Source organism: Gopherus evgoodei, chromosome 2, assembly GCF_007399415.2.
Source record: "Gopherus evgoodei ecotype Sinaloan lineage chromosome 2, rGopEvg1_v1.p, whole genome shotgun sequence".
NCBI lineage: Eukaryota > Metazoa > Chordata > Testudines > Testudinidae > Gopherus > Gopherus evgoodei.
The window spans coordinates 83264937-83553294 of NC_044323.1; the positions used below are offsets into that span (position 1 = coordinate 83264937).

Here is a 288358-nt window from a genome sequence, read left to right on the forward strand (position 1 = left end):
GTGTAGCTATTTGTTTTATAAAGTAGTACTACATTTTCTCTACTTTAACGCCATGGAGCTAATTATGCTACCATCCAAATTCAAAACTTCCCTTTTCATGTCATTTTTTTCTGTAGAGTGCCTCGTTACTGTGTTGTGCCATCAGCTGGCACTGTTAGGCTGTCACCAAGTTTGCTGAACTGTTTTCTGCTGATTGTATAAATGTCTTCTTGTTGAGAGCTATTTTTATCATCTGGAGTCTGCTTAGGCCCTCAGTCCTTAAGGTACAAAGTCCTGGCAGGGCGCTTTAGGCAAGCACTGAAGATGGTTCCGAATGAAGCAAAGGAAATAGGGATCATTTGGAATTGAAAAGATATGTTAAAAGTTTGACCATTGCCGGTGTGATGTAACTTGAATACAACTTTCTCATGTTGCTAGTGTGGGGAAAAGTGGTAGTGGGCTGGGAAAGTAGATTTCTGTTTATCGTAGGGAATCAATAGAACTAGAGATGAAAGCCCTGATTTGGGAACATTGGTGCTTTCAGTGTGTGACTATTTTAAAATTGTTTGAACATAGACCTTTAAGTGGCGATTGCTTTAAAATCTGTCTCTTACTTTGTAAGGACTCTGCTTTTTACTGCAATTTAATGGAGATGCTAGGACCTGAGAGAGGCTAAATGGAGTGAGAGTGGCATCAATAATGTATGTGTGCTGCATCTGCTCATTATTTGACAGACTATCTTGACTCCAGTTGTATGTTGTTAGTCATTTTGCACAGAAACTGTCTCTACAGTAACTAAAAAGTAGGAGAGACAACATAAGCCACAAGATTGCTAAAAATGCATGGGTTCACTGAACTCTGAATTAATTTAATTAATCGTCCTGGATCTGAGACCCAGGTAACCAATAATCTATATAAAATATTGAGCATTAAACTTGCTCTACTCTCTGGATTCCAAATTTATCTCTATTTAAAAAAAATAGTGACCACTATTGGTGATGAATTAAGAACACACCCATGAGACTGTTCAAAATACACGGTGTGCATTTTTTCTCTGTGAGCTCTCTCTACTGCGTCTCACAGCTTTTATGACCATTTGTCATCATATAAATGAGAAACACCAGTGGTCAAATATTCATGAAATACTCTCCAATTTTACACATACAGATTGGAAAACTGAGTTACGGTAATCTTCAGCTGTATGCATAAATTGCATGTGCAGAATTAGAAATGAATTTGAGGCTATTTGAAAATTCTGGCTTTAGATGACATTAATGGGAACTTTGCAATGGAACAGCAAAATTGCAGAGTGGTGCATCTTTCACTACCATCCTGATATAGGAAAGTAAGCCGAAATCCTTCATTTTGTGCCACTACGGTATTTGAAATAAAATCCAGTGAAATCAAACTTTTTGCCAGAAGAAATGCTAAAGTAGCAGTTGAAAAATCCCCTTTTCCTTCTCCGTCATGTCAACTTTCGTACCTTCTATCATGCTGCTGTGCATACCAGGAGTAATTTCTGGATTCTTATCTGATAAACACTCATCAGAAAATTCCTCCTGTCTTTTCACCTTATGTACCCACCAGACTCTCCGTATCCTGAACTGTCTCCAGGCATGTTGTCTCAGTTGGACTTTGAAATTGGATTTGTGAAGGCTGACCCTTGTGCCCCAGGTGGAGTCTCTGAGTTCAGTGGGACTGCAGATATCTGTTTGTGTGGATTAGATTACAGAGGCCTTGGTTTGTCAACTGTGAAGGGCAGGGAATATGTTTGTGTATTTATTTATTGGGACTAAATTTGTCATTTAAAAAAAAATCACAAATATTGTAATAGGAAAATAGATGTATAAATAAATGCTCCAGAGAATTTAAGTCTTCTTGAAAAGATTCTTCTTCTTTCATGTGGCAAGAGAGGTGATTAACAACATTCAAATGACCTCATCTGGATTAGTGATCCAGTGAACAGCTTTGGATGTTGCTTCCTATACATCACTTACAAATGATCAAAGCAATGTGGTCCACAGTTCACAACTGGTATCCCAAATCACATTCTGTGTTGTGTCAACTTCCAGGGGTATAGTGAACAGATGATGACAATTAAGTTCCCTCTTTATGTTCTACAAAGCTCCCTGTAAATTTATCTTCTTTTCCCCATTCAAGTCAAAAAATCACAGCTTCTGTTCGAATATGCAAGAGAATGTATAAATCCAAACAGGAAAAAGGAAACAAACACAAGGAGCACACCATTGCATTTACAAATATTAACTGAATTCAGTCTTGATGCTTCAGAATGGTTTTGATGAATAAAATAATTTAGTTTGAATAATTTTGAAGCTAAATTTAAAAATGGACGAGTGGACATTACTTGGCTAGTTATACAATGTAGCCTTGAGGTACTTAATCACTTGCCTAGCTGTAAACATGTAAGTAGTCCCACTAAATCCTTAGTTAGGCACAATTTGCTTTTATATTCATGGATATCACGTTCATAGCCCTTTGTAGCCTGTCTGAGGAATGGGAATGTTAATGATTAAAATATATTGAGATACTGAGGTCATATGTCAAATCTGAGACCTCATTTCACCTCTAGGGAAAACTGCCAGTTGAATATGTACTACATATGGTATTCAATTCCTGTCTAAGAAGAGTTCATCATGGCTGATTATTCAAATGTATGTTAATTATTCTAACATCTGTCAGGGATGGTCTGGAGATGATACTTAGTTCTGCCTTGAGTGCAGAGGACTGGACTAGAATTCCTCTCAAGGTCCCTTCCAGTCCTATCCTTCTATGATTTGATGTATGTAATATTTACACATTATTATAAAAACTCTAAGAACAGGGCAGAAACAGGTTAATGAAAGCTAGTGAAATAACTGTAGTACATGACTGCAATAAAGAAGATGGTAGAAACTTATTTTTAAAAGAAGAGCTTTGGTAAGAAAAAGAAGCAAATCTGTGGCTCTATACCTGGAAATCTCCCACTCTGACCAAGTGCAGTGCCAACAAGCCCCATGCAGACTCCAGACAATCAAAAGAAAATGTCTCTCTCCTTTCTGTGGTATACATATGTTTGTTCCAAAATACTTCTGCTTGAATTGCATATAGAGCAGTGTTTCTTAATTCTTAGCAGCGAGGCATCTTTATATGGAAGCCTGTGAAAGGTGGAAGGTTATTAAATGACTGTTTTTTGTGCATTCATCATAAACTGAAATAATGTGAGGCATAGAGAAGGACTAAAACCTTTATACATCGTATTTTAATTAGGCACTTTTTAGAAGGAGAACTTGTTCTAAATTGTTTTCACACTTTTAATAACTGGTACAGTACAATTAACGTCTGGTTTTTGCTGCAGTCTCTGGTTATGTTTTCACTATGGAGTTATCCTGGACTATCTTAGCTCAGGTGAAGCATCCCCGCTTCAGAGCCCTTACCCATGTCTGCTTATGTAGCTTCATCTATGCAGGTGAGATACTAACCTTTGTGAGGCTGTAGGACTTGCGGGGGCATATCCCATGGCTGTTTGTACTGCTGAGCCACTGTATGGACTCTTTCACAGTGTATTGTGGGAGAACTTGTCTGTCCATTCTGTTCTTAGCCTGCAGACTCATTAACGTAAACCACTTCCAACCAATGGCAATATATGGATGCAGCTCAAAACAATGACATGTTCCTACTGTTGGCGTTAATATGACTCTTTTATAAGAGCTAGGTGGTGATATTTTGGCAACAGGTGGCAGATGCAGGGAATTTCAGCAGTGCTTGTCTCCCTGAGAAGGCAGTGGCATGCAAGCATGGAACAATGTGAACAGCTGATGTGGGTTTGAATAGCTGTTGAATCCCCCAATGGTGACTGGCTTCTGGAGTGGGACCACAAGCACAGAGCTGTATGACTATTTAGTCGTGTAGACCTGGGGTGACCAGAAGTTCCGCATGCAGAAGGCTACCTTCCTGGAACTGTGTGAGGAGCTCACCTCGGCTCTTCAGTCTCAGGTCATAGACATGAGAGAGTACCAGCCCATAAGCAGGTTATTGTTGCCATTTGAAAACTGGCTGCCCCAGACTACTACAGATTGGTGGCTAATGAATTTGGTGTTCTCCATTACCATAGCACAAACAGCTGACTTGTGGTTTGTGAGATAGTTACTTCTGTGTTTTACCACTGGATGAACTCTGCTAATGTCCACAAAACAATATCAGGCTTTGAGCAAATTGTGATCTGGCCATTGATAGCATATATGTGCCCACTGTCTATCCTTCATTCCCCCCCATGTACACATGAAAATGTGCACTGGAAAGGATACTATTTCCTCATGCAGGCCTTGGTCAGCCATAGAGGAGTCCCACAAATCCTGACATGGGAGGCACTTGCCAGGTGAATGATGCCAGAGTATCCCAGAGATTCAGTGTTTTCCAAACTGGACGATCTTATTCATGCCCAGTAATATGGATATCACTGGGTGATTGTGTCCACTGTTGTATGGGGAGAGCCAGCCTATCTTCTTCTGCTGCCTCTGCTTATGAAGCCCTACTCTGATCTCAAAGCACCTGTCAGAAAATGGTTTAATTCTACATTGAGCAGTTACAGGAAGGTGGTGAGATGTTTATCTGGCTGACCAAAGGCAAGATCATGCTGCCTAAAAAGCCTTTTGGATGCTATTGTGCAAATAATGTTCAAGTTATTGGGTCCTGCTGTGCACTGTGCCAGCTGTGTAAGGAGAAGAGAGGAAGTGTATTTGCCATAGTGTGTCCGTGAAAGTGCTATATTATAAACCCAGTACAGACAGCTAGAAAGTGTACCTGTGATAACGGAAGCTGGGTCCAAGGGAGTGAGGAAAGTAAAAGAGGGGGACTCGTGATAATGTGGAATAATGTCCCGTAGTAATGTATAATGTGAGCATGTCATTAGCACCACCTCAGTTTACCTGTGAGATAATCCATTTAATCAATTTTATGTATTGTTAATCTGAGTCTTTATTAAAATCTTGTTTCAAACTTCCCATGGCTCTTTTTTCCCTAAGCCTGCTCACACTGTGGAATTGAACAGCAGCAATGATGTCTTTTAAAAATGGAAATATTTTAAAGATTATATGGCCCAGCTATCACAAACTAAAGACAGTGCAAGCAAGAAATTGCAAAGCAAATGCAAGATGGGGGGGAAAAAAAAACAAAAAAAACCAACCTAAAACCCAAAAGTGCAAGGTCCCACGTAATAGAATTGCACGTAGTGCATCTGTTCTTCTCCCATATGGATGTAGTGGAGTTGAGTGTAGCAGGTACATCTGTCCAGAGGCGGTGGGGGCAAGTGGGGCAATTTGCCCCGGGCCCCACACAAGAATGTAGTAGTCTATAGTACTGCAACTTTTTTTTATGGAAAGGGCCCTCAAAATTGCTTTGCCCCCGGCCTCCTGCATTCTCTGGGTGGCCTGCCATTTGCACTTCCATTCATGGATTGCACAGACTCGTTCTTAATTCTTAGGAGCAAGGCATCTTTCTGTAGAGTTGGCTGCATAATGTGCTATCATGGAAGAGAGGCCATTGGACCAGGCCAGGGACTGTAGTTAGCTGCCTGCTGGTAACCATGCCAAGCGGCCACTCAAACAGTTCCCTTTGCCGCTGGCGATCCTGATACTTCATTGCCCGGTCATGCTTGATATAGTCTATCATCTTCTTTTCCATCTCTATTGTGGCCTGTGCTGCAACCTGGTTATGCTTGTTCTGCATCAGCTTCACCCTTTGCCAGCAGGTCCAATCATCTCTTGGGATTGCAATGTCGTCCTACAAAATCTCTAGCCCTCTTTCTTTTCCCCCTGGAAATTGAGAATCCCATTCACTGAATGTCAGTGCTCTGGGAGGGTGTCTTGAGTCAAGAGAGCCTCCCAGAGCACTGACAGCAGGGTAGAAGTTCATGCCGAACAATGACACAGCACATTGTTTATGGCCAGAGGGGAATTTTCTCTTTAACTTTCTGTATCACAAGGGGAAAGTTGCAACATTTATCTTGTTGGTATGCAGTGTCCTCCATTCTCCTGCGTTTCTGTGCTCAGGCATTATTTCAGGCAGTGATGCCATTGGAAAATTTCAACTTGCTGGAAATTTTGAGTTGGAAAAGGGAACAGCTGTTCCAGGACTCTTTCATGGATATCCTTCATCGCCTAGTGACTGATGTGGAGATTAATGCCTGGAGAGGTCTGCTGAGCTACAAAGGAGGGTGGGAGAAGTTTGTTGTGCCTAGCAACCCAGCAGGCTGTTTGGAGTTCCTTCTGTATGAGAAGTTTGCCTGAATCATTCTCCCTAGAGAGGATAAACATTCAGGCAAATTTAACTAGGATGTAGCGCTGTAATTGTGCCGTTGCAATTGTCCACTTTCCACCTAAGCCAGCCAGGCCTGTGCTATCAAGAGACTTTGCAAATGCTCAAGACTTAGTAATGCCAGGGCTCATGCAGTGGACTTAATATCTAAGTCTCCGAAAACACTTTAATGATGATGTCAGTGTGGGGAAAAAGCGCACTGCAAGATGTGATATCTATATCAAATCTTCTCTTGCTGATTTCATACCAGAGGTTCACCAGAACCTTAGTGTCAGTATCTGGCTAGTTGGCAGCACATTGTGCAAGATCACTTTCCAGATGGTATCTCTGTTCACATGCTATATAAGTGAAATAGAAATGTAGCAGGTCATGTGCAAAAGAAGAGAGAAGGTGGAGTGGAAGAAAATACAGCCAGGGAGAATTGTGGGGAGGTGTTAGAGGACTATCGGTAACCATGTTGATTATCCTGTGTCCTCACTGCAGAGCGATGGGTGCCCAGTGGGTGCTCAACCCCTCAACCTGCCCACATATGACCCCCTTCTCCAAAGTCCCCGCCCCCATTCCATGCCCTGCCTCTTCTCCACCTCTTCCTCTGAATTCCCTGCGTTCCCCGCTCCTTCCCGGAAAGCCCTAAGGGCTGACAAACAGGCAGGGCAGGGGAGGGGGAAGCACTGGGAGAGAGGGGAAGGAGCAGGGATGCGGCACGCTGGGGGGGTAAGGTAAGGAGGGGGAAGCTTTGCTGACAGTAGGTGCGGAGCACCCGCTAATTTTTCACCCTGCGTGCTCCAGCCCTGGAGCACCCATGGAATTGGCGCCTACCAGCCTGGGTTAAAGCAGGACCTGGGCTGAAGCCTATATCAGTGATGTCAGCTAGCCTGAGTTTAAAGCACCGTCAAAACCAGATCAGTTTTTTTGTGAGGGGATGCCAGGGTGGTTTGGGCAAACACATAAGCTAACTTTTCAGGGAAGACATACCCTATGTTACAATAGATTGCAGAAGCATATTTGAAAGTGCTTATTCTCCTCTGAAGTGATACAGCATGCAGGGGCAGCATTAGTAGCCCCTAGTGCTTGATATATTAAGCAGCACTGAAATGATTAAAAAGTTTTCTTGGCTCATACATGCTTTTACATTTTAATAGCCATGAAGAGATTATGGTCTATGGTATATCATCAGCAAGTTGAAGTTTAATGTTTGATGCTTGCAGTGTCTATGGAACATAATGGAAAGAGAACCTGATATTAGTGCTCTTTTGTAAAGGTCAGGTGATCAAATTTCAAGTGATCAAATTTAGAGATGGTGCCTTGAGACTCAGCTTTTCTTTTAATGTTATGGACTCCAGTTGTCAGATCTTGGCTTCCCTTTACCTCTTTTATTTCAGCGTAATGTATATGCCAAATGGACTCTCTGTGCAGGGGTATGTACAGTAAATAAGAGGTCTGTTCCATTCAGGAAGGCCAGTGTTTTATACCCCCTCTTTTGTCCATAGCCCTCACTTGCCCTTTTGTTCTTTGCTCTCTAAAACTGTTATAAACACCTGTGTAGGATGTTTACTGTGCAACAGAAGTAGGAAATGTGAAAAGCGAACACTCACCTGAGATTGCTAAGCAATAACTTAATGTTTCTAAAATTTAGTTTCCATGATTTTTCCATATGGTGGAAATGTATATCAGCGTACTTACATGTGACTGGGCTTCTTAAATCCATGTTCAGATTTCACTTATGGCAAATATAATTACCCCCACTGTATAAATGAAGAAACTGAGGCACAGAAAGGTTGTATCCTTATATCAGGATCATTGTGTCAAGTAGAATGTGCGTAGGCCTGGAAGTCAAGAAAATGGTATCTAATGCTGGTTCTGATACTGACATGCCTTTTGATTTTCCTCTGACTCCTTCCCTACAAAGGGTCCAGATTTGCGGGCACAATATTTTTGACTACGTTGAAAATTGTTCTAAAATTGCTCCAGTTTTTCTACAGTTTCACTTACTGAAAAAACAGAATTCATTTAAAAACTAAGCACAGTCATGATTAATATTTATCCCATTTGTTACGTGGGGGGTGGGGTGCGAGGGGAGAGAAGAGGCAGGAAAAAAAAGCTTCAACTTCAATAAGTCTTTGGCACTAGCTTGATCGCTTACCTACGTGTGGCTATGATGGTTTATGTGAATTACAATCACTGTGCTTCCTAATGTATATACCAATACGATAACCCTATCACTGATAGTATAATGAATAATTCTAATCCTTTCCCACCCACTCAAGGGTTACTATTGATATTGCAGTGAGTGAAGAAGGTGGGAGTTATCAATGAAATGCAGAACTTTGTCAATTATGTAGTCTTCTCATGCATTCTATAAAACATATCAATAAGCTTTCCCTAAGAATGATTGCTTCTGGCCCAAAGCTATTTTGGATGCTTTGTTTCAGGCTGTATATAAGTACAAAAATAGGAATGTATGCTCTATGATCTGTATTGACTGGGTATTAGGAAGAGCCGTGAATAAATCATAGGTGTAATACTTGCAAGAGAGAACCTGATTTGACTGATCTGTAAGCAGGTCAGCGTGCCCATTCTAGGTAATGAAATTTAGTTTTCTCTTAATTCATGGGGGATTTACAGGGAGGCTTGAGGGGGAATGCATTAAGGATGGCTTGTGATAGCTTCATCTGTTACTTCCCATGTACCTGTTCTGATGATGTGTAACTGAGTTCAGTCTGTGGAAGCATCAGTTGGGTAAGTTTAAGAGTGCATGCATACAGAAATTCATTCTGAAACTTTCAAAAGCACCAGTGTTAAAGTATAGACACACATCTACTAGTTTTCAAAATTTCATATCCAAACTTGCTAATGAATGAAGATCTTACTCTGCAAGGAAGATCTTCTCCCACTCATTCTTTTTTTTTTTTTTTTTTTCCCTTCCCACTTCCTGTGGGGAAGCCATAATTCTGGCATCTCAATCATTTTGCTGGTAACATTCTTATGTGTCACAAACCTGGGCCAGTGATGATTTCATTGCATTATCAATCAAGATAGTTCAGGTTGTAAGTAAAGCTTTTGTTGAAGTTTAAATGTTTATAGCAATAACAGGAATACACCAAATGAGTATTAAACAGAGGGATTTTAATAAAAAATGTTAATTCCTCCTTCCACCCGCCCGCAAAAAAGAAAATAAAAGTTTGCTCCCTCGTGCTTGTCTCCTTTTTAAGGAGACTTTTGATATAATGCTGTGATAATATGAACAATGTGGCATTGACACATCTTAACTTCACTTATGCCTACTAAAAATGCTGGGCCAATCTCTCCGTTGGTGTAACTCTGACTTTAATGTAGTTAAACCAGCAGAGAATTGGCCCAGTGTCCTTAAATTCCACACCCTGTTACAACAAACGTTCCTTGGTTCCGGGTACAATGCAATATCTATGTCTGTGAACACAGAACAAGTTTTAAACATTGAATTCATAGTTTTCCTACTTGATCTTCAGAGTATATTTGTAATGTTACTCTTCATAACCAGTTGAGCAATTTGGGAAAATGACAAAAATGGTTTTCTCTTGTAGAAAGCTACTCTAATGATATTTTAGCATTGGGCTGTCCATTTCTGTTTTTGAGAACAGTTAAAGGATTCTCTCTTTGGTTGCAGTTTTTTTAACTTTACACATACAGGATGACAGAATAATTATGTGGCTCTGTGTAAAAAACATGCATAAACCTTTATCAATCACTAGACACACACACACACTGCCATCAGTTAAAAAAATATCAGAGGGTAGCTCCAAAAAGTTGCCATATTTACTAACTTTAATGGCAACCAGAGAAAAGTGATCCATAAGGCACTCGGAGATTGAGGGACGGATCCTGGAGAGCGGTGCATACCTCTGCGTTGCCCTGTTGCAATGGTCAGCCAGTGGAGCAGTAGCTCTTATTGGGTAGTCCTGGTCTTCGCAACAGGCTCTAGCTTTGGTTGGCTGGGGCATAGGGCTACTGATATTACCAAGCAAGGTGGTAGGCTCTGCTCTCCACTGCAGCAAGATACTACTGCTGCTCTGCAATTCCTCCTTGGGGTTAGTCTCCTGGCTCTCTCTCACCTTGCTGCCACTGCTGCAGAAGCTATAATTATGCCTGTGGTTTTTGTGGGGACATCATCACTGACTTTCTCTACTTTCAGGTATGGCTCTCATCCCATTCCTGCTCCCTTTATGATTGTTGCTTGAGGAAGGGTGAATTGCCTAGTGGGTAGAGCTTAAGCACCGCGAGTCAGACTCCTGAGTTTTAGGGCTCATCCACACATGGAGCTATTCAAGAATAGCTGTAGACAAGACTGTGATCTCAACAGTTCCTCAGATATTACTTAACCCTGGCCTCAGTTTTCCAGTCTGGGAAATGGATGCAATAATAATGGCTTGGCTGCAATACCCTGCATTCCTTGATACTGTTGTTTGTGTGTGAGGGCAGCTCTACACTTAAAATGCTGCAGCTGTGCCGCTGTCACAGTTCAGTGAAAATGTTACTACACCAGTGGGACAGTTTATCCTATCAGCACAGTTAATCCATCTTGGTGAAAGGCAGTAACTATGTCAGTGGGAGAAACCCTCCTGTCACCAGTGTTGTCTACACTAGGGATTAGGTCAGTATAGCTGCATCACCCCAGGGTGTGGATTTGTCACATCCCTGAATGATGTAGTGATACTGGTTTCAGTGGTAGCTGTTAGTCTGTATCAGCAAAAAAAACCGAGGAGTCCTTGTGGCACCTTAGAAACTAACAAATTTATTTGAGCATAAGCTTTTGTGGGCTAGAACCCACTTCATCAGAGGTATGAAGTAAAAAATACAGGAGCAGGTGTAAATACATGAAAGGATGGGGGTGCTTTACCAAGTGTAGACCCAAGTCTCATTAGACTGACCTAACACTTGGTAAAGCACCCCTATCCTTTCATGTATTTACACCTGCTACTGTATTTTTTACCTTATCAGATGTATGAAGTGGGTTCTAGCCCACAAAAGCTTATGCCCAAATAAATTTGTTCGTCTCTGAGGTTCCAAAGGACTCTTCGGGTTTTGTTTTGTAGTGATACTGATTGATGTAAGTTTGTAGTTTAGACCTGGCATATCAATAGTTTAGCTACAATATCCTGCCTTCTTTTGTTATAGTGTGAGCCACTACCGCAGGCAAGGCATCCCCCCACTCTCCCCACTGTTTCTGAGGAATTCCTGTGTCTCATTCCTCACCAGTGAGTCCTTATCTTTCATTTCCCCCACTCAGCCTACTCTGGGAGCTTATCAGCTTGATATTATTCTCCAATTCTGCCTTGAGTCAGTTCCTCTCCTTTTTCTTTTTTGTTAACTAGGGGTCTGCTTGAGGTGAAAACTTGGCTCTCATTCATTGACATTGTTTTTTAAATTGTTTCTCTGTTAGTTTGAACCAGCAGTGGGTTGGTGTCGCTGCATCGTGGCCCTTCAGCTGCTATATTTTCTGATTTCACTCACACTCCTTTCCTTTAGTCTTGAGAAGTCCTTTAGTCTATGTGGCTTGGTGGCTAGATGTTTGGCTTGGTCTGGTGAATTTATTTTTAATCTTGAGATGTTTATATATCATTTGCCTTTTAATGGAAGAGTGTATATATATGTGTGTGTGTGTGTATGTATGTATATATAAATAAATATTGGAGCTGAGCATTTTCTTTTCTTAATGTCAAACAACTGATGTACTACTGATAAGCCTTGCATATAGGCTCCTTGCTCCCATATTCCCATCACTTCATCTCCACTTAGTGATGTCCACGTCAGCCTACCACCATTACTGGCCCAGTGGATAGAGAACAGGGACTTTTGGTTCTGTTCGTGGCTCCGCCATTGTCCTGCTAGCGAGTCTGAAACCTTAAGTGGGTATTCTCAAAGAAGACCAGGATGTGGGTTAAAGACACAGTTAAACTTGAAATGGTAACAAAACCCACAAAAATTAGCAGGGGAAACTTAGGACACCATGACACTTGCTATCATTTCATAAGGTTTACTTTAGGGCCAAATACAATAATACTCTGCTGTATTTAGAGAATAAATTGTCATTAAAGAGTAAAGGAATTTTAGTCTTACTCTTAAGTGTAATCTTCCCTGCATCCCTTAATTATGGAATTGCTACTCATGTGTACATAGAAATACATATAGCATGTAACCCCTCCCCCGCCTCCCTCCCCACCCCCACCCCCCGGTCAGGATTTTGACTTTAGTAAGTGCTGGATCAACCCCTGTGCATGCATGCATCTTTGTGCTTCTGTGTTGTATTTGTATGGGTATACCCCCACCCCTCCCAGACACACACACTGCATAGTTTAAAGGGCAGCATAGATTATATTCAAGCTTTTTTTATCTGCTCCCTCTTCCCTTCTTACTATAGCTACAGTTCTCACACCTTGTGTCCTGCCAGCTGTGTTTTTAGAATTAATTTTTCTGTGTCTGAAATAGGTACATGATGTATCTAGCTAAGGTCCCTCAGTCTTCAGTATAGCACACCACTAAAATGGCAGTGAGCCAGCTTTTAATTATTCTATTTTTTTGATTGTCTGGTAGGTATGTAGGGGTAAAAATAGGCCATGGCTCAGGTGAAACAAAAGGAGAGTAGCTACATAAGATTGCTAAAATAATGTGAGCATTACATGAGAAGAAATTATTCATAGGCTCTATAACATTTGCTGCAAGGAGTTTCAGTGATGGGACAGTGTTACATAAAGCTCTCTGAGAGCACCCTTGTATGTGCACAACCGTGAAGGTCATATGGAGGGTTTGTCTTGCAGGATGTTTCCACTGTCCCTGTTTTGAGAGGAAAAGGAAATATGCTTATGTACCCACACATGACGCTGTGTTTCACTGGTGAGAAATGTAGTTGGGATGTGGGGACGAGATTAGCTTTTCCTTTTTTCTTTATCTTTACTGTGTGGCTTTGATTATTTAAAATTAAAGATGTCTTTGCATGCATTATTTAATTACTTTTTGATAAAGCACAACTCAGGGGCTTGGTTGATATAGCCGCTAAAATGAGGTTGTGAGAACACAACTGCAGCCTTCAAGGAATGAGGATTAAAGTCTCACACTTGAGGTGACTTTTTGTTGTGTCATTTAAGATGAGCACTGGCAGCTATCACTGTTCTTTGAAGGAATTCCTTCTCACTCACTCCGTACAGTTGCTATTTTAGCTTTCCTCTGTAGCAGTGACTTTTCATGTAAATGATTTCATTGTGTTACTTGCAGTTTCCCTAGGATTGTCTTTAGCTGCCTTCATATGTTCAGTATCTTCTTTAGGAGGTCTTTTATAATGAAGAACAGTAGCAGAAAATCCTGAAATCTTTAGTGTGTAGAAAGATGAACCAGGAATGTTGTCAGACCAGCAAATGATATGTTGTCCAGTTCATTCTTCATTTTGACTACTCTTATAGTAGAACATATGGTATAAGAATGTTGTTTTTTATTTATCAAGCAAGACATTTGAATACTGTATTTTGAAAGTGTTTGTCTAGTGTATGAGGGCTGACTTCCTTGAGGTTGCATACATTCCCTGACCCTCAGTGATACAGAAACTATTCATAAACTTCATACAAGATGGTCCCCAAAGATATTGCATGCGATTGTAATATCTGTCAGTTTCATAATGTATGTCACAGTTTTATAAACCTATTTTTCTAGCTTAGATGGTCTGTCTTCTTGCCATGCAACCACCCCCCCCCCGCCATCCACCCATAAAAGAAATTGACTGACAATAGGGGGAAATTGACTGGGCACACACTGTTCTCCAATCTCAAAGTAAAAACTAAAAAAAAAAAAAAAAAAAAAAAAAAAAAAAAAAAAAAAAAAAACCAGGATAAAATATTTTCCCTTCTAATCTCTTTCAGATACAGGCCTTTTAGAAGTTGTTTGTAATGATGTCAGGAACAAACTTTTCAGACAGAAATGTGTTTGGATTTTTTAGATTGATGTCACTTTAATATGCTAGATTTATACCTAAAATAGAGAACCCACCTCCAATCACAGGCTCATCTTTGCTCCCTGCCTTTCTTGTGGGTATCCCAGCCCCTAGTATTGTTTCAGACAATTTTGTCTAGGCAGTTGGTACTGAACCTTTTTTCCTACAAGAGGCTCCACCTGCTGGCTCTCACCTTTTGCTCACCCCGTCGCCTGCTGCCCCTCCTCCTTCCAATCCTAGCTCTACCTTACTGCCTCAACACTTATGCTTCCCCAGCTGCAAATCCTTGTCTTCTCTGTCATTTATAAGTGCTCTACTGTACAAGACAGTTCTTCAGGTACGTCTCTCTTCCATGAGCTGTCTCCTTTTTGTGGCATGTTCATTCTTGTCTTATAATCTCCAGTCCACTTGCAATTTCCCACTACTTGACTGTGATACTCTTCTTGATTAATGTCTCACAATGTTTAAATTTGTTCAGTTAACTTGGTCTGGTGTGAGTAGAACTGAGAAATAAATATTGCGGGTGTCAAAGGCCAAACTCTGTATGGAAAGATGAATATGATTTCTTGTGGAGAATCTAGGAGGAAAATGTAAAGCATGCATTAAGACAAATACTTCTGACAAAAATAGTGCAAAGTACAGGCTTAATCTGAAGGGAAATGAGTGCATTTATTTACTTTTAAATAGTTAGGTTTAGTTGTAAGATATTGAAAATATAAGTTGTTTTGTAGTCCATCACAATACATGTTTAATAGGATGTCAGTGGTTTTTTTAAAAATGAACCAGTCTTTATAATCTACTTTGATACTAGGCTGCCCTTTTGAATTATTGCTTTATAAAGTCAACCTGCTCACTTGGGGAAAGGAAACATAAATAAAATACCTCTAAATGCAGGTTTTGACTTGGTAAAGAAATCACAAAATCTGGTGCTTGAAGCAAGTCTTGAGTTTGTGTTTTACAAAATCCCTGCATTGATCTGATTCAGCAGTGCATTCCAAACCATAAAATGAAAAGGGTAAACTGTAGAATTGCTGGCTGGCCTAATCCTTTACTCATCTTGGCCATAGAGAAGATCTGGATTTAATTCTTAGTCCAAGTTTGTTGCTCCCATGGTTTGGGACAACATGCTCAGTCTCTGGAGAAGCAGCTAGATATAAATATGAAATTTCAGATCTTTTTATAGTAACTTCACTGGCTTATTAAATAGAAGTGTTGAGAGGCCCGGAGAATGGTGTACGGAGTAAGATAAAATGGGCAGAGGGTTTTCTCAGGTGATCTTTTGGGAACACTATAAGAAAAAAAAATTCTTGGAAAACCTTTCTTACATCACCTTTCAAAGCCCCAACGTACGTTTTAATAGACAGAACTAGTGTACCTATTAAATAGACAGAAACAGAACTCCTGACCCTGGTGATGCCAAGAAAAATCCCTCAAATCCTTGTGGCTGAGAAGTGTTTTCTATCTGTTCTGTTTTTCTAATGTGAACTGGTGCCCGGAGATTATCAGCAGCTAATGTGGTCACTGGGGAGGTTTCTCTTTATCTGCAGAAATACATACTAGAGAGATAGGCGTCCCTTCTCATAAAAATGTTTAGGTTCTAGGACCCTTCCAACTTCACAGATGTCTTAGATCATGTGTATGGAAAGATTCTTGGATTCTTAAAATCCAAACCAATTTTTTTTCTAAAAAATGTTGAATACTCAGTAGACCTGGAGAGCAGGACCACAAAGCGTCCCCATGATAGGTGCATCACATAGTCCTTTTTTCTGTTCTTCCAGGAAAAAATGCCTTCTGTGATATTTGTGTCAAGGCTAGTAATGCATTTACAGCAGAGTTGCTTTTAATGCTGGCTGCAGAAGAGGTTCATCTTGTATTCCTGTGGAACACAGAAGGGGCCTGTCCATATTGTGGTATAAGACGCAATAAAAACTGCAAATTAAAAAACTGAAACTCAAATTGACTGACTTGATTACAAGATCTTTTCTTAAACAGCCCTTTAAACTTAGGTAGGAGTGAACTTCGTTGTACTCTGCATAGCCATGGGTTCGGTACCCACTCTTTGGCTCTTATTGAGGCACGCCAGTGGAGATAAGGTGCTGAAGTGGAAGCTTGGTCAGTGAGTTGAAGAGAGTGTCCTTCACATTGCTGAATAGTGATATCCCCTCTGCTTGGTTAAAGAAACAGCACTGATTGACTCCAAGTGCTGTTCTGATGTGGGAGTAAAATGGGTGAAGTTGGCGAGAATTACAGAGGACTCATTGGACTATTCCTAAAAATACTATTTTTAGTTAGTTTTTTTTTTTGTGAGAGAGAAACAGAATTGTTGACTTATTTTTGGAGCGATGGACCAAATGGGGTGAACTGATTTTTAAGAAATTATTGGACTACGAAGGGGAGTGTGTGTGTATGTGTTTTTTATAACTTTCCCACCTCCAACAGATATAGGTTGGAATCACCTCTTGTGGAATTCACATGAGCAATCACTTTAAGAAGAAAAGACAGTTACCTTTTCCATAACTGGTCTTCTTCAAGATGTGTTGCTCATGTCTATTCCATATCCCGCCCTCCTTCCCTTCTGTCGGAGTTGTTTGGCAAGAAGGAACTGAGGGTGGGGGGAGCGCACAGTGCCCCTTAGACCACGCCATGGAGGCGCCACTTCAGAGGCTGCTAGGAGCGCTCCCCTATGGGTACTGCTAAGGGAAAAACTTCTGACACTGGTGCACATGGTGAGCACTCACACCTATTGTGGAATAGACATGAGCAACACATCTCGAAGAACACCAGTTATGGAAAAGGTAACTGCGTTTTCCCTGACCCTGGTTGCAACACAGGGCCAGTGCAACCATTTAGGCGACCTAGGGAGTCGCCTAGGGCACTAGGATTTGGGGGGGCGCCATTTCCTTCTGCAGCGACCACAGCGGCGAGATCTTTGGTGACCCCGGTCGCCGCCTGCATTTAGGTGAAGGGAGCTGGGGCAGGGGAGGGCCGCCTGCAGAAAGTAAGGGGGGGGCCAGCACACAAGGGAACTCCCCGCCCCAGCTCACCCCTGCCCTGCCTCCTCCCTGAGCACGCCATGGCTGCTTCCATTCTCCCACCTCCCAGGCTTGCGGCGCCTAAGCTGATTGGTGCCACAAGCCTGGGAGGCGGGAGAAGTGAAGCAACCATGGCATGCTTGGGGAGGAAGCGGGGCAGGGGTGAGCTGCTTCACTTCTCCCGCCTCCCAGGCTTGTGGCACCAATCAGCTTAGGCGCCCCAAGCCTGGGAGGTGGGAGAAGTGAAGCCTAGGGTGTGAAACATCCTTGCACCGGCCCTGTTGCAACACTGTTGCATTTTGTAATAAGCCATAAAAGTGTGTGTCCTATGAAGAGTTACGCTGTAGAGTAACATTTACTGACTCTGAGATTTCTGCATCAATTGTGCTTGGCTTTCAAGTTTGGAAAAAAATAAACAAACTGCCAGTCTTGCAAATGCTGCTTAGCTCTGAAAGTCATACTGGTTTTTGTTTTTTTTAAATTTCACAGACCTGTACTTTGGTACAGTGATCCATATGCAGCTCCATTTTCTTGTAGCTTAGCCAAGAATTCCGCTGATGTTCAGGAAGCAATATAATGTAGTTCCCTCTCTTTGAGCCAAGTTGACTGTGAAGGGCTAATGGGAGTAATAACTTATTTTTGTCCCTTCCTCTTAGCATATGCACAACATGCCTCAGATGGCATGTGACCAGGATTCATCACTGAATTTGGTCCACTGGTTGGATCGTTAGCTTCCCCGGCTTGGGTCAGGTACTGACAGGGAGTCCGACATGAATGCTGATCCATTCCCCCATTTTTTTCCGTAATGACACCAGGTAGTACTGTGAATTACCAGTATAGCTGTCAATTAAACTTTCAAATGTACATCAGGCCTAAGAGGTAGTCATTTTTATGTGGGGCCCTTTTCAGGCTAGAATACATTTTAAACCACGCTAATTTGGGATTTTTTTATGAGCAAAAGGGCTTCATGACCTGGTCCTTTATCTTTAAAGGAGGAGCTGCCTGCAGTGCATACCATTGTGTAAAAGTCAATATTTACTGTATTACAATATTTAATTTTTATGATACATAAATACATCCCTTGTATTTTCTATATTCAGATCAGAAAATAACTATGGTACATTTAACTACCATGTGCAGTAAATTTTGGGTTTCTTTTGTTATGGCTGCTTGCAGGACATTTAAAAATATATATCTGACTGCTTTAGACTTAATTTGAAGAACAGATTCCTCAGAAAAGCGTCCAAGTACAAACAGCATCATTTTATTCAACATATTTGCTTTCTATGTATCTTTGGGTTCACTCTGAGTATTGATCCAGTCTGGGCAAATACTGCTAAAATAATTATATGAATATTCACTTGCATTTTTAATAAATTAATTCCAGCCACATGGGCATCCCTTTTGTGAATGCTTTCTATGAACAGTTTAGTGAAGAAGTTTGCCGTCAGGAAAGTTCATGAAAAGAGTTTAATATACACTCTTGTGTGACTTGTAACCAATCATGTGACCAGTGATCTATGTCAAATCTCAAATTTTGAATAAATCATTCTTGTAGCAAACTTCTTGGAAATGAGCTTCCACAGACCATTAATTACTTGGTGAATAATTTTGAATAACAAATTCAAGAAAATTGTGATCTTCATGCAAACAATTTTCAAGTAGGAAATAAAAAAGATAAAATGTGTTTGAATTACTTTTGTGAATTATCCACACAGCTCTGTTATTGACCAAAACCAGCTTATCCCCAACTACAGGGTTAGTGTAGCTATAGAAGTGAAATCTCATTATATTCTTCCAGGGATCAACAAAATTCTTGACTGATTTCTGTTTGCAGGTGGCTAGTGATGTAAGAAGTGGAGCTTTTTTCACATCTCCGACTGTCTGGGGTGGAGAGAACTGGTGTGACCGTATTGCAGTGACCTAGGTGGTATGCTAGATGAATGGAGGGGCTTATGTTGACTGGATGCCAGATGTAATGAAACTTGCTGTATTGTGTTCTGGTCACTGCTTGCAAATATTTCAGTGATTGTGGGTATGTGAGAGAAGGGTTTGGAAAAATCACTGGAAGAAGGGAGCCCCAAGGAAGAATGTATTCACACAAGATACTGTATTAGTATCCATGACCATTGTAAATGCCAGTGTCTCATCTGTTCGAAACTCACTTATACATGTTTGATCGATAGAAGTGTAATGTAGGGAGACACACTTCTTACAAGCCGTGCCTGAGAGGTTCCTCACTCATTATAATTGTAAAAGGAAGGATTCATAAGGGTGGGGGGAGAGGGAGTGTGGGAATGAATATTGCTGTTACTAGATGTTTCCCTAGACATCATTGTTCCTGTGAACAAAGGGTGAGCTTTACCCAGTGGAGTTTTCTATTACAAATATGATTCATGGGTGTATGATGGGATCATGAGGAAATGGAGACATAAAATACTTTTTAGTCAGTTGATACGTTTTCAGCATGCTTCCTTGCTGTGCCTTGAAACGCTTCTCTGTGAACTGTGAAGGAGGAATGGAAATTATTCCTTAATGCCAATTTCATGTAAAGAAAAAATTTGTAACAGCAGTTCTCTCTCTTTGATTACACTGCTCCATAGCCAAAATTCTTCTGAAATAAATGTAGTCCAACTTTACTAATTCTGGGTCACTGAGAACGAGAATGATGCTTAAAATTGTTGATTGGCTCTAGTTTTCAAGATATGCTAGTGGGTCAGTATATACGACCCTTGACTTGGGAATGGCGGAGGATAAGTGAGTTATAAAGGGAAGGGATCTCAATTTAAACCAGAAATGACTAAAATACATCTTTGACTGGATCTATGAATAAATCTATGACTGGGTTTGGACAGTACTTGCTTTTTAGGCCAAACAATGAATGATGCAATCTGAAGCTGGTATTGCGTCATACATGATATGAATTGCATCATGTTATTCCTAGTAGTCATGGATGATGCAATCATAACGAAGCTTACATCACTCTGCTGAACAAATTGCCCTATATCAGCTCTAGAAATCATACAGTGTCGTGCTCTGTTATTTGTCAGTGTTTGATTTTGCAAAGGGACCCGTTTCTGTTTAGCCAAAGTGAGCAGAGATGCCTCGTACTTGTGTGAACAGTGCAGATAACTTCTGCTATGTTTGTGGTGAAGTGACTTTTGCATCACAAAAGCGCAGTATAACCACTATCGGTAAGAAAGCCTATCACCTTTATTTTGGCTGCAAAATTGGAGATCAGGACAAGAGGTGGGCCCCACACATATGCTGCAACACTTGTGCAACAAATCTTTGCCAGTGGTTGAGCAGGAAAAGGAAATCTATGCCTTTTGCAGTGCCAATGATTTGGAGAGAGCCAACAGATCATACCAGCAATTGTTACTTCTGCATGGTGCCTCCAGTTGGGAAAGGTGTGTCAAAGAAGAAAAAGTGGACTGTGCATTATCCAAACATTCCATCAACTACACGCGGAGAAGGACTGCCGGTTCCTGATGCACCAGAATCATTCTCACTTGAGTCAGATGAGGAAGAGGATGAAACTTCTGGTCCTGAACCATCAATGTCCCCGGACCCACATTTTCTCCCATCCTCCTCCTCTGAACCACACCTCGTAACACAAGGTGAACTGAATGACTTTGTCAGGGATTTGGAACTACCCAAGAGTAAGGCAGAGCTGTTGGGCTCCAGACTACAGCAGTGTAATCTCCTGGCAGGCTATCAGGGCAAATGGAGCCCATCAATGCTTGCAGAGTATTGCTGGACAGTGACAAGGGATGCTCCATTTAATGAATACAAGAGACAAGCCAAGAAGCGCCGAGTAGACACTGAATAGGACTAAACTATGTACATAGAAGGCAAAAAACTATTATTTATATTACCCTTTTGCTGATTTTTAAAGTGTTCCATAAACAGGACAGGTGAAATATTATCATGTAAAGCAACCATAAACACATGAAAAGACCTAGGGTTACAATTTATGATTAAAACTCTACTATCTACACGATATACATAGACATAACATGTGAAAACTTAAATAGCTTAGAGACAGAAGCCAATCAGTTGTTTTAATTGTCATATTTGAATTCAGCACATCAAAATACATAATAATATCACATTTTATCTCTGAAGCAGATGACTTCTCAAAAATTGTAGACCAGTGTTATTCCAGCATAGCAACTTGACAGGGGACAAGTTTAAAAATAACCAGTACAAAGGACCCAGTTGTTCTGCAAAGCTGCATGCATTGATAGCTAGGTAATAAAAGATACTATGCAGAAGAGCCATGAGCTTTCTGCTAAAGCACTCATTGGGGACTTTCCCCTTTCTGTGGCTGCTACAGCAGAGGAACACTGCATTTAAGGATATGCCAGGATAAATTTATCATTTTAATACAGAGAAAAATGATTGTCCCATGGTGATTATAGTGGAAGGAGAGTGCAATTTCAGCTTTGTGTCGTTGAACCTAAGAGTCATTTTCAGGTTACTTAGCCTTGACAAAATGCCATAATGCATAAATCATCATGATAAAGTATGAGACATTTTAGAACTAAGACTGACTATCTGTCAGTCTCTCTGTATCTCTGACTTAAAGGTAAATGAGTTGTGCAAGAGGTCTGGATTTTTTGGGTCTTAATACTCATCCCTGATGAAAAATACAGACTAAGCTGAGAAGAGCACACATATGAAAGCCCATAAAATATTGTAAATGCTATTTGTGCTGTGGCCCCCTCTAGATATCTGGTAGTTCTCTGTGGGACCACAGGCCTGTACCATGAGCTTAGAGGCAGGTACTGTAGGCACTCTGAGAACTGGGCTCCACAGACTTCAATTGAGTGTTTATGGGAACTCACTGAAGAAAGTAAGAGGATTATTTCAGTAGGGGGTGCTAGAAAATAAAATATGCAAATAGCCCAGGCACGAGGATGTTAGCAGTTACAAACAAGTCAACCACTTGTTTGTCACCCACCAACACTTCCTCCAAGTGTATAAAATTAACTCAAGTTTGTCCTTCTCCTGAAGGCAATGAAGCACTTGAAGACTTCATTGGTTAGAGCTCAGGTCTTTCATCTGTGATGTCACTTTTGCAGTTGCATTCACACCTGCTTGCAAACCAGTGCAATATATTCCTTTGTTCTTTTGCTGGCTCCCTGAAAGTAATAAGCTGTTTTGCTTCCAGCTGAGCCCTCTCTTTGCAGCCTGATCCCAGGCAGCTGTTCTTGCTCACATGCAGTCTCTAACTCTCCCCCTAACTTGATCCTCTCTGATATCAGGATTTTTCTTCCTTTTTCTGGTTTTCTGGAACACAGACTCCTCTACCAGCTGAATGTTGAACTGGGTGAAATAGTGCCCTCCACTGGTTAGGCTGGAGGAATGGTGGTAATGCCCTAGCATATTCATTACAATATGTTCTTTGGCTGATAGACTATATTAACTCTAGGGGATTGGACAAAAAAGAAAAATCTGACTGTTTATCCTGTGATTTCAAATATTGATGTAACAGGCCTAACACCTGTCTGTGGATAAAGTGATTACACAGTGTACTAAGTGTGGCAGATGGTCCATGTGCGGTATTTGTCTTGTAATATTTGCTGAACTTATCATGGAATTAATAGAATATTTGACATATCTATTTTGACTAATTTTGTTAGAATTGCCTGAATTTAATATATGCTGCTTTTGTGTGTTTTTCAGACCTCTCAAGGAATCTAACATTAGAAAGAGATAGGGTTGCGTTTCTGCGTGCCAGACCCAGTCTCCAGCACTGGTCCCCCTGATGGCAGTTTGTACATCCCTGTGAAACCTGCCAAGCTGGACGCCACAGCTTTGCACGACTGCACTTTGGCTGCCACTGTGCCCCCTTCAGAGCCAACGAACCATGCAGTCCTAGCCTGTAACACAGGCATCCATGAAGAGCACTATGTAAGTGAAGCAGTGGAAAATGATGTGCCGGACTACAGAGAATACAGAGATGCCTGCACCATTACCGGTATGCAATAAACTAGATTATTCTACCTCTTTCTTGAGATAGCTACACAATAGCTAAGTTTCCTTTTCCTTAATGAAACAACTGCTGACATAGCAGCTTGATACATAATAAATCAGTTACTATTCTAAAAATACTGTGTTTTCTCATCTGGGATATAGTGTTGAAGAGTTCTGAATCTTAAATGATTCCCAATCACAATACTATTAGAGTTAAGGTTTTGCAAATAGGCCATAAATTTATAATTGTATAATTAATTATTGCAGTTACTATGAAAAAATCAAATTTGAAAGTCAGCCAATTTGGAGCTCAAGTTTAAAAACAAACCTTAAAATGAGGAATTAACAATATTGTAGCTCAGCATAAGTTTATTGCCGGAAATTATGGAAATACGTAGTTGCGTTACTAACAGTAACTTGGCTCTCTTGTTAATGGGAAAGCTCTAACAATTGCCACATGACAGAAATTAAGTTGCCGAGTGTCTGATGCTGTTGCTATTGTGTTTGCCTCTCAAAACAGCAACCAGAGGGAGGTTATACTCTGTTGCCATCTTTGCTGTGTTAGCTCTGGTACTGTAGAAGAGAATGCATTTCCCCATAAAGCCTGAATTTCAAAGAACTAGTTGTGCCATTTGTTCCTTGTATAGTAATGGTTGCTGTAACTGAACATAATCAATTATATGGACATCAAATTATCAAAGTTTCCGTTCCAAGACCTTTATTGGCAAAGCTTGTGAGGCCTTATGCTCAACTTAATGGTATTTCTCTGTTTTGGATGTAATGTGATAACTGTTGAACACCAAATCTGAATTTGACAAGGCACCGCTGGGCCCTGCTCTCCTGCCACACCCACAAATCAGCCAGAGACTTCTGCATAGGTTCAATGACCTGTGCTCATTATTTACAGTGTTACCTTCTCACCACTTTCTAGCTACCAGCAACTTCACTATTACAGCCTCAGGCACTACTAGCTCCTGCAGCCAGCAGAGAAGAGCTCCTATTCCCTCTAATTCTCTGACTCCTTTTCCTTCTTTCCTGCCAGCCTTTATATAGCCCCTGGTTAACAAGGCCGGCAGCTGTTCTCCGTTTGCCAATCAGGCCTGGGTTTACTCAGCCAGCTCCAATTCCCCTTTCTCAATTATAGCTGGCATGACAGAGGCCTGGCTCAGATTTCCTTAGCCAGCACCCTGTTGCACACCTCCCCTGTTAGGAACCAGCGGGGTTCGTCCAGGAGAGTCTCTCCCCTTTATTCAGGTCATCCCCAGCATTTCGGGGGCGGGAGGGGAGTTCTTCATCTCCCACACGCAGAAAGTACACTGCATGAGGGATGAATGCCCTTATAGCTCTGCTGCCACCCACAGGTCCTCACACCAGTCGCATCCCTGTGGGTGTCTCTTCTTCTTTATCCACTTTCTACCAGTAGGGGGTCGGGTTCTCCCAAGCCACCAAGCGGGGTCCATGTCACCTTTCCTGTGAGCTGTGTTGTTGGGATCTCCAGTTGCTCCTTTTTTCCCCTCTAAGGGGCTTGGGCTGGCCCTCTTCCCTGCATCTCCGTCCCCTCTTTCTACCCTATCTGGGCTCTGTTGTCTAGGGTTTCTGTGTTTGCTTCCCTGAGGCCCCTGCTCCTCTTCCTCAGTGGGTCTTCTCAATTTAGGGCTCCCCACCTCCTTCTTTGGGGAACCTTTCCTTTTCCCTCTGGGGGAGGGCCCCAGTCCATACCGAACACAATGGGGTACGGTAACCCCTCTATGGCCCCAACTCGCTTCCATTTAAATTTGCCCCACGCTTCAAGGGACACCTGGGCCATCGGGCAGTATTTCCTGTCCCCCATAGATATACTCCAGGGTCATCCATGCACCTGGAATTATCCAGTGCAGTTTTATCAGCCCCCTCTGGACAAGTGAGCAGCCTGAAGCCATATCCACCAGGCCGCTCTGGGGTTTCCTCCCCACCCTCACTGGGATGGTGGACAGCCTCTGCCCACTTTCTCACCCTCTAGCATTAGTCCAGCCAAAAATTTGGCGCAACCACATTCCGTGTCCGGGCAGTCTCCCTTTTTGTGTCCTGGCCGCCTGCACTGCCAGCAGACGATTGCGCTGGCTCTACTGGGAGCTGCTCAGAGTTCCTCCTTCTTCCTCTCTGGGCCTTTTCCAGGGAGGGGTTCCCTCGGCTTCTTCCTCAACTCTGTCTCTAGAGGGTCGGCCCTCCCTTCGGGGGACTTCTGCCTTTGTTTATTCCTCAGTCAGCTTGACCGCTGCATTGACTGTACTTGCTGATGTCACCTGACCCAGACTCGGATATTCTCAGGGAAGCTCTGTAGCAGTTATTCTAGGACTAGGGCATTCATTATTTCTCCCACCATTTGCGTCTCGGGCTTCAGCCAGTGGGTGGCCCAGTCCATCACTCTGTGAGCAAATGCCCGGGGCCGCATGGCCACCATCCAGCTGGCCAATGGGAACTTTTAGCAGTATTTCTCTGACAGGCCGACCTGATCTAGGACTGCTGCCCTCTCCGCCTCATAGTTCCGGGCCTTTTTGTCACTCAGTGCCATGCAGGCCATTCGAGCTTTGCCAGCTAGGTAGGGAGCCAGCCGTAGGGCCCAGGTTGCCCTATCATAACTGGTACCCATGGTTACCCACTCAGACATACTGAGGAATGCATCTGGGTCATCTGCTGGGGCCCATTTTAGAGTCCCAAGCCCCTTGGCCAGGAGCCATCCCCCATCGCAGGACTCACCTGCTCTCTTATACAGAAGTGTAGGCTTTTTTGCTATTCTGCCAGGTTAGCAAGGCCTGTCTCTCACCCTGGTAGGACTGCTGGAAGCCTTGCAGGGCCTTCTGCATCTGCTCCTGCTGCTTTACAAGCCATTGCATGGTCTCCTTCATCTCTGGGCTGCCAACCACATCCATTGGCTTGGGAAATAGGGGGGCACACAGAGAACTTGTTGGGGAGAATGGAGGGATGCAAGGAGCCCCTGCTGTGTGTGGTGAGTTTGACCTACAGAAACTATAAAGTATGTAACACTCTAACTAGAGATTTTTTTTCAGATGAAATTGAATAATCTAGATTTGCACCACTATGTATTAAATTAGTTGGAGCAGCCTCCAGTGCCCTTGGAGTAACCTTCTCCTTCCTCCTAAAAGAAGTGAGTTTTACGAGGGTCTTCAAGTAGCCTTCCACTAATAACCATCAATCTCTGCCATCAAGCCCTTCGATATCCTTTTAATTTGATTCACATTACACTTTTAAAACCAATTTATTTAAAAAATGAAAGCCAGCATGTCATAACTTTCCTACTCAGATCTGAACCTTAGAGTTCAGAACATGAGAAACTATCATGAAACCTCCAAACTTAATTACCAGCTTGGATTTGATATCGCTGCCACCAGCCAGAGAATTCCAGTGTCTGGCTCACTCTGGTCTCCCCAAAACCATCCCTGGGGGACCCCAAGACTCAGATGCCCTGAGTCTCACTACAAAGGGGAATAACCCACTTCCCTTCCCCTCCTTTACCTCCTCCCAGATTTCCCTGCCAGGGGTATTCTAGGATATTCGCTGCTTCAAGTCCTTGAAACACAAGTACCGAGAGATCAAATCTCTCTCTCTCCCCTCAACCAAAGGGTATGCAAAGTCAGGCTAAGTAAATCTAGCACAGAGAGATTTTCTCTTCCCCCCCGTCTTCTTCCTCCCACCAATTCCCTAGTGAGCTGCAGACTCAATTCCCTTGAGCCCCCACTAAAAAAAAATCCAACAGGAACCATGAAAACAGGAACCATGACTTCCAAGGCAAAACTGGAAGCAGAGGGACAAATCAAAGAGGCAGACCACAGGCGAGATATGGAAAAAAAACTACAAGAGACGGAGCTGAGAGAAAGAGAGAGGCAGCCTACAAAAGAGAACAAGAAGACAGAGAGGCAGACCACCAAAGACAGCTGGAACGCCAGAGGGAGACCTACCGGCAGGCCCTGGAATTAGAAAAGGCTAAGCAACAGAACACAGCCAATCCTAACAACCCTGCGCCAATGATTGTTCCACATCACAAGAAATTTCCCACCTACAAGGCAGGTGATGACACTGAGGCCTTCTTAGAAAATTTTGAAAGGGCCTGTCTTGGGTACAGCATCCCTGAAGACCAGTACATGGTAGAGCTGAGGTCACAGCTCAGTGGACCCTTAGCAGAGGTGGCGGCTGAAATGCCAAAGGACAGAATGAACAATTATAAACTGTTTCAAACCAAGGCCAGATTCAGAATGGGGATAACCCCGGATCATGCCCGTCAGTGTTTCAGAACCCAAAAGTGGAAATCAGATGTGTCATTTCCAAGACACACCTACTACGTTGAGAAAAAATTGAGGCCTGGATATCAGGAAACAATGTTAAATCCTTGGACGAACTGCACCTCCTCATACAAATGGAGCAGTTCTTGGATGGTGTTCCTGAGGACATAACACGGTACATACAAGATGGAAAACCCAAAAATCTCACCGAGGCGGGGGAGATTGGAGCCAAATGGATGGAAGTGGCAGAAAGCAAGAAAGCTACTGTCAAGGGGAATGAATACCCTAGGGGGCGCACCGACAATAAACCCTACAACCGAGGGCAGCCAAAGACCCCACCTACAACCCAAGGAAAGCCACAGATGCCCTATTCTTCCACCTCACCAGTCTCCAGTAACTCACCTCGACCCAGTGACCAGTCAGCTGGAAGATGCTTTAAGTGTAATGAACTGGGACATATAAAGGCCAACTGCTCAAAGAACCCCAACTGGGTGCAAGTCATATCCTTGTACTTACAGCTTGGAAACAGAAGATTAGAAAGCCTGGAGATTCCTGTGGTCACTCTCAGAGCCCAGAAAGAGAACAGACCAAGAACAAAGGACTCACACCCAAAACTTCCCTCCACCCAGATTTGAAAAAGTCTTGTTTCCTGATTGGTCCTCTGGTCAGGTGTTTCAAGTCACTGTTTGTTAACCCTTTTATAGGTGAAAGAGACATTAACCCTTAGCTATCTGTTTATGACACAGCAACTCTTTGAACTAACGATAGTTGCCAAACACAATTGCTCAGTACCACAATTGTATGCTGGATTTCCCAAGAGCGGAATTCTCACTCTTCAAAAAGGCCCCAGCTTCCTACAGTATGAAGTGCAGCAGCCATGACTACCAGTAGCACTGAGGCCGAAGCCAATCCTTTAGTCTCAGAATTGGCGTACTACGGAGCATGTAAAGTTCCTGTTATCATTTTTTTTTTCCCTACCACTCATGCCTAGGCTCGTTGAGGTATTTATATATAAGATGGTCTCTAAGCTTGACTGCAGTCACCCAAGGACTTATGTTGCAGCTAAACTTAACAGATAGACTAAGAACATTACAAAAACAGGGAGATACTGCAGAATTTCTAGTAATAATAACGCATCTTGTATCTGTTCCAGGCATGTTCCTTCAGGGGGACCGTGAGATTTTAAGTCGTTGTCCTGTTTCTGACTGCATGCCAGAGCACTCCAGTTTTGTCATAAATAGATATCTTCTTGGTAATGATCCACAGAAGGAAAAGGATTTTTTTCTTTTAATAAAGTCCTCTTACAAGTTGAGGTCAATGTTTGGTTTCCCACCATGAGTTCTTTTAAACACAGCCATCTTTCTGGATTTCCTGTGGCTAAGACTTGCTTTATTCTCTGCCAAATCTGGTTTACTTGTTACTGCTACAAAATAGTTGGCCTTTTTTGGATCAGCTATACAGAACGAGAAATTTTCTGCTGCATCCAGCGTAGGAGTGCCTGTTCTGCTTCCAAACACTTATAATCCTGTTTGTACTTTACGACTGGGATCTGTTTAGAAAGGCAGTTGTTTTCTAAATGTTTAGTGAAATTGAAGGGTATAGACTGAGAAATTTTGAAATATTTTGCCAAATTAATTTTGCAAAGTCTGTACCTTGTTTTCAGATGGAAAGCAATTCGTATTAGCAGATGTTTTTCAGGACTGGCAGAGATGGACTGGTGTGGTGAAGTAGTGTTAATATGAACCTTAATATTCAGACCACCTGGCCTCTAATTATTGCTCCTCTGCTGAGCAGTAGCAGATTTTGAATCTGGGTTTATTCTAAATGTACCTTGTTTTATTTAAACATATACACCACTCGTGGAACAAAGTTGGTCAATAAACAGCATGCAAGGCAGTCCCTTCTTTCAGAAATCTTAGCCCAATATCAGTGCTTGGATCCTACTGATTCTGCCTCAAGAACTGACTCCAGTCAGAAATTGAGATAGAGAGTAAACCCTCCTTGTAGCACAGCTCCCTCTGATAGAACCTCACATAACAAAAGTAACACCACCACAGAGAAAATCTTCCCATTTCCTTCCAGACCAAGAAAAAGAAAATGGAACACTATGTAATAGCACCAGCTGGTGACACTTAGCATAACATAATGTGCAATGGGGTTGGGGGGTGGGGTGGGTGGATTTACTGAAATTCTAGTCTTATAAACGACTGGTCCTGATAAGCATTGGTTCCTAGTGTAAATAGTATGCAGTGTGTGTATAGGTGACCTTGTTTTTTTTAAAAAACAAATGTAATCAATGTCCATAGACTCTTCTTTAGAATTTTCTTAGTTAGAACCCTCCCCTGTTTCTGTTTACTGTCCCAGAATCTTCACACACCACAAAAATGATAATAGATTTGATAGTAAATTATACCCCATTTTGGATGCTTTTAAAGGAACTTTTCAAGTTAACTGGGGAAAGGGATTTAGGCTTAAGAAATCTGTGTGATGTTTGTAGTAAACCAGAGCTGTATTTTATGAAATTTAAGGTTTTTGCAGTTTTAAAAAAATAGCTGAATAAAAATTATATTACATTTTTTCCACAAAGGTAGAATTCTCTCCTATTTCTGGAATCAAAATAACTGTAAGCACTTCCTTTCCCACTAGTAAATGTAATGTGTATGTATCCTCAAAGTGCCTACCTTCGTGGAAACCAAGCAAGATATAACTGAAATTATTTTGCACATTAGAATTTCTCAATAAGACTTCACGTGAGATCTCTCGCTCAGAGCGTCGTTAATGGGAGTTCTGTGGTATCAGTTCATATAATCAGTGAGAGATCTACAACACAAAAAGAGCAAAGAGTTGAAATAAAGCAATAGATTAAGGGTCTCAGAGAATTATGAGCTTAATTTGGGAAATTAAATCTGCTAAGAATGGTTGCAAGTGCACAAATGGATTTTAAAGGAGATGGGGAAAGCTTTTTGTTTTATGGCATGGGAACAGACCAGCACATCTAGAGGTGGAACCATTCTGCTTTAAGTGCTCTCATATTCCATAGCATTTGGGGCAGCAGCGGCAGTGGAAAAGCTTGCTTGTTGGGCATCTGGTTACTTTCTTAATCACTCCATCTCTGACTAAAGAAAATCCAAATGTAAAACCATAAAGCTGATGCATGTGGATTCATTTTCTTTTTAAATTAACATTCACTGTGGTAGAACTCATGTAATGGTGCAGTAAAGGTCTAACCAATGGAACAGACCTTAGGAGTGAGTTGTAGAATGGGCTTTTATTTCTCTGACCCCCGTAATCAGCTGTTTTCTTCCCTTCCCCCTTTTTCATTTTGTATTTCCTTTTAGCCTTTATTTGATTCTTCCAATTTTGTCTTTTTTCCTCCTTGTTCCATGAAATAGAAGTGGTTAAAAAAATTAAAAATTGGAATTGGAACAAGTGCTGGAACTCTGCTTTGGTGAAAAAGGTGCTGGAGCTGAGACCTGTTGTTGACCTCTGATTTTTATTAGTCTGTGAACTGTATCAGATCTATAGTTTCAAGAGCATTAATGACCAAACACATTAAACTTTATAACTTTTTGGCTTCTCTCCTTGTGCAATACAGATGTTTTTCTCCTGTCTTAGCTTCATGACATAATTTTAATTTAGTCCTTCATTTGAATTACATTCTGCTTGAGCTGTCCTTGGAGGCTGTTCTACTATATCTGATATTTCAGCTGTTATGCTAGGTGACCTCAGCTGAGGAAGCAGAATTTCTTCATTGCCACTCCAGTCTCACTTTCACGAGTGCACTTGGGCCCCAGTTCACCAGTGCACTTAAACATATGCTTAGCTTTGTGCATCCATTGTTGCTAACTTGCGAGACTTGATCACAAGTCTTAACAGTATTTGGTTTTTGCTTTAAGTCTCAGATCCTGGAAGCATGAGATTCTTACCCAATTGCTGCTTTCACGTAGGGGAGAAAAAAAGTTGAGGGTTGACAATACGGAGCATGTGCTTAAATTCCATTGACTTTCATAGAAGTTAAATACATAATAAACTGGGTTGAAGTAAAGCACATGTGGAGGTACCTTGTTGAATCAGGACTGAAGTGCATAAATCTTATTGTGATGGGTGCTAACTGCAATTCTAACTTAAGTTATTACCTGCAGAATTTCATAGAGACAAGGAGGCCAAACTAAAATGTGAAGGTCAATGTAAAAAGAGTGTGTGTGTGTGTGTGTGTGTGTGTGTGTGTGTGTGTGTGTGTGTGTGTGGGCTTTTGAATTTGTGATGACCATTTAGGTATAGTGAGACTGTCAGAACCAAATTGAAATATAATTTTTAAATCTTTTTTTTTTTAGGGAAAGTGAGCCATGGTTATCCAAAAAATGTTATAGAATAGCCAGTTATCCTGTAAGCAGCAGTTGTGTTCAATTTGAAAATTTAATTCAGTCACTGAAGTATGTAATAGAGGACTTTCACTGAAAAGCTCAAACACAGCCTTAATTATAGAGTTTCTACTGACAGCACCATAATAGGAGTATGACTAATACAGGCAAATAGGACTGGTGGAATTAGACTTTAGTGCTGATACTGGCTTCTGGATAACAGGACCATCATTGTATAGCAGGGAAAGGATAATCTGTTACTATCTGTATGTGCTTTCTCTACTTGCTCCATTATTCTTCTCACTGTGTATTTGCCTGCTTTTCTCTCTTGTCCCCTCCTGCCTCAGATGAGTGATCAGAGATATAGCTGTGGATGTAGCACCATCTAGTGTAGTTTTATCAAATAAATTATAAATTCTATTTGAGAATTACCATTGTTCTTTACACTGTAGTTTTAGTACAAGATTAAATATTTGTCATTGGCAGGTGCTGGATGGAAAAAAAAAATCTTAGGGGAAGCTTCTTTACCCTTTCCAATTTTTGCTGCCATTTTCCAGAGACACAGAGCCATATAATCTTGGCAAGACAAAATGGAGTGTTGCTACTAGAAATGTCAGTTGCTATTTACTCCAATTTTGCAAATTGCAAAAGCCTTTTTATTCCTCTTGCTTTTGCCTGCCCATCAGTAGCTGTCACTCAAATCTATCCTTCCCGAAATGGAGATTCAGACTGGCTATGGACACACAAAGCTCAGACTGTATTAGGTGGCAGAAGGAAAACTTTCCTCATTGCATGTCTTCCATGGGGGTATTGGGTTTTCTCTGTTACGTGTTATGACCCAGGCATCTATTGCTGCAGGATGGCAGAGGGCACAGCACAGGGATGCATCAGGGTTACAGGGATCCCCTGGGTCTGGCATATATATATTAGGTCACCATAAAGTATCATGTAAGGTCTCAAATGATCATCGTAATAGTTGCAAGATATATGTACAGAAAATATGTAAGGAGTTACATATATACAGTGAGAACTATGTTCTTGAGGTCTGTGACTTGGGGATGATCGCCAGAAAAGGTGAGAAACGGATTTCTTTCAGGCAAGAGCTGTCTGTCTGTCCACATGTAAATTGAGTATTGTATGGTTCACAGTGGGACTCATTTACAGCCTGAGCAAAATGCTAGTCATATGACTGGAAAACGCAAGCAGTAGGGGTTATCCAGTGGGTGCACACAATGGATATTTGGACTATAACTGTAGAGACAGAGAAAAACTTAGCGTTGTTCCACTGAGAAGGCAAGAAGACACAGCTTGTTTCATGAACAGACAATCACAGCCAACCCTGCTTGTAATACACTGGAAGGATTTAGGGTAAACTTTTGCTCTTATGAAATGACAATGTCTTTAATGGTTAAGTTAGGCTCCAGTATGCATATTATAATTTTATTTGATATAGCCCTTTGAAATGATAGCAAGCAGAAATATTGGAAACAATCTCTGAACTTTGTTTAATAAACTTATACCTTCTTTCTCTATAAACAGATCTGAGTGCTGGGCATTAAGCAGAGGTGTGTTGTATAGTGTAACTAGTAAGCTGTGGTGTACCGTTCCTTTGTGAACAGAAGATCTGGAAATTCTGGGAGTGTCCAGGGGATCAGGTGCTGGACACTCCAGGGGGGATGCTTGGAGTGCCCAGGGGTTGAAGTGTGCCTACCATTAACTTGAGAGAGCCAGACCTCTGCAGGATCTGAAGACAGGTGTATGTGTTGCCAGCGGCTGGAGGTGTTGAGGAGCTGATACCCAGCAGGCATGGACAAGTGCCCCCAGGGAAGCATTACATGTGTAACTTTTTTTCCTAGCCATCTTTGATTCCTTATCTCCAGTTACCTTCATGGTGTTGATTAAATGTTCAGTCTTGTTCCTCAGGTCTGGGGGTCGCTCTACTTAGAATTATTCTGCCATGATATATTGTGTAATCTGGAGAGCACAGCTAATTAAGATGATATGGGTTTGTTTCGTTGGGCTTCACTAACCAGAGAGAGGATAAATGAATTGTGATTTAAATTGTCATTTCCTCATCACTATGCATGATTCACTCATTATCCTAATTTTCACTTCTGCGAACATGCATGAAGGTACTCCTTACCTCTTTGACTGTCACTGATTCTGAGAGATTGACATTGTGAATGATTTGAACATTTCTCATGGAGATGAGTTATTTTGAAGCTTTTTTTGTTCATATTTCATGCCTTTCACATCAGTATCAGAACTCACCATCAGAAGAATTTTTTAAGGTTACATTGATGGAAAATTATATACTGAAATCTAGTTCCAGAAATCCCTTTAGTCTCTGCAATAGGAGTTTTTTCTGATTAAGAGCTTCAGTATTTGTCACAATAGTTTTTGAAATTCCGCAAACTTCTAGGAGTGGTGGTCATTCTCTTGCAAAAAGAATACAGCATGAAGCAACTTTAAAATGTTTTGTAAAGGTAGGCAGATATTAAGTATTAGGCTGAGTACCAAATGAAATATAAATTCCTCTAGCTAATCAGAACATATTTAGAAAACAAAGGACCAAATACTTGGAAATAGTATAGTAAGCTGTAAGAACTGATTGATTGACTTTCATGAAAGATTGAAAAAAGTTAAGAAAATATTATGTCCCTTCCAAGGACACAGAGCTGGTCAAAAGAGGAAAAGATTTACAAATGTTTTTCAAAAATTATTAAAAAAAATTCTACAAACTCTGAAGCTGGTCACAAACAGGAAAATTTCACACAAACTTTGTAACTTATTTCATTTTATTTTCAGTTTTTTCAAAAAATTTGATTTTTTTTAAAATTGAAATTTAAAACATTAAAATTAATTCTATATAAGAAAAAAGGCTTTTTTGTTGAACTAGAGTCATTGCATCCATATAAACCAGTGAAAAATCGGCAGGATTTAGCAACTGTTTCGATGTTGATGCAAAAGGAGAGGTATAAAAAAAAAAAAAAGCACACCTAAGATGTGGGCCAGTGAAGATGACAGAAGTTCTTAACGGACAAATTTGGATACAAAAAAATCTTTCTCAGTTTTTCTTTTATATATGAAGAAAGGAATAAAACAAGAATAAAGCGGAAGTGAATAAAGCAGATTCCACATGTACAGACTATTTCTGCCCCGATGACACAATCTTCTAGGTTTAACCACTGACTTCCTTGGAAAAAAGTCGACACACCCTGCTCTCAATAATTTACAGTTGATATTTTATTCCATGCACATGTCAAGTACCTGCAATCTTTCTTTTCCAGTTTTCATTTTCTGTCTGTCTAATATTTGCTATTTGAGAGTTAATGGAAGACTGATTTCAGTTTTCAGTCTTATTCACAGAATTCTACAGCATAGAAATTGGCAACACAGCTGCCAGAATACCTGAATCTTGTTATGGAAAGGCTATGTTTGTGATTTGATAGGAAAATTCAGGTTCCATGGCCATTCTGATTTTGGTGCTTGTATTGAGACTGGCAGTAAGGATACTAATCAGTGCCACATTATGGTGATGACTTTTATGACATGGACAGGAATCCATCAACTTCTTTCATAAAGGCCACAACATACCCATCTGGTGGCAATAACTTAAATTTCTCTCCTTCTCTGCATTGGGTTATGTTCCTTACACCCTTTTCTTCTGCCTTTACACGTTTTCTCTAGCCAATATCATCTGCTTTCATGACTTGCCATTGCCTCATCTCTGCTGACTACTTTCAAATCTACCTCTTACCCATCTCTTCACTTCTGCAAATGAAACTCTCTCTCTAGCATCATTTCTAGGATGGATGTCCAGCTTCCAGCTCACACTAAACATAGTATAAATGAAATTCTTCTCTCACCTGTCCTTTGCTATCACTGTCAATAATTCCACCATCCTCCTTGTTACCCAGGCCCACATCTTAGGTGTCCTTTTTTTTTTTTGTTTTATACCTCTCCTTTTGCATCAACATCGAAACTGTTGCTAAATCCTGCTGATTTTTCTTTTGTAGTGTCTAAAAAATTTGCCCCTACTGTTAAAATTTTGGATGAATCCTCTGTCATTTCTTGGCTTGACTACTGGAGACCCCTCTTCTCTGGCCTCCCTGATTCTCTAACTGTTGCCTTCAAGTCAATCCAACATGCTGTAACTAAAACTAATCTTTTTGCTGACAGCTCCAGTTACATCATTCTCCATGTTTGAATCTCTGCATGGATTTCCTGTCTCTTTCCCAATACAATTTAAAACTTCTCATTCTTGCCTTTTAAATTCTGTTCCTGTTCGCATCTCATCCACCATGGCCCAGCTTGCACTCTGTGTTCTGCCAACTCAATGAAAATCGACGGTTCTCTGATAGTCTCCCACATGGGACTGTATGCTGCTTCTTATGCCAGCCGCTTCATCCCCCACTCTGGCATTTTGAGTGCAGAATGTGGGGGCCTGCAAGGATTCTAAAAATTTAATACTGGCCATTCCAAGCTTGTATTAAATTCCCAAGGTTACAGCTTATTGCTGACCTTGGATTGGTAAATGCTGCCACCACCCAAGTGCAGAACCCCTTTAAGAGCCCAGGAAGGCGCACTTGGGAGTTCCTTCCTGTGGGGCACCCTCGAGCCTGTTCACCCCCTTCTGGGGAAGAGCTGAGAAAGAAAAACAAAGGAAATCAGCTGTTGCCACAAGCTAATTTAAACATTGTGCACAAACCTCTCAGACACACAAAATCCAATTCTGTTCTTAAAAAAGATATCTGGAAACTCATGCTACTGCCAGATTTAAAAATAAATAAATAAACTTCAAGGATTAAGCATCAAGAATAGCTTTCTTGAGATCTAGCTTAAAGGTTACAAGCCAAACAAAAGCACTTGGGGCTAGCATAGAGAAATCCACAAGCCGTAAAGAAATAAAAGGAATAAACCTAATCGGGTCTTCCTAAACATTGCCCAATCTACTTACATATCTGGGGTTTTAAATGAGTAGTTTCTGGGTATGATACTAATGATTTTTCATACCTGGCCCAAGCTTTATACAGCATGTCTCTGCCTTGTCCCCTCTCTCCAGGAGAACCATAACTGACAGACAAAAGGGGAGTTGTTTTTCAATTTTAAAAAGTTCTAGCCTTCTCACTGGCTCTTCTGTCCAGGTGTCCTCTCACTTTCTTTTGCCTATGCATAGCAGTGAGACTTTTTATCTCTTTACAGGTAGAGCAATAGAGAACATTACTAAGAGGGATTTTATAGCTAGCTGGGTGCCCATAAAAGGGAGCAACCTCCCCCCCGCCTTTGCATTTATCACAAGCGCATTGGTTTGTGATTCTAAAAATTCATTGAGCATCTTCTTAGAGGGCTCTGTTTGATAATTTGTAGCATAATTGAAGCCTAGAAACAATAGGATAATTACTTTTAGGATTGTGTATATTCCGTTCTTTTATCAATAATACCTCTTGCTTTTTTTGACAGACATCCTTAGTCTTAGTCTTGGCTGTTTAGGTTTAGAAAAACCCAATACATAAAGAAACTATTTGTTCTTGCTGCTGTTACATTTTGGTTTGCCAGCAGACAGTGGATGTGTGAATGGCTTTTGTTCCTGCTGTAGAAGAATGAGCTTTGGAAGCAATATTTACTTTTGCTTCTTTTGCAAAGGAAATGCACTAATGTGGTTCTCTTTGGCAAGGTGGAGGGAAATGTTAGCATATGGGGCAAAATTAAAACTATTTTATGGAGAAGAATACAATAGGGACGTTACCATTTAGTGTGAATGTTTTATTACCATGATCTGATCTAAATTTTGTGTGTGTCCAAAATATGAAAATTCTGGGATATTTTAAAGAAACTTGACATTAAAGCATGGTGATTGTAAGAACATAAGAACGGCTGTACCAGGTCAGACCAAAGGTCCATCTAGCCCAGTATCTGTCTACTGACAGTAGCCAATGCCAGATGCTCCAGAGGGAGTGAAGCTAACAGGCAATGATCAAGTGATCTATCTCCTGCCATCCATCTCCATCCTCTGACAAACAGAGGCTAGAGACACCATTCCTTACACATCCTGGCTAATTGCCATTTATGGACTTAACCACCATGAATTTATCCAGTTCTCTGTTAAACACTGCTATAATCCTAGCCTTCACAACCTCCTCAGGTAAGGAGTTCCACAAGTTGACTGTGCGCTGCGTGAAGAAGAACTTCCTTTTATTTGTTTTAAACCTGCTTCCTATTAATTTCATTTGGTGACCCCTAGTTCTTGTATTATGGGAATAAGTAAATAACTTTTCCTTATCCACTTTCTCGACATCACTCATGATTTTATATACCTCTATCATGTTTCCCCTTAGTCTTCTCTTTTCCAAGCTGAAGAGGCCTAGCCTCTTTAATCTTTCCTCATATAGAACCCTCTCCAAACCCTTAATCATTTTAGTTGCCCTTTTCTGAACCTTTTCTAGTGCTAGAATATCTTTTTTGAGGTGAGGAGACCACATCTATACACAGTATTCGAGATGTGGGCGTACCATGGATTTATATAAGGGCTATAATATATTCTCAGTCTTATTCTTTATCCTCTTTTTAATGATTCCTAACATCCTGTTTGCTTTTTTGACCTCCTCTGCACATTGTGTGGACATCTTCAGAGAACTATCCACGATGACTCCAAGATCTTTTTCCTGACTCGTTGTAGCTAAATTAGCCCCCATCGTATTGTATGTATAGTTGGGGTTATTTTTTCCCATGTGCATTACTTTACATTTATCAACATTAAATTTCATTTGCCATTTTGTTGCCCAAAATACAAAATATTGTAACACATTTTAACCTATAAAAGGGGAAAAATATAAAAAACAGTTCAGTTCATAGGAATTGAGAATATCATGAGCTTTTAACATTAGCTCAACCTTTTACTTCCTGGTGCTAGCTCTGATTGGAGCTCTTTTATGAGCCAACTTGTTCCTCCATCTTGGCTCCTCAGAATGTTTTAAACTGCCGTACTTGAGTAGAATTCTCTGCTAGCAAAGAAGACACACTGAAGGGACATTTTCTAACACCAGGGAAATAGGATATGTAAGAGAGGGGAATTCTGACCCCTTGTACATACGCCTTATGGTAGTCCTTAATTAAGTAAACACAACTAGTTTTCCTACAGAACCCCTGCCTAATTTAGTGCCAAGGGTGGATGCAAGAGAAGAGTTGAATTAAAGTTGCACGGGCACCCATAAATCTGGCCACTTCCTAAAAATAATCATTTAATGAAGTTATTTGTATATAATTACAGATGTTTATAAATTATTATATAATACAGTATATCTGAAAATCAATTTTGTGAATGAGTTCTCACTCCATTTCTGTTCCCAGCTAGTGTTCCTAATTTCCATTTTTGTATTAGTTTTGTTATATGCAGTGAATCCATAACTGTGCCACATTTGCATTAAACTGTGAACAGTGTGAAGTTCATTTAATGTTATGTTGCGTGAGACTGGACTTTAGCCTCCATGCAGTAACACTGCTCTACAGAGCAGCTTGCTTTTAATGAAATGAAAATTTCAGCGCTAGCTCACTGAGTTTTCAGGTATGATTTTGAGATTGTAAACTTAATTGGTTCCTTTTAAAAAAAAATACTTTAAGTTATTTGTTGGCCTTATAATATATAGAATAACTTTTATCCAAAGCTTGTGTTACAATTATTTTGTTGGAGTGAGGATGGGATGGTACAGGGAAAAACTGGTTGGGAAACTGAATAAGAGGCTCTATGCAGAAGAATAGCTGTGAATTCACCCAATCCCCCACTTTCTCTAATAACCTTTTCCTCTTGACAATCTTTCTTTCCTTGCAAGAGGCCTTCTTTTTCTTATACCTCACCGTTTCGTCTCTCTCTGCGCATCCCTCTTCATATGATTTTCCCCTTTCTGCCTCCTGTTCTTTTTACTGCTTTTGGAATATTAGTGGTTATACAAGAAAAGGGAGAGTAAGAAATTATGACAAGATTTTATGAAGTTCTGATTCCGGTGTGGATAATGCAGGGTTGTACTGATACAGATCATGATCCCCATTAGTCTAAAATTGGTACAGAAGAAAGGAAAATAATGTAATACGGCCAGTTTTTTTTCTTGTTGGCATATCTGTTTTTACAAGGCAAGTAATGATCATATGTGCAGATAGTGAAGCAATTAATAGATTAGTGTCTAGCATCTACTGTTGCCTTGTAGATTTGATGTGGATGCAATAGGTCTGTGTAAGCTGCTGGACCTGCTGGGAAAGGCAAAAATCACACTTCAAACAATGGCACAGTTCTCTTCTGAATGCTTTCTTTATTAACAAAGATTCAGAACAGCACAACACATCCCCATACTTGCCCCCAAATATAACAGATCTGCGGGAGACCCAAGGCCTGCTTCCAGATCAATATTGGTCCCTTTCCCCAACCTGCAATTTCCAGGCATCATGGCTATATTGGGGCTGTGGTGCCAGAAACTCTCCTAGCCCACCACAGTCTCCCCCTCAAAGGTGGTGGTAATCAGGATCCACAGAAAAGACAACACAGCCTAGTTCTGTATTGTTTTGATGGTGTTTGCCCACTCAGCCCTAACCCTCCCTATCTCCAGCCAGACCTCTACTCAGATAGCCCTGACATTTGCGAAGTGCCTTTCAGAGTGGCAGCATGGGGTGCCAAAGATCTGACTGACTCTAGCAGCCAGGCAAAGAAAACTGGTTTCCAAATAATTTATGCCATGCAACTGCTCAAAAAGGTGTCTTGGGAGGGTGAAAAAAAATTAAACAGGCAAGTACCACAGACTGCTAGACCTACTGAACTGATGATAGGGGGTATATCCTGGACTTTCTCCTCAAAACATAACTCTGTGGTATCTGAAAACAGATAATCACTATGCTCTCAGATGAACTCTCACAGGAAACTAAGACAAAAACAACATATCACCTCTGCGTAAACGCTTTTCACAAAATGATCACTCTAACTATATCTTACCTATAAGTCCCTCCATCCTCAAAGGAAACCTGCACAGCACTTTCAAAAGACAAGCCTGAGAGCTTAAATTCGTAACTTTGCTAGACACTAAAAATCATGGTCTAATAAAGACACTGGTTTTATGCCTTATTACAACAATCTAATCCACTAGCTCCCCTTTTTTGTCCTATGACTACAGGGGTGTCAATGGGCCGCTTCACCTTGAATGTTCCCTTAGAATATGTGCTAACTACATATGCCAAACTAGCCCTTGGCTCTTACATTTAGCAGTGCCACTTTTAGTACTTTTCCCAGACCTGATGAAGAGCTCTGTGACGCTCAGAATCATGTCTCTCTTACCAAGTTGGTTCAGTAAAAGAGATTTCCTCACCCACCTTGTTTTTCTATAATTTTTAGTTCATTTACAGTAAGCCTGTTCAAACACCAGGTGGCGATATCTATCATCATGATATTCAGTAGTCAGATGGGAGATGATTTGAACCCTGAACTAAAGGGAGGAAAAGATATGGCTTGTTTTTGTTTTGTTAAATAGAATTCAGTATATTTTGAATCCGAATTAAGGAGTGGCCTGAGATGAAATGACTGATTTATTCTCTACAAGGGGTGTCTGCAATTGCTTGGTTATAGCAGGGATGAGTTGTGCTCTGTTACTGAAATCTTTTGAGATACCACCGCAGGATATGTGGTGCTCTATAAATGTATTTTTCTGTGTCTCTGCTGTTATTTCCAAGCAACCAGGGGTTCTGGGAATCCTCAGCTGGAAAATCTTAAACAACACACCGCACCACACAACATTTTCAGAGAATTAAAAAAATGTAACAAGCTTACTCTCCAGCCACTTTATCTCTTGGAATAGGGTCTCTACATCTTTGTCTACACAGTGTGGCACCTACCTGTATATCCTCTTTCTCCTCCCATCTACCTCAGTCTTGGCCTGGGCAGAAGGAGTTTCTTCATGTAGTCTTTCTCCTCTCACATTATTTTCTTTCACTTCCCCTTGCCCTATTTTAGTAATTACCTGTTCCAGCTGTTCTCACTCTGGCCTTGTGGAGAGCAGCCTGGTCATATGAAACTGGCTCTAGGTTCTTGTGCTCAACTGCTAAATGTCACTAAAAGAAAACTTAAAATATACATTTAATATTTTCCATGCTGCAGTTCTGTAATTCCCCCCAGGGATGTGTCACAATTGGGCAGGGCAGAAGAGGATGGGGATATCCAAGAGACAGAGTTTGGGACAAGGGAGGAAGTTTGTGTGATTTTGAGCATGGATAGCGTGTAAGATTTGTATTCTAAGATGTGGTCCATGCTATGAAAAGATTTCAGAATGATTGCTTGAATTTCTAATTAAACCCTTTCTCTCCATTCTCATTTCTCATGATCTCTCCCCTCTAGTTTTTCCTTCCATGCTTTATTTTTTTTCTCTCCCTCCTCTTTCCACTGCCCCCACCCATGCTGTTTAGCCATGCAGAGATTAAGCATACGTTCTGAAAGACCCCATCTGACTCCCCTGTTTTCATCTGGTGGTCCTTACAGACTGTTAAGAACCAGATCATTGCTGTTCCCCACACACTGCTGCCAGAATGTCCTATCCAGCTATTAAGAGCAGGTGTGGAGAAGGCAGGAGCTCATCCCATTACATGCCACAGAAGTGATGGAGATTGGGAAAGCCAGTGGTGACAAATTGCTGGAGGTGGAAGGAGGCTGGAGGAGAACTTGAATAGTCTGCTGCAGGACTAGGGGATAGTGTGGGGAGAGCTGTTGGCAAGAAAGTAGGGGAATGCCTGGGCACCCTCTCCCATTCTGCCTCTGTTCTTTTCCATTCTCTTTTATTTCCTTTCAGTCCATGTCTCCATTCATTCTGTCCTTTTTCTTTAGTCCCATCTCGTGCCTACTAGCAGGACTCTGTGGATGCTGGCTTACTTCTCCTTCATTCTACCACAGCTGCTCCATGCTAAATTTGTTCCAGCTGGGGAAGCACTGGGACCAGAAGAGAAGAAGCAGCCTATGATCCCAGTGCCACAATAGCCCATCCAGTGTCAAGAAGGAGGAATTTCAGGGGAAACCGTGCTCAATACTTGCAGCACCACTAGATGAATGATTTTCTGGTGGGGTTGTATGAATTCATGGCATGGAAGAAGGGGTGCTGCATGTGTGTACATCATAACTACTGCATGGAATCTTTCAACTTTGAAAGAGACAAGCATGAATAATTACAGAAATAATGTGAGGCGAAAGGTGTCAATAATGGAGACTTCTGCAAAATGCAAGAGACTTAGCAGCTCTCAATTTCTTGTGATAGTACTTCCTCATACTTTTTATTTTTAAAGTAAGGCCATGTCTATGCCACCACTTATGTCTGCAAGACTTATGTAGCTCAAGAGTGTGACAAAGCAGCTTCCCTGTGTGACATAAGTTTTGCCAGCATAAGTGGTCGTGTGCACAGGGCTATGTCAGCAAGAAATCATCTCCCGCCAACATAGCTACCGCTGCTCGTGGAGTTGGTTTTATTATGTCAATGGGAGAGCGCTCTCCCCTCAGTATAGAGTGGCTACACAAATGGTCGTCCAGTGGCGCAGCTACATTGGTACAGCTGTAAGCTCACTCGTGTAGACACGGTTGAATAATCAGCCACACATGGCATAGGTACAATGAATTCATGATTTGGTAAACAAGAACATTCTCTCACTAAATAAATGTGGTTATGCTGTCTTTAAAGTTTACTTTCTTTTTTGAGGTCAAGTTACAGCAGAGAATCACACATTTGTAATCGCTATAAGGATCCCAGAAAGTTTTATAGGATGTACCAAGACAGTCTTCATAATATATGGTCCAACTTTATTTTCTTGAACACCGTTTACGGTAATGTTCTATTGAATAAAGTCATTATTACAGTAAGATGTTTAATCTACATAAAGCTAAAGAAAAAGTGATAATTTAGGATAACAAGAAAATTACAATGGAGAGTTTTGATTCCCAGAAGATATCTTGGTGAGTCCATAATATAGCAATCTGATCTAATAACTAAAAGTTATTTGAAGTGATCAGGGTAAAGAAGAGAAAAGTATTTTTGTTAATGAGTATTTGTGATGTGCTTTTAGAGTTACTTTTGTAATTGTAAATGTATGCTAAAGTTTCCTGTTTTTCTTTAAATTGAGTTGTGGGAACTTCTGCAGTAGGAATAATCCTAATCTTTTGGCGAAGGAGACCTTAAATGAAATTGGATGTGCATACATTATACATCAGAAAAGAAAACTAGTAAATATTTGGTGAAAAATAAAGAAATAGATGGAGTACTAGAACCATCAGTGTGGTTTAAATGGTGTAAAATTTTTGGGAACATGCATACTTTCTCCAGCTGTAAACTGCTAGAATTTTTACTCTTGTTGATCCAACAGTGTTGGGTGAGAAATATCCCAGGGATATAGTTTAAAGCAGCTCTGTATTCATAGCTCTATAAACCTATACATGTATGTTGGTGGTTTTTGCATGTGATAATACTGGGTCACATTATCTGTCGCTGATTACTTTAAAACATTTTTTCCCATAATCACGTTTTCATTTTTCTATTTAATTTGACAAAATGGCTATGCCACATCAGAAACATATAGCTTGAATCTTTTTTTGCTGCAAAATCACATTTGCTGATAAAATGGCTCCTTCCAGCAAAAAGGTGGGTCCATTTTCACTTGATATGTTCCCTCCCCCCTTTTTTTGAAAAAGGAACTAAAAAAGTATTAACTTTTCACACGTGATAATTTTCCCATTTGTAACAAAATCTAGGACCCTAAGATTTTGAGTATTTTTGTTACTTTTCCGCTTGTTGTATGCAAATGTTTTGCATAATTCTACAGCTACAGCACCTTTTCTTATCAGAGGGAGAGATTAAAGAATCTAAATTATTTTTAAGCCTACAATAAATCACCTCCTATTGAGGCTAGTATAAAAACCATAATAACAGGGTTGCAAAAGGTGAGTTTAATGTAGACTAGCGGGTATTTTTAGAAATTCCTCATGGGATCCTCCTGCAATCAAATAGTTATAGCTGCCAATATGTAAAAGAGAGCCTCACGTTTTTGCCAATAATTGAAAGAGGCAGCCAAGCAAGAAAGAAATATCCTCATTTACCAGAGTGATTTCAAACCTTCAGAGAAATTTTGTTTCTCCACCTAACTTAGTCTTCCAGCAGGACTGGAAGGAGCTGAGGCCCTAATTTTGCAATTTGATGCACATGGGCTGCCCTTTGCACTTGCAAAGAGCCTCATAAAAATCAGCAGGGTGTGCATGGCTACGAGTCCACCTATATGGATCTCATGGCAGAATTGGGGGCTGGTTTTCTATTTACTTAACTTTGTCAATGCAAAGTGGAACATCTGTTATTTTTCATCATCAGGTAACAGTAAATTCATTGGAGCAGTCCAGTGTATGTTTCATATTCTTACTTCTCTAAACAAACTTTGAACCTAGTGACCATATGGGACAGAGAACTTGTAAGCATCTGCTTAAATACATGGCCTGACTTTGCTGAATTCAGGTCTCAGATCTTGCACCAGGCCCAGTGCTCCAGTGTGCGTGTCTCTCTCTCTCTCTCTCTCTCTCTCTCTCTCTCTCTCTCTCTCTCTCTGTTTCTCTCTCCCCCCCTTTACAGTGAGAGCTGGTAAAAGATTCCATGCTCAAATGCAGTGATGAATGTAGAGCTGAATGGTCCAATGTAGAGTGGAGGATTGCCGGTGTACAGAGTTTCATAGTGGTTGATGCCATCCTGCATAGTGGTTGCAAAATTTTGTGAGAAGCTAATTTCTGTTTGTGACATAAGCATAATAATGAGCTAGTCTCTATGCATTGTCTTTTTGGCCTATTGTGAACAGTAAATATGTTGGCTCTTGTTAAACACTAGAAATGTGGAAGAGTCACTCAAAGATTTGTGTCTTGAGTTTGACCTTCCCTTCCTTTCCAAAGTTTAGCTTAACATATACAGTAGTTTCGGTTGTTCGCAAGTGAACACATATTGTCTAAATGAATCAAACCATACAAACCCTTTCTCTGAAACAAACTGATTCATAGTGGGCATATCTCTAAATGGGTGTAGTGCATTTATATGTGCAGTCTTCTCTGTGTGAGCAATAGAGCTTGGCACTGTTTCTAGAATGACATATTTATGTGAACTAAAATGGATAAGCAGCATGTCCTATCAGTAGCCTGGTTTTACTTAAGCTTATGGATAGCAGGGTAATTTAGATTGTTTGATGGCCGCTCACCTTCACATCTTCCACCCTCTGGTAGCACACCCTTGCCAGCTTCAGCCTTATGGTTAAAATCAGAGGGATTTTTTGAAAATGTAACCTTGGAGATTAGGAGAAAAACAAAACAGTGAAGAACTAAAACGTTATTTGGAAAATAATCAAATGTCTCTTTTATATCTTTCTTTCCCGATGGCTTGTAGAGAGAGATTCCAGTGAAAGCTGTCTTGTTACTAGCTTGGAGGATTGCATCATGGTGATGAGGTCACTTCTGTCTAACAGGGTTGCTTTATTTACAGTAAATTGTGAAGTGAGTCACTGCCCTACCAGTGCCAAATTCTGAGAGCTTTAGCATTGGTTAAAGATAGAATTCAGGGGCCAAAAATTTCATACGTACACAGCATGTTAGCAGTTCATTAAACAGTGTGCAGGAAAGGCATGTGGTAAAACAGATTTTGGTAATCCTCACTGAGAAGGCAGCTCTGTGTTCCAACTTCCCATTTTCATATTTTTGCTTCAACTAAGGTTAGCTATAGAATTCTGCCCTACTGATCTGAAAATGCTATTTAGTGCTCTGCCTTTTTTCTGATTAAGAAGCAGGATATTTTATCAGTAATTTACAATTTAAATTTACAAGTGAAATGTGTGGATCTTGATCAATTGAAAAACTGAGCTATAGACAACAACATGAAATTCAACAAAGACAAATGTAAGGTGCTAAACTTAAGGAGGGAAAAACCAAATGCACAAATACAGATTGGGGGATAACTGACTTCACAGCACCATTGCTGACGAGGATCTGGAAGTAGTGGAGTGGTGGATCACAACCTCAGCATGAGTTGTCAGTGCAACACTGGCACACACACACAAAAAAAAGGCAAATGCAGTTTGGATTGCATTAACAGAGGCATAGCACACAAATCACAGGAGGTGATAGTACTGCTCTACTCAGCACTAGTTAGGCCTCAGCTGGAGTCCTACACCCCTTTTTGGTCACTGCTACAGAGAAAGGTTGTAGAGAAACTGGAAAAGATCCAGAGGTGAGTGACAAAAATGATCAAAGGAATGGAATGCAAGCCTTGTGAGCAAAGGCCGAAGGAACTAGATATGTTTAGTTTGGAAAAGAGGAGATTAAGGGGGGACATGATAGCAATCTTCAAATACTTTAAAGGCTGCCATAAAAGAGAGAAAAATTGTTCTCTCTTGCCACAGAGGGCAGGACAGAAGGTAGGCTATGGGTTCAAACTACAGCATAGCAGATTTAGATTAAAATCTTCCTAACTATAACAACAGTAAGACAATGGGATAGACTGCCTAGGAAAGTTGTGGAAGCTCCTTCACTGAAGGTTTTAAAAAAGAGGCTGGATAGCCATCTGTCTCACGTGGTTTAGACACAACAAATTCTGCATCTTGGCAGAGGGCTAGACTAGATAACCCTTGCAGTCCCTTCTAATCCTATTGTTCTATAATCCTATGAATCGCCAACCCTGTGCTTACATACTTCTTGTTTCTCCTGTTACCAACCTTACTCAGTCATGCATTCCAAACCAATGTGTATTGCTCACTGTTCTTTTTAGGAAACTCTTGCCAGTATTGAAGTAAACTGGCATGCTTGCCTGGCTCATGTTAAAACATAAGAGCTCAGTTATTTGACGTAATTAACATGGGCTATATGTTTCTTTTCCTCCTTTCAGATGTGTGCAATAGTACTGATCTTCCTGAAGTCGAAATCATCAGTCTGCTGGAAGAACAGCTGCCCCATTACAAGCTGAGAGCAGATACAATCTATGGTTATGATCACGACGACTGGCTTCACACGCCTCTCATTTCTCCTGATGCCAGTATCGACTTAACAACTGAGCAAATAGAAGAGACGCTGAAATACTTCCGTAAGCAAGAGTATGGCTTATAAATTAGTGCTGTCTGTCACAAGGCCCTCAATATAGCAGCTATGGTTAGGAATCAGCATGAATGGCATAGGACCAAGCTACACTTACACTTTAAACCAGCCTTCTATTACAACGCTGTGGCAAAAGCAATAAATACATTAATAATGGCTCAAAAGCCAGTCTGTTTCCTGTACCAGTATTACAGGTTCCTGATGGGTGGAAAGTAAAGTAAATATTAAATAAAAGATTAGAACATACAAAATAGTAATTGCACTTGTAGTTTGTACATGCAAAGCTTCATCCTAGAGAGATGTTCTTGATTATCCCCCCAGATTAAATTATATTTAGGGTGAGAAAGTAACAAAGACTCTTACGTGAAAAATACAGTAAAAAAAAACCTAAAAACACCTAAATCTCAGATCCACACCTCACTTAAATTTCCAGATGGTTGGAAAGTCCCTGAAATATGTGGATATACATTTTGCTTGAAGCTTTTTAATCAGCTGTAGGTTAACATAGTCTACTCATGTTGAAATGACTTATCCATGCCACAGGTTTAATGTGAAAGCTCTAAATGTTGGGTGAGTGAAGAAATTTCCAAGTAGTTGCTTTTGTTTTTGTTTAAAAAAACATACTTTCCCTTTAAATCAGAACTTACACAAGAGGAAAACCAGGAAAAAATGTTTGACCAAAAAGAAATATATGTAACTTTAAATTCCTGGATTTCGATTGGTATAATTGGAATGTATTACTTTTGCTTTAACTCTCTAAGGTGGCAGTTGCAATTTCCTGATACCAAGCATCAGCATAAAATACAAACAACTGGGCCTAGACTTGCTGCCTACTATATTTGCATTTTTCATTTGCTGACACGTTGCATGGTAGATGATGCTATTGTGTCCTGGCAAGGCATCATGAAATCAAGTAATAATGTTGCTGATTAGGCTTCTGGGGGAGAGGGGGAGAGAGAGAGAGAGAGATGCAATTCTGGACTGTCCTATAAGAATTGAAGGGATGGTCAGTTCACAGAGTTTGTCCTTTCATCTTTTTATTTTGCTGCCCAGTTTCATGACATTGCGAACAGTGGCTGACCATTACACTTGTAGGAATGGCTCCTAGCTTAGTGTTCTGTTCACTCTTGTCTAAGGGGAAGGGTTTTCAAACTGAGGAAAACCTACACAAATGTATTCAAACAGAAATCCTGTTGCCATCCTAATGTTTTTGTCATTTAGTAATTCAGCAAGAGATTTGTGATGAAATAAAGATTCTTCTTCGAGTGCTTGCTCATGTCCATTCAACTTAGGTGTGTGTGTGCTTGCCACATGCCCCAATGCCGGAAGTTTTTTTTTCTTCAGCAGTATACGTAGGGGACCGGCTCTGGCGCCCCCTGGAGTGGCACACACATGTCACGTTGTCCCCTCCCCCCCCAGTTCATTTTTACTGACAGTGACAGAGCTAAAACTGTTGTTCTTGTTCGTACTAATTTGTTAATCCTTGTATTATAGTGTATACAGTTGTCTGTTAGTGTTAGTAAATCCCTTAGCTATAGTTGGAGACTTCATAGGTCCCAAATGAGCTTTTGCCTCGGGATGGGGCATGCCCTGGTCTCCAGGTTTTATGTCCTGCGTGTTCACTTCAAGAGGTCCATGCCCGTTAGTGATCCACACAGCAGCTGTCTGCGTTGCTTGGGCGAAGGACACATCAGTGAAAAGTGCAAGATTTGCAAGTCCTTCAAGCCAAGGAGTAAGAAGGAGCATGGCATTCATTTAAGAGCGCTCCTTATGGAGTTGGCCCTCACCCCAGCACCAGAGTAAAGCTTCAGCTCAGCACCGAGCACCATGATCTTGGTACACAGCGCCCCACTAGGACCATCCACTGGCCGGCGCTGATCCCCATCTGTGGCTCTGGCGAAGAAGCCCAGGAAGATGGTGCAAGGTCGGTCTTCAACCTCCCTCAAGGGAAAGGATAAGACAGGGTGCCAGCAAGGTCCCAGGCTGGGCAACTCTTCACCCACATTGGGATCTCAGGCCCAAGCTCGGTGGAGCAGTGTAGCCCAAACCACTCCTGCCAGCCACCCCGGTGCTGTGCATGTCAGCCCTCCAGGTGGTGCAGGAGATTATGTCCCTCCCGGTTCCACCCACACCGGCTCCCACAGTTCCCCAGTCATGGCGTAAACCCACATTTGGACTGCTATGGTCCCCAACTAAGCGACACCGTTCCCCAACAGGGAACGGCCAGCCAGTGCTTGCCCTGCTGTAGCTGCCACGCATCTGACCATGAAAGGCATATATGCAGCACAATCCCATTTATCCTCGGACCTTGGGCATGGGCAGAGAGGCTCAAGGCGCAGCTCTCTAACGACTGGGCACAGACCTCTGGAGGCATGCTGCTCCTGGCAGGAGTACTGGTCCCAGCACCTAGTATCTCTGAGACCGCGGTACCACTCCCGGGACCCATCGAGAGATTGATGCTACCATTCTTTGGACCATCACCGATCCCTTAGGAGGGCATCACCATATGTGGACCCTTCCCAGCACCAGGCCTGTTCTGATTCCCAGTCCCACTCTTCATCCCGATACCGTTTGTCAAGCGTGAGATGTAGATCACCTGCTCTAGGCCATCACGGATCCATCGAGCGCCGCCGGTCCCGAAGACCTCGTTCCAGACTAGTCTCCAGGTGGAGTGACCAGCACTGGTCGGGAAAGAGCCACCTTTCCACTCTGTCCTGGTCACCTGGGAGCGACTGCTCAGGATCTTACCTGGTTTGGAGCAAGGTTCCCTGATGGCAGGACAAGCTCTGGTACTGGTGGTACCAGCTACATTGTTAGCACTGAAACAAGCCTTATGGCCTCAGGTCCAGCGGCTGGCGCTGTGGTACCCATGGGGAGTTCACCCAGACCTCCCAGGCCGTCCCCTTGGTGTCCGGAGCCTCTGTGAATCCAGTTGCCTCTCCCTTCCGCCCTCCTCCAGTGCAAGAAGCCTTGGGTGCGAGGACCCTGCAGGTCCAAGAGGGAGTAGGGGACCAAGCTACTGGGCCATCAATGGTTGTGGAGGGCCCTATGCCACCAGCATCTTTCTTGTTGTCACCTGACAAGGCTATAACACTGCCAGTTCCTCTGGATGACACTAAAGTGTACCAGGAACTACTGAAGACGGTCACTGCCAACCTGGACTTTCAGGCAGAGGACTTAGAGGAGCCCTCGGACTCTCTTTTCAATGTCCTCTGCTCCACACCACCGGCCAGGGTGGCTCTGTCCCTTCAGGATACAGCTTCTAAGATTACTAAAGCCCTGTGGGAAAATCCTTCCTCCCTGCCACCCATTTCCAAGAGGGCTGAACACAAGCACTTTGTGCCATCCGAAGGCCATGAGACAGTTAACCACAGGGAGTGACAAGGTCAACCCAGAGCTACCCCTAAGAATAAAGATTCTAGGAGACTAGACTTGTTTGGGTGTAAGGTTTATTCATCCTCCAGTCTCGAGCTAAGGTTGGCCAACCACCAGGCCCTCCTGGGATGCTATGACTTTAACATGTGGCAAGCCATGGCCAAGTTTGAGGGCTCGGTTCCTGAGGCTTCCAGGAAGGAGTTCTGGGCGATCATGGAGGAGGGCATGACTGCGGCCAGGGCGACACTCCAGGCAGTGTCCGATGCAGTGGACACTGCCGCCCAAACCATTGCCTCGGCCATCGCTATCCCGGGAACGGCAAACTGCAACCACTGGGAGCTGCGGGCGGCCATGCAAATGTAAACAAACTGGCGGCCCGCCAGTGGATTAGCCTGACAGGCCATAGGTTGTCCATCGCTGGTATAGAGGGTATTTTTGAGAGAGAGAATAGTAACCTCCTCTGAATTAAGCATTGGATTGATAGCCAGGAAATTTGAGAGTTCTGATTCCAGCTCTCTTGCTGACTTGCTCTGTCGCCATGAAAAATCATGGCCGTTCCTCTCTAGCTTGTCCATGAGGCTCAGCAGTCAATGCAAGACCCTCCCTTTGCAGAACAGGTGGATAATAAGCTCCATGGCCTAAAGGACTCCCGAACAACCCTTAAAACGGTGAGCCCATACATTCCCGGCCTTGCCCACAAGTGATTCAAACCACAGCAGCCTCAGGGCCAAGGGAGCCACGCTCGCCAGGATCCTCCCTATAAGAAATCCAGAGGCTATCCTAGCCACCAGCCTCCACAGGCTTCTCAGTCAAGCTCAGCCCACAATAAGCAGGCAGGCAAGCACTCATTCTGAGGGTATGCCCGAGGGCTACCTACCAGACTGTTCCCAGGATCCTTCCTCCTCTGTCTTTGCCAACCACCTTTCTCCTTTCCTTCCTGCATGGGCATCTGTAACGTCGGACCATGGGTCCTCAATACGGTGGCGCAGGGTTACACTCCTCAGTTGCTTTCTACCTCTCTTTTTCCCCCGCTTCCTCCCCGTCCCTCTTCAGGGACCCTTCTCCCGAGTCTCCTTGTGCAGGAGGTAGAGAGGTTATTGCAGCTAGGTGTGGTGGAGGTCATTCCTCTGGAGTACAGGAACAAGGGGTTCTATTCCCGTTACTTTTTAATCACAAAGATTTTTTAATCTGTGACCTATCCTGGACCTGCAAGACTTGAACTGCTTCCTAGCGAAGCTGAAGTTCTGCATGGTCTCCCTGGATTCAGGAGACTGGTACCCCACCCTTGACCTGAAAGATACATACTTTCACATTGCCATCTTTGAGGGAAACAGACGCTTCCTCTGGTTTATGGTCAGTCCCAACCACTATCAGTTTGTGGTCCTCCCGTTTGGCTTAGTGACAGACCACAGGTATTTACCAAGTGCATGTCAGTGGTAGCTGCTTACCTCAGACATCTGGGTGTACAGATCTACCCATACCTTGATGACTGGCTAGTCAAGGGCAGCTCCAGGTCCAAAGGCATGTTGCAATGCTGTTGGCCTCTTGCCATCACCTTGGACTGTTGATAAACAACAACAAATCCGCTTTAGTTCCGGTACAGAGGATAGAGTTCATTGGAGCAGTGCTCAACTCAACCTGCACCAGAGCATCGCTGCTGCTGTAGAGATTTAGGGCATTGACGGACCTCATCGTGGAAGTCTCCGCGTTTCCACTGACCATGGCCAGGGTTTGCCCGCACCTCCTAGGTCACATGGCAGTGTGCACATGTGTAGTGCGTCACACTAGGCTCCGGATGCAACCTCTGCAGCAATGGCTGGCAATGGTCTACTCCCAGTCCAGGGACCACCTGGAAAAGGTTGTTACCAACCCCGTGTCAATACTTACCTCATTGCGATGGTGGACTGACCCTGGGAAAGTCCTGGAAGGAGTTCCCTTCATCAGCATTCCTCATGCAGTCAAGCTGGCAATAGCAAATGGTTCCTATACAGATGTTCACCAGTTTGTTTACATTTGCATGACAGCTCACAGTTCCCAGTGGCTGCGCTTCACCATTCCTGGCCAATGGGAGCTGCGTGAAGTGGTACAGGCCACAGAGACGTGCTGGCCGCCACTTCCCGCAGCCCTCATTGGCCAGGAGTGGCAAACTGCAACCACTTGGCGCTGCAGACAGCCATTCAAATGTAAATAAACTGCCTGGCGGCCCACCAGCAGATTACTCTGATGGGCCACAGGTTGCCCACCACTGGTATAGAGAGTATTTTTGAGAGAGAGAACAGTAACCTTCTCTGACTTAAGCATTGGATTGATAACCAGGAAGCTGGGAGTTCTGATTCCAACTCTCTTGCTGACTTGGTCTGTTGCCATGAAAAATCATGTAACCTTTGTGTCTGCCTTGCATATCTATATGTTGGAGATAAAACTTAAAATAAGGTTGTACCTCACACATGGGAATTGAGGACAGATTGATATTAACACAGCGCTTTGAAACTATAATGCATTGTATAAATGTTGAGTTATTACTACTATTATCTTTTGAATGAAAGAATGGATATCAAACAGTGGAAAGTTATATATTTAAATAGCTCAGCATGAAAAGTCCTTGAGCTGCCACATCTGTCCTACAGGAATGTCCTCAGGAGTGTGACTGCTAACGGAATGACCTGTTTTAAATGTAACAGCCGAAACACACTCTCTTGCACGAGTTCATGTTTTTGTAAGGTTTAAAAAGTCATTAGTATTAAATGTGTGCGATCACTGACACTTATCTATCCAAAGGATTTCATCTCAAAATTACAGTTCCCTAAGAAGTGGTAGTGAACAGACACGAATTGTGGATATGCGCAACTTGAGGGACTGTCTAGAATTCTGTGGAAACTCTTCCAAATACCACAATCTCATTCTCCCTCTGCCCCCTCCACCCCCCCCAAAAAACAACCTCCAAAACCCCTCTGCAAACCATATATAGAATTATAACTCTTTTTGCCTGATAGTACTGTAATTTTAATTGTTCACACACCCATAGTAAATGAGATTGTGTATCATTGGGGTTAATTATAGCTTTACTAAATAATTTGCCAAGATCCAAAAGGAGCATGCAAAACACTAATTGTGGGATACAAAAATAACTGAATTTGTTCAGAACAGTTGAAATGATGCAGAGATATGAGTATGCATGCGTATGAAAAGTATTAGCTATGGCTATGTGGGTCAGCGTTCCAAGGTTCAATAAATCATAATAGATGAAATTCAGCACTTAAAGTAGTGCAGCATCCGCTAATAACAAGGGAAAGTGCAGAAATTTGCTTTCAGTTGAGCAAAACAAATGTTTCCATTGTAAATGTAGAAATATGTTCAAAGTTTGGTGCTCTGTTTTCTTCAGCTTTCCTTTGGTGCTTTTCAAGTGCATAAAATAAGGTTGATATTTAAACTTAAGACAGCACATAATACTTCAGGTATAGTATTAGAAATCTCTCTCTGTATAGGTTTGATGTGGTCCCCATCACTGTAGTATCTAAGCAGTTTCCAAACAATAGCATGGTAAAGATATGCTGTCCGAATAAGTCCCCTGTGTAAATATATACAGGCTCATCTTTCCAAACGTTCTGGAAATGTATCCAAATTCAGATATATTGGACAGTGTTTGTGAAGCCCTTTTGCTTGTTTATCTAGAGAGATTGCATTTCCAGCTTAATTGTTACATCTCGAAGTGTCTGGTAGGAATGGTGGGATTATGGAAAGTTACTTTTCATGATGTTTGAATAAGATTTTGGTGATAACTAAGTACTTGTGAATTTGTGGTCATGTCAGCCACCCTCCATGTAAAATTGGAATTAGGAAGAGGGACTGTTTCTTTGGAGAAAATGGCAACCTTTTGTGAAGGAAGGGGACTAAAAGAGGTTAGACAGTTATGTTGGTACCTATCTAGGCACTCTAGATGTGAGAATGCCACATTTTTGTTTGTTGCAATCCCCTATTTATTTTCTTCCTGTGCAAATATTATTTGTTGTTTATACAGCACTCTTCATCCATAGCTCTCAAAGCACTTTACTAGTATCATCTCTTTTGAAAGATGGGGCATCTCCATGGAAGCAGCCCAGAGATGCTATCTGACTTTTTTCCAAAATTACACCATAAGTCAATGTCAGAGCTAGAAACAAGCCACATTTCCTGACTTCTAGTCCCATACTCGCTGGGTTATTTGATATACATTTTGACAGCAGATAAATGAAACAGAAAAATGGGTTTTCTAAATATTTATTTTATCTATCTATTTTGCTATCATACGAACACTTCCAAAAGTCCCTAGGTATCTTCCACAGAACTTAAAAATAACAATCCAACTTAACCCAGGAGCTGAATTCCAACCTGAAATGAAAAGAAATGGAGCATGGACAGGAAGAGGCAGGGCGGGCGGAGGGCTTGGAGGAAGGGGTGGAGTGGGGGCTGGGCCTGGGGCGGAGGAGGTTGAGCACCCCCTGGGGAGATAGGGAGTCGGTGCCTATTTGTGGTAGATTTTTCCATGTAATCTTCCACCATAAAAAGTACTTCACAGGGAAGGATTGGATTTAAAATACCAAAAAAACCACAGTGGAAAAATGGCCTACCATTTTGGGTATGTAGTAAAACCATTTTTAACACTGCTCCCAGCCCCCCACCCACATATCACTGGGCTTTTGGGGGTGTGAAGGGTGGGGGTGGGCTCATTCTCTCACTGCCCTTCCTCATAAGCCTGCTACCTTGTTAGCTCCACTTTCCACTAATTTCTACTTTGAGCTCCTGTGAGTGTCAGTGAGACTATGCACCTTGTGTCATTATGCTCCATTAAAGTTTGCCTTAGTAAGGCCTGCAATAAGTGTTGTTGTCACCCATAGCTTTAAAAGAGCATGGAGTGTTGATGTTCTCGAAGTTAATGTGACATCTATGAATTCCACACAGTTTTATTTCCTACAGTTTCACTGCCTTCTTTATAATGTAAATGTATAATGTAACAATATACTTAAATATATTGTTTCTGTTACAGGTGAGCCTGAAGATGGGCATGAGGGGGAACTGAGGCAGCGAGAGAGTACAAAATGAAGAGAAGTTATTTTCTGCTTTTCATTTTGTATATAGTGAGGGATTTAAGTTTGACTAATTTGATTCTTCAGTTCCGGGGTTGCAAGACTTGCCAAGTGAAGATCTGTATGATCTGTCTAGGGGTATGTCTACATTACAAAATTAAGTAGATTTTATGGAAGTTGATTTTTAGAAATTGATTTATACAGTCGATTGCGTATGTCCACTCTAAGCGCATTAAGTCGGCGGAGTGCATCCTCTCTACCGTAGCCGCAGTCTCCACCGTCCATTGGAATTCTGGGTTAAGCTCCCAATGCCTTTTGGGACAAAAACATTGTCACTGGTGATTTTGGGTACATGTCATCAGTCGCCCTTCCCGCTGTGAAAGCAACATCGGACAGTTGTTTTGCGCCTTTTTTCCTGGGTTACCCGTGCAGATGCCACACCATGGCAAGTGACCAAAAGAGCACAGCAAGGCACGCTGCACATCAGAGAGGCTTTGAAAACCAGTTTCATGACTGGTCAGGCTTCATTGTGACAGTTGTGTGTGTTTCTCCTTGGTGCAGACCCACCCCCTTTGTTGATTTTAATTCCCTGTAAGCCAACCATCCTCTCCCCTTTGAGAGAAACTAACTATTGTTTTAAAACCATGCATTTTCTTAATTTTTTTTTTTTAAAAGAAAGATAACGGACAAGGTAGCCCAAGTGGGGTGGAAGAGGAGGGAAGAACAGGACACAATAATCAAACTGTTTGAATGACAGCCTTCTGTTGCTTGGGCCATCCTCTGGAGTCGAGTGACATGGCTGGGTGCCTGGAGCCTCTTCCCTTCCCCCCCCCCCCCGCCCCCGTTCTTGGGCATCTGGGTGAGGAGGCTATGGAACATGGGGAGGAAGGGAGGCAGTGACGCAGTGGGGGTCTGTGCTCTTGTTGGCTTTCCTGCAGCTCCAACAGACACTTCATCATGTCCGTTTGCTCCCCCATTAACCTCAGCATTGCTTCCTTCCTTCGCTCTTCGCACTCACTTAATTCTTCCCTGGCCTCTGTCACTAAATGCCTCTAGGCATTAAGCTGTGCCCTATCAGTGTGGGAGGACTGCATGAGCTCAGAAATCATGTCATTGCAAGTGTGGTGTTTTTTTTTTGCCTTCTAATCTGTGATAACCTGAGGGACAGAAATGATAGGGGAAGCATAGAAACATTCTACCCTCTCTGATTCTGCGGGGACTGCATGGTCACCTGTGCTGCTGAGTTCACCACGCTGACCAAACAGGAAATAAAGTTCCCGGGGGTTTTCCTTTGTATGTGACTAGTGCATCGGAGTTCAAAGCGCTGTCCAGAGCGGTCACAATGGAGCACTGTGGGATAGCTCCTGGAGGCCAATACTGTCGATTTTGTGTCCGCACTGCATCAAATACGACCCAGCAAAGTCAATTTTAGCGCTACTCCCCTCTCTGGGAAGGAGTACAGAAGTTGTTTTTAGGAGCCCATTAGGCTGACAGAACAGGGTTGGTTGTGTGAACGCATTCATTTTTAAATCGACTTAACCCTGTAGTGTACACCAGCCCTTGGTGTTTATACCAGGTATCTGATTGCAGTACACAATGTAACCAGTCTGACATTCTGTTTAATAATTGATTTCGCTTTTGCCAGAATAAAACATTTTAAAAAACAAAAAAGCCAGTCCTACCAATCATTTCAGTGGAATGGAGAAGAGAACCAGAAATCAAAGATGCATGTCTAGTTTTGTTCTGAAGATGGTAAGTTTTCTTTTGGAAGACTGTTCCTTAGCTAACAGGAGAGCAGGAGCTTTCTAGTGACACACTTCCCTATAATCCCGCTGCCCTGTTAGCTGTAATTTGGGAGATACATTGACAAGGTGTTTGCTTAGTAACTAAAATGTTCTCTAGGAGCAAAGGAACTTTCTCACTCTGGTGGATATGTTGCATTAATCAAGTTTGCTGGTCACAAATGCGTTAGGTGACTGTGGCAGAGTCCACAGTTGTGGAAATGAGGCCTACTTTCCTAGTCTGCTGTAGGTCTTGAAGGGTATTTTTAGCAGTTTGTATGTCTTTAGAGATCCAATAGCAGTATGGGTTCAGGACATCAATGCTGTCTCCTAGTTTGGCAAGCGGAGGGGGTGAACAAACATCTAATTCAGTGTGTCTTGACTTCTTTGGAGCAAAATGGATAAGCTTTGGGTTTGTCTTGCATTTAGTAGCAGGATAGCAATCATGATGCTTGGTTTTTAAATGTGTGTTTTACCTGGGGGTAGACAAACTGGTTTTCTGGGCCTCAGAGGACCTCTCCTGGAGAGAGTCAGGTTGGAGAAAGAAGTAGTTGATTTCTTCTTTTCATTTTTTATTTTCTCTCTTTTATATTATTGCTTTCTCATCCTGTGATGTTTGTGTTGAATGCTTGCAAGAGGATGTTCCTCCAGCCCATTATGTTGAGTAATTTAAGGTACCTGGTACCTCTGAAAGTACTACAAGTATAGTAATTTATGAGCCAGATAAACTGAAAAATCTCGGCAGTCTCTCTGTGGTGTTGCTGTGCTTTTGGTAGATGTTTTGCCTTTATTTCCACCTCCAGTGCAAATTCTTACTTTGAGACACTTATTACAAAGGGCAAACCATGATGATCTGGTTTCTTGTTATTCCCTGCTGTTTCTTTAGGGGTGGGAAAGCTTTGTCAGCAGATTGATGACTAGGCTCTATTTCCTCCTAGATACTCCATGTAGCACAGAATACTTCATCCAATATGACCTATTACTAAAGAGAAGCAATCCTTAGACAACTGCCAAATTGTAAGAATGTTGGAATTTGTGCTAGTTACTGCTTAGAAGTGTTTCCTATAAAAGAGAATCTTTTTTCTTTATTTATGAAATCTTTTAAACCTGTCGTAAACATTTTTATAATCTGTTGAAAAATTGTGGAATGTTAAGTATATTATTAGAGAGATTATAATGCAATTTGGTTTTCAGTTACAGCTGGAAACATTATTCATGATTTAGAGTTAAAATGCCAACCATGGAAACCTGCCTGGCATGCTTATAGCCATGGTTATCGATGAATGATTACTGAATGTGACGTGAGAAGGAATGAAATTAAAACATTATCAGTAGTGATAGGAGTTTGTGACGGTCGATAGGGTGAAAAGCAGTATCTTTTTCTTTAAAATTAAAAGTAGTAATGGAGGAGATTAGAGACACATTAAGCTCTCCAAATGCAAGGGCTTCAGCATGGATGAAAGCCCAATTTCTCTGCTTAGCAACTCGCCACCAACACATCCAGACTGCCGAGCTTGTTTTTGTTTGTGGGTTGAAACAAGCTCACACTTCTTCTCTGCCTGCTGGTTCCAGTCTCCTAAGCCAGTTTGAGCACAGGACATAGTGTAATTTGTCATGCATTGGCTCAAAAACAGAACAGGAAGACAAAACAGGGCAGACAATCCAACAAGTGTCCATGAAATGAGCCAGAGTCAGTCTATTAATCCCATTTTCAGGCTTCTGAATCTTGATGATAGTACTACTACTTAGCTCTTACATCATTGTTTTCATCCATACATTTAAAAGTATGTTAAAGGAGGTAAGTCTTGTCTGCATTTTACAGAAGGGGAAACTGATGCACAGAGATGTAACTTATTGAAGGTCAGCAAGTTAGTAGCAGAGCTAGGAACAGAGCAAGCTTTTTTACCTTTTATTCCAGTGCCCCATCCACTGAATGATAGCTCCCTTGACAACTGCCCTTTTCAATTAATATTTACAAACTAAGCTGACATCAAGTTTTCAAAACAAGTTTATGAATAAGACATTGTTAGCTGCTTTCTTGGACTTTTGTGGGAAAGAGGATTAATTGTTTTTCAGCACCACTTTTATTAGACTTTTGGGTACTTCTGCAGCCTTACTTCTTCATTACCGATGACTTATTTGATATGATCAGAGATATATAAAATCTTGTAGTTTTATAGCACTCTGACTACTGCCCAGTCATGTCCTACAATTCTCAGAAGCATCAGCACTGTGCTGCTAGATATTCTCCATTCTGTTGGAAGGAAACCTGTCCCAAAAGATCCACTTGCTAAAAGGAGTACTAGATATTGTGGGTGAACTCCTCAGCTAGTGTATATTGGCTTAGCGCTGTTGTAGTGAAAGGAGCTGTGCATTAGCTGAGAATTTGGCTACCCATGTTAAATCTCTATCCCAGAGCTGGAGAAGAACTTCATGCAGAATATTAGGAATGATCTTTTTGCTTTCCTGTGTGGCTCTTCTTTATACTTCTCACTCATTCAGGTTGGAGTTTAGAAGGCCCGTAACAGGAAGTATAGCAAAGAACGTAAACAGTACATAGTACTTAGTACAATGTACAAACAACCTTTTATCTTTAAGTAGACATTAATTTTGCATGCATATTCCAGTCTATTTTCTGAGGAGTTGGGGGTAAAAATGTTTGATTTATAACTTGCCTGCAGCACAGGAGTTCTAAGGATATGTCCATATGATGAGGTTCATTCTAGTGTAACCCACTGGTGAGCATGTGTTACAGGTTCCCCTCTCAGACTCCTGTTCTCTGTGGATTGGTAATTAAAGTGCCCAGCTATAGAACCGTGGCTTGTTAGCTGAAGTTGTAGCCGCTCATGGAGCTTTGGAAGTCCCCAGTTCAGTCCAAAGTGTGTTGACCAACATGGTGGCCATGACAAGTATGTAACTCCCTTGGTGAGTGTGTGTTTCACCTACAGCACAGCCACCAAGCCACTTGTATTTATAATTTCTTGAAAGGAAAGACCAATGGCATGAAGATGAAAATTTACACATCCAAATTGCTTCAGTTTGTTAGCTTGCGCTTTTTGAATATAAACTCGCTATATCCTGAAATAGGGAATGTGAAGAATTAATTTGAATCTTTAATTAAATTACTGTCAAAATGAAGTCTCTGTATTTGATAGAAATGCATTTGAAAATTTGTTTGACATTTTGGAATGACAGATCTTCTTTTAAATTCAGAAACATAAGTAGGCAAGACTTGTTTTCACTCATTAGTTAGCCTGTGAAGAATAAAGACTGCCACTTTCCTTCAAGGACAGCCAAAGTAGATCATTCTGCTTCTAACCAAAACACAGTCAAATCTTTGTAAATTGCCATGTACTTTTAGGGGCGAAAGAAAAATGCAGACCTGTTATTTACCAGGCTGCACGTGGCAATAGACTGTATAGGTAAGGGATGCAAGGAGAGTGTGGGTCACGATGTAAACTGCAGGCACGCACACAACTAAAATTAATTAATTTAAAGTTTTATTGGGGATAGTTACAAGGGGTAGGGGAGCAGCGTATGATTAGCTAATAGGGTTAATGGAACTTAAAACATACAATGGCTAAAGTATTTACTATCAAACAATATTTATAAACAAAGATGCAGTAACCAATATTTATAAACACAGATGCAGCATTTAGTAATAACCAATACTTACGAATACAAACCAACTCATAACAACCGGCAAACGTAGAAACTCTGCTTAAAACACGTGAGCTGAGAGAGGCTTCGAGGTGATCAGGTTCGGTTACGGGTGTGCACAAGGTACACAGGATTCGTTTTTCTTTCTCCTCTTCTGCCTGCACATGGCAGACCAGCCTGAAGTACCCACTATGACGTCATAGAATTGTCATAGGGGACAGGGCCCAAAAACTGTATGGTCAGTTTCTGATTGGTACAAGCAAAGTTTACACCAAGTAGGGGAGCAGGTGCCTAAAAGTCTGGCTTAGCCCCCAAAAGGTAAGGAAATGCATGTAGTTTAGAATGCGTTTAACACTGAATGACAAAAGAAAAGGCCAGGGCAATACCGGTATGGGCAAGTTTTTAGGATGCAGACAGGAACTTATCTTAACAATCTTTACCTATCAACATAACTCAGTCTAGCAGGGAAATAACCTTCAAGTCATAAAGGGATTTCTGCTCTGTTGGGCAAAAGATTCAACTGGCTGGCCAAAGTGTCTGACTTCTAGATCTACAATTCAGCAAATTACCACCTTCATCTTCAGTATCAAGGTGCAGCTCAAGGAGACTACAGTTCCTCAAATGCAAGGTGTCTTGGTCTGACTATATGTTGAGATCAAAATGGAGCACCACGTGCTTGGAATCGTAATCTCCATGAACTGCGATGTCAGGTTAATGACCAAGGCAGTTGCAATCTGCAGAATTTAGTTCAAATTGTGTACAGCCCATGGGCCTTTGGCTTGTTGCTCTTATGACCCTCAGCTGGGCAAACTTTAGATGTGCTAGTTTTGATAGGAATAATGCAGTTGTGTTTTTTTTTTATTAGAGAAGTATCAGAGTAGTACTGCAGTGTCCTGGTTTGTATTTTCATCTGCCCAGTCAAGCATGCTGTAAATCTCTTCCTAATTTCACAAATGTGTTCATTCCCGCTGAAAAACAGAACTACAGACTATATATTACAATTCCAGGATTTCTGGAGGCAGTTGCTTACAAAAAATCAAGTTTGTAATTATTCCTAATGCTTCATCTACTTCACCCCCCTGGGGGGACAGTAGCATAATTTGCTAGGGAGAATATATATTTTGTATTTAAGTGTTCAGTGTTGTCTCAAAGCCTTAGCCTCATGATTTTTTTATACCCTTTGCTGTAATGAGCTTTATATTATTTGCTAATAAGTATGTATAATGTATTTGATGTGTAAATTACATGGACTATTATGTTGAGATCCTGAAGGCCAAAACATGTTGCTGGTTTTACATTTTTTTTTTCAGGAGAGGAATATGTGTGTGTGTGTGTATATGTATGTGTGTGTGTGTGTATATAAGTATACTTTAGGGATATTTTATGGAATTTAATGTTCCATAGGGAAGGTACATCTTAGACACTAAATAGTTTAACTCTGTTTACTTATCTGCTTTCTCATTGGAGCTAAATGTTCTCATTTTGAAACCAGATTAATTGGTAAAAATTTAGAATATGGTCTATAGCAACAGAATCTACTTAAAACAACCTGAGCCAGGTCCTAACAGTATGTGTGTTGAAAAGTTTGGGCTCCCCATATCTGTAGAATGCCCTCTCTTGCAAGTTTAATGTACACAAGCCCATATGTACTTTTTTTCTTTGCACCTTCACTGCAGAAGTAGAGAGGTAGTAGACTAGAATGTTAGCAACAAGTTCGCCATTAGTGATAGCTTGTATCTGGTGGTATTTGATACATACACAAAATGTGGGACAGACAGTACCCTGAAGTATAACACTAACTTTTTTCTATCTTAAACTTTCAAAATATGACATCCCAGAAGCATGCCATGTAATTAAAATAATAATTGATTCTCATAAGATACAAACTGGATCAAGAAAATTTAAAAAAGAAACCTTTCCTAATATAATATCTTATTAAACTAGCCTGTTGTTGTTCAAAACAACACTGACAAAGCACTAAAAATACAGGGTAGGCAGTAATCCGGCACTGGCAAGGAGGTAAAGAAGGTGCCTTAATAAAGTAACCTTGTCCATTCCTCATTTCTTTGATTCTGTGAAGCCAGAGGGTGATTTTGTTTTACATTTTGTGATATGGGAGCAGGCTATCATTTACCATTGCTATTTACAATTGGCTATTATAAATTTTATATAAACGTCATAAATATTTGTTTCTCTTTACATATTAGCCTTACAGATATTGGGAGTCCTATGTTTATTAAGAACTGGAAACAGAAAATGATGTTTCTACCTTGTAATTTGTGATTGATTTTGTTTTGTGATTACTCTTGATCTACAAATGAAATGTTGCCTCACATTCTCCTTTTGGGGAATATGCCTTCCTACACCTCTACCCCGATATAACACTGTCCTGGGGAGCCAAAAAATCTTACTGCGTTATAGGTGAAACCATGTTGTATCGAACTTGCTTTGATCAACTGGAGTGCACAGTCCCCCCCACCCCCAGAGCACTGCTTTACCGTGTTATATTGGGTCATGTTATATCGGGGTAGAGGTGTACATGTTATCTTTTTAAAAATCCCTGTCGTTCTAAAACATTATATAAATGAATTTGAGAATCCCCTGAAAACATTAAGAAGTTTTAAACCCTATTTTTAATTTGTATTACTGTAGTGCCTAAGAGCCCCAGTCATGGACCATATAGGCCGTGTACAAACACAGAATGAAAACAGTCCTTGCCCAAAAGGGAGTGTAGCCTCAAGAATAGGACAAGTGACAACAGATGGATAAACACAGACCGATTGGGGAGTACAAGGAAACAATGAGATAATATTGGTCAGCATGTAGCACAAGCAGGCTAACCGTTATCATGTTTTTTGTTGGCTTCAAGTGTTTTGTAGTCCTTGGAGGAAAGAAGAGTTTTAAGGAGTTAGTTTTGCAGATATTTATGGGAAGCTTCTCCAAAGCGTGAGTGGGGCAGTGTACATTTATACAATCCAGAGTTTATAATTTGCTTATAACTTATTTCAAAATATTTGCTGGGTGATGAAATCTTGCATTACAATTGTCTGAATTTCCTTATGTTCAAATATTTGATTACTTTTAAATTGGATAAGTAATACAGTAGCACATCAGTAAAATGTGATCAGAATATGCAACATAACATGGGGTTTTGTGATAAGCAGCCCCAGAGGAGGAGCTTGGGCTGGAGAGAGAGAAAGGGATTCTCCAAGGATACCCCAAGTGCTCTGTGGATCAGGCTAAGATTAGGCATGTTTCATGAAAGTTCCAGACCTAAATTGTCCATCCCACTTCTGTGAGACTACCATTTTCACTTAGCTAAAGAGGTGTTGCCCAGCTGGATATTTCTTTCTATAGAATTTCTTCTCTCTGCCATTGTTTTCTCACTATGATGGGACGATTGTGCCACTAGCCCCTAATTTTTTCAGTTATGGAGTGGAGATGATAATATTGACCTACCCTATTTGATAAGCATGTTGTGGTGCTCAGTTTTGTAACATGTTTTGGCTATGTAAAGCAGTATGTGAGTGTTCCTTTTTTTTTTTTTTTTGTGAGAAAACTAGATCCTTTCCAAAGTAAAAAAATGTTTCTGACTGTCGACTTCTAACCCAATCTTGCAGAATACTGTCTGCAGAATAATAATAAAAAAGCAGCATTTTTGAACTCCCTTCCTACCCAGTGTTTACCCATCTCACTGAGAATTAACTTCGAAGCTTAATTGTGACCATTTAAATCCTAGTATTAAGCAAAACTACTTTTTAAAAGAAAATTAAATGCTGGAGGAAAAGAAAAGAAAACCTTATGATACGTTATGGTGCCCATTATGTTTAAAATGTCAGGAAATGCAAAAGTTCCTATAGCAAGGAAATTAAGAATAAAACAAATGGCATATATGTAAAGTAGTTGAATTAATGTTTCTGTAGGACCCTTCATTTTTGCATTCCCTAATGTTATTTTAACAGTACAGCCTTAAAAGTGTTTTTAATTGTATGTGCAGTTGACCCACTGTGTGTGTGTAAGGAACTGTCAAAACTGTGTGATTAAGTGAGATGGAATGGATTCTATAGTAATCCAGTTGCAGTCAAGGTTCTTGCATATAACACTCACATACGGAGTCAGAAAACACATATATGAGTGAAAAAATGTTAGTTTCAAAGTTCAAACTGTGAACTCTTCTTTTCCATAAATGATTGTATTACAGCTCCATATGAAAGATTCTTTTTAATGGCATCTTATATTCCTTTGACATTTACTTACCTGCAGTTTATGTGCATACATTACGTTACCATTCTCAGGTAAATATTGACCATACCCTGCAACACACTGATCAGTAGAATTAAAGCATGTTTATGGTTTAAAGGCCTCTGGCTACAACTTTACTCTTTAAAGATCAAAAATCTGAGGTTTTATTGAACTTTTAACTCTGGAAGGCATGTCAGGCTATGGCAAACCATAATCTTCATGGAACCAGGGACCAAACTGTAAGAGATAACAAGGGATTCATAAGAACTGGTCCTTGTAGTTTCCCTGCTTTAATTTTTTTTTATATTGATTGTGCTATTTACAGCATGATTGACTGACTAGGCAGATGAAAACACAAACCAGGACACCGCAGTACTACTCTGATAGTTCTTTAATAAGAAAAAAAACTCTGAATTATTCCTATCAAAACCGCAACATCCAAAGTTTGCCCAACTGGAGAGTCATAAGAGTGTTGTGTGTCACCTGCGATTTCTATTATAAGCAGAGAAGGGGGAGAGATTTACTAGAATTTTTCAAAATTACAGCGTAAAATGAGTAGACAACATAATACAACTCGTCTCTCTAAGGGAATCTGGGATGGTGTGGTGTCTGTCACTAGCCTAGGGCTATTGCTACACTACAGCTTATGTCAACTTACGTGTTATGTAACTCAAGGGTGTGAATTAGCCACCCCCATGAACGATTTAACTTATGCCGATTTGGCACTGTCCACATTAGTGCTTATGTCAGCTGGAGAGCTTCTCCTGCTGACATAGCTGCCGCTGCTCACGGGGGCTGGAGTAATTAAGCCAATGGGGAGAGCTCCTTCCTGTTGACTTAGAGCAGCTACACTAGAGAGCTCTCTGGTGTCGCCATTGCCTTGGTCTGGGGAGCCCTGGACTCGGGTCCTAGCATTTCCACTGCTTTCCTGTGCAACCTTGGGTAAGGCACTAAGTCTCTCTGTGCCTCAGTTCCACATCTGTGAAATGGATATTACATCCCTCGCTCACAGAAGTGCTACAGTAATAAAGTCCTTAATATTTGTGAGGCTTAAATACTGTGGTCATGCGAGTTAATAACTAGATATAGGCAAATGTATGTTTTATTATTAAGGTAATGATATTAATATTAATTTCTATTGTAATAGTCTAGTGGTCCAGTTACAGACCAGGGCCCCATTGTGCTAAGGACTGTACAGTCATGTACAAAAGATGTATTGTAAATAGAATATACTATTCCAAATCTCAGAAATCTTTTGTAAAGAACCCACTGGAGTCCATAAAAGATGAGGAAAGAGGAATATGTATGGAATATAAGAACAGAATGGATGTTTGAGCATTGTAATAACTTTTACCCCCCCCCTGCAGATTTAATTGATTTCCTGAATATTGTTATAAATACTAATTTATTAAAGTTCTATTCCACAATGAAGTATTTTATAATTTTAGTAGTTTAAATCCAGCCTATTGAAGGACCTGAAAGTGAATCCTTCTCCACACCAGATATTTTGGAAATTAAAAATATCGAGCAGTCGTGTGTAACTAGTTAAGCATGTTTAGCTATACAGAATGGTTGTAGCTTGCCATAATCCCTTGTTTTCTGGCACAGAGCATAGATGTTTGAAAAATAGGTCGCTGGTTTGCTGAGAAGGCAGAGGTCAAAAGTAGATGAGCTTATCCAATGGGGCAATGTGTTACTGTCCGGTTTTCTAGTTCCTTTCTTTTGCCTTTAATTTTCTTTTTGTAAAATTAGTGCTTAACTACAATAACAGCGCAAAATAATAGTGTAGCTTCATTTTCCACCTGGGTTGGGGAGAGCTTCTAACACACGATGGGAGGTGGTAATGCACTTGATTTACATTATTAAGGCACAAAGGGTTGCAAGATTATGATATTGCAAAACAGAAAAAAGATATGTTTGTATTATAATAAAGAGGTTTGTTTTGTTTTCTGTGTGGGAATTTTTCTTTCTTTTTTGTGAGACACCCATTAGCTTTGTGAAGCCAGAAACAGCAGAATACAATTCCTCCGTCTCGGCATCTCTTTCAGAGCCAGCCAGTCTCCATGGCAACATGTTAGACTGAAAGGTATGTGAGGACCAGGGTGGAAAGGAATGAGTTAGAAACAGCCAAGTGGTGGTGTGTGTCCCTCATGTCAGTATACGAGCCTTTTGATAGGATGGTTTTGTTAACTCCCATCCAAGGCTCCTGTGCAGAGCTTCTTTATTAGAGCAGCTGCTAGGGCATCTGCTTTAGAAATCTCTCTCCTACACCCTTTTTCCTCCTCTTTTACTTTCTCCCCCACCCCTCTTATTTTGGCTCTAGCCTCTCATTGACAATGTGCAGCTCATTTTCATCATTCTGTCAGCATCTTTGCACTTCAGTTTTTTGCAAAGGCTGGGAGGCATGGTTGCATTTCACTTGACCTCAGCAACACAGTGAAATATCTTCTATATTGCTGAAGGATACTGACTATGCAGAAATTTATTGAAGCGGATTACTATGAACTAGACTGGTATTATGAAGACTGCACGGATGGTAATTCTGGTTTGTAATCTGTTGATGCAGTATTTGTAGTTTGTATGACCAATGCATGGGTCTTGTACCCTTTTGAAAAGAAACTGGAAAAAAAAGGCAGCGCTTTGGTGCAGCAGAGCTGTCTGGCCTGTAACATCTCAGCATCTGTTGGAAGCATGCTCCAGGAGACTGCTGTAAGGCTTTCTCTTTTTCAGTGGGAGTGGCAGATGTACATAATTACTGTACAATCTCTTCCTCAGCAGAAGCAAATAACAGAGAAGTGCTAACTGTGTCTAAATATTAAGAACCAAGCTAAAATTGCAATAACCTTGCTATAATGAATGTTGCACTGAATTATATTGTGTGTGTATGTATGTGTATAAGAATGCTTGTTTGTGCATTATAGAGGCACGGCAGACCCTCTAATATGTACATATGTTTCTATAACATACTCTGTGTGTGAATTTTCATAGATACAGATATAGAGAACATTTTATGTATAAAATCTCTGTTTCTTAGAGCTGCAGCAGACTAGCCACTAGAACTGCCAAATTGCAGACTCTGGCAAGCAAGTTCCCTGGAGCTCCTTGTGAGCTTTCTGCCATTTGCCGATGTGGTGATTTTTTTTATCACAATGCTGAGTGCGCTCATCAGTCTCATGATAGAGGGTGTATGGAGAAGGCGGAGGAGAAAAGCCCGAAACTGCATTGACTGTTTACTGGGAAATTCAAACTCCCCCATCCATCCATAGCACCCAGGTGGAGCTCTTAAAACAAAATGTAGTGTCCAGACTATCATTCTGTATTGGAATTTTTGTGAGCAAGGCAAGTCCTAGATCACCAGGGCATGAGACTAAGGACAAAAGGCAGTGGTGGGGAGAGGATGTGTGGTGGACACCAAAACGCTTCATGGTGCTTTTTGTGATAGCATCAGAGAGACTGATAGAGGACATGAACAATGTGTTTATAAGTCAAAATATGAGCTTTTTGTTCACCTGAAGTGTTGTGATTGGCATTACAATAGCACACATACGTGCTTAATTTGTTTGTCTGTTGTGTTGTATAAAGTGGCCCTAGACTCACCTGCTTCTAAACTTGGAGAACTTCCATTTTTAAATGAATATTTCTCTGTATTTAGTGTGTGAGACATATCTATATACCTTTTTGAGAGGGATTATTTAGCTGGACGATTTTTCATTTGGTTTGACTCTGATGTAATGGTGTCCTCTAGTTATAACCCTAGTAAATGCTGCAGCATCTGATTAATCTGATTGATGTAGCAGACTGATGAGTTGGCCCAGTTTAGAAAGCTTAAGAATTAGCACGGTCATAACCATTAAAAAGAGTATGCGTTGATTACTGCAGTAAATAGAGAGAGACCTTGTTTGATTTTGGGGAACAAAAGTGGTAAATGTATTCTATAATTCTTTTTGTGGTTAATGTCAGTGAGGTCAAAATGGCAGTGTGTGCAAGCATGTGGCATGAATGAGTATCAGAGCTGTGAGGGCTACTTAATAAGCAAGCGGTACGCTTAATTTTTATGCACTGTGTGACATTTAGGGTAGGGTTGCCAACTTTCTATTCGCACAAAACCAAACACCCTTGCCCTGTCCCTTCTCCAAGGCCCTGTCCCCGCTTGCTCCATCCCCCCTCCCGCCCTCGTTCGCTCTTCCTCCATCCTCACTCACTTTCTCCAGGCTGGGGCAGGAGATTGGAGTGCGGGATGAGGGCTTTGGCCGGGGATGCAGGTTCTGGGTGGGGCCAGAAATGAGGGGTTCCTCCAGGCTGGGGCAGGGGGTTGGGATGAATATTCTGGAATGGGGCTGGAGATGAGGGATTTGGGCTGCAGGAGAGGGTTCTGGGCTGGGGCCTAGATGTTCGGAGTGCGGGAGGGGTGCAGACTCCGGCTGGGGATATAGACTCTAGGATGGGGCCAGGGATGAGGGGTTTGGGATGCAGCAGGGGGCTGGGGGAGGGAGTTGTGATGTTGGGGGGGGGGGGCGCCGAGAGGGAGTTTGGGTGTAAGAGAGGACTCCGGGCTGGGACAGTGGGTTGGGGTGTGGGAAAGGATTGGAGTGCAGGGTCCTGGTGATGCTTATTGCGGCTCCCTGGAAATGGCTGCCAGGTCTCTGCAGCCCCTAGGCTCACCTGTGCCTCCCTGGCCGCCCATGCGCCTAGGGGTTGCAGGTAGGGCCGGCTTTAGGGCGATTCCCCCGAGTCCCATGAATCGGGCCCTGCGGCTTCCGGAAGAGGGGCTCTGCATCCTCCGCTGAAATGCCACCAGAACCGGCGGCAACCAATTGAGTTGCCATCAAATTGCTGCTGCTACCTTTGGCGGCATTTCGGCAGGAGCTCTTTTGAATCGGGCCCCCCATGTCCTAAAGCCAGCCCTGGCTTCAGGGACCTGGCAGCTGCTTCCTGGGAGCTCCATGCTAAACTGGGGCAGGCAGGGAGAACGCCTTAGCCCCACACCCCTGCTATGCCTTCGACCAGACTTTAACGGCCTGGTCGGCGGTGTCAACTGGAACCGTTAGGGTCCCTCTTCGACCGAGTGTTTAGGGCACAGGCTCAGTGGGGTAACCATCGCTTAGGCCCTGGTCCTGCAAAGAGCACCATGGGGGAAAGACCCAGACTTTAGTATCGTACCATGTGAGCACAGGCTCCATCCATTTGTGCTCCTTCCAGGATTTGAACTTTAATATGGAAAATAAGAGAAACTGGTGGCCCAATTTTGCAGCTCTTTATACTTTTCTATAAATTAAAATAAATGAAGGGTACCTATCTATATGCTCTAGGTTCCCATGGCACTACTTAAAAATATGTCCTAGGTACAGCATTTTAAAGTAAACCATCACCATTTTAAAGTAAGCCTTCTGCTTAGGACAATTCCCACCCTTACAGTTACAATTCCCTGCCCCTTTGTTTGTTTTCAAATGCCTGGGATAATTATAATTTATAATTTTTTTTAAAGCAGGATATAAAATTCTAAGGTAGGAAAGAGCCGTAACTAATCCTTTCAGTATTCAGTAGCATAATCGCATTCCTTATTGATATTAGTATACTAACAAGATATTTCTAGTGAGGAGCTGACCAAAAGCCAGACAAATTCAAATTAGAAGCAAGTCAAAAAGCTTTGTAATCATGAGAGGTCTCCATCCTCTGCATTTCTGGAAGATGCTCTAGTCCAGTTCTGGAAGATTGTGTCTTTGACAGACCACGGTGGACTTTTCATTTCTCCTTAAATGAAAGAAAATATACCTGTGTTTAGAAGGCTCCAAATGTTAGCAGTGTTTTTACAACAAAGTTGCTAACTTGTTTTATGGGGATAGGAAATAGAAATGTTCACTCTTGCCATCATATGGTTCCACTTTCTTGAATCTGCTGCTCTAAGAATTTTAAGATGTTTTGATAATTAAAAATCTAAAAGTGAGATGAATTATTGATATTTCTTGTACATCTTCAGAAAATGAGTTCAACTAACAATAAACGTGTACAAATCTATAGGGAAGCAGTTATATTTAAGATTTTGGAGTGAGTGGAAGAAAACATTTAAAGGGACACAGTCATTTCAAATCCAATCATTTAAACAAAATGAATTGTAGTTCCAAGTAGTACATATGTCCCTGGAATACTTGGCTGGTTTCTGTTGCTGTACAAATCATGTTTTTCAGTTTTTGTAACAAGCTTTTCTTTCCCCTCTGGCTATGTCTAAATCCACACAGACAAAATGGGAAACTGAAAGTAAAACGTAAATAGGAGGGGGGACAATTTTTCTTTAAATCCTTTAATTTAGCAATTTTGAGAATTGCTTGTAAAAACAGTAGGTCAGTGTGTGCAGACAAAAACATGATATGGTGGCTGTTGAAAGTGTCCAGTTCCAATGGAGTTGGGATGCTGGGGAAAGCCAGAGAGGAGGCTTTAGGGATCAGAACCAGTGAGTCAGTACAGGCCCTCTGTGTGGATGATCCGGGCTTCTCAGGTGTGTGCTGGTCTTAAGAGACAGTGTTTCTGTAAGCATGGAGGGGACTCTGCCTGCCTTTTGAGTACTGAGGGGTGTAGTCTGTCCCTGACACAAAGCATGCTTGCTTCCAACAAGTAGAGTGATTGTCCACCATGATCTGATTGTATGCTGCAAGGTACTGTCAGTCCTATCTCAGTTCCTTAAGTTAGCGGTGACCTCTTAGGACATAATGGGTCTTGCAGGCTTTAGCTGCTCCTGTATTGATAGAGAGGAGCAGGTTCTTCAGGGTTCCATGTTGATATATGAATTTGGGTCTGAAATTAAGTCAGTTTTTTCCATTTAAAAAATGTAGAGGGAGATGGATGAAAAATATTTTTGGATGTGTTTGGACACAGTACCTTTAAAAACACTGTACAATAGGAAACTGAAATTTTACAAAAATATAGCACAAGACTTTTTAAAGACATCACTTTTATCTCATCCATAAGACGAGACAAAGTAATGTAATCTACAGTACAATGCAACTAAAAATCAGACCTCTCAAGAAGAGGTTTACATAACCATTGTCTAGTACAAGTGAATATACCACCCTTTTTTTCTCCGTCAAAGATGTGAAGTCCTAGATTTTTTTTAATATTTGTGAATGTTTTCCTTGTACTATATTGCTAAGACTTCTTATTTTGCTTTCTGCAGACAATGCCCGAAAACACTACATCAGGGGTAGGCAACCTATGGCATGAGTGCCAAAGGCGGCATGCAAGCTGATATTCAGTGGCACTCACACTGCCCGGGTCTTGGCCACTGGTCCAAAGGGCTCTGCATTTTAATTTAATTTTAAAGGAAGCTTCTTAAACATTTTAAAAACCTAATTTACTTTACATACAGCAATAGTTTAGTTATGTATTATAGACTTGTAGAAAGAGACCTTCTAAAAATGTTAAAATGTATTACTGGCACGCGGAACCTTAAATTAGAGTGAATAAATGAAGACTCGGCACACCACTTCTAAAGGTTACTGACCCCTGTACTACATTGATGATACGAAAAAGAAATTGCTCATCATTTGGTTGATTTGAGTTCAGCAAATTCAGTTCTTGCACTTCTATTACCTCACCTATAGTTAAACTCAATGGTCATAATACTGATCATCTCTGCTTGTGAAATATATTGCCTTTGAACACATGCTGCAATAAAAGCCCCAAACAAACAAGCTCTCAGACTTGTCACAGAGTCCTGAAAGATTTGTAAATGGTTGGGATTTTAAAATAATCTCTTACATAATGGCTTTTGCTGAGTATATTTTTCATAACAGAGTAGGATTATACAATAAATTCTTACTTTCTCTTTATCATATCCCAAGCTGAAATCATCCATGTTTCAGTCCAGTACCTCAATTAACTGAAAATATTTTAAACAAAAGACATATTGAGCTGAATTTTTAGAAATGTTTTCATTTTGAATAATGACTAGATGCTTATATAATATGTAGAAACAGGAATCGTCATGTAAGTTGGCATTAATCAAATACACAGATATGTTGCACAGATTTATCTTTTAAAATTACAGGTATGGTATGTGGATGAAAGGGGGAGAATGGGCAATTGAGTAGGAAAGAAATCTGTGATTCATCTGCATAGAGATAATAGCTGAATTTGTTTACACAGATGAGATTACCCACAGATGAGGTATACAGAGAGAAGAAAAGAGGACCAAGAACAGAACCCCTGTGGAACCCACCCAGAAACTTTGAGAGGGTATGAGGAGAATCCTCCAAAGGGTTCGAGCATTTACAGAGGTTGGAGGAGACCCAGGAGACGAGAGAGTCATGAAAGACAAAGGGGGACAAGATTTCAAGAACGGGAGTATGGTTGACTGGGTTGAAGATAACTGACGGGTCAAGGAGCATGAGGATGGAGTACAGGTTCTGAGGTTGGGCTGGGAAGAGGTCACTTGAAACTTTGGTGAGTGTAGGGGGTGGAAACCAGAGTGGAGAGGATCTAGGATGAAATTGGAAGAGCGGAATTCCAGACAGCTGTTGTAAATAGCATGTTCAATGAGTCTAGAAATGGAAGGGAGATGAGATGGTAGCTGGAGTAAGTGGTGTCGAAGGTGGGTTACTTTTAAGATGGGAGCGACTAAAGCTTGCTTGTATTGTAAGGGGGAAGAGCCAGACAAAGAGAAGAGCTTAAGGAGAAGAGTAAGGGAGGGGATGAGACTGGGTGTGAGGGAGAGCAGGAGATGGGCTGGGGTCACTAGAAGAAACGGGGGCTGGAGGAGGAGAGCAGAGGAAAATTTCTGTAATGATGAGAAGGATGACAGTGTTGCAGGAGGGGAAGGAAAAGCAAGCCAAGGGGAGGGAGGAGGTCACATTGTATTTTCTCGATTTTCTGTTGGAAGAAATCAGTGAGATCCTGCACAAATAGAGGCATAGAGGCAGGAGAGAGGAGGTTTTGAGGAGTAAGTGTTTCAAACAAACAAACAAACAAACAAAAAACCACAACACTGGGTTGTGAGCATGTTATTCACTAAGTTTGAGAATGCAGAGTTGTTTAATTAGGAAGATGGAAGAACTGAAAGAGGAGGTAATGAATTTGTAGTGGAGGAAGTTAACCTAACTATGGCATTTTCATCAGAGACATTCCACAGTAAGAGAGCAGGAGCAAAAGAAGAGGATGTCAGGGGTGATCCAGAGTTGAGGGTTGGCAGGGATATCTTCATGTACCCACACTTTACTTAGTTACCAGTTTATTTCATAACTTTTTTCTAAAAACATAATTGTAGATACATGTGAAAAAGGATTTACAAACCTTTCCAAACCTTTATACTGTTCCTTTTCATTGTGAAAGATAGAACTAAGGTTCATTGAGATGGAGACACCTCTCAAAATTCACTTTTTAACCATTTTAAAGTGTTCCTCATCCCCCTTCCAACTTTCTGTGGAGTTCCACTGGGCTTTATTCTTGGTCCCCTTCTCTTCTCTCTGTACACTTCATCTCTGGGCAATTGCATTCATGTAAATGAATTCAACTACTTTCTATATGCAGATGACTCTCAGATCTACCTCTCTGCTCCAGACCTTTCTCCCTCTATCCAGACTAAAATTTCAGCCTGTCACTGATATCTCCTTCTGGGTATCTAGCAGTCAGCTAAAGTCTAGAATGGCTGAAACAGAGCTCCTAATCTCTCTCTCGCCTTTTCCCACTCCTGTTAAGCCTCCCTGCTTCTTCCTTTGTTGGTCACTGTGGACAACACTACCATCCTTGTTGACATCCAGGGTACAGGCTTGAGTGCCATCTTTGACATGGACCTCTCTCTAGGACCTCATCTCCAGGATATGTGTAAATCTTGCTGATTCTTATTGTATAACGTTTCTAAGATGCAGCTTTTTCTATCCAGGCATGCACATAAAACGCTCATCCAGGCTCATATCTCATGTCTTGATTATTACAACATCTTTCTCTCTGGCCTTGAGAAATGCAGTCTTGCCTTACTCTTATGCATTCAGAATGCTGCAGCAAAGATATTTTTTTCTGAGCCTGTTGCCTTGACCATGTAACCCATCTTTTCATCTGCCCACAGGCTCCCCCTTTTCTATCACATCAAACAGAAGCTAGTTCTCTTTCAGTGTCCTTGTTGGCATTTTCCCACCTTATCTATTACCTGTCATTCACTATCAAGATGTCAACTCCTGTCCCTGATCAACCCATCATGCCAACCCCCATCACCCACTTGTTAAATTTTCAAACATATCACCTTTGTCCTTTCTCCCATGTTGCCCATCACACTTGGGAGGAACTCCCTGTAAACATTCAGAAAGCTAGCTCATTATCCTTCTTCAAATGCCTCATCAAAACTCTCCTTTACTGTGATGCCTACAAAAAAATTGACAATGGCTAGGTTGCTCCTGTGCTGAGACCATTGCTTATCATGTTGACCATAATTTTCTCATTTTTTTCCCCTTGTATTCTGTCATCTGTCTGTATCCAGCTGTTGCCTTTTGTCTTACACTTAGATTATAAATTCTTTGAGGCAGGTACTGTTTTTATCTTCTGTGTTTGTACAGCCCCTAGCTGAAGGGTTCCCTGATTGGGGCTCCTAGGAGCTATGATCATAAAAATAATGGAAGTAATAACAATAGTGGGTAGACAAATCTGTGTGTGGCTTTGGAAAAGGTATGTGAAATGTATAGAGATCTAAACTGCCCAATGTCTTCATTGCTAGACTCTAGATGTCTATGTAAATCCTCCAGTGAGTGAGTGAACATCAGGAAAAACACCATCTTTAAGCAAGCAGGCTTAAAACCCACGGGATATTATTGCACCTGCAGCTGGTAGTGTAAAACTAATATGTGTGTGGAGAAATCCTTTGCTCTTAAAATAGCATGGTTATCATTAGAGTTCATTGTGGTGGAGTGTGTACACAAAACCAGATGCTGCTGATAAAGAGGTTGCTAGGTCATTAATACATTACGATTTTTTTGTGAACAGTGAGTCACGGTGAGGATGTTGCCAACACTTCTGATCAAACCCTTTCAGACATAGTTTGTAGTTGCTGATTTGTTTCTCTTTAGTGGCACAGTTTGTTCAGAGATAGAGCTTTACGGGAGAAATACGTGCCTTTGTGACCAGCAGGCTTGATATAGTGTGACTCTCTTGAGCCTTCCAGCGGGGCTTCTCCCTCTCTGTCAGCTTGTTCATTGTGCTGCATTGAGCAAACCTGATCATAATAAATCTGCTCTGTGTACTTGTGTGTTGACCTGTAGTTGTTTGTAATATTTTCAATACTGTGGTCACTGATTGTATTTGAAACCCTCTCCTTCAGCCTTGCCTGGTAAGTATGTGTTCAGACACTGGTTTGAGCATTAGCCTGCTAAACCCAGAGTCATGAGTTCAATCCTTGAGGGGGCCACTTAGGGATCTGGGGCACCTACCTTTTATAGATCCTATCATTGCATCTTAGGTCAGCAAGCCTTTGCTCTCTCAACATCATCTTTCAGTCCCATCTCTCGACATCTTTCAGTCCCATCTTCTAAACACGTCTCTTTTTTTTACAGTGCAAATACCCCATGCCTGTTAATAATGACTGAAGCAGAACAGCACTGTTTTAATGATACTATCAAAAGAGGCCACAATGTTGTGTTATTTTAGTAGTCATTAAAATTTTTTTCTTGTTCTCAGGATCCCTTGTTTTATCATACTTAATATGTGACTGAAAGTAAACATGCCAGCACCTATGCAAATCCACCAGTTTGTTTTCACAATGACACGCACACTAGGTTGAGCAGGTTTAGTGTTTTTTTTTCCCTGCTTGCAACAAGGTTGCAGGTGTGGTGGTAGAAGTTCAAATATGAGACAAATGTAAAGGTAGATTGATGGGTTTCCCCCCCTACAACTTTACCCAAGATCACTTTGACATTCCCATTTTTGGAAGAGTATTAATGATTTGACGGCTTTTTTTTTTAACGTTCTCTATCTAGAGATAAAAATTAAAATCTGGGTAAATTAACACTGTCAACTTGATATATTCTGGTGTGGTAATGCCAGCAAGTATTTCAAATATGTGAGTGCAACCCTTCTCATAAAAGAGCTCCTGCAAATATTCTAAACCTCTGCTAAAGAATCAGAACTGAGTGTCCAGCTTGTAAGCTTACTATGCATGAAATGGTAACTGAAATCCGTGGGAATAATGGATATGGAGGGGTTGCAGGATGGGGCCCCGCTGTAGACACTCTCCAACACGCACCTGTTTCAGTGAACAAAGGCTATAGTAAATGATTTGTCAGCTACAAACTAGATTAACTGAGAAGGATATTACACACAGGCTTGGAATGCTTGACTTCTGGCTCTATCCTGAAAACACTAGCAAGCACAGTTCTTGCTCTGTGAGTAGTCCCCTTGAAATGAAAGGAGATACTGACAGTAATAAACACTACATCAGTCTTACCAACTTTCATGAATTTTATTGTGAGTCTCATGATATTCGATGGTTTTTCTTAAAGCACCAGCTGACAGAAGCAAAATATTTAAGAATCCCAGCTTTCACTTAGAAAAAAAAAAATCTAGTCTTCATGTTTGTTGAGAGAAGCTTGAAAACATGAGGAAAGTATACCCTAAAGGTTCAGAAATCAGAAGGCAAATAAAATAAACCCAAAATTTCTTATTTAAAAATCATCTCATCGTTTTGGGGCCAATCATGATTTTCTGGGAATCTGACTTGTAATTTTTGAACACTTGCTATCCCTGTACTGCTCTGTAGAACAGTAAGTTTTGTAGAATCAGGACTTGGTAAATGGCAATAGGAGAGTCCTCCTTCCACCCAAGAACTTGCAATATTTTTTCCATCTTTAATCATGTAAACTTTTAAATAAACTTTGAAAAAAGATATTAAAACCCTGCAATACAGGACATTGCATAACCAGTGCATTCTATGCCCCTCCATTCTGCTTGGCAAAATATTATGCTATCATTATAAAATCATTATCAACAGATTCAGGAATAAAAATATTTATGAATGTTCTGCAGTCACATACATGACTAGGAGTTATTAGTTCTCTTTGGGTGGCAAGTCTGAGTCCAATTGAGGTGTCAATAGAGGCAGTTTTGCAATAAATTGATAAATTGGAGTACAAAGTCTTCAGGATCAGCTGCTATTCATCCAGGAGTTCTGATGGAACTCAAATATGAAATTCCAGAACTAACAACTGGGGCATGTAACCTATTGCTTAAACTAGCCTCTGAACTAGAGGGTAGCTAATGTAATGCTGATTTTTAAAGAAGGCTTCGGGGGTGATCCTGGCAATTACAGACTGCTATGCCTAACTTCAATACCAGAGAAATTGATTGAAACTATAGTAAAGGACAGAATTATTGGACACACAGATAAACACAATATTTTGGAAGGGTCAACGTGGCTTTTTTTAAAGGGAAATCATGCCTCCTCAATCTCTTAAAACTCTTTGAGGATGTCAACAAGCATGTGGACAAGGTTGATCCAGTTGATGTAATGTGCTTGGACTTTCAAAAAGTCTTTGACAAAGTCCCTCACCAAAGGCACTTAAGCAAACTAGGCAGTCATGGGATAAGAATGAAGGTCATCTTGTAGATTAGTAACTGGTTAAAAAAATGGAAAACACAGGGTAGGAATAAATGATCCATTTTTCAAAATGGAGAGAGGTAAATAATGAGGTCCCCTAAGGATCTGTACCGGGACCTGTGCTGTTCAACATAGTCATAAACGGTCTGGAAAAGGAGCTGAGGTGGCAACATTTGCAGATAATACAAAATTAATCGAGATAGTTAAGTCCAAAGCTGACTGAAGATTTACAAAGGTATCTCTTATAGCTGGGTGACTGGGCAACAAAAAGGCAGATGAAATTCAGTGTGGATAAATGAAAAGTAATGTGCATTGCAAAAAAATAATCCCAACTATATCTACAAAATGTTGTGGTCTAAATTAGCTGTTATCACTCAGGACGTTGGAGTCATTGTGAATAGTTCTCTGAAAACATCTGCTCTGTGCAGCGGCAGACAGAAAAGCTAACAATGTTAGGAAAGGGATAAACAATAGGACAGTATATATCATGCCACTGTATAAATCCATGGTACACCTACACCTGGAATAGTGTGTGCAGTTCTGGTTGCTCCATCTAAAAAAAAGACATATTAGAATTGGATAAGATACAGAGAAGGGCAACAAAAATGATTAGGGGTATGGAACAGCTTCTATATGAGGAAAAATTTAAAAAGACTAACTATTCAGTTTAGAAAAGAGATGACTAAAAGGAGCTATGATTTGAGGTCTATAAAATCATGAGTGGTAGAGAGAAAGGGAATAGGGAAGTGTCACAGGGTGCTCCACTCACTGCTGTGCTGGCACCTCCTCCTGGTCACTCTGGGGATTAACACTTGAGGTCAGTGCCCCTGTCTGTGGTTTGCACACCTTCGCTCTGCCTCTCCCTCTCATTTGCAGCCCCTCTCTAAGCCCCAGGAAACACAGTGTCCTCTTTGTGACTGCCCTTCGGCCGGGTCAGTCAGTGTTCTCCCTCCACTCTCCCTCACGGTAGCAAAGACCTTTCTCCCTAGCAGTTCTGGTCAGTCTTCTTTTCCACTGTCTCAGTTCCACTCCCTCAGTGGCTGGTAGGGGAACTGTGGCCCACACTCTACTTCAGGTTCCAGTCCAGGGACCTTCAGCTCAGGAGTTCTTGGATTTCTCCTACCAGCCCTCACTGCTCCTTCCCTGGACTGCTTCCTGTTATTCCTTGTTTCCACCCTACTCTAGGAGTACCAGCTCCAAAACCACCTCCCTCTTCCCAGGGAGTGACTGCCTCTTTCCCAACAGCCCCCTTCTGTTGCCTGCTAACTGGTTTTATAGGCCTGGTCTGTTCCTGCCCAGCTGAACCTGCTTTCAGTTAGCTCCCTGGCTTCTCCTCCAGGTCAGCTTATGGAGATAATTGGCCTACTTGTCCATCTAAACGTCTGTCAGCCCTGTGTGGTATGGACTACCTATCATAGGAAGTGTTATTTTTTCTGTCACATAATACAAGAACTAGGGGTCACCTGCTGAAATTAATAGGCAGCAGGTATAAAACAAACAACAAAAGGAAGTACTTCTTCACATAATACACAATCAACCAGTGGAACTCATTGCCATAGAATGATGAGAAGGCCAAAAGTTTAAGTTATTTCCAAAAAAGAATTAGATAGGTTCATCAATGGCAATTAGCCAAGTTGGTCATGGACAGAACCTCATGCTCCTGAAGTCCCTAGGCCTCCAACTGCCAAAAGCTGGGAATGGATGACAAGGTATGAATCTCTTGAAATTTCCCTGTTCTGTTCATTTCCTCTCAAGCACCTGGAATTGGCCACTGTCCAAAGACAGGACACTGAGCTAGAAGAACCATTGGTCTGACCCAGTATGGCAGTTCCTATGTTTGTATGTAAATTTTTTTCTAATACTGATACCTCAGTTTTTCTTAGCTCATTTTCATCTCATTTATATTAAATATATCCTTTTAACACCCTAAGCAATTCCTCAGCCTCTTTGGTGTTATTCCCTTCAAGTACGTCTCTTGTAAAATTTTCTGGCCCCGCTCAGTCTTCTTTCTGCTTTCAATAAAAGGATCTGGACAGATGATCATTAATTTGTGTCTTTCTTATTCCCTCAATTACTGTACTGTCTGTTATACCCTGGTGGAGAACGAAGATGCTGATGCATATCCTGTTATCACCTCCATTGATTAGGCTAAGGAGCCACCTCCCTACTGGGGTGGGGAATGTGAGTGATATTTTCTGCAGTCAGCATTGCATATCTTCCTGCTATTAAGCAATAAGGGAGACAGTTAAGAAAGCACTAAATACCATGTATGAAAGATTAGAAAAGTTACCCCTGTATACCGACTGCATGCTTTGTGATGCTGGCAGACCAGTTGCCAGCTCATGCCAGGACCTCAGGCCTTACTGAACACTGACAACTGCATAGCTGGAAACTAGTCTGGCCACCTGTGTGTTAGCATTGTTAAAACAGATGTTAAGTTTATAAGAATGTGTTTAGTGTTTGGACTTTGAAGTGCGTGTGAGTGGCTGCACGCATTAATCTCACTTACCATATCTGTGCCCCATGTTATAAGGTAATATTTAAATGTTTGCTTTGTAACTGGAAACATCTACAGCTGCTGCAGGTGGCTGGGGGGACCCTGGAGCTTCGAGACGGGGACCCACAGCTCTGAGCCACTGCAGGCATCTGGGGGACCCCACAGCTCCTAGCTGAGGCTCATGCCAGGGGGACCCTGGAGCTCCCAGCTGCAGCAAATGCTGGACCCCTTCTTCCCTCCAACAGAAGAGCTGGGAATCAGCCCCATTTTGTCAGTTATTTTTTGTTAAAGTCAGGGACAGATCACATGCTTCCGTGAAATTCTGATAATTGCCCATGACCTGTCTATGACTTTTTTACTAAAAATAACTGTGACAAAATCTTAACCTTACCTATAGACACCAGATGAACCATTATGGAATATCAGAGAACAAAAGAATTTGTTGATTACTCCCACTCCGCTCAAAGGAAGAGGGGACATGCAAAAACGCTCGTCCCATCACAATCTGAACTCTGGGGGAAGGGAATGAAAATCTCTGACCAGAAGGAATTGTATCACTGTGTGGCTTGGAATTTGTAGAGGTCAATATTTCTAAGCTTAAGCAAGGGATCCCCAAGCTGCTTAGCTTGAATTAGACCTAAAGGACAAATAGAGCTTGCATATTACGGCAGCTTCTGTTATCTTTTGAAACCTTAAACTGTAACTCCTTTGCATGTGTATGTTTACCTGCTTTAACCTTGTAAATTACTATTATTTCTTTTTCCTAGTTAATAAATCTTTTCTTAGTTTATTACACAGTTGCCTATGAGCATTGGCTTTGGTGTGAGATCTGAGGTACAATAGACCTGGGATAAGTGATTGGCCCTTTGGGACTGGGAGTGACCTGAATATTGTGATTTTTGGTGTAAGGGACCATTTATCACAAAGACGAGCTTGCCTAGGTGACGAGAGATCACAGTGCCCCAGAGGACTGTCTGTGACTCCTTGTTAAGGTTGTTACAGTCCTTGAGAAGTTGGTTGGTGAAATCTAATTATAGAACAGACAACCACTTTAGGGTTTGTGCCCTCGTTTGTAACGGTCTGCCCAGCGGTTGGTACCCATGTTCATGAATCAGTTAAGAGAGCATTAAAACTATTTGTGAAAGACTAGAGAAGAAAGTTAACCTGTATACAGAATCTGTGCTTAATAAAAAGTTTTTGTGAACACAAATGATTCAGACCTGTTCACTCCTGCAGACTCTTGTTTGTTATCGGAACTGAGAACTTATATGACCTTAAATATCAGAGGGGGAGCCGTGTTAGTCTGGATCTGTAAAAGCAGCAAAGAGTTCTGTGGCATCCTATAGACTAACAAACGTATTGGAGCATGTGGGTGAATACCCACTTCATTGTGGGTATTCACCCACGAAAGCGTATGCTCCAATGCGTTTGTTAGTTTATAAGATTCCACAGAACTCTTTGCCGCTGTATGACTTTAGTTCATTCCTTGCGCTGACCCTGTTCTTGAAAATATGCTGTGATGCAACACATGCATTTCTCATATTGCAATATTTCAGTTTCCCAGACAGATTGTAGAATACACAGTGAGAAAGGTGACAGTAGAAAATATGACACTGTAGGATTAATATGTCATGTAAGTTTAAAAGCTTGGTTAAAGGGTGGTATGGCAGTTGGCTTGGGGTTTTTTTTGTTTTTTGCTTTTTGAAAGTTTTTTATTCTGAGATCAATGAAAAGCTGAATTCTTTACCTTGTTTTTACCCTAAGACTAATATTTCAGTCAGATTTATGGCAAAACAAACATTGGATATAATATACAGTAGCAGCATGTTTCCAAGATCTATACATTCAACAGCCCTGTGAAACCTGTTACTAGTAGCATTAGGCAATAATTTACAAAGGTAACTTAACTTAGTAAAGTCCCCACCCTCAAACAGGTGTAGCAGTGTAAGAATCGGTTTGTACTTCCTTGTTGCTATGACTCTTTTAGGAAGCTACCATTCACTTTGAATAGGGGGATAGAAATTTGTCAAACGAACTGATTCTTAAAGAGAGATTTCAGCACACTAACTCTTGTTTATATGAAATGTTCAAATAGAGCTATTAAATAAATGTAACAACTTCTGGATCTGGTATGATGAACAATATAATAGTTTTAGTAATTATTAGATGGTTCCCTCCACCCCCGCTCTTCTTTTGTATTTTTTTCAAAGGTATTGTGCTAATGAAGACATACACAAATAATCAGCTAGTAGTTTTAGTTGAAGTATGTTAACTGATGAAGATGGTACCTCTTCCATGGGGCCATTACATGGGTCATTTCTCAAATGTAGCCTCAAAGGAGATGGCTTGCCATCTCCCTGGGTACTAAGGTGTAGGACAGTTTCTGCCTTGGGATGATTTTAGCAATGTCAGTAAACGAATCCATACATGAAGAGGAAAGCTTTGAATGTGACTGTGAAAATGAACACGGGAACACACAGAGGTTTCACAACGAAAACTTTGATATCTTGGAAGAAGGTACTTTTTATGTTCAGTCTAAAACTTTTTATGCTAATAAAATAGGGCATATAAAAGTTCATTTACAGTGAGTTTAGAGATTTTTTCCAGGTTTTAAATCGCATCTAGAAACAGATTGTGGTGGTTGTTTGGTTCCTGTGAGTAAGGTTGTGAAGAAACTACTATAAATTAAATCTGAATAAGATGAGTCTTAATTTTTTGGGTTTAAAAAAAAAGTAAATATATTCAACAAATGTAGTTTGTCTAGCTCAAGTAGTAATTAGCTTTTAGTAAGAAAAATTGACTTTGGAAATTCTTCTTTTCAAATATTTTTTCAACTTCTTGTAGGTTAAATGTTTGTGCTTTCCTCCCCCTTCCCTATGGCAGGTGTTGGGGGGGGAGTTGGTACGGGGATGGAGTTGTGTGTTTGTTTTATGGTTACTTACGGTGGGTCAATTTTAGAACAAATGCAAACTTCAGATTTAATTATGAAATCCTTAGTATGTAAATTAAAATGTAATGTGTTCATATCTCAAGATCTTAAGATTTTAAAGTTATTTGTGACGGAACATGAATTGGTAGTTTGGAGAGGGAGTGCTGATGATTGTGTTAGTGCTGTCATTGGATTTTCAGTCTTGGTTTCCCGGCTGCTATGGAGACAGCATATTTTGCCCCAGGACTGGAGACAGGAGGAAGACGGGGAGTGTCTTTGTCACTCAAGTGATCCCTCCAGCCAGTTAAGCATTTGAACACTGCCTCCTGTACTGTACTTCATACACTGAACAAAACGTATAATTGGTGTAATCTTACATGCTACAACATTCCCTCTGAAGCAGCAGCTTTATAGATGAATGCTGACACTCCAAAGAACACTGTCCTGTCATGCTCCTGTCCAGAGACTGCAGGGGAGAACAGCAGAGATTAAGGAGAAGAATAGATTGAGTATGAAGAGAGTATTTTGTGGACAGAAGAATATTAATCGTGATGGCCACAAGGGTGGGGGGTAAAGCAAGACCATCTTGTCAAACTCTGGTTTGTTTAAAAGGAGTTTAAAAAAAAAAAGTTTCTCTTGAAATATTTACAGGGGAAACATGGTAATGCTCCTGTTGTATGAGACTTCAATTTGTTGTGTGTTTCATGTGATTTTTTTTTTTTGTTTCAAGTATATGCCTCTTATGATGCAGTACCACCTCTCTTTACCCACTATTTGAATACGTAACCCTCCCCATTTGCTATCTGAGGTTGCAAGAAAATGCTACACTAATCCTTAAACTTTTGTGGACAAAAGGTTGTTTTGTGTAAGGAAACATGGGTAAAAGAGGAAGCTTTAAAAGAACACATAAGTACCTGTGTAGTTTGTTAGAGAGGAGGCAGATGAGGACATGAGCACAAAATTCTATACCAAGAAGGAGAAACATCCAATTATTTCTTGCTAGTAAGCTGGCAGAAAGGGGAATCTGACAGATAACAGCCTATGTCCTTGAGAACCGTTCATAGAGTGTTTGCTATGTGTTCAAAATTTCTTTCATCATGTTAGGACAGTGAGTGATAGAGAGAGGTGTCTGATAGAGCTCTATTGCCCATCTGATTGAGAAAATCAAAGAGAAGCATTCTGCTTGTCAGTGTAGGTAATTTTGGTGTAGTGATGGATGTGGTTTATACAGCAATTTTTAGATGTTGCGTTGACTTGCCCTCATACCAGTTTCTGGTATACCTAATTAGGACTAAAACTTGGCACCAGTTTTATATGTTGGATATGTCTTGTTTTATGTACTGGGAGCAATTAGTTACAAACATCCTAAAAACCCACAGCGAGATGTAGATACAGTACGGTGATAATCTTCAGCACGTTGTTTGTATACTGTTATTTGTGGGACAACATACGTTCATTGTTCAGGAAGTGGGGAAGGGTTGAGAATATTTTGGTACTTTTCTGTGGGCTGACTACAGTGGAATTTTGTGTAATGAACATGGCTTACAGTGACTGTTCCAGCTTTTATTAATAGAAAATGAACTTCTAAAAGTCGGTCCCTCTTTTTGCTGATTTGTGAGCCCCTCACCTTATGCTATTCAGTGGTCTGGCAGACTGAATCAAGCTTATTTTCAAACATAGGAGACAATTTCAAAACCTTTTCCATGTCATTTAGCTGCAGATAAAGATTATCTGTTTGGGAGTGCCAGTTAGAGCCTATTATTACTGCAGTATATATTATTAATGTAACAATTGCATCCAGAGGCCTGAGTCAGGATCATGGCATGTAGCAGGGCCACTATGATAAATGTTGGAACAAATCCATATCATGACTCAAGCCAAGATTTTAAAAAATGACTAGTCATTTTGGAGGCAGTGATGTTGTGGTGCCCAGGTTGAGACCCTGTAAAGGGAAGGGACCTGACTTTCAAAAATTGAACACTCATATGCTGAAAACCCAGGCCCCATTAAAGAGTCTCAGGTTCCATCCTTAAATACTCAGGCACAGAAAAGCACTTGTCTGCAGTCACTGCCCCAAAGAGCTGACAATCTAAGAAGAGAATTGACATAGTTGGGGGAGGAATACAATCAAATGTATATACATTTGTAATTTTAAATCTTTTCAAAGATATACGTAGGTGAAATAAATACCTTCTAACCCCATCTGCCACTCAGGCCATTGTTTTTGATTAATTTCTTATAGGTATTGAAGCGGGAATAGGTTTTTTACAGAAATGTGGAGGTTAGGAGGTTTAGGTCACTTCACAGAGAGCAATCCATGCCTAAGGGTCAGTGTATAAGGAGGTATGGAGTTCTGTGAGAAGATTAATAAGTTGCAAGGCCAGAAGGGGACCACCGTTGTCATGTAGTCTGACCACCTGTACAAAACAGGCCACAGAACTTTCCCAAACTAATTCCTAGAGCAGATCTTTTAGGAAATCATCCAATCCTGATTTTAAAATGGTCCATGATGGAGAATCCACCACAACCCTTGGTAAATTGTTCCAGTGCTTAATTACCCTTGCTTTTAAAATGTATGCCTTATTTCTAGTCTGAATTTGTCTAGCTTCAACTTGGATCATGTTGTTATATCTCACTTTGCTATATTGAAGAGCTCATTATTAAATATTCCCCTTGTAGGTACTTAAAGGGTAACTTGATCAGTCTTTAGCTCTTTCCTTGTTTAAACAAAATAGATTCAGCTTTTTGAGTCTATCACTAGAAAGCAAGTTTTTAAATCCTTTAATCATTCTCACGGCTCTTATCTGAACTCTCTCCAATCTCTCAACATCCTTCCTGAATTGTGGGTCCCAGAACTGGACACAGTATTCCAGCAGCAGTTTCACCAGTTTCAAATACAGAGGTAAAATAACCTTCCTACTCAGACTCAAGATTCTCCTATTTATGCTTCCCAGGATTGCGTTAATTCTTTTGGTCACAGCATCACACTGGGAGCTCATGTTCAGCCGATGATTCACCAGTCTCCAAACCTTTTTCAGAGTCACTGCACCCCAGGATAGAGTCCGGCATCCTATAAATATGGCCCACATTCTTTGGTCCTGGATGTATATATTTACATTAGGCATATTAAAATATATATTGTTTGCTTGGGCCCAGTTTACCAAGTAATCCAGATTGCTCTGAATCAGTAACCTATCCTCTTCATTATTTACCACTCCCCCAATTTTTGTCATTTGCAAATTTTATCAGTGATTTTTTTTTCTTCCAGGCCATTGATAAAAATATTAAAAATATTAAATAGTATAGAGCCAAGAACCAATACCTCCAGGACCCTAATGGAAACAAACCCCCTCAATGGCAATTCTCTGATCACAGTTACATATTGAGACCTATTAGCCAGTTTTTAATCTATTTAGTGTGTGCAATGTTCATTTTATATCATTCTAATATTTTATTCAGAATGTCATGTGGCACCAAGTCAGATGCCTTACAGAAGTATAAATATATTACAACAACACTGTTACCTTTATCAATCAAATTTATAATCTCATTTGAAAAAAACAAAAAAAACTACTCTCAATGTAGTAGAGGAAAACTCTTCCAGTGCATACCCTGCCTTAGAGGGCACTCTACAAAATGGCTACCATCTCACACTTTTGTGCCGCCTCCCAAGCCCTAATTGTTCCCCAAACCTTTTGTCTGTTTAAGAATGAATAATATAACACATCATTAGTTTGCTGTATTTGAGACCTCAATATTGAAGCCTCCATGGAGCCAAGCTGTTGGAACGCTCTGGGTGAACCATGGTTGTAAGCTCCCTTTAAACCACATCAAAAAAAGATTGTCTTCCATAAACCCATACTGATTGGATTAATTACATTATCCTCCTTTAGTTTATTAGCCTTTCTATTATCTTGCCTGGGTTCAATGACAGGCTGACGGGCCTGTAGTTACCTGGAACGTCCTGTTTATCCTTTTTAAAAATTGGCACATCAGCTTTCAGCTTTTTATATTCATTACTATCAACTTCCCCTTTCTTCCATTTGTTTTATATATACTTAATTGGTTTTTTTGTTTGTTTGTTTTTACAGCTGCCTTCACTTCCCCTCTAAACCAGGTTTTTAACCAGCACAGCCTCCTTCCTCAATTGTGGGATTGTGGCTTTTGGGGCATTATAATAAAGTGTTCTTAAATTATTCCCAGTTATTCACATATGTCTGAGTAAGTTCTTCCTCCCAGCTGATACAGCTCATACATGATCAACTAATGATAAGGCTGGAGGCATTGGAGGAGCAGAAGCAGCAGCAGGTTGTGGACAGTGCTGAAAGAGTCTAGAGTGGATAAACAGGAAGGAGAGGTAGAGTTGTGAAGGGCCTTGGTGGTGAGGACAAGAAGCCTGCACTTAATGCAGTGAAACGGTTTAGAAAGTAGAAGTAATTCATATGGACATGATGTGGCCAGAGTGGTGGGCAAGGAAGAGATCTTAGCAACTGCATTTTGTCTGGACCTGAGGTGGATGACTGGGCTGTTTGGAAGGGTGGAGAGGAGGAATCTAAGATAGTCAAGACCCAGGTGATGAGACCTTGGGCAAGAGTTTTGGCTTTTTGGGTGTAAGGAAGAGAATAGATCTCAAATGTTATCACAGAAGAACTGACCCAACCTAGATGTTGGGGCAAGAGAGAGTTAGGTGGTGATGAATCCCAGGTTGGCCAGTCTGAGTGACAGGGAACATTGTGGTGGTATCAAAAGTAACCGAGAATAGGGAGAATTGTGAAGGGTATCCAGGATGAGATATCAGAGAGAGATGTCATGAGTGGACAGGTAATTTGAGTGTCGTCATCTAGGAGCAGCTGAGATGGTCCAGAGAGATCATGTGATTGGAGAATAGGAAAGGGTCAAGACCTTAAGACCCCCATGGATTGTTGGATACGGGAGGAAGAGGATTCACTGAAGGAGTGATCACAAAGGCAGGAAAATAAACCTGGATCGATGGAATCAGGAACTAAGGGCGGACAAGATTTCAGAGATAAATATATGATTGTCAGTGTCAAACAAGACATAGGGTGAGAAGGATGAGGATGGAGTACAAGGATTTAGCCGGGGAAAAACCTGGGAGAGCAGTTTCAGTATAATGAGAAGGTCCAGAATGGAGCTAGAGGAGAAGAATATGAGACAATGGTTGTAAAGGGTGCATCCGGGAAGGTTAGTGATGAAGGCAGATGGGAGCAGTAGCTGGAGAGACAAGTGGCACCAAGGGAACACAATTATTTTTGTGGAGGAGAAGAGACTAGGGCATGCTAGTGATGGGGAAGAGTCCAGAAGAAAATAAAAGATGCAGAGGAGCGAGAGTGAGAAAGCAAGTGGATCAAGGGAGATGGGATTAAGAGACAGGTAGAGAACAGAGCAGAAATCTATGTAAGTGATAGTTGAGAAAGAGGAGAAATTTCTGGAAGAGACAGGGAAGGGAGCTGATCTTTAGTGTGAAAAAGTCAGTACAATCTTGTACGGAGAGGAAGGGAGGAGAGATGCAGAAATGATTCTATAAGGGCGGCAAAAATAGCAAAATAAGAGGCCGGGGCTGGAAAACCAGACGTCTGACTCACCTGTTTGGTATTAAAATGCCTTGCAGAACTTGCTGTTGTGCAGGTCTGATTTGAGAAGTTTCACTATTTTATGGACCTGGGTCTTTTGGATATAACTGTCCAAATTAGAGGTTTCCCAAATCAGTTTCCACCAACAGGATTCCGCTTTAGTTCTGAAGACCTGAGCAATTGGAAACTGAGGGCTTGTCTTCCCTATCATGGAGATCAACGCTGTTGCAATCGATGCAATGGGTATCGATTTAGCAGATCTAGTGAAGACCTGCTAAATTGATGGCAGAGCGCTCTCCAGTAAACTCCGGTACTCCAGCTCCCTAAGAAGAGTAAGGTAAGGGGACCAGAGGCCATGTCCTGTGGACACAGTGTATTGAAGACACTGCAGTAAGTTGACCTAAGATATAGCTGAGGGTCGATGTATTATTCCCATAGCTGGAGTAGCGTAACTTAGGTCCACTTACCTCGGTAGTGTAGACAAGGCCTGAGTTCCAATCACAGAGAAGTCAGTACAAGCAGATCCACCTTTTGTCCTCCCATGAATCCTCCTTATCTTGTTAATCTTGTTCCTGTGGCTGTTGTCAAAGTTACTTCGGCCTTCTGGACTTGGCATTAATGAGAGAAGCAAGGTAGAATCGTTCAGGATGACTGTCTTTGTTGAGTTCTGTAGCTCTCAATATAGTAGAGGAAAACTCTTCCAGTGCATACCCTGCCTTAGGGGAACTCTACAAAATGAATACCATCACACACTTTTGCATGCCTCTTTCCCCCAGGCCCTAATTGTTTCCCAAATCTTTCGCCTGTTTAAGAATGAATAATACAACACATCATGAGTTTGCTGTATTTGAGACATTATGTTGGAGCCTCCATGAAGACAAGTTTTCGAACACACTGTGTAAACTGTGGTTGTAAACGCCCTTTAAAGCACATCTTGGGTGGAAAAGTTGGAACTTCTACAAATTTCAGAGGAAGAAATAATTGCTCCTTATGATAAAATTGCATTGTAAACTGCACAATTAGACTGTCAGCAAGCATAGATGGTGATTATTATTTTGTTTTATTTTGACCTATGTGCTAGTGGTATTGCTTATAGAATTTGTAACTTAGTGGGAAAAAATAGCTGCTGCATCTGCTTGCTGACTGTGACTTAACAATGGCTAGGCAGTTGATGTACTGTGACCACAGTTTTATTATACTAATAGTTTTTTCACTATCACATGGTGATCTCCCCCACTGTTATATCCACTTATTACCTCTTTTCTTGTACTTTTGATTCTAAGCATTTTGAAGCAGTTACTCTTTGTTATGTGGGTGCATGGTGCCTTGAACAATGGAAGCCTGAACACTAATGGATGCCTCCTAAGGACAACCACAATACAAATATTTAATAATAATAATAATGTTTTTCTAAACAGCGAATGACTGGCTTGCAGCATTTCAGGGATGGGAAGTGTTTTTGTCCAATGATAAAATAGTTTTGTTGTGGATTTAAGTTGTATATATTGAGCATTGTCACTAGGCATGATACTATACAAGCACTGAGGAAGACCATTCCTTAACCTAAGGACTTTCTAATTAAAAATCGGGGTGAATTAGGATGTTGAGGGAAAGGAAGCAGAAAAGTGCAGTAAATCCTCACTAAAAGTCATCCCGGTTAACATTGTTTTGTTATGTTGCTGATCAATTAGGGAACATGCTCCTTTAAAGTTGCACAATTCTCCCTTATAACGTTGTTTGGCAACCACCTGCTTTGTCCACTGCTTACAGGAAGAGCAGCCTGTTGCAGCTAGCTGGTGGGGGCTTGGAACCAGGGTGGACCGGCAGCCCTCCTATCAGTTCCCCACTTCCTTAAGTTCCCTGTGCAGCAGCTGCCCAGCAGGCTACCAATTGCTGGCAGTTCAGCTGTCCCTCCCCCACTGTCATGTGCTGCTCCTGCCCTCTGGCTTGGAGCTGCTCCCTGGAGCCTCCTGCATGTTGTGCAGGGAAGGAGGACTAATTTCAGGGTGGTTCTCCCTGCCCCTTACCCCTTCTCCATACAGAGCAGGAGAGAGACACATCACACATTAGGGCTCAGGGCATAGAGAGCTGGCTGCAGCTGCAGTCTCAACTTCCTGATCTTTTTAAAGGCAATGTACTTGGAATAGAGTCATCGAGTCATAAACTTTAAGGTCAGAAGGGACCATTATGATCATCTAGTCTGACCTCCTGCACAGTGCAGGTCACAGAATCTCGCCACCACCCCACTCCTGTAATAAATCCCTAACCTATGTCTGAGCTATTGAAGTCCTCAAATTATGGTTTAAAGACTTCAAGAGAATCCTGCAGCAAGTGACACGGGCCCAGGGTGCCCCACACTGCAGAGGAAGGTGAAAAACCTCCAGGGCCTCTGCTAATCTTTCCTGGAGCACAATTCATTCCCAACCCCAAATATGGCAATCAGCTAAACCCTGCGCATGTGAGCAAGACTCGCCAGCCAGACACCCAGGAAAGAATTCTCTGTAGTAACTCAGATCCCACTCCCTCTACAGTGGCGTAGCGGGGGGGAAAAAAGATGCCACCCTCTGCAGCGCTTTTAGTGATGGAGCAGTGCTCCAGGTCTTCGGCAGCACCTTGGCGGCGGGACCTTCACTCGCTCTGCAGGTCTTTGGTGGCATTTTGGCAATAAAGCTTCAGTGCCGCCGAAGACCCGGAGCGCTGCCCCGTCAGTAAAAGCACCGCAGCGGGTGGTGCCCCGTTCAGACCCACGCCGCGAAAAGGAGCAGAACGTCAGACCTGGCTGGGCCACATGTGGAAGGAAGGGTGCGGCTGGGGTGCTGCGACCCCGCACGCCAGGGGACTACCGGGCGTGGGGGAACATGTGGGGAGAGGGCACTGCCAGGGGGACCCCAGATCCCAGCAGCGGGGGGCTCTCAGCAGGGGGCAGCCCAGCAGCGCTCTCTGCAGTGGGGCAGCAGCATCGCCTTGGGGACAACGCGAACTCGGAGTCCACAGGCCAGACCCAGCAGAGAGCACGCTGAGCAGGGGACCCCTGAGCTAGGTTGTACCATCTCGGGGCGGGAGGATGGGCTGTAGTTCCCGGGAGGGAACCCTGCTGCCCCTCCCAAAGGCTAATGCATCCCTCAAAGCACCTCCAAGCAGCCACCGGGTGGCAATGGCCCACTCTGTCCCTTGTGCACATTCCCCAGGGATCACATACTGTGCTGCTAACTCCTTTCCCCCTCTTCAGCATATGGTGCAATCTGTTCCATCCTTCGGCAGTGCTGTATCAGCCAATCAGATTATAACTTGGGGGCCTTCTGACCAATCAGCTGCTGCTTCATGTTAAAACCCGATGCAAGGAGAGAGGCATCGGAAAGTTATTTAAAGAGTCACCCAGGTGGCAGGGAGTGGGGAAGGGGAGAGTTTGCATAGACCAATGCCTTTTTTTCCCCCCACAGGTGTGAGTTGGAACCCAAGCTCCTGGGTGAGTAAAATTAAAAAGGCGCCACTTGTGCGGGTGGGGGAGCGGCTGCTCCCCCCGCTTCACCGCCTAGCTATACTACTGCCCATCTAACATCCCATCATAGGCCATTGGGCATATTTACCGCTAATAGTCAAAGATCAAATAATTACCAAAATTAGGTTATCCCATCATACCATCCCCTCCACAAACTTATCAAGCTTAGTGTTGAAGCCAGATATGACTTTTTCCCCACCGCTCCCCTTGGAAGGCTGTTCCAGAATTCACTCTTCTGATGGTTAGAAACCTATGTCTAATTTCAAGTCTAAACTTCTTGATGGCCAGTTTATATCTATTTGTGCTTGTGTCCACATTGATACTGACCTTTAAATAACTCCTCTTCCTCCCTGGTATTTATCCCTCTGATATATTTATAGAGAGTAATCATATCTCCCCTCAGCCTTCTTTTGGTTAGACTAAACAAGACAAACTCTTTCAGTTTCCTTTCATAAGACAGGTTTTCCATTCCTCGGATCATCTTAGTAGCCCTTCTCTGTACCTGTTCCAGTTTGAATTCATCCTTCTTAAACGTGGGAGACCAGAACTGCACACAATATTCCAGATGAGGTGTCACCAGTGCCTTGTATAACGGTACTAACATCTCCTTATCTCTACTGGAAATACCTCACCTGATGCATCCCAGGATAGTATTAGCTTTTTTCACAGCCAAATCGCATTGGCGGCTCATAGTCATCCTGTGATCAACTAATACTCCGAGGTCCTTCTCCTCCTCCTGTTACTTCCAACTGATGCGCCTCCAGCTTATAACAAAAATTCTTGTTATTAATCCCTAAATGCATGACCTTGTACTTTTCACTATTAAATTTCATCCTATTACTATTACTCCAGTTTACAAGGTCATCCAGATCTTCCTGTATGATATCCCGGTCCTTCTCTGTATTGGCAATACCTCCCAGCTTTGTGTCATCCGCAGACTTTATTAGCACACTCCCAGTTTTTGTGCCAAGGTCAGTAATAAAAAGATTGGTTCCAAAACCGATCTCTGAGGAACTCCACTAGTAACCTCCCTCCAGCCTGACAGTTCACCTTTCAGTATGACCCGTTGTAGTCTCCCCATTAACCAGTTCCTTGTCCACCTTTCAATTTTCATATCGATCCCATTTTTTCCAATTTAACTAATAATTCCCCATGTGGAACCGTATCAAATGCTGTATTGAAATCGAGGTAAATTAGATCCACTGCGTTTCCTTTGTCTAAAAAATCTGTTTCCTTTTCAAAGAAGGAGATCAGGTTGGCTTGTCACTATCTACCTTTTGTAAAACCATGTTGTATTTTGTCCCAATTACCATTGACCTCAATGTCCTTAACTACTTTCTCCTTCAAATTTTTTTTCCAAGATCTTGCATGCTATAGTTGTCAAACTAACAGACCTGTAGTTACCCAGATCATCTTTTTTCCCTCTCTCAAAAATAGGAATTATGTTAGCAATTCTCCAGTCATACAGAACAACCCCTAAGATTAGATTCATTTAAAATTCTTGCTAATGGGCTTGCAATTTCATGTGCTAGTTCCTTTAATATTCTTGGATGAAGATTATCTGGGCCCCCCCAATTAAGCTGTTTGAGTTTGGCTTCTACCTCGGATGTGTTAGTTATGTACCTCGATATCCTCATTCCCATTTGTCATCTTGCCATTATCCCTAAGCTCCTCATTAAAGACTGAGGAAAAGTATTTGTTTAGATTGGGGTGGGGCAAGCCTCCTGGGGCAGGAGCTCAGGGGCTGGGCAGGAGGGTCCTGCAGGCCGGATGTGGCCCACAGGCCATAGTTTGCCGCCTCTGGTTTAGATATTGGGCCATGCCTAAATTATCCTTAACCTACACTCCACCCTCAATGTTTAGCAGTCCCACTTCTTCTTTCTTTTTCTTCTTATTTATATGGCTATAGAACCTTTTACTGTTGTTTTTTAATTCCCTTTGCAAGGTCCAACTTTACATGGCTTTTGGCCTTTCTCACTTTATCCCTACATGTTCTGACCTCAATAAGGTAGCTTTCCTTGCTGATCCCGCCCATCTTCCACTCCTTGTAGGCTTTTTCTTAATCACCTCTCTGAGATGCTTGCTCATCCAGCTTGGTCTACAACTCCTGCCTATGAATTTTTCCCCTTTCTTGGGATGCAGGCTTCTGATAGTTTTTGCAACTTTGACTTGAAGTAATTCCAGGTCGCCTCCGCCTTTAGATCCACAAGTTCTTCAGTCCAATCCACTCCCCTAATTTCCTTAATTTTTTTAAGTTAGCCCTTTTGAAATAAAAAAACCCTAGTCACAGATCTATTCTTGTTTATCCTTCCATTTAGTTCAGCCTATGTAAAGGGGCAATGCGCGTCTCTCTCTCTCTCTTCCCCCCACGCACAGGGTATGTGTCTCTGTCTGCCATTCTGTCTCCCCTCCTCTATTTGTGCTGCCTTATAGAGTGTGAGGCTACATTAACAACAATCTGTTAACCCTTGAGGGCTCAGCTGAGTGCTAGTTCATCATTTGGCAGTAAGGCATTCCCTGGGAAATATCTCTCCCTCTTCCACCCTCTAACTTCACCATCTCAACCAAGCTTCACAATCATCATTGCTGTGTAAAGTATTAAATTGTTTAATACTTAGAGTGTGTGTGTGTGTGTGTGTAGTGTTTTTTGTCTGGTGAATTTTTTTTTTTCTGGAACCTAACTTCCTCCCTCCCTCCCCCATTTTACATTAATTCATATGGGGAAATTGGATTCACTTAACATCATTTCACTTGAAGTCACATTTTTCAGGCACATAACTACAACATTAAGCGAGGAGTTACTGTGTATGCAGGACATGAGAGAAGTGAGGCTATAGAACTTATTAGGTATATGTGTTCTATTTAATTTGACCTGTAACATCACACACAAATGTGCATCCAAAGCTCTGTGCACCCACGACAATCTTTGAAAATATGCAGCTATACAAGTATACTCATTGTCACTCCCCTGAAAACATGCCCTGACAACCGCAGAATTGAAGCATCCGCCCCAGGCCAGCCAGCCTTACCAACTTCTCTCTTCCTTAAAAGCTACAGAGAAGTCGAGTCTTGCAGTGTATAAAGGCTTGTTTACAGCATTTAATGGCTGTTTTGGATCAAAATGGGAGATGACAGTGAATTCCACAGATAGGATCACTGAGATTGAATTGCAAAGGAAAAAGCCCACATCCACTCCCTCCTGAGAATGAGAAGCTTTCTCTGGGCACTGTTGGGACTTAAGCTGTCTACTCCTGTAGAATTTAAGCTTCAATTTTAAAAAGTGTTTCTACCCTTGAGTTTGCAAAAATAACCTTTTAAAAAGTGAAATTAATGTAAACCAATGCAGTGTTGTGCTTCTGAGTTTATTCCAGTGCCTCTGTTGCTGTTTATTTGCCAAGCAGTAGCAGAGTGTAACTGAACACAACTGGTTAGTTTGACTGTTGTTGCTATGTTAACCCCATGTGTAGCATTTATAATGGTCAGGAATCACCTTCAAGCTTCTGCTGTTTTGAGAAGGTCGCAGCAGCAGCAGAAAGTGGCTTTGGAGCTATTCTTGAGGGAGGACCTCTCAAAAACAGAGGCAGGAAGAGGAACAGAATAGCATAGACAATCCTACCTCCCAGGCATCAGAGGATGGAGGATTTGAGAGAGAACAAGAGACGGAAAGTTTCTTCACATTTTCAGGAGCTAGAAGGAGATGTAGCTTCAAATTTACCGGACACCAGCCTCCAGAGGTTCAGAGATGGACAGCACTCTATTATTGTTAATAATTAATAAGAATAATTGTATTGGGGCTGTGTTTAAAGGCCTCATATGGAACTGGAGCCTCATTATGTTAAACTCTTTGCAAACATGTCAGATGGCATGCTGCTACCTGTCCCAAAGCTCACAGCCTAATTCAAGACAAAAGATACTCAGTTTACCCTGGGCATAATCTTAGTCCCCTTCCATTTCCTAGCAACTGGAATTGGGAAGATGAGGATTGAGGAAAAAGCAGGTTGGCTTCCTCAGCAGCCCTTAATTTTTCCCTCTCCTTTCTTTTAAAATCTTCCTCAAACTATTAGATATCTGGTAAATTTTCCGAGCCCCATCAGCTGGTGTACTCAGGGCCGGCTCTAGGCACCAGCGTTCCTAGCATGTGCTTGGGGTAGCCCTTTTCAAGGGGCGGCACGCCGACCTTTTTTTTTTCCCTTTGGCGGTGACACTCCGGCTTTTTTTTTTTTTCTTTTATGCTTGGGGCGGCAAAAGACCTGGAGCCAGCCTGGGTGTACTAGATGGTGATTTTGATATAAAGAGTAAAGTACACATCTTCTTACATGCTTGAGAATGTAAATACCTCAGGCACCGCCCCCCCCCTCCAATTAATGATTCAAGCTCTGTCTTTCCTGGACATTGCTCCTTCCTTCAGAGTTGTTGCATGTCCAAAACCTGATCTCCTGGGGACTTTACCATTTATTAGTCTTTTAACGCCCCTGAAAGAAGCATTAACACATACAGCCACATCCTCTTTTAAATTGGCATAAAATGTGGGAGACAATGAAGTTTCTGTGTTGTGATTTAGAGCCTGTGCATGACAGAAATTCATGATCTCTATTGCAATTACTATGTGTACATTTCATTATATGCATGTAAAACCCCCAAAACTAAAACAGAGCCCCAATGATTTTCATGAATCTGAGTTGAAAACTTGATAAGATGTCTGTGATTTTCATGTATTTACATTTTTTGTGACATATAATAATGTTGTATTAAATTGTTGTCACCAGGATCCAGAAATGTTTTCTAAGCAACTGCTGAAATTTTGTACGTAATTCTTTGTTCTTGGAATCCTGCGATTTCTTTTTCCTCACTTTGGCAACCATTTTATTGCCTAATATTCCTCTGACTCTGAATTGAGAGGTCGGAAGTGCATTTGACTTGGATAGTATGATTGGGTACCCACAGACATCACCCCTTCCCTCTCATGCTGAACAAAAATACTGCTGATTTGCCAGTGTGGAAGAGGAGGTCAGTAATTATGCACTGTGGGTTTTATATTATAGTGCACTATCCTTCATTTGCCCTTTTCATATGGTTACAATAGTTCAGAAGGCTAGTGTTCAACGGGAACTGGAACAAGCCAGAAACCATATTCATTATGGCAATATACTTTTAATTTATATATCTCATTGGCTAAAGCATAAAGTCAGGAGAAATTTGTGTCATCAAAATATCTTTCTGTTCCCATCAGGCTTCTGTTTGTATTTGGTTCATGGCCTTGGTTTTTTTCTCTTGTTGAAGCAATGAGTTTTATATTAATCCTCTAATGTTCCAACCCTCTGTGATGATATCAATTTCTTTAGCTTTCGTGACTGTAGTCTCCAATCTATTGAAGTGTGTCAGTACATTTGTAACCTTGTTGTTACATTCAAATTTCTTGTCCAAAGCAGCAATCCTTGTTAAATGTATTGCTTTAGTCAATATTTCTCTAAAAGCTTTGGTTTATCCTACATGGTGGTTCAGCTGGATGTGAGGTTTCTGGAAGGGGATTAACTAAAACAGTAATGCTGTGGCCTTCGAGGTTGGGTCTTTGACTAGAGTCTGGGGCCTGAATTTTCATTTAGTCTGGCTGTTAAGAGAACTCAAATTGCACTTTTGAAGGCCCTTAACACTGTCCAGAGTGATGTAATAGAGACTTCATCTAAATTTTGATGGTTGCTCATTTTTAATGAGGCCATAAAGCCATTGGTGATCAGGTTTTTGTTTTTTTTTTTAAACATTCTTTGTTCTTTATCAGACCATTGTGGTAGCTTCGGGGATGTATTGCCTGCTGTCAAAATTATATATTATATATATGTAAATATATACACCTCTACCTTGATATAACACTGTCCTTGGGAGCCAAAAAATCTTACGACGTTATAGGTGAGACCACATTATATCGAACTTGCTTTGATCCACTGGAGTGCGCAGCCCTGCCCCCTCCACCCCCCAGAGCGCTGCTTTACTGCGTTACATATGAATTTGTGTTTTATTGAGTCGCATTATATCAAGGTAGAGGTGTATGTATAAATTCAAAGGGAAGGTTGGACTTTGACTATCTCATATCTATTTGGGTGTGAAGACGTATTGAAAATGATAGATTTTGATTTGTGTGTGCAAAAGACTGTTTCAGTCATGCATTACGTGACTTTAATTGTCTTGACATTGCTGCTTAATAACAAAATGTGCTGATATCCTCCTTTTAAAGGTTGTGTAGCAAGTTCTGAAGAAATAGTTGAGTTAGCAACTGCACGTACCAGCCCTTATCAACCTTTCTCCCAGTCAAATGACCTTGCTCAGCCCATGGGAACACGACACTGTTATCTACTTGTTTGGATTTTATCACGATGATGATAGTTTTGCGGTCACTAGGGTGGTGTCATGTTGCCTTAGTCACAAACGGTGGCAGTGTTAGGGTTTGCTAATGGCAATCCCAAACATTAATTTACCAGCGTTGCTGAGGGAGAGTTATAGCCAAGGAAACTGTGTCTGAACAGTTGTTTGGGATAATAAAATGTTGGTCTGTGTCAGTATTTACAGTAGGCATTTTAGGTGTTTTATGTATTATTGTGTTGGAAACTTTTGTTTTTATGGTTACATTAAACTTCTTTATGAATGGACATTTTAAAGTTACGTAGTTAACAGAAAGAAAAGATTTGTATTATGTTTTCATGAAAAGATTCTCTGTGCAATGATTACTCCAGTTTCCTGCTTCCTCTATGCTCCTGATTTTCGCAAGTCGAATATTTCTTGGCAGAAAACAGTTGGTTTCTGCAAACATGTAGTTTGTAAATGAAGCATGTTTATGTTTACACTGTAGCATATATTCATTCTGTATTTCATTTTTATTCTCTTATCTAATAAGTTTTTGGGGGTATAAATTTCTAGCTGTAAGCTTTTAGTTAGCGCTTGCTAACTTTTTTAAATTAGGTTTAGAATAGTGTAAGCTAAAATTCCTGATTCTGCAAAATTTCTGCAGGAAGTCCTATGGAGTTCACTGGGATTGCTTGCAAAGCTAAAAGTTAAGCATATACCTAAATATTTAGAGGATTTGATCCTAAAATGCTTTGACAATTTGGGTTGGTAAGGCAACAGGATGCCTAATCAGCTACTATTTTTATTCATTGGTGTATATCAGTTGTTGTCAGTTGTATGCTACCTAATCTGTGGTGTCAGGTTTAACCACACAGCGTGCAATTATTTTTAAGTAATTTGGACTTGATTTCTTTATACTGAATTAACCACCTTAGAACAGCATCGCCCAAACTGTGCATCAGCTGTAAGTGAAACTCTGTCAAAGATAAATTCACTTGTGAAGAATAGTTGCCTTACAGCAGTCTCCTCTGCAGAAATCAATGTAATCAACTAATATAACTGTATTAACAGTCTCTCTTTTCCAGAATGGACTGTTTAAGCCATAAAAACACTGGTGGATGGAAAAGAAGGGTTCATATGAGTAAAACAAGAGCTGCTGATCTTATTTTTCCAAATTTATTTGTGTTCTGTTTAGAAATCTCAATATTTCTGAGACTCAACCAAGGTCACTATGTCTCCTTCAAGAAAAAGTCATGCAGTAGAACAAAATTTTCCCCAGATTATTCAGCAGGGTAATAACACTGGTTTCATTTAAGTGTTTCACATCCATTTCAGGTATGAATTGTTTTAGATAGTAATACTACAGTCTTTGTGACATGCTTTTGTTACCAGATACATGATTTATTTACCAGGGCCATTATATCTGGCTCATCCAGAATCTGAACTGTGTATATATTTTATATCCGCTACGCAGTCTTATATGATAGAGCCCAGTTTTGCCAACCTCACACAGAGCAGTATCTTCTATGAGCTGTCCCGTCGGTTCTACTCCAATAGGGACTAATGGAGTAAGACATGGCTCAACGTAAAGGTGACACAATAAGTCTTTGCACATTTTTTTTTGTTTTTGCATTGTTTAGAGTACTCGTTGATTGATTCTCTCTTAATGGTTTGAGAAATCTATAAAGTTTTGTCGTGACTATCTTCCCCCTTAGACTTGCAAGACAATTTTTCAATTTGCATTTAATCGAAAGTAAATTTAGCTGCTTTACACACAAAATTCCAGGTTTGAGGTTCTGAATTTGTTTGTGTTGAGCAGTTTAATATGTATGGACTTTAAAAACACTTCATGGTGATCATAAGGCCTTTAACATTCCTAGGATTACAGTACATACAGGACCTGAAAAAAAAATTGACAAAAGCAAATTCCTGCTACAAAACAGAAATGCCAATCTTCTCAGTTCAATATGAAACACTAAAATGAAATTTTTTTCTTGTTGAGTTTATTGTTTTCATGGTTCTTAATGTTTTCCCAAAACTTAAAATAATTCAGTAAACAGATATAGTTTAGATTAATTTTAGGATTAAAATTTAAAATCCTTATTTTTTGCAAGTAATTCTTAATTTTGTTTAGTTTGAGTGGCAGATATAATGAATTTGTGTCTTGTTTTCCAACAGTTTTATGTGCTGAAAGAGTGGGCCAGATGACTAAAACATACAATGACATAGATGCTGTTACACGACTTCTAGAAGAGGCAAGTATTCTTTTACACAGCTGTTCACTTTATGACAAAGACATAACATAGATAGTGAAAGAATCTGTGTTGATAGAAATTGCCCATTTGTTTTCAGTCATCGTGAAACAAATATTCTAAATGCACAGTCGCTATATTGGTAAGGGACAAACCTTTTATTAATAAAAGGTGCTTAGTTTGTTTACGTCATTTGTACAAATTCACCACCTGTTCATACGTAGCTAAAGCAGTTTTATCTCACTGTTACCAGAATACAAAAAGTGACACAGCATACTGAATGATGTGAGGAAAAAAGTTAAGGTTTAATGAAATCGTGATGTTGGTGGGGGGAAGAGGAAGTGAGAGAGTGTAGTTTTGTTTTCCAAATATGCACAGTATTATAAATGTTTGTTTTAAAGCTAGAGCACATAAAGCTCACAAGTCTATTTATTGTTTATATTATGTATATTTATTATTGAGATCTCCGTGATCATAAATCTTTAGGAAAATATATAGTTACCAATTGATGATAAAAAATCTCTCCTCCTTTCCCATGTACTTTTCTCTGCCCTGTCTCCAAGTTTTTCTTTAATGCATTCTGGTGCCTTTATATTTATATAGCCTCCGTAATATATAGCCATTAATTTATTGTGATTGAGGCTAAACATTTCAAGTAATAGCAGAGAGTTAAAAGACCTACAGCATAAAATTTTTGTACTCACTAAATATCCTAATAACTTAATATTAATCAAATTATATTTTTAAAGTAAACGTAAGCAAATATTTTTGGAAATTATGTTTGCAACGCATTATTCAGATGAAGACTAACAATGCGGTCTTTGTTCTTGACAGTTTAGAACTTAAATCTTTGTATTTTGGTCTGCTTCATATTGTGGTAGTGCTGCATTTGTTTCGCACTACAAAGCTCTCTTAGTACAGCAGACCCATTTAATGCAGTGCTAACCCAAAGTACCTGAACTGGTGCATTCTTTGACTGCAAGAGCGCAAGTGCCTGCATTAGTGTATCTTGGTTGTAAAATTGAGGCCTTTGGTTATGCTTTCACCTGAAATCTTTAAAAACAGTTTCATATGTACTATTCATGTTAAACCCCAGATACTTCACTTACAGTGATTATATCTGTAGCATGCCATTGATAACTGTTCTAATTACTCTTGTATTATGCATTCACCTCATGCTCTTTTTGCTTGTTCATTTGCTTAGATTCATTTGCATGGTTTGGTAAGCAAGTGTTATATCCATCTGGAAACTTACAAATATCCCCTGGTTTTCTTTGAATATGAAAATTTCTTAAATTCTCTCATAACTCTAGAAGCGCGTGGTGGTGGTTTATTTACATAGGGCTGTAGCCAACACAAAATTATTTGTGTGCCTGCTTGCTGTTCTGAGGTGGTAGTTCCTTCCATCACCCCTTCTAGTAGTGGCAGAGCTGATCATTCTGCATCTGCCCAAGCCTGTCTCCTCCCTGAGTCCACAAAGTTTGATTTCTATAGAGCTGTAGCAGTCTAGCCCCTGGGAACAGTGTGGGATGCACTGAACCAATAGTCTAAAGCAGAGGGAGTTCTTCTCTGTCTGGCTGTTAGAGGCCACGTGACCTGACAATGGTGCATCTTTTGCTAAATTCTCTAATGTTGCTCAGTGAGAGAATATATGAGGCTCATTGAGCCAAAGTTTCTTGTTAAATCTCTTTTTCTCATATGCACATGTGTGGGCATACACTCCTCTCCCCCAAATGGTGATTGTAAGGAGACACCCCTCCAATTCGAGCTGACAAGTCACAGTATCTGAGCACTTCACAATCTTTAATGTTTTTATCCTCACTCCTGGGAGGAAGGGAAGTGCTATTATCCCCATGGTTCCAAATTGAGACCCAAAGGGTATGTCCACACTGCAATTAAAAACCCATGGCTGGCCCGTGCCAGGTGGCTTAGGTTTAAGGCGCTGTTTAATTGCAATGTAGATGTTCAGTCTTGGGCAGGAGCTCCAGCTCTGGGATCCACAGGGCCCTTCCTTCCTCTCTGTAGTACTATCTGCTGCGAATATTTTTCTTTTTCATTTTGACTTTGTGCAGTGGGCCAGCTGTATATTCTGGCCTATTACACCCCATTAGCATATTTTGTATGGCCGCCTGGAACTTTCATGGTCTGGAAGGCCATGCATAATTTTGGCTGGATAGGGCCCTTGGTTTCTAATGCAAAAGTAGACTTAGCTTGATATATTGGAAATCACTTGGAGACAGCACTACCAGATCTGCAAACTATCTTAAATTATTTAAGAATTATATCAGCACTGGTAATTGCTGTCTGCTTTTCTAATCTTCTACTGCATGGAGACCCTTGAAATACATGAAATTATTGTGAACCTATGTCACTGGCAATGAATCACTAGCTTCTTGTCATAGACTGTCTTTATCATCCATATTACAGTCAATAAATGTTAGTGATGATGAGTGTGACAGTTGTCAGCCAGAATAAACAAGCACGTAATAGCTACTTTTAGCAAATAAACTGAAAGGGATATGTTTAGTTCTCAGAGGAAGGAACTGAGCAAGAGGAGAGAAGGCTAAACCAGGAAATTGGCACCATTACTGCACGTAGACTTTTACAGTCGTGACACAGTAAAAATGCATCTTGGTAATTCAAAATCATATAATAAGTGCTGCAAAGTTGAGACACCCTAAATTCATTGCTCTGTTCAAAAGGGCTCACTCTCTAATGCCTTGGTCCTGCTGTTTTACATCATGTGTTTTACATCAGTTGGGACTACTTCTGTTAGGCGTGTGCATTAGCAGGATCAGGTCCCCAATCTGTAGTATATTTATCATGGTTTACTGTCCACACAGGGTAGGGCTGGCCCTGTATGTGTGAGGAGAGAGCATAGAGAACCTCCTCCTGTAACTGGGCACTTGGATGGAGGAAGCAGGATGTCTTTAGACTTGTGTGACTGATGGGCTAGTCAACCCTGGGGAGGACAGAGGCATGCTACTAGAGCTGGCCCAATCCCAGGGGATGGTAATGTGCATTGCACCCTTTCAAAAGGTGGTATGGCTGCTACATCTGAGTTCTTTCATCTCCACATCTCCAGGAGTTCCTTCAGAGCCCCCACAGGCATGTTGGCCGGATCAACTCCCTCTAAGTATACCACCTGTGTCCCTGTCCGCCTGCAGGAGGCGGTGACTTAGAGCTATAGTTTGGCTTACTGACTTTAACATAGTCACCTTTCTTTGTGAAGCTATCAAAAGATAGTATAATGCACTTTCACAGCTGCTGCGTACACTTACTGGAATTTGTTTTCAAGTGGAGCAGAGGAGAAACTGAGAAGCATGTCAGCATATCCAAGTGTATTCTATCTGCTTATATCTGTGCTTTGCTGTGCTTTCAGAGCTCTTAAAATATAATCTGTAATGCTCCCTGCAAACTCTCTACCAAAAGGTGCAAAAAAAATTGCATGGTTACTGACATGACAGTAATTTTTCAAATAGAATAAAAGAACTGGAATTAGATTTGCTTCAATTAACATTTTTACATTAGACAGTAAGGCTATGCTTTCATTTGTGTGGTTCATTAACTGTATATGTCAATTTTTCTGGATTATGTAGGTGTAGTCTAAGCAGGAATAGGACAAGAAAATGAGCAAAAGTCGTTGGTTTTTTTGTTTTTTAAGAATATTAATTCTTTCCTTTTTTCTAGCACAGATTTAACCTTTTCTTGACATGGGAGAACTAGTTATTTTCTAAGTGAACAAAAGCATTGGAAATCAATGTTCTTTTCTTTCCCTTTTACAGAAAGAGCGGGATTTAGAATTAGCTGCTCGAATTGGCCAGTCATTGTTAAAGAAGAATAAATCACTAACTGAGAGAAATGAATTCCTTGAGGAGCAAGTAGAGCATATCAGGGAAGAGGTAAGGTCATACACGTATGTACTGTCTCTACATCTAATGATGCTGCAGGTCCAGAAAACCTCTTCCCTCTAGCTTTAGCTTGTGCATAGTTTAACTTTCTGATGACTGTGTATAGGATGCCAGTCTGACCATAGCGATTCTAACAGAACATTATACAAAGTTCGTTCTACAAATATGATTGATGAGATCATTTGGCCTACAGGGCTCCAAAAAAAGGGAAATTTTAAAGAAAACTATGGGCCAGTCAATTTTGCTCCACCTCAGGCCAAATTCTTTTCTTAAACATATTTGTCCCTATTTTATTTTACTTCACCCCCCCAGCACTTTCCTCAAACCCCATTTTGACTGTATTCCCCTCCTTTCCCTACATTTCCTCCCCCTTCTTTCTTTCCAATATTTTCCCCTAACTTCTCTGGCTCCCTTTTTACCTAGGTTCATTGTTTGCACTTCTCTTTCTTCAGCTTTTTTTTCTTTTGTTTCTTCTCCCCCCATATCTCAGTGATTATCACTTCTTGGTTTGTTTCTCTCCTTTCCCACCTGTAAGAGATTATTTTTCATCCCCTTCCGTTCCCCTCCCCCCCCACTTCTTTTCTGTATTCAAGCTGATTTCAGTTTTGGTTTTTAAATAAAATCACTTAAATGCTGAACCTGCTTCCCTACTGCAGATGAACATAAACATCATACCATTCTATTTAAGGTGTATTATTCATATAAAGTGAGATTTTAGTAATCCACGATCACTAAAATCATGTGTATTGTGCTTTCTGTATCCCTTTGGTATCATGCCTCTTTAACATACCCAGCTTCATATCCATCAGGTGCTTGAGTGGCTCAGAATAAATTACTGTGTGCGTTCTATCACATGATGAATGATGCTTCTTCATCATATGGTCTGCTTCAGAAAGCAGAAAAGTGACTTGTGAGGTTAAATAAATAGATATTAAACAGAACTAATGGTCTGGGACTTAGTGTCGCCCATGTAGATTTGTTAAAACCTTCTGGCTTATGGTGCAGTGGTTTTGCTATTTTTCAGTAAAATGTGGAAGAGTCTGGTGGTGTATATGTGTCCTTGAACGTTTTTGTGATATGTATGTATGTATATCACCATTTTGGATAGCAATACTAATGTGCTAGGTTCTTTGTATACATATTGTGAGTCTGTGTATAGGATGACATGGTACAGATCATCTCAAATGAATGCTATTTTAAAAAAATAAATAAAAACACCATAGAACACTATAATGTATATTGTATGTGCTACCTGTGAAGTATTATAAACATATTTGAGAAATGTTGAGAGTTCTGAAAATTATCATCAGGATTATTTATTGTATCTCCCTGAGTAGAGAGCCAGCTTAACTGAAAATGTCACAACGTAATGTCTGTTAGCTTGCTGCCTTGAGGAGCTAAAAGTGAGTTCCAGGTCCCTCCTGGAAACACTTGATGACCTTGAGCTGAATCCTGCCCATCTTGCGGATGCCCTTCTTGGGGGAAGATTAAGAAAGGTTGAGAAATTCCACAGTTGGTGGGAGGGGTTGAAAACAGGTTGGTTTTTAGAAAATGTCTGTTTATGGAAGCTTCTCTGGGATATGTGATGTTAGGGTAAATCTGAGCAATGGTATAATGAGCAAGTTGTGGGTGAGGCAGTCACAGGTGCATGATGCATGGAAATACACCCAATATATGGAGGTGATCTCTATGGGAGAAATTCCAAGGCAAGTGACAAATGAATTACTCACTCACCTTTGACAGCATTGCCAGTTTCCCTGCGTTATTCACAGCTTTCTTAAACAAAAAATGTCATGATTCATCTAGGAAATTGCCAGCCTCCCAGTGGGACCAGGGACCAACAACTCGCTGTTAGCACATGATACAGTTACAGTCATAACACTTTCATATGTAGAAAATCTGAGGTTAGTTTTAGTGGGTTTTGAGATTTCCTCTGAGTCCTGTTCAGTTGGGAGGCATGATAACTAAGGCAACTGGCTTTGCAGCCAGAGGAATACAATATATAATCCCTATACATTTCTTTTAAACATTCCTAAAATAGTGCAGCATATGACACATACAACATACCTGATGGTGGAGTATGATATATAGATTTTATGGGATGACCTGACCTCTTTACTCATGAGTAGTGCAGCCTTTCCATCATTGTGTGGAATAGACTCTGATCATGTTCTGATGAAAACTGTGACATTAACCCACATGTTTCAGGCCAGTTTTTCTCTTTATATTGTTTTTCTCTTTATTCTTACTTTGCCCTTCTTAAATACCAATGACTCCTTCACCTGCCACAAGCGGCTTTTGTGTGATCACTTCAAAACAGTTTGAATTTCATTTTTCCTTCTGTCAAGAGGACAGAACCCTTCCCTTCCCAGTCTTATCTAATTGCTACTAATTTCTACCCTGTACAACTCTTTCCAGTAGTACTAAATTATGAAAACTGAGACTCAGACCTACTGTTTGGCACTAGAGAACAAAAGGTGAGTGCACTGAAGCAAATGCTGTACTATATGTCGGTGCACTTTAGTCACCGGGTACCTGCTGTTTTGGAAGTATTTTACTAAAGTCTTCAATGTTGTATTGGACAAATTCTCTTGATTATAAATTGCGTTGACTGCAGAAATAGCTGTTCAACCTTTAGGTAACACAAATGAGTGTAGTTTCCCAAGTAAAGCCTGCCCACCCGGTGCTGTGTTGCAGTGTTCAAAAATTAAGGATGCTGCAGCTCCAAGATCAAAATTTCTGTCCTTTTGCTGAAATATGACATTACCATGTGCAACCTACTCCTGCCTGCTTTGAAATCTGATCTAAGAGCCAGAGTAAAGTGAACTGTCAGTCTAAGTTAGAGTGGAAGGAGATGGTTGGTTGGGTTTTTGCTTTTCATAGTTATTCTGGGTTATTCTATTTACTTTAACCCTAAACTTCTTTCCTGTTCTCATCATCTCTGTTATGTGCTCCTGCAGCAGCTAATGCAGTGCTAGCTAGCTCATCCTCCACGGGGTCTGTCAGCCCAGGGACCAGCAATTTATGGTCACTCTTAAACAGCAGAGCTTTGTAATTTTCATGTTAATTGCTAGATATTGCACCTGAGTTAGTGTTTGATGATCGTTAAAGATTAGTGTTTGGTGCACTGAGCCCACCACACTCATTTCCAGACTGTTTTTCATCAGAGCTAGTTTTCATTTCCTCTTTTACAGTCAGAAGGGGGAAAATACTACTCTGAAATAAGACTTTTAATCCACTAGAGCAAAAGGTAACATATGAAAGATAAGATGATCTCTATCTAGTTAATGAATAAAATATATGATATGATTGATGTTTTCATGTTAATAAATACTTAGAGTCCTACAGTGTTGGAGAAATAGTGGGCTTCATCCTGCAAACTGTTGCTCGTGGTTAATGGACCTCTCATCTGAGTGAGGACTTATAAAATGGGTTTTGGATTTTAGATTGTTTCTGCAGAGCTGGTAATTAGGAAATAAAAATCTACACCTTTTCATTCCTAAAATGAGCATATTTGATACAGAGTAAGATATAATAAGCATGGGATTCTATGATACCAATTCTATAGAATCACTTTTCAAAATGCACTCAGAATCCAATAGTTCTTTGCAGTCTATGCAACACTGATGTAATGTGCACCCTGTGGCAAAACCTACTGAACAGTGGATCTGCTACATTCTGCACCAACTAAAACTTTAGAGTGGTGTCCAAAGGTAACTCTATATGGAGAGAATTATGATAATCCAGTCTGAAAGTCACAAAGACAGGGATAATGATGGCCAGGACCATGCCCAAGTGAGATGGTTTATAGTCATTGTGTCAAATGCAGCAGAAAAGAAATGCTAGGCCTGATTTACCATGGCTTTACTCCATTGAAATCAATGGAGTAATGCTGGTGTAAACCTGGGACGGTGAATCAGGCTTGTGGAGTGAAATGAGACAGATCATTGTCTTCTCGTTTCCTTTAATAGCAGTGGGTAATTGGATTCTTGCTTTCTTTAAAAAGAGAAAAAAAATCAAATGACTGCTTAAAGGTTTTTCAAGAAGTAAACATTGTTTCCAGTCCATTCATCAAAGTGGTACAGTGGGCTCTTGCCTAGTCTGAAGGAAACATATGAAAGATGAAAAACAAATTGATTTTAATTATTAAAAATATAAATGTGCTTGGAAGGGAAGTGATAGATTTGCGCTCTTTTTTGCTCAGGTTTCTCAGTTGCGCCATGAACTGTCCATGAAGGATGAGCTGCTTCAGTTTTATACCAGTGCTGCTGAAGAAAGTGAGCCAGAGTCCATCTGCTCAACACCGTAAGTTACCAGATCAGTTCACTTTTCCTGAATCTGAACCTTCCAGGGATAATAGTAGGAAGTTTAAGAGCAGTGTTGATACCCTTCAGGGTGGCAAAATTAATTCTGAATAGAATAAAGCTACATTCATAACTTAAACCTCCAACTTGCACCGAACATTTTCATTTGTTAATGTTAATATTGGAGTAACTGAACTGATTCAAATGTGGGGAGAGAAGGAAAAATGAGGACGGGAGGACAGTGACATATGATACCATAGGCTACTCTAACTCACATTGGAGCTGGCACAGACCACCCCACAGGATCAGTGAGCCACCTGGCATGTACCACCCCACCATACCATCTTTCTGTCTGCAGGGGAAAATCTGGCCAAGTGATGGAAGACTCACCTGCATACTCACATTGTGTTGGCTGGCAAAGACTTGAGACATTGCTAAAATATTATGCACTGTTTGACAGCAGAGGGAGGGGATAACGCATGGATTACAGTCTTCTCTGGACAGTTACCTGTCTGAGCAGCACGGCAGACTTTGAGGAGGCTGCCTGCCCTTGTCCACTTGTCTGCAGAGTTATTGCAGCATTCAAGTGAAGCATGTGCAACATGATTCATGAAGCTATTGTGTTATTTTTTGTAAGTCTGCATGTGAAAGTTGCTTTCTTCCTCATATCAGTGAATGAATAGCTTTCCCACAGGAAGTGGGAGGAATAAGGAAAATTGTCACGTTCACTTTTAAAATGAGATGAAAATATGTGTTGTCACAAATAACTTAAAGTGAAAGGTCTGAGTTTCACACAACTCTGGCTGTTATGGGACCTCTGTTAAGCCTTTTCCCATTTGTCATTTCCACTTCATGTAAAATGGGCCTAAACTAAATGTTAATGGTTATGTTACCAGGCTGAAGAGGAATGAGTCTTCCTCCTCCGTCCAAAACTATTTTCACTTGGATTCTCTTCAAAAGAAACTCAAGGACCTTGAAGAGGAGAATGTTGTGCTTAGATCAGAGGTGAAATCACTCCCTTGTATACTTTGTTTTTAATAATTGCAGCCCTGCTTCCCTCTCCCTTTGAAAACCAGTGCTCTGCTGATGATTGTTAAAAAATATTAATGGAAACCCTCACAGAGGAGGGCTCTCTTACATAACAGATCCCCTTGTAATATAGCACATCACCAATTTTGATCTTAAAATAGTGTTGAGTCCAATTGAAACCTATGCATTTCAGGAAATTCAGAGCAAAGGCTTCATGTGGAGGGGACAACATAGTGTTAAGGGACCGTGTTATAGCCTAGAACTTGAGAGGGTCACGCAGGCTAAAAACAAAAAAGGTGTTAGAACATGGCTGACCGTTGCTGCACCTGCAGGTTAGCATAGGATCCTTAACCCATACCAGTGTTAGCAATAGGCACAAATGTCTTACCTAAGTCTAGAGAGAGGCAGTAGTATCTTAAACTCTATATATGGCCTTAATTTGTGGGTTTCAAGTCAGGCCTTTAACATTATTTTAACATTGTTTTTTGTGGATTCCTCTTTTTCCTTTCATTTTGGGACTGTTCAAAAGAATAAAAAACATGTATGTGGTTGATGGAGTCCACCAGAATTAATATATGTTCGTTGTGACGGCCACGTACCAGATAAATAATTACATTTGTGAATTTTCAATGCAGTTTTTGAACTTCAAGTATTGGGGGATATGTTATAATTTGCAAACTCTCATTGGTGTTTAGACGAAATACCATTCTCAGATTCACAAATTAACTTTCCATCACAAATGTAAGTCGCTCTTCTATAAAATATGTTTTGATCAAAGTGCAATCTGCTGCACCTTTACTATGAAAACACCCAGGGAAGATAAGTAGTGTAAATATTATGTTGTGGGTATTGTGAGGGTAATTAAGGTGGGGCTGGAAGTGAAAGTCTTCTGGCATCAGGGGTTATAAAAACACTTTACGTTTAAGTCCAATTGCGTATCCAATGCTTTGGATGAAATGTAAAATATAGTGTTTAATTTAAATATGTAATATCTTCATCTATTTTAGAGATCTCAAAACGTATCTGTTCCTAGTTGATCAATTTATACATTGTGTACTCCCTGCATGTGGTTATGGTCATCTTCATTCCTGTTAGAATAGTGACACCTAGTGGTGCAAATTTCTGCATCAAATCTGTGGGTGCTAAATGTTCATTTGGTCCCTTTTTTTAGAGATTAAGAGGAGACCAGGGGAGTTGGGGTTTTCTCACTGTCTTCCTAGAGTTGCGATTTAAAAAAAGGATTTGCTTTTTTGAAGCAAATGGAAACACTGCAACAGATTAGGATACAACCAAGATGCTAATGTGCCATATTTTGATGTGGACCTTTTGAACAGGCCTGTCAGCTGAAGACTGAAACAATTACTTACGAAGAGAAAGAACAGCAGCTTGTAAATGACTGTGTAAAAGAGCTGAGTATGTCCTTTTTTTTTCTCCTTTTTCACATCTGATATTGTTGTGTTCAGTGTTGTAACCATGTGGATCCCAGGATATTAGAGAGACAAGGTGGGTGAGGTAGGATCTTTTATTGGACCAACTTCTGTTAGTGAGAGAGGCAAGTTTTTGAGCTACACCAAGCTCTTTCTCAGGTCTGGGAAAGGCACTGTTTTTATATTTAGCTGTTACACTCTGGATGCCTTTCCCAGATCTAAGGAACAGCACTGTGTAGCTCAAAAGCTTGCCTCTTATCACTAACAGAAGTGGGTTGGATAAAAGAGATTACCTTATCCACCCTGTCCCTGTAATTATTGTGTTCTGCCACATTTAGATTGAGCTGTAAATTCATACATTTAAATGAGTCATTTACCTTGTGGTTCTTCATTACCTTACTAGTATTATCTGTCTCTCTTCTAAGACTGCTCATGAGAAGAGAAACAAAATACTAAAAGTCCCTGCACTCTTGTCACTTTTCTACCTTTACTTTATGAAATAATGTGGGAGAAAGGCAGAGCCATCTTTCAGACTGTCAGTTTTACATTTCATATTGGAATTACATCACTTAAACCACATTTAATGTCAAGATAATTCAGCTTTAAGTACAAGTCCTTGAACTAAAATGTAACATTAGAATATATCTACAGTATCCATATGAAGACATAATGATCAGGCATTGAAAGAGATGGAAACTTTCAGATGATTTATTAGTAGGCTTGGCAGAATTTGATTATTTTTTTTATAGCTTCAGTAGATAATATTGATAACATCAATGTTTACTTGTAAGCATTTTATCCATTTTAAATTTTCACAGTTGTGTGAAATTATGGGTTTTAAGATTTTGGTTTTTTATTTAAATGTTCGGAGTTGGGAGTAAATATGGGGGAGTCAGAATTATTGAATGGCATTGAGGCATCACGTGTCAAAATATAAAAAGTAAATACAATTAAATCAAGTAATCAGACCTGTTTTTACTATTCATTCACTAGTCCATTTGTAACAAGCATAATTCAAAGTTGAAATCACAAGATTCTAACTCTTAAGTTTTCAAGCAGCATTTTTCTTTCTTTGCCTGTCTGTAAATATGGATTATTGTCAATGAAAATATTTTTTCATTGGTTTGTATGTGTACAGTGAAATGGACATTTACATATAAAAGTCTAATCTTTCCAATCCTACTTATTAGGTACCAATGCACAACAGACAATTTAGGCTTAAAGAGAATGTGCATAACATTTTTTATTTAAAGATACGTTTCTTCCTCTTAGTGAGTGAGGGTAGGTGAATACATTAGCATTTCTTCCCTGTGATTAACAAGAAAATACCAGTTAAGCTGTATTATGATACATGCAGAGGTAGCCAAAGTGCAGCTCACTGAGTGCTACAGTAGCTGCTTGAACTTGATGGAGCAATGTGTGCTGGGACTTGCAGTTTCTCTGGGCCACACCTATGTATTATAGATGACAGCTGCTGCATTTTCTTCCATTTGATTTAAATTAAGTGCAGCCTTCAGGCTCCTAGCAGGCTGACAGTGTCGCCTCTGCTGGCAAAGTTTGGATGTTCCAGTGTTACAGGACTATCTTCTCTAAATATGTTCTTACTTTTCTATCAGGTGAAGCATCAGGCTCAAAGAACTTAAAACACAGCAGCACTTGCACCATTACGACTGCAACTTTATGCATGAAATAAAACTATTTTCAGGCATTCTAAAACTTCTTGTATGAAGTTGAACTGGATCTCATTTACTGCACAGTTAGTGGGAAAGTGGCCATGAAATTATCGTTAATGCAAAAGTTTGCTTTAAGCCTAATTTCCACTGCAAGACACTAAAAAAATGCTCTAATCTTAGAAATGTAGGACGGGATGGGACTTCAATAGGTCAAGTAGTCCAGTGCCTTGCACTGTGGCAGGACTAAGTACTATCTAGACCAGGAGTCAGCAACCTGCAGCACACATGTCAATGGTGGCACGCAAGCCGATTTTTAGTGATGCTTTACTGCCAGCCCGAGTCCTGGCTGCCGGCCCCACTCAGCCTGCTACCTGCCTGGATGAACGGAACCCTTGGCCGGCAGCAGGCTGAGCGGGGCTGGCGGCTGGGACCCCGACTGACAGGAGCCAGCAGACAGAACACCAAACCGGGAGCGGGCTGAGCCACTTGGCCCGCAGCCGGTCTGGGGTTCGGGCTGCCGGCCCCGCTCGGCCTGCAGCCAGTCTGGGGTTCGGGCCGCCGGCCCCACTCACCTTGCTGCACTATTATTTATTTTACATACAATAATAGTTTAGTTATATAATATAGACTTGTAGAGAGAGACCTTCTAAAAATGTTAAAATGTATAACTGGCACGCGAAACCTTAAATTACAGTGAATAAATGAAGACTTGGCACCTCACTTCTGAAAGGTTGCAGACCCCTGATCTAGACCATACCAGACAGGTGTTTGACTAACCTCTTCTTAAAAAGCTCCAATAATCACAATTCCACAACCTCCCTAGGAGTGCTTAACAACCCTGACAGTTAGGAAGTTCTTCCTAATGTCTGACCTAAATCTCTTGCTGCAATTTAATCTAATGTACCTATCTTTCTGTTGTTGAGAGAGACAGGTTTGACCTGGCTGCTTAACATGTTTGAATGTTACAGTGAAACCCAGTTACAGTGAAATAGAATGAATGTTTTGAATTTTCAGTGCATTTCAATGTGCAAACAATTTTACAGTGAGTCTTACTATTGAACTTTACTATTTCTATCACAGTTTAATATACAGCCTTGGTACACCATCTTCACTGTATTTGCAAGATGTCAGTTTTGCCCACAATAGGAAATCTTGCTAGCAAGTATACAGCTCACATTGCAGCATCGATCCTCTATATTTTTAAATATTTTTGTTGTTGTTGTTTTTGTTATTAATGTCTCTTTGAGAAAGTGTCTTTCCACGTTTTCGAAAAAGATTCTGCTGCATTAAGCAACATTCTTCAAAAAGAACCTCTTTTTATATACAGTGGGCGTTGAGTTGTGATTGCTTCTCTCTTGTTAAAGGGGATGCAAACATCCAGATTTCCAGTATCTCGGAGGAGTTAGCAAAGAAAACTGAAGATGCTGCCCGGCAGCAGGAAGAGATCACCCATCTTCTTTCTCAGATAGTTGATCTACAGAAAAAGGCAAAATCTGTAAGCAATACTGTTTATTACACCCCTTAGGAACTTTTCCTTTCTCTCCCATATGTGGCAGTCTTGTTTGACTTTAAATCTCTTGCATGGTCATTTTTTAATGTAAAAAGCAGACCTGCCTTTAAGGTTTTTCTTATAGAAAGATATGGATACCTGATTTACCCATTTCATATTAAATATAATGCATCAAAAACAATGGTTAAATTCATCTTGAGTAAATAGAGGTGATATTCTGACATTGATTTCAGCAGAGTAGGATTTCACCATAGGTGTTTCAGATAAAGGATATCTATTGATTTCCCAGAGCCTAGATGTGAATTTGAGAGGAGAGAAATATTTTAATACTAGATGCAATCTCATGACCATCTAGCCAATGCAGATACATATATACACCTCTACCCCGATATAACATGAATTCAGATATAACGCAGTAGAGCAGTGCTCTTGGGGGGCGGGGCTGCGCACTCTGGCGGATCAAAGCAAGTTAGATTTAACGCGGTTTCACCTATAATGCAATAAGATTTTTTGGCTCCCGAGGACAGCGTTATATTGGGGTAGAGATGTAATATAAATGTCCCACAGGAAGGAGAGTGGGAGAATTTCACTATTCACATAATTAACAGTTGTCCTGGGAAAAAAACATATAATCCATTGTATTAGTGTGTCTACCACTGTTTGATATATTTTAGTGTGCAGTTGAAAATGAAGAACTTGTCCAGCATTTGGGAGCAGCTAAAGATGCCCAGCGTCAGCTCACGGCAGAAGTAAGTATCGTGGGTAATACTAGAGTGATTTGGTAATAGGACAGCAGCTTTTCACTTCTAAATTACCATTTTAATCCAACCAAGACTACTAATGACAAAAAAAGCTTTTGGCCCCTCATGACTGGTCTATGTGAAATGAGTTCTTGGTCCCAGTCCATTTCTCGATGCAGCAATGCATTCCTCTCACAGGTCCCTGTTCCCATAAACGTATGTACCAGTGTGTCCGCGCGCGCACACAATTGACATGAAATGGCAATCTTGTTAGCCATCTTAGGAAAACAAGGATTGAAATGGGGTAGGAGGTATAACTACCTTCTGCGCCTGTCGTGGTTGGCACCTTTAGGTTATGGGTTAGGCCTATTAGCAGAGTGAAAGACGACCTGGGGAAATTTGCATTTACTGTACTCACAAAGAACAATCCAAAATTTCGGATAAATACAGCATTTATTCTCTTTTTAAACAGTTTCCCACCCGCAGAAGTTAAAGTAATTGTGGCACTTGCAGGGCTATTGTGCAGCCGTGGGAATCTTTCTGACTATGCTTGTTACAGTTGCGGGAGCTGGAAGACAAGTATGCAGAGTGCATGGAAATGCTTCATGAGGCGCAGGAGGAGCTGAAGAACCTTCGGAACAAGACGATGCCAAATGCCATATCACGTCGCTACCACTCGCTGGGCCTCTTCCCCATGGTGAGATGATGTTTAAATGTGCTTGTACAGTGCCCCGCATAATGGGTTTATGATCAGCGTGAAACCTCAAAGCGCTACTACAGTACAAATAATGAAAAAAATACTACATAAACATTTTCCAGAGCAATTTTGCCATGTTACACTGGTATGGATCTCTGAAGTAATTCCATTGATCTCAGTGGCACAGATTTACCGAGTGACTGTAGTGAAGATGTGTGAGTTACACCAGTATAACTAAGCAGCAGAATCTGGCTCTCTGTCATTTTCTCAATTTCTCACTGTTTCTCCATTTCCCGCTATCGAGAGAGCAATAAAAAACTTCTTTTGACTAGAGCATCTTCGTACACACATAGCAGAACCCCAGTAAAGTTTGTAGTTTGCTATTTTTACATTTCCTTTTTAATATCAAGTATGGGCCAATTTAAAACACATTTAAGATCCAGGTCTCCTCAAATACAACTGGTTATTGTACAAATGCAGCTGGTAGCTTCTTGTGAAATGCATGAGCTAAGGAGGAGTTGTATGCTTCGTTACATTTTTTTTTCCAGTCACTTAGGATGTTGGATGTCAAGCATTTAATGGACTTGGGGACTTACTAGCATTTAACTAAGCAATAATAAAAATGTGGTCCATTTTAGGGGATTAGTACCCAGCTGTAAAGACTTGATGACTCAAAGTCCAGCCCAGAGCTTTTAAACACTGCTGAGACACGAATAGCCTTGGAAACATATTGTGCCAAGGTAGTCATTACAATTTTATAAGAAGTACATTAAAAAAAGAAAACCTGTGAATATATTCTAGTTTTAGTGTGTGAAAGAAAAAGTGGGGGAAAACCCACCCACTCTACTATTAAATATGTAATGACTTGTACATGAAGGGAAGCATGATTTTATGCCAGAAATACAGGACTGGAAGTCAGGAGATGTATGTGTAGGTGATAACAGAACCTACATTTTCTTGGCATCTTTGAGCAAGTCACTTAACCTCTCTGTGCCTCCATTTCCTCATCTCATTTTCTCTACCTTGCAGTGGCATTGTGATGCCATTTGCAATAATGTTTGTAAAGTGCTCATCCGATGGTAGGCATTATAGAAGTACAAATAGTAATTATTATTTGTTATTACATCGGCTATTCAGATTTTTTGATTAGTCTACCGACACTGAAATCAGTTTTTAATTTTAGAACTTCTTGCTAGAAATCTAGAAATCTTACTAAATGGTGGGAATATTAATTTCATGATATGACAAGAGTTTGTTTGTTTTTGATAGGACTCTTTGGCAGCAGAGATAGAAGGATCAATGCGAAAAGAACTGCAACTGGATGAGCCAGACTCTCCTGACATAACGTAGGATCAATACAAGTGGTTCCTATATTCTGTTTAAAAAAAAAAGTTGATGCAATTGATTATATCCAAAATGTATTACCATTTGACAGAAGAATAATGACCCCAGGGTGAAATGAAGAATCTTTCTAAATCCAGTTCCTAGTGGGACTGTTGTCCACATTACAAAAATTGTCATCGCTGTAGATGCTTGCTTGTTTTTCCAAGAAAAAATAGTAGGCCTGGAAGCTGAGCTGCCCTCTCATCCCTAGAGGTGGTTCCTCTAGGTCAGGGTTGAGGAACATTGACATTGTGGTTTGGGGAAACTTTCACTGTTGTGGATAAAGGACTCTCGTCTTCAATTTTGCTGTCTTACATTTTTCAGTAGTGCTAAACCCATATTTTAAAAAGATACATTTAAAAATAAAGCATCTTTTAGTGAAACATGGAGCCATCAAATCATTTTTTCTCCAGAAAGTATGCAGGCTGAAAGCATGACTTGTCAACTGTGCCATGCATTTTGAATGGGTGCATTTAACATGTTTCCTCATTTTCCTGTTTCATTCTAATTGTGAAGTTTACAAGGGTCCTGCTCTATAAGAGCCTTTTTAATACAAGAGATACAACCATGCCACTTGATAGAACACTTTAAGTGACCTGACACGTTATAATACAGTTTGGGCTTGTCTGTGTAGATCTGATTTAAATTGTGTTAAAACCACTTTACAGATTTCTATAGATCAGGTTAAAAGGTTGCAACATCCTTTGGTCTCATCTACATAGGCAAGACCAAAGTGTTTAATAATACTGTCACCTGGCATTGTAAAATCTGCTATGTAAATTTACCCTATGAGTTCTTGTAAACTTCTCTGTGGCCTGGTCCACACTACGCTGTTAAACTGATTTTAACAGCATTAAATCGATTTAACGCTGTACCCGTCCACACTACAATGCACTTTAAATTGATTTAAAGGGCTCTTAAAATCGATTTCTGTACTCCTCCCCAACGAGAGGAGTAACGCTAAAATTGATATTAACATATCGATTTAGGGTTAGTGTGGCCGCAAATCGAAGTTATTGGCCGGATAGTTATAGTGATAGCTACCCACAGTGCAACGCTCTGGAAATCGATGATGGCCTCGGACCATGGACGCACACTGCCGAATTAATGTGCCTAGTGTGGATGCGTGCAATCGACTTTATAATATCTGCTTAATAAAACCGGTTTAAGTCAATTCGAAATTATCCTGTAGTGTAGACGTACCCTGAGTTGGTCTTGTGGAAGATTAGATTAAATAGCTAAATTGGAGGTTTGGAAGGAAATGTTTGGTGTCTTGTCCATAATCATTGGGCAGGGGCAGGAGTGGAAACCTATTGCCTGCTTGTTTTTTTTGTAGGTCCCCCTGAAGGAAGGTATGACAGGATGTGATCTTTTAATGTTACATTTCCCCCTGAAATGATTGCTTTAATTCTTATGTGATGGAAATGTGTATACTGAGACGGGGAGTGAAAGGGATAATCTTGAACTGTTACCCTATTAGACTTGCCTGAGTGATGATTTGGGGTGAGTCACTTGGGCCCCTCTCTTCACTTGGGAGTAATAGCAGAAATTTCCATCGGTGTGCTCACTGAGTGTGCATCTCAAGTGAGAGTCTTCATGCAGACAAGGCCTCCTCACATTCTGGCTGGCATTTTTTCCTCCCATGTCCATTAAACCTGTTAAGAGTGGTAGCAGCAGTGACAATATATTTATCTAAAATTCCCAACTGTAAACAAGATCTTGGTTTGAGGTAAGGTGAGTGCAGCGCTATTGTTCATTCCAGAGCCTAAATCCGTTGTAGACCAAGGTTGGTACCACCTGACAAAAAAGAAAAGGCCTTGTCAACTGATGTAAATTGTATATAATCTGCACCAAGTTTAAGAAGCCCTCACTTTTATAAATAGGTGAGGTAATTTGAAGTAAACTAATGTTAATTAGGAGAACCTGATAGAGCTGTATCCTGACTTAGGCTGAGCTTTCCAAAGAAGAGAGAGAGAGTGAAAGATGAAGCCCTGATTCAGCAGAACACTTAACTTCAAGTACTTTAAGTGCACTTTGAGTCTGAGCCTATAAGCACAAATGAAGCTTGAACAAAATGAAACCATGTATTTCTCATACAAACGCCATGGGACCTGATTTCCCCCCCACGCGCCGATGTAACTCCACTGAGGCCTGACTTACATTTGTCTGAATGAAAAGAGACTCAAGCTCCATTCGTATAGGTCAAACACCCCAAAAATAAGTTTGTAGGTCTTGTTTAATGTACTTCTTCATCCAGAGATTTTTACTGCATGTAATTAATGTTTTGTGCCACCACTACCAACCCCCTCCAGTTACTTGTCAGTGAAATATTATCTGTATTATCCACTCTGTCTCTTTACATTACCTTGTAAAGGATATGTTTGCCCTTGTTAATAGTGAACAAAAAAAAAGCAAAAAATCCTCTTGGACAACATCACACTATTTTAGGGCTGCTCGCACTTTTGTGAGATACTTAAGGCATGTTATTGTAGAGTTTCTGCACTAAGGACACAGCTGTTCAATACTCACCAATTGGACAAACAAATATGAATCATAACAAAGAGCTCGTGTGAATCTCCCAATGAATTATTATACCCTTGCAATCTAACTGTGGAAAATGGAAGGGGGTGGGGGATGAAAGGAGAGGCTACATAAGTGTGTAGTCTGAATGCTGGTTGAACCATGCAGTGGGGCCTCTTGTGACATGCCACCTGCGGTGGAACAGGTTTATTTTTTTAATCTCTCAAAACTTCCCCCCCTTATTTAACTCTTGAATGAAAACAGTTATAAAGTCAGGAGGACTATGGAAAAAGAGAGAACTTCAAAAGTAAGTCAGAATTGAAGCTTACCAGCCTTGACAGCATTTCTCTACTGACTTGCTGCATCCTCTCCCTGCATATGAAATAAACTATTTTAAAAAAAAGACAAGGTTACAATAGGCCAAGACCAAATGTTTCAAAATTGAATTGTACTTCAGAATTTATGAGAGAATGTTACATGGTTTGGCTTGAATGTTGTTTTGGCACAAATCATGTTTTGGAAACTTGATTATTGCAAGTATCAGACCCAAAGTATGTTAGGAAAGGTGTCAAGACTGGTTGTGTAACTGTGATATAATTGATCAATGCTGAGCCATTCCTGTTTCTCTGATATTCAGTATTTTAAGGCACCGTTTTTCTTGGTGTGGTGGTTACTGACTGTCCGTGTATTTTATCAGTCACCAGAAACGGGTCTTTGAGACTGTCAGAAACATAAACCAGGTTGTCAAGCAGAGATCCCTGACTCCTTCTCCAATGAATATCCCAGGATCTAACCAGTCTTCTGCAATGAACTCAGTCATTTCTAGCTGTACCAGCACTCCACGTTCCAGTTTCTATGGGGGAGACATCTCCAACAATGTGATAGACAACAAGACCAACAGCATCATTCTAGAAACAGAATCCTCTGACGTTGGGTCAGTACTACCTAGCTAGGCTGCACTGTTGTTTTCTAATATATATATGAGGCAGGCAAAGCATTTAAATGTTTCTCTCTCTTTCCTTTAAATCATTTGTCACAGTTAACATAATGGCCTACATTTTATAAAGTTCCTAGATGGTGTGCATCAATGTTTGAGTGCTCAACTTGAGATAACATAATAAAGGGAGCCTGATTTTCAGTGCAACAGAATGAGGCGTCTGAAATGACTAGTCACTTTTGAAAATGCAAGCCAACATTCTTAACAAATGATATTTGACCAGTTTGAATTGACATTTGAGAGGTTTGTTCTACATGCAGTTACAGCTAACTCACTTGATCCTAAAGAAGGTGAAGGTGACTTCTAAAAACTTGTAAGTAAAACTAGTCAGGGCCTTGCTTTTCATTCAGTGTTTGTTTTTCCCTAGAATGCTTTACAACACAGAGCATACCTTTTAGTAAAATGCTTATTATTAAAACAGTTCATAAAACAAGACTTGGAAACCATTTTAAAGACAAGTGTGTCCTCTCAGACTTCACTGTAAGATTAGCATATTTGAGATGCGATAAGTGTAAAACGTTGGTGGTGGTTGAATGCCTGGGAAATAGTAGATGAATTTTAAGCTGTTTTAAGCTTTTCTCTTTCTTTTTTTTCCTGTTGTATTTAGAAATGAAGACAAGAATAAGAAGCCTGGAACTCCAGGAACACCTGGTTCTAGTGACTTGGAGACAGCTCTTCGAAGGCTGTCCCTTCGGCGAGAGAATTACCTCTCAGAGCGGAGGTTCTTTGAAGAAGAGCAGGAAAGGAAGTTGCGGGAACTGGCGGAGAAGGGTGAACTCCATAGTGGTTCCATTACACCAACAGAAAGCATCATGTCATTGGGAACTCACTCCAGGTTTTCAGAATTCACTGGTTATTCAGGAATGTCCATCAGCAGTCGCTCCTACCTGCCAGAGAAGCTTCAGATTGTGAAGCCCCTTGAAGGTGAAAATAAAGGGCCTCGGCCTTTATCTGTCCTTCTTAGTGACTCTCTGTGGTCTCTTATCCATCACCGGAAAGCAGGAAATCTCTGTAATACGTACTCTTTTTACTTTAGAGATAGTCATCCTCGTTGTTGGTTTGAACTCTTTTAAAACTAAAATTTCCCCATAAGCCTTAAAAGAAGGTTCATTGCATAAAAACATAAATCACACCACACAGAGTATAGTCAAGAACACATAGTTCAAAAATACTACAGTAGAGCCGACATATAATGGAACTGAATCCTACTACTAATGTTTCATGCACATTATGTATGCATAGAGTATTGGGGTGTTGAAGGGGAGCTGTGAAAGTATCTAAATTTATCAGAGCAGACCTGGGGAGCATCCGACCCAATCCTGAAAACAGGTATGCGTGTTAATATTTTTATTCTCGTGAGTAGTCCTGTTGGTTTTGATGGAACTACTGACATGAGTAAGTAAGTGTTTGCAGGATTGAGTCTCAACTTTTTTACCTCTGGGCCTGAATTCAAAAACAGTAAAGGCTTTGGTCTCACGTGTAAATGACTTGTTAGATCTCAGCCAAGCTATTTATATTTCTCCCCATCACAAAACAAAGCAAGGTAATTGGTGGTCTGTACTCAGGACTAGAATATCAGTGCTGTTGCTTTTCAGGGCTTAAAGCACGTTTCTGTCAATGTGCTGTGTGTGCCTGGCTCTATTGAATGCTTTCAGTTTTCATCAGCTGTTTTGCCATAGTGTGATTTCATGTCTGCAATTATGTAGGAGCCTCCCTTCTGCTTAGATTTTTTTTTGTTCTTTGTTTTTGTGGTTTTTGTTTTTTATGGAACTGTACTATTTCATGGAGTAGTCCATGCACGTTTTAATTTCACCAGTGAACTTGCAGCATTTCCTTTTAAAAATAGAATTAATGCATCTTCAGCAGTGTTTCTCAGAAAGAGCTTTTCTCATGATTATTTTCAATGGAGATAAAGCTTATTTTTTTCTGGGAAGAAATTGTCATGCTGCACGTACTCAGATGATACTATAATCATAGTACTTAAAGTGTCCTCTTTTTATGTGGTATCATTTCTGTTTTCATGATTGCTTTCATATAGTAACCATTTGAAGTTCTTGTATTGCTTTTAGAAAAGGGATGTTCAAACTTCACTTAACACATGTATTGGTTGCTAACATTGTAATAGGTTTCTGTCATCCAGCTATATCCTTGCTTTTTCCTTCAATAAACTCTTTCAGTCTTCATGGTCTTTCTATCTGTCTGTCTTTTTAATTTTCTCAGACTTGCTCCATGTTCTTCTTGGGAGCATGCTGTGAGAGGAGCAAGGAAAGGGTATTGTTCTTACTAGATCATTGTCTCTCCCTTGAAACTTCTTGAACATTTTCAGCACATTTTTCACAGTCCCTTAGTAACATGTGCTTGTATCTCTGTCCATTTTCTAAGTTGAATTATATACCATCTTTTAAAAAATAAGTGATTGGGATTCCATCTACCATTCAGATTAGATTCTTCTCCTTTACATTTTTTCTTTAAATTTAGAAAAAAAAGCATGGATCATTATTTTGGAGCAAATACATATCGAATATTTTTTCCCTGCCTAATAAGTGTAATTCACTATATCTTTACTGAATTTTGTTATTCAGTAGTAATTTGTGTGTTTTTATCTTAAGGGTATATGTGCCATAGATATCCAGACAAATTACAGTCAATGCTTTGTTAATCACTTCTAATTTAGGTGATTTCTATTCCTTTGAAACAGTATTGTAAATCACAGTGAAAGAAATAGTGGGTTACACTTAATGGTGAAGACATTATTCCCATTCTCCTCTTCCCTTTAATCAGGTATGGTTAAAAAGGGGAAACACTTTTAGACAATAATGGGGCTATCTCTTTGCATTGTATCAGATTATTTGTTTGTTTTTGGTTCATCTTTTTTTTTTCTTCTTAATCCAGTTTCCTTAGTTTTCTGTATCCGTAGCATCTTGCACCATAAGCGCTATGTGTGACTCCACAAATCCACTGAGAGTATGCATTCATGGCTCTGTCATTCGTTATCCATCTATCAATGATGGCACCTTCATGGTGTCTCCTGGCTTCCTTTGGCCCACACAGTGCACAGATCAAATTGCTTCTCAGCTTTGATCTTCCCCAGTAAATTCGTGAACAGTTACGCATGTGAATAAAGCAAATAAAATTTCAGTTCTCCTCAGTGATACTGCAGTCTAATTGTTCTACTCCATAGTTCCACTTCCTCTGATTTTCCTTCTGATAACTTATAATTTACAAGAATTTGGTGTAGCAGATGCTTCTTAAAGCAGCACTGCTTTCCACGCTTATTGTTTTTGAATGATGGATTGGTCTTAAAACTATTTTCTGCATTTCATTGCTTTCCCTATATCTGACTATAAGAGAAAAGCTATGTTGCCTTCTGCATTTGCAATAATTTTTCAGGAAAAAAATTGAATCCAGAACATTATTACTTTTCACTTTTTAAAAAATGTGTAATGAAGGAGATGCAACATACCACTGTGTAGCACATCACAATGCAGATGTAGCTGAAACTTCCTCCTGTGTGCAGTGAAGTTTACCTGGCTTTGACTTTTGCGATTACTGACATATGCTGTGATAGTATACATTGCAAATAGAAACTGGAGGGTTTGGAATGAAAGTAAAGTTGTCGGGGGTGAATATATCCCCATGGCAAAGATCTCATTTTGCCCACTAACTGCTTTCTTTCTACGACGTTGCTACAAGATGTGGATTTTGGTAAGGTCTGAAGTGAAACGGGTATTTCTCTTCAAAAGTTTGAACATAAGGAGTGAATAGGAGTCAAGGAGTCAACCTGTGTAGAATTGTACAATAGCTCATACAGAGAGATTTTGGTTTCTGTCATTTGCTTTCTGAAAGATCCTGTAGGGTGTTTGTGGCTTTTAATAAAAAAACACACCAATATTTGATCCTCTGTGATCCATCTCTTGCAATAGAATCTGCACAAATATAAACTTATGTGGAACAGCGCAGTAATAAATATTGGGTAGAAAATGTTACTTTTCTTTGTCCATAAACTATTTATTTTCAAATGGTCACTTTCACCCTAGTGCAGAAGGCTGCCCCAAGGCCAGTGTGCAACTTAGATCTGATGTAGTCCATCAAACAAGAGACTTAGCTAGAGCATAAGCATTTTGCTGGCCCTCTGTACCAGGGTCAGTTTAATCCAACATGTGTATCTTTGTCTGTACTGCAATACTTGAATGATTCTATTATTGATTTTCTGTGATATAAGCTGAAAATGTTGATTTCAAAACACAATGGGCTAGATTCATTCCTGGGGCAATTCATTTATTTCAGTAATGCTAAACCAAGAATAAATAATAGCCCATTCTTTTTACATTCACTATTCCCAAAAGTCCAGTTACTATCCAAAATATATTTTATGTAGTTTGTTGTTGTTGATGTAAAATAATAATTAACTCTGTGGGTATTTTCGGACACATGACATTAATTCATCTAAGACCACCCCTCCACAATATTATGGTCCACTAGGTTTTTCATGTAGAAGACCAAGTAACTGAAAATTGATAGTCTTAAATACCACCTTGAAACCAAACACACTATTTATTGCACTGTATCACATAGAATAAACATCATGTTCTGGTAAGAAAAATTGAATAATTTTCTTGCTTGTGTGAACAGGAATGTTCTCACGTAAGTCACCAGTATGGGATCTGAAGCAAATTACCTCCCATTTTTTTCTATACACTATAAAAGTGTAATTGATGTAGGCTGATCAGAGTACAGCTTGAGTTCTTGGATTTTGTTGTAGGGTTTAATCCTACTCCCAGTGAAATCAGTGATAAATCTTCCACTGATTTCAGGGGGTGCAGGACCAGGTCCAAAACCAGCACTCCTGGACTGATGTGTACGCTGATGAATTGCTCTTGCTGGCTCATTGTCTCATGTTTCATTGCTTTCTTTTTAAAATGTACCTTTTTCACACTCAGAATGTTACTTCCCAGGGATGAAATTACAAGTATAGTAGAGTAGGCTTATGTACTAGTGCATTCCAGTAGTATAGAGGCTCAGATAGAGGCTGTAAAAATACCTAGAATTGATAAACAAATCATTAGTGTTTTCTTCCTTCCTTTAAACTTGAATTGATATAATTTTTCTAGCATGCTCTATATAATTGTTCTCCTTCCATTAGTCACCAGTAGTAAATTCTAGTATGTGTTGATATCAGGCTTCTTAAGGCAGAAATCTTTGGTGTCCATTTTTCTGACTTTACCCATTTTGGTAATTAGTATGCTGTTTAAATGTATATTCTCTTCAATTCTGTATTGTTCGTCCCAGAGTGCATGCTCTGAAAGGATGCCACTACCTACCCTCTTTACAATATGGAAGATTTGGCCCACCGGCCTTGTCTGGTGTTTATGTCAATGCTTTATTTGGTTGTTTTGGGACAATCTAAAAGCCATAATTCTGTGGTGTTGTACAATCCTCTAAATACAAGAACTAAAGACCAAATCCCAGAAGCATGGAGCCAATGGCAAAGCTTCAGTGGGATGAGGATTGAACCCTAGATGAGTGAAATGAGAATATCCAGATGTTCAGCTGAGAGAAATACTCAGACTTGCTTGCTGATTTTGTTTTGTTTTTTCTTCCTCTTAAAGGTTCAGCCACTCTGCATCATTGGCAGCAGCTAGCTCAGCCTCACCTGGGAGGAATCTTAGACCCAAGGCCTGGGGTTGTCACTAAGGGCTTCAGAACTCTGGACCTCGACCTGGATGAAGTGTATTGCCTTAATGATTATGAAGAAGATGAGACAGGTGACATTTCTTACAAGGGCCTGACTACCTCGACACCAATTCAGCACACAGAGACCTCAGGTGAGAGGTCACAAGCACAAGTGACTGTTTCAGACAGCAAGAATAATCCAAGCCAGTCTCAGGCTTTCACAGAGGAGATGCAGGAGTCCACGACTGCCGATGATGAGGGGTCTGGTGAGGGAACCTCATTAAGTCCAGTAAAATTGACATCTTTACAGGATATTGATTACTGGGCTGTACTCACATCTTTCCAGAGCATCATCCATAGTGTCACTTTGTGTGTAGCTTCTGCACATTAGTGTGTGTGGTAATTAAAATATGCCCGGTCTAACTTTAGTTCAAAATGTTTTTCTTTAACAAATCTTCTAATTTCTTTTACATTTTTTAAGGCACATGGTTATTTTTTCCTTTTTTAGTTTGATAAGAAAAGGCTGCTAAAAAGAAGTGGTTCATTCAAAAGATTAAAAGAGAGACTGGAGTTTGATATGTATATGTACACACACACACACACTCTCTCTCTCTCTCTCTCTCTCTCTCTATATATATATATATATATATCTCTATCTCTCTATATCTCTATCTCTATATCTATATCTATATCTATAAAATTATACACACTGCATTCTGTGTGTCTATATAGTATTTTTCTAGACATTCAAAAAGGATAATGCCACATTCCTTTAATTCTTGTTTAGAAAAAGCTGGATTCTATAAGGCTAAATGTTGAAAAAAGTGCATCTAAGTTATATTTGTGAAACCAATAGATGTGTCTTCACTTAAAATTAAGCAAAGGAATTCTCCAAATGGAGTGTCCAATTACCTTAAATACATTTCTTAAAATTTAGCCCATAAAGATTTTTGTCATCCAGCTAAGAATGAAAAGTATTTTGTATGTGGAAGATATGGTAATCACATCTGATTTTCCTTACAAACACCAGTTTTTCCCTTCCACTAAACCACTCCCAAATTCTATCCTTGGGACTGAAAGCAACAATGAATATGTTAAATGACTCAAAATACTGTTTCATACACTGGACGTTGTGAGCCATGACACAGTTTGTGGCTACACAGAAGTTACAAATTGTCTTGCAATGTAGGTATATTGAAATTTATCTTAAAACAGATTTAAGTTTGGAAGGAAAGAGTAATTTTGTATCTGACACTTCACTTGTTTTATGGTTTCATATTAATCATTATTCTTTGAGTGACAAACCCAGCCAATACTGAGGTTTCCATGAAAACTAATTCGTGTATATCCATTTTTACGAATTCCATCTCCAACTCCTCCTCCAACTGGCACAGCTTTCGGTATAGCCTGTTCTGTCCTACTGTGGAGTACCTAATGGCATCAGTGGATCACAGCCAGATTTGCAGTCGCTCTGAGTCTCATTCAAGTGAAGGGGTGAGAGATTGCAGCGTCCCTTTTTTCTGCATTGGAATGATTCATCACTTTGGAAGCTGCCAGCTACCTCTTATGCTGTTAGATGACTGGAATGCAGACTTTACATTGCCAACACATTGTCATTATTGTACTATTGTTATAGAGCCTAATAACCACTCCCATCTCTTAACCAATTTTTATGAAACACGAAGCTGATGTCCGGTAAAGCTTTGGTATGACTCCTCATGCTTCTTAGAGCATATCTGTCTGACCTCAGCAATCATGAGTTATACACCTTCTACCACAGTTTCCTTTTCAAGAAAAAGAAATTGCTGGAGAAAAAGCTCCTGCAATGAGGCAGAAGTAAACTCTGAAAGACTGGATAAGGAATGTCTTGTGTAAGCAAGAGGGTTATAACAGGCACTGTGGTTCCTTAATGAAAGGGCCTGGTGAACATTCACTTACTTGCAGCAGTTAAAGAGACACTCCCATGCTGGGGAAACTCCCAAACAGATCAGTTTACAGTGAAAAGTGCCCTTAAAGTAAATATTTACTTACAGCTGTGCATATTTTAAATGTAGGGTACACAATCAGTGTTTATCTTGTAGGGATAGTCACTGCAGAAGGATTTATTGGGAGGAATTCATAATATTTTTTTCTACTTTGCTGTTCTGTATTTAAATATTGGCAAAACTGCTTTTCTCAACTTCTTGTCTGATCTTGCAGTGAAATCAAATGCTGATTTTTATTTATTTTTGACCTTCCATTCATTTTCATTCCATCAGAGTGTACAGCAATGTCACAAAAACAAGGCTGATTTCATTACAAGATCAAGCAAGTGGAGAAGGTAGGCTGTCAGGTAATAAACTCTTCTCTAAGAACACATGACTGAATTAAAAGCAAAGGGAATATAGAAAATAATCTGGACGATCAAATTTCATTTTGTGGAAAAACTCAAGTTTTTTCCATTATGGAAGTTCCACTTTAGGAGATGTTTGAAGCAAGAAAATACTTTCCTTACAATGCATCTTGGCAGGCCATAAAAATACTACAACTCCTGGAAATAAGCCCTTACAGGATCATATGCTATAGTAGGATCTTCTTAGCCTTTTGGCCAAGTGTCAATTCATCATATATTGTATGTCTGCTTCTGAGAATTACATACGGCCCTGCAAGACTGTGATAGGTCTTGTCTACCTCCAAGAACCACATCCTTCCATCAGATTGTTGTGAGGAGCATTTCCATTTACATCTTTATGGGCAGCTAACGTGAGCTACTATGACTGTTTTGTGCGTCCTACTGATGAGCACTTACAATGAGCACTCTCTTTAAGCGCTAATACCTAGGTTCAAGAGCGCAAATAAGGCTGATGCTTTCTGGTAGTGCTGAAGATGTCTTATGGCCAAAAAAAGGAAGTTCAGTGCAGTTTGCCTCCTATCTGGATGATGGGTTGGGACATAAATCTCTGCTGACTAAAGGGTGACTGATCTTTGTTTTTAAGATTTTTCTCTCAAGGTTTAAGAACTGTAGCAAATGTAAATGCTTTGAATAACTTCGGCACATGGGACTGGAGTAATACTCATGGTCATGGTATTAAGATTTTTCAGTACAAATTGAGCCCCTGACCCTGCAATTTGCAATATATGGATGAACTGATGTGCTCACAGAGCACTCCAGGTTACATGTAGGCACAGCCTTCTGCATTGTAAATTACACAATCAAATTCTCTGTGAAATATGTATTCTCTTACATGGAGATTTTCAACATAATTGAAATAGTGAGGATATTAAAGGGGTATTCTCAAGTTAAAGCCCATACATTTTAAAAAATAGCCTTATGTGCCAGTAATACCTGAGATTATTAAACTGAAAGCACTTAAACGTCTATTTTTTTTCACCTTTTATACTGTTTCTTTCCTTTTTTAAAAAAAAACATTAATTGTACCAGACTAGTCAGTTTCAGTTTTTAGTCAGATTGTCTGGTTCAGGTACACGGACAATGCTCTTTCCTTGAAAATTCAGAACCACTAAAAAAAGTTTCATTGAAATAAAGGCTAATTAGAAGTACTCTATACTGTAAATAATTGGTTAATAGGAAAAGTGCCAGTAGATGACATTCAAGAATATGTAGCATAGTTCCTGGGGTAAGTAACTTGTGCAACAAAATCACATTAAATATATTTCTGTACATTCTTTATTAAAAGCCTCATTTTGAGTCTAAAGCTTGACAGAATCCTTTTACGAGACAGAAGGCATTTTCAGATGGAGACTTCCTTACATAGGCCCTAAGCTAGCTAGCTAATACACTTTAAGTATGTAAGTAGTGAGTAGTATGCAGTTAACTTTTATCATAAGTAGTCCTGTTAAGTGCATATTTAACTGTAGGCTGATTCAGAGTCATAGGGATTGATCCTGCAGCTCTTCATTTGCATGAGCTCCAGGGCCAGCTCCAGGCACCAGCTGAGCAGGCTCGTGCTTGGGGCGGCAGATTCTAAGTGGTGGCATTTTTTTTTTTTTTGTTCGCTGCTCTGGCCGCCCTGTAGGGGGCAGAGGATGGGAGCGCCCTGCAGCAAACTCGGCAGGGTAGCCTGTGTCCTTCCCTCCCCACCGTCTGGAGCGGCGCGGAGCCCTCCCGGCAGGCAGCACGGTAGTCGGGGCCGCATGGCGAGCGCCCTGCTGGAGCGCTGGCCGCTCTCCTTCTGTCTCTCCCCCCTACTCCCTCCCCTTCCCCACTGCTAGATCGGGTGCACACACTGCAGCACAGGGAGTCCCCCTGCACCCTGGCTCCAGCTGCCCTGTAGGGTTTTTTTGTTTTGTTTCCCCCCCGCCCGCTTTGCCGGCTGCTCTGTTATTTCTCCCCCTGCCCCCCCCCCCCCCGCTTTACCACTCCAGCCGCGCCGTTTTTGTATTGTTCCTCCCCCTCCCTCTGGCTTTGCTGCTCCAGCCGCACTGTGTTCCCCCATCCGCTTTGCTGCTGCAGCTGTGCCATTTTTGTTTTGCCCACTCTGTTTTGCTGCTCCAGCTGTGCCGCAGGTTTTTCCCCCTGCTTTGCTGCTCCAGCTGCGCCAGTTTTTGGTTTTGTTCCCCCGCCCCCCCCGGCGCTTTGCTGCTCTGGCTGCACCGTTTTTTGTTTTTTTTTACCCTGCTTTGCCGCTCCAGCGGTCCCCACCGCCCCTTTTCTTGTTTTGCTTGGGGTGGCAAAAAAGTCAGAGCTGGCCCTGATGAGGTTACTTGTGTGAAGAAGGATTCCAGGCTCAGGCCCATGCACTCATTTCTTTTTTAAAACTTGGCATCTAAAGGTAGAGAGAAGGGGAGTTTTTCAAAACAAGGGCCTAAAATGGTGGAAGTACGTAATGAATGCCTTAAATCTGATTGTTTTTAGGAAGACTAATATATACCTACAAGAGATTATTAGCAATGTATGGAAAAGGAATAAAAATACACTAATATCTATTTAAAACAAGATGTTGATGCACATTTGTATTATCTTCTCTAAGATGGTATAAATATTTGAAAGGCAGATTTATAAAAGGAAGAGTTGTCAGTATTAATTTTTGCTTGTTGCTGTTAAAAGTACACCTCAACTCGATATAACACTGTCCTTGGGAGCCAAAAATTCTTACTGTTATAGGTGAAACTGAGTTATATCGAACTTGTTTGATCTACCGGAGTGCGCAGCCCTGCCCCTCCGGAGCGCTGCTTTACCACGTTATATCCAAATTCATGTTATATCGGGTTGTGTTATATTGAGGTGGGGGTACATTACATTTTGGCTCAAATATCCTAGCCTGCCTACAGTCAGCTAGAAGCCAGATTAATGATTGAAAAATGTGAACCGCTTCATTTCTGTACTCTGTGGTTGTATATTTTGTGACAAGCAGACCTCTGTCAATAAAAGCCTAGAAAAATCATACCCACGTAAATAGTGTTGGATACCAGTACCCTTGTTGAACTGATGTGTATGCTTCCATTACAGGCCATTCATTTGAACAATTGCTCACTCATTAAACCCATCCTTGCTCAGTTATGTTATGTTTTAGTCTTTGTTTTTAATGCAAGGTATAGTTAAGGTGTTATGTAATACAAATAAGAAATCATTGATATACCATCGTAGGCATTGTTAAGATGTGTGTTGTTTTGTTTGTTTTTTTGTTTGGTGGTTTTTACTATAAAGCCCATTAATAATAACCAAGTAAAATAACATTACTAATATTGAGTCTTTGACTCAGTCTCTCTACCAAAGCCAGGTAATTCTATCCTCCCTCCTCTAGTGTCTAAGGATTTTAACTCATGATAGAGAACTCAAGAAAGCTTGCTGTTCAAAGAGCCATTCATTGCTCAAGCACAGAACAGAGGGTAGAGAAAAGCTCCAGAACATCACTTTTGAAGAGGGATAGAGGTAGAAGTACCTTGCTTGCCCTCTTGTAGATACTTGCCTGTGGATCAGTCAGGGTTATGTCCTCTGAGCAGCAGAGAGACCCAGCTAATCAGAACATGTGACATCAGCCCCTTTATTAAGGCTGGTTCTGGCAGACTATCCCTGTTTGATTTTTGACTCCAGCAGACATAACTAGGCTGCCTGAGGTAGGCTTTCAGCTGTTAACTTCCCCTTTCTGGTCCTGTTGCCTATCAGCAGAGTTAGTCTGCTATAGATTCAACAACAGAGAAGGTAAAGCTCAGTGGAGGGGACCTTTCTTTCTCCATGCTAAAGCACCCATCTTTCGTTGTCCTGGAGAATAAGCCTGTTGTAGGAAGTACCTGAAACATCCACACTGCTGTGCTATGTGCCACTTGATGACACAGATGATGTTTTTTGCCAGGCTGTCTAGGCTCAACCATTTCTCCTCCCCTGTGGGGTATGTTAATGATGACACACTAATAATGGATGCAGGGCCCTTGGACTCCATATTTCATATCAAAATAGCACCATTGAAGAAAAGATGCCCTTGCAGGGGTCTTGCATTATTAGTCATCCTCCTTTCTTCCTTCCCATCCCCTCTAAAGCAGCCATGACTTATTTCACTGCAGCAATAAAAGAAATATTTAATGCTTTAAACATTTACTGCACCAAAGAGATCAGCTAGTTCCTCCCAACTGCAGTTCACCCTCCCATCCCTGCTTCCAGCCAACCCCTGCTAAAGAAGGCAGAGAGGAATGTGGCTTCAAACCCTAAAGAGGGCAAGTGTCCTTTTGAGGAAGAGTAGTTATGGAGGTGATCCCACACTCTAATCAAAGACAAGGAACTAGATCCTTTCCTCAGCACAAGCCCACATACAAAATGCTGGACAGAATGGCTCACTCCAGCTTTTAAAAAACACAAACCTAGTCTCTAAGGCCTCCGAGATGTCTTATGGCCATCCAAGTCACCCCTCTAATTCCTCCACCTATTTCAGGGGGACTATAGATCCGATGAGAGAAATATTCTGCAGTGCAAAGATGTACAATGCATTCCAATCAGCGCAGTGTCTCACAAGATCAATCAACATCCTTGGCATAATGGAGAAAAAGAGTCTGGACCCAATATTATATGTTAATGTATTTCTGTTAATTTCAGCAATTTTTTTTCCATTTCTTCCACTAACCAAATTTGTCCAGTGCTCTGTGGGTGAGGCAGGCCCTAGGCTTTTCTACAGCCCGTTTGTGCCTCTCTGGTGGCACAGAGGGGCTGTAAAACCGGATTAAATGGCCAATTGAGTATTACCTCAGCATTGGGAGCATGGCCAGAGTGTCTCTGCACTGTGCTGTATTTAGCTGACAGAATGGCCCCTTGAGGCTGTGGGTAGCCTGGTTGTACCTGAAACAGGCCTGAGCTGCTCTAAATTGCACTGATTGATATAAAATCACTTTTGCCCCTCAAGAGAATTTCTTGTGTCTTTTTTAAAAACAAATTGTGTTTTGCACAATTTCTCTATTTTCATCCTAGTGTGAATTTTTGTTGCTAATTATTTGTCTTTTTAAAAAGGATTGTTAATAAAAGTACAGAAATGGTCAGGGGCTTTAGCAGGTGTCCCTGTAATGAAAGGTATATGAAACAGACTGAGGCAGGATTCTGAAGATACTCTGTCACCCATCAGCATTGCAGATGTTTGTTGTGGAATATGCAGGAGAGAGCAGAGCATTTTCCTCCTCTTAAATATAGTTGGCTTTTTTATCTTGATCATTTGATGACTTCTGCAGAAAAGTATTGTTTTAAATGTAACAGGCCGGATCCTCAGCTAGTGTAAAACTACATAGTCCCCTTGAGTTCCACACCAATTTTACACCAGCTCAGGATCTGACCCTTCTTCTGTAGGATGGTTTGCTTAGGAATAAGTCTTTTGTTCGCATTTCCTGAACTTTGGGAAGTACTGATCATTTACAATGATGGGTTCTTACTCTCTTCATATTGTGTTCAAAGGATGGAAAATGCTACAGCAATCTGATAGACTTCTTTGTTGACTGATGGAGGATGAAGCTGGTCCACGTTCTAGTGGTATTTTGGAGGGTTAAATCTATAGCTTTGAATACCGATTTCTCTTTAATAATTTTGATGTATCCCTTACTATTGGGATCAGTGACTTCTGTACTTTTAGCAGCCTTTTCCTATCTCACAGACTCATTAATTACGAGTTTTGCTTTTGCTAATGCAGCTATATCTTCAGTGTGCCCATTTCAAATCTGAGGGGAAGCACAACTGGTGTCTTCTTCAGTGACTACTGCAATCAGTAGGGGAGGGAAATACAATTACTGTTCTGTATCCATGTGCATAATTGGGCTGGGCTCACCATCTCAAACCAGCATTGCATTGTTCTGTTTTTATTCATCATCTAGCAAGAACTGTTTTAATCTCTGCTTTCTGTCCTTTGTTGTTTTCACCAAATAACCTTTTTTTCATGTGTGTTGTTTGAGATCTTTCTCCAGCTTTTATTTTAATTTTTCACAATATGCACAGAATCATGATTGCTAGGCTATGCCCACCTATACAGTAGATAAATACATTGCTCACCCTAATCTCTAAAGCAATGGGATTCCTGAACTGCCATAATTATCATCTGTGGAGGTGAAGTAGAGCTGGTTGCCTTTTTATTTATTTATTATTATTTTTATAAATACCGTACTAACCAAACTTCCTAACAAGACACACCCCAGTGTGTTTAACCAAAAACATTATATTCCATTAGTGCATGGCACTATTTCCTATTATTAAAAAGATGGAGAGGCTAGCTTCATAGTGAATCACCTGTCATGTGCTTAGACACTTGTTTCTGTTTTCACCTTTCACTTTGCCCATGCTTTCTTTCGCATCTTATACCCTGTTGATCTCCTACTTTCTTTAAGGACTGTCTGGCTGCACATGAGTATTTGAGCTGTAATATTTTTCAAATGAAAGAGGATTTACAGCCATAATCAGAACCTGCCTTGCTCATTTCTGAGAATCTCTGGAAGTTCTGAATGGTGTGTGGTGTCTGTTCAAGGCAATCTATCAAGCAGTCACATACTGCAACAGTAAAATGTGGTCTAGTCAGGAAATGCCTCAGAGGGCTTAAGTAGGGGGGAATCACACGCATGTTTTATTGTGCATGTTGTTTTGGCCACCACTTATTTTTAAAAGCTCAGATAGTAAATAAGAGCCTATGCAATCATGATATCTTTGATTATAGTATTTAACTTCTTTGGTTGTTCCTCAAGCTTCTCAGATGCATGGCTCCTAAACTTTCTGATTAGTTTGCAATGGAATATATTCCACAGCTGCATTTTATAGCAAATAAAAAATAAATAACCCCCACACAACATACCACTCTGCTAAGAACTTAAGCACATCATCTTAACCACTTAATGTTTCTTTTCCCTACAAACCAGATCACCTCCTTTCCCAGATTATCTATACTGTTATCATGTAAGAGCTGACATTTTTACAATGAAGTAACCATTGGTGGTACCAAAATGTTTTTCTGTACCTGTCACAACATATACTTATGAATAATCAAAAATTGCTATCTACTGCAGTTGTGGATATTATGCCTTAAAAAACAAGGAAATGTCTCAGATGTACAGTAGTGGATCCAAAATTTTAAAATTATCTTGTCTGTGGATTTGAAAGTCAGACAGAGAGAAGTCACAGTACATCCTGAAACTTACTAGTAAGGGTTTCTGTGGCTTTAGCCTACATAGCATAGCTGGATCCATTACTGAAATGAAAGGTAATGGGGATGCCTTTGCCTGGATCAATGCAGAGGCTGAATTGCAAGAGTGTTCAGGATGTTGTAGATGTTCTGAAACCTTGTCTGCACTAGGAATGTTTTCCTATAATTCCCACTGTTGCTGCCACTGTCAAGGGTGTTGGTGGTGGCGGTGGCAACAGCTGGCATTTTAAGTACTGTATCATCTGAACCTCTTTGACGGTACCAGCGAGACTAGACTGGTGAAAGTAATGGTGGGAAAATTTAGCAACTATTTTATTATTGTCAGAATAAACTTAGACTTGTGGAGATTGGAATTGGCACTCATTCTGCAAACCAGTAACCCAGTAAGCTTGTATATTTCACCTTCCCTGCATTGATCCAGCCCAAGGTATCCCATCACTTTCGGCATCTGTTTGTGAGCACACCAAACTTTTTATTTTCCTTTTATATATAAATGCAAAGAATTTGCCTTTTTTTTTTTTAATTTAGTACATCATCCTGGGAAGTGCATGTCACAAACCAACTCCACCTTCACCTTCACCACCTGCCGCATTCTGCACCCTTCTGATGAGCTCACACGAGTCACTCCAAGGTAAGGGTTTTCAATGACACAAACAGTTCAGGGATGCCACAATCCCGTGGGGAGGAAAAAGCAAAAAAGTGGCATAAGCAAGGGAATAGCAATGATATGCATGGGAATGGTTGAGAGAGGGAATAACAAACCTGAAATGTGTTCTCCCCTTCCTCCAGTTCCCTGTCAAATCTCTCAGCCTCCTCCCGTTCTAAAAGGATGTGTAATGCCTGGTTTTACAAAGCCAATTGAGATATTGCAGAATCTACCTTCTGCTATTCAAATCTGGCACAGGTTGGAAGTAATTAACAGTTGCTTCAAGTCACTTGGCCCAGTGGTATGCTACCAGTGTTTGAACAAAGGGCTTCCATAAAAGTGCATCCACTGCCCCCCAAAACTGGTTATAAATCCTAAGTACCAAATGTGTAAATGGTCTGAGGGTGACACTCACCCCAGTGCAGAGCACCAGCACAAGGAGCCCTCTGTCCACTTAAACCCTTTAGACTTTAGTGGCACACAGGCTTTGTGCTGCCTCTCTGCACATTTCACCTGTAGAGAAGGGTGTGGGACTAACGAGTCTATTCGTTTGTTATCCCATTTAAACAAATACTGGAGAGACTAAGACTGTATTATACATTCATTGAGAAAATAGTTGAAAATATCTGGCCCTTGGTACAAGGGGAAAAAATAAATAAATAAAGCAAAGGTAATTTTAGAAGCTCCAGAGATAACTTTCTTCTCTTGAATCTGAAGAGAGGATTCAGCACTGGCCAGGTGAGGGAGGGAAGGGACTCAACCAGCCTCCACAAAATTGTTCAAACGCTCTCTCTAGTTTGATGGTGGACTCTTAAGCTTCTGAGAGCCCACTGCCACACGAGAGGGACTGTTTGAAAATGAATTGATGGTCTCAATCTAGTCCTTAGTGAACAGTCACCTCATAATAATTGGCACTAATAGGCACTGTGTTAATCAAGAGGGTTAGGATTTGATGACTAAAGAGGGTGAATGGACTTTACACCTAAAGATGGACTCACCAGAACTAGGTGGAGGCCAGTATGTAAAGTATTCTTTCCATTTAGAAAGACTACACCCAGTTTTCTCACCCTTCTACCATCTTCAGCCTGCACAAGGGAGAGTACTACTGTCATCCTCATTCGCAAGCCAATTGAGAGATCTAGATCAGGTGTAGGCAACCGATGGCACGGGTGCCAAAAGCAGCACACAAGCTGAGTTTCAGTGGCACTCACACTGCCCAGGTCCTGGCCACCAGTCCAGGGGGCTCGCCATTTTAATTTATTTTTAAATGAAGCTTCTTAAATATTCTGAAACCTTATTTACTTTACATACAGCAATAGTTTAGTTATATAGTATAGACTTATAGAAAAAGACCTTCTAAAAAGGTTAAAATGTATTATTGGCACGTGAAACCTTAAATTAGAGTGAATAAATGAAGACTCGGCACACCACTTCTGAAAGGCTGCCGACCCCTGATCTACATTAATGAAGGGCAGTGCTTAGAAATCAAATTGGCCCAACTACTGGTAGCCAAAGCAGAACTTTTGAGAACTAAGGGAATGTGAACACCTGCTGGATTATGGGTATTTGGAAAGGAAGTACAAATTCATTATGGGAAATTGAACTGTTTACACTTACACTTCCATGTGGTATAAATTAAGAACCATGCTATGAGTGGCTTTTCCCTTCCAGCACCACCATTTAAATAAGTTACTTTTATTTTGCTGCAACATCTCTCCTAAAGTGTAGACATTGTTTGGGCTGTTAATAATGGCCATAATAATCTCCTTGAGATTCATTGGTTACTAAACTTAACAAGTTTGCTACAACCAGTAACTAAACTCAGCTTCATTTTAGCAAATTCTCAGGGACAAAGTTGGCCTGGCACCATTCATTCAGAAATATGTGATGCTGTCAACAGAACTGTTGGTGAGGAGGAGCTTCTCAAACTGTAAATGATTCTTCACAGGTCATGTGAGGAGGAGGATGAAACTGCATTATGTCACGTTATGCTGAGAGGAGATATAGGGCAGACACTATGACCCAACGTGGCAGGGGGTGAGCAAACACTGCCAGCAGTGTCTGTGCTGGCGGGGTCGTATAGAAGAAATTCTAGTGTGTGTGGCACCAGCTAACCCAAAAAGTTGTAGATATTTACCCACTCGGTTACATTTTAACCTAACATTCTAACCCAGGTTACATTCTAATCAGACTAAATTTCATGTAGCAAAGCAAGGTGCTGATTTTTCCTAGACCTTATCCTGAAGCTGTCCCTAGTTTGAAGCACTTAGGCCCTTCTGGGTCTGTCTTTGTTTTTGTTTTGTGATTGTATTTAGGATACCCTGCAGTGGTTCTGTTGGGTGGGCAAAGTATTCCCAATTAAGGCAATGCTAAGAAAGTGATGCCAATATAAAAATTGTTTTCATGCAGCACTGGCTTTCTGTTGCATTTTAATGTGTATCTGCAGTGGCAGCGCAGCAGAAATGTAAGCCTGAGTTTCTAGAAATAAAATCAAATTGGAGATGGAAGAAGTGTGGAGAGAGGGCATTTCTGTCAATAGGGTAGTTACTAAGAAGCAATTTAGTCTATAATTTGAAATGAAACAGAATACCTATGACAGTGGTGGTTTGGGGTTTTTTTTTCAATAGGACTTCTTTAAAAATTGACCGTTATCTGTAGTGTCCCAAGTTTAGTTTCCAACATTTCTTTGGTTTCGCACTAAAAATCAGTTCACAGAGTAAACTTTCTCCTGTTTTCTCTATTCCCATGCTTTTGCACCCCTACTTTTAGCCAATTTAGGAGATGTATTATAGTGGTTGTCATGTTGTCCATTGCTCTTAATGTTGCCAAACTAATCAGAGGTATGAAGATTCAGCTTTAATCTATTGCCATAGGAAAAGTTCCTCACTAGCTTCCCCCCTTTCACAGCCTTGTACCGTGTGTGTGTGTGTATATGTGTGCGTGCACGCGTGCACTTTAGTGACGTGTTATCTTCCCAGCTACAATGAGAGGTCCTCCCCCAACACTACTCACTGCCCAGACAAGCAGTAAGGAAATGTAAAGAGTGTGGACCAGCCGCAGTATATCTGCTTGTCAAGCTATTTGGCACTGCAGACAGGTGCTGCACTTACAGGTAAAAGCCACCAGGTGGTGCAAGAAAATACATTCCATAGTAGCTGAGAGAGGATGCTTTTCAAATTATGATGGATAAACTGCTTTAGCTATTCAAACACTGTGCTTTACTGCACTTCATATCTGGCATTATTTGGATTTCCCTTTGACAAAACTACAGCTGCAGAATAAAATGCAGTAGCCCCTGGAGACTGATATGTTCCCTTTCTAGAATAGTCAACAGATTTGTGGTGTTATAGGTCCACTGCTGAGATGCAGGGAATCCCCACAGAGCAGAGAGTGCAGTGCATGGGCTCCTACCTGATCTTCCACAGCAGAATTATGCTGGTCCTGCTTGCGGAGGCCTTACTTGGCCACGGAAAAGGGATAGAACTTGGACTTCCTTAAATGGTGCTTATAAGCTTGAAAACTAAGCTTTTAATGATGGGTGCTTTACAACTGTGTCAAATAAATAAATAAATAACCCACCAGGTTACACCCTTTCAGGATATGTCTAGTCTAGAGTTTGTGGTCCTGTCTTCATTCAAGTTAATTAATTACCAAATGCCACTTAGGCTGAGTTGGAGTATTTGTGGAGTGTGTCGACTTGCATTTGAAGTAGTGTAAATTAACTTGAGTGAACTGGCAATCCATTACCCAGGTCTGGTCTACCCTGAAAACTTACACTGGTATAACTACATCACTCAGGGATGTGAAAAATCCACATCCTCTGTCCAACGTAGTTACACCTACCTAACCTCCTATGATAGACAGCACTATGATGGTGGGAGAGCTTCTCCTGTTGACATAGCTACTGTCTCTCAGGGAGGTTGTTTAACTATGCTGACAGGAGAGCTCTCTCCCATTGATGTAGAGCATCTTCATTAAACCACCACAGTGACACAGCTGCGCCAATGCACCATGTGAAGTGTAGACCTGCCCCTAGAGTTAAAATAGGACCAGTCTCCGGAAACCCTACAGTATTGTCTGCATGGGAGAAAAAGGTGTGTTTTTTTGATTTAGGCCTTATCTGCACTTGGATATGTACCAAATAATCATTCCAGAATAGCTATTTTGGTACATTTGCAAGAGTAGACAAGCCTTTAGCTTAACTCAGTTGAACCTCCTCCTTAGTGTCCATGTAGACACAGCGTAGCCCTTTCAAACATTCTTAAAGGGGCTATGCAGCCATTAAGGGGAGTTAAACTGGATTGAAAAAACATTTTTTTGCTCATCGAGACATGGCCAAAGAGGCTGAATTTCAGTAAAGGGTGAGGAGATCCCTATTGTTGGAAATCACTCTCTAAAGTCTGTAAAGCATTTTGGAATTCACCTGCATGAAGATGTGTATTTGAAATGTTACATATATTTGTGGTAGGGCATGCCTAGAACACTGTAATGGGGTCTTATCCAGTATCCATTGATAATACAAGCCCTCCTTTTGACTTTAGTAGGTTTCAGTAGGGCTCATACAGACAGCAAGTTTTTAAGGATGACCGCAGTATGCCTGCAGGGTGCTGAAGATGCAGGGCCTCAGAATTCACTTAGGCGCACTGGATCCAGATTGTAACTCTTGTCACCACTAAACTTGCATTTCTGAAGAATTAAAAGTAAAGTTGAATTTCCATTCATGTGAGAAGGACCAGCCACTGGGGAGGGGAAAACTCATCAAAATTAGTGCCACAGGTTATACATTTTTTTAACCAATAGAATAAAAAATGCTATTGGTCAGAAACAAGAAATATGCCTGCATGTGTGTTTACAATGTTTGTTGCCTGTGTTTTATATTTAATGTGCTGGTTGTTCCTGACCTGCTGTTGGGATTGTTTTTGTTTCTTTAGATGGGAGAGGGTTGGGCAGGGGATGTTCAATGCTTTCCCTGGTTCAAGACTATGCAAATAAGCATGAAATCTGTGGACACCAAACATAACAATAAAACTGACCCGTATTGTATTGGGTTTGCTGCTGAGTTATCGATTATTCATCTAACAAACTATTGATAATCAGTGGCCTGCTTTTTTCAAAGGTGTGGTACTTAATGGGAGTCTTTCTGATAGCGAGTGGTCAGCACCTCCAAAAATCAGGGACCAAGTCTTTTTTTTCCCCTTTTTTTGCTCAGTTTAATAAAAGGGCTTGTTTTAATCAGACGGATGCTAAAATACCAACTCTCAGTTCTCTGTTACAACCACTTCTGCAGCCAGTTGATCAGAACAGGTTCTGCTTCCCACCTGCTTCTCCCATGGGATAGTAAGATACAGCATTGCTGGAACCATTAGCAGTTTGGTGGGTGGGGAGTTGCCGCTCTGAGCCATATCCTGGTCTCATTGAAGTCAGTGGCCAACTCCAATTTACTTAATCCTTGTCCTGTTGAAGTCATTGGGAGTTAGGGCCAAGTACTGATCCCATTCTAGTCAGTGGCTGAAGAGGAAACGCTCTAGCAGCTGAATTATTAAAGACGATTTATTTGTGGTTATGTCAAAGGATGTTTGATGCAGGGCGCTGGGAAATCATTAATCCAGCCGTTCTGGACAAAAATGGTGTTTAAAGCTGAGCTCCAGATGTTCAAAGTGATGATCTTTAGAACTCAGTGCCTGTATCCAGCATTCCCAACAGTTAGCAGATCTTTTGCGTCGGCTTTTCAGGCTCCCTTATAAATGGAATATTTGTTCATGTTGAAAATCTTTACCCAGGCTCATTAATTCACCTTTTCTTCCTTTGTTTTCAGCCTTAATGCGGCACCTACTCCAGCTTGCAGCAGCCTTGGCAATTTGAAAGGCACCCCGGTTGCTACCCCATGCACCCCTCGGCGTTTAAGCTTGGCAGAATCCTTCACTAACCTTCGGGAATCCACAACTACGATGAGCACATCCTTGGGCCTGGTGTGGCTGCTTAAAGAACGAGGCATCTCAGCAGCAGTGTACAATCCACACAGCTGGGACAGGGCCAGCAAGGGCACCATCCTGAACCCATACTCTCCTAAGATGGCAATCATTCCTTCCACTCCTCCGAACTCACCTATTCAGACTCCCTCTTCTTCCCCACCTGCTTTTGAGTTCAAGTGTACCAGCCCTCCTTATGACAACTTCCTTGCTTCCAAACCTGCCAGTTCCATTTTGAAGGAGGTGAGAGAGAAAAAGAACATCAGGAACAGTGAGAGTCAGACTGATGTGTCTGTCTCCAACCTTAACCTTGTGGACAAAGTAAAGCGGTTCGGGATTGCCAAAGTAGTTAGCTCGGGGCAAATGCAAGTGCCTCCCTTAACTGATGATGAGGGACCTCTTCTCTGTGGGGCACAAGGGCCAGTAAGGGCCTTTGTTCCCCGAGGCTTGGCCCCAGAAGGCCTTCAGTTGGGCTGCCCTTCTGCAACAAGTGCTATCGGCGGTATTCAGCTGAACACTGGCATTCGAAGGAATCGGAGCTTCCCAACCATGGTGGGTTCCAGCATGCAGATGAAGGGCCCTGCAACTCTAACTTCTGGCATCCTAATGGGAGCCAAGCTCCCTAAGCAAACTAGCTTACGATGAAGGACTGCATTTTTATGGCTAGACTTTTAAAGAAATACCAAGAACCCACCTCCAATTTTTTTTTTCTATTGCCTCCTGAGTTTGACAAATCAACTTTGTGCCTAATGGGAGAAGTGTGTAAACTTTGTACAGTTTGTAAATATGTACCAGATATATTGTAACTAATTTGTTTATTTTACTGTTCAGTTGAGTGCAAAATGTTCTGACACTGCAGTTGCTGTATTAGGATTTAACTTGCTAACCTTCTGAAAGGTGTTTGTTTTTTTTAAGATGCACTGGAAAAAAAAAACAACACCACAATCCGTGGATGGAAGAATATGAATTCTGTAGCTAGCCTAACTTGACCTAGCATAGCAAGGTTATTGACCATGTTATTTGAGACATTGGAGTAACAGCAACAGGGAGCATTTGTGCTTCTGGAAGTGCTAAACAAAGTAGTCAGCTTAGCATCTGTGTTAATTTCATTTTGCCCTTGTGGATGAAGTGGGTTATCAGAGCGTGTGGCTGTTATGCTTGAATTGATGAGACATTTTTCTGTTTTTGTTTTGTTTTTCCTGGTATGATAAACTTGAACAAGTACTATGTTTTGAGGTCAACAAGCCTGCTATGTGCCTGGAAAAATAACACATTTCCACTACTGCTGTTTCTTCTGGCACATCTGTATTCTGTGTGATTCACTTTATTTTTTTCAGTATTGCACTGGATTGTGGAAGGAAAAATGCTTTACATTGTGTTCTCTTGCTAACACTGAAAATCACACCTTACAAACAATCCCTAAAGAGACTAGTTTTCACACTCACAAGATAATATGGCAACCATTTCCTGGGAGCCAGAGTCACTGAACAGATTGGAAAACTGTCTTGTTTGAAAAGATCGTTTAGCAAAAGCAGTCTTGGAAAAAGGTGTGTGCTTGAAATATCATGCAGGGAAGAACCACAAAAGTATTTAGTAACAGAATATGGTACAAGCAAGGGAAAGCAGCTTTTGATCTTATATTTGACTTTTCGCTACAGGTTTTGTATATAAAGAAAACAATCCACTAAGTGGTTTTATAACAAAGTGAGGATATTTTCTACTTAGCTTTCATCATTTTTCATAGAAACCTGTTTCCATCCAGGTGTTGTAAACTTGCCAGAAGTAACAGCCATTTGAAAACATATTTTTGTTCCCCTGCTATAATAAGCCCATGTGCTTTCAATCAGAAAAGCCCAGTATTTGTTAGAATTTTCTTTCCTGTCCCTCCCAGTTTTATGCAAGGTGCTTGCAAGAATACTGTTAGCTCTTAACATAGAAAGGGACAAAAAATTTCTGTAGCCAAGAAAATATTATTTTTGAGCTTTCATTTAAAAAATCAGCATCTGCTTTTTTCCTTGTAGTCTCTGTGAAGTTTAAAATCAAGCAGCCAGTTTATTTATTGCCACCGATACTGCACTACATGTAATTGCCATGAATTGCCATTTGTACCAGACTGTTACTAAATCATGAGCACTGATAATTTCTTGTATAAATGGAACTGTCTTTTAGCCTTTGTGACAGGAGATGGATGTCTTTGAATGAAGTAGATATTAAATAGTGCAATGATATTTTGAGAGAAAACACATGAGCCAAATATTGCATGTGTTTGAAGACTTCTATTTATTCTATGAACTTTAAAAAAAAAGTTTTAGTAAGATGTCATCAGCTTTATTTGCTGTTGTATTTGTGCACTTACTGCAAGTAACTTTAAATATCTTTTTATTTGAATGTATCTTTAAAACTAGATAGAATAACAATTAGATCTGAAAAATAATTGAGTTATATGGGCCATTTTTTGTACCCAGAGAGAGCAATACCATATGAGAATTAAAAATGTAAAAACTAATCATGCAATTTGGAAAATATTATTATTTAGCCTTTAAATCAACAGTAGGAGCTGTCCAACCACCAGAAAGCAGTTGTAACACATCAGAAAGATAAAATTTACATTTTCTTCACTAATGAATGTCAATAAAACAAAATAAAAATTATATTGTTGTGTATTATTCAGCTTTATCCTGAAGTTTTAAGGTGATAAATACTTTCACCTCAAAATGCCATATTGCTCCTTGAGTTATCAAAAGAAATGTAAGCTAATGTGGCTTTTATTATCTGTGGTTACTGAACTATGCTAAATATAAAACTGGTAAAAAAAAATGAACAAAAAAAGAGAAGGAAAATTATGAAAAATACTGGGCAAAATAATTCTTCAACCAACTGTGGAACTGGATGAAGTTTTGGTTGTTGGTTTTTTGGTTTAGTTTTTTAATTCCAACATTTTGTCCAGTAAAGCCCAAGCTCCAGGAAGATAATAAATTTTTACTTTGGATTTGGTGTGAGATCAGAGGAGTCCAGCAGGGACCTGGGTCAGGTCTAGTCGTATTCAGTATCTTCATTATTGATTTGTAAGAGGAAATAAACACCAAATTATTGAAATTTGCAAGTAGTATTAAATTGAAAGTAGGCACAAATACCAGTGAGGGCAGAGTAATAAAACAAAAGGATCCATAGAGATTAGAGAGAAAAACCTGGAGAATAGTAATGCCAGGAGAGACTTGGGAGGATTTATATCATATCAAACATGAGTTTGCAATATGATTTGGCAGCTGCAAAGAAAAGATGGGTGCAGTTACAGGCTGCATACATAGAGAGATCCTATCAATGAATAGAGGGTAATAGATTTCCTCTCTACAGCTCCATTGCACCTCTGCCAGAAATTGTGTTCAGTTCTGGGAATCTCATTATCAAAGATAGTGATTAATTGGAAGGAGTTCTGGAAGGACCGACCTATGCAAACAGACTGTTAAGTATGTTCAACTCCAGCTCAAGAGATGATTGTGTTGAGGAGGGATGGAAGTTAGATGTTTGAAGGGTGTAAATGGGAAGTTATTTTTTAGTATATGCATAGCCAGGAGTATATTATACGATAGCCCCTATACTGTTTTTGTTCCTCCCGCCTGTGATGTTTTGGCTTAAACTAGATTATAAGCTCTTCTGTGAGGCTGGGTCTGCCTTTTGCTATAGGTCTATACAGCACCCAGCACAACAGGACTCCAACCTAGTTAGGGCCTCTTGGCACAAGCCTGCTTAGCTTTTAGGAATCTTAATGGGTCAGGATGGGTGAATGGTCTAGAAATTATTTTGACATTTCATAACAATCTTCCTTAGAATGGTACAATTCTGATTTAGGAGGGATCTCTAGGACTAAGCTTTCGAATTTCTGTTCAGATCTTCTCTACTCATAATCAGAGAGTTCAGTCTCCCAGAGAAAGCATTTCTCTTTGGATTAATTTTGTACAGTAACAAAAACATTGTCCAGAAACAGCTGGCTGTAAAACCTGAACCAGAACTCTTCTCATATGCCATGGAATTAATTGTTTTGTTTAACTCATGTAGAGGAAACAAGGGCCTGGGACTCTCTTATCTTTACTGAAAGCTCTGGGAATTTCAGTGCTCTTCCTTGTGGGATAACCCTCTTGTCCCTTGAATGATTTTTTATTTTTTTCTGCTGGACCCTGTTTCTCCTACACTCTGTCCATGCCCACTTTCTCAGCACATGGAAGGTGACAAGCATTGTAAGGGCATCTGAAGAAGTGGGGTATTTTTACCCATGATAGCTTATGCCCAAATAAATCTGTTAGTCTTCAAGGTGCCACCTCACTCCTCGTGGTGTTTGTGGATACAAACTAACACGGCTACCCCTCTGATACATTGTAAAGGAAAATGATATATACATGGCAGACATAAATGAAAAGCAGTTCCCTTAAGCAGTGGGAGGAAAAGCAGGACTTCCAGAGTGGTGCTCATGCATGGGTTTAGCAAGGTGTTAACAAGGCTGCTGAAATTTCATAAGCAATAGCAGAAAATGGTGCAGAATAAGAAAATAATGTATTGTTATGCAGGGTGTTGATTGGAAATTTATTGAAGCTGGTGGGTGGAACAGCTGCCCTTCATTCAGAATAAATGTAAAAAGCAATTAAGCTCCTTAATAGAATAGATATCAAAAACAATAGGCACCTCTGCCCGAAATGCAGGCTACTTGCAAGGTCAGTCAGGAATCTGAGCTATGTGGGCAGAAGGGTTTCACTGGGAACAGATTGCAAATGCAAGAGGCTGCATATTGTTTAATGAGGTGTGTGTGTGTGTGTCACACACACAGAGAGAGAGAAGGCAGCAAGGAAGCCCGGAGACAGCATAAAAGCATTTTTAACATGATCCTGAGAAAAAGCTGAGAGCTTTGGGTAAAGTGCTGGCTGGAAAGAGGCTTGGAACTATGAGCAAAAAAACTGTCTCCAGTTGTTTGATTCTGCCTGTGTTCAGGGAAACAGGACTTTGTGTACACTTTTTATAAATAAATAGGGTTGCACCAAAGAAATACCTGTCTCTCATCAATTTCTCCCCTTAACAGAAACAACCCAAATATTGGCTAACCACTTGTCAAAAAGAGATTAAAATGTTCTATTTGCAAGCGTCGTATGTAAGTTTTTAGGGTGTAATTGGTGAAAATTGTTTTATTTTTAAAATGTAAAAGTACTCTAATGTTGATGGTCCCGTGAATCCCTGCATTTTAAGAGATTATCTAAAAATCCAAATGCAGAAACTGGCTTATTTTCCTGTTGGGATAAAGAAGTTGCATCAAAGATACTAAGGTCACTTTGTGACCTGACCTGTTAGGCCTTTACCCTCTCCTTAAAACACTGATTCATTGTGGCCTATAAACCCTACTCATTCTTTTACTAATAGTTTCATTAATATCTACACTCACAGCTCTCTTCAGATCTACACTCCCTAAGCAAAGCAACCACATGATCTAATCATTGATAACCTTTCATCTCCCTACCCTACAGTGTTAACGATCCTACACCATGTTACATGCCCCATCTTGCAATATGTGCAGAGATAGGTGTTTGTGCAGAGCCCCATTTAAGTTTGTGGGGCGTTATGCAAACAGAGGGACTGGCCTGCATTCCTCTCCTTGTAGGATCAAAGCATTAAGCTCTTTGGGAAGGGACATTCTCTTTTACTTGTCTGTAAAATGTTTTGTGCATTTATGCGTCCATCAAATAAAGTATTATCTGGTATGCCATCTTACTACTCATAGTTAAGCTCTTCTTTCATTGGCTTGTGTGTTTTCTTCCAATATTGAAGTGGATGAAGTCTGGATCTTCTGGCATCCCATGATACCTTCTCCACTTGACCAGGTGGATTAGTGTGATTTTTCGAGTTCTGTTAGTCACCTCTGTCTGTGATGGAGCAAAGAATACTCCTGCAGAGATCTAAGAAGAAAAGCAAGGGATGATGGTTTAGTAATCTTCACAGGAAGCAGGAAAGGCAAAAGAAATGAACTTACTGTAGAAATTATGAAGGTAAAATTATTAAACTATTACATTCAAGGAAGGGATTTGTAAAATCAATAATAGTGAAGTTCCCTGCTCAGTTCTAAGCCAGTCAAGCTACACTGTCATGTTGGATAATACTTTGAGAGATACTAACTACCCATTGGGCCCTAAAGGAGCCTGTTTTAAGAAAGACAAATCTCCTGCAGAATCCTTAGACAAGATGCCTATTTAAGGTACCTATCTTAAAACATGCACTTAAATAATCCCGAAGGCTTAAAAAAAAATTTGGATTCTCAGCACCCCTAACATAGCTATCTCACACCACATGGCTGGTTTTGGGTCAATGACATTTACGTTTTAATATTCCGCATGGAATTTGTCTCCAATTTTACAAAATTTACACACAGTGAAGTTTATTTTAGGCTCGAGGTTCCTACCATTTTTTGAGCTCAAAACAAAAAGGTGTAATAATTTATTTTTCTGACTCTGCCTCCTTATTTGTTTCCATTCAAGACAGTGAATTACCAGAACAGCCGGAGTGCTATCCACTGCCTTTGTATCCCCACCAGAGGGCACTCTGAGACCTCTACAGATCTGGAAATAAGGAAATGCTTCCACAGGGTCTGCTAAGGCATTTCAGGTGCTGCGTAATGCTTGATTCTTCAGTCAGTCTGGTCATGCTGTTGCGAGCGGAGGTTTTGAAGTCAAGCGAACAGCAAAAATCACACATTCGATGGTCTGCCTACGCAGACACTGGTCCTAATCTTGGGCTGTATTAGAGCCACTTGGCTTTGTTCTGCTGGTGGTAAAGTGGTTCTAACACTGGTGCAGGAGGAGTATCTGGTGGCATAGACAGTGTTGCACTCCTGCACCTCCACCTTCCCTGCGGCCGCTGTAGTGAGCATGAATGAGAAAAAGGTGATGCGGCCAGGGTTTGCCAGCACTTTGCTGGTCCCTTGGTGGTTAGTCCCTCAGGGCCATTGGCAGTATAATTTAAAACTACCTGCAGGCTGCTTTCACTTGGCTGGGGGACTAACCCAGCACACAGCCAGCCCCTCCTTAGTTGTGCACTTCTTGACTGCAGCTGAGCAGCAGGGTGACTCTATTGATTGGTGGGGTCAAAACGTATGGAATAATAATTGCCTGCGTCTGTACTAGGACTATGCTATGGAAGCCAAGTAAGAAGGGAGAAATGTTTATTAAAATCAGAACTCTCCTTTGCACCTGCAATTGATCCCTTCTGTGGCTTTGAGTAGTGTCCGTGGGGGTGCTTCACTTGAATGTTCACTCTTGATCAGAGATCTTCATCAGCAGTGTCTGTGGGTCTGTTCAACACATTCTCATGCTCCAGTGTGAGGATATATAGGGGAGAACTGAGCTGATGCTGCTCCAGTTCCTTTTCAACCTCCTGCAGCTTGAGACAGAGCATTGCTGTATTTGCTATAGCTAGCCACGGGGTCACTGCTTTTTTTTCTCATTGTTCTTATATTTCTTTTATATTTAAATCTTTTTGTTATTTAGCACTATTTAGTACCTGGGCACTACTCTCACCCTTCCCTTTTTTGTTTGCCCAGTCTGGGCCTTGGTGGTTTTATAGGCCTCAATCTGCAGCCTCAATTAATAGTGTAGGCACAAAATCCTGGGCTTCAAACCCTACCAAACCTGCTGCAGGTCTTTTTCCTCCAACGACTGATATTCAAGCTGCCTCTGCTGCTCTGGAGAGTTCCACTTTTCCTCCAAGAGCAAGGCCTGTTTAAGTTTTAAAAGCAGCTCTTGTAAACATAGGGAGGACAGGTTGGAACTGTTGTCTGCATTACCTCATAAAATCAATCTGTTTAGATCAGTGATTCTGAGCCTGTGGCCCGCGGACTGCTTGAGGCCCAATTAGCACAGAGGTGCAACCCATGTAACGTCCTCAGGGCCACGCAGGTAGTATTGGATGTGGCCCACAATGGTAAAAAGATTGAGAACCACTGGTTTAGATAGATATGTCCCTCTATTGCTGTAGTATCTTAGTATCTCAGAAACATTAATGAATTCATCTTCATAACATCCCTGAGAGCAGGGGAGAATTATTATCCATCTCTTGGGGCTGAGGAGCTGAGGCACAGAGAAATTAAGTCCCTGATGAAACTTGGCCAAGGGCACACACAATGTTGGTTGCATAGCCAGAAATAGAAGTCTCCTGAGTGAGCCCCATTCTAATGTCTTAATTGCAATACCATCCTCTCTCTCCCTTCATTTCCATATCCCTCAATCACTATCTGGCACCACAACATAACACTCTGATATAAATAGATTTTACAGAAGTCCCAAACTTCCTTTAAATGCAAATCAGACATGCTATGATAGCACACTGGGCCCAGCTCATACCTGCTGTAATTCTAGTCACTGAATACATTAACATATAAAACACAAAAAGGATAATTAAAGGTATTGAAAAATATTGGTAGTTAAGAGCTCTTTCAATTGTAACATTGGCAGTATGCTGGTATACAAATGAATATTCAAAAAATACGGACTAGATTACACCAATCTTTCCAGCCTCTTTGAAGTGTGCCTCTAATGTGCTGAATGCTAATTTTTGTTCAGTTACCAGGCATTCATGAAAAATTCAATCCTTAACCAGAAAATTTCTGTAACTCTGATTACGGTTGGATGTCTTCTTTGAGAGAATTTAAATGGACTCGGTTGGGATAGAATCATATATTAAAAAACTTCCTATCTATGTTGATAATGTCCCCCTGAGATAATTAAAACACCTAAATTGTTTTTGTCTGCTTAGTAAATTCAATTACCCAGAGTATTATACCCCAGCAAAATGCTGCAGTGGGTGAGTTGCAACTGTAAGACCCTGGCTTTGTATTGTGTGCCCCTCCATGGACTGCCCATTCAGAGGATAACAGCCTGCTACTAGCTCAAGTGGGTCGAGACCAGGGCTGAAAGTTCTGGGTTCAGTTCCCACTGATTTCCCATGATGTATGTCATTACACAGAGGCTGGTCATCTGATCTTTTTGTGGAGACATCCATGTGTAGCATGGCAAGAGGTCGTTTTAAAATGTTGGCCACCAAGTGATTTTATTTTAAAAATTACTAAAATGTTTAGTTCAAAGAAAAAAGAAATGATAGGTCAGCTCTTCTAAGTTGTTTCCTTTATTGCCAGTTCAGGGATGTGGCTCCCACTATATTAATCATAGGGGTTCTTTACATACCTCTGGGGACACCATGATTAAAACCAAGCAAACTAATCACACTAATTAACCATGATTTTTTATTATTAAAGGAAAAGAAAACATTAGGTAAAACAACACAAATGACAGAACACAAATGATAAACTGGTTACTTTCATTACAATATATTTCTGTGGAGAAAGTTTAGCAGAGGTTATATCTTTGCGAGTAGGCCCACCTTTGGTGGGGCACTTTTTCTCTTGGGAAGTTGAGACCAAGATCTCATTTCCCAAAATAACAGTGAGTCCAGGGCTAGTGTATCTTTTGATAGCGAAGAATGTTTACAAGAGGGGAAAAGAATGTTGTTTAAGGGCAGGTGTGAGCTGTATGGTTATTATTAATAACCAGCCAGTTTTTAATTGGTCAAAGAAAGCAATCAACTAAATCCTATGAAACTGAAGAAAATATTTAAATCTGTTATTTAGAAAGAGCCATGTAAGGAACTCCTCCAGAGATGGCGAGGAAGCTGCTTGAGCACTCCCAGTAATTAATTAATTAATGATTTCCCCATTAATATAAATATTCTATACTTAAATGTCTTCTTACATTAGTAATTAGTTTAGTAAGCTCAGTATACTCCAAGTGGGGTACATAAAGCATTTCACAATTTACATAGCAATGATGTTAGGAAATTATATGAGATGCTTTGCATTTAGTTAAAATTCTTGCAAATATGCCATTCAGAAGGGTTTGCCACTTCAATAAATAAAAGTTTTCCACAAAACACTTCCCAGGGAAAGTTTCTCTAAAGTTCAAATGACACAAGCAGACATTTCTTGCAAAAAGGGTGTGTGGGTTTTGAAGGCCCATTTCACTTGTTTTATGCTTTGATAAGGAGCTTCAGTGCTACTTCTCTTTGACGTCTTTTGGATCAACTGGAGCCTTTACATTAAAACTCCTATCAAGTATTCTGTGCAAAGCAAAGCAATCACAGCCACCAAGTTTACATTCATTTTTCTAATGTAGTATAAAAATGGGCATAGAACATTAAAGTAAGACAACATTTAAAATGCAGATATTTTGGATTTGTATAAACACTTTTAGGGGTAAGAAACATACCTTTATGCTGAAAGTGGGTTTATCTTCTTGACATTTGCTTGTCCCCAGAGTGACAGAAAGCAGAAGCCTCCTGGAATTCCTTGATTAGATTGAATATTTCATATAATTAAATACAAATATATGCATGTTGAGGTACTTTTCTCCAAGCACCATATGCATGAAAGTAATGATCAATATAGCCCAAGTTTCATTGAAGATACAGGCAAGTTTCATGGCCTAACACACACACCAATATAACAATTGTATTAATTAATTTTACATCAATATTGAGGTCTTTCCCCTATACATGGGAGGGCAAAGCATGCGCCCAAATCTCTGAGACTGAATGCTCCGAGTTCAAGGCATATTTTCCCTTCAGAGGAGAAGTTTGAAACCATGCAGAGGAGAAAAGGAAATATGGTCAGTGAAAGCAGCCAGATGCCAGGTTTCTGTTGTGGACATTGCACAGAACTGTGGTGCCCTGGCCCATGCAGATGGGGGGTTCTGACCTCTGTGAAGGCCACTTGGCACTCTCTTCCAGTAACATGGCTGCATCCCCTGTGCTGACATTAATGCTTCCCGATGGCATTTGTAAGCTTGCCGTAGAGTTGCTATTGCTGTAACCCGCGGTAACTACTGCATGGATTTATGCAGGAAATTCACAACACATTGCAAATAGGGAGTGCCCTTCAGCTCTGCCCCTTTCTGTGCCCAACCCCGCCACAGAGCTTCCATGGTTGGTCTTTGCATGGATGTGGCTTCTGTGGTCTCTGCAGGCATGAGGAGTGTTCTACCCTTTAGCAAATTTGGGGGTTTTCTGGCACTTTTTGTTCCCATTCACATGGCTCCCTACAACAGAATAGAGAAATCAGAATACTTCTCCCTACTCCCTGCAAAAAAAAAAAAAATTGATCAGCCATACATTTTAGTTCATCATTCTCTCCTGGCCTAAACTACTTGACTTTGTCCATTTAAGGTGATCTAAAGCAGTTAGGAAAAAATGCAGAACCTCCTGCGTCCTGCTTGGGGGTCTTTGATGAATATTTTTTTCTTCTGTTTTTTTTTTTTTTTCACTCAGTCATGGAAATTGTAACATTCAATGGTAATGAGGGATACTCCAGGGAAAAAGTGCGATGAGGTTGGAGAGAGGATGATGGACAGATAGCTTTGAACATACTTGACATTATGTGTGACAGGGACAATGATGAATGGGCTCTTAGGCTGGTGATAGGCTAATGTGTTAAAAAAAGTTCTCACACTGTGCATAAAGTATGCAGCAAGGCAAACCCAGATGAAAGTAGAAAAGAACTCATTTCGGTTAGAAAGTCTCTCGATCTGACTGCAATTTTATAATTAGCGTTAGTCTGTGGTATTGTATAAAGCCATTAAAACTGTCTCTTTTCCTAAAAGATTTTTCCAAATCTTTCACAGATAATTTTTGCTTCCAAACAAGTTAAGGAGAATGCTACAGGTCATATTTATTATATAGGGAGAGCCAGTAGCAACTCGTACTTGGTTGCCCCACACAGTTTGACCTGGTTTTCAGTTGCTTATAACATTGCCAAATTTTAACCATTTGGGCTAAAATTGTTTGTGCTAGGTGTCTGCCTCGGAGTGAATATTTTTGAAAGTGACAGCAAAAACAGTTCATCCATGTCCAAGAACAAGGCTAGGGAAAAATGTAGTGCTTTGCCCATGATAGAGAGTCCTGACAAACTTTTCTTTTAAAAAAAAAAAACAAGACAAACAACCTCTAACAACCCCTTCTTTGGAGGAGGCCTTTGTGTTATGGATGAGCCATTTGCCATCTGTGTGAAAATTCACCCAGATTTGGTCAAGGTACAGCCATTGGAAAAAAATCAGTTTGCACATGCTCAGCAGAGTTTTGCAGCTGAAGATTCTGCCTACACTGACCATGCTCCTGCATGCGAGACTTTCCCAGTTTGAGTTGGTGCTGTGGACAGGTACCAAAACTGAGACCAGTGAACCTGTCTCTCCTGTGCTCTCAGTGACCCCTCCCTCCTGCCATTAGTGTCCAGCCCATGAGGAAGAGGAGGCTGCCTGATCCAAATACAAAGGGGGCAAGAGCCTGACTGTGAGGGGATTGGCGTGGGGGAACCACACACCAGCCTTGCACAGACAACCTTAAATCTGGCATCTCCTAAACTTTTGAGTTCTTGACTTTGTAACTTCAATAATGTTCTGTAATATAAAAATATTGCACTGAAGTTGCAAAGAAGGTTTAATATTTGATATCCCATCACCATATGTCCCATTCAAATACATATTAGGGTTTGAGACAACTAGGAGTAAGTGCTGCTTCCTGCAGAATAGGGACTTCAGGTAGCTGTTTGGAGGGATTAATTTTCTGCTCAGTTGCTCAGAAAGCCATATCCCCCCCATAGATTTAAGGGTATCCACTTGGTCAGAGGGCCATATCCTCTGCCTTCTTATGGTTATTGTCTGCACACCCCAGGAAGGGTAATACATGAAAACTCCCTACAGATAATTACTCCGTTTCCCATACTGAAATTCTCACAATATTTTTCAACCCAGATCCTGTAAAGTGGCAGAAGAGCAAACATTGGCATTCAGGGAGAGGAGCTGCACAGGTGACTTTAAGTCTCCTTTGTGGACTCCAATCTTGAGCCTGCTGGGCTCCAAACCAGTTTGCCATTATTTAAATTAGAGCAGCCTAAGGGCTGCTTCAGTTTATGCTATTTGCCAGAAGCTGACCCTAATGGCCAGTACAGCACCTGAGACTGATATATAATGATGTTCTGGCCCCACTCTTTTCCACCAGCCAGGACTTCTGCACCTGCTGTAGGCAGAGAGGTGTCACAGGAGCTGCTACAGTAGCTCTGTGCCATCTGGGGATCCCAGTGAGGGATGTTCCTCCAACAGCTGGCTATGCCCGCTCCAGGGCTGATTTGTGCTGGCCGAGTGGCCCACAGCAGCCCTTATGCAGAGGACAATCAGAACTTTTAGCTGAACACAAGTTCTCTGAATTGTCTAGAACCCTCTGTCTGGCCACACTACCTGTGTTTGCCATTAGGTAAGTACCTGGCTATTTTGAAGCTATTTTTTTCTGCTTCATCTGGAAGATGTTTCACAATCAAAGAACAGTGATGTCTGCCTAAGGAAAGCTTTTCACAGCACGCACTGGCTTGTGCAGGGAGAAAGCTCCTCTTTGGATCTCTTAGTGTAGCTGGTATCTGTAGATCACAAGTGGACTATTCACACCAAACAATACATTTGATTAATTTAGCTCCCATTGTCTGGAAAAAGATTTTAAGTTTTACAAATTTGTTTGCTCTTTGAAGTATTTGACCAATATTTGATACAAACAGATTTCAACCTCTGAGTTGCACATGATTTGCCACAACTGTTGCTTCAAGTGTTTGATGTTTGGAGTGTCTGATTGCCCACGTGGTGTAGCTTCTGCTCCCTGATTGGGTGACTAATTTTTTAGCAACACAGGGGATTGATTAAGTCACTTGTGGCCGAAGTGGTCATAATAACACATTTGCAGCATTAACTGGTTTCTGAAAGCGGCGCGCAGCCTCAATGATCATTAAAATTGTCTTGAACCTCTGTTTTCATGATTAATAAAAGCAAATATCTTCTATACTGATGTCACAAACTCTTAATAATAATTAGCAACCTTATAGCTTGTGTCTCAGCTATAGACTGCATTTATAGTTCATAGGATAGCTGGATTGGGAAAAATGGCTTAATATGGCAGCTATCACCTGCGATCTCACTAATTTTTCCATTTGAATCAGGCCCTATATGTATGTTATCACATAATCAAAATCCTGGGCAGCAGTGTGGATCATGCCATCCGCACAGACTGCCAACAGAACTGTTGGTTTCTACACACTAGCATTCTGCTGGGTCCAATGGGAAGAGAAATTGAAGAAAAAGCATATAACATATGAAATGGATTTAAATATACTTTTCTATATATTTCTAAATGGTTGTCTGAGGCTTGGTAAAGAGGACGTCTGTATTAGATTTAACTCAGAATTTCTAGGTTTAATACATGTCAAGTTTAACATTTTGTCTTTTTTTTTTGTGGGTATGAAAACTATGATGTTTTATTTAATTTATTTTTTGTGTTACAGTAGTGCCTGAAGACACCGCGCAAGACTGGAGCTTTGTTATGCCATGTACAAATTACTGGGCAAAAGATATTCCCTGTCCCAAAGAGCTTATAATTAGAGCTGGGGACAAAAAAGATTTTGGCAAATGGTAAATTTGATCCCCCCAAAAAAGAGTGTATTTTTAACTATTTGCAAATTCAGCAAATAGTTTTGCATGAAAAATACCCAGATTTCCCCCCCCACACACAAGAAATGTCAAACGGTTTTGCTTTGACATCTTTTAAATCAGCTGTTTTGATATTTTGTTTCAAACATGACATTTTCAAAGTGAAATATCAATTCAAAACAACATTTCATTCAACTTCACAGACATTATTTTGGTGAAGAAAATCTGGAAAAATTCAGTTTCAGTTTGAAACTTTTTTTTTAAATGTTTTGGTTCAGCTACTGAACAAAAAGCCAATTATTTGGTCAGATCTACTTGATCAGTTCCCTGCCTTGTCTAGGCATATGTGGAGAAAAGACATGTTGTTTCAATATTTTTACAAATGAGCAACTGAGTCATAGAGATTAACTGACTTGCTCAATGTCACACAGGAAGTCCACTAACCATCCATCCTTTCTATTAATGCTCTGTAACTTAATGAGATTCTGCTTTGCTTTTCTACATATTTGGATTGTTATTTATCTTCATTAAATTGTAAATAGAACAATGGAATAGGGAAATATAGTATTAAAACACAGAGACCCTGTTTTATGCCCTTAAGCCATATTTTAGTGCAGTTTTTGGGATTCTCTCTTACTTCAAGGCTTCATTTTGGGAGTTTAACGGTTGTATAGAAAGTCTATCCTCCTAATACAATAGTGTGATGTCCTCTTTCAATGTAAATATTAGGGTTGATTAATCCAGGGAGGAATTTATAGAGTTTTCCATCATGGCCTCATAAAGATACTGAGAGAGAGAGCGAGCTACAAAGCCTTGGAGTGATGTCACAAAGCTAAAGAATGAAATAGGAGATGCCTAAGTAAGAAAGGAAGAGAATGGTTTTTAAGGCACCCCACTTTAGCAGCAGAAAAGATGAGGGTGATCATGATAATATTTTCCAAAGGTATTATGAATATCCTGTCCATAAGAGGAATATAACATGAGAAAGCATGTTTTCATCAGTTGTTCCAAAGTGAAGGAGGACACAGCTGAAGCGTGTTTTAGAAACCTATAGCAACTGGTTGAATACTTTGAGTTTGAGGAGCGCAATGAGTTTGTAAAAGGTAAACTTGTGCTTGGAATAGGAACTAATAATCTATCTCAAAGGGGTTGCAAAAGACAGAAGGTCTAACCTTATAGAGTGCCATAGAATTCATCCTTCATTGCAGGTCGCCTTTAACTAAGTGGGAAGAAAACCTGAGTCCTTTCCTGGAGTTACTGGAAATAGATATGTGTCAGAAAGAAGGTCTGCCATTACCTTTTGGAAACAGCTGATGCTTTTAAAGATGAAGGAATTTGTAAGCTGGAGAGCTAGCTTGTCAGCCCAGCAAGGAGCAATGCCACGGCAGAATCTGTTTCCGGCCCTTGCCTACGGGCACAGTTTATTGGCTGAAGAGAAATTTAGGCAAAATACCAAACTAAAGTAGTTCCTCTGACCCCCATGGATTACAACTCTGAGAGGCTTTTCCCTCACCTCTCTCAGCCAGTGCCTTGATGCAAGTTCTCCCTCAGGAGCATTTCCACTCCCAGAAGTTCTCAATTCCAAGGCCCATGGCCACATTTAGGCATGTTGGGACATCTAAAAGTATGCCAACACAATCACCTTCATTCAGGAAACAGGGTCAAGTCAACAGACTAGCTGAAACAGCATTTTCAGAGCCCTTCCTTCTGGGCCACCAAGCCTCGTTAACAAAAAACCATCCCACTCCCCAAGCATGTCATCCACAAAGCCTGAGTTAGGCACCCAGGCTACCTATGTGAGGCATGGGGAGAGATAGGCACCTAAGAATGGGATCCACAAGAGCAAGTGTATGCTGGGTGTGGAGTGCCTCAGCTAACCAATAGCACATGCTGAAGAGAGGAGTATGTCCTAAGCTCTACCCCTATCGGGGAATTAGATTGTGGGGAGGTTGGATTTACAGCCAAGAACCCTCTCTTTGAGTCAAGTACACTCTTTTCTTGGTGGTGGCACAAGCCTGATGCCACACAAAACTGGGAGGAGGAAGAGGCCTCCATTATAACCTTTAGCTCAGGGGATAGGTTACTCAGCCAGGCAGGGGCAGCGAGGTGAACAGTGGGCTTGGGGAGGCTAGTCCCCAGCCAGCCTGCCCCTTCTGCCTGGGGCCCCACCCCTCCCCTTTCCCCCGCCAGAGCCCAGAGATCCCCTCCCCAGCTCTGGAGTACCAGGCAGGTGAGCAGACGAGCAGCACAGCTCCCAGCTCCAGAGCACTGGGTGGGTGAGTGGCACAAGCACAGGCACCAGGCACCTGGAGTCCCTGGCTGCAGGCCAACCCCCAGCAGCCCCAGCCTGGGGCAAGGGCACCAGAGATCTCCCAAAAGTGGAGAGGGCGGGGGCCCCTGCCCGAGGTGGAGGAGAAGGCAGGTAGCCCTCCGTCAGAGACCCTATGGCTCCTCACAGCTGCCCATGCAGCTCTTACCATGGCTAGGCTGTGGCTCTGAGGCTGCCCCCATGGGAGCTGGGTCAGGGAGACCCATGCATGCAGCTGTGGGGAACCAGTGTGGAGTAGTGGACGCTCCTCATGCCCTGGGTGGCCAGGGAGCCCGGGAAGCGAGGACACAGGCTGGAGGCTGCTTTCAGCCCCCACGCACCCTGGGCAGATGGAGGGTCTGCCACGGTTCCCCACAGTTGCCCAGGCTCCACACTGGCCTGTCTGGAAGTGAGGCCTCAGGGTAGGGGTGGGGTGGGGAAGGAGGAAGAGGAGAGTAAAGGGGGAGCAGTCCGCCCAGGTGAAAAGTGAACAAGACACTTACAAATGTGGGAGGGCTGTGGTTCCCTGACTCCCCCTGTTCCAGTGCCACTGGTCTGGGGCCCTGGCCACATGGGAAATAAGAGCCACAGCAGAGCACAGTGGGAAGCAGGAGAGGCCTGGGGTGGAGTGTGGGTGGAGGCACGCAGGCAGTTTGGGTAGGCTTAGACTTCCCCTGCCTTTGACACTCACAGCCCATGCATCCAGGGTGTGGGATACTCCACTTCAATTCCCTGCTGTGCCTGAGGAGGAGAAGGAATATGAACAGTGGCATCTCAACTACAAGGTGAGTTCACTATCCACTGAACTATAGAGTCATTCTCATTCACTCATGTTCTCCAGGGCAATGCATAGTTAATATGCAGAGGAACAGACCAGGAGATTGAGGGAGACACACATCAGAATATCCCATAGCTCAGTGGTTAGGGCATGCACCTGGGAGACCCCTGTTCAAACCTATTCTGTTCATCAGGCAGAAGAAGGAATTGAACCAGGCTCTTCTACATTCCAGTTGAGTTCCCCAACTGCTGGGCTAAACATTATAGGGGAGATTGCCATTGCTTCCTTCTCCCTGTGGCTGTTACACGTGCAGTTAGGTGTGCTCAGAGCATACTTCCCAGATTGAGCCCTGCAAGCAAGATAGGCAAGGCAATGCCAAATTTCACCTGGTTTGAGGCTCCTGCTGAGGCATGAGCTAGGTGCTGGTCATCACCCTGAGCCTGCAGTGTGCATGCCCAGAATCAGAAACTGAATTTTATTCCACTTTATGTATCATGAATGACATGTCATTGCAGGTCTGATTGCAGAAGTTGTAGTAGAAAGGGTGATAAAGAGGGAAAATGCACAACTGTATTTTTAAATCATCAACAGAATTCTCACACAGGGACTCGGAAAAATCAGCTTTGGGCTTGTAAACTGAACAAACTTGATCTGAAAATCATTGAGAGATAACAGGTGAAATCCTAACCCCTCCATTGAAATCAAGGGGAGTTTTGCCATGGATTTCAATCACGTCACTGTTTCGTCCAATAAAAACAGTATAGCACAATGTCATTTTTGCAGGTACATTTCAGACCATCCTTTAATTGCACTTTCTGACAACATTCCTGATTCCCACATTTTTCTCCATTGAGCAGTGTTGGTAGCAAGTTAAATGTCAGCAATTTTATGTATTTAAGTAGAAAAATTAGCAGTGTATGATACGGCCTGGTTATCTTTTTGCATTTTTTACCCAGTGAAGCTTAGTTCAGATTCAATATCTGGTTTTTCTAAAAAGTTTTATATTTTACCCAGTGGTTCAGCTGGGTTAAGTGAGACAAAAGGAGACACAATGTCTTCCGCCAAGGTCATAATCTTAATCACTGTCTCAGCCAGAATTATAATGCTTCTAGCTCCTAGCTCTGTGCTTCAATTTCTCTGCCACATGTCACTTGATATTTTCATTCCTCATAAAGAAGGAATGGTAACGTTATTAAGAGTAACAGGTTATTTCCTCTGTAAAAATGTACTGAAATTTTTTTCACCAAGCTCACCACCATGTCATCATTGCCTGGTCTTTGAAAATAGAAGTTTTATGTGCCTTGGTGACTAGATTCTGATGCCACTGAAAGTTTGATGAAGTCTCTGGAGAAGCCTGAGGGCATGCTTCCTAAATGATGAAGATGGGATGGTTGGCCAACATCCCGTTGAACTGATTTCAGTGCTGCTGAGGATTAATTTAATTTTATTTATTGCATGCTTATTAATGTCAGGGCACCTAGAACGTTGGATAGATGGCTATATTATTTAATATCTAAATAAATAATAAAAATATTGTACATAGCTTGAGATTGACCTTCATGTTATTCCTGCAGATCAAAGAGGACATGTGGGTTTTTTTTGAGATCCCTTGAGTGTCTTTGCCAAAAATGGAGGCCTCTGACAGCACATGGACTTATCCTCCTAGAGCACAATCAACTAATTAGTCTCTGATTAAGGTGAGCAGTTATGTTCCCATAGGTTCATGTAACTTTTCTGTCCTATTGTTGTTGGATCAGAAATATCTCATGTAGGTAAAGCATGTTTATACAATTGAATTAATGGGTATCTGTCTTTGTTCTTTTCAGGTTATGCTTCTTATATGGAAGGTACATTAGTCAACATTTATCATGCACATTAGAGCTTTCTGAGTGGGAATGGGAGATAGAATGATACTGGGCCCACTCCTGAAGTCCTTACTCTGGCAAAATCATATTTAAGTCAATGGGAGTTTTTTCACTTGATACAAAGCCATCAGGACTGGGCAGTGGTTGGGCTCAGGCTGAAGTCATTTGAGATGCACTTTATTCCTGTTGAAGTCAATAGAAGTATTGGCCTAACTTATGATTTAAAGACTCAACTTCCTTTTTAAAAACAGTGTGATACAGATATAATTACAATTATTCTGATGTCGACTACATGGCACTTCCCTTCCACCTCTCTCAAAAGAACTACTTATAGGGTTACCTCACAAACCCAAAACAAATGTATAACTCACCACAAGGCAAGGAATGTTCTATTTATTCCAGGATTAATAGCTGTTAGCAGAATTTTCACATTTAATTCATAACAGAAAATAACTAAGCCAAGAAGATGAAAGGTTTTTCTAAAGATTTAGCACTGTTGACCATTCACTGAAAACATGTGACTTTGTAAACTGAATCCTTTACAAATAGGGTAACTATGAAGATACTTGATCTTTTGTGACAAAACTGTGCTACTAGATTGACGCTGGGACAGGTTACCTCTAGAGTCCACAATCAAAGAGAATGCTGCAAGGTGTACTTAAAAAGTGGTTCTTCACCTGTATGCTTGCTTAACACATGTAATATATTTACCTAGTAGAATGAAGGCATTTTCCTGCTTGAGTTTATTGTAAGACACTCAGCAACTTGCTGTGACAGGACAAGAAGGAAATAAATGAAATAATTTTAATATAATATCAACAGAGTATGACAAGAAATCATAGGAGAAAGAACTTTTTTGGCAAATTCTGCATATGTATATATTGCATTGTATAGTTTTACAGACAAATTTACATCAAGGACATAATACATTTTTTAAATTGATTCGTAGAGGACAAATTGTTTTTTTTCCTTTCTGTACAGAAATGGGAATAGGATTCATCTTTTTGAGATAGTTTGATGTTCTTTAAGAAGAGTACTCGTATTCTTCAGCACTGCGGCGTCCAAAATCCATCCAGCCCATGTAATCTCTGTCGTTTATCCTGTGTGTAGGGTCAATGTTCTGCACCCTGTTTCCCATCATTGAGATCCTTCCAGTAGGACCTAACAGATGAGACATGAGGGGCAAAGAATACGTCAATTCAGTTTTTAAGCTTACCCAATCTCATTTTTGTATCTGTCACTTATTAATGTGTACAGCAGTGAGGATTATACAATTTTTACAGCACTTTTTTGGAAAATAATGTAAACGGGGGGGAATATCCTCAGAAGTATTTGCTTTTATTCAAAATAAAAAGAATATCCATTGGTGGTTTGCTACAGGCATTTGTTATTTTGTGCATTATGATTTGTGTACAGCCTGACTAATCTGCACATTTCTCTTAGTGCATGGGGGTTCTCCCATGTTGTGGAAAGTGTAGCCTTGGATTAACTATTCTGTGGGTCTCTGGCTCCATTTGGCATGTAATTTCCTCCTTCTCTCCATCCCCATTCCTGGCTGCTGGGAGAGAATGGGGGCATGTTTTTTCCTCACTGCCTGGCCACTTAGAGGGATAAGGAGAGACCTGCTGGCTTCAGCCCATTTGCTCAGTGTTCTATCTGATGTCTCCCTCTTGTTTGTTAGGTGGTGTGCAGAATGCTCTGTGATGAGCTAAATCTACTTGAGAGTAGGATCATGCCCGGGATGAGGACTCCATGACAGTCCTCTATGTTGCCTGAAGAACCACAGATGGTGCAGAGTATGAGAATACATACTCTTACAATGTACCTTTGTTAGGAGGTGGGATGGAGTTCAGACATGCGGGTTTTCCAGAGAAGCTGGGCATGTTTGTATGTGAGAATGGTCTGGCTAAACTTGCAGATACAACTGTGCTGGAACTCTGAATACTATTACTTTTTGGCAACTTCTGCTATCAAGCTAAGGTTCTTCTATGCTTCCTTCTGCCATAGTATTAGAGTGCTGATCTCTGCTATTGCTTTTGTTTTTTTGTCCATCTATGTTTAAAGCATTAATAGGATGTAAGGCCAACATTTTCTATGGTAAAATCAGGGCCCAGAGATTAAGACAGATGAAGACCTCTCTTTTTAACACGTTACATTATTAGAACTGAAAGAATTTTAAAATGTTAATTGACTCTGCTTCTATCCAAAGAATGTGAAAATTTGCACTTCCGTGAATACATTACAACCTCATGTGCAGTAATACTGTAATTATAAAAATAAGCTTAAACTTCTACGACTGAAGTCAATGACAAAGGTCCCATTAACTTTAATGGGAACAGGAACAAACACAATACAGTATATTGTTAATATTTAGCTTTGACCTAGATCTGTGAGTCTTTAAATTTATAAAATTAAAAGTCCTCAAATCTATAGAATATTCTTACTATGCAAGAATTTATATTCTAAAGAAACACCTGCTGTGACAGGACTTTTATGTGGATGGAGTTTTCTTTACAGAGGGAAACGATTCAGAACAAAATAATGAACATATGGTTAGGAACTTAATCACTTTGCCGATGACTGCAGAGGAGAGGACATATAAACTGAATTGATCCCCATCCTCCATGCTTTAGACATTTACTTAAACCAAAATGGCAAAAATTTAACTACTAAAAAGTCTGATTAACAAATTAAGGATATCAGTTAAATATTCAGAAGCTGAATTATGTATGTGAATTTATCTAATTATGTAATTAAGGGGCAATGAGAATGTGGTTTCTTGGCAATATATAGTCTGATACCATTGGAACAGATCATCACTCAGATCAGAGACTGCTTCTACTTAAAAGACTTCTGAGTTTGCAAATCAATTATTCACTGGGCCCTACTGGCTTTTAGTACAATTGTGATCTGCCCTGACAAAGAATTTTAAATCATGTGTCTCTGACTTGAAAACCACAATGTGTCTCCTTTACCCAGCTGCCAGATACATGATAGCACACTTTTAGGATAACTTAATTCAAAGAGCTAGTAGATCATTCACAATAAACTGAATTTCCTATCATAATAGAGGTCATCTTAATTACCTTCCAATCTCTAAAGGTGGCTATAAACTATACAGAACCACTGGCCTTCAAACATTTCAGCTTCAAATTACAGCCATTTTTGAAAGATGGTAGAACCCAACCCTAACCTCATGAGATAACTTATTTTTCCCTACAGTTATAACTGGCAATGCCTCTCCACAAACCATAACCACAAACATCACCACTAATTATTAGCACATCAAAAGTCCCAATATGTGTAGTATCTTCTAGCCAGTAGGTATGGATTGAACATCCCAAAAGTGACTAAAACTGGAACTGAGGGGATGTCTTCAGATTCATCATCAGATATCAGTTGGAAGCTTCATATCAGCCATTTTTTAAATTTAAAAGCAATATTATCTTGATGAAATTACAACACTGAGCAACCCCTCCTAGAACACACAAGCCATAAGGGTCTTCTGCTAAAGGAGGATAATATAATTGGTAGATAATGGACTTGAAGGGGAAGTAAATGAGAGGCCACAATGTGCTTTTCATCATCATACAAAGGTTACATATTTTTGTCCTTTCACTCTGAATTCTTTATCCTCTCCTGTTACAAGTTTGTTAACATGTCTGAGTCCAACCATCTGTCTGTGATGGGCTAGAATCAAGCTTGACCTCTACCAGGTCACAAGAAAGTATTGTATCATATGCCTACAGTGGCTTTAAGGACTATGAACATCTGAAAATAGGTGGGCTTTTTTGGGGGGTGGGGGTGGCGGTTTTTTTTTTTAAATCTGAGCTAAATCAATAAGATACAAGATATCTTCTGTCAGGTAACGTTTAAGATAAAGCCAAAGTGTTCTTTCATGATACCTGGTTGAGATAGTTGGAATGCCAGTCAGGAATTTTGGAGAATGCACAAACTATGAAACCATACTGAAACAGAATAAATAGATAAACTTCCAAACAGCAGATTTTCAGGAAATGAAGGATAGAAATATAAAACTGGAGAGATACAATTAAGATTCTGTTTCACAGATCTCCTGTAACAATAATGCTTAGTCCCACCAATCATTTAATTATAGCACTGAGCTTTCTAAATGAACATCAAATAATCTCCTCCTTATATTACTTCTACTGTTAAACTGGACTCCAGAATGTTTACGATTATATTTGGCATTGTTAGGTGCTGTTCAGACGTCTTCAGAGCATGCTCAGAAGTGATATTTTTTTCTAGTTGCTTATAACTATTATTACTTGACCATTACATATGTGTAAGTATGAATACATGTGTGTGAAAACGCAGACAATATATATGTTGTATATCACATACACACACACAATATATATATATTGCAGAGCCCTATCAGGAGTAAGGAAGAAATTCAATGTAGTGTGGAGGCCAGCACAATATAAGCTCTACAATGAGGCCTCCGTATGTGTGCATAGGCCAATGTGAAGGGGCATGAAAGGGACACGCCACTGCTTGGGGGAAGTGAATTTCATCCTAAGTGCATGAGGGGAGATATTTCACTCCCAGACCAGAATTAATTGCCTGACATCAAAACAGTTCTGCAATAGCAGGCAAAGAATCTCCTGTTGGCCCTGAACCCATCCCCTTCACTTCCAAGATATCTTCCTTTCCTGCAATGCAGGGTGTAGAATACAGGGAGACTGTAGCAGAGGAAAAGACCTCTGAAACCACATGTAGTAGTTTTTGCTGCACTTGGCAGCCATGATGGTCACTGGAAATGCTCTGCAAGTAGCCTGCCCCCCAGAATATGTGAGCAATAGTCCGGTGTATTCAGATACCAAACTGAGCTCTTTTTCAGAGCAGAGCATTTAATTAAAAAAAAAAAAGTTGAATGAGCCCCTTAAAGGGAAGTTTGAATGGACAACTATTTGCAAGTGTTTTAAATCCAGTAACTTTTTTGGAAGACGAGATATCTAGCTTTTCAGGAGAAAAGTATTCCTTTTCCAAAGTCATTCTCTGTGTGTAAGTATATACTATAATGTATATACTGTAAACCATTTTATTTTGTGCAAATACATGTTCTGTGAGCCTCTAGCCTACAAATCCTTACTTATGTAGGTTGCCTCATTACCTGCTCAGGTGGGTAAGTGCAACTAATGTAAGAGTTTGAAGAATCAAGCCTTTAAATTGACTACTCCATTGTCAGTATATGCAACAAACCTAGCTGCAACGCCACAGATGTTTGCAGTTGTACAATTCTATTGTACTCCAAGCAATCATGAAACTAGAAACGTAAGATCTGTACATGTATGAAAGCAAATGCTCAATTCCTTAATATTTTTCAATATTTCCTTTACAAAAAGTAGATGATCATAGTAATTCCTTCTGTCCTTAAAAACCTATGGATCTATAAAAGTATTGAATTTCAAAGGGAATCCTTTTGACACAGACACATGGCATAATATGCTGATAATTACCTTTTCTGGCTTGCTGGAGATATTTGGCCAGCAAAGCTCCAATGTTGGCTTTTTGGTCAACATTTCCATCCAACCGCTGGATAGGTTTCAGCTGGCCAGCTGATGAAGGGACACGAACATGTCGGTGATGTTCTGTCAAGCTCTGCTCAAGCTCAGTGGCCACAGGGTTCTCATTGTGCAAGCCTGTAGCTTGCTGTCCAAAAGAGCTCATTGACAGCATAACAAGGAACATGTAGATGCAGATACCACTGTACATAGCTGGAGGGAAAATAAATAAGAGGTTGTTAGAATAGTGAACTTCACTGTATTTAATGCTATCCCCTTCTCTCCCTTTTTTAAATAAGTGCTGACTTCTGAACAAACTAGATTTTAGAGAGTACAGTAAATAAAGGAACAGTGTTAAACAGGAGAAGATTGGCAAGAGAGTTTTTGACAGGTAGGTAAAATGCTTCTAGATTTAAGAGACAGTAGAGAGAGAGGGGTACAAGTAGAGATAAAATCAATCCATTGCAAAGCTCTTTGCTGAAGAACTGCCTTCTCTATGTTGTATTTCCTCCTCTGTCTCAGGACAAAACATTTCAGTATTTCACCATCTTGTTAAAATATACAAGGGATACAAATACTCAGTTTTGAAAAGCTGGTAAAGAATGTTTATTTTAGCAACATGTATTTTGTTTGTGCTTAATTGTTCCAGCTGTTGTACCATATTTGAGAGAGAGAGAGAGAGAAGGAAAAGATCACCAAGGGAAAGGAAAACAAAATCATACTTAACAATTGAAAAAAATAAAATAAACCTGGGTCTCAAGTGAATTTTCAAAGCTATTTAAGAATTAGAAATAGAATGATTTGGAACAATATGTTTCTTCATGTAAAACAGAGAATAAATGTTATGGATATTTTCTTGCTTCTATAAAATCCAAACATAGGACTTATTTTACATTTCTGGATGAACTCTATTTCAGTTGATATAACTATTTAATGCAAAGCTGTGTATTATAGTTAAGATATGTAAAGTAAGTCTTTGTCCATTTTTCAAGAGCTAATATTGAACTGGATACTTCTTAATGCTAGAATGCTATTTTCTATGTGTATATGAAATATTTCATGGCTAAGAACCCCTAATAATAATAATAACCCAAGTTATTTAACAATATATATATAAAAAAAACCCCATATATGTCTCAGATATGACCCATTAAAGCAAATTTACCGATCACATACATTAGAGTTAATAATGTTTTAATGTGAAGCAAACAGGTTTTCATCACAATTGTTATGAGATGAAAGAAAAGTTTCAAAGTGGTAACATTTCAGGATTCTACAGCCCCAGCATAATTAATACCTTGTCACGGAGGCATCAAGAACATCTTTGCTATTTATAAAATGCATATACTCTATATTCATTTCATGCAGAGATGGGTGTTCTAACCTGGCTACTTCATATAATGAGTGTGACTCAGAACTTAATGTTCAATATTTAAATACTCATTTAAATGATTTCCATGATTTTATATCTCTATCATTTACATGATTAATTTTCACTTCCCATCACAAATGCTGTGCTACCCTAGAGAACTAGATGCTCAGTTACAAAACTAAAACATAATTTTGCTTTCCAAGATCTTTTTCAAGGATATAAAATAGTTTGTTTAATGACATAAAGGTGTTGGTAAAAAGAACAACAGAAACATGCATTAGTCCCTGCTCCCACATATTAAAGAGCTGAACATTGTCCTGAATATTAAAGATCTAAATCTCTTTAGTGAAAATGCCTGTGAGAATATTCATGAGAAGAATACACTGAAAATTCATATTAAAAAATAAGTAGACAAATAAATAGCCAGTCACATCATTTTTACATTTTTCTATAAGCAAAGATTCACTCAAACTATGGCTAAAAAGTTACTGACCCATCATCTCCTACCTTTAAGTGAGTTACTTTTTCCTAGTTCAAATCAGAGAGAGAGAAGTGCTGGGGTTAGATAAGTTCTAACAGTTTGAAATGCTGCTCCTTAAATAGTCTAGCCCAGTGCTTGTTGTAGTGTCATCTGTTTACACAGGTCTGACGCAGATGAAGGATCACCACATGCTCAACAGGATGCTATCACTTCGTAACAAATTAATTTATCTGTGATGGGGAAAAGGGGTGTGTGTCAAAAAATCTGCTAACGAAGAAGCTCTGCATTCTTAACCCTTTCCTCACCAGAGCTCCTTTGACCGTGATAGATGCCAGTAGTGTTTTTGTTCACTAGTATTGTAGTTTTAATTAAGCAAGTGACTTTGCTTTGGGTGGGGACAGTAATGTCTTTTCACCACTTTACACTAGGGTGACCAGACAGCAAGTGTGAAAAATCGGGATGGGGGTGGGGGATAATAGGAGCCTATATAAGAAAAAGACCCCAAAATCAGCACTGTCCTTATAAAATCAGGACATCTGGTCACCTTATTTTATACTTTCAAAGCCCAGAAAGAACACATCTTAATTAGGGTTCAGTGTCTGTATTTCAGCTTGCAGTGAAATAAGGCTCTAACGCTGAACATTTATATTTTCTTCCCTTCTCCAAAGAGAGAGACAAACGTAGAGAGAGAGATTGTTTTGTAATCTATCTATCTAAAATTACCCCAGATATAACATACCTAAGAAGTGTTCAGAGGCTTTTTGGCTGATAAGGCTCCTTTAAATATTGTTTCTCCCCCCACCCATCCACACACACATGTTTAAAAAACTTCAAGTAACGGTTCCTGGTTTCAAACCTTTGGCATAAAGAGCAGCGAAAGGCAAATGCTGGTTAGCTGGGCTCTCGGCACTAATTAGCGATGGCTGGTTTTATTTATGTATGTATGGGTTCTATAAATCATTCATTTCTAGGATGTAGAATAAGGGATCGATGCAGTGTGCGAACCGTTCAGAATAGTCCAGACCACTCCAAACACACTGGAAGTTGAGGGAGTGCCGGATATTTTCTCTCTCCTCTCCATCCCTAAAGCAATGATTTTAACAGATTGTCCTACTCCTCACGTGTTCATTTTCCCAATGCAATACACACTTTTTTGCGGGGTAAAGGGGTGACGGGTTCTTGGACAGGATCAGATGTTTCTCACCCAGCGGGCACCGTGCTGCTAGAAGGACGGAATTGATAAAACAACAAAATGAGTAGGACTGATCCACTCTAATTCCAATAGTCACACGCGCGGAGTCGGAGGGGCCCCGGGGGGGCTTTGCTACTCCGCTGACATGCGAGGGGGGGGGGTCCAGAGGCCACTGATGCGCCAAACGCTTCATGTTTAGACCAGAGGGGCGTTGTTACGGCTCGAGGGTTTGTCTTGAGTGTGAAGCTGTTTGCGCGCCCCGTGCCCAGCGCGAACGACTGGAGCCGGCACTGCCAGCAAACAAAAGGCTGAGCCCCCGAGCAGCTCTGCGAAGCCATGGGATAAGGCGTGAGGATGGAAACCGAGACTTGCCTTGTGCTTTGCTACCCGCCTTGCACTGCACCCCTCGCCCCACATCATCTTCCCCCTGCAGCCAGAACAGGTCCTTTCCAGTCCCACCGCCTGCTTTTGGGGGGCAAATCTACGAGCCCCTGGGGGCAATGTCACGTCCAAAGCCGTACAGCCCCCCACACCTCTGCCTTCTTCCGACCTCTTATCACCTGCCCGCTCTCCCCACAACACTCTTGCTCCCCAGTATTTAGCATCAGCCTCCCCCCTTCGCTACTGAACAGGCTGCAACTCGCTAGCTCCCGGTGCAAGCAGCTGAACCGCTACAGCCAGATGTTTTCTCTTTGGGAGCGGGAGGGGGAAAGCGAATCAGAGCAAGATCCAAGCCAGAGCCCTGGCCCAGCAGGTGAATCACGTATTGAGCGGTGAGGAACATGTGGCACTTTTGCTCCGCAATTATGATGGACACATTGATTGACACGTCAATTCTTGTTGCCTCTCCCTGGCCCGGACCGCTGCTTGGCCACTGTCTTCTGTTGTCACCTACCGCTAACCAATGTGGCACTGGGTGGGCAGAAAACAGAGAGAGGCTGATCAGAAATACTAGAGCTGTTTTCTCCACTAGCTTCCAGATCAACGCCAGGGAAACCGAGTTAAGGAACGAAAATCTCCTCTTACCTTCTTTCTCCTACTCCCTTCTCTGGCGCTTGGAACCGAAGTGCCTCTGGGTACAGTGGATCGGGGTGGATTCGACTTCCCAGCACTAGTTATAAATAAGGCACCCAACGCCTGGTGGCTGCTTTGCTGGAAATTGCCCCGGCCTTGCCTCGTTTTAATCTACACGTCTGAGACAGACTACACGAGTGTGATTTTTTTCTCTCCCTTCCCGCTAAGGAAAGGAGCCAGCGCAATCTGCTTTCCTTTTAACACCCCGGCCTTCTACTGAGACCCACGTGTGGCGCAGAACAGGGGATGGGCTGCACAAGCAGCAGCAGCTCTGGTAACTGAGGCAGTGCGGGGACGGGAGAGGACCCTCCATGAAATGTTAGTATAGCCGGGGAAAGCGAGGACCCCCCCCCCAATGAAAACAGGAGGGAGCCTCTTCCATAGAAACGAGGAAAGGGGGCTTCTATGGAAATAACAGGGGACGTGATCGCCCCCCTCCAAAATCTCCTCGCTTCATCCTCTGCCACAGCTTCGCACGATCCCTAGCACCTTGTGACCTCCTTGTAACCCCCCCACCCGCCCTCAGGTATCCAATAGAGGATACTTATTGGAGTGTCCCTGTTGCATGTGCTACTGCAGGTTGATTTTGCAACTCGTCTCCGGGCAGGTTGTGGCCAAAGCCCCCTCTGCCTAAATTGCATTTGTTCCTTTGTTTTGCACCCCTGCCCTTCTCCTGCGAAGCAGCGGGCTTCTTTGCAAGCCCACCCTACCCTGGCAGAAGAGACGCTACGCAGCCAGCCGTCCATGGAGGGCGCTGGGAACTCGCCCGCTCCCGCACGCGGCTCTTCTGCCGGCGCTGTGCCTCTGGTCTGCGTGTGACTCAGCAGCCCGCGGGACCCGGCTTTACCCCACCCCGTGCCTGAATCCGCTGGGGAAACCATGCCACGAGAACGGCACACAGCGGAGACAAAAGCCACCCACCTCAACTTTCAGCTGCAGCCATTCTTTTGGGGCGGGGGGAGATTGAAATGATGCTGTGCCGTTTTAGCCCAAGAGCAAATCTCAGTCTCCTACATCCAGTTTGTAGGTAACAATCCTGCCTTGGTGAAATGCGGGATTAGGGGGGTGTCTACACTACACACTAACCCCAGGCTCTGACTCAAGTCTGAACCCAAGCCCCCTCCCACTTCTGTCCATACACAAATCTGTCTGACTCAGGTCAGCAAGCACTCAGGACACAGATCCTAGGACGCCGCTTGGGGGGTGAGTCAGAGACAGCGTCTTGCTGTGGCCCAAGCCCCGTCATTTTGCAGTGGGACGCAGCTCAAGTCACAGACCTGGGTTAAGATCAGCATCATGCAGTATGGACATGTTAGCATGAGATCCAGGTCCAGCAATTGCAAGCCCAGGTTTACGCCATACAGGACTGGTGCTAGGGTTTTGAGCACCCTAGGCGGATGGCAATTTCGCCACCCCGTGCGCTGGTCCCGCGGCTCCGGTGGAGCTGCCGCAGTGGTGTCTGCGGGAGGTCCACGGGAGCCGCGTGAGCAGCCGACCATCTGCAGGCACAACTGCAGCAGCTCCATGGGAGCTGCCTGCCACCCCCTCTGGACACCCTGGGCTGCCGGCTGCCGCGGCGGAGCCCTGACCCAGGGGACCCCCTGGACTGCCAGCTGCCGTGGCGGCGCGCTGACCCAGGGGACACCCTGGGCTGCCAGCTGCCGCCGGCAGCTCAGACTCCCTCTCTGTCCCAGCAGCAGCGGCTGCTCAACCATTTAAAAAAAATTTGGGGGCACTTTTTGGCGCCCTCAAATCTTGGCGCCCTAGGCAACCGCCTAGTCCGCCTAAATGGTTGCACCAGCCCTGACGCCATAGCATAGGTGCTCAAGCAGGACTTGGAGACACTAACTCCACAAGCCATACCCTTCCTGACCTAGTAGGTGTTTTCCATCTCTTGATTCTTCTCACTTCATCACAAACTGCTCCCAGAAAAATGGGACTACAGTTAGCCATGGGGAAGGCAGCACCTTGAACAGCACCTTCCCAATAGCCTTCCCTCTTTGCCTGGGACAGTCCCTCTTTGATGGGAGTGCTATTGCTGCTCTTTCCATGTGTGGCTAAAGATGCCATTATGGGACTTCATATTCTCTCTCAATGATTTTCAATTTTTGTGACTTCCTGTGTTGCTGACTGACCTGAAAAATGATTTTTCTCTCATACGCCCTCACCAGAGGATAAAGAGGCTGCCATCAGAATATAAAGAAGTGCTTTTTAAATTGGACATAGAAGGGGCTCAGAGCAAGAGGGGGAGAGAGGCGATAACACACATACATACATAGGAGAAGGAGAAAAGAAGAGCAACACTGAAAATAGATTCAGCATTTTCTTCAAAGTAATTTGCTAATGAAGCTGTCTCCTTTGCTAAGAGTTTGTCCCCTCTGTCAAACCAAGCATGTCACTCGTTAGTCAGTTTCAATGTTTTGGCTTACTGATTAAACTGATCACTGCTATTACAGAAACAAAACAGACAACATACAGCCAGTGGCTAGCTGGAAAAAATAGCACTAACTTTCTGGGAAAGTACAATACAATGACAATTTTAATAGGGGCAAATCAGGATGACTACACTCAGTCCTTGGGGAAGGCCTGCTATAGCTAATGAGAACATAAAGAGGGAGGAGAAAGGCAGACAATTGTGCTGTTTATATATAAAATATTTAACATTAAAAATGTTGATGTGGGTGAACATGTACTGTGTTAACATAAATCTCATCTATAGTATATAATAATATGAGTTCAATTACATCAATATAATGTGTAATATATATTATTCTAGATTAATTATAAATTATAAAATCTGGTGTTTTGCACTAATGGAGAGTGCTGTGTGTGCTGTTGAACAAATGAACATATAGTATAAATCAAGGTTCTAATACTGATGGTCTAAAATACATAAAATGAGAACACTGGCAGTATGCTTGGTGTTGTACAAAAACAAATGGAGAAGATCTGAATGTCCATTGTATATTGACACTTGCATCATATCTGCATATATGACATATGTGCGCCTATGCAGATATATAGTATTACATGCTCATATACTGATTTTTCCACTGGATCTCTGCCTTGTTCAGTGCATGGCTTGAGTAGTACTCAGTTAATGAGGCAACTATTTAATATTCGTTTTTTATTCTTAACTCTGCCTTACTCAACTCCTACTGAATGGAGACCCCTCCCTCATTTGCTATCCAGCCTTCATACTAAATAAGGAAAAATAGTGATAATATAGTGTGTGATAATATAATTACAGACTGCGTAAAGGAAGTAGCAACCTTAATTTTGACGTTGCCAGATTTCTGAATGCCTCATTTTGCAACTTTTAACTTTCTTTTAATATATTTTTGTGTATGAAATTCCTGTAGATCAGGGGTTGGCAACTTTCAGAAGTGCTGAGTCTTCATTTATTCACTCTAATTTAAGGTTTTGCGTGCCAGTCATACATTTTAACCTTTTTAAAAGGTCTCTTTCTAGAAGTCTATAATATATAACTAAACTATTGTTGTATGGAAAGTCAATAGGGTTTCAAAATGTTTAAGAAGCTTCATTTAAAATTAAATTAAAATGCACAGCCCCCTGGACCGATGGCCAGTACCCAGGCAGTGTGAGTACCACTGAAAATCAACTTGTGTGCCGCCTTCTTCACCTGTGCCATTGGTTGCCTACCGCTGCTATAGATCCTATTCTGATTCTTTTAAATCCAATTTTTGCACAAAATCAAGCATTCTATTGGTGCTCTATAGATACATATTAATTGAGGGCAGCTTTGCATTTTTAAGAGGGTCAAAATGCTATCCTCATGGAGAAACTAATACAATATTTGGATCCAATAGGATGGGATATGAGTCTGGGTGCATTAAATGAGTTCTCACAAATCTTAAACTGTTTTCATGGGCCTGGATATAGCACATCCGATGTTGTTATTACTTCAATAGCTAATTTAAATGATGCCCACCATTATTATCTGGAGTGAGTCTACTGTCAGAAAACATGCAGCTATTGTTACTTTGGTGGGAATTGGGAAGAATTTAGTTTTTCATAATCCTAATCTTTAGCTTTTCTAGCATCTCATATGTGGTATAGGTAACAATAATCCATTTGTGAGGTTCTTTTCTAAAATCATTTCTCTCTGAATCCAGAGGATCACTCTGTGATCCTTTTCTATTCTGCTAGGATCATTTTGTTTGTAACATCTGATCTAACTGTTCACTTTGTAGGGTACATTCACTCAATCACATTTTGTCACACATATTTTGAACAATTGTAACTCCTAGGAAAGACTGTGATATAGCACAATATATTCCAAATTTTGTTAAGTTGTATCTTGCATGAATATTCTGCAATGTTACTCTTTTTTTCTGAGTGTAAAACTTCCCTTTCTGTGGACATAATTGGGGCCAGTTGTCTGGAGCCCAACATAGCTTGGGGAGGGGGCATAAAGGTGGCTGTAAACCACCTTTACAGCTTCCTGATACTCATACCACTAGGTCAATAAGAGCAGCTGTAAGCCACACTGGTCGCAATACCCCAAAGGGAAAAGAAGCTTGATGCAGAGAAAGATAGTGCACATTACGGTCACCTTAGGCATCAGTAATATGCCGCTGGCAAACATCTACATCACAGTGGCACATAACGTGTGTGTCAGTATGCCATCAGTACTCACTGCTTGGTCAGGATGTCCTGCCTACCACAGGTGCGGTAGGAAGAAAGGAAGACAGAGATGGAGTTGCTATTTTCATGGGCTTGTCTCTTCCTGACCTGGGATCTATATAGCAAGATGATGAAATTTCGCTTTCATGGTAGCAGGATGTGCTGTACTTTTCATCCACTGGTTACTCTTTGGACTTTAATCTGGACTCAAGTTCCCTGGAGTATTTATTGATCTTGGTCCACAAAGCCTTCTCCAGTACACAGTCAATAGCCTTTTTGAAACAGAAGAATCTCTTTAGGCTCTTACTTATATGTTACCCACAGGCTTAACCTGCCCAGCATCCTTCAGACAGCATTTTCTACTCAGGTGCAGCTCTTTTTAACCCTCCTTTAGCAACACACCTTTCTCTAGTGCTACCTCTCCTCCTACCAAGTGAGTAGGAAGAGAGAGGCCCCAGGCTTTTCCCATTCACAGCATTCTTAATGACAGCATAAAGCCAGGTCTTAAGATGTGCTAATAGTCAGGTCTCTTCTCCCTCACTTCATCAGTGAATAAAAGCAGCTGTATCATCCCCTAGCCTGAAAGAGTCACAAACTATCCAACACTTCCTCTAGCTTTTTAAAGGGCTTGGGTTATTCCATCCTTTTTTCCTTGTGACAGTTTGCTATGTCACAGAGTAATTCTCCAGAAACGGGGAGAGGGTTATTTAAAAATAGCGTGGGTGTGAGTTTTACCTCAGATGGCAATGAACTCAGAAATGCTCACTGCATACTTAACCACACCCGGTCTCTTTTTTACAGCAGCAGATATGTGCGTGCTGTGCTATGCTTTATTCTATGTAGAGTATTTGTGGGTTTTGTATCCTTGGAATATATTTTTTTAGCAATATGACGTGGTTTGCAACAACATCATTTTCATGTGGCATGCATAATGCAGCACATCAAAGTATTGTGCCTGTGTTGGATGTTTTTTTAGACAGAAGTGGAACATACAGCTCTATAATTTATTGCACGGCTTCAGACTCAAAGGCATTTACATTCTATATCAGAAAATTAACTATATACTGCTAAGCATAAGCATATGGAGATGGTGTATCACAGAGAATAAAGCCAGATGGTTGTTGTATGGGACTAAGGAGGCCTTGTGCTTGGGAGAGTAGCCAAAAACTACATTTTAAACTCTTTAAGTGTTATATTTTTCTGATTTGCATTCGTGGATTTTTTTTTAACTCAGACCCTGTTGCTTAAGAACAAGGTTCACTAGGGGAACTTTATCCTTATTGTGGCTCCGCTGAAATCAGTGGAGTGGCATCAGGGATGAATATGGTCCATTATGTATAACAGGGTAGCAAGCACTGGCAGCAGAGAGCAGATAAGTGGAGCTGTACAGTTTTCTGGCACTAAGTTTTCACAGATAAATCAGTGAATATATAATTTTGCAGGCTTCATAACTATACTTATATGAACTAAGGGCCTTGAGCGCAGAAGTGAGAATACTCATCCCCCTAACACTTTCGTGGGTGTTGATTTGGCCATTACCTATTTTCCTCTTCACTTTTCTCAAATCCATTTAATTTCATTTCAGTAATTTCTGTCAAATCCTGCCATATAGCTTCTTGTCTGTTAACATCTGTTCTTTACACCACACTGAGGGTATGGCTACACTTACAGCTGTACAGCGCTGGGAGTTACAGCTGCCGTCATACAGCTGTGTAGGGAAAGCGCTGCAGTGTGGCCACACGGACAGCTACCAGCGCCGCAGTGTGGCCACATTTGCAGCATTTGCAGCGCTGTTGGGAGTGGTGCATTATGGGCAGCTATCCCAGCATTCAAGTGGCTGCAACGTGCTTTTCAAAAGAGGGGGGTGGGGTGGAGTGTGACAGGGAGCGTGGGGGAGACAGACAGAATGGATTTTTGGAGCTGACACTGTTCTCAGTTCCCTGCCTTGCAAGTTCTAAGGACTGGAAGACACACAGCACCTACCTTGAATCATTTTAAAAGTTTTGACCCCTTCCCCCACCCCTCTCTTATTCACTAAATGCAAATTATGCACTCCTAAATAGCCTTCAGACCACATAAGCAGCTGCTCAACACAGACTTCCCCCTCCCCCTCTGCCATGTGAGCGTGCCGTTTCTCTCTTCAAGCAAACAGCTGTTAACATTCCAAAGCAATTCCCCTGCCTGCCTCTGCTCGCTCAGCAAACAGGAGCTGTGTTTGTTTTTTAAATAAGCAGTTCGGGGGAGCTCAGAGTTCAGCCATTCTTTCGGTTTGTTGTGAACAGGCATTCTGGGATACCTCCTAATACCCTGGAGGCCAATAACAGCGCTTTTGGTGGGCATACTTGATGAGCAGCTCTGCATCACCAGCGCTGCAATTATTATACCCCAAGCAGACCAGGTGTACAGCCAGCACTGCAGCCAGAGAGTTGCAGCGCTGGATGTGCCTTGCAGGTGTGGACAGTAACTAAGATGCAGCACTGTAAACCCACCACCAGCGCTGCAACTCTCCAGTGTAGCCAAGCCCTGAGCAGGAAGCTAAACTCTGCTTGGGGTTATCCCTGAATATGAGTGGGAAATCTGGCCCCAGTGATGTCAATGGGAGTTTTGCCATTAACTACAATGGAGTCAGGATTACACTATGGAAGAATTTATATGCTGCCGCTAAACTGTTTCCAGCAACAGTGCCTCAACTTCGCAAATTTATTTTGGTCTCTGAATTTCTTTTAAACATTGGTTTAGAGAAAATCAGTGAGAAACCAGATAGAGACTGTGACATTATCTGATTAAAATATGACCGCATAGATCATTGTTGCCACCACTGTATAATTACAACAAATCTTGTACAAAATGTGGCATGTAAGATGTTTATGGAAAGGTTACGAATCACTGAATATGATTACGCTCTTTGTATGCATGTATCATTTTTGTAGCTGAAGTTAGGAATATTAACCACGTACCTGTATTTCTAAGGTGTTTGCTTCTGGGTAGCACCAACAAACTGCCACATTAGCCAGCACATTGTGAAGGAACTATTCAAGTAGAATGACCCATTAAAGAACACTTAACTTATAATGGAAGATGCCTATCTGTTCTTAATGGACTTTCCTGCTGTGACTAAGGGCTTGGCTACACTGGAGAGTTGCAGCGCTGGTGGTGGCTTTACAGTGCGGCAACTCACTCACCGTCCATACTTGCAAGGCACATACAGGGCTGTATCTCCCTGGCTACAGTGCTGGCTGTACTCCGCCTCGGCCTGGGGGATAACGACTGCAGGGCTTGTAATGCAGTGCTACTCTGCCAGTGCGGCCACCAAAAATGCTGTTATTGGCCTCCAGATGTATTCGGAGGTATCCCAGAATGCCTGTTCAGCCACTCTGCTCATCACTTTGAACTCTACTGCCCTGGCCTCAGGTGATTCACCCTTTAAATGCCCCAGGAATTTAAAAAATCCCCTTCCTATTTGCTCAGCCAGGTGTGGAGTGCAATCAGAATTTTTCCAGGTGACCATGCCTCCACGCGCCAAACGAGCCCCAGCATGGAGCAATGGCGAGTTGCTGGACCTCATCAGTGTTTAGGGAGAGGAAGCTGTGCAGTCCCAGCTGCGCTCCAGCCATAGGAATTACAATACCTTTGGGCAGGTATCAAGGGCCATGCTGGAAAGCGGCCATGACCGGGACACGCTGCAGTGCAGGATTAAAGTGAAAGAGCTGTGGAGTGCCTACTGCAAACCCCATGAGGGAAACCACCGCTCTGGTGCTGCTCCCACGACCTGCCGTTTTTACACAGAGCTGGACGCGATACTTGGTGGTGACCCCACCGCCAATCTGAGGACAACGATGGACACTTCAGAGCAGGAGGGGGAAGAGGAGGAGGAGGAGGGGGGAGGAGGAAACTGAGAGTAATGGTACTAGGGTGGGGGGAGACACCCCGGAGTCCCTGGAGGCATGCAGCCAGGAGCTCTTCTCAAGCCAGGAGGAAGGTAGCCAGTGACAGCAGACGGTACTTGGTGGAGGACTAACAGAGGAGTGGGTTCCCAGTAAGCGGCTTTTATTTTCAGGATGGAAATTTTTTGGGAGAGGAGGGAGGGTTCTGCATACATGCATGCATGCCTAGATGTGGAATAGCGAGGGATGGGGGGACCATTGCTGCACACAGGCAAGCTGCATAGTGGCCAGGGCGGAATCAGCACTACAGTAGAAGACCCTCCCGCTCTTCCCCGGTGACCTGCAGCAGTGAGATATCTTCCAGGATTAACTCCTGTGGAAAATGTTGGGAGAGTGTTCAGTGTAGGTGTCCCCTGCAGCTTTCCCCAACGCACAGAAACCCCGAGGACAGTACAGCCCTGAAGCAATCAGTCCCCTTTACTCACCATTTTGGGGCTCCTGTGGGTTATGTGCGCTCTCTTTGGTATGGGAAAATTATGCTATTGTGAAGAATGTTACTCCTTCATTGTGTGGGAATAACTGTCTGAGATATAAACAATGCTGCCTCTGTTAGGTGTTGCCTTTTTTGCCTTTCCACAAGCAACCTTGAGTTCTGGGCTGCTCGTGTTATCAACAGCTCAAAGACTCCAAAACCTCCAGAAGAAGCTGTGAAAAAGCAAAGAAGACCTGCTGCAAGCAGTTATGGATCACTCTGCCACAGAGAATCAAAAAGTGCTGGACTGGAGGGAAAGGGAAGGCAGGATCCGCCAGAAAAACTCAGCAGCCAGGAAGAAAAGCACAAAGCAGCTGATAAGCATCCTGGCGCGCCGAGCGGACTCTATCCAGGCTCTCGTAGCCATGCAGGCAGAGCACTACTGCGCCGGCCCCCCTCATCCCAAAGCTCTTTCCCTTGTGCCCCAATGTCAACTCAAAATCCCCTTCCCCAGCAACCAGGTTCTTACCTCCACCAGCTGTCCCCAACATCTGTACGTTCACCAACCAGCCCTGAGAACTACGACCCTTACCCTCTGCACTCAACCCCCATCACCATGCAGTATAGGCATCCTGAAGTGCAGCAGTCATTGCACAGCACTCCAGACAGGACATATTCAAACCTGTGACTGTACAGTTCCCCATCCCACCCCCCTGCCCTTTTAGGTTCCCAAAATATTGTGTGTCTGTCAATAAAGTTATTTTCTTTTCAATAAATGAATTCTTGGCTTTGAAAACAGTCTTTATTGTTGTAGAAAGTCAAAGATAACTTAGCCCAGGAAAGAAACAGGCACTGCAAATCAGCTTAGGAAAAACAGTTTCCTACTAACATTGTAACCACTGCACTTCACTCCCGTGCGAGGCACCAAACATTGCCTTGGTTTTCAGCCTCAAATTCCTCCCTTAAGGCATCCCTAATCCTTGAAGCCCTGTGCTGGGCCTCTTTAGTAGCCCTGCTCTCTGGCTGTGCAAATTCAGCATCCAGGCGTTGAACCTTGGAGGTCCATGCCTGACTGAATCTTTCACCCTTCTCTTCACAAATATTATGGAGGGTACAGCACACGGATATAACCGCGGGGATGCTGCTTTCCCCTAAGTCTAGCTTCCCATACAGAGATCGCCAACACCCCTTTAAAAGGCCAAAAGCACACTCCACAATCATTTGACACCGGCTCAGCCTGTAGTTGAACTGGTCCTTGCTCCTGTCAAGCTTCCCTGTATACGGTTTCATGAGCCAAGGCATTAACGGATAAGCAGGGTCTCCAAGGATCACAATGGGCATTTCAACATCCCCTACTGTGATCTTCCGGTCTGGGAAAATGTCCCTTCCTGCAGCTTCCTGAACAGGCCACTGTTCCGAAAGATGCGTGCATCATGCACCTTTCCAGGCCAGCCTGTGTTAATGTCAATGAAATGCCTACCGTGATCCACAAGCACCTGGAGAACCATAGAGAAATTCCCCTTTCGATTAACGTACTCGGTTGCTAGGTGGGGTGGTGCTAGAATAGAAATATGCGTCTCATCTATCGCCCCTCCACAGTTAGGGAAACCCATTTACACAAAGCCATCCACAATGTCCTGCACGTTCCCCAGTGTCACGGTTCTTCTTAGCAGGATGCAATTAATGGCCCTGCAAACTTGCATCAACAAGATTCCAACGGTCCACTTTCCCACTCCAAACAGGTTCCCGACTGATTGGTAGCTGTCTGGAGTTGTCAGCTTCCAGACTGCAATAGCCACTCGTTTCTCCACCGTCAGGGCAGCTCTCAGTCTCGCGTCCATGCGTCGCAGGGTGGAGCCGAGCTCAGCACACAGTCCCATGAAAGTGGCTTTTCTCATCCGAATGTTCTGCAGCCACTGATTGTCATCCCAGACTTCCATGACGATGTGAGCCCACCACTCAGTGCTTGTTTCCCAAGCCCAAAAGTAGTGTTCCACGGTGCTGAGCATTTCCATGAATGCCAAAAGCAATTTAGTGTCATATGCACCAGGCGACTCCCTATCATCTTCAGACTCCTCATCACTTTGTATCTTAAGGAATAGCTCAACTGCCAAACATAATGTGCTGGCGAGACTCATCAGCATACTCCTCAGCAGTTCGGGCTCCATTTCCCACAGAAATCGCGCTGCACAGAAACCGTTGAGAAAGTCAAGATAGCGCCAAACATGGATGGAAAAACAGGGATTGCTGGGATGTGAAGCAATGCATCACGGGGCGTTGGGACAGGAAGTAGAATGACCCGCCCCCTTCCCACAACCCACGGTGCCAAAATGGCACCAAAATGGGACAAGGTGCCCTGTGGGATTGCTGCCCATAATGCACCACTCCCAACACCGCTGCAAATGCTGCAAATGTGGCCACACTGCAGCACTGGTAGCTGTCAATATGGCCACACTGCAGCGCTTTCCCTACACAGCTATACGAAGACAGCTTTAACTCCCAGCACTGCACACCTGCAAGTGTAGCCAAACCCTAAGTGAAATCATGCATGTGACTTGCCCAAATGACTCCAAACACCATCTTGCTACCTGTAATTTTCCATTAAGTGTGCTGAGTGCTTCATTTATAAGAATCAGGGCTGCCCAGAAGATTCAGGGGGCCTGGGGCAAAGCAGGGGAGCTGCGGCACTTGTACTCACCCAGCGGAGGTCCGAGTCTTCAGTGGCATTTTGGCAGCGGGGGGGCCTTCAGTCACTCCTTGTCTTTGGCAGCACTGAAGGTCTCCCCACTGCCGAAATGCCGCTGAAGACCAGAACTGCTACCGGGCCAGGACTCGCGGGGCCCCTGTGGGGCCTGGGACAACTTGCCCTCCCCTCTGGGAGGCCCTGATAAGAGTGGATTTCCCTCCACATGGCAGAAGCTATAAAAGGCCCTGAAAACATCTTCATTTGGCCTCTTTCCTACTCAGACCTCTGGACTATGGACTTACACTAATGGGAGCAGTCTAACCAAGGGACCGAGGACCTTCCAATGATTTGGAAGCAACAAGAGCCTTGACTTAAGTCAGCAGTTTATTCCATCACTGCTATAAGTCTGATCCAAGAACTTTGCATTTATTGTATGTATTTGATTCCTTTAACCAATTTTAACTCTCTTCTTTCTTTCTTTCTTTCTTTCTTTCTTTCTTTCTTTCTTTCTTTCTTTCTTTCTTTTATAAACCTTCAGATTTTACATATTAAAGGATTGGTAACAATGTGATTATTGGGTAAAATCTGACTTGTATATTGACCTGTGTGTGTGGCTGGTCCTTTGGGATCAGAAGAACCTTTTATTTGATTACCTTGGTTTTAATAACCACCCATTCTTAAGTCTAGTGTCTGGGTGTTGAATCCGGGACTGGAATGCCCAAGGAAACTGTTTTTCTGAATTCTTGTTAGCCACTGTGGTGAAACAGAAGTTTACTTTTGTTGCTGGTTTGGTATATCTTATAGGGAGAACCACCACCAGTTTTGGGGTGTGTCTGCCCTATTTCTTAGCAGTTTGTCCTGAATTTGATATTCTCAGTTGTGACCCACAAAAGCACGGTTACAGAGACCTAAAGGGCTTTTGAGGTAGTTATTGCTTTAGGACTGGATTATGGTCTGTTAATTTGTATGTTCAGGGAAAGAAAATAGTAGGAAAGTCTGTGAAAAAAGGTCCATTTTTTTTCTGGGAGTAAGGGCAGGCATGGAGGGTGGGGTAAGGATGAGTTGTTGTGAGCGTAATTAATCAGCATAATCTCTTCCTCTCTAATGTTCCATGGAACTCAGATACTATGGTGATGATGCAGTGTAAACACCCCAATAGATTAGTTAAGAAGCCTCTGAATGTGATCTCTGCACATTTGGGTCTCCATGATTTTGAGGAGGTGTGGTGAGGTGAATTTGGTGGAGGGATCTGGGGTGAACCACTCTCTGTGACATCATCTCATTTGGATGAACTTTAGGAACTAGAAAAGATAAATGGTAAAGGTAAGTAAAAACATGCAAAATGATTCATGCTCAGTACTTCCCTGTGATATCTATAGCACTGCGCTATTTGAGTACCTAATAGACACTGTGTGTCTATTTCACACACCTGAAGCGGGTGCCTGCACAGGAAGAGCGAGGAGTGCCCGTGTCTGAGCGGAGAGACTCGCTCTGCAGCAGAACCCTCCCGTTAACCCGAGGAACCAGTTCTACGCCTTTCCCAGGACAGCTCCTAGCAGATCTCTGATCCCAGGGTGTGATGCTGGTAAACCAAGGGTATGTCTACACTACGGGATTATTCCGATTTTACATAAACCAGTTTTGTAAAACAGATTGTATAAAGTCAAGTGCACGTGGCCACACTAAGCACATTAATTCGACGGTGTGCGTCCATGTACCGAGGCTAGCGTCGATTTCTGGAGCGTTGCACTGTGGGTAGCTCTCCCGTAGCTATCCCATAGTTCCCGCAGTCTCCCCCGCCCATTGGAATTCTGGGTTGAGATCCCAATGCATGATGGGGCAAAAACAGTGTCTCGGGTGATTCTGGGTAAATGTCGTCATTCAATCCTTCCTCCGTGAAAGCAATGGCAGACAATCATTTCATGCCCTTTTTCCTTGGATTGCCCTGGCAGACAGCATAGCATGGCCGCCATGGAGCCTGTTTTGCGTTTTGTCACTGTCACCGTATGTGTACTGGATGCTGCTGACAGAGGCGGTACTGCAGCGCTACACAGCAGCATTCATTTGCCCTTGTAAGGTAGCAGAGACAGTTACCAGCCCTGTTGCCCCGTCTGCCATGCCATTGTAAATTGGCAATGAGATGACGGTTTTCAATCATTTTGTACTGTTTGCAATTGGAAATTGGCGATAATGGTTATCAAGCATTTTGTACCGACTGCCAGGAATGACAGGGAATCATTCCCATTTTTACCCAGGCGCCCCTGGCCGACCTCGCCGAGACCAGCCAGGAGCATTCACAGGATGATGACGAGGACCGCTATCAGTCATTTTGTATGTACTGTCTGCCACTGGGGAAGGGAGGGGAGAGGATGCTGCTGTTTAGCGCTGCAGCACCCCATCTACCAGCAGCATCCAGTAGACATACTGTGACATTGAAAAATGGCGAGAAACAATTTTTTGCCTTTTCTTTGAGGGGGGGGAGGAGAGTAAATTGATGACATATTCCCTGACCTACTGGCGACAATGTTTTTGACTCTTCAGGCACTGGGAGCTCAGCCAAGAATGCAAATGCTTTTCAGAGACTGTGGGATAGCTGGAGTCCTCAGTCCCCCCTCCCTCCCTCCATGAGCGTCCATTTGATTCTTTGGCTTTCCATTACGCTTGTCACGCAGCACTGTACTGAGTCCCTGCTGTGGCCTCTGTCTATCATAGCCTGAAGATTTTTTCAAATACTTTGGCATTTCATCTTCTGTAACGGAGCTCTGATAGAACAGATTTGTCTCCCCATACAGCAATCAGATCCAGTATCTCTCATATGGTCCATGCTGAGCTCTTTTTGGATTTGGGACTGCATGGCCACCCATGCTGATCAGAGCTCCATGCTATGCAAACAGGAAATGAAATTCAAAAGTTCGCAGGGCTTTTCAGGTCTACCTGGCCAATGCCTCCAAGTTCAGATTGCTTTCCAGAGCAGTCACAATGGTGCACTGTGGGATACCGCTCGGAGGCCAATACTGTCGATTTGCGGCCACACTAATCCTAATCCGACATGGCAATACCAATTTCAGCACTACTCCTCTCGTCGGGGAGGAGTACAGAAACCAGTTTAAAGAGCCCTTTATATCAATATTAAGGGCCTCATTGTGTGGACAGGTGCAGGGTTAAATCAGTTAAACCTGTTAAATTAGGTTTAAATGCATAGTGTAGACCAGGCCCAAATGTCAGCACTGGCCAAGGCCATAGACATTAGCTAAGAACTGAAATACTCATAGCTGGAAACCAAACCAACTCACCTGTGTGTTAGTTTTGTTCAAAATATTTATTAGTCTGATAAGAATGTATTTAGTGTTTAGACTCTGAAATGCTTGTAAATTTCTGTGTGCGTTAATTTCCCTTGTACTGCCTGTATTCCATGCCACAAGGAAATATGTACGTTTTGCTTTATAACTTTGAAAATGTTTGCTCTTAACTTGTGAACTCAGGCATGGGAATCATCCCTTCCCCCCACCTGTTCAAGAGACCTATCACGATTAAATGGGCCATTAAGGAACATCCTGATACAAAGGATTGGTGAATGGTCCTATCACATCTTGTAAATGCTATGTGCAAGGGAGCTCTTCTCGTAGACTGGAAGACTAGGGGCTATGTCTACACTACGGACTTTACAGCTGCACAACTCTACCACTACAGCTGTGTCGCTGTAAGGTCTCCTGTGTAGCCGCTCTATGCTGACAGAGACAGGTCCCCCAATGAGTGTCAGTAGCTATGTTGGTGGGAGAGTGTCTCCTGCTGACATAGTGCAGTCCACACTGGTGCTTTTGTCAGTGAAGCTTATGTTGGTCAGCGTGTGTTTTTTCCCTGACCAACAAAACTTTTGCCAACAAAAGTGCTAGTGTAGTGCTAGTGTAGACAAAGCCTAAATGTAAAAGATAAAACACGGTCACAAGAGAATTTTTCATCTCTTTGCCGTTTGAACTCTCACAGGGCCAGACAATAAACTAAGGCAGAGGTCCCTAGGGCTTACCCTGGATCCACCCTGAAAGACATCTTGAATTGACAGAGTACTACTCTCTGTCATCTTTAGATGGTAACTCATTTGTATGTGTATGTTTGCTTGCTTTAACCTGTAAATAACAATCTCTTATTTTTTCCCCAGTTAATAAACCTTTAAATAGTTAATTAGAGGATTGGCTATAGGCATTCATCTTTGATGTAAGATCTAAGGTCCACCATGATCTGATCTCTTGGTACTGGAAGGAACCCGAATATTGTTATGATTTTTGGTGTAAGTGACCTTTTGTCACTAAGTCCAGCTCTCCTGGGAGGCAAAATAGACTGGATCACCTAAGGGGACTGTCTATGACTCCATGGAAAGACTGGTATAGTAATCATACAGTTCTAGGGGGGAAATCTAAGACTAGGGCTGTGTTGGGGTCACTCTGCAGTATAATCAAGGGTGATGGGAGCCAGAGTGTAACCCTAGTGTGGCTGGCAGATGCTCAAGAGGTGACTTGCATACTGGGAGGCTGTTTGTGAGATGCTCAGGTGGGAGGTACTTCAGCAAGCCATTGTAGGGCACCCAAGGGTGCAGGGCAGTGGGGATACAGCTGCTCATTAGCCAGGATTTTATCCAACTATATCACAGGTACCTGTACAATGACCCATAGACCTTAAGAAATAATGACACTTAGTCTCCTCTTGAAATGTAGTTTTTTATTTTTATTTATAGGCATTCTTATGGGGAAACTACTTCTTGGCTATATTTGTTCAAAAAAAAAGCCAATTGAGCTTGTTACCTTGTTTCTCACACTGATGTGCCATGATGAAAGGGCCTCTTGCGCTGAACTTGAACGTAGCACTGATTGACAGGAGGGGCTATGCCAACAGAGTGGATTCATTAACAGGGCAGGCAGGCTGCTGTTTTCCATGAGATAACATCATTTTGTACTGGCATCATTTCTATCTCGTGTGTTATATTTTGGCAAAACTATATATTTTGGGGAACGATCTTTCAGACTGATGTTGTATGAGTCACAAGTGGCTGTAGGAAATCCAGCTGCTTTAACTCTTATGGACATGCCCTATAGAATTGAGTAGAAAATGATTTCGTTGCTATAGAATGCTATGGTAGGATTCAAAGCACCTTTTGAAAGGAAATCATTCTTTACTCAAATCTATAGAATATTAGAGGATATTTGTAGAACCCCATTGCATTTCTATAGAAATAGAATTTGATCAGTTTAATTCCTATCAAATACTACAAACATTTTTCATAAGGAGAATGTTCGTCTTGCAGAGTACAAACCCTGTGATTGTGCCTGACCCCTGAAGAAGGGTATAAGGAAGGGATGGGAAATTAAATGCTTCCAGTGTCCTTATACCTACTCTATTGTACCTACCACTGCATGGATACACAAGACCACGGTATCCTTGACCAGTATACAACAGCAGTGCTCCACAGAGATCCTGTGTAGCGGTTAACTGGCAAACATTCAGCATGGGCAATGCCCTGTTACTTATTTGTTCTCTTCTTTGAGTTCCACAACTATTTTTTAAATTTAAATGTCCTGATGAGAACAGTGTCCCTCTCCTGGCTCAGTTTGAGCCCTGATCCCAGCAAACCTTTCCCCAAGAACATGTCAGCATCAGCTGTGTTAATCCTATGATTGGGAATAGAATGGCTGCTCACTCAGATCTCATAGACTCTTGGACTCATAGGTCAGAAGGGACCAATATGATCATCTAGTCTGACCTCCTGCACAAGGCAGGCCACAGAACCCTACCCATCCGCTTTTATAACAACCCCTAACCCAGGACTGAGTTATTGAAATCCTCAAAATTGGTTTGAAGACCTCAAGCTGCAGAGAATCCACCAGCAAGCGACCCATGCCCCACGCTGCAGGGGAAGGCGATTTGAATAACTCTTTGTTGTTCCTAAGTGGGTGCACTTTCCTGTAAAAACACCTTTGAGCTAAGGCAACGTCCCAATCCCTTGGGGGTAAATGAGTTTGCAGACCATTGGGAACTGAGAGAGCACGAATGACAGAAACTAGACATTACCAGATGATTGCTGTAAAATGTAACAGGAATGATCCTTAAAGAAAATAGGTCTTTTTGCTGCTCACTTTCCATTGTCTCCAGCTGTTTGCCTCTAAAGAAGAGGTTTCTGTTAACAAGATTTACTGTTCAGAGTAGATTCTTGAATTAGTTAAACTTCCTGGCTCTGCTCCCAAAGTTGTGTGGCATGACATTTTATGAGAAGTTTAGAGTAAAGTGGGTGTGTTTATATGTTAGTTTCTTAAATTCAATGAATCTCTTGACTTTGTGGTGTTTTGATCTATGGGAGTATTGTGTCACGCGCACTTTGAAATTGTTAATATATTACATAACTTTTTATTTAATATCATATTAGTAAAAATTAATAAAGTGCACCCAAAGACACTGGAAGGAGTTAGGAGGTCACCTCTGAATGGAGTCTCCTAGCCACACTTCACTGTTTCTGAAAGTGATGGTGATCTGGAGAACTACTGAAGGGATTATGCTGAGACCACCAAAGCTGACAAGGTTTGATTCTGCTTTAGCTAAATTAATAGTAAAATTACCACTGACTTCAGCAGTGCAGGATCAAACTCATATTCATTTACAACCTAATCAGAATTCAAATCCAGTAGTGAAAACCTATTGTGGTGTGTATGTAGGCATGCAAATGAAGGGAAGTTGCCAAGACTCCATTTTCTCTTCCTGCCTGTCTGCTTGGAAGCATGCAGTAAGGCAATTCAAGATGGCTGTTAGAGCAACATACAAATTTTATTAAGATAATATTTAAAAAAAAAGTGAACAGTACAGTGTTTAAGTATAGATGTTTCTGGTTATCAGGGAATAACATACAGATTATTGAGGGAGCAAAGTTTGGTTCAAGATCGGGTGCATAAGGAACACATAATCTGTAATATCCCCGATTGGGGGTAAAAGGTTGATGGGTCAAAGTACAGACATTGAGATATGAAGGTATGAAGTTCATAAAGTGGCTATGTTCAGGTGTGGAGTATAATGAGTGGATGTGATGAGGAGGATGTATTGACCCTCATATGCAGAGATTTAATGTTCAGGGAGTTTATGGTTCCAGTTCAGATGATGCAATGGAGAAAGTGTCTTGATCTCTTTCTCATAGTCGAAGAATGATGTCACTCTGGCTCATGCCTCCTGGTACTGTCAGTGGCCAGTAATGTGCTCTATGTAGATGTCCCTGGACCATCGGATGGTGTCTGAGACCATGAGTCACTGCATGAGCCGTGTGTAGCATTGACCGATCCTGCAGATCCTCAGCACTCGCTCATTGCAGGAGTCCCAGGCGCCCAGGGCTCCGATGATCAGGGCGTCCATCTACACCTCGTAGCCCTTTGCTCTCAGGGAGTTGGCCAGGGGAGCGTAATACACACTGCTTCTCTCCCTTTCCCGTGAAGACTTATTTTAGTTTTTTTCCTTAATCTGATGTAAGCCATCCAGGCTGAAAGTATCTATTTTCCATTTGTGTATGGTAAACAGAAAGAGCAACATTATTAACCCTCTGCACCACCTACATCCTATCTTTCCCCAGAATGACATAGATGTGACATAGATGGGGAAAACTAACTAGCAGCGTGCTTGGGCTGTGGACCTGTGCAGCACTTGACATTGTTGTAGGGTGACCATCTGTCCCATTTTTAAAGGGAAAGTCCCATTTGTTGGGACTCTTTCTTATATAGGGGCCTATTACCCCTCATCCCCCGTCCCATTTTTTCACAGTTGCTATCTGGTAACCCTACATTACTGACCTCCAAACAACATCTTTGCCATGACCCACTCATAGTAGTTTAATCCACATAAATATGTCCAGCCTGACCTGCGTGGGGAGACAACCCAATTAGTAATGCTGAAATGGTCTTCATGAGGGAACACCTGTGGGAGGACAACATAACAGATATATTTCACTATCAACTTTGTAAGGGCTAGACACATCATCCTCTTGTTCTGCCAGTATAATAGAAAATCAGCTGCTGGGATCTATATATGCGCTGCTAACTAGCTGTTGACCACCTTACTTACTATTAGCCATTCAGAAAACAATATGATCTGACTATACCAGATCTGAAATATTCATCTGTGCTCATTTCTGTTGGCTTTTTCACCATAAGATCCGGTGATGCTCTTGTTAGCCTATCACAAATTGTAATAAATGAGTTGTCACTCTATGAATTTCTCCCTGTACAAGACTTGCATATTGTAACACACCCAGAAAGCAATGCAACGTTCAGGTCCTGACCAACATAAGAACGACCACACTAGGTCAAACCAATGATCCATCTAGCCCAGTATCCTGTAGCCAATGCCAGGTGCTTCAGAGGGGATGAACAGAACGGACAATCATCGAGTGGTCCATCCTGTTATGCATTCTCAGCTTCTGACAGTCAGAGGCTAAGGACAGCCAGAGCATGAGGTTGCATCTTGGCTAATATGATGGAGCTATCCTCCATGAATTTAACTAATTCTTGTTTTAACCCTGTTATAGTTTTGGCCTCCACAACATCCCCTGGCAACAGTGGTGTAAGTAGAAATCATTTCTTGCGAGTACTGCACTCATGGGAGGGACATAAGGGTGGGGCATGCAATCTCCTCACATGACCCTCCATGTGACTCCTCACTGCCCAGCCTGGGGCCTCCACGCTCTCCCTGTCCCCTCTGATGTCCCCCTTTGTGTATACAAACATCAACATGCTTAAATACTCACTCCCCCCACGCCAGATATGTTGTATTCAGTCTGTTTATATGGAATATGGGAGTTGGGTGAGGAGCCATTTCAGCATATGTGTGACCTATTAAAAGAAAAATTTTAAGTAGAACTTTATCCTAAACTGCTTTATGGTATTGTACCCAAACATTGCATTTCAAAAGGGGATTCATCTTCCTTTATAGGAACAGACTCCTGAAACTCTTATCAGTGGTCCATAGTCATGCAGACAGTCCTATTGTCTTCAATGGGATTGATCAAATTATGAAGGGTTTACAGGATTAGGTTCCAAGTTTGTAAATTGTTCTGAATGAAACTGACAATGGCTGAGCTGTCAGATCAGAAGGAGCTTCATTGGAATAAAGGTGGGCAGATGTACGATAAGTCTTAGTTCCGTTGCTAAGACAAGGAACATATTTTCTGCAAAGTTCTTGGCAGATTCCTGAGGCAGCTGGTTTAAAGCCTTTGTTTAAGTTTGTTAGCATATGTACTATGCTGTTAAAGTAATTTAAAGAATGAATTCCCTCCCTAGCTGCGTCCTGCTCCTTCAAGGAGCAGAGTGCAGCCTTACCCTCCCCTCTGGGGAGGGCGGGGCTAGCCCCAAGTCTTTCTGTACCCATTAAAAATCTCTTGCCAGTACTGCATACTGGAGGGTACTGCCCTGCTTGCATGCCTGCTTGGCAACAAGTTCCATAGGTCTCTGTGTTATTGGAGTTCTATCAATAAAGCGTATTAAACCACTTTACAATTTGGTTTTGTGGGACCGAAGATTTAAAGCCGGTTTCTAACACTTCAGGAAATGTACAGTTATTAGCTCAAAACAAACAGAATGGTACCAAATCATTTATGATACTGTGATATTCTGTTTGATAAAACATCTTAAAATACCATTGGGCACCCACTCTTGGGTTGTGCATGCAAAAGAGAGGCCATGTGTCAGATCGACCACTATTCTGGCAGTTTTGTGATAACTTAACATAAACATGGGGTGAACTAGGGGTGCAATATTGGTTTCATCTCAGAATCCCCTCACTCTTGTCAGTTGGATTCATCCTCCTAAAATAATTTCAAAGCAGAATTTTTGCATTTTTAAAATAACACCTTGAAAAGATAATTGCTTTAAGTGTGCAATTGAACTGAAACAATCAACTATAGAGACTTCAAACATCTTGTGTTTTCAAAAGAAGAGAGTAACTCTTGAATAGCCATTTATCTGATGGCAATTTTCCTTTTTACGTTTTCTTAACATATTCAAACAAAAAACAAAAGAAAAAGTCCTTATGCCCTTAAGAATAACAACTCCCCACCACATTTCATTTGTGACATACTATTTTGCTAAAAGTGCAAAATGTAGTTCTTTGTGCAATAACTAGTTGTTTAAACTATGTTTTTCAGTATCTTTCCATTGCTTCCTCTGATTACTATGGGCCAGATTCTGGTAGTCTTACTCATAATGAATAGGACCTTACTTCATAAGTAGTCTCATGGTAGTTCTGAAGTTCGTGGCCTCTAGCCTGAAGTAAGTATATCAGTAAAGCTGGTCGAAATTAATTTTTCCATGGATTCACAAACTGGGGGAAGATAGGTATTCTTCTAACTCATCCGTGGGGCCCAATCCAGTAAGCATGTTCTGAGCACCCCTAACGTCACACCAACCAGCTGTGAGAGTTGGGGAGGGAACTTCCCTCATAACTTTTAGTCCAGTTGCTAGGGTACCACCTGGGATTTGGGAGGTCCCTGGGTCAAGTCCCCTCTCTGCCTGATGAGGCAAAGGGATTTAAATGAGGCTCTGCCATCCCTCAGAAGAGTGCTCTTCCCACTGAGCTGTGGGATGTTGTAATGTAGGGCTCCCTCAGTTTCTCCTGTGGACACTATTCTACTTTGGATTAAATAATGAAAGAGTCATTGGGCCGAGAAGAGAGCGCAAGCCTGGTAGTTAGAGCACTTGCCAGGAGGTGGGAGACCCAGCATCCACTCCCTCTGCTTCAGTGACTCTTTTGTTATACAAAGTGGAACAGCTTCAGCAGCAGAGACTGAGGGACCACCCATCAACTTCTTGCAAGAAACGCCTTAGGTGCCTGACTCCAATAGAGAGTTCATTGCTGAGAATAGGTGACTCCCTCCAGCCCTGACTTAGGCACTGAACTCACGGGGGAAGATGCAAAGTAATTTAGCATATATCTCTTGGTTTGGCACCTCACCTCCATTGCCTAGCTTAGGTGGGGAGCTGCTGAGCAGTGCTGGCTTTTATGAATCCCATTCTTAGGCATCTATCTCCCTCCATTAAGTGTACAGGAAACGGGATACCCTAAGGCAGGCTTTATGAATCCCCGTGATTTTCTAGGCACTGAGAAGTTAGAAATTGTTATGCTGAGCAGCACAACACCTAAGTTCCTTTGTGAATCTGGCCCTTAGGCACTTGGGAGCTGAAGTCATCTTTCTCTTTCAATGAAACTTAGGCTCCTAATTCACCTAAATTATTGAGGCATTTTGAACATTTTCCCCTGGCCTGGTTTATCACACTGCTAAAAATTAGAAATGGACCCAAAGCAAGTCCCTGGATCCAGACATTCTTGAATTATGAGGTGTTTTGAAATCCAAAGTTGGCTCTGAATATTTCAGGTACCTTTATAATGAGTTGAGCTGAACGCCTGAACCTGAATGCACCAAATCTTTGATGTGTTCCAAAGCTAAAGACACATTTATTGAAGCTTGACCACACTTTTATTGCAATGATTCATGAAATGATTCAAAAATTTTAGTGTTGAGAACACTTTGCAGAGTGAAAAAGCAGAAGTCAGTTCTATTTTATGCCTTGCTCAAGTAGCTTAATCAAGAAAATTTTGTACTAAAGCACAGTATGTAAGTATGTGGAAAAGAAGTAGGAGGAAAATAATCCAACTGTATGCTAACTGCTTCCTTTTTAAATAATGTCACATCTCATTAGGGTTTGCTACTATAGAGTTTTTGTAGGGCCTTTTGCTGTATATACCTCAGTCTATGTCTTGTTCCTCTGCTAAGGTTAAGGTAGATTAGAATGTTTTCCTTCTAACACATAAAATGTCCAAGAAGAATAAACATTAAATATTCAGAAGACAGATATATAGATGCCAAGGACTGAGGTACATTCTCCTATCTGCAGTGTGTACTTGTCAAAAGAAATATAGTTCAAATACCTTTATGCATTATGTATTTAGTCTAATATATGGCTCCATAACTATGTAGGAAATCTATGTGGTATTTCACTATGCCATCTTTAGAGTAAAAGACACATATCCTAGTCTGTTAGTTGTCGGTAAGACTGTACTCTATAAACTATAATCACTCCTACATATTTTTTAAATATCACTCAAACCCACCAATGTTGTAAATACCTCCAGGAAAATTTAGTTACCTCTGAATATGGGAGGCCTAAACTGCACTTGGCAACCTCCAGGTCTGTAAGTTACCTTTGCGCTCACACTGACTTCAGCCAGTGTTCTCACAGCACCTTTCTGGGACGTTCTCACTATTCCCTTGCTTTTGATGCAGTGATAAGGCTGTTACTTGTGCATATTTTAAACAATAAGGGTAATATACCACTGGAGCAACTTGCTAAAGGTTGTTGTGGAGTCTCCATCACTGGCCATTTTTAGATCAAGATTGGATATTTTTTAAAAAGATCTGCTCTAGGAATTATTTTGGGGAAGTTCTGTGGCCAGTGTTACACAGGAGGTCAGATTAGATGATCACAATGGTCCCGTTTGGCTTTATAATCTATGAATTCTATGTCTATTGACACTCAACCTCTTCTGGCAACAGAATGCAGGATGTTCCTCCCCCTCCCCCGTCATATTGCCTGATATAGATCATCTCATTCAGATAGATTAATTAAAATCAAGCTCCTTAGAGGCAAACATTAAAGATAATTTGACATAAACTCACCTAAAATTGCTAAACATAATATTAAGTGAGAGATAGATGGCTGGAAAAATCTCTCTCCCTCCCACCTCACTTCCCGCTCTGCAGCTCAGGTGCAAGGTCAGTTCAGTCTCCCTCCCCAGCTAAAGTATCTCCTATCCAGACAGTGTATCCGATTTCTTTCCCAGCAAGTCAATAAGTCTTCCCTTTATAGTCTTGCATAGCAATTTGTCTGCAAAACTCTCTTGCATTGTCCCCATCAGATGTTAATGAATACTCCACCATTGTTTAGAATACATTTGTGTGGTGTAGGTAATGTAAAATGTGTACGGTTTTTTTTTTACATTTCTAAGAACTCTGCCTGCAGGGGACACCGCCATTTTGTTTTCAGAGATGTTGCAGCTTGTTAAAGGGGAGGCACACATATTGCTCTCTCTGTACTTTTGTTTGTTCTTGTTGTTGCTTTCCTTAATCCAAAACAAGTCATTTTAGACTGAAAATACATGATTTGCCATTTGGGAAATGCATCTTTTGTTACCAGGCTGTGAGTAATGCTCTCTTAAACAAGGGGTAAAGAGAAGATGTAGATTCTGTCCACTCTGAGTAACCAACAGTTTATACCTCTAGAAATCACATGAAATTTAAGGCACAACTGACTCCAAGTTTAGTATGACATAATAGATCATATTTTTGGATCTAGCTATCCAATACAGATCACATGTTATGTTATAGACCAATAGACATTTTTGTACTCAGGCTTTTACCTACCTGCTGGGGTATTATCTTTCTGAGCATTATTCCTAGAAACATCAACTCCATCTTCCATAATATGATTATTACATAAAGGGAAAGATGTATTCTCTGCTGCCATAATGCAATTCCTCATAGTAGTGGAGCCAACAGCTTTGGAAAAGACATTGTTACTAGGGACAAGCCAGCATGTGTTGCCAGGCCAGGGAGGAGCCACTGAGAAGTGAGATTTTAGTACTCTCCTGTCATAACAAGCAATGGGGGTTTTTGTGTGTGTGTATTGAGTTGATAACAGAAGAGAGGCATGGGCTGCACAGTAAAAATCTCAGTGATATTGTCTGTAATGGGATACGAATGACTGGACAGGATAAATAATGGGATTGGTTGTAATTATATTTACATGAATATTGCATATGCTGTGTACAAATTCCCAGTCATGCTCTGTCTCTCAGAATCCTCCAAAGAATCTGGTAGAATGTAGTGGTTTGCTGTTACTCTATCCCTTTTATACCCATGGCTCCAGCCCATAGCCATTTAAGATCACACTATTTTCCACGGTGAACAGAAAAACAAGAAGCAAACTATGGATTTTCCAACTGACCACAAAGACCAGACATTTTCTGTGAAAATGTGTACGGGAGGAGGCAATTTAATTGGATTCTTCCCCTATCTGAAAACCTGCTTTACTCTCCCGCATAATGTACATGGCACAAAATATATGAGCATTCCAAAGAGATTTTATAGCAACAGTTAACAAACAAGAAAATAATATGAATGTATTTAACTTTTTATAGAGCTAGGGCCTAATTCTTATTTACATTCTGGCCATTTTACACTGTGCTACCAGTGTACAGGTTACATCCACTTCAACCTCCCTTACACTGCCAGATAGTGTAAAGAGGCCTTAGTGTAAACAAGAATTAGGGCCTTTGTATTCAGGAGTTATTAATCACTCTGGAGATAAAATGATTTTCAGTAAACCTGTGTCAGGTGGTTTGGGGGAATTCTAGCCATCTGGAAATTAATTCAATGTGTATTTAAAATGAATTAAGATATATGGGGAGAAGTGCACTGTAAAATGTAGTTGATTCTTGACATCTCTTGAGTGTCCATACACATACCAAATATCATTGCAAGATGGAGTAGGAAAATATTGGAAAAATACAAAGTAAGAGTGGATTTCTCTACTAGGTAAAAATCACATGCTGCCAGGAGCTGAGGCTTTAAGAAAAACAGCAAATAATGTGAGACTCAAAATAAAGTCATGAGAGTTATATTGATAAATTGCATAGTTAGTTGTTTGACTACACATTAGTTCGTTATGAAATATATTCAAGAGGCCAAATGACCAATGTCAGTCAGGTTTATTGCTCAAGGCCAATAATATAGTACAGGGAAAAGGTTCTATATGGCACCTGTCTCCAGGAAACGGTCTCATGTAGTGATGTTACATTCACCTTACGTAGAAGGTGTGCTTCCAAAATTACACACTTCAGCTGGTAGTATTTATATTATGATGTTCCAAGTTACACATCTCGTAACATGTCACTAAAATGCAACCCGTCAGTTTGTCCCGGTTCCCTGATTTATTGTTCTGTTCCTTCCCTATATTTGTTTTGGATACTTGTCAGTGAAGATTCTTCTCTAGCGCTTGTGCTAAGACGTAGAAAAGACGGTTACTCACCTTTGTAACTGTTGTTCTTCGAGATGTGTTGCTCATATCCATTCCAGTTAGGTGTACGCGCCGCGCGTGCACATTCGTCGGAAAACTTTTACCCTAGCAACTCAGTGGGCCGGCAGGTCGCCCCCTAGAGTGGCGCCACCATGGCGCTCCATATATACTCCTGCCGGCCCACCCGCTCCTCAGTTCCTTCTTGCCGGCTACTCCGACAGTGGGGAAGGAGGGCGGGTGCGGAATGGATATGAGCAACACATCTCGAAGAACAACAGTTACAAAGGTGAGTAACCGTCTTTTCTTCTTCGAGTGATTGCTCATATCCATTCCAGTTAGGTGAATCCCAAGCCTTACAAAGGCGGTGGGGTCGGAGTGAAATGTGGCAGAATAAAACTGCCGAGCCAGAGGCTACAGCCTCTCTTGACTGCAGAACCAGGGCATACTGCGAAGCAAAGGTAAGGACCGAGGACCAATGGAGCTTCGCGACAGGTCTCGTGGGTAGAAACACGAGCCAGCAAGGCGGCAGATGAAGCCTGAGCCCTGGTAGAATGCACGGTGATGTGGCTTGGGGAACTATGAGCCAAATCATAACAAGTGGGGATGTCCGCCATCACCCAAGATGAGATCCTCTGAGAGGAAAACAAGCAAGCCCTCCCTTTGGCCCGCTACCGGGACAGAGCTGGGGCGCCTTAGGCAATGATTCTGTCAGCACAATATAATGCGAGCACTCCACAGATGTCCAAGGAGTGCAACGGTTATGCCCATTGCGTTGAGCTGTGGGTAACATGAAAGGCCAAAACACTTTAGGGAGGAAAGCCGGGTGCGGTCATAACTGCACCTTGTCTTTGTGGAACCTTCGTAAGAGCTCTGATCTCAGAGACCCGTCTGGCCAAGACTAGGTTGAGGTCCCAGGGCGGGGCTGGCGGCGCACCCGAGGGTGCAAGCGCTCCAAGCCCTTGAGGGACCTCGAACCCATAGAGCGTGGGACACTGAACGTCCATCTTAGCCTGCTGGAAGGTAGGGATGGCTGCTGAGAGTATCCTCAGCGATGATACCGCCAGATCCTGCCGCTGAAGGCCAGAGGCAGGCCAAATAGAGGGGATCGAGACCTCAGCAGGAGCAAGATCGAGCGTACTGCAGCTGTAAAGGAAACGCTTCCACCTGGCTCGGTACGTTGACCAGGTGGAAGGCTGCCTGTCACCCCGACTCAGGTACGCAGGAGCCACCGTGAGGCGAAGAGGCTGCAGGTCCGAGTGACGAAGCCTGTCATTGCCCTGAGTGATGAGGTCTGGGCTGACAGGCCGAGCAACGTGGTATGTCAGTGCTGCCTGGACCACTCTGGAGTGATCATGATGATGCACGCTCTGCCCCTGCGGAGTTTGAGCAGGACGTAACGAACCAGTGGGAACAGTGGGAAGGCATAAGGCAGTTGGCCGTTCCACGGCATCAGGAATGCGTCCAAGATCGATTCCGAGGAAAGACCTTGGAAGGAGCAGAACACCTGGCATTTCCTGCTCTCGCGGTGAGCGAACAGGTCTGTGTGAGGAACCATCTCCACTTCCGGAAAGCGGGACGCCTCACACGGGGCAGAGTGATCACTCGTAAGACAGGAAAAACCTGCTGAGTCAAAGAGTTAAGACGTTCCGAACGCCTGGGAGAAAGGACGTCGCCAGCTCCATCGAGTGGGCCATGCAAAAGACCCGGAAATGGATGGCCTCCTGACAAAAAAGGGGGAAGGACTATGTCCCCCCTGAATACTTATGAAGCACCTGGCCATTGTGTTGGCTGTAAACACCGAGATACAACGGCCTCGCAGCTGCCGCTGGAACCCCTGGCATGCCAGGCGGACTACTCTCATTTTTGGGGCATTAATGAGGAATGCCAGCTCCCTAGAAGACCGAAGGCCTTAAGCTCGGAGGTGACCATGAGCACTCGAGCAGAGAGATGATGCGTCCGCCGTCAGGGGCAGTGAGGGCTGGGGCGGATGAAACCGCATCCCTGTCCACACCAAGGAGGGAGTTATCCACCACTCTAGGGAGCCTAAGGCGTTCGAGGGAACGGTGACTACCCTGACCACTGGCTCCCTGTCCAAGCGGTACGCCGAGGTGGGCCGGACTTGGAGAGGACGGAGGCGGAGCTTGGCGTGTTTGGTTACAAACTTGCAGGCAACCATGGACCCAGGAGACTGAGACAAGAACGAGCTGAGGTCGTTGGGAAAGCCTTCAGACCTCAGATGATTGTTGCCATCGCCTAAAACCGCAGTTGTGATAAGCAGGCTCCGGCTAGGTAGGAGACCAAGATCGCCCCTAGGAAGCCCAACCTCTGCGTGGGAACCAGAGTGGATTGCTCTATAGTAATCATCAGGCCTTGAGCTGTGAATAAGACCGTGACGATGCCCACGGGCTGAGTGGTTTGTGTCTCAGAGTCTCCTCGGATAAGCGAATCGTCCCAATACGGAAAAACGCATATCTGACATAGCTACGGTAGGCGGCGACTATGGCCGTAAACCGGGAGTATTCACCGCTGGCTATAAAGCGGAGGCATCTCCCGTGCAGAGGGAAGATGGCATTGCGAAAGTACGCATCCTTCCTATCCAGGGCGGCATAGTAGCCCCCAGGAGGCAAGGATGGAATAATGGTTCCCAGGGATACCATGCAGAACTTCAACCTTATCCCAAACCGGTTGAGTCCATGCAGGACCAGGGAGGTCTGAGACCTGTGTTCGAGTGGGGAACTAGGGCATAACGGGAGTAAAACCCCTAGCCCCTTTCGTCCGCTGAAGGGGGACAGGGCTGGAGCAATTTAAAGGTGGTACCTATGCTCCATCGTGCGCAGGACCCAGCGATCTGAAAGTAACTGGGGCCATGCCAGGAGAAAGCGGGATCAGGATCCCGTCCTGCGACTGGTACACCGCCCTCCGGCGAACCTTGGAAGGTCCGTCTTTTGTCCCAGTGGTAATTGCGAGGGACCTTGACTTTGGCTTTTTAGGGGGTCTGACTTTTATCTGCGACCACCTTGGCCTTGCCGTTCTCCAGAGTTCTGCCTCTGGCTATGCACAGAGTATGGCGGCTGGGGCCATAAAGGCCTGCGTTTGGTCGCTGGCGTATACATGCTGAGACGCATTAGGACCCTATTGTCCAGCAGGCTTCGCAGTCTGGGGCTGTCTCTGCCGCGAAGATGCCTTTACCAACAAAGGGTAAATTCTTTCCCCCGTCCTCCAAGACGGCAGCGAACTCCAGGTGGGAGGTTCGAGGGAGAAACTCCTCCACCCAGGTGCTATAATTATCGCAGCTAAGCAAGGCTTGTTGTTTTGCTACCCAGAGGTGCAGGGCCCCTGCAGAGTACACCTTGCATTCGCCAAGGCTCTTTCTGCTTCGGGGCTGGCGCCCGCTGGCCATCATATCAGGATCGTGGTCCTGAGCATAAAATCTGCGCATATGAGATGACACGGATGCGTGTCCGGACGGCCATGGAGGTACGAAAGAAGGCACGGGCCGAGTCTCTGACTCACTCGGACCTTGCCCAACTCGGCACCGGGGACCGGCATCGGGAGGCGTATCGGTACCTGGAACGAGATCCAGACCCGCAACCAGAACGGTGTCGGGAGGTCGACCGAGATCTCGAGGCTCGGAGAAGAGCTACAGGAGTCAAGGTACCTGCCCCGGTGCCAGATGTCGGAACGGTGCCGATAGCGGGTCGGCGAACAGGATACCGACCGGTGCAGCGAGTGTGACCAGTACCGAGGAAAACAGCACCGGGACTGCCAGTGGTGTCCGGCGTGCCGACAGGACTTGGAGTGTCTGCGGGACCGTGATCATGAACGGTGCCGCTCTGCTGTACTGACAGGGGACAGTCCCTTGAAGAGACTGTATTGCCCGTACCGGCGGTGCCCGGGTCAGGCAGCACTGACTCTGTCATGGCACTGAGAGCCCTCGCCGTTGGTAACATCTCCGGCGTGCAGGGAACAGCAGGCTCAACCACAGAGCGTACTGGGGAGCTGTCAGGCACCGGATTCGACGGCCCTCGTGGGGCCGGGATCCACGGTACCGAGGTCATCAGACCTCGGTAGGTGCCGGTGCCGGGCGAACCGAGCTAGATAAGCTGTCTGGCTGCGGTGCCGTTAGCACTGAAGCAGCGGGAGTAATACGCTCAACCACGGCGCGTGCCGGGGAGCCGTCGGGCACCGGATTCGATAGCCCTTGTGGGACTGGAATCGACGGTGCCGATGTTGTCGGTGCCTCAGAGGCTTCGGTTGGCATGGAAGCAGCCGGAGCAGGAGCTCAACCACGGCGCGTGCCGGGGAGCCGTCAGGCACCGGATTCTACGGCCCTTGCGGGACCGGGATCGACGGTGCCGACGTCATCGGTGCCGCAGCAGGTGTCGGTGCCGGGCGATCCGACTTAGACCAGCCCTCTGGCCGCGGTGCCGTTGGCACGGAAGCAGCCGGAGCATTAGCTCGACCACGGCGCGTGCCGGGGAGCCGTCAGGCACCGGATACTACGGCCCTTGTGGGACCGGGATCGACGGTGCCGACGTCATCGGTGCCGCAGCAGGTGTCGGTGCCGGGCGATCCGACGTAGACGAGCTCTCTGGCTGCGGTGCCGTTGGCACGGAAGCAGCAGGAGCAATACGCTCAACCACGGTGCGTGCCGGGGAGCCGTCAGGCACCGGATTCTACGGCCCTTGTGGGACCGGGATCGACGGTGCCGACGCCATCGGTGCCGCAGCAGGTGTCGGTGCCGGGTGATCCGACGTAGACGAGGCCTCTGGCTGCGGTGCCGCTGGCACGGAGCAGCAGGAGCAATACGCTCAACCACAGCGCGTGCCGGGGAGCCGTCAGGCACCGGATTCTACGGCCCTTGCGGGACCGGGATCGACGGTGCCGACGACATCGGTGCCGCAGCAGGTGTCGGTGCCGGGCGATCCGACGTAGACGAGCCCTCTGGCTGCGGTGCCGCTGGCACGGAAGCAGCAGGAGCAAGACGCTCAACCACGGCGCGTGCCGGGGAGCCGTCAGGCACCGGATTCTACGGCCCTTGTGGGACCGGGATCAACGGTGACGACGTCATCGGTGCCGTAGCAGGTGTCGGCGCCGGGCGATCCGACTTAGACGAGCTCTCTGGCTGCGGTGCCGCTGGCACGGAAGCAGCAGGAGCAATACGCTCAACCACGGCGCGTGCCGGGGAGCCGTCAGGCACCGGATTCTACGGCCCTCGTGGGACCGGGATCGACGGTGCCGACGTCGTCGGTGCCGGGCGAGCCATCTTAGACGAGCTGTCTAGCTGTGGTGCAGCTGGCACAGAAGCAGCAGGAGCAGTAAGCTCTATCACGGCGCGAGCCGGGGAGCTGCCAGGCACCGGGTTCCATGGTCCTGGGGGACTGGAATCGACGGAGCCGAAGTCATCGGTGCCTCTGCAGGTGACGGTGCCGGATAACGCAACTTAGGCGAGCTCTCTGGCTGCGATGCAGGTGGCACGGAAGCAGCGGGAGCAGGGGGCTCAACCACGGCACGTGCCGGGGAGCCGCCAGGCACCAGCATGAATCGTAGACTCTCTCGACCTCGGAAGAAGGGAGCGGTGCCGAGTCGACATCGGTGCCGGCGACGGTCGGTGCCGAAAGGCCTTGGTGGTACCGGCGGGGTCCGGTGCCGAGGAGGCGCTTCTGCCCGCCGCTTGAACATCGCTCGGCGCCCAAGGTGGAGGGGTAAGTGAAAGTCCCGCACCTTTTGTTCTCGGCTTAAAAGCCTTGCAAATAGGGCACTTATCTGTCAAGTGTGATTCCCTGAGGCACTTCAAACAGGAGTCATGTAGATCTCTCTTCGGCCGCGGCTTCTGGCAAGCCGGGCCCCTTTTAAAACCCGGTGAGCCATGCATGGCTCCGGCACTGGGCTCATGGAAGGGGCTACTTCCTGAACCCCGCTAACTAAACTAACCATGTTAGCAAAGAAAACACGTATAACCATACAAATATATATATAAAAGTGTTATAACTGCATAATTATATACGAGGAAACGAGTAGCTAGGGAAGTGGAGGTCAGCTAAGCCGCGCTCCACTGTTCCAACGACCGACACGGGCGGTAAGAAGGAACTGAGGAGCGGGTGGGCCGGCAGGAGTATATATGGAGCGCCATGGTGGCGCCACTCTAGGGGGCGACCTGCCGGCCCACTGAGTTGCTAGGGTAAAAGTTTTCCGACGAATGTGCACGCGCGGCGCGTACACCTAACTGGAATGGATATGAGCAATCACTCGAAGAAGAACAAATGTATCTTGATTTTGACAAGTTTCCTATTTGCTTATGCCAAATGCTTACTTCAGCAAATGCAAGGAGTTATGGGATACTTAGCATGAGTGAACAGGATTATGGTATAGGCCACTTTTGGCTATACCATTGTTACTATATTTGTGCTTAAATGTTATCGATGTGTGTGTGTGTGTGTGTGTGTGTGTATATATATATATATATATATATATAATATGTGGCTAACACATTATATCTATATACACATACAGGAAGCCTAATATATTAATTAAAAGTTGGCAACACGGAGTTTGAGAGTGATTTCACGCAGTGCAGAGAAAGAAGTTGGTCCAGTAGAAAAAGAGGACAATATGAGTGAGATGAAAAATGTATTCATATCCTGAAGTCCAAATAACTCACAAAAGAAGTGGAGAAGGGATCAATGTGGTATGAGAAGGGCAGCTGGAGTCTGATGCTGGTCCTTGTGCAGGCTAGAGCAGTCACTAGGGGTTGTTATGCCAGAGGGGATTGCCAGGACTCAGCCCCATCCTTCCCCTGGAAAGCCCCTTGTGATGGAGGACCAGGAATCTGTGGCATAGAGCTAGCTATGATGGTTTTATGGCACCTGGGGTTTCCCCTTCAAGATAAGTGTATAGCAGGGTATTTAAGCCACTTTCCCTCACCTTTGGATTGCTAGAAGAAGTATCAGGATCTGACCCTGGAAGTTCTCACATTCTTTGGTTCAGTTTGTATTTATTTTCAAGTGTGGGAATTTAGACATCTTCAAGGGACAAGATGAGCTTGTGATAACGTGCATTACTGTACAGAATAAATTTGGCTGAGATGCCATGTGTTCAGTATTCCATAGGAGTACAAACAGGGGGCCAAAGCTGTTAAGGAGGAAAACTACATTCACATATTTACTGGTATTTAACAAATGATGTTACCCTTAAGGCTATAATCGATTTTTGATGAAAGGAAGGAGTAATTACAGTACTAGATGACTTTCCAGTGCCTTGATTTAACTAAATTTGTTACAGTTAATAAGGAATTGAGTTCCAAGGGTACTTTTATTTACTAGATGCTTTCAAAATATTAGTAATTTGCAGTTATGTCTTAGATTTCTTGTGCATGTTAAGGAAGATACAACATTATTTGTCTTGACCAGTCTCTGAGACAGATCCTAGCATAAGGTCAGAGCCTCATCTGGTGTAAATCAACATATCTCCACGGATTTTATTGATACGATGTTGATGTTCCCCAGCTGGAGATTTGACCTATATTCTTTACAGTGTGGTAGTGAAATTAATTTTCCATAGCAGAGCTAAAGAAATTGCATCCAAATCACAGCTGGGGTAAAAACAGCTCCTTCTGCACACATGTCAAGGGAAACCAGGCCAGTATCCCTTGAAGGAAAGGAGTTTTAACAAATTTGGACCCATATAGATCAATATATATAAGGTGAAAACAGGCACATGGGGAATCTGTTCCCAACCCTGGGATTTTGGTAACTCCTATAGTTCTTGAGACCTCATTAGAACCTCTCCAGAGCACAAAAGCCGCACAAATCCATTGCCCGTTATTTACACGCTATTTCATGTGCACAGTGTTGCAGCAACTGCTAAAACCCCCACTCCTTTCAAGAGTTTCACAATAAGAGCCATTTCACCCGTGCTGCTAGAAACACTTTACTAAACAAAATGAAAACATACTTGCATTTTGTGGGAAAAGTAAAAAGAAAAGAAAGAACCAAACCCAACACAACCTCCACAGAATAGAAAGTCATTATTAGTAGCTATTCAATTTATGATAAGCCTTGAACAATTGATATTGTCAAGCAATAAATGATTAGAAGCAGATCATTTGCATGACTATTAGGGTTGATAGGATTTGTTGTTTTTAAACTAAAAATAGAATGTTGTTATTGAGATACAATGGAGAAAAATCCTGGTTTTATCTTTTATAGCGCCCATCTTTCTCCAATCTAATTTCCCCACATTTTTGCCCTTACTACAATTTTTCATGTATTATTGTTATTTAGTGCTCACAAATGTGTTGGGCTCTTCACTGAAACAGAAGACAGCTCCCTGCCTTGAAGAGCTGACACTGTGTCTCAAGTACATGACTTGCCATACAAACTCTGTGCTTGTAAAATCTTAGGGTCAGATTTAGCTCTCTGCTATGCTGCTGCGAACCAGAATAATTTGGTTCTGCTCTGGATCTATACACCAATGTATCTGACAGCAGAACCCCTAAGTTAGCAATCTCTTCTCTTGGCTGGGAGATCTATCAAATCTTGTCCCATGAATGTCAATTTCTTAAGGTTGATGTGAGGGCTTGGGGATGGGAGGGAGAGAGAATCCATAATATAGTTAAGACGCTGCTTGCATTTCTGTGTTGTTACTCCTCCTATATTCAATTGTTCTACATGCAGTGAAAGTGAAACCCTGGAAGTACAAAGGGGCAAATTAGAAGTTTAGATCTGAGAATCTGGCTAACAGTGTTGACCTTTCAAAAGACTATGCTGCTGTTGTGCATGCAGAATATGTGAGAGTGTCTGAAACTGACTGTTTCGCACGCACAGGTACCCTTTCCCTCACATATAGCTTTTGAAAATATCATCTTCATTCTTCGGACTATTGCAGCAGGTATTGGAATGTGTGTGTTGCTTGGAAAAAGTCTCTTCGGTATTTTAGATATTTGTGACTATCCAGGCAGAGTAGGTTGTGCTTTTTAGTCCTCCCATTCTGACTTATTTGACAGATGAGCTGAAAGTATTCGAGTCACTTAAATGCTTAGGTTTCCAGTTGTCTAAATTGGGTTACACTATTCAGGAGATCTTCCCAGAATGGTGGTAGTTTGTTTGAACAAACATGAAATTCTGACTAATATATCATGTGTGGGTTCTTATACAGGAACATAAGAGTTTACCATACTTGGTGAAATCACTGGTTTATCAAACACAGCATCCTTCTTTTGTCAGTTATCAATATCTGATACTTAAGGAGAAATGAAACACCCTTCCCTAATGAATCTTGCTGATTGTGCAGTGCTGTGCACAGGGGTGTGGATAATTATTTCTGGATTCTTACAGATGAACATTAGAAATCTAAGTTCCTATAAGTGCTCAGAAAGCCACAATGATGGACATAGTATTTGAATCTAGATAGATAAAATCAAACATTCTGAACATGATCTTAGCATGTATAGCTGCAACACAATGATTATTCAAAATGCTGGGATTGGGTGACTGATTTGGTTGAGGTCATGTAAATCTAATCTGAGGCTGTGTAATTCTTGTGCAGGAAGGAAAGGAAAGAGAGAATCATTTTATACAAATCATCAAAACCACGCCATAAGGTCTACAAGTTTTAAGATCTATTTTACAGTGGCTGATTACATCTTTGTTTGCGTGAACTGTAACACAGAAAAGTTTATGCAGGGACTGGAAAATAACAAAACTTCTCTCTCACCTAGGTTAATAAATTTGTTCATGTTCTTTTCTCCTTTGCCCTAATTTCCTTTACTGTTTGTAAACAAATTTGCAAGGACAAAATATCTTTTAAATTTGATTCCTAACTCTGGTATATTCTCCCTTGCTTCTGCATGCAGCACTCATTAACTTACAGCTTTATTTGTAGACTTCCACTGGGGCGCTGAAATGCCATTTGGACATCATAAGCGATTGACACAGAGAAACACTGAGAAGGATGTTTCTGAAAGTTCTCTAAAAGGCTGCATTGTGTGTGAGGGTGTCTTCAGAGTAGCATTGGAGCTCTCCAGATGGGGAATGTTGCACATGTACAGATAATGGGATGAAAGTGAACTCACTCTCTCAATCCTTCATCGAAAGAGGGGAAATTGATTAGCTTTTCACTCTTGACTTAAAGTACCAGACCTCAACTTTTTCATCCATCCTCCTTTACTTTTCCATTTAGTCGCTGCCAAGTCTAAAGTCAATATTAGACAAAATATAGACCTCTTGCCCGTTCCTGCAAGTTGAATGCAGACTACAGATAGCTCTGAATTTGCTACATTGCCATATGCTGTAAAGAAAATACAATCTATTCTCTGAGAGATTTTAAAATAGGTTTACATCTTATTCAGAGTTTAGGGATTAAGTAGATCCTAGCATCTCCTTTTTTAAAATATACACATTACTAATTGGGGGATTTTAGCAGAACATTGGTGCCATGCAGAAGAGACAGGCATTTCTGGGTTGATAAGAAAAATTCCACCCTCACATTTTTGCTAGATGCTTGCACAGCACTTCAACACTTGAGATTTGATTGTGGAACCTTTACTCTTGTCACGGAGCACTCACACACACATCACAGGCATGAGAAAGTTTCTAGCTCTGAGGGTGAGAGGTTCATAACTGGGCCTCTTGCATCAGGGAAGTGAGCTCATTTTGTTTATTTTTGAACAGTGTGGGTTTTGGAAGTTTAACTAACGTTTGTCCTTATTTCTGTCATGGTAGACTCATTGTGCTGCGCACAGGGATGTAGGTAAGTATTTCTGGACACTTACAGGTGATCATTAGAGATCTAAGTTCCTATAAGTGCTCATTAAGCGACAGTGATGGTATTATGCTGGGGCTGTACATACCCAGAGTAGTAGACGGCCCCTGCACCAAATAGCTGATCATCTAAACAGATAGAGGTTGGGAGCGGGAATGAAGGCATGGAGTGGTGAAGGGACTTGGCTCATGTCATTGGCTGAGCTGGGAATAGATCTCAGGCCCATGGAGTCCCAATCCAGTTTGTTGAGTTCACATTCTGATTAAATGAGCTTGGAGTGGGGGGAGAAAGGAGCAGGGAGGGAAAGATATGAAAAATAGGATGAAATATGGATCAGAGAGTGGGCAGAGGGAAAACCAAATGCAATGAGCTGAAAAAAAGGTCGGGGGGAGAAGACAGAGATATTCTAATGAAGAACAGTATCCATAGACTATATTCCATGTCCCGAACTCTAGAATAGGTCCCATTCCTCCCTGTATGTGCCCAAACCTTCCCCCATATACCCTCCTTCTTGCCTATCCTCTGCCCCGTGGACAACACTGCTGATGTAAATGGTTGAAACTCTAGCTTTTGGGTGGAGGGTTTCTTCTGTCCCTAGGACATAGCATAGGCTAGAACCAGAGAGTTACTTTCCCTGAAAGGGCAGCTTCTGGCTTCATCACCGATTGCTTCTCTCTCCCCCTCTATGGCTACACTAGATAACTGAATTATTTGGGAGTTGAACCAGTGAGAATGAACAAGTGTAAATATAACAGTGTGGAATGTCCATACTTGCACTCTTTTTTTAATTGTGCTGTTTCACCTCACTTCCATGCTAACACTCTATCCCTCTGTAGCACACACCCCTCAAGCATCAGCATGTAGGAGATTTCAAAATACCTTCTGGGAGCACAAAAGGATTGTGGGAGAAGGGGGTGGGTGTCTAAGTTCCTGAGAGATGCTGTCACTTCAAGAGGCATTTGCTCAAAATGGAGGCTGAGCTTGTTCTTTGCCTAGCCTGAAATGTTTCTGCTGGCAGGCACTCAAACAATAATTGGAAGGCATCTCAGGAGAGGTGGTGGAATGTGTACTGGCAGAACCTGTGAAGAGACAAGCGTTCAACGATTTAATGCTGCAAGGCTAATTTCCCACCATTCCAGAAAACAAAACAAAAAACAGGTCTATGCACTATTTCAGGATGATCTTCAGAGTGCCTAAATGTGGCTTTTGGATCTGGATAATAACCACAGACAGGCGGGACTTAGTTGTTCTCAAGACTTGGAACAAACATTGGCTGGGCAGCCTAGAGTATTTCATTAATAAGAAGTAATGTAGCAGGCAAGTTGAGATCTTTATTAAGCATGCCGTGGAGCCATGTGTTATGTTGAGGTGGTACAGTTTGGGAGATAGTGACTTGAACCCCGCTTGCACTCCTAAATCCATTGATGTCACGTTGAACGAGGTCCCTTCTGAAACCTGACAGTCTTTCACCAGCTCCACACATTATACTACATAAAGCTCTGCACAGCTCCTATCCATATGGCACTTGTTCTGTTGGTAATACTAGAGACTGAAGTCCTTAGTGTATCAGGCTGATGATAGACCTTGCTGGCACTTTAACAATGGCCTCTGTGTGTATGTGTGTGTGTGTGTGTGTGTGCTGGCCTGGTCTGGGCCGAGGTGTGCTTTCTCCTTTATACAGAGGTGGCACGGTGTGGGGAAGTTGTGCACACAGCTCTTTTGCCATTAATATATCTGAGGGGCCAGTCATAGGAGGGATGCAGCGATGGAGCAGAAGGTGAGTTGGAGCTGCAGAAGCACCTGGCTATTTGCCTGAGGATCAATCCATCCCTTTGCAGATACTGCTGGAAGGTACTCTAGGCCTTTGAGAACCATCAATAGGGGGCACCTTTATCCAGTTATGTATCCAATTCTTTCAGGAGATGGATTGCAGCTCCTGTTTCTTCTGTGTCATGAAAGCATAGAGGATGCCAAAATTCCCACATCACCTGGTGGAGGATGGCACCCCTCTCATGGCTCTGGAAATGATGCAAAAAAGGGCAAGGCTCTCTAAGTTGGAAGCTCCTGTACAGAGCTATGAGCACAGGAATCTGGTTGGTGAGATTTGTGGATGTACCTGACACGTGATCCTTTTGTGGTGGGAGGTACATGCTGGCACATGCCCACCTGCAGTGCACCAGGTGGCAGCCCTCTCTCTGGCTCCTCCAGAACTTCCTGCTGAGCTGCTGGCTGTGCACTCCCTGTCTGCAGTGCTACAAAGCTGCAGGACCTCTTGCTGAAACTGGCCAGGGTGGCCATTCATTTGACCAGGAGGAGGAGGAGGCTCGATGGAGTGGTTCTCTGCAATGGTAGGGTGGGCTTCCGTTTCCTAATTTTTTCACTCATCTGAGCCAAATTCTCCTGGGTGGCATCCACTGACTCGGTCCCCTTTGTGGAGCAGTGGTGCTGACTGGGGTTCTCTACTTGGTATCCCTTTCTGGTTCCCTCATTTTGAACCTTTGTGCTGCATTCCCATTCCTGTTCTTTTTTAATTTGGTGTTCCCTTCATTTACTTCATTTCTGGGCTCTATTTCATCCTCCCCATTGTGCTTGAGAGGGGCAGGCCATTAGTTTTTTATGGGCTTAGGTTCACCTCTTCCTGGAACTTAAATAGGCTGATCCTGGATCTTTGCTTTCTCTCATGTACTTAGTTCACTCTAGTTCCTTTCTGCTCCTTCTTTTCTGTCTGTTGATCAAGGCAAAGTCTCTTTTGGGGGCCTTGTCTGTCAACTGAGGTCAAATGGGCTAATAACTTCTAGGGAGTGCTAAATTCACTTTAAAAACTCCATTGCTTAAAAATATTGGCATTGTCACACAAACTCTGTTCTCATGCAGTTAAATCAGGACACTGAACTCCTCTAAAATTAATATCGAATGGTTACAGATAAAGTACAATAAAAATCCTTTCCAAAGCCCTTGTCTTTCCCACTGATCAGTGGATTTTGGATTCATGCCTTAAGTACACTCTTAGTTATTGCTGAATAGAGCTATCACCCAGTTTACAACCACAAAGCATAATAATCTACTACAGTGTTGTTTATACCATCACCGTTTCTGGGACATTTCATCAGGTCTATTCTTCAACTTATTCACTGCGTAATTACTTCCATTATATGAGAAGTATACTTAAGTTATAATGCACCGTACAGAGCCAAATAAAAATACAAAAGGCATTCAAGTGTAATGCTATGCTTTTGAAGTACAATATACTGAAGTTGTTAACGCTGAAATATTAATTACTCTAGTCTTTGTAAGCAACATGGAACCTTTGATATATAATTCCCTACTCTAAAAATAGACATGCAGATAAATAAGATACACATTTCTCTATTTGCTGCCTGATGCAACCCCCACTGAAATGAATGGAAAGATTCCCATTTGTGAATTTCAAATGTCCGTACGATGTGACATTACACTGGTGTAAGTTTTACACCACATTCGCATCCTCACAAAAGAAAAATGGGGTATTGAGGGAAGGGAGCGAGGTGGCTGCAGCTAGCTGTGTTGTGTGTAAGCATTGTACCAATCACACATAGTGGTAACTTGCTAGAATTACTGGGACTTTCTAGCTGTACCAAGAAGGGATTATATAGGACCTTTTAGAGCCCCAGGTAAGTCTAGTTGTTAAAGGATTCAGGGCTCTCTCCATCATTGCCTGAGTTTGATTTGTAGGCAGAGAACGTGACTGTGTTGAGAGGAAGGGTGGTTTTTTTGTTGAGGCACTGGGCTGGGACTCAGGAGATGTGGGTTCAATTTCTAGCTTTGCCACAGACTTCATGCGTGGCCGTTGATAAATTAATGAATGTCCCTGTTTCTATTTGGTTTCTGTAAAATCCCTCCTTTCCCTTTGTCTGTCTTGTTCATTTCAATTGCAAGCCTTTCAGAATAGAGACTGTCTCTTATAACACATATCTAGCGTCTAGCATATTGAAGTCCTGATTAGAGTTGAGCAAAAAAATGATATTTTGGTTGCCTGGCAATACCAACAAAAATTAAAAACCAAAAAACCCAAACTTTTGGGTGGACTTGAAAATTATTTTTTTTTGTAGATGTTCAGCAAATTGAAAATAATTTCATTTCACTACAATCAAACCATTTTGTTTAACCCAAAAGAAGATATATGTAGATTGAGGGTTTTTTAATGTATTCATATTTTGAATAAAATGGAAATTTCCAAACAAAGAATAGTGACAAATTGAAATTTATGATTTCAAAAGTATCAAAATGAAACATTTTGATTTTTTGAAAATGATTAGGGTTTATTTTTTACCAAAATAATTTAGCAAAAAATCAAATTCACATACACCCCAATCTGCACTTTTCCTCCCCCATAAAAGTTTCAAATGAAAAATTTCACCCAGCTCTAGTCCTGATCTTAGTTGCAGGCTTCAGGCATTGCCATGATATAAATAACTAAATGTTATTGCAGTGTGTCTTGTGTGGGTGTGTGTGTTAGGGTTGCCAATCCTCCGGGATTGTCCTAGAGTTTCCAGGAATTAATCTTTAATTAAAGATTATGTCATGTCATGAAACCTCCTAGTGTGTATGTGTTAACATATCTGGAGTTCCGCATCTTGCTTGCTTCTTCTGCACCTTGTTTACTAATGCTAGAGACATGTACACAAGAATAAGATTTTGGTCCGTAGAAGTTTATCTGCTCCTGCTGCTTATTCCTCCCTTGATGGGCTAATACTCACTTTGTGACAACTAGAGAAGTCCAATTTTTTTTTGGACAATTTTCCATTGAAACTGCAGTTTCATGAAAATTGATACATTTCACTGGAACATAGCATTTTCAATGAAATTTGATGGGAAGATTTTGAAACTATTTGCTTCCACTTTCTTATTTCGAAAACATCAAAACGTTTCACTTCCATGTTTTCAAAATGTTTCATTTAGACTATTATTCAGTTTCATTTTGACTATTATATACATTTACATTTCTATATTACTAAAACAAAATGTTTGACTGTTTCTGAAACAAACGTTTTTTGAATTTCCCTTTCACAGGATATTTTGATTTTTCTTTCCAATTTGGAATTTTTTTACTGAAGTGTTGGTGTTTCTCATTGGACGATGATTCCATTTTCTGACAGCTCTAGTGACAACATGATACAGCAGCATGTTATAATGTCATGGGGGTCAGATCCTCTCTCTTCTGCCATGTGACTAGGCTCAGTTTATGGTTCTCCACAAGAGCTAGCATCCTCTTCTCTCTCATCCCCAGGTGTCATCCAGTGTGCATTAGTGGAACTCCACAAGAGCTGCTCATTGCCTTTCATGCCCTCCTTTTGTATTTTCAGGGACCTTGGGGAGAAAAGGAATCCCTCATAAAAGGTTAATGATGTCAATTGAAGAATAAACAGCAAGAGCAGATTAACTCCTGATAGACCACATGGATTCACATTGTTCTCTCCACAAATACAAGAATTCAGTAATAACAACAACAAAAATGTCTCTCTCAACAGAATAATAGAATGCTTTTAGACGTTTCCCACGAGTTAACCAGCAGCCTAACACTATCTGCTAGCTGAATTAAACAAGCTTTCTGTGAAGTACATAGTTCAGTGAATTTTAAAATGGAGCTTTTAGCATTGGAGACTGGCTTTACACCTAGCAAAGCTGTCGCTGACTCTGGAACTTCTTTCAAATAACTTGTTCAGTGTCTCTGAGGTACTTCAGAGCTTTCCTCCTCACTTTAAGGAGAGCATTTGGGGTAACGTCCTTTTCGGTGCTGTGCTAGGATAGCTCCAGCAAGGACAATATCATAACACTTGAAACCAGATGACTTTTTTTCAATTAAGGAGAAGAAAGAACCAGATGGCAAGGACTGTGCCTGAATGAAACAGAGCTGCTGATTGGCCTGTAGGTCTCTAATAAGATTACTGGTCACTCTAGATGGGAAGGGGTCACTACTACCCTTTTGAGTCATCCTTTTAAAAACAAAAACACCCTCCCACACCAACCTCTTGCATCTATTTCAATCTCAGCCTGAGGAAAATGAAACAATCACTGGATAGTTTTCTTTGGCCACAGATCTCTCCCTCCTCCTTTTTCCCTCTATTTTCTCCCACTCATATACTTGGAGACTAAAAACATTCCACTTTTCATCTTGCCTCATCTCACTGCTAGATCTCTTCTGGAAGTCCCTGCCTCAGTGACTTTTACTGCACTAGTCCAAAAGTTCCTATTTTGCTGGTTGTAACACATAAGGAAACATCAAGAGATTTTACTGAAAGTACTGTGCAAGTGGATCTATCTTTTCTTTGCAAACTGATGTGGGCTGGTCAGGGCCGGTGCAAGGAAGTTTCGCGCCCTAGGCAAAACTTCCACCTTGCGCCCCCACAGCTCTGCAGCAGCTCCCCTCTGCCCTGAGGTGCCCCCCCACAGCAGCTCCCCACCCCAGGCTTGGGGAGCCCTGCGGTACCTCCCCACCCTAGCTCACCTCTGCTCCGCGTCCTCTCTGAGCATGCTGTCCTGCTCTAATTCTCCTTCCAGGCTTGCGGCGCCAAACAGCTGATTGTCACCGCAAGCCTGGGAGGTGGCAGAAGCGAAGCAGCGACTGCACAGTGGAACCCCCGGGCTGCCAGCGGCGCACTGACCCAGGGGAACCCCTGGGCTGCTGGCTGCCGGCGGCAGCATGCTGACCCTGGGGAACCCCTAGGCTGCTGTTGGCCCGCTGACTCAGGGGAACCCCTGGGCTGCTGGCGGGGGCACGCTGACCCAGAGGAACCCCTGGGCTGCCGACGGGGGTGCGCTGACCCAGGGGAACCCCTGGGCTGCCGGCGGTGGCCCGCTGACTTGGGGAACCACTGGGCTGCCAGTGGTGGCGCACTGACCCAGGGGAATCCCTGGGCTGCCGGTGGCAGCTCAGACTCCCTCTCCATCCCAGGGCAGCAGCCGCTCAAACACTTAAAAAAAAATTGGAGGGCGCCGCTTTTTGGCGCCCCCAAATCCTGGCACCCTAGGCAACTGCCTAGTCCGCCTAAATGGTAGCACCTGCCCTGGTGCTGGTGGCTGGAGATGTGTAGCACCACTCAAGCACTCAGCACCTGCTGTGAGTGGCACTGACTTCAAATGTGCAATCAAGTCAATTTCACTCATAACAGGTGCCACTGGTTCACTGCAGGAGACAGCAACTGCCACAACTCCCCAGCTGCTGGCCTGAACCTGGGAAAAAAGGAAAGAGATTCAGGAGGAAAAAGAAATATGGACACACAAGGAAGGATAAAAAGAGGAAGAAAAAGCTGCACAGAGGAGGAGGGAGCTAGGGCCATGTGGAAAGAAGGTTGGTGCTGGGAGAGCAGAGAAAGAAAAAACTGTAAAAGGGATGAAGAAAAGAGGAAAACAAAGAACTGAAGAAAGAGGGAAGATAAGGTAAAATATTTTTGCATAACTATCTCCATAATACTTGCTCCAACAATTGTGATATTAACAAGTAACTAACCCAGGCTTGCTTCGAATTCTGTTGAAATTTGGATTTTAAGCTATGCTTAGATTGAGGGAGAAGAGGAATGTCATATTCACACTCCCTTTCCCTCAAAATGTGAGGGTTTACAGCACTTTTTCTCATCTCTTTAATCCTTTTTTCCTCCCACCTCGAGCTTTCCCTTATTTAGCAGGCAGATCAGTGACTAGGCCAAATCCACACATCTGCACCCCACCCCACACTTCTGCTACTGGTGCAAATGTGTCTTGTCAGTGATTCCTGGGATGATGTGTTTAAAAATGGTTTCCAAGTAGGTCCTGACCTCTAAGGTATTAATATTGTCTTACACTCGTGCCCACACTCTGTTTCTAGCTGGATTATATTAGAACATCTTAGTGCCAACAGGATGGAGTCTGAATGCATATCTTATTGTTTGTGCTCCATATTTTTCCTCTCTTGTTAAAGCTCCCACTGTCTGATGTGGTGATCTGGTGCTAGTGGTGGTGGTTTTCCATATGAAAACCCTGAAATCAGAACAATCCCCACCTCTCACTGCCTGGGTTACAGTTAGGGTTGCCAATCCTCCAGGATTGCCCCGGAGTCTTCAGGAATTAAAAAATAATCTTTAATTGAAGATTGTCATGTGATGAAACCTCCAGGAATATGTCTCACCACAACTGGCAACCCCAGTTATAACAAGTGGATAATTATGTTTTTGGTTTCCATAAGGGAAAGGATTGACCAGAGATTGGGAGAGTCTAGGAACAGAGAGGAAGCTGGGTTTTCTAGGTGAGAAAATGGGATCTAGAAGTGTCTTACAGGAAGACTAGAATTACTGCCTACCAATAAGGGTGAGCTGGAGCTGGAAGAGAGGCGCATGTCTAAGCCAGACATCTGCCAAAACTGATTGGCCAAAATGGCCAATGCATACTCATCACTGATTGTGGGGGAAGCTAATATCAGTTATAACTGCAGAGGTGCTAGTTATTTTAGATGCCTTCTGTAGTCAGAAGGCTCAAGACTGGTGATGCTTCTTCCTTCAAAGGCTTGTAAATATGGAATATGTTATCACTGGAGCCAATTTCTGCATGTATCCTGAACTGAGTTATTCTTCAGGTGGCAGGAGTTTATTTAGCTTATATAATCACATTTCAAGAGAGTTCAGCATAAAACAATGACTCCCATCTAAGGTGCTTCTACAGAGTTACAAAATATTAATGAGTGTTAATAGGTAATCAATGGCTTGATAACCCTGAGCAAGGTGATTTTTAAAGAGGACTTGGCCAAAGGTCAGCCAGACTCTGGCAAAGAGAACAGCTATAAAGATTTCTTCTCACTTCTCCTGCCCTACTCAGATTTATAGTCCGTGCTGCGGCAACATTTCCTTTGGTTGAAGTAGGGTAGGCGGGATTTGTAGAGCTCCGAGTGGCCAAAGAGGTTGCTGTAAGCAAAGTGAAGTATTTCAAGCTCGCATGACTGAAAATGAAGGGTATGTGCTCTGTATGAGGCCCCTTTCTTTGTTAAAGGATGGATCAGTTCTTCTCTACCCTGACATCAAGAACTACCCATCCCAAACACACACAGACTGATCAAGAGTGGCAGTAGTTAACTTCATAGCCTGCCCGTCATCTTGCAGCAATCAACAGAAAATAATGCTTTGATATAGGCCTATCTCCTGGAAGGGATGTGCCCTGTCAGTGATTGGGATTATCATAGATATTGCAGCCCCATGGAGTATATTTGGGGGACCATTGCACTAAATTTATCAATGGTTTATGTATGATTGAGTTCTACTCTGTGGGAGAGGGTACCATAGCTCCTACAGTAAGTAAGAACAACAAGGGGTGACCACCCCTGAGACAATAAACCACTTAAGAGAAGTTCCGACCCCCAGTGTGGTTTGCAGATACTGGTTCAGGCTGAGATTTTTTCCAGAGACAAAGAAAGGCTATATAAACGCTGAGTTTAAACAGACTGAAGGTTTTCCTTTCTCATTCGGGAAACAGACCGGCCCTCCTGTCCCAGGAAAGGCCCTAGCCCTGTCTGAAGGGTTGGAAGGGATGTGATGTTGGTCTATCAGACCCCCACAAGGAAGATGGGTGATTTCTGGTATGTTTAGAAAGGGTATAGGAACTCTTATTATTTTTATGCTTTCTTGGTGTGTTATTTCCCCCCTGGTTCTTAAAATAAGTGTATTCTGATGAGAAAGAGCTGTCATTGTTCTTGGAGAGACAGCAATATCCCCAGTCTGCCTAATGGCAGTGATCTGTGTATCCTTAAAACCCCTGGTCAGAAAGGAGTGACACAAGGGTCCCTGTCCAGAGACAGGTGATGACTGGAGACCTGCTTGGGGACTCCTGCAGTGGATCATGGAAGAGGGGAGTGCCCACAATTGTGACCGGAATAATGGCAGTTGCAATCTCTGAATTGTCGAAGCAAAAGCTCAGCGTTTAATCATGACGGCAGACGGAGCCATTGCCCTGGAAGTTGCCTGGAAGCATTTACTAATCTCTGTGGCCAGATAGTCAAGGGAGAACAAGATCTAAAATGGGAGGAGGAAAAACATCTGTCTAAAAACAAGCTGCCCATGCTGTGGTGTTCGCCCGGTAAGCGGGTGTGAATGAATTACGGATGTGATGATGCTGAGGTCCTGTCCGTATCTTCACAGACAGTATCTGTTGCTCACCATGTGGCCATGATACTCAGCTTGTGTGACTCTGGAGCTGCCTCTTGCTCGTTGGGGGACTGTATACAGCTGGATGTGATCATACGTTTCAAGGGGAGTGAGAGGAACACCTTCCACAAGTGTCGTCCTCACACAATGAAACCTGCAAGATTGACTGGTGCCTTGAAGATCCCTTCACTATCTTATATTAGGTACTCACCTGGCCTCCATTACTGTAATATATGAGCACTTCACACACTTTACTGTGTTTATCCTCGTGACACCCCTATTGATATGAAAGTGCTCTTAGACCCATTTTATAGATGAGAGAATTGAACATGAGTCTCAGCGGAGATCAGGATGAATACAAACCTCAGCACGTTCAGAGCAAAATGCAAAACCTACGTCTTTAACATTGCCTTCCTCCAACAGCTCCATATTAAATAAACCAACCCAAATCCAGCAAACAGTGCCTCTTTTCCCCACACAAAATGAACAAAGTCCAGTCGTTGCTGACAGGACAGAGAGGAGACAGAGATTAATAACAGAGTTTTCTGAAAAATTGTTTCCATGTTAGAGGATTTGAAATACCACACTTTCTTCCAATTTTTGTGAAATATTTTTTGAGAAATTTTGAATTTCATCCCCCTTGTTCATCTCCCATCCCCCCTTTGCCTGGAATGCATAAAATGAATAATGTGCAGGGTTATCCATTTCCCCCCTTTTCCAACTTCATCAATTCTGGAAAAGTTATTGAACGACAGTTACACTGTTTCAGTTTTTCTTTTGTCATGCTATATGTTTTCTAAAGCTGAGGATGTTTTGTAATGGAGTGCATTTGGGGATTGTAATATAAATCCCCTGGACATGATTAATTTTACTGCATTCAGAGATGGAGATGGGGAGAACCAGCAATGCTGAACATTTTCTGGTGTTTGTTTTATTTTTGAATGCAGTTATGTAACAAAACATTGAAAACTGAAATCAAACGATGTAAAACTTTAGAACCTACAAGTCCACTCAGTCCTACTTCTCATCCAGCTAATCGCTAAGACAAACAAGATTGTTTACGTTTATGGGAGATAATGCTGCCTGCTTCTTATTTATAATGTCACCTGAAAGTGAGAACAGGTGTTCACATGGCACTTTTGTAGCTGGTGTTGCAAGGTATTTACGTGCCAGATATGCTAAGCATTCGTATGGCCCTTCATGCTTTGGCCACTATTCCAGAGGGCATGCTTCCATGCTGATGATTGTTTTTAAAAAACGCATTAATTAAATTTGTGACTGAACTCCTTGGAGGATAATTGTATGTCTTCTGTTCTGTTTTACCCGCATTCTGTCATATATTTCATGTTATAGTTTTCTCGGATGATGACCCAGCACATTTGTTTTAAGAACACTTTCAATGCAGATTTGACAAAACGCAAAGAAAGTACCAATGTGAGATTTCTAAAAATAGCTACAGCGCTGGACCCAAGGTTTAAGAATCTGAAGTGCCTTCTAAAATCTGAGAGGGACAAGGTGTGGAACATGCTTTCAGAAGTCTTAAAAGAGTAACACTCCGATGTGGAAACAACAGAACCTGAAACACCAAAAAAGAAAATCTGGCATCTGACTCAGATGATGAAAAAAGCACATTCATTGGTCCATACTTCTTTGGATTGCTATTGAGCAGACTCCGTCATCAGTGTGGACACACGTCCTCTGGAATGGTGGTTGAATCTAAAGGGACATATGAATCCTTAGTGCATCTGGCACGTAAATATCTTGTGACGCTGACTACAACAGTGTCATGCGAACATCTATTCTCACTTTTAGGTGACATTTTAAACAAGAAGTGGGCAGCATTATCTCCTGCAAATTGTAACCAAACTTGCTTGGGCGATTGACTGAAGTAGAACTGAGTGAACTGGTAGGCTCTAAAGTTTTACATTGTTTTATTTTTGAATGCAGTTATTTTTGTATGTAATTCTACATTTGTAAGTTCAGCTCTCATGATAAAGAGATTACACTACAGTAATTAGGTGAATTAAAAAATACCATTTCTTTTTTACAGTGAAAATATTTGTAATAAAAAATAAATATGAAGTGAGCACTGTACACTTTGTATTCTGTGTTGTAATTGAAATCAGTATATTTGAAAATGTAGAAAATATCCAAAAATATTTAAGTAAATGGTATTCTGTTATTGTTTAGCAGCATAATTAATCACTTGACAGTCCTAACATGTACTTGAAGCATCTCAATGTTAAATATAACATGGTAATGGGAGCTATGTAATAGCCTAGATAGTGATGTGTTGGTAGTGTTTTAACAAGGGGGTCCCATTTAGCCTGTGATTTAAAAACCCTGTGTCAAGGGTAAAGGTGCTTATGGGGGTGTGTGTGTGTGTGTGTGTGATGTATTTTTCTTTCTACTTTTTTTTAAGGCATTTTTTGGTTAGTCACTTAATTTCCTGAAACTGAAAATTTATGGGGATAGGGCAGGCAATAATTTAATGACAGTTGGTGTTCATAGTTAAACTTTATAATGCTTAAAACAAATTATCAAATTAAACTCTAAGTTCTCAAGCAGATCTTTTTTATTACTTTATCTGAAAATTTATTGCTGGAAATATATATATAAATTTTTTGTCTGTGTGTGGTCAGTTAAACTGATGCTGGGCACTAACTGATTATAAAAATCTAATCTTTTAAGATTACTTATTTTGTAATATAATAGGAGTAATGCTCATGGAGTTGGGACTAGAACAACAGTAAATTGTTTGAGTTATCAAAGACACCCTTTATTGTCTGCTTCACTATTGTTAAGGCAGTGCCTGCAAACTCCAGTTGAGATCAAGGCCCCATTGTGTTAGGCTCTGTACAAACAATCTCTGACCTGAGTAGACCAAGAGTGAGATGGAAAAAAGAGGTAAAATGACTTGCCCAAGATCACACAGTAGGTCAGTAGCACAGCCAGGACTACAACCCTGACTCCCAGTCTAATGGACTATCCGTTGGTCCATGCTGTTGCTTGTTAAGAGTAATCTAGTTTACTGCAGTGGGGAAGAATGACTTGCAATTGGGCTGTTGGTGGTTTTTACTTTCACAGCATTAACAAGGTAAGGACGTCACGAAATAATTCATGTATACTGAGCAATAAACACCTTTTTTTTCTGTTTGTTTTTGCAGACTTTGATTCCAGCTTGCTTTGTTTGGAACTAAGTATTGATTTGTATGTTAAACTGTTGTGGGAACATGATTCTCTTTCATGGCTGTCTCCGTTATGTAAAATTCTTGTTCTGCAGAAGATGGAATTTTATTTCCTTTCATCTGCTCTGTCTATTCACATGAATATGTCATTATGTTGCAAGTTGATCTGTGTTTGCATTAGTGTACATTACTCCCTCTGGGTGTTCACCACTCTGACATGCAATAAGATTTAAGATCTAGAGTTTTGTGCTTCTATATAAGCAGGACTTGCCGTTTCTCCTTTTCCCCCTCTTCACTCCTCTCCTCCCCCAACTAATAGCACCAACCTGCGGACAACTAATTTATATCTTATACAGGCTCCTTTCTAGGGGGTGGCAATGAGTACTGTTGGAATTGACACATTTTCATGTTCTTCAATGCTGGATTGCATGGTGAGGCCTTGAAGTGTTAAGATGCCTGGTGAAATATTAAAGAACTTGATACTTATTTTCAGCTGAGACAGTCTATTGTAATGCAGTTTTCCTAGATGAGATGATAGACATATATAATACGGGTTTCTGTTACTGCTGAGCTACATTTGCTGCTGTTGCCTTAACTGTTAACACGACACATGGCAAATGTTCTAGCACTTGGCTCTGAGGGAGAGGGGGGAGGACGAATTCTAGTTTAAAAAAAATTGCTCACTTTCAAAATCTGAGTCCTAAACTTTTCCTGCTGAAATGAATATACGCTTGTCCACAAGTAATTGAACCTGCAAACTCGCTGCCTCTTCACTTGCAAATCAGAGAATTGAATGTAAAGATTCTTGATCCACCCCTTCCCCCAGTATCCGCACATACTTGATCCAGGATTTGCACTGCTAAAAGCATGTTCCCCTGACACTTGAGTTAACGGAGTAACTCCATTAACTGGTAGCAGTAGTAGGCTCTTGCCCATTTATATTGACCAGGCACTGGGTGGGGGGAAAATTAACTTAGTGAACCAGTGGGTTACATAAGTACCTAAACAAATATCCATTAGCATGCACAATTAACCCAATTTCTGCAACATGGCTGCACATACTCATTAGTTACAAATACATTGCCAGGCATAGTTCCCAATGAGTCTTGTGTACACACTTCAAGATCCGAATCTTGACAATTTGGCACTATAAGCTATTAGAGATTTGTGAACTTACTCCAAAAACTGGTTGTACATGTACTCAATTGACCATATTTCTTGAAAAATACCAAGCTCTATTAGAATTCCTTTGTGTGTGTGTGTGTTTTCAAAGCACTCCTATAAGACATTGGTTGTACAGTTGCATGAAAGTTCATGACCTAGGTTAATATAGGACACTCATTTATGGTACCTTCCAAATACAACAGTAAAATAATTGCCTCCAACACAGTATATGTCATGCAAATGGACAGCACCAAGTAACCTCTACCAGCAAGCCTCCCCCCCTGCTCACTTCTTCCTTCAAGCTAGAGAATTTTTCATTACATTGGTTATGATTTTGTTCATCGCTTTTATGAATTAGCTCATGAAGTTACGGGAAATGGAATCTAATCCTTCAGACTTTCTCAGCATTAGATGAGTAACTCAGCTTCTCTGGGGAAGTATGAACAGGATTGCATTAACCTCTCTTACTGAGTTATCATTAGGCTAATATCATTCCCTGGGGACCAGTAGCTGAAGCTTTTAATTATGGCTTGGACCATTCTTATAAAATGTGATTTCAGTAATGAAGCTCTCATGAAATGAATCCCGAGGAGGTGCCTCATTAGAACTGTATGAAACATGGAGGGTTGAGTTTGTAGTGAATCTTGGCTCTGATTTGGCTTGGATCTGCACTTCCTATACTTTGGCTTGTATTTCATGTTCAGATTTATAAACAAATTAAAAAAACCTATGATGTGAAACTCTTTAGACCCTCTCAATGCTTTGGGCACAAACCACGTGCAACTGGCTTTTATTTTTCCACATGGAAACTGTAAATCACACCAGTTTCACTCAACTCTTGCCCAGGCTCACAGAAAGGCCCGTGAAACCTGATAAAGCTGGCTTGAGCTTTGGACTTCTGACAAAATCAGAAACCAGGTGAGTTTTGTCTGGTTTCAGGTTGAATTATAAAGGTTCAGCAGATCTCTGTTCTTAAGCCCACACATGGCCCAGTTTGACTAGACAGACTTTTGCCATGATGCTGTCTCTCCTGGGCTAGCTGTATCTTTGATTAAACCATCCTTTACACAGGAGCCTGCAACTGCACTGCCCCCAAAGGAACGGTGGGAGAAAATATTTGATTTACAGAGGGCTGGATGTTTATTTACCCAGCTGCACATGGAAATAATAACTGGGGAGTACAAGCCAATCCCTCTGCATGACTGTATTGATGCTCCCTGTTTTGCAGCGTGGGTGGGAAGCAGGGGCTCTCTGCCTGTTACTTGCCATCCCTTGAGCAAGCGGTGGAGGCTGGGGGAGAGAGGAGAGGAGGATGTGGAGGGACAGAGCTTTGCCACCAGCCATGCAGAGTTGTCACAAGTGTGTGTGGGGGGGGTGGGAAGTGAGCTGTCACTTTTCAAAGGCTGTAGTACATTACTTATGCTGAAAGCAAAGGGCAGTGGGAACTCTGACCTCCCCAGTGTCCTTTTGGAGGGCAATGCAGCTTCAAACCATCCTTCAGAGAGGGTTGTGTCAGAGATGATCTAGATAATACTTAGTCCTGCCTTGAGTGCAGGGGACTAGAATAGAAGACCTCTTGAGGACCCTTCCAGTCCTATACTTCTACAATTCTATGTGGCTCATATAACCTAGAAGTGATCAATGGTGGAACAAAACCACCAGCGTACACGGCATTTATTGGCTGTCTCAACACAAGAGTCAAAAACTGAACTAGCCTCTTGTCCTTAGAAGTGGTCATGGTAAGTCAGAGTCTAAACATATTAGCAGGGCAGTGTAGGGAAACTCACTACCTCTGTCTGCGGGGCAATAGAAGAACTGGGTCTTCAGGGTCTGGCAGCTTAACAAAATTCAGACAAACGCTGTGTTTGTGTGTATAGCATATATACAGAAATCAAAGAAGAGGAAGGAAGAGTCCCTCTTTCCAAATATTCCCCATTTGAGACTCAAGCATGAGCTTGTGGATTTTCTGTCTGTTTTTTGCTTGTATTTCCTTCAGAAAAGAATTTTAGATGGCTCCCAGAAAGCCTAGCACTTTCCAACTTTTCCCACTGTTCCTTAAAACATTTCTGGTTATCTATAGTACTGCTCAGCTGAGGAAAATTTGCTGCAAGAAGCATTTTCAGGAAGATGGATGGCAGGGGTAAGTGTTCTCTGTGTGTAGGAATGTAACCCACAGGAAAGAACAGAAGAAATGGTTATAAGTTAGTTTACAAGAAATTTTAATAAAATATCAATTAGTTGTTGGGTTTTTTTAAAAAAAGGGAGCCAAAGTTAATCTCTTCTAGAAAAGAAGAAGAGAATGACTGTCTGTGGTAAACAGAGCAGCAGTAGAGACAACAGATCACTTCTGAGTCTGTGATATCTTCTGCCCTCAGAACTGCTAAAAGGGAACTGGAAACAGCAGAGGTGCTTAGCTGGTTTTCACAATGCTACTTCTGAGAGTGAGTGAGAGAACAGTCACAGACCTCACCCAAAGATGGATGCTGAAGATTGTGCCAAAGATGTGTGCTGAGATTTTCAAAAATGCTTCATAGTGGCCTAACTGCTCCTACAGCCAATGAAATTTCAGTTTTTCATTTTTGCTTTTGAATTTCAGTGGGATTAGGGTTCATCACTCCTTTGGAAACTCCCTTTGCTGGGAGCAGAGGTAGGCCACCATTGAGCACTCTGGAAAATCCCATCCTTGTCATGTACAAGGTTTCTCTTTTCTGAGCTTAGTAGTAATACCGAAAGAGGAGAGATTTGAAGTTCTTTCTTTTCCTTTTACTGCCATTGCAAGTGAACTGGCCACTAAGTGTAAGTGAGGGGGAAATCAGACCGTTTGTGTTTACTATTTTAAGTCCCATTTATTTTTAAGAATACTGTGTCATCACAGAGATGATTGGTCATCTTTTGAATCTACAACTAGGGGAAAAAAAGAGTGACAGGCAATATCCATAAAAGAAGGAGTTGGGAGAGTGCATGATCCTAATAAAGTCAGCAGCTGTCTCAATGCAGTAAGAGTAATGAAGTCCTAATGAGTAATCCTGACAAATCCCAGTCGTCACTGTGAAGTGTGGTGTCTCTATTCCTTCCTATAATTTGAAAATCTGTGAAGCATTTTGTGAAGAGCACATTTTGTGGATAAAATGTGTGTGTAAAATATACACATCTCTCTCAAATTACTGACAGGGTGGGAGTGTGGTGTATTGAAAACACACAAAGCATTTGTAACTCCAACTCCTACTCTGCCAGAAGGCCCGGAGCCAGCCAGTAACAGCCCAAAGTGTGGATGATGCTGACTAGGAAGGGCGATGTGGCTTTTGAGGGCAGTCAAAAGATGTGCTGATGCGGCGCATTCCTAAACCAGCCTCTGTGAATTAAATTTGCTCTTTTCTTGTGGATCTGTAGCAGTACGGCAGTAATGGAAGTATCACATGCCCTGCCCTGGAAGGGAAACCCAATTGGTGCAGCAACCCTGAAGTTTGAAATCTTGCAGCAGTGGTGGTGACTCAGACTCTGATTATTTACGTGCAGAGTCTTCAGTAGAGAATGAAATCTGATATCCAGTACATTGAAGGCAGAAGTATCGCGATAGCCAACTCTGCCCATAGACAAACATTCAGTCACTGCTCATATTCAGAGGTACTCAGGTGTTTCTCAACTGGTTCAAGTCTAAATATATTGGGTCTGTTTCTGATCTCACAACTGTAGTAACACCGTCAGAACCATGAAACTTGAGATTTCTTATTGCAGATCCATCTGATCTGTCTGCTCAAATGCCTCGTACTGTAAGGCTATTGAAATCATATTTATAAGCCCAGGTTAGCTTGCTAAATCTAGGGTTTGCAAAGAAAATGTTTATGGGTAAAATTTTCGCTAAGTCACTTGTGATTTAGGATGCTAAGTTACCCTTACAGCACTCAAATATTGAAGTCATTTGCAAGAAAATCTGTCTAATTCATTTTAGAATTTTTAAAAAGTTATTCTAGGGTGTTATTGGGAGTAGTTAAGCAACAGCATGGAGCAGCTGCTGCTGTTCTGGCAAGGGTTTAGGGTGTGGCTGGAGAGTTGAAAATTAAGGTTAATCTTCATAGGGTTCTGGAATGCTGCTCAGAACAGAGAGTGGCATGCTGTGTCTTGGAGCAGGCTTTGCTTTGTTCACTGTTGGGTGGCTATCAAGGGTGTGTGTGTGTGTGTGTGTGTGGTTAAAAAGCAAAAAAAAAAAAGGCAAAAAACCCCATCCACAACCCCAAATTCATCTGTTTAACAAATGCTCTACTTCCATGAAGGTGGAGACCACGACTACTTTCACTTTTTATTCCCAGGTTAAACATTTTGATGGCCAGACATCTGTAATTGTTTGATCCCCATAATTAACTATTAAACCATCTGTTAGAAAAATTTGCTTGCCTTCCTTCTGTGGATATGTTTGCACTGATTCAAATTACAGATGTTCCCAAATTAGAAAGGGATAAGCAGCATGAGTAATCAAGCAATGCCAGTGAAGTTATTGTATCTGTTCTGTAATGCTTATGGCAAAACATGTGCTGTTCTACAATAAACCGACAATGTATAACCGTGGGTGATCTGTTTCACCTTAGATTTCATTCTTGTTTGACCTTAAAGCTAAACAGGATGTGGCCTGTCAGTGCTTGGACGAGGGCCCTCTGAGGGAAAACTCAGGTGTTACAGGAAGTGTGGAGCAGTCAGTTGCTGCACTGTCTGCATAGCATACCAATGCCATTGCTGCTTGCTGTGCAGTCTTTCAGTTGAGATGTAAACATTAGGGGCTAGATCTTGTGAAGTTCTGAAGTTCCATAAAACTATGACTTCAACTTCTCATTGCTGGATGGTGCTAGTAAATCATGTGCCAAGTTTTCACGTTGGATAAAGATCTGTTCTACACAGTTTTACTTGCAAAGCCACGTCAGCAAGGGGTGTGGTTTAGGACAGCTTTGCTGGTAAAAAGCCCTAATGTGGATGCAGTTATACTGGTATAGCTTATTTTGCTTCACCAAGCTGGAATAAGTTGTACTGCTATAAAAGTGCTTATACCCGTTTAACTGCATCTACACAAAGGGTTTCTTGCCATTCCAACTATGCCAGCAAACTCTTAAGTGTAGACAAGGCCCAAGAGCCCTATAGCTACATCCGTTAGCTAGGTGAGGCATCAGTGGCTGCCTTCTAAGAGAAATGGGTTTTGCATGTAAAACGAAAAGGAAAGTGAAAGTTGGCATCCTCTAGTTCTAGGCATTTCCCGACAATACAAAAAATGGACCATTACAATTTTTGAACGTGCTGTGTAAATCAAGAGCCCGACCCAAAACTCACAGATGTCAATGGGAGTTTTTGAATAAATTGAATGAATAAATTTAATTTTCCCTAAATAACTTTTAAAAATTTATTTAGATACACATGAACTACAAACACTAGCTGCAGTGATCCTGGAGATGAATGAGGAAACATGCTGTCCCAGGTCTTTCAAACACTTAAAATTTTTTTTTTAATACACCTGAGGAATTCAATGTGAGCAGTCCCATTGAACTTAATGGAACCATTCATGTGAATAAAATTAATACGTGTGAGGTAAATGTTTTCAGGATCTGGGCCTTAATGTGAAAATTTTATCCCTAGTCCATCTTCAGTGGGGTTAAATATTGGTAATAATTTAATCATTAAATATTTAATTTAATTTAGCTCCCTTTGGAAAAAAAATAATTTTTACAAATGTGTTTGCTATTTGATGGTATTTGACCAATATTTGATACAAATATTTCATAATTCAGGATCATTAAAATTGCCTTAAACCACTTGTTTCAATGAGTCATAAATGCACTTAAATATTAAATAATAAAAATTTCAATATTTAATAACATATTAAATATTTAATGATTAAGTCAGGGTTGATTTTGGTTCATCATGTTTCCAGCCAGTGAGATAGTCAAATAAATATACTTAATTATGGCATGATGCAGGCAAGTAAAACAAGTGGGGATGGAGGTACTGTTCCACCCATATAATGTTAGATTACTCTTAAGGTCCGGTATACATATCCCTGTTACAGGAAAGAAAATCCACAGTTTCTTACATTTTCTTTAAATCCTTTATAAACCAAATCCTGATCCCATCAAAGTCATTGTGAATTTTGCCCTTGACTCACAAACAGGATTTGGCTTGTAGTGACTTCAAGGGAACAGTGCAGTTTCTTTACCTTTTTCTTGGTAAAGGGGCATAAACATAGCCTCATCTCTCCACAGCCAAATGTAAACATCTGCTTTCCAGTGGCTAGATTTTCCTGTTACTTACCATTGGAGTCCCACCTGTCTCAATCAGGAATAACAGAGAGCATTATCTGGCTCTGTGGTCCTTTTCTTCAGTTGAAGTCAACGAAACTGCAGGTGCTTGGCATCTCTGAAAATCAGGCCCTAGGTTTCCTTTTGTCTGTAACCCTAAGCAAGTACAGTATGGTGAGCTAAGGACACAATGGTAGTTTTAACATTGCCCTTTCTGGGCCTGATCCTGCAGTTTTCACATAGAAAAAACTCTCAGTGTAGGTAAGGGAAATTCCCATCTGATGTTTTCTTGAGAGGGTGAAGATCAGACCTATTTCCTTGTGTCAGTTTGTACCCCAGTGTCAGTATTATTTTAGTATACTTGTGTGTTTAATAAAATATTTGGTTAGGTCAGCTCTTTGCTCTGAATAAATTACATGCTTGAACTATGATCTTCCTGTGAATAACTAACAGAGCTTCTCCTCTGACATGCAAATCTATAGGCTTGTAACAATTCTCACTGAAGCATGAGGCACTCCTGTCAAGCTCTTCTCTCTGCCGGGGCTTGAGTATTGAAATGGCAAACTCATTTTTAAAGAATGGAGAATATTTACATAATAGGGGCTCTGTGATCCTACAGCTTAATGTATAAGCAAATTGTTCTTCCCAATTGACCTGGCAGTAGAGTTTGTGTGTGAGCGAGAATGAGAACAAACAGCAACAAGTGATGCAACAGACAGGAGGAGTTGTAAGAGAGACTGCTCTATTAAACATAGTGAGAGCCTGGTGTAGCACGTTGAGGCTATGCTGTTCATATCCCAGCTGCCAGTGTAATGTTGCGCATCTGTGTGGTGTGTTCGCAGCAGGAACTGAAACTTACCTGTGGATGTTAAAGCATGAACTTCTCCTGCCTAGGCTAAATGACTCATGTCTGCTGGCCATGCTGTAGCAAACTCAGATCTGCTAGATGTGTCCAAATTATTGCTAGAAGACAGAATACCACACTGAGCAGGGATGGGTTACACCACCACCACCAGGGTCAAATTGCTGACCTTCCAGTCCATCACCAATCTAGGTCCCTCCTGAAACCTGATCTTCTTTCTCCAGGTCTACTCACCATTTTACAAACTAGAGAAACATCATCCTTGCAGTGACAAGGGGGTTAGTGTGTTTCAAATGCCACACCAAGGCCCACTTCAAAAGACATGCAGCTCCCTTGAGAAGTCTGGGTCAAATTTGTTGATGTAAACTGAGGCATAAGTGGCAAAGTTCGTGTGAATGGTACATTAATCAGGGGGGAAAATATATGTCTGTTTATACACAGTCCAGGAGACTTTGAATTGCCACTCCTGGCAAAGAGCCATCTCCCTGCCTCTGTGTGCGGTGTCTGACAACAATAGGAAAGAATAAAAGTACAGTTTCCAGGAGACACTAAAGAGAGACAGACTTTGTGCAGCAACAGTATGGCTGTGGAGCTATGCCCAGTGAAGGTTAAAGATATGTAAAGTTGCAGTGCTCAAAAACAAAAGCATCACAGTTATGCACCACAGGTTTCAAATATTGTTTAGGATTGAGAAATAACTATGCAACTACTCATCTAGTAAAAGTTGTTGTTTTAAAATGAGCTGCTTTTAGTTGACCTCACTGAAAATAAAATTCTTATTGGAGGAAGCTGTTCCAGAGAAGCTCTCTGATAAGGTCTTTAGCAGAATCACAGCGTTGGAGGAGTTGCAGTGTTCTGTTTCCCCCCAATTGCTGGTTTTGCCACTCATCTGCCAGTCACAATATTTCTATCTTGTATCCTACATACCAACCACATACAACCTGTAGTTTGTAAAGCACTTCTGGATTTAAAATGAGGTGTAGATCTGTGTAATCGTAACTACCCTAAAATGTGTTTTCCTTGACGTTCTCTTCAAGCTTGCATCATTTCCCTCCCATCCCTCCTTCTTTTCTTAACAGTTTTAAGAGCAGTTTCCTTTATGGAGTTTTCCTACTTCATTGTGGATTTGGGATAAAGAATCTAAGAACAGCCATACTACTTACAATGGATAAAGAATGGTCAGACAATGGTCCACCTAACCCAATACCCCATCCTCTGATGATGGCCAATGCCAGATGCTTCAGAAGGAATGAGCAGAACAGGCAATCACTGAGTGGTCCATCCCCTCTCATCTACTCCCAGCTTCTGACAGTCAGAGGCTAAGGATACCAGAGTATGGGGGTTGCATCCCTGACCATCTTGGCTAATGGCCACTGATGGACCTATCCTCCATGAACTTACCTAATTCCTTTTTGAACCATGTTATAGCTCTGGCAAGCAAAGAGAGCTACAGATGGGCAAATCATCTGATTTTTGTACTGAACTGATTGAGATTTCCCTAGGCAGGATTTTAAATCCACTGGATAATTTATAACTGACTTGTTATAGGAAAATGTATGAAAGCTGTGCCAGATTGCTCAGGCTAGAGTTATAGCTATGCAGCTGTTTTAGGGCTGCTACCGCTGTTAGTTTTTTTTTAAAAAAATTGTATAGTATATAACAGACAGAGACTTCCCTAAAAAGTTTACAACACCATTTTCCATCTTACATTTAAGAGACACCAGAAGTCAATGCCTTTAACAGAAGGTTTTACAGTTTTCTTGAAGTGTTTGCTACCACGTATATCTTTTTTATTCTAGAGCTTTCTAATCTATCTATTTCCAGCAAAACCTGACAAAGACTTCAGTACTGAGTCAGAGGATGCACAGACGGCACACAGCACAGATTAGGACAGTAGTTTTGTAAATGTCTTCTGTAGAATAATTGCACAACAAGCAAGTAAGGGATCTGCAGGAAAAGGACAGCGCATCTTTTTATTTAATGGAGTATGCGCAGTGATTAGTGGCTCACCCCTTCTGGTGCCACTAAATTGCAATGCAGTTAACTACTCTATCCTTGTGTTTAATGCTGACATAGTCAATGACTGCAGCAGAATTCCTTTCCATGTGTTTGACAAGTTGTGTGATATGCATTTACACTCTGTTTGGCATCTTGGGCAACCATTCTTTTATACATAAACATGGCCCAACAACCGGTTTGAAAAGCAGTGGGAACTCTCTGGAGCTGCAGCTCTTTCCTCAAATCAAAGCACTTCATAAACTGCCCCTTTGTAACTAATTTTTCCATCTATACTCCCAATATCCTCTCTCGGATTATAAATGGTTCATCCATGGGATGGATTCTGTCCCCTTCATTACTCTTCCCACCTTACATCGGGTTCCTCTCTGGTACCTCTGTAAATGAGGATGTTTGTCTTTGCTGGGGCTGCATCAGTTACAAATTTAAAATCTTGTGCTCTCCTGGATTTTTTCAACTTGGAATTAGTGGGAGAGGTGTGGAAATGTTCAGTAGGAGTTAGTGCAGGTCCAGCACAGATTTCTAGTGACCTGCAACCTATTCAGACTCACACCTCTGAGGAAGATATCAGGGATCTTTTGGAGGCCAGGGAGGGTAAAGAATCCTGTGGAAAATTGGAACAGGATGGGGCTCCTTGGGTCCTGGCTGGGTGCCAGCTGGTTGTGCTGGTGGAATAGTGAGAATCAGTTAAGGAAGAAAAGGCAAAGGTGATGTCAAGGGTTAAGGAGATGAATCTGAATGGGTTGTGAGGCATGGAGAGAAACAGGTTTGTGGCACAAATTCAAAGAGTTTGTTCTGCCCCCCCTCCCCCCCCCCACCTGATGCAGAGAGATGCAAACCAGCCAACGGGCCTGCTGCATCCTGGTGGGAGATCCCCCTCTGGAGAAGGGCAGGTGGTGGTTGCAGTGCAACCATCTCTGAGAGCTCTGCCAGGGGAGGGAACTTTTAAAAGCTTGTCAAGGCTCCAGACTCTAATGGCTCCTCGCCCACTAGTGAAGGGGGGATTGTGGGCTTCTTGTGCCACCGCTACTCACTCTAGGCAGAGTCTGTGCCCTTGGGGACCCTGAAATCGGGGCTACACTGCTAAAAGATGGATTGAGGCAGAGCTGAATGAAAACCACCTCCTGTATTAAGCAGCAGTACAGCATGGTAGGTGTGCTGGGCTCCATAGTGCCTGGACTTGCATGAGTTCTAAAGGAGGGGAAAGAGCACACAAGCTCTTCTCCCTATCCTTAGTCAACCACAAACTAACTAGGAACAGTACTTGTGCTCCACTTATAGCACTAGTCTCATCAGAAGGCCCTGCCTCTAGCCCAACTAGCGGAGCTGGGCTGGTGGTGCACTCTGAAGCACTATGCATCCAGGATCTCCAACTGGGAAGGTGCACCTCTCCATAGCCCCAGGCCCCAAGTGGGCTCAGCACGTGTACTGTGTGCATAGGAGTGGATAAGAAATTCCAGTTTCAAATATGTACTGAATACTGCATCTTATTACAAACAGTATAAACAGAGACCATATTCTGAGGCATGGGCCAACAGGGACAGAGTTAATGTTGAATATTCCATCTTAATTCTGTATTTCCTGATTTCAGTGGCTTTCCAGCCTTAATGTTGTGTTAACACTCATCATTTTGCTTTTAGAATATACTAATGTACCCGCTAGGCCTGATTCTCCTGTCACATCTGTCTTATATCAGTGCAAGTCATTGACTTCAGTGGAACTAGTGCTGAGTCTCACTCAGGTTCGTGAGAGAATTGGCCCCTATTTGGCAACTTTGTTTGCATAACACCATGCCTCGTGGCCTAGTTCTGATGTCCATCTGCACAATGGAGCTGAGGAATATTAAAACTTATTCTGAATTCTGGTGAACGGTGTCCAATTGGGGCTTAATTTTCAAAAGTTACTCTTAAACTTGGTTGGCTCAGTTTTTGGGTGTCTAGTTTAGACATTGTAGAGGCTCCTGATTTTCAGACGATGGGGGTTTGGCACTTTCTGAAACTGGCCTGTCAAAAATCACTAGTTGCTTTTGAAAATGAAGGCCCTAGAGAATGAAATCTCCTTGCCCATAGAAGAGGCAAGTGCCCCCACACTGGAAGAGTAATATGTCTCAATCCTGTTCTGGAGAAAGCACCTTTCAATCATTCAGTCCTTCACACTTATGCCAATGTGATTTGTAATCTGGATTGTAAACAAGATTCCTTACAATATATACAATGAGTCCCTTTGTCACCATACAAATGCATATAGAAGTGTCAAAGAAGTGTCAAAGGGGAGTAAGGGAAGAATATATATATATAGATTGATACAGATTTTATATTCTATTACATGTTGACTTTTAAAACCTGGCATGGCAGGAACATATATAATTCTTAACTTTTTCAAATGTCCTATTTCCATGGATAAGTTTTCTAGCATGCAATTTTCCCATTCTTGCTTTTGAAAGTTATCTGGAGCTTTCTGTTGAAACCTGACTGGTCTGAGCGAATTGATTTATGGAGTAAAGCTTGCTTGCTATCCATTTGTGTAGCTCTTGGCAAAAGACCTTCTTGAGCTCTGTATTGCTGAGATGTGGCTGTGATGTGCAATTTTCAAGATCCCCACCCCAGGGACATAATGATTTGGCAGAGGTTATGGTGAGCAGAAGACTGAGCATATTGCACAAAGGTTTAGAACAAAGGGAACTGAAAACTTTTTAGAAGACAGCTGTGTGCCCATCTGGATGTAGCCACTTTAATAATAGCTGATACTTTGATTGTGTTCCATGGTCATTTCAGCAGGAGAAAGCGGTAAGGAGAAGATAATTCTGTTTTTTGCCTTGAGGGATTCATAGATTCATAGATTATAGGACTGGAAGGGACCTCGAGAGGTCATCAAGTCCAGTCCCCTGCCCCCATGGCAGAACCAAATACTGTCTAGACCATCCCTGATAGACATTTATCTAACCTACTCTTAAATAACTCCAGAGATGGAGATTCCACAACTTCCCTAGGCAATTTATTCCAGTGTTTAACCACCTTGACAGTTAGGAACTTTTTCCTAATGTCCAACCTAAACCTCCCTTGCTGCAGTTTAAGCCCATTGCTTCTTGTCCTATCCTTAGAGGCTAAGGTGAACAAGTTTTCTCCCTCCTTCTTATGATACCCTTTTAGGGAAAGTGCCTTCATTCAGAAAGCTACTACACTGGATTAATCTGACTAGTAGGTTGTTGATTTTTATTGTTCCAGGTACATAACAACCTTTGTTATAGAGTTATACCTATATCCTTTAAAATGGGTTATGTGCATGCAATCAAAATGCTACTTAAGGGTTCATCAACTCTGTTAAATCCCAGATCTAAATTATCATCAAAACTGATTTCAGTGAGTTATGAATGTGCTGCATCCCTCACTGATCAAGAAATCTTCAAAGTGAGATATCAATGCAGTGGAAGTTGGAAATAGGCATTTATTTTTGTTATTAAGGACACAAAAGCAAACTATCCCACTGTGTAGGAAAGATAGGAAGTATGGCAACAGATCACCCTGGCCTAACCAGGAGATCATCAAAGATCTGAAACACAAAAAAGAGTTCTACAAAAAGTGGAAAGTAGGTCAAATTACAAAGGAATATAAACAAGTAACACAAGTATGTAGGGACAAAATTAGAAAGGCCAAGGCACAAAATGAGATTAAACTAGCTAGAGACATAAGAGGTCACAAGAAAACATTCTACAAATACACTAGAAGCAAGAGGAAGACCAAGGACTGGGTAGCCTTGTTACTCAATAGGGGTAGAAGGGAACAATAATAGAAAATGTGAAAATGGCAGAAGTGCTAAATGACTTTTTTGGTGAAAAACAAACACAGTTTAGTAGCAATTCGGTATCTAACTTGATGAATGGCAGTGAAAATGAGGTGGGATCAGAGTCTAAAATAGGGACAAACCAAGTTAAAAATGACTTAGACAAGTTAGAGTCTTCAAGTCACCAGGGCCTGATGAAATAATCCTATAGTACTCAAGGAGCTGACTGAAGCGATATCTGACCCATTAGAGATTATCTGTGAAAAGTCATGGAAGACAGGAGAGCACTGAAAAATGGCACTATATTTGCCCAACTATAAAAAGGGGAATAAGGACAACCAGGAATTGCAGGCCAGCCAGTTTAATTTCAGTACCCAGAAAGATAATGGAGCAATAAATAATCAATTTTCAGACACCTAGAAGAGAAGGTGATAAGTAACAGTCATCATGGATTTGTCAAGAACAAATTGTGTCAAACGAACCTAATAGCTTTGTCTGACAGGATAACAAGCCTTGTGGATGGGGCCGAAGCTGTAGATGTGGTATATCTTGACTTTAGTAAGGCATTTGATATGGTCTTGCATGACCCTCTCATAAACAAACTAGGAAAATGCAACCTGGATGGAGCTACTATTAAATGGGTGAATAACTGATTGGAAAACCATTCCCAGAGAGTAGTTATCAGTGGTTCGTAGTCAAGTTGGAAGGACATATCATGTGGGGTCCTGCAGGGATCAGTTCTGGGTCTGGCTCTGTTCAATGTATTCATCAGTAATTTAGATAACGGCAAAGAGAAAGTTTGCGCATGATAGGAGTTGAAAGTGCTTTGGAGGATAGGATTAAAATTCAAAATGATCTGGACAAACAGGAGAAATGGTCTGAAGTAAATAGGATAAAATTCAATAAGGACAAATGCAAAGTACTCCGCTTAGGAAGAAACAATCAGTTGCACACATACAAAATGAAAATGACTTCCTAGGAAGGAGTACTGCAGAAAGGAATCTCAGGATCATAGTGGATCAAAAGCTAAATATGAGTCAGTGATGTAACATTGTGTTACATCCCAAAATGTTTGCTTTTTTGCATCAGAAGGAGTCTTGTAAGCAATACACAAGAAGTAAATTTTCCACTCTACTCTGTGCTGTTTGGGCCTCAACTGTAGTATTGTGTTCTGGCCGCCACGCTTCAGAAAAGAGGGGACAAATTGGAGAGAGTCCAGAAAAGAGCAACAAAAATTATTAAAGGTCTAGAAAACATGACCTGTGAGGGAAGATTGAAAAAACTGGGTTTGTTTAATCTGGAGAAGAGAAGAGTGAGGGAGGACATAATACCTTTTTATGTACTTGAAAACTATTTGTTACAAGGAGAAGACAGGTAAATTGTTCTTGTTAATCTTTGAAGATAGGACTAGAAGCAATAGTCTTAAATTGCAGCAAGGATGGTTTAGGTTGGACATTAAGAAAAACTTCCTAACTGTCAGGGTAGTTAAGCACTGGAATAAATTGCCTAGGGAGGTTGTGGAATCTCCATCATTGGAGATTTTTAAGAGCAGGTTAGACAAACATCTGTCAGGGATGGTCTAGATAATACTTAGTCCTGCCATGAGTGCAGGGGACTGGACTAGAAGACCTCTCAAGGTCTCTTCCAGTGCTATAATTCTATGATTAGCAATGGAAGTTGGAAATATGCATTTGTTTCATCGTAAGATGTACATATCCCCAGGAATAATCTGACGACGATCTCCAGAGCCCTCCAAGAAGCCAAATTAATATAACAAATTTTGTTGCTTAGTTTCTCATTTTTTTTCACATTGATATTTGGATTTTCATTCCCACCCTTCCACCCTTTTCTCTCTCTTTTGTTTTTCCAGTAGAGAAAGGGGAGGGAGAGGAAAAGTTTAAAAGAAAAAGGAACAGGGGGAGGCAAACAGAGAAAGCTAGCGAGAGCTAGCTATTTCCTGTAGATGGAAATGACACCCCTTCCCCCCAAAAAAAAAAGATGTGAGGGGAGAAAGTGAGGAAAAAAAACAAAAATCCAATAATATAATTTTTTGTTTTTAGAAAACTGAATTCTGAGGTGCTTGGATACTGAAGCAAACACAGTAAAAGGGGAACGCCCACTAGTACCAACGATGTTTAATTCCAGTTGTAGCTAGATGGCTCTGATCTAAAATTGAACAGGCATGGAATGGTGGGCAGGGATCAGCATTTATTCCAGAGCTTTGTTCATACAAGGAATAATATAGAATATAAAAATGTATCTATGCAGCCAAACAATGTCAGGTGATTTAATTGGCAGACTCCTATTATCTTAGGGTGAAGAGAATCATAAGATGGTTCATAAAATTCTTTCATTTGGGGACAATTAAACTCTGAATTCTAGGTTTATTGTCCATATAAAACACAATCTTGCTGGGGAAGGCATATAAAAATATCAGTGTTCCAAGAAACTCATTGAGAAGAGTAAGTAGACAATAATATTCTTATTGAACTGTCATCACCTTTAACTAGTCAGAACAACATAATCGGTCTCAAAGTAAAACCTGACACATTTGCAAATTAAATTAGTTTAGCTTCCAACTGTAGTCTAAGTGTCATGCTTGCTTGTCTCAGATGTCACATTAATCTAAAAAGAAATTCCTTTGATTTACAGCCCTTTTTAACAGATTTTTTTGCTTATTTTCTTTCATTACCAGTGCCCAGAAAACATCCTCTTTATGGGTTGTGGAGAATGCACTTCATGTTTTATTCTAGGTTATAAGAAATCTTGTAGTTTTCCAAAATGGAGACTAATGGGATCTATGACTCAGGCTCTTTCCCAAAGGTCAAAGAATTTCGGAATTGCAGATGCTGAAAACTTTCCAGGAATAGCAGTGTTATGTAATTTCTGTAGCAATCCTGTTTTACATGGGTTAAATTCAAGCCAACTAGGAGTATTTTAATTTGTGCCTGCAGCATCCACGCGGACCAGTTACAGCCCAGCATTTTGGTGCATGCTGCTATTTATGCTCTAGTAGTCCATACTGCTGGGCAGTGTAGACAAGCCCACAGTATCCCAGTCCCTTCCATGCACAGCCCCCCTTCCTGTGGGAGAAGTCAGGCCCCAATTCAGGAGCCAACTTAAGTTCCTGCCTTCCTTTTTGAGGAGCAGCTTTCTGCCCTGTGTCCAGTCCATCTACTCTTGCTTGCAAGTTGGGAGAAAAACCCAGCGCAGCTCCTGCTCCTTGCCCCTTCTCTGTCCATGGATGAACAGCTCCTGCTGTGCCCAGACTGTGATCCTACCGTGTGGGTTAGAGGAACATGGGACAGAGGGTGTAGCCCCCTGCATGGCTGAATAAGAATTGTGACAATCTAGCCCAGTGTGATTCTCCACCCCCACCCCAAATCCTTGAAAGAGCAGTACAAAAAAGAACTAAGTGATTCATAGAGTTGAAGGCCAGAAGGGACTATTAGGTCACGTAATCTGACCTCCTGTATCTGACAGGCCTTTCAATTTCACTTAGTTACCCCTTTATTGAGCCCAATAACTTGTGTTGTGTATAATGTGAATCTTCCAGATAGGTACGCAGCCTTAATATGAAGACATCAAGATATAGAGAATCCATCACTTCCCTTCAGATGTTTCTCCAGGGGTTAGTTATTCTCCCTGCTAGAAATTTGTGCCTTCTAATTTCAGTTTTTCTGGCTTCAGTTTCCAGCCATTGGTTCTTGTTAAGCCTTTCTCTGCCAGATTAAAGAGTCCTTTAATACTCAGTATTTTCTCTCTGAAGGTGCTCAGACACTGAAATCAGTCTTCTCTCTCTTTGATAAACTAAAAAAATTTAGTTCTTTAAGAGTCTCACTGGAAGGCATTTTGTCCAGCCCTCAAATCATTTTTGGCTCTTTTCTGCACTTTCTCCAATTGTTCATTGTCCTTTTAAAAATGTAGACACCAGAACTGTACATAGTATTTCAGTATCTGTCTCGCCAATACCATATACAGAGGTGAAATCACCTCCCTCCTCATTACTTATATGTCCAAGAATCACTTTAGCCCTAGTTGCCACAGCATTGCATTGGGAGCTCAAGTTCAGTTGCTTGTTCACTATGATCTCTAAATCCTGTTGAGAGGCCATATTTTCCAGGTTTCTGTCCTCTATTCTCTACGTATGGCATACGTTCCTTTTTCCTAGATGTAAAAGTTGGCATTTGACTGTACTTAAACCCAATTTTCTTTGACTGGGACCCACTTACAAAGTGATCTAGATCACTCCGTATGACTGCACAGTCTTCCTCATTATTTACCACTCCACCAATCTTTGTTATCTGAACATTTTATGAGCTGAGATTTTACATTTATTTTCATCATTCTTCAGGAAATATTGAATAACATTGGGTCTAGTATAAATCTCCATAGAACCCCATTAGAAATGCCATCATTCAATGATTATTCCCATTGAGAGCTACTTTGAGATCTGTCTGTTACCTGGCTCTTAATTCATGTATGGTGTGCTTTCATATTGGATAGTCTAAATTTTTTAATCGGAATGTCATGCCGTACTAAATAAATGCTTTACAAAAGTCTAAGTATATTACATGTATCAGAAGGTAACTTGACACAGTTACCTTTATCAGCCAAACTTGTAATGTCATCCAAAGAATAAAATTAGGTTTGTTTGAATAACTAGGCATGGAGCCAGACCACATCACCAATCAGAATGCCTCTGACCTTTGGGATAGTCTGGCACTGAGCCCAAATTTTGAATCTTAGGCCATCTGTCTAAATAATCCTCACAACACCCCTCTGGACGAGGATGATGATTAGCCTCATTTTACAGATGAGAAAGTTTAAGGGAGTGAGGTTATCATTTAAAAAACATGAATTTACTGATTGTTATCACACTGCCTTCATATATGCACCTGTAGCTCCCAATGGGAGCTGTGTTTGCACACGCAATGCAGAATTTGGCTCAAAATGTTTAAGTTGTGGTCTCTCTTTTTTTTCTTCATGACAACCGATTGTTGTCACCAATCCAGGAGTTCAGCTTTGTTGAAGAATCACACAAAGGGAAAAGCTACGATCAAGGGATTGTGCAGGGAACAATAGAAATGGCAAGCCTAGAAAATGCTTCCTTTTAATGTTAAGATTTGCTAGCGTGAAATTGAATAAACACATAGGGGAAGAGAGACAACCTCAAAACACTACACTGGATATACACATCTTCCCATTGGGAGAGGGTGAGAGAGAAAATGAACCCTACAGAATTGATGTTCATAGCATTGCTTAATGCACTTGGATATTCCAGTGATGAGGTCAGTATGAAAACCTGTATATAATAAGAGTGTTTCAGATACACTATATATAAAGGTTTATAAAAAGCTAATAAATTGATCTTCTAAGCATGTTACAAATCTGAGTAGTATGTCATAAGCACATCAGAAGAAGGCTGTGAGCCAAGGTTATAAGGAATTCATTGACTTGTTGGGCTCAAAGAATCTATAATTAACAATTTATTAAAAATCTATTAGTCATTTATTAACCCTTTATAAATGGAACTCTAAAGAGAAAACACTCATATTGTATTAATTGACAGTGGTGGAAAATGTATTGATTCAATTAACTCTTCATTTTTTCATAATGTGTGGTGAGTCTGAATGGTGTATTATATGAAAATAGAGATGGGCCAGATCTAAACCACTGAAATCAACACTCTTTACATTTAGGGATGTTCCCATCCAGATCAAGATAAAAATATTATTGTGCTATGGGCTTAGTTCTGATTACTTAGTTCTCGGTTCTATTTTTCTAATCCATTTTATCTATGTACTTATATTGCAGTACCCAAATAACCAATGTACTTACCAACAGGCCCTCTGCACCATTCCACTTGGAGATGTTCATTCCAAGTCAAGCCCATCTCTAACCAGAACTAAGGGAGATGCAGATAAAGGTTTCTGGATGCTCTCTTGAAGTGAAGCTGGTGGCAGACAGTGGAAGGGAACAGCTTTCCAGTCTCCTAAAGCAGTGGCTTTTAACCTTTGCAGACTACTGTACCCGTTTCAGGAGTCTGATTTCTCTTGTATACGCACAGTTTCACCTCCCTTGAAAAATACCTGCTTACAAAATCTGACATAAAAATACAAGTGTCACAGCACACTATTACTGAAACATTGCTTACTTTCTCATTTTTACTATATAATTACAAAATAAATCGACTGGAAAATAAATATTGTTCTTACATTTCACTGTGTAGTATATAGAGCAGTATAAAGAAGTCACTCTCTGTATGAAATTTTAATTTGTACTGACTTCGCCAGTGCTTCTTATATAGCCTGTTGTAAAACTAGGCAAATATCTAGATGCGTTGAGAACCCCCTGAAAGACTTCTCTGTACCCCCAGAGGTATGTGAATCCCTGGTTGAGAACTTCTATCCTAGAACAGTGTTTCTCAACCTTTTTTGATATTGGGAATAGGCTTGCTGCCTTCCTAAACTGTGCAGGGAGATCTCAAGGACTGGCATGGGTCCACAGACTGGTCGTTGAGAAACACTGTCCTAGAACAACAGCTGACTTCAGGCTCATTTATACGCATTCTTTCTCCTATGGAACAAAAGCATCTTCATCCCTGGGCAGACACTAACTACATCACTTTTATAGAAATGGAAACATATGTGCAGCAACACCAACAACAGTCCATGACGACGACAACACATATATAATCTCAGTACAGAATATCCATGACAGACACTTGCTGCCACTAAAATAAAAATTACAGCTATCAATGTTAAAGTCCCACTTGCTTCACTGTAAATTCCATTTAGATTTTTTTAATAACTTCTGTGCTGCTCATTGGCAATGGTACAAATCCAGAGCCAAATCTTGAAAAAAACCCAGCACCTGCATTTTTTTCAAATCCAGAGATACTTATTTGTTTTCTATTTAGTCCTTACTCTGGGGGTTTGCCTAAATGAGGGCAAAGATGCAAATAAGCACCCAAGTTCTTGGCCAATTAAACTAATAGGGGTAGCAGGTACTTAGTATCTTTCAAGATTTGGTCTACAATGAAGAATAAAAGGTGACTTGACAATCAAACACTGCTAAATTATAAGATGGTGCTAGTTCAATACTGAATGGTCATCACAATCTAATATGACCCACTGTGTTTGGCAGATTAATGACTCTCTCATAGTCTTACCTCTCTCACCTGTTCTTCAACATTCACAAGAATGTTACAGCCTATCCCACATTCTAGGAATGCTGTTCCTACTCAGTCCTTGTCCCTTTTAACTGCCTTGGTGATGAAAAGGGAATTATGGCTAATTCTAGTGCTCATTCTTATGACCCAGACTGCACAGGGCACATAGGAACATGCCAGGAAAGGTAGCTGAAGTAGCAGGATGTCCTGGAGAAAAAGGAAGCCCCGAGAGGCAGTTTTACATTCTTGGCACATGGGCAGTATAACCTTCCTTATCTGCACCACTTCACCATCTGACCTATTGCAGAGCAGGCACTAGCTATTTCTTTATGTAAGTGTTGGCCAAATTGTGACCTGTTAGATAAGTGCAGTGCAGAGCTCTGGCAGAGGGAAGAACAGCACATATTAAACCTGGCGGGGGGAAGGAGCAATAATTTTCACAGGTGGAGGCACTCCACAAATTTTTGGTAAGCCATCATGGGACACACATTTCTACTACATTAATGGGGGGAGGGAACAAGGTATGGGAGGGAGTTTGAGTGCAGAAGGAAGTGCTAGGAAGCGTTTGGGTGCAGAAGGAAGCGTTTGGTGCAGGCGGGGATGCAGGGTCTAGGAGGCAGCTGGGTTCTGACCTAGGGCAGGGGGTTGGGGTGCAGGCTCTGACTGGGAGGTGCTTACCACAGGTGGCTCCCAGTCAGTGGTGCCGCAGGACTCAGGCAGGCTTCCTGTCTGCCTGCCATAGCCCCATGCTGCTCCTGGAAGCAGTTGCAGCTGGCTGCTGCTGGCATGTCTCTGCCCACCCTTCGGGTGGGCGGAGGAAGCAGGTTTCTGTGCACTGCTTGCACTCGCAAGCACCACCTCCACAGCTCCCATTGGCTGGAAACTGGCCAATGAGAGCTGTGAGGATGGTGCAGGGGTGGGGGAAGCACGAGAGCCCCCTCCCACCCGCCAGAGGCACGCAGAGATATGCCAGAAGCAGCTGGCTGCTGCCACTTTCTGGAGTAGCGTGGGGCCACGGCAGGCAGGCAGCCTGCCTGAGCACCCTGCTGTGCTGTGGAACTTTTAGCAGCCCAGAGATTGTGAGGGGGCAGAGGAGGCCGGACAGAAATGTTAGTCATGGTGGGCCAGATGAAAACGTTAGGCTGGATTTTGCCCACCCCTGTACTAAACTGTCAAATGGCAACTTCTCACTGTGAGATTGTATATGTTTTCTTTATAAATACACACACTTGCTCTCAGTCCATCCCCATCCTAACAACAATGCATTTGTTCAACATTCCCAGTTTCTCTGTTTGACTCATAAACAAAGAAAGCTACACTCTCTTCCACTAAAGTGCAGATATGTCTCTAGGAAACAATTAGTTGCTGTTCTAATAGATACGCATTATTGATACTACTTTGTGAATTAGGAAGAACGCTATCTTGCCTGTATGACAGGCCAGTTGCGTGTAGCTCAGAAACAACTCAAAAGAAGACACCAGCGATTGAAAGTGTGAATATTCAGCAAGAGAATCTTTGCTAGCATGTCTTGCTTACTGCTGAGGAAGAAGACAAATGATCAACTCTTACATTACATATTTGGAGGGGCTGACTGAGTTACTGGGTATAAGGTCATCACTAATGGTGTTTTATTTCATGTCCAGTTCAGATCACTTTGTGGCCCCAAGGGGGTTTATTTAATAACCTTAAACCAGGCCTGTGTGAATATTGGTACACTTAATAGATCAACTCAGTATCTAACATGTTAGAGGCAGGGGCGCCAATGAACCATTCAGAAATCAAGCCTCGCATATATAAAGGGGGTTGTTTTATGTTAATATAAACATTCCTTTACACGATTCAAATTCACATTTCTTTGCATTAGTCTCCTTGGAGACATTTTGTGCATCCACTGGAACGCTATTAATTTGATGCTAGAAACACATAAACCAGTGAACATACACCCTGAATCTTCTCTTAGCACCAGGTGCTTTTGCAATTTTATTGGGATTGCAAGTGATTGTGCAGTTGGTGGCATTATGGTATATCATCTGGTTATATCATTTGGCCTGTGAATAAATCAAGAGGTTCTGTTATTTGGAGTTTAACCTTCAAACAAAAAAGCTTATTTTCCCAATAGCTTTCACTGTTCAAGCTTTTCCAAACTGAAATGCTGAACCTGATGGAGTTTGCCCCTCACTGTGTGCATCACTATTTTATGACACAAAGCAAATGAATATAAAAAGGAAAAAGCTCACATTCCCATTTCTCAGAATAGGATTATCTGCAGGGAGTTTCTGAAAAAAATGAAAGCTAGGAAGATGATGGGATACAAGGTTCTGGTATATATTTATGGGAAGGTCAATTAATGCCCTGACCTTCCATTCATGAACTATCCACTGACAGCATCTTGAAAATTATTGGGTTACCTCTGAAAGCTCATTAGCTCAGACAGTTTCTGCATATATTAAAAAAAATCCCAAAGTCTTGTGGCATAAGTTCACTGGCTTTCCATTCCTTTGAGTGAGGAGGCACCACTTTAATACTTGACATTTATATTAAACAGAGCCAATAAGGGAATCCTTGTCAAAAAATGAATATCAAATCCTAATTGCCCTCTAGGCAATTGTAAGTTAATAAAATTGAATGAATTTTGCAGTATGTATGCTAAAACCTTAACAGGCTAGAGGCAAAAGGAGGAGTACACCTCTGGCCTTGGCTCCTTTGAGATCTAGAACTGCATCAGCATATGCCAATTAAAGGAAAGTCTCCCCGTTGACTTCAATGGGAGTTTAGATTGGATCTTTAATTTGGCATTTTTAGATTATTTTGGGCTTGTGTACCACAGGTTTGGCATCACTGGAATTTTATGAGACCGCCATTGAAATAGCATGGAGGACCAACCCACATATAAATGAAAAGGAACAGAGGTGACACCTCCATCACGTGATTGGCCAACGCAAGGAAGTCCATGCCCATCCTTACCCCCTTTTTGGGGCATTGTGTACCCGAAGGAGAGTAGACTGGGACTTCTGTAAGGTACACAAACAAATCTGAAACAACTGTTTGCAGATGCACAGATGGACTAGATACTATTGGTGAAAACCTAACCACATTGAAATTAATTATTTCTTTTCACAGTTCTTTATAAAGTACAACTCTGTGTTGAATTATGAAGTTTCTTTTATGTTTCTTTGGCTTGACTATAGGCAGGATCTAAAATGCTGCTATGGAGGTAGGGCAGTTTCTCTCCATTTGCCTCTATCCAGGGCCAGCTCCAGGGTTTTTGCAGCCCCAAGCAGCAAAAAGGAGGAGGGGAAAAAAAAAAAGCTGTGATCGCGATCTGCAGCTCTACCACCACCACTTCAGTGTTCGGTGGCAATTCGGCGGCTGGTCCTTCGCTCTGAGAGGGAGTGAGGGACCTGCTGCCGAAGACCCAGATGTGCCGCCCCGCACTGTTGACCGCCCCAAGCAGCTGCTTGCTGGGCTGGTGCCTGGTGCCGGCCCTGCCTCTATCTGTGCTCCTTTTAGAAAACACAGGATTGCCTTTGATGTGATTATAATTGCCTATGATATGACTTATTTATCCATGTGTGTCTGTTTTTCTACTTTGTCAGTAGCTGTGTAGCTATGCCATTCAGCAGTTTTACTGCTCTGTGTTTGGCATCTCAGTTAATGGTATTCTATTGTTACTTGACAGAGTTGCGTCCATAATTTTTATAAATTTACCATACTGTGTAGGTGTTTTGAATTGGTTGATAAAACTCAGTGTTTTATTTAGAACTGCAGGGTTGGTTGTATATTGACAACAGAGTGGGCATGATTCTCCTCTCATACCAGGTCACTGTTTTCAATGGAGTTACTCCTGATTTACACTAGTGGACATAAGCAGAGAATCAGGTTCTATACCTTCCAACAATGTAGCCTTCTGGTCATCTGCTTGGACTGCCTTTCAGCAGAGGCTTTTAGCTCCAAATGCAGGCTCACAGTCTTCATTTTTTATGCTAAGTGAGGGGAAGGAGTCAGACTGACAACCTAGGTAAGTGAAGTCCTGGAAACACGAGCAGCATAAATAGCAACAATGTAAGCTCGCCAATGTTTCTCAAACCTAGCCTCAAAAGGAGCACTGCTCAATGGGATAATGTAGGAGTTAAGAGAGCAGTATTCTCGATAGAAACTGTTTACAAGTTACCAATTGGGATAGTGGTTCTTGTGATGACACCCAATTTTTTTGTGGATAGGTAAGACTACCCAGTAACTTCACTGAGGTTACCAAAGAGCTCTTAGGGAGCTATTGCCTTTAGTCCTTGCTGATGTTGGAAGGATTTTTTCTCCTGCTAGAAGGGTGTTGTGCTTTAGACTGAAGGCCAGTTCCCTAACTCTCTGCTAATAGGACCGTAATTGACTGCTTCAAGTTTGGGGCTGTGGTTTGTCATAGGTGAAAAACATTTGCCAGTGGATTGTTCCAAAGAATGGTCCAAATGAAAGGGCTTGATTCACTGCTGTCTTGGACTTCAGTGGAGTAACGTCTATGTAAAAGTAATGGTGAATCAGGTCCAGAGAGACTTTTTTTTCCAGTTTGATATTGGTTCAGAGCTTGTACACCAACATCTTTTACAATCAGTTATGTTTCAGATGGCTGTTTCTCATCTAATCTATTTTATCTAATCTAATCTAATCTAATCTGGATGTTCTAGGCCAGAGGTAGGCAACCTATGGCACGAGTGCTGAAGGTGGCATGCGAGCTGATTTTCAGTGGCACTCACACTGTCCGGGTTCTGGCCACCAGTTCGGGGGGCTCTGCATTTTAATTTAATTTTAAATGAAGCTTCTTAAACTTTTTAAAAACCTTATTTACTTTACATACAACAATAGTTTAGTTATATATTATAGACTTATGGAAAGAGACCTTCTAAAAACGTTAAAATGTATTACTGGCACGCGAAACCTTAAATTCAAGTGAATAAATGAAGACTCAGCATGCTACTTCTGAAAGGTTGCTGACCCCTGTTCTAGGCAGTCCTTCCTGCTCTAGAGTTATTTTGTCAGAATCCCTCCTGCAGGAAGAAGTGAACAGAGAACTCTCATCCTCTCATAAACAAACTTTGCTTCAGCTGCATTTTTTAATTTTATTACTTTGTTAGAACTGTAGGCAAGGTCTAGAGATGACTTGATAGTCATTGAAAATGACTCTCTTCTGCATCAATTCTGGCTTGTAAATCTTCCACTTTCACCCTTGTAATAATTGCAAACACTGTGTGAATATGTGTTGTCACAAACAATTTCTGATCAAAGTGTTTGCATCATTATTGTAGATGAGCATCCTGCCGGGTTTGCCATTCAATAACTTTATTCCTGCTTGCAAAATTAATTCTTTTAGGCTGTTGATGCCTGATCTTACCCAGTAACTGAAAAGTGATAGAAATAAATGGGCTTCCTGGTATACAACAATAAATTTAAAATGTGGAAACCCTATTACAAGAGTGAAAAACTGCAAAGAACAGAGAATCCTAGGGTTTTGAAGTAGTATTGTATGCACAAAAATTATTGATCTCCTTAGTCTGAGAAAATATTGCCTTCTTACTAGGGTTGACAACTGATTTAAAAAAAATTAATCATGATTAATTGCACAGTTAAACTGTAATAGAATACAATATTTAAATATTTTTGGATGGTTTCTATATTTTCAAAGATAATGATTTCAATTATAACACTGAATACAAAGTGTACAGTGCTCACTTTGTGTTTATTTTTCATTAAAAATATTTGCACTGTAAAAAAACAGAAATAGTATTTTTCCATTCACCTAATACAAGTATTGTAGTGCAATCTCTTTATCATGAAATTGAACTCACAAATGTAGAATTATGTACAAAAAACTACATTAGATACTAAAACAATGTAAATCTTTAGAACCTACAAGTCCACTCAGTCCTACTTCTTCTTCAGCCAATTGCCCAGACAAACAAGTTTGTTTATATTTGCAGGAAATAATGCTGCCCTCTTCTTATTTACAATGTCACCTGAAAGTGAGATCAGGCATTTGCATGGCATTGTTGTGCCTAGTGTTGCAAGATATTTATGTGCCAGATGCGCTAAAGATTCATATGTCCCTTCATGCTTCAACCACCATTCCAGAGGACATACATCCATGCTGATAACGATCCAAAGCAGTGCAGACTGATGCATGTTCATTTTCATCATCCGAGACAGATGCCACCAACAGAAGGTTGATTTTCTTTTTTTGGTGGTTCAGGTTTTGTAACTTCTGCATAGAAGTGTTGCTCTTTTAAGACTTCTGAAAGCATGCACCACACCCCATCCCTCTCAGATTTTGGAAGGCACTTCAGATTCTTAAGCCTTGGGTTGAGTGCTGTAGCTATCTTTAGGAAACTCACATTGGTACCTTCTTTGCATTTTGTCAAATCTGCAGTGAAAGTGTTCTTAAAAGGAATAACGTCATCCAGACTGCTATAACATGAAATATATGGCAGAATGCAGGTAAAACAGAGCAGCAGACATACAATTCTCTCCCCAAGGAGTTCAGTCACAATTTTATTTAATAGATTTTTTTTTTAATCATGGAATATCAGGGTTGGAAGGGACCTCAGGAGGTTATCTAGTCCAACCCCCTGCTCAAAGCAGGACTAATCCCCAGACAGATTTTTACCCCAGTTCCCCAATCCCTCAAGGATTGAACTCACAACCCTGAGTTTAGCAGGTTAATGCTCAAACCACTGAGTTATCCCACCCCTCCCAATGAGTGTCATCAGCATGGAAGCATGTCCTCTGGAATGGCGGCCGAAACATGAAGGGGCATATAAATGTTTAGCATAACTGGTATGTAAATAACTTGCAATGCCAGATATGAAAGTGCCATGTGAATACCTGTTCTCACTTTCTGGTGACATTGTAAATAAGAAGTGACAGCATTATCTCACATAAATGTAAGCAAATTTTTTTTGTCTTAGTAATTGGCTGAATAAGAAGTAGGACTGAGTGGACTTATAGGGTCTAAAGTTTTACGTATTGTACTTTCATGACAATGAAATTGCACTACACTACTTGCATGAGGTGAATTGAAAAATACTATTTCTTTCATCATTTTTACAATGTGTTGCGTGCCTGGATGCTCTGCAAGGATGAGGCCCACACACATAAGTGAATTAATTGGCTTTAATGAAGGTTAAGTGACACACCCGCAACAGGGACTCCAAGCGTTGCTGCCACTGGGATGGGGAACCCAGCACACGAGAAAGCTCGGCCTGGTGCGAAGTCCAACTGCACAACCAATGGCCCACAGCAATTATAGCATCATGCTAATACCATGCAAAGCAGCACATACATATGCAATTTGGGACTTTCCAACAGTCATGGCCGCCGCCTCTGGCCTGTGGGCAGGGGCTTTCTGCAGTTCCTCATACACACCAGGGCTTCCCACACAGGGCAGTTCTAACTGGTTACAAGCAGCCTCTGCTAGTATACTGTGTCCGCTAATAACCTCTCCTTGAGAAAGCGTAAGCCTAACTAGGCTGTGACAAAGTCTTCCGGGGTCCCCTACAAATGCAAATATTTGTAATAAAATAATATAAAGTGATCATTGTACACTTTGTATTCTGTGTTGTAATTGTAATCAATATATTTGAAAATGTAGAAAAAGATCCAAAATATTTAATAAATTTCAGTTAGCATTCTATTGTTTAACAGTGTGATTAAAACTGCGATAAATTGCAATTAATTTTTTAGTTAATTGCATGGGTTAGCTGCGATTAATCAACAGCCCTACTTCTTACAGACCTTTCAGAAAGATTTTTTGCATTCAAACATGTTATAGAGCAAGGTGCCAAACATGTTGGGGGAGGTGCAGGGAGAAAAGGACAGAGCCCCCGCTGCCGGTAATGTGGAGCAGGGAAAGCTCTGCGGCCCCAGGCTAGTCGCAGGGATGGAGGGCACACTGGGCAGTGGAGACATGTGGGGTGGGGACATGTCTTCCCCTATAGCCTGTGCTCCCACCTCCCTCCCCAGTATGAGGAGACTCCAGTAGTCTGTGCTGCCTGGGTGAAGTCACATGAATCAAATGCAAAGGATGAATTGGATTTGGGGATAGGTTGCCTGTGGGGGAGGGAGATTTGAGGTTGTGGGAGTGGGAGTTGGGGAGTCAGAGGAGATTGGGACTGGTTGGGCAAGGTGACTGGGATTTGGAGGGAGGGAGGGACGGAAATGATGTGGGAAACTGGGAGCAAATGCATGGAGAGCAGACTGAGATTGGAGAGGGAGACGAAGTGGCTGAGCAAAGAGTGAGGTGGGGGTAGGAAAGTGGGGGAAGGGTTAGGGAGAGAATTAGGGCTGGCCAGGTAAAGAAAATGAGACAGCAAGACAGGTGGAGGGCGGGGGAGGGGGGCTTCATATTCGACAAATTGCCCATGGAGGAGACTGGGACTGAGAACCATTGAAGTTGGAAGGTGCGGGTGTGGGGGAAGAGAGAGGGCCTGATTGGATTGAGCAGCTTGAGGGTGGGGAGACCAGGATTAGCTGGACAAAGAATCTGGAGTCAAGGACCTAGGAGTGGGATGTGGGGAGACCTGGGAATGGCTGGGCAAGGTGATTGGGAGCAGGTGGTAGACCACTAGGACTGGGAGTGGTGGTGGGTGGCAGTGAGTGGGATGAGGAACCTGAAGGAGATGACTAGGACTGGCTGGGAAAGAAGACTGGTGCTAGGATGAGAAGCCTGAGGAATGGATACTGGGACTGGCCAGGTAAGGAGAATGGGATTGGGACAAGGAGCCAGTTGGGGGGAAGAGACAGGATTGGATCAAGGCCATATTTGAAGGGAAGGCGTCATACTTGTGGGAAATGGAGGTTCACCAGCTTAATAGTAAGGACTATCCTCTTTTCTTAATTTCATCTCCTACTATTAAGTGGCTATTTAAAGTGCCTGCTGGGATTATAGGCATCTATTATGCTGGCAATGTTTTTACAGTTCATTGTGACTATATTCAAAAATTAATTCAACCAACAAAAAACTATTTAAGGACCAATATAAACTGCTGTCTTAATTACCTGATGTAGCTGTTAGAAAATAATTTATAGGCCAATATCAGGATAGCATTAAGGCAGTGGAATTATGCACTCACCATGTCTCTGTTTCTACTGCAAGTGACCCAGCAGACGATGTTGACACAGCTAGACCAGGAAGTACAGATATTGTTCCAGCTACTGTTCTGAGGCCTATGACATTATTCAGTGAGACATCATTTAGTGATAGTAGTATGTTTGTTAGAAGTCCGATAGTACATAGAGATTGTACAGAGTATTTTAGTGTGTACTGACTTCACTGGTGCTTTTTATGGAGCCTATTGTAAAACTAGTCAAATATCTAGAGGAGTTGACCTATCCCTGGAAGACTTCTATGCACCCCCAGGGGTATGTGCACCCCTGGTTGAGAACCACTGATTTCCATTAAAGAAGGAGTATGTCTTATATAAAACCAAGGTTGCATCCCTTTATATAATTTGTGAACTCTTTAGTAGTGCTCACTTTGTTCCCTGTTTGAGAAGTTGCGAGAACCCAACCCAGGGCAGCAGTGTATATATTTTGCTAGACCATTCATATTGTATATGATCAGTCAAAATGTTTATTTTAACGCCTCCATGTCTGTGTGATTCTCTTTTATGTTTGTGGAAAAAGCAAAAAACAACATATGTTAATGATATGAACAACATTCATTATTTTGTGTTGTTAACTCCATGTGTGAAGCAGACTAAGAAATGTTCATAAACAACAAGGTAAAATGTTCTTGTGAGAAAGTATTCGCTTTATTAATGAGGATGTGGATACAATTAATGATGATTTTAAAAATAATAGATACTGATTTCCTGGTTAGAAATGGTTTTCAACAAGAAAAAAAAAGACATTTAGTAATAGTTTTGAAAAAAGGAAGGATCATCTTAATAGTTACTAAACTGAAAGTTACTATTGTCTCAAGAAAAAACAAACACAACACACCTTAAATGGATCTGAATGTTAGAGAACCTATGCATTGCTCAGCACTGTCTGAAAATAAGGCCCATTTAAGACATCACACGTTGGACATTCCTGCTCCCACACCTCAACCCTCTCCCTCAGGCCAGAGCGCCCTCCTACTCCCCACCAATGTCTGTCACTAAGTCTGGTAATTTTGTCAAGTGTCCGTTGCGCAACATGGCGGTGCTGACCCCTGTGCAGCGCTCCCAGGGAAGTGAATAATAAACTGTGGCCATAAATCAAAGAGCAGTATAGACCTTTAATTGTTGTCTGTCACATATCCAAACTGCACCTCACACACCAGTTATGGGTTAAATGCTCTTTATCCTGAAAGCCACAGCTTTCCTTCCTGGAGAAACTCTATCCAGGCATCTTTTGCACACCAACCATAGGATGACCATATTTCCCAAAGGAAAATGCTCGCCTGAGCCCTGCTTACCCCTTGGGTGCTTTGCTGGTCACTTGAACCCTGCCATCCCCCCAAGCAGGGCTTGCATCACTGCTCCCCCATCCCACATTCCTCTGTTCCTTGTCCCATTTGCCCTTGCCAACAGCAAATAGGACAAATACCCACTTTTGCCAAAAACATCAGGGCTTTAAAAAGTGGAGGGAGGCTGTCCCAGGCAAAACAGGGTGTATGGCCCCTGTAATCAACCACCAGAATAAAAACCAGGAAGAGATGTATTTGATATGTCTCTGACTCACTCACTGTACACTCAGTTAACAGTATTATTCTGTGCAAAACCCACAGAATAACCAGCCCTATTTTCTGATCAAGTATTCCTACAACAAATGCTGAAGGATAAGCCAGCTCTATTACTCATGGACAGATAATAATGAAGAGGAAAAAAGAGAAGGAGAGAATCTTAATAGTGATTTGAATTAAGAACTGGGAGACAGCAGAGTCCTTTTATAGGACAAACCAATTCTTAACACTAAATTTGACACCTGTGTCCTGATCCTGCACCAATGATATGAATGGGAAATTTGTCACTAAAGTCAGGGGGTGCAGGGCTGAACTGCTGGATACTACTGCATTAGGTGTGTTGGAAATGCCACAGGACAGATATACACTTTTAATTTTTAAAGTCTCTCTTCAAGAAATACAAACACACAGTGTCCTTTCTAGCCAATGAACTGACTAGCAATAGCTGCTAACAAGTTATTTCAGTTAAATTGGGGCATGGACAGGTTCTGTCAGACAGGCGTATCTCCTCCTCATCAAACTTGAATTGAGGGGAGAAGACAACTCTATTGCACTCCGCAATTTAAATTTTAGATGTCAGTTAGTATTAGCCACAGGGCTGGGGATTACTGTATCTATCTTAAGGGCAGCCATGTTGTACCTAAAATATCCTCTAGACAATATCTTAAAACAGGCAAACTGCTTATCACTGTATAACAAAAACAGACTATACATCACAGCTCACCATGAATAAGCAACAATACATAAGACATTAATTTGTGGTGTACTTTTCTCCCAATTGGAATACTGTTAAGGCCAAATTCATCCTGGTCTAATTCCATTTCACAGATTAGGCTTCTCTGCGCAGAATAAAACAAAGCAGGTCTGTGATTTTTTTAAAAAGTTTGTATCAAGTTTGACAACTAGGCATTGAGCCTGTTCCCACTAGGCGTGCCCTATAGCACCTTGGAATTGGTTCCACTTTGTAGCTCTTACCAAAAGGGGTCCGTCAAATTATGCTTTAAAAATCTGGGGAGTTTGTGCTAAAAAACATGCTGCAAGTATGAAATTCTCCTATTTGCTATTCATGCATCTGCAGGGCTCAGACACCATGGTGACGGGTGTATGGTGTAAGAATCTGAATGAAATAGAACAGGACATACTGATTTCTCCATTGGCACTCTACGACTGTAATTGACTACTCGGGAAGAGGGGAGAGTGTCTGACACTTTTTCCATTGTAGACTACATCTCAGTACAGAGCATGTCTCACGACCAGCTCCTCACAAATTCACATTTGCACAGACCACTTCCTCCCATTCATAGTTACATCTCTGCAACAATCACAGCAATTGCTGATGCAGCAGAGTAATATTAGGGAAGTATCTAATGCAATTTTTGCTGTCCTTTTATGCCATTTGGGAGCAGGAACTAAAAAGGAGAAACCAGCATCATGTCTAGGATTTTCAAAGGAGACTAAGAGCACTTGCGTCCCATTGGAAAGTCTCTGAGAAGTTATGGTCTACCTTTCTTATTCTCTCATACACAAAACATTAAATTGTGCCAAAATCAGCAGCAGCTTGATCAAAAATTGATCAGATTTTTCTATTTCATTTGATCACTTGCTATCTTGGGTATCACAGGCGCCACTGTTTGCAACTGAAGAAAACCTGCCATTGGCAAGACTTTCCTCATGGTCTCCTCATAGAGCTCACAATGACACTCTACTGGTGGAGGGCCAAATTGTCCCTCCGGCTCCTGGATACCTTCCAAGATATGCTTGCCTAAAGGTAGCAGCATGGTTAGGGAAATCCAAAGAAGGCCTCTTCTTAAAGACTCACACTGACTCAGTTCACTCTCTGCCAAATGAGTTAGAAACATACTTTTGCTCACTTGTGTCACAGTGGACTTGAAACTATTAACTCATTTCTGAAAATCAGGCTCTTTTACATCTGCACTAATTGCTCCAATAATTAACTATTGGCACATATTATAATATTTAGACTTCTAACTGAGCTCAACTCCTTCTGAAAATCAGGCCCCTTTGAGGTATCAAGAGAGGCACCTGAAAACACTAGCAACGTTTGAAAAACCTTAGACTTACTATTTATGGAGATTAATGGAAGAAGGAGGCACACATCAGGACTGTAATGGGGCTCTGGGTGATCACTACTTCCCATCACCCAACACAGATGTAATGAGGTTGAGTAGTGTCCGCAAAAGACAAACTAAACAACCAATTATTCCTCAAGAAAGGTTTTAAATGACTTATGACTATAAAGGCAACACAGACAGAATGTGCCTAGTGACTTCACATGTACTGTAACCATCCCCAACCAATACAAATTTATATGCAATACTGATACATTAATCAACTATAGTTTACTAATTTTAACCTACCTATTAACTTATTTAACGTCTTATAAACTTCTATACTACACTTGATAGTAACTTATACTGAAGACGGGCACAGCGACTTGTAAAGCCACTATGATTTATAAACTACTAACTTCACCAACATTGTACCCGGTTCCAGCAAAGCACAAAACTTATACAGTTACTATTTATTGATTAATTATTGACTACTACTATTTTTAAACAACTTAAATAATTTACTAATATACTAATATAGATTTAAGATTAACCAGCTCGAGCATAACCAGACTTTTTCAGTTCAAAATCATAACCTGCATTCTTCAGATACTACCTTCAGTTGACCATTTCCTGCACTGGCCAGGCACAGATAGTCAGTGAAGCGCAAGTCCCTTTGGTTCAGGGGGTGCATGTGAGCCTGAGAAAGAGTGATTTTTTTTAAGTCAACACACACACACACACACATACACCTGCGCCTCTGCATCTTATTGATATGGTATTTGCTGGCCGTGTTTCAAAACAGGTCAACCAATCAAGGTGGCCAAATATTCTAGGGTGGTATTTGCGGTTGTCTTGATCTTATGAACTGTATACCTGTGCTCAGCTCATCTTTTCTCTATGCATCTAATTGTGGTCAATTTGCTAGACTAAAAAATGCTCGAGTCAGCTTAAAGAGGTATTTGGTTGCAGAGCATAGTACCAACAAGTCTGTATCTACCTTTATAGAGTTTCCTTTTTAGTCTATAAAGCTTCCTAGATAGATTATGCTTATGCTTGCAGGATTCAACTGTACTCGCTTCTTACAACTTCCAGATGTTTGAGGCCGAACAGTACTTGACAAGACTTATACACATTAATCACACTATCTAACGTGTTGACAAGATGAATGGGAATAAGTTGGGGGTGTGTACTTATCATGCAGACCTAGTTCTGAACTTTGAAAGAGGTCAAAACCCAGACTCCAGTTCTTTTGGTTCCTGCAAATCAGGTCATTAGACATGTAAATATTATCATTTCTGCCAACATTTAACTGTGGGAGCACGATAGCTGGTGGTACTGTTAGGTACTGAAAGTCAGACACTTAACCAACCCACTGCAGTACAGCACAATCCTCTAAAAGGCTTTTGACAATCTAGGCCAACTTTATATGAGTGGTTGTTAAGAAGATGAAGATCATAAGATGTGTAGAGGATTGCAATTTTCTCAGGGTGACATCTTGCTTTGTTTCATCCATCCCAAACAGGGGTGGCTCCAGGCACCAGCGCACCAAGCGTGTGCCTGCGATGGCAAGCCGCGGGAGGCAGCCTGCCGGTCGCTGGGAGGGTGGCAGTCAGGCTGCCTTCGGTGGCATGCCTGCAGGAGGTCCACTGGTCCTGTCGTTTTGGAGGCAATTTGGCGGCAGGTAAGCTGAAGGCAGGAGACCATGGGACCTCCCCCAGGCAAGCCTCCAAATCCGCGTTACCAGCGGACCTCCCGCAGGCTCAACGCCAAAAGTCACCTGACTACCATGCTTGGGGCAGCAAAATACATAGAGTCACCCCGACCCCAAATAAAGTCACCAATTTTCTTGAAATTGTGCTCTGGACTTTTTAAGGGGCGCATGGTGATTACATCCTAATGAACACTGTGTCCAGGGTAAGCCATTTAGTTAACCGACTCTGACAGTGAAAGATGCATCTGCTTCCACCTATCAGTGTTTGGATTTTGTGAAGAAGCATGAAAAATATATCCAGTATAATCAGCCAATCAGTTATTAACCATATTCCAAAGTTTTTCATTCTCTCCACTTGCCATTGGCAGAGGAAGAACTGTGGGCAGAAACAGGACACTGACAATGCTCATTTTTGTTCAGTGATGGCAACAAAGTTTAATTTTTATAGCTGACAAAAGACAGCTTCCTTAAAGCTTAAGTCCCTTGTTTTCTTTATGAAAGTAGATACTCTGGGCACTAATTCAAATAAACAACTGTATGGTTACTGATGATCCTGGGACTACCATTTAAAAAAAAGAACAAACATACTGCATTGACAAAACAGTCCATCATTTTTCTCTTCAACATGTCAGTAAGTTTATGCTCCAGAGGTTAAAGATATTATATGGGTGACTAGAGTGGGAGATACGTAAATATAACTAAATAAAGCATATAAATGAATGGATTGGTATGTATATGAACTCAGTATAGAGTCACTTTTAATAATTGAACTGAAAATTGAAGAAGAAGAAGAAGAAGAAGAAGAAAGTTTAAAATTGGGAACCTCTGCAGATGGTGGGTGAAGGATTTACTACAGCAATGGAAAAGCCCCTTCCATCGCTGTGGAAAGTGTCTTTGCAAGAGCACTACAGTCTGTGCCACTGTAGCACTTATAGCTTAGACATATCCTTAGTGTTGTTCTACCCTGAAACTGGAGGTGTGACTGCAGTGTGGGTAGGCTTGCTCTAGGCATAGGTGTGCATCTCAGCTAAACACTGAGGGGTCCCTAGTACACAGTGTCACAAGAGGAGTAGAGCACATTGCTTTTAAGGATGAGCCATAACTTTTTCACTTGTGGTAGAACCTCAGAGTTACAAACACCTCAGGAATGGAGGTTGTTCATAACTCTGAACAAAATGTTATGGTTCTTTCAAAAGTTTTCAACTGAACGTTGGCTTAATATACTTGGAAACTTTATTATACAGAAGAAAAATGCTGCTTTTAACGATCTTAATTTAATAGAAACAAGCACAGAAACAGAAACAGTTTCCTTACCTTGTCAAATTTTTTTAAACTTCCCTTTTTTTTTAAAGTAGTTTATGTTTAATACAATACTGTGCTGTATTTGCCTTTTTGGGGTGGGGATGGGGGTCTCTACTGATGCCTGATTGTGAACTCCCAGTTCCAAATGAGGTGTGGTGTTGACTGGTCAGTTGTAACTGTGGTGTTTGTATCTCTGAAGTTCTACTGTACCTTTATTCCAGCTACTCTTCTGTGTGGAAGGAGAAGGATTTTAGTATTGAGCCTCAGTAGCTGAGCCACTGAGTCCAGTTTAGGAATCTTAATTTTTCAGGGTTCAGTTTTTGCAACTGAACCTCTCACAAGCGGAGCAACTAACATGAATGGCATAGTACTCATAAATAAGTGTTATTCAACAGGACAGTTGCAGAATTAGGCTTTCATTTTATTTTTAATACAACACCCCAGTGCCTTTTTGCAAAGGGTTTTCAATACATTTCATTTAAACAAACTGCTCACTTCTCCCTTTAGTACAAGATTAATTATTTCTCAAAATGTCTGCAACAGATCTAGTGTTGAGAAGCTGTGGGCTTATAACTAATGCCTCACTTTTTCCTTTTGCTCACATAAATCCACAGTTCAGTGAACTCCAATTTTATATCCTTTCCTTTCCCCAAAGTGGCCAGACTAGATTGCTTACACTTCTGCAGATTTTGTCTTTAGCATGTTAACAAGCTTCAAGAACCTATTGCCAATACAAGCTGCATTATTTTAAGGCTTTATCCACCATGTCACCAGGGAAAATACCTTCAAGTAGCACTTCTGTTTAAAGGGGAAAATACTTCAAATCTCAAGCTCTGAGACAAATCAACATTCTTTCAAAGTAGAGGTCGGTGAGGTTTTATGTTGTTTGCTGTCCAAGGTGAAAGGTTAGTGACTGCAGGTTTCTGTTTTGAAGAGAGGTTTTTTTGGACCAATGTGTTTAACAGAGTTTGTGCAGCTATTTAGTTTCTTTTGATCTCTTGGAAGTAGGGTGACCAGGCCATTGACTGTCCGCACCGCATGGCTCTGAGGGAAGCAGCTGGCATGCCCCCCACCTCTAGCTCCTATGTGAAGGGGCAGCCAGGGGGCTCCACATGCTGCCCCCACCCCAAATGCCGCCCCAACAGCTCCCATTGGCTGGGAGCCACAGCCAATGGGAGCAGTGGGGGCAGCGCCTGTGGACAGGGCAGCACGCAGAGCCGCCTGGCCACACCTCCAGTGGAAGCCGGAAGGGAGATATGCTGCTGCTTCTGGGAGCTGCTTGAAGTACGCACCATCCGGAGCCTGACCCCCTCCTGAGCCCCAACCCCCCCAGCTCCAGCTCAGAGCTCCCTCCTATACTTCAAACTCCCAGCCTGAAGCCCTCTCCTGCACCCCAAATCCCTCATCCCCAGCCCTACATCAGAGCCCGCACCCCAAGCCAGAGCTCTCACACACACCCTGCATCCCAATCCCCTTCCCCAGCCTGGAGCCACCTTCTGCACCCTGACCCCCTAATTTCTGACCCCACCCCAGAGCCTGAACCTCCAGCCAGATCCCTCATTCTCTCCCGCACTTCAGCCCCCTGAGCCAGTTCAATGAAAATGAGCAAGTAAGAGAGGGTGGGGAGAGCAATTGGAGGGGAGGGGACAAGGAGTGGGGCCTCAAAAGGGGTGGGGCATGAGTGTTCAGTTTTGTGGGAGTAGAAAAGTTAGCTTGGAGCACAAGCTGTGGCTAGGTTTCTCCTATTTTCTCAATTATCAAAGCCCACTTTACAATTAACCCTCCCTTACCAATTCACAATCCACCAACCATTCCAGATGCTTGCATCTATTAAAACAGCAAAAATAAGAAAAAAAATTTAGGTTCATTCTTAGTTTAACAGGGCTTTCAAACCTCAGAAAAGATTTTTGCATGCATCTTGGTGATTTCAGGTTCAGATGTGATTTGAATCAGGAGTGCCACAATACCAAAATAAGTTATGCTCATAATATACCACTTTAACCAAAAATTAGGAAGCACTGGGTATCACTAAAGAGATACTAAACTTGATGGATTTAGACCCCCAGTACCTAGACACATACAGCTAAGCTTGAACATTTTGGAGAGACAATAATTGCTATTAATAAAGACTCTGTTCACAAACAAAAACATTAAAGGTAGATACACTTTTAGGAGAATGAAGCCAAGTGTTTTTGTGGTACAGTAGAACCTCAGAGTTACAAACTGAGTGGTCAATAATACACCTCATTTGAAACCAGAAGTATGCAATCAAGCAGCAGAGACAAAAAAACCAAATACTGTACAGTACCATGTTACACATAAGCTACTAAAAAATAAAGGGAAAGTTTATGAAAAGATTTGACAAGGGAAGGAAACTGTTTCTGTGCTTGTTTCATTTAAATTAATCTGGTTAAAAGCAGCATTTTTCTTCTGCATAGTAAAGTTTCAAAGCTGTATTAAGTCAATGTTCAAATGTAAACTTTTGAGAGAACAACCATAATGTTTTGTTCAGAGTTAGGAACATTTCAGAGTTATGAACTACCTCCATTCCTGATGTGTTCATAACTCTGACGTTCTACTGTACCGGATAGCGTTACATCATCATATAAGAGGACGCCAGCACAAGGACAGTTACAGAAAGGACAATGTTTTATAGCAGGATTATCTGGTTATTTGGACTCTCTCCTCAGACCCTAGGCTACCAGTACTCCCAGCTATCTTCAAGACATCACTGATTTCATGAAGAAACTACAATGCATTGATGATCTTCCAGAAAACACCATCCTGGCCACCACGGATGTAGAAGCTCTTTACACCAATATTCCAAACAAGCTGTCAGGAACAGTATCCCTGATGTAGCCACAGCACACCTGGTGGCTGAGCTTTGTGACTTTGTCTTCACCCACAATCATTTCAGATTTGGGAACAATTTATACCTTCAAGTCAGTGGCACTGCTATGCAGTGGCATGGCCCCACAGTATGACAAATTTTTTATGTCTGATTTAATACGCTTCCTCAGCTCTTGTCCCCTAGCACCCTTCCTCTACTTATGTTACACTGATGATATCTTTATCATATGGACCCACAGGAAGGAAGCCCTTGAAGAATTCCACCTGGATTTCAACAATTTCCACCCCACCATCAACCTCAGCCTGGATGATCCACTTTCTGGACACTACAGTGCAAATAAGTGATCGTCACATAAACACCACCCTATACCAGAAATCTACTGACTGCGATACTTACCTACATGCCTCCAGCTTCTATCCAGGACACATCGGACGATCCATTGTCTACAGCCAAGCCCTAAGATACAATTGCATTTGCTCCAATCCCTCAAACAGAGACAAACACCTACAATATCTCTATCCAGCATTCTTAAAACTACAATACCCACCTGGGGAAGTGAGGAAACAGATTGACAGGGTGAGACGGGTACCCAGAAGTCACTTGCTACAGAACAGGCCCAACAAGGAAAATAACAGAACACCACTGGCCATCACATACAACCCCCAGCTAAAACCTCTCCAGCGCATCATCAACAATCTACAACCTGTCCTGGAAAATGATCTCCCCACTCTCACAAGCCTTGGGAGGCAGGCCAGTCCTCGCTTACAGACAGCCCTCCAATCTGAAGCAAATACTCACCAGCAACTGCACACCACCCAACAGAAACACTAACCCAGGAACCAATCCCTGTAACAAACCCCGTTGTGTTCTATGTCCCCATATGTAATCTAGTGATACCATCATAGGACCCAACCACACCAGCCACACCATCAGATGCTCATTCACTTGCACAGCTACAAATGTGATATATGCCATCATGTGCCAACAATGCCTCTCTGCCATGTACATTGGCAAACAGGACAGTCTCTACATAAAAGGATAAATGGACACAAATCAGACACTGGGAATGGTAACATGCAAAAGCCAGTAGGAGAACACTTCAGTCTCCCTGGATACTCACTAACAGATTTAAAAGTAGCCATTCGTCAACAAAAAAAATCTTAAAAAAAGACTTCAAAGAGAAACTGCTAAGCTACAATTCATTTGCAAACTTAACATCATCAACTGGGCTTGAATAGGGACTGGGAGTGGCTGGCTCGCTCCAAAAGCAATTTAATCTGTCTTGGTATTGACACCTCCTCATCAATTATTGAGAGTGGATCACATCCACCCTGACTGAATTGGCCTTGTCAACACTGATTCTCCACTTGTAAGGTAACTCCCTTCTCTTCATGTGACAGCATATTTATGCCTGTTTCTATAATTTTCACTACATCTGAAGAAGTGGGTTTTTTACCCATGAAAGCTTATGCCCAAATAAATCTGTTAGTCTTTAAGGTGCCACTGGTCTCCTCGTTGTGTTAGGAATGGCATCATTGTGTACTCTAAATAGCCTCTTGCTGGACTAGTATGTATTTATACTGTTAGCCAATAGTGGCCTTAATCCACAACTGTGCCAGATATTCACAGAGTGAAGCTGGGATTGAAGGTGGTGCAGTCATATGTGGTTCCCTGATTCTCAGGCATGTGTGTGTGTGGGGAGCTAGTGTTGATTCCAATTTAGGATAAATCTCTGCTCTGAATTAACATGAACTATGCCTTGCTGGTATGGCTCCAAGATTGTTAAAGAAGTTCAGTGCACTCTGGTAACACCCTCTCACCCCCACAGATGTGCCCCTGGTAGGCCTTCTATACCAGAGTTTTCTGGAGAGTTTTGGTGTAGAGCCAAGGTAGCAGGTCCTATCAGCTGGGTTGTCATCCTCCCAAGACGGGGATCTCTTGTTGTATCTGGTTGTTTTCTGGCCCCTTTGATTCTTATACTGCTATCTGACATTATAATGTACTGTTGCTACAGAGATGCTGACAATTTCCAGGGCATGCACTATGTTGTTATACAGGCTATATTATAAGAGTTAACATTTGTTAGCTTACTAGACAAATTTATGTGCTTTGTTTGCACCTGTCTCTTTTTATGAAGAAGGAGCAGAGAGCACTGAAAAAATTCTTTTGAAATGGCTAAAATTTCAGCCTTCTCCTGTACTGCAGCCAACCCACATATAAGACAAGGAATGAACAGCATGATTGAGACTTAAGCTGTAATTGTACTCTGCAGACTGGCTTTATGCCTTCTCTCAATGATTGCATATAAAATTTTCTCAGTTTTCAAGAATATTTTTTCCCCACCTGCCAGACCTGCCAACTAAACCTGCCATCTAAGAGTCAAGCTTGTTTTTTTATCTCTTGAATAGTAAGCAAGCCAAATTACACACCATTATTTAGAAAAGTTAATACATGGACTGCAGTTCTGTACTCATGTTTATAGGGCAAACGTATGGCAAAAAAATCACTAGTACTATTCAGTCTGAACACTGGGTCTGTAAGGAAAAAAGTATATTATCATGTAAATAATTTCTGCAAAATAATGAATACACACAAAGGGCAGAGTTAAGGTTGTTTAGACAATCTTAATTTTGATAATTCCTGCTTTTAAGTATTCTGCTTCACAATATTTATATTTAAACAGTTTTCTATACACAATATGTACTATAAAAGTTCTTCCACTGGCATGGGTTTCTTGATTGTAATATAAGTATCACTGTTGGTTACAGACAGTTCTCCATGTCTCTAACATGAGACATGAAATTACATGGTTATGTTTGCTGAAAACTAGCTGACTGGAATACAATTTTTCCATTTAATGAAAAAGGTTGACACTTTTTCACACTGAACCAAAATATTTTGAGGAAACATTGCTTTTAATGAAACTATTGTCAGGAAGATTTCTAAGGTTCAGGATGGAAGTTCTGGTTAGACAGACCCAAGAGTAGCTTTTCATCCCTGTTATTAAACTGCTGCTTTCTTGAGCAGACACAGGCTAGCTCTGAATCATCTGCTTTTTAGATCTATATTCATATTACGAAAAGCAATTTTGGACCTCACTCTGAAGACCCAACAAAACTATATTCTTAATGAACCCAAATGGGATGCAAATATACTCCCCCCCCATATTTTACTCAATTAAATTTATATGAAAAAGGAGAACTGGGCAATTAATTGTTTTGCTAACTGCCCAATAACATAGTAAGTGCTGCCCACTTTGGAGTTTGCCTGGTTGGGAATACTGCAATGAGGTTTGCAAAATGGCTTCCATTATAACCCTTGTTCCTAAGTGCTCTTAACTTGCTGAGAAATCCACCTTTTTAGCTAAACTATTTCATGCTACTGCTCTGCCTGAAGTTGACTGTGCATTTGTGTGTCTATGTTTGCTGATTTATCCCTTTGTTTTTGTTTTTTTAATTTGCTTGTTGAGTGGAAAAAATACACTTCAAAGTATTTTAGCCATGTTTTTAGTCATGGCTGTACCCAAACAGCGGAATTTTGAAAATTCGAAGCATGACTTGTAAACTCTGCTGGAGAAATCCGGTGTACGTCCCATCTTTTTCCACCACTCAGGTGAAATCCTTCAAAGTCAATTGCAAGCTTCAGTGGAGCCAGGTTTTCATCTCTGCATGTAGTCCAAACCATAGAAGATAACAATCTGGCCCACTCTGTGCAGGTATAAATGGCTACACTTTTAGATTATAACCATAATTTAGGATCTGATCCTAATAAGTGTAGAGCATCCTCACCACTCATTGGGATTATATAATGTGATTGCAGGATCCTAAATTGTAATTACTTGAGACTTTCTTGCTAGTATTTTGTGCTGAATGTAACTTCTTTGCATGGAGCATAAATAATAATATACAAATATATGGTCTTCCTTCTCAGCTGGGGCATATTTATGAGCTGAGTGTCTCTCGTCACTCAGCAGGATAAAGAATAGCAGGCAACAAAATAAATACAATTGCCTTTATTACAAAAAAGGGAAAATATTTTTTTATTCATGTGCAAAATTCTCAGTATAAACTTTTTAAAAGGAAGGTTATGGTGTGGATTGCTGCATTTATGTTTAATGTAAGAAAACAAAACATCAGCTGAGCCTAAATGTTAAGTGGAAATCAGTCCAAAGTGTTTTCCCAAATGCACACTTCATTATTATTTCTAACACTATTTGAGTGGTACAGGCAGTGTCTGCTCATCAAAGTAATATGTAAAACAAACATTTATTTGGCACATCTCTATGAACTTGATGAAGATTCCAGATATGCTGTCTTGTAAATCTTACCGCCCCCTAGAGCTATAGCCAGCACTGAATTTTTCATAACCATAAATAATAATTTTATGGTCCACTCACTGGTGCCAGGTGCTGTTTCTATTGCTGCATGAACAGAACTGACTATATGGTGATACTCTAACTTGTTGTTTTTATTATTTGTATCATTGCAGTGCCTAGGAGCCCCAGTCATGGATCAGGACCCCACTGTGCCAGGTGCTGTACAGACAGAGGAAAAAAGTCAGTGCGCGCCCCGGAGGAGTTTACAATCTAAATAGACAAGACAGACGTAGGACAGGGGTAGAACACATGAGCAGAGTGAACAAAGTGGTAGTGACAAACAGCATGTTAATTCCATGATTTTCTTTCTTCCTTAGGTGGGTATTGATTCTAACCGGATAAGCTAACTGGAAAGAAATGGAAGGGGGAAGGGGACTTTGAGGGAAGTGAAGGAGACAGAGGAAGGCAGGGTTGGTGCAAACAGCCAATCCCCACAGAGCAGAAATAGTTCTCCAAAGGATTAAAGGTCCCTGCTTTGGCTGTGCCTGGTAGTCAGTGGTAGTGAGGGTATCACAATCTCCTCCAGAATAAATGAGGACTTGATTCTCCATTGCGTTACTCCAGTTTTATACCCGTGAGATTTCACTGAAATCAGCGGAGTTTGATTGGTGTACGATTGGAATGACTCAGGCCCTAAGTATTTTGCGATCCTCTAATGGAATTTACTTGTCCTGTGAGCCATCTCTTACTGCTGAACCAAACTCATTTAAATGAATTCTTAAACAAAACTTAACAAAAATAAAGGTTTCCCCTGTAAAGGACTGGTTGGGGGAAGTCAACTCTGTTTTTACCTCTGTTAAGAGGTAACTGTTAAGAGAGCCCTATAATGAAGGGAGCCTTAGGGTCAGATTCTTCTTTTGTCTGGCTGCTTTGCACAATCATCCGTCATGGTAGGCCCCTTTATACCACTCTGGCATTGAAATGAGGCCTTAATGTGGACATGAGTGTGACTTACATCCACTCTAAGGCCCCTCCCTTTAGGGTAAATGAGAATCTGGCCCATGAAGTTTATATCACCTTCCCCAACTGTCTCTGCACATACACAATAGGTGCCTAACACTGTGAGGTGCTGAGAGCGTCTCACAAGGTTTTAAGTCCTCTGAACAGCATATGGGAGAGCTCACACACCCCCCCGCCAAAAGACTGAAACCCACTATCCTAAATGTGAGTTGTATATTCTCTGCTCAGAGACCGCAGGGGGAGAGCAATGGTGTCTCTTCTGTCTCTGAGCCAAGGTCAGCCTGGAGCGCCTCTTCCTTTGTCTCTCTTGCCTGAAGAGATACCAAAGTAGCCTGGTAAGTGTCACAGTTCAGGGCAACTGGATCTGTATTTCCCCTTAGTGGCCCAACAAGGGCACCCGCTCTCAGGCTTCCAGCTCCCCAACTGTTGCCTCTCTTGGGTGGAGACCCATGTCCCTCTCCCTTCCGACTGGGGTATTCCCAGGCTGCATGGTTCCTTGCCTTTGCTGTGTACATCCCAGCACAGACATTGGCTTCCTTTCTCTTTAGAAGTTGATAACAGGTGTTGTTGCTACAGTTTTAAGTTACCACACAGGCTTTCATAGAAAGGTAAAAAGCATTACAAAACCATTAAAAACATACACACGTGCCAATGAACTTACCAGATATTCCCCCAGTGCAAACATGGAATCTGGCAGGTGCAGCCCTTCAAATCCCCACCCCCGGGGGATTCTCTGTGGTTACCGGTTCATCAGAGCATCAGCTCAGAACAAACACACTCATCACATGTTCATACAGACCTGTGGTCTTTGACTGGGAATTTCCAGAAGCAGGTAGTTACATCCTGGGGAGGGAGACCCTTGTATAGTATCTTCAAAAAGTTGGCTTCGGAAGAGAGAACTTGCATTCCCCTCACTTCAAGATATTCCTAGGAAATCCACTTCACACACATTGTTCCAAACAATCCTTTGAACCTTCCAGGGCTTGCATTAATCTTGTCTTCTTGCTAAAGAAGTTTCATACAGTCTCACTCTAGTACAGAAACATTTCCATTTCTAATACAATGAACTCAAAGATATTAACCCTAACTCAATAAAGATTAACTTCATTCAGTGAGGTTTGCCATGGATTTCACAGTAGGATGTTAGATGATGAATGATATCATAAACAAGGTTAGATGAACTGCTTTAGATATAATATTTGACCCAAACCTTCACCAAGGCAGCCATCAAATCCAAACTGAACTTCCTAGAAATTTGCAAATGTTAGCTATTTTCTCTTCCATTTGGTTTCAATGGTATTAGTGTGTATATGTGTTGCAGAATCAGCCCCTCAGTGAGCCATATGATTGAACATCTACTTTTAAAATCACTATTGAAATCCATGTATTTGATGTTGCAATCATTTCTAGTCTAAAAACTGTTGTACTGTTTTGTTAGCTATTTATTTTCATTGCGAAATTAACTCTGAGATTATGAATGCAAATAAAGAAATGTTAAAAAATGTTTTTAAAAAACCCCAACCACTAATTTTAAGACTCTTGTTGCATTTTCTTTCCTCTGTCTTGATAGAGAAGCTCAGGAGAGTAATTTTAGTGACTATTATGCAAATATGTATGCAAAGTGTTATGCAAATCAAAAATTTTGCAGGAGTGATCCATTAGTGTTCCAACAAGAGATGATGTAAGTTCATTTTAAAAACATAGCGGGCATAAACAGCTTAATTTGGCTGAGAGATGAGAATATTCAACCCATTTGAAGCTCCCATTGTATTTTCTTTCTCATTTTGTAACTTTGTAATCTTGTGAAGGGGTATTCAGCCAGTGCACGGCAAGAAAAGGGTTCACTCTTTCTCTGAGCAGAATAGCCAGCACAGGTGTCTTCAGTGCAGGGCTTGTCAGGGAGCTCCGCTTTGAAGGGGATGTGGCTGGGCTTACCTGCAGAGAATCATTTTGCTGGGAGAATTTATAAAGAATTAAGGATTTGAATTCCTGTCTCTGGATTTTAGGTTGGCCCTCTGAGCCAGACCCAGCCTAGGACAATAGAAAGCTTTTTTGTTCTCATTTAATGAATTCTGCAAGAAACTTTCTGACCTCATTGAACAGATCCCCAAATTCATTGGTTTGTTTCTCCATCACCAGACAGTCACAAATGCCACCAGACAAGTCACAACACTCTGTGAGCTATAATATGGCCGTTGATTATTCATTTTAACATTCAGCCCTTGAATGGCACCTGCAAAACTTTTATCTGCATGTAAATGGGCTAAGCTCTACTCCCTGATTGGGTAATGAGGGGAAATAGCCCTTTTCTCAATCTCATTTTGTGCGTTTACACACACACACGTCTTACACATCCAATGCACAGATATTGCAGCTTCAGTTCAGCCGACCTGTTCTGAAAATTTGGCACTTATTGTTGTGGAACAATTGTTCTTATCTATATTGCTTCTCTCACCTATAGTCTGCCTTTTGAACAAGACAGGAGAGTAATGAGGTTGGGGTCTTCTGGTATCCATATCTCGGAGTAACTTCAAATGTCCAAGTCTTGTAGTTACCTATGCAGGGCCGGCTTTAGGCCGATTCCCCTGATTCGGGACCCGAGCCTAAAAGGGCCCTGTGCCTGTGCCTAAAAGGGCCCCGCACCTTAGGCGCCTTTTTAATTTTTAACTTTTTTTTTACATACCCAGCAGAGGTCCGGGTCTTCAGCGGCACTTTGGCGGTGGGGGGTCCTTCATTCACTCTGGGTCTTCGGCAACATTTCGGGTATTCGACTCGGGCCCCGTAGTTCCTAAAGCCGGCCTTGCACCTATGAGTGAGATGAAGGAACCCTTGATCCCACTCCACAAGGCATGTAAGCCCTCAAAGGGACTGAGGTTTTGCAATGCTAAGTGTCAATGCTTAACTATTAGGTGCCTAGAAAAACACTGCAAAAGCACCGTGATCCACAAAGCCTGAGTTAGATGCCTAGGCTCCTTATACAATGCGTGGGGAGAGATAGGCACCTAAGAGTGCAATCCACAAGAGCCAACATGCTAGGCACTGCCTGCCAGTATCTCCAATGGGAGATACTGACAAGGGGGGTGAGCCCTAAGCCTCTCATAGAGGTAAGTGACTAAGTCTGGGCTGCAGGGAGGCATCTGTCTCTGTGAATAAATGCTTAAAGTCATTGGAGAGACAAGGTGGGTAATATCTTTTTTTGGAACAACTTCTGTTGGTGAAAGACACGCTTTTGAGCTTACACAGAGCTGTTCTTCATGTCATTGGGTCAGAGAGAGAGAGTGGGAATGATCTGCTGCCCATTGCTTGGGGCAGGTGGAGACCCAAGAGTTCAGTCCCCCTGCTCCAATGTGGAACAACTTCAACAGGAGAGATTGAGGGAATGCCATATCACAATCTCTTATAGCTCAGTGGTTAGAGCTCTCCTGGGAGTAGGGAGAGCCCTGTTTAAATCATTTCTCCTCCCCCCCCGGCAGGGGAGGGGGAAATCAGGTGAGTGTTCTAACCACTGGACTAAAAATTATAAACTGGGCATTACCAGCACCACCACCTTCTCTGGATGGATTTTGAGTGGGACCCTATCAAGTAGGTGGCCTCTGACTATGCCTACTAGATTGGGCTCCATGTGAGTTAGGCACACAAATGCCCACCTTCCCCCACTTTGTGGATCGCTCTGGGGTTTTGGCAGGAGATGGGCATCTAGAGTGAGGCAGCAATGTGAATGCACACAGTTTACAGCAAAAACTTAGCTGCTCAGTGAGTGTAGGCACCTACAGGGTTAGGCAGCAGCCAAGCAGGAGTTCTGTGGATCGCAGTGATGCCTAAAACTGGGTCCAAGTACCTTTGTGGATGTGGGCCCTAGCCATTTGTGCATGTTGTAAATTGTGGAGGGGAATTGTCTCCTTACCTCGGTGATGACCAGGCTATGCTCTGAAGTATAAGATCTTATTGCTGTTATCTTAACATGCATATATACGTTAATTATGGTCACATAATTATCCAGCATTTTGAAAACCTCTCCTACAGTATCTGACTCTATTCCTTCTTGTGCATAGCTGCAAAAACAGTGTTATACATCTGAGGCTGTTTGGACCTTTAAAAAACAGTTTAGCACATGGCAAGATAGGAAAATTACCAACTGAGCATAGAGAGACAAGATGACTGAGGTAACATCATTTAGAGAGGAGCTTACACAGAGTTCTTCTTCAGGAGCTCTGTTTCCTGGAAAACTTCTCTCTCTCTCTCACTAACAGAAGTTAAGTCTATGTCTACACTACGAAATTACTCCGATTTTACAGAAGTCAATTTTTAGGAACAGATTGTATAAAGTCAAGTGAATGCGTCCACACTAAGCACATTAATTTGGTGGTGTGCATCCACAGTACCATCACAAGTGTCAACTTTCAGAGCAGTGCACTCTGGTACCTATCCTACAGTTCCCGCAGTCCCTCCTGCCCATTGGAATTCTGGGTTGAGCTCCCAATGCCTGATGGGGCCAAAAATTTGTCGCGGGTAGTTATGGGTAAATGTCGTCAGTCAACCCTCCCTCCATGAAAGCAACAGTGCTCCTGGCCGGCCTCCGTGAGGTCGGTCAGGGACACCTGGACAAAAATGGGAATGACTCCCCAGGTCATTCTCTTCTTTAAGTTTTGTCTAATGGAGATTCAGTGCTGCCTAGAATATCGGGCAAGCCTACTAAAGAACCACAGATACAAGCGGCCGCTCTAGCTCAGAGGTCCAGACATCCCACAGAAATGATGAGCTGCATGCCATTCTGGGTGCCCGTACAACAACCCCACCCATTGCTTCCCTCCTCCCCCACCTCTCCTGGGCTACCTTGGAAGTTATCCCCCCATTTGTGTGATGAAGTAATAAAGACTGCATGAATTTGAAACAACACTGACTTTATTGCCTCTGCAAGTGGAGATCAAAGGGTGGAGAAGAGGGCGGTTGTCTTACAGGGAAGTAGAGTGAACCACCATTCTGCCCTTGCTCAGCCTATAGTTGGACTGCTCCTTACTACTGTCCAGGCTTTATGGACAGTATGGACAGTATGGAGCAAGGGGTAGGCTGGGGTAGGTGTTTTGGCATTCTGTCTTTTGGAACAGAGTTCTGATAGCATGGATTCATCTCCCCATACAGCAATCAGATCCAGTACCTCCCATTAGGTCCATGCTGGAGCTCTTTTTCGATTCTGGGACTGCATGGTCACCTGTGCTGATGAGCTCTGCATGGTTACCTGTGCTGATCAGCTCTCTATGCTAGGCAAACAGGAAATGAAATTCAAAAGTTTGTGAGGCTTTTCCTGTCTACCTAGAAGTGCATCCAAGTTCAGATTGCTGTCCAGAGCGGTCACAAAGGTGCACTGTGGGATAGCTTCTGGAGGCCAATACCATCGAATTGCGTCCACACTAACCCTAATTCGAAATAGCAATACCAATTTCAGCACTACTCCCCTCATTGGGGAGGAGTATAGAATCGATTTTAAGAGACCTTTATGTCGACAAAAATGGCTTTGTTGTGTGGACGGGTGCAGGGTTAATTCGATTTATGCTGCTAAATTCAACCTAAATTCGTAGTGTAGATGATGCTTAATATCCTGGGACTGACATGGCTACACCAACATTGCCTACAGCTGAGCATAGGCCACCTGGATAATATCCCCCAGAACTGCTTGAGCACGCGGGTCAGGGTAGTGATTAAGAAGAGCATTGCTGACACTGTTATTTCCAGTATATAATTGTGGCAGCATCTCTACTACCAACTCAGAAAATAAATTAGGTAATTTAACCTCTTGCCTGACACATTTCTACCTTTATACAGGGCAGGTTGGATGTGATCCAGGTTTCACTGTGCACCATGAATTCTGTATAATTAAAACAATAATAAAAAGAGGGCTAGATTCTGGCTTATTCACACTGGGCTAAATTTGAAGTATCTTTGAAGTAAATTGCTCTAGTTTTACGTTAGTGTTAAATGAAATCAGGCTCTGACACACAGTTTATTATTTGAATTACCCTTGTTCCTGAAACCTCTTTCCCAGATTAATAAATTTGAAGACCAGAAGGGATCATCTAGTTCTGGCCTCCTACATAACACAAGCCACAGAACTTCTCCAAAATAATCCTGTTTGAACTAGAGCATGCTTTTTAGAAAAAACATCAATCTTAATAAAGGCCCCATGATTCTAGGCATCGTACTACTCCGGGGGGAATCCTGCACCACTGGACAATGCAGAATTTTGCAGAAATTAACATTGTGTGTGCAGAATTTCCTTTCCTCCCACAGAAATGGGCTGCAGTGCTGCTGGCCACCACTGGACTTGGTACATAGAAGACACGGCTAGGGGGAGGGAGAGGGAGCTAGAGGCTGCCTGGCAGCTGTGGTTCCCAGCATGCCCTGAGGGAATGCAGGAAGCTCTGTGCAAGCCTGGGACTGAGCATCAGGCTATTTCTCCCTCAGGATCCCTGGGCTCTGGGGTGGGGGATAGGTGTCTGGGCCGAAGGGGCCCTGTGGTTGGGCTCTGGGGAGAAGGGGATTTGGATGTATTGGCTAGGGGCGCCCTGCAGGTGGGTGCTGGGGGCGCCCTGCAGGTGGGTTCTGGGGGGGAGGGATTGTGGGTGTCTGGCCCCTCAGGGTGGGCTCTGCAGGGAGAAGAGAAGGGGGCAGAGAAACAGGAACTGGATTGTCATAAGGGTTTCTTTAACTTCCTAATCCTGGGGGAAATTTTGTGTATGTCTGTATTGTTACAGACATACTTGATGACAGATATTTTGAAATAAATTACCAAAATAATTAAAATTGGCGTAATGTAATTTTGACAAATAAAATTTGCAGAATTTTTAATTATTTGGGCAGAGTGGCCCCAGGAGTAACTGAACAAACACCGAGTAATAGACAGATGCTATCCCAAAGAGCTTACAATCTAAATAGATAAGACCAACAATAGACAGGAGAAAGGGACTGTAACTATCTCCATTTTTCAGATGCGGAACTGAGGCACAGAGAGATTCTGTGATTTGCTCATATATGAACTGACCTGAGATCTTCTGAGTCCCAGTCCACTGTCACAAGCACAAGACTATCCTTCATCTCCTTCATCAATCAAACCAAAAGTGAAGTCTAAGACAGGGATGTATTGAAGTTCTTTTTTGGTAAAAATGAGACGTCATGGGAGAGAATACTGAAGAAATATGACTGTGTGGTATTGAATTTGTACCAAAGACATTTGTAACAGTAGCGGATTAAAAGCCAATTGGCAACAAGATACTGATGAGCAGTGAAAAAAATAGAACAAATATTTTTAACAGCTGATCAATACTATTGACTAGAAGGTGCTAAATGAACTGGACAGAGCTGGTGCGTGTTGTGGATAATTGCCACATTGCCTATAAAAATTTATCTTTGCAATTTAAAAATAAAGACTTAATTGAAGCTGCCATTGATTTGAAGCAATGTGATTGCTCCTGTAGCCACCGAGTCTATGAGTGTTTCTGTGTAAATGACAAGCCTTTGAATGCAGCCTGTGTGGGGCTTTGATATAATTATAATCCCTTACAACTCTGCATGCAAAGGAAGGGTCAGGTCTACAGTGAATTCGGTGCAAATGGGGAAGCAAGTGCTGTGTTTTGTTTTTCATCCCTCATCTCAGCTAAGGAGAAAAACTACTGTGGAGTTTTCTGTGGTGGTATCACATTTCCTGGTTGGGGAAGCTTCCTGGGGTGTTGCCATAACCCCCTGTAGGGGATCCTGCAGTTACTGAAGGAAGGTAACTCCCAGGAAGGAAAGAACAGCTGTCTAGAGTCAACGACGGACTGCATTGACTGATACCAGGCCAAGAAAGAAGGCATAGAAAGCCTTCTATGCTGAGGGAAATTAGAGGAAATCTACTGAAAGTAAATGCAAATGCATGTTGTTGCTAGAAGTTATTGGCAAAATAGGGCCAAATCTTGACTCACTCTGTATAAAGTGCCCTCTGTGAAGCTTCGAGAGGAACTGAATCCTTCACAGGCTCCATTGGAGCCACTCTGAAGCTACTACCACAGCCCATGAGCTACAGTCCCTTTGCTGCACCCTGCCACACATCCTCCCGAGCCGGTTGGCAGAAACGCCTGTGCTGTATGCTGTGTATAGCTCTGCTTACTGTACATTGAGATGACTGCTGTTTGCATTGCTTGTATAGCAACAGAAAATATAGAGCTCCAATAGTTGTTTTCTTTATATTTACTCATCAGGACAGCTGTTCATTATGTCCATGCTTGCTAATGGAATGCTACAGTTACAATTATTTTCAGAGAATGTTTTACATAAAATCCTCCATAATGATTACTAAAGCTCACTCAATGTGATTTGCCAATAAACAGTGTGGACAAATGTAACTATAATATAGTTCCCTAGGGACCTGTATTTAAATTATTGATCAAAGAGCCAGTGGGGAGTTAAAAGGCAAAGAGATTGAGCTACATATCAGATTTAAACAGGACAAGACTTACCATATCTAGGAACTCACTCCCACAGCTGTTTAAATGGCAGGAAGCAACGCATATCTTCATATATTTCAAAAGTGTTATACAATGGAAGAACAGGCTGAGATATACGTGGAAAAATATCTCAATTTCCATGTATTTGTTTCCTGTTTGTTAAGGCAATGGCAAAATTTCCATTGATTTATAGGAAGCAATACCTAGCCCATCGGTGCTATGAGAATTTGATGGGACTTGGACACCAAAATCATTAGCTCAGTGTTAAATACTTGGATAGACAAGCAGGTCTTCAGGCTGAACAGGCGTGAATTACAAAGACAGATTTGAAATTTACCACTTTATATAGTAGCCAATTGTCCTGCAACTGTCTGTGTTTGGAATGTATTTAACTTATTTTGTGGATTTTTGCCATCAAAATAATAAATGATGCATATGTGCACACGCACACAATTTATGTTAAAAAACGTTAAAGTTGCAAAGTCAAACATTAAAAAGTTAGGAAAAGCCAGAATTAAGGAAGTCCATGCAACCTTAACTTGGCTCCCTTGTGCAAATGCATGATAGTACACTCTCTAATTACATGATCACACACTATTTTTGTCACAAGATCCCCAACTGCATTCAATTCAATGCTCGCTTAATGAGAAGCTATTCAACAGTTTTTTACCCTCATTTTGCAATGTGTGGCCCCATGCCTTAGCTAATGCACGCAATTCAAACTCTCCTTTGAAGACAGAATTATTAATTTCCTCTTGGGCTTTTCTATGGTATCTGAATGCTTCACAGATATTAATTAATTTATTTTCCAGCTCCCCTGTGAAGCGAGGGGATGTTGTTAACCTCCCTTTACAGAGGGGAAACTGCAGCACAGAGATTAAGGTCTACAGTGTCCACTAATTTTGGGAGACCCAAAGGACCTGCTTATTCAGAGCACTTAGCATTATTCACCACTTTATATAACCATCAGAGCTCCCTCTAACTTCAGTTGCAGCTGTAAATGGGCTCATCACCTCTGCATATCAGATCCCCAGATCTCAAGTCAGGCACAGGAAACGTCAATTACACCCATGATGTCAAGTTGAACTAGAAGTATATTTACCTGCTCAGTCTCATCCAAGTTCTGATATTCCAAGGGAACCAGGCAATGACCTAATGTTATACCTTTTAAGTGCTCACTAAAAGCTTGTTAGGCCTGGTCTCGTCAGCACTGAGGTCGATAACAAGACTTCCGTTGATTTCAGTGGTGGCACATCAGATCCCAACAGAACATAATAAAGACTTACCTTTTCCTCAGTGATCTCAGGAGTCCCATCATGCAAAATGCTGAGACTTTGAGGAGCCTGAAATTCATTGTGTCTTGCAGGATGGTGCTTTTGATTAAACAAGAGGTATATCTCCCACTTACTGTACCTGTATGGTCTTGTGAAGCAATAGGAACCCTCTAAGTATCTCTTTAACTCTTTGTCACCGATGTATTGAGAATTCCTATTCCTATCATTAGAGGTAGGAATAGAGAAATCTGTATAATTAAGACCACTCAATGCTTCCCATTATAAGAGCTTGCTTCCAGTTGCTTATATCTTTGCCAGACTTTAGCCATTTGAGCTGAAAGATTCCATGCTGGTGTTGGTTTCAGGGTGAATTTTTCTGGAATGTTTCAGCCAAAATGGTTTAGTGATTTTCAAGAACAAGATTAAAGAAAAATATATTGGTTTTACCCATGTTGAAAATTCTGGTGTCCTTAAAAAAGCTCTTGTACTCTCATGCTTAAGAGCAGGGACTTGAAGTTCAGCTGTGGGAGTGGCCTTTGTCTCAGGGATATGCTTTTTGCTGTCCTGGTGAAAAGACACACAAATTTGATCAAGCCATACTCCTCTGAAAAATCTGTTTGCACATGCTTAGTAAAGACACGTTAGAGCAGGGGTCTCAAACTCAATTTATCTTAGGGCCAATGCCAGTCCTCAAATCCTTCCAGCAGGCCAACAATATCACTGAAGATGGTGTTCAGAAAAGAAAATGTTTATATTGTATTTTTTATTTAGAATTTCTTAGAACTAATAAAAGTGTCACACAACTTTACACAATTCTTCACCTGCCAGAGAGTTTTTCATGTTTGCCAGACATCTGGCAACGCTTAAGTTCTGTCAGTTTGTTGATGTTTGGCCTCAGTGACTGAGCAGTTGAAACCTTCAGGACTGCAGCAAGGTGTGCATCGGATAGTTGTGCTCAGTATTTTGACTTGTTTATATTCATTGTGGAAAAGAGTGACGCTGCCTCCATGGTTGACTCTGCCTGGCAACTAATGATGCTGCCTCCATGGCTGACTCTGCCCGGTGACTAGTGATGGTATCTCTCTCTCTCTCTCTCTCTGTCTCAGGTAATGGGAGCTGTGAGCGGGGAGGGCAGTGCCTGCAGCAGACATCAGGTCGTGTGTCTGCATGGGTCTCTCCTCCACGTGCTGCAGTGGGGAGGTTCTCGGGCCTCAGGTGGCCCACAGGCCAGGACTTTGAGACCCCTGTGTTAGAGTGTCACAGCTAAATTCTCCAAAGACTTCATCTGCACTAAGCAGGCTCCAGCCCAGGGATACACAGACTCAGCAGGACTTTTCCTGCAAGTCTGCTTCTAGCTGCCGCAGACTAGGGTAGGGCTTGGCACTGGAATGGAGACCAAAAAGCCTCTCTTGGGCTGTTCTCAGTGCTCCCTCCTTTGGGCCCAGACAGCATGGAGAAGGAGGCTGCCTGACTCAAATGCAGATGAGACAAGGGCCAGATTTGGGAGAGTTGGTGGGAGGGAGTAGATTGGAACAAAGAACTGGATAGTGGTGGAGACTGGGACTGAAGGGGCTATAGCAGGAGGTGAGAGAAACTGGGACTGGGAGTTGGGGGGGAAATACTGGGCCTGTCTGGACTCCAGGAGTGTAATATATACTAGCTTATTCCAGACATATCCACTATATTGTTTGTTGTTTTGTAGCCTAGTCAGAATAACATTTGTTTATACACCTATGGAAGTTGGGGATAAATTTACGATACATTAGCAAAAAAAGATGTTTAAGTGATTGAATAACTGAGAGGCCTCAGGAAAGAATCAGCATTTGCAGCTTGCAGTACAATATGTTGAGTTTGGTGGATGATTTCTGTTTTGAGGCTTGTGCACCCATCTGAGACTGGAGGTAGTTCATAGACACTTTTCTTAATTGCATTTCCTTAACTATTTTCATATAAAAAAATCCTAGCTGAAATGCTGATGCTCTATTTTTCAAGAAAAAGATGACTAGATAATATGTGTAGTAGGGTGATTTCTTCCTGCTACAGAAAGGCTCTAAAATTGATTAATGGGAGGGCTGGAGATCTAAAATGATAAGGACATATTGATGAAGAAAGCGGCTAATATTTGCCCCCAGGCAAAAATAATACGAATATTTCCAGCTCCTCTAGTGCATTGTGAAAATGTATTCATATCACTATCCCGCATTTTAAAAGATTTAGAATCACATCAGAATTTTTAAGAGAGTTCTTCTGGGTTTAATTACATTTATTCTGTATTGATACCATAAGATTTGAATCTTTGCTAGGCTGTCACAAAGGCATTGGTAGTAGAATTGTTTTGGGATAGAGCACAGGGAAACACACTTATGCAATGATAGGAGTTTAAATATATTGATAGATATAGGGGTGATAGTAGTGAGGAAGAGTGATGGAAGTCTACTCTTTATTTCGGGTTTCTACAGTGCCTACGACAATGGACCTCAATCCCAACTGGGGCCTCATGGCACTATTGTAATACTCCTGCTTACTACTTCCAGTGCCTAGTCATTAGGATCCAGCTCCCTCGTGGTTGCAACCTCTCTTTCTCGTTCTATGAGCTGTAATTTTCCACATTTAATTTTTCCTTTGCCTATGTGGGTCTACTATTCTAGTCTTTTGGTAGCACAAGGATTATGGAATAAAATTTAGGCTGGAAAAAACAGGAAAAACTTTGACAGTGGAATCCACTAGGCTGTGGAATGGTTTCCTGTACAAAATGGTAGAAACCCCATCGCTTCTCATATAAAACTGGTTTATCCAAAGCATAGGAAATCAGTGTAGAGAAAATACTGTGGAGAATGATCCTGCACTATCAGGAGGATGGAAGAGAGGACCTAACAGCTCTTTGCTATCTCTAGGTTCTATGATATCCAACAAAACTGATAATCATATTTGCTGGATGATTCTGCTAAAATCTTTGAACCGTGAAATAGTTAACAACGCTGTCACCATATCTGTCATTGCTGAGCTTCAGAGTTCTCTGTTGCATTGGAGGGATTTACTTCACATCTTTTACAGCACTTGTTCTGGAGTCTCTGTCTGCAGAGTCAGGAAGTCCACACTGCATCAGATCATGTTTGAAAGTCCACAAGAATGATTAAAGGATTAGAGAACATGCCTTATAGTGATAGACTCGAGGAGCTCAATCTATTCAGCTTAACAAAGAGAAGTCTAAGAGGTGACTTGATTGCAGTCTATAAGTACCTACATGGGGAACAAATATTTGATAGATGGGCTCTTCAGTCCAGCAGAGAATGGTGTAACAATGGCTGGAAGTTGACTCTAGACAAATTCAGACTGAAAATAAGGTGTACATTTTTAACAGTGAGGGTAATTACCTATTGGAACAATTTACCAAGGGATTTTCCGTCATTGGCAATTTTAAAATCAGGACTGGATGTTTTAAAAAGATCTGCTCTAGGAATTATTTTGGGGAAGTTCTGTGTTATATAGGGGATCAGATTAGATGATCATGGTGGTGATCCCTTCTAGCCTTGGAATCTATGAATAGCTGCAAAGGGCAGGTCTAGCAATTTAGTTTGCTGTAAAATGAAAGCTTAAGTTTTGCAGAAATTAAATGGGGGACAATAGAAGAGTGTTGGAGTGGTGTTCTGGGCTGTTCTATTTAGTTTTGAAACCAGGACAAATGTCATTAAATCTAATTACTGGGGAAAGGGGAACTGCAGTCTAACCAGCAATACTTTGCAAGTTATTGAGCAAATCATTGACCCCAACACAAAAGTGTAGGGAGCCCATCCTAGAGTTAACTGTTCATGGGGGCAGATGGAAATGTTTGAAAAAAACTTTGACATGTGGCTACCTTGTGCTATGCCTGGGAGTTTTGCTGGAAAGGCAGTGGTAATTGATTGGAATGGCTTGTGTGGTCTTTTGACTGTCTGAACGGAACCTACTCCTGTGCAATGTTTATTTCCACACAAAAGGCTGATTTTTAAATCAAGGATTTTGAAAGCAAGCACCAGCCCAAGTCAACAAATATGCCTGCTAGATAATCAGCTATGTTCTGCCATTAGATATTAGAGTGAATTCTGTTTTCATTCACTGGTCCTATCGCATTTACTATGGAGAGCAGAATCCAGCCCTTTGTGCGAGTGCTGAATACTTAAATATACATCAGAGAACTGTGAAACTATAAGTTGAAAGTCTTGCAAACTGTTTGCCATGAAAATACAGATTCTTCACAAAATTTGGATCTGTGCAAAATCTGTTAATAACTTCCATTCATCCTACTTTTGTTATATTTTAGGAAAATCATCAGGTTTTGAAAATTATGCCTCCCTTCTGTTTCTTCTGGGAGCCATTTTTTTCAGCAGAACAACTTGTTGCCCTGATGAAAATGAAAGTTGGAGCATTTGATAAGACACAAGGTGGGTTTTACTTTCAAAAATGTGAAGAATGGAGGATGAGCACACCAGATTTTCAAAAATGCATCGTGGCGGAAGCTCAGCTGGTACAAACCAATATAGCTCTGTTGACTTCAACCTACCTATGCCATTTTACACCAATATTTCCTCTAATGTTGTCAGTGGTGACAATTTTGTCCCTATAACCTAAGTCTGCCTACGTTACAGTCTTTTCCTGGATTTTAATTAATATTATTATTATTTATTATTTATTTTAATTTTATTTTTAGATTAAATGATATCCATTTACTCGAGTTTCCAAATAAATGAAAAAGCTCTTATCTGTAATATTCCATTAGATATATAAGTACATATATATTTCTCTCCAGTGGGGAGAAGGCCCCAAAACTAGCAAAAGGCTTAAATTTAAGCACATATGTAAAGCCTGAGAGTAACCAAACCTGATTTCAGCAAAGCACTCAAGTTATTGCTTAACTTCAAGCATGTGCTTAAAGTGATTTGCTAAACCACAGCCTAAGAGCTTAATTTGTGATATATAATGATTTAAATGTATATCTTAAAAGTTTAAAAATAAAGTCAGCATACAAAGTTTGAGATGATTTTACAAAACATTTAGGTGAAACTTGTTAACCAAATCCAGCACCAGTAAAAACTGGACTAAAAAAATCACTAAAAATTTATTGTTGCTGGTAGGAACTGCTGTGGTGATTTTATTTGTTATATAGGGAGGGTTCTGCAAATCCTGGCATGATCCCTGGTAAACAGAAAGATTTGATGAGGTTATTTTTAATTTTTTTAAAAGTGAAAAGGAGTGGAAAGCCAAAATAGTGCCTCGCGTTAACCTATCAAAGGAGAGGAATCTTAAAACGAATGTATTTTTAAAAACATCATTTTTTTCACACCTGTCTTCTGAATGAAGTGGGCAGGTTTTAGCTAAAATTAATTTCCAGAATAAGCAGTCTACTCTAAAGAATAAAACCAAAACAAAATATCAGCAATCATTGAAACCAATAAGGCACTGGCATGGGCAACATGTAATAGATTAATGCTATAAAATGGTGAGGGATTTAGGGAGCAGAAATTGCTACAAATTCCATTAGTTCAGGAGAACTCCCTGTGGAGACAGAGATGTCAGTCATAATGCTATTACTGAAAAGGGACCACAGAGTATGAATTGCAAAGAAGCTATCAGCAGGTTGTATAAAATCTGGCTTCACTTGTGGTGACAAAGATTGGCGAACACTCTCCCTTCCTTGTAAAGCAAAGCTGGGTGAGAAATGATTTTCCCATCTTGCACAGAGACAAACCCCACATCGCATGTGGGTGCCATAAACCACCATACTACAGAGTCAGTCTCTCCCTTCCCCCCAGGAATGTTTAATTATATAAACAACATGGCTCAGTTCCAACAGCAAAGATTGTGAGAGGCAGACACTCAGCTGGGATGTGGTATAGTCAGGTTCAAGTCCCTGCCTTGACTCAAGTAAAACAAGGAGTTAAACAAGGGTCTCCCACATCCCTGGTGACTGTCGTAACCACCAGCCTATTGGCTTTCTGGATGCTTGTTCTCTAAAAATTTGGTTTCAATTAATCAGTATTTTCTGACCAAAAACTTGGTCTGTCAAAAAATTTCCAATCGGTTCTACTGGAAAGTCTGTTGAATGACTAGATCAAACTATATGCTTCGAATACTGAAATACCATTCCCATGTTTCTTTAGTTTGCTTTTCCCCATTAACTTATTACCAAAACTAGTTGAATTGTTCTTTTTAAAAGAAGTATTTTCAATGACCCCGAGGCTGGTGCAAGGTAGTCGCTGGAGACTGAAATCCTTTCTGTGCGCACAGGACAGGAATGGCAGAAACAGAAATAACTGTAATTGAGCTATTTAGTGTATTGGATCCAGCGAGTGGGACTGAAGAAATTAAACTACATTTCATTAATGTTTTCTTAAAGGTGTGATATATGAGACTGTGAAATAGTAATATAAGGGAAATGGTGGAAGCACCATTAGTTGAGTCATTTAAAATTCTCCTGGACAAAGCCCTGGAGAATATATTGTAGAGAAGGAACAAGCCTGTACTGTCCACAGGAGATGGACCAGGTCCTTTCTGTCTTTAACTTTTGTTATTCAGTGGGAGCTAAATCTGGAGAGTTAAAGAGAAAAACCCAACAAAGGCCTAACTATTAGTTATAGGCTTGATACTGAAATTATTGGATGAAATTCTGAGAGCGTTGTTATGCAGGTGATCAGATTAGATGATCATAATGGTCCCTTCTGGCCTTAAAATCAATTAATCCTATATTCTTAGTTCACATGAGTCATCCTTACTCATGAGAATAATCCAACTGAATGGTATGGGACTACTTGCATGAGTTGAGTTTGCTTATCAGTAAGGTTTGCGTATTTGACCCTGAGGTGAAGAACCAAGAAGAGTAGAATAAACTTACATAGGAGTAAGATGTTACAGAAGATGACCGCGGACTCAGTAATAACCAACAATTGGCAATAGGAATGTATTGAGAAAATAGATATTGCTTTAAAAAAGGAAATTTAATTCTTTATCTCAGTGTTCACATTGGAGGATAGCAGATAGCTGCCAATAATAGTGATAAATTTCCCAAAAGAGGAGGAAGAAAAGATGACAACTTGCCAAAGGAAATCAGGATCACAGCAGAAGAGATGATCAAGAGATTTGAAAGTCTGAAAACTGAACTCCTGGGCCAGGTAGAAACTATCCGAAGAATTGTGAAGGAAATTAAAAGACAAGAACATCTTTAACAGCTATATTTAAAGTATTTGGAAGCAGGAAAGTGACAGTATTCAGGCACTGGAATGAAACTTATGTAAGACCTGTTTTTAAGAAGAGACCTAGAAATGATCCAGGAAATTGCGAAGTGATAAACTTAAGTTGAGCATTAGGAAAGCTACTGAGGATACAAATCAGGAAGGCTGATTTATTTAAACAGCATTAAGTGGAAATGAATGAATGGAGATCATGGGATTGATTCTGTTACCTCTTCCACCTATTATGTTACATTTCCCAGCATTTTTAACATAAAAGCTTTTAATGTTCTGCCCATTGGTGAGAGTCCTCAGCAAGGATGTGAGAGACCTGGGTTCAATGCCCCCCTCTGCCTGCTGTGGAGCAGGGATTTGAATTTGGATCTCCAGCCTCCCAGGTAAGTAGGGCTCTCAAGCTAGTCCCTTAAAGCTGTTCCACTTTGTGTAACTATTTTATTTAAATACTCACGGGGGCAGACCATGTGTGAAAATGACTATAGTCTAGTGGTTAGGGCACTCACCTGGGAGACCTGGGCTCCAGTTCCTGCTTAAGTATTTTTGAAGGAAAGGGTCTCCCCTGTCCATCCCCCAGCATGGATCTCACAGCACCTGGCTGCCTGTGATCCTAAGCTGCATGACTACAGCTCCCCAATCTGCCACTCACCTGCCAGTGCCATGGAGACTCTGAGGCAGCAGCACAGCTCACACCGTTGCTTGGGCCCCGGCAGCAGCAGCTAGGCTCAGGCAGTCAGTGCCTCGTGCCAAGGAGCAACCAGACTCAGCATAGATGCTTGGGAATTTCCCATGAAGGTGGCTCTCAGTACCTGGAGCTGGCCTGGCCTGTAGGGGCAGGGCTGCTCCAGCGCAGGCATCTCAGAGCTCTGGTGCACACACCCTGCACCAGCTTCTGCCCTTGAGCCCCCTCCTGCCTTATGCGGCATGTCCACATAAATCTGGTGGGAGCCAGGTTTTCTTCCAGAGCCCTAGAGGCAGTGGTGGTGAAGGCGGTGGCTTCTCCTGAGAGGAATCAATAGTCGCGATGGCAATGGTGGTGTAGGTTCACACAGGCTCAGATTTGGGTGGGCCTGGATGCTAATTGGGTGGATCACGGCACACCCATGACTATGCCTTTGGGGTGTGCTATGGGGAAAGAGAATGGGAGGGCCTGTCACAGGGTCTGTCAGGCCTTCAAAGCCCTATAATGGAGGCATCAGCACACTGATATTCCATGGCTCAAGGAAAACCAACTCAGACCAGACCACCCCGA

At 41.6% G+C, this 288358-nt stretch overlaps 2 protein-coding genes across 12 annotated transcripts; one reads left to right on the forward strand and one right to left on the reverse strand.

Annotated features, from left to right (window-relative positions):
• The first annotated feature begins 22999 nt into the window (after window positions 1–22999).
• On the forward strand, window positions 23000–145815 carry TRAK1 (trafficking kinesin protein 1). Of its 8 annotated transcripts, XM_030551196.1 has the most exons (17): window positions 23000–23266; window positions 47809–48003; window positions 102733–102809; window positions 106592–106708; window positions 110922–111022; window positions 111918–112026; window positions 113385–113463; window positions 116515–116645; window positions 117335–117409; window positions 117960–118097; window positions 119367–119443; window positions 122698–122934; window positions 123605–123921; window positions 128607–128822; window positions 138795–138897; window positions 140861–140949; window positions 144728–144812. In XM_030551196.1, exons 3-16 carry the CDS (start codon window positions 102759–102761, stop codon window positions 140931–140933), a joined length of 1824 nt encoding a protein of 607 aa, XP_030407056.1. In that variant the 5' UTR covers window positions 23000–23266; window positions 47809–48003; window positions 102733–102758; the 3' UTR covers window positions 140934–140949; window positions 144728–144812. The 8 variants fall into 8 exon arrangements, with proteins under 8 accessions (XP_030407056.1, XP_030407053.1, XP_030407054.1 ...); XM_030551193.1 differs by lacking the exon at window positions 140861–140949 and having other exon boundaries at window positions 128607–128936; window positions 144728–145815; XM_030551194.1 differs by lacking the exon at window positions 140861–140949 and having other exon boundaries at window positions 144728–145815.
• An 18934-nt stretch (window positions 145816–164749) lies between these two features.
• Window positions 164750–174223, reverse strand: CCK (cholecystokinin). 4 transcript variants are annotated; one of them, XM_030549345.1, is made up of 5 exons: window positions 173972–174222; window positions 173841–173857; window positions 171780–171983; window positions 169856–170113; window positions 164750–165533 (listed from the first exon to the last, which is right to left on the reverse strand). In XM_030549345.1, exons 4-5 carry the CDS (start codon window positions 170109–170111, stop codon window positions 165397–165399), a joined length of 393 nt encoding a protein of 130 aa, XP_030405205.1. In that variant the 5' UTR covers window positions 170112–170113; window positions 171780–171983; window positions 173841–173857; window positions 173972–174222; the 3' UTR covers window positions 164750–165396. The 4 variants fall into 4 exon arrangements, with proteins under 4 accessions (XP_030405205.1, XP_030405202.1, XP_030405203.1 ...); XM_030549342.1 differs by lacking the exon at window positions 173841–173857; XM_030549343.1 differs by lacking the exons at window positions 173841–173857; window positions 173972–174222 and adding an exon at window positions 172610–173447.
• Between the last annotated feature and the right edge of the window lie 114135 nt (window positions 174224–288358).

Excerpts from the sequence above, each read along its gene's own strand:
- TRAK1 (XM_030551189.1), top strand. The coding sequence starts at position 84,593 with ATGATTTTAGCAATGTCAGTAAACGAATCCATACATGAAGAGGAAAGC. Across the intron at positions 112,027-113,384 it reads ATGTTGTGCTTAGATCAGAG|GCCTGTCAGCTGAAGACTGA; the intron begins GTGAAATCACTC and ends CCTTTTGAACAG. Across the intron at positions 119,444-122,697 it reads CCAGACTCTCCTGACATAAC|TCACCAGAAACGGGTCTTTG; the intron begins GTAGGATCAATA and ends GTATTTTATCAG.
- CCK (XM_030549346.1), bottom strand. The coding sequence starts at position 170,111 with ATGTACAGTGGTATCTGCATCTACATGTTCCTTGTTATGCTGTCAATG. Across the intron at positions 165,534-169,855 it reads TCTCCAGCAAGCCAGAAAAG|GTCCTACTGGAAGGATCTCA; the intron begins GTAATTATCAGC and ends CTCATCTGTTAG.